General features: G+C 45.9%; 4 protein-coding genes across 4 annotated transcripts; 1 reads left to right on the top strand and 3 right to left on the bottom strand.

Annotated features, from left to right (window-relative positions):
- The first annotated feature begins 15,524 nt into the window (after nucleotides 1-15,524).
- On the top strand, nucleotides 15,525-149,649 carry Usp24 (ubiquitin specific peptidase 24). The gene is made up of 68 exons (XM_051171821.1): nucleotides 15,525-15,890; nucleotides 47,624-47,789; nucleotides 49,029-49,096; nucleotides 54,428-54,571; nucleotides 55,408-55,530; nucleotides 60,874-60,909; nucleotides 61,598-61,663; nucleotides 64,620-64,685; nucleotides 66,172-66,246; nucleotides 66,823-66,981; nucleotides 67,977-68,091; nucleotides 68,256-68,359; nucleotides 70,679-70,786; nucleotides 70,936-71,031; nucleotides 71,123-71,284; nucleotides 71,486-71,533; nucleotides 76,902-77,009; nucleotides 77,590-77,739; nucleotides 78,733-78,864; nucleotides 79,889-80,000; nucleotides 81,866-81,942; nucleotides 83,197-83,337; nucleotides 83,520-83,573; nucleotides 84,748-84,863; nucleotides 87,789-87,855; nucleotides 87,980-88,090; nucleotides 89,065-89,163; nucleotides 89,256-89,429; nucleotides 92,488-92,573; nucleotides 92,765-92,858; nucleotides 94,735-94,890; nucleotides 96,337-96,434; nucleotides 98,650-98,745; nucleotides 98,847-99,075; nucleotides 99,627-99,786; nucleotides 101,393-101,548; nucleotides 103,656-103,726; nucleotides 104,345-104,505; nucleotides 109,569-109,630; nucleotides 111,018-111,209; nucleotides 112,357-112,474; nucleotides 114,467-114,611; nucleotides 117,270-117,389; nucleotides 117,915-118,040; nucleotides 118,952-119,050; nucleotides 119,668-119,750; nucleotides 120,144-120,285; nucleotides 120,474-120,593; nucleotides 120,970-121,190; nucleotides 121,637-121,761; nucleotides 122,371-122,512; nucleotides 122,962-123,112; nucleotides 124,577-124,672; nucleotides 125,371-125,474; nucleotides 126,823-126,936; nucleotides 130,766-130,862; nucleotides 133,124-133,240; nucleotides 133,798-133,890; nucleotides 135,780-135,882; nucleotides 137,646-137,767; nucleotides 138,824-138,937; nucleotides 140,652-140,717; nucleotides 142,224-142,290; nucleotides 143,444-143,522; nucleotides 145,417-145,492; nucleotides 146,779-146,865; nucleotides 147,150-147,260; nucleotides 149,411-149,649. The coding sequence occupies exons 1-68, from the start codon at nucleotides 15,576-15,578 to the stop codon at nucleotides 149,471-149,473; spliced, it is 7,854 nt and encodes a 2,617-aa protein (XP_051027778.1). The 5' UTR covers nucleotides 15,525-15,575; the 3' UTR covers nucleotides 149,474-149,649.
- Nucleotides 149,650-153,661: 4,012 nt separating this feature from the next.
- On the bottom strand, nucleotides 153,662-169,777 carry Pcsk9 (proprotein convertase subtilisin/kexin type 9). Its single transcript, XM_051171863.1, has 12 exons — nucleotides 169,553-169,777; nucleotides 168,066-168,257; nucleotides 166,058-166,181; nucleotides 163,091-163,224; nucleotides 162,778-162,919; nucleotides 160,901-161,097; nucleotides 159,702-159,885; nucleotides 158,707-158,880; nucleotides 158,319-158,467; nucleotides 157,417-157,594; nucleotides 155,482-155,660; nucleotides 153,662-154,314 (listed from the first exon to the last, which is right to left on the bottom strand). The coding sequence occupies exons 1-12, from the start codon at nucleotides 169,748-169,750 to the stop codon at nucleotides 154,099-154,101; spliced, it is 2,067 nt and encodes a 688-aa protein (XP_051027820.1). The 5' UTR covers nucleotides 169,751-169,777; the 3' UTR covers nucleotides 153,662-154,098.
- A 20,601-nt stretch (nucleotides 169,778-190,378) lies between these two features.
- On the bottom strand, nucleotides 190,379-198,896 carry Bsnd (barttin CLCNK type accessory subunit beta). Its single transcript, XM_051171834.1, has 4 exons — nucleotides 198,625-198,896; nucleotides 193,804-193,883; nucleotides 192,323-192,577; nucleotides 190,379-191,440 (listed from the first exon to the last, which is right to left on the bottom strand). Exons 1-4 carry the CDS (start codon nucleotides 198,799-198,801, stop codon nucleotides 191,035-191,037), a joined length of 918 nt encoding a protein of 305 aa, XP_051027791.1. The 5' UTR covers nucleotides 198,802-198,896; the 3' UTR covers nucleotides 190,379-191,034.
- Nucleotides 198,897-205,700: 6,804 nt separating this feature from the next.
- Tmem61 (transmembrane protein 61) lies at nucleotides 205,701-211,343 on the bottom strand. The gene is made up of 2 exons (XM_051171969.1): nucleotides 210,879-211,343; nucleotides 205,701-206,044 (listed from the first exon to the last, which is right to left on the bottom strand). The coding sequence occupies exons 1-2, from the start codon at nucleotides 211,274-211,276 to the stop codon at nucleotides 205,777-205,779; spliced, it is 666 nt and encodes a 221-aa protein (XP_051027926.1). The 5' UTR covers nucleotides 211,277-211,343; the 3' UTR covers nucleotides 205,701-205,776.
- Nucleotides 211,344-287,376: the final 76,033 nt, after the last annotated feature.

Raw genomic sequence — 287,376 nt, forward strand, 5'->3', positions numbered from 1 at the left:
CCCCCGCCCCCAACGCAAGCAAAATGCCCTGCCCGGCTTCCTTGGCCCTTTCTCCCCTCTCCCTAGCTCCCTGCTCTTTCTCCTGCTTCCCCTATCTCCTGTCTTTGTCTCTTATCCCGTCCCTCTGTCTCTCTGGGGCAAATAAATCTGCTTTGTGCTGGGAACTTGGTTTGTGGGTGTCTTGGGCTGCCTCTGAGGTTCCTTACAAGCTCCCTGAGAGCTGAGGTCACAGGCTTGTGCCAGCATGCCTGCCTCTTAAACTAGGTTTCTACTGACACTGAATCCTGGGGATTTACACACGATATGGTCTGGTTAAGCAAAATGAAAGCCTTAGAAAACACAAGGTGCATTTGACTAAGTGTTTGCTCTCTGGTACCTGAAAAATCCCAGAATCCTACCAGAAAAGGAGATAGAAAGTGAAGGTCCCCCAGTACAGACCTCCAGACTTGGGCGAGAGAGTGTTACAATCCTTTCTTAGTTCCCATTTCACCAAGACAGCTCTGAACCGAGGAAGCCAACAGGAACCCTTCGCGGGATGCTTACTAAGCATCGACAAAATGATGAGGGAGGAAGTCCTTTGAAAAGCCCGAGGCACGTCACAGATACTTTATTTTCATTATTATTCATACCATGTAAAGTGCAATTTTGCCTTTACCACAGACATGACTTCAGGCGACAATTCATCACCGGCGCCCTTTGTGTAAAGTAAATGCAGTAATGGCTGGGAAAGATTAACTAGAAAATAACGGTGGACACCTCAGAAAATTAAGGGTCACTGTGATGCTTATTAATTAATAGTAACCAAACGATTGAGAGTATAAACAGCCCTGCACCGGGGAAGAAGCCAGGATGTTCGGCTACTTTTTTCACATGTGGCCATTTTTTCTTTTTTAAAAAATTTAATCCATTAGCTCCAGTAACGTATAATTAGCATAACACCCTGGAAAATTAATCCAGTCTGGTGACTCAGCATCAGGGAAGCGGAACAGACTTCTAAATCATGTTGGAATTAAGCTGGAGTCCTTTAAAAGTCTTAGACCCTGAGTTTTCATCCAAATATAGCAGAGCCCATCTTCCTATTTCAAACACTGCTACCAGGGTACACATAGAATCCCTGATAAAGCCACCTTTCTGTTATCAAGCAGGGAAAGGACTTGCAAGCTCTTTCATTTGGGCTGGGAATTACCTACAGGAATGTGGTTGGAAGCTGGGAAGGTGGCTCAACGGATTAAGCAAGCTCTTGCCCCGCAGGTGTGAGGAGCCTGTTTAAAGCCAGGTATGGTTTGCTCACCTGTAAGCTCAGGGCTCCTAGTGTGAGCTGGGATCAGACACAGAAGAATCTCAAAGCTGTCAGGCAGGCAAGGCTGGCTGCCAGAAATTCTATGTGAAACAAGGGGCAATGTGGGACCCGACAGCACGTGCTGTCCTCTGACCTCCACACGTGTGCCATGGTTCTCACTAAGGGAGGGGCAGGCATTAGTTACTAAGGGAACTGAGCATAAGGCTCAGTGTTTAATGTCTACATTCTGGGGCCAGATGTAGTAGTTTAAAACTGTTAAAAAACGTTGAGCCTAAGAGCCTGAGTTCAGATCCTCAGAACACACACAAAAAGCTAGGTGCGATGCTCTGCAGCTGTCCCCAGCACTGACAGAGACAGGCAGACCCATGGAGCTGGTAAGCCAGGTGAATTGGTGAATTACAGGTTCAGTGAAAGACCATGTCTTAAAAACTAAGGCGGAGCCAGGCATGGTGGCACACGCCTATATTCCCTGCACTGGAGGAGGCAGAGGCAGGTGATTCACTGTGAGTTCGAGACCAGCCTGGTCTACAAAGCGAGTCCAGGAAGACAGCCAAGGCTACATAGAGAGAAACCCTGTCTCAAAAACAAACAAACAAGCAAAAGCTAAGGTGGATAGTGACTGAGGGAGGCACTCTACATGCCTCCCCATACACACATGCACCCAGACACACACACACACACACACACACACACACGCACACACACACACATAACATATAAAGCCAGATTCAGTGCCTGTGAGCCTCTGGGAGGCTTTAAAGCTTGAACAAAAGGCGTGTGTGTGTGTGTGTGTGTGTGTGTGTGTGTGTGTGTGTTTCTTTGTTTGTTTTGGTTTTTTGAGACAGAGTTTCTCTGTGTAGCCCTGGCTGTCTCCTAGACTCCCTTTGTAGACCAGGCTGGCCTCGAACTCCTGCCTCTGCCTCCAGCGTCCTGGGATTGCAGGCGTATTTTACATATGAAAGACATGCAAGCGCCTAAAGAAACACAGTGGGAAATCTGTTTCCATCTTGCAAGGGGCCCGGTACAGCTGTGAAGCTCTTGGGAACTTAATGGTTAAGTAAGGCGCACATGATACCTGAAAAGGTGAGAGAGAAAAAAATCTTCAACAGTCTGTGCCTATAAGCATGAATGAATGAATGCATGAAAAAACAATTAAACTAATTGGTTCTCCAAGCTACACTTGCATGGAGTTGTTTCCTTGTTTGTGTTCTTGATGTCCTATCTGTTGTAAGTAAATATTTGTGCCTGAGAAAAAGTCCCCACAACACTTGTCTATATTGATTTTGTTGTTGTTGTTGTTGTTGTTATTTTTGAGACAGGGTTTCTCTGTGTGGCCTTGGCTGTCCTGGACTCACTTTGTAGACCAGGCTGGCCTCGAGCTCACAGCGATCCGCCTGCCTCTGCCTCCCGAGTGCTGGGATTAAAGGCGTGCGCCACCACGCCCGGCTTATATTGATTTTTTAATAGTATATACTTAGAAACTACATTCCTTTAAGAGTAATTGCATTTTCCCCTATATTCTCACTATACATGTATACATATTTACATACATGTTAATGTGTGTGTGTGGTGTATACACATGTGTGTGGGCATGCTCCTCTGTGTACTCATAGAAGCCAGAGAGGGTAGGCTGTCCTGCCCTACCTCTTGCCTCCTCATTCCCTTGAGACAGGGTCTCTCACTGCACCTGGAGCTAGGCTGGTGGCCAGCAGGCCCCCCCCCTTCCCCCCAGTGACCCTCCTGTCATTATTCATCACAAACACAGAGCAACCTCCTTTGTATGCAGATGCTGAGTTTGCATTTCGGCCCCCATGTTTGCACAGCAAGTATGCTTACCTGCTGAGCCATTTCCCTAGTCCCCATCGCCATATTAAAGGAAAAAAAAAAAAAAAAAAAAAAAGACCAAAATGAGTTTAGTGTCACAATGAAGAATTATACAACATGACCAGGTAGAATTTATCCTCCAAAAAAATAATAATAATAATAAATAAAGAGATTGTTTTAATGTCTGAAAACCAAAGAAAGCAATATACCATACCCACATAACTTTTTAAAAATTACATGCTTTCTAGGCACGGTGGTTCACACATATAGTCTCAGCCCAATGGCTGGCAAGAGGATTGGATTGCTGACCAACACTGTAAGGCTAGCTTACAAGATCCTCGCCCCAAGGCAGGTGATGGTGGCGCACGCCTTTAAACCCAGCACTCGGGAGGCAGAGGCAGGCGGATCGCTGTGAGTTCAAGGCCAGCCTGGTCTACAAAGCTAGTCCAGGATGGCCAAGGCTACACAGAGAAACCCTGTCTCGAAAAAAAACCAAAAAAAAAAAAAAAAAAAAAAAAAAGGCCCTGGCCCCCAAGAAAAAAAGATCCAATATCTTACTAGACATGAAAAGATAGATTATCTTACCAGAGGAGAAAAAAACAAAACAAAACAAAACCAAAACCGCTTGGTGTACTAATTTGGCATGACAATAGGAAAGAAAGGGGAAAGTAAACGTTAGCTTGGTCATGAGCAACAGTGAAAAACACAATTGACACCATACTTAACGGTAAAAGATTGGGTAGACGCATTTCCTCTAAGTTCAGGAGCAGGAGGCAAGATGAGAAAAGCTGAGCTGGTCACAACTGTCCTGAAGGTTCCGCTCAGGGTATAGTAGGCAAGAGAAATAAAGAAGAGGTGCCCAGCTTAGAATAGTTAAACCATCTCTATTCACGGATAATATGACCCCACATCTACAAACTCTAAAGAGTCCACTATGGTGAACAGTTAGAACTTATTAATAAGTTCGGCAAGGTCCCAGGCTATAAAACCAATATGCGAAATTCTATTATGTTTTTATTCACTTGTAATAAACAACTGAAGATAAGTTTTAGAAAATGACTTATTTCCAAAGACATCAAAGAAAGTAAAATATTTGGGAACTACTTTGGGAGAGAAATAGAGGACTTGTACTCTGAAATAATAAAATGAATTAAAGGAAACCTAAGTTAGTGGCGAAAGTTTATATTCATGGGCCAATTGAGTTATTATATTTAAGTGCCAAAGTCCCTTAACCTGTGTCTAGATCCCAAGCAACCTTGTGGGAACCACAGATGTCTTATTTGTACAAATTAAAAGGCCAATTCTAGAATTCATATATAATTCCAAAGGATCCAGAGCCAACACCGGTTTTAACATGAAGAACGTTATTAGAAGAGTCACACTAGATGGGACAATTTGCTAGTAAGTGTAATTACTGGTGAGCCATGGGGACAGTGTAGTGCAGACATAGATACACAGCCATGCATGGTTTTGAGATTTCAGAAACAAACCATGTATCTATGCCTAGTTGACGTTGCACAAGAGTGTGAAGACCATTCAGTTGGGAAAGAAGTGTTCTGAACAAGTACGCTGACACAACTAGATTGCCACATGCAAAAGAACGAAGTCACACTTTACCTCACACCACTCAAGCCCTTCAAGAATGGAAATTTTCTCCTAATTATTAACTGATACTCTAAGATTGAACTGAAAGAGAGATTCCAGAAATGGATGGAAATTATGGTTAACCATCAGCTTTTTTTTTTGTTGTTCGTTTTTTGTTTTGTTTTGTTTTGTTTTTTGTTTTTCAAGACAGGGTTTTTCTGTATAGCTGTCATGGATTCCCTTTGTAGACCAGGCTGGCCTCGAACTCACAGAGATCTGCCTGCCTCTGCCTCTCTGAGTGCTGGGATTACAGGCATGTGCCATCACACCTGGCTCTGACTGTTCTTAATGTCACTTAATTTTATACTTTAATATGGTAAATTGTATCTGTTTAGTGGTGGTAGTATGTGTGTGTGTGGTGTGCCACCCACACACAGGCGTGAGGGAGCCTGAAGTTGCCATGGGATGTCTACCTCCACTTTTCTCTACCTTCATCTTTTGAGACAGTGTCTTTCATCAAACCTGAAACTTCCTGTTTTGGCCAGAGGCCCCTGGGATCCCCTGATGTCAGCTCTCTGGATGGATGTGTGCCTTCTCTGGCTTTCATATGGGAGGTGGGGGTCCAAGCCCCAGGACTTTGTTTACTGAGCCATCTCCTCAGTTCCCAGGGTAAAAGGGAATTTGCCAATCATATATCTGACAAGATATTTGGCTCCAGAATACAAAAGACAAATAGCACTGTTCAAAATTGGGCAAAGGACTTGAACAGGACTACTTTCCTCAAAGTACAGGGCAGACGCCTGACATTGTCAGTCATCAGAGAAGTGCAAAGCACCCCACCCCCACGATGATAGACCACTTGATAGCCACTAATCTTAAACAGTAAGAAAACAAGAACCCTAAACACTGCTAGAAAGAAGAAGTATAAAGGGTGAAGCCCTTTTGGAAAACAATTTTGCAATCTCTGAATTAACGTTAACAGTTTGACTCCTAGGTGCATACCTGAGAGAAATGCAAACATTTATCCACACAAAACTTGAGTGTTTGCTGAGACACCATTTATTACCCCCAAAGGTGGGTGAAAACTCACACCTACCATGAGTGGATAAATACAATTTAGCATGTCCATATGGAACTCGATGTCATTTAGCCATACAGAGTGAAGTGCTCACAGGAAAACATGAAGACGGCCAGATACAAGGGCCACGTCTGTTAGAACAGGAAGAGTGTGCAGGGACAGGAAGTCGACCCATGGTTACTCAGGGAGTGGCTTGGGGGATGACACCACAGAACCTGTGTTCTACTGCGTTTCTCTCAACCTTGCCCTCCTCACTTTCTCTCATTTCAACTTTACAGTTGAAGGTAAGTTACTTTCCTTTAAACTAACTTAAAGTCTGAACACAAAGTTGGACTGTGTTCCTTTTCAGTCCCAGGAGAGATGGCCTCACATGCTTCCAGCCTATGGTCCTTCTCTGTCCAGCTTACCTACTTACACCTTTTTGTTCCTCAAAACCAAGTTTTATCAGAAACTGAAAAATTGAGTAGATAAGAAGTTAATACAAATGGAGTGAAAATTTTGGTTTCTTTTTGTTTGTTTGTTTGTTTTTGTTTTTTTGAGACAGGGTTTCTCTGTGTAGCCTTGACTATGCTGGACTTGCTTTGTAGACCAGGCTGGCCTCAGACTCACAGCGATCCACCTGCCTCTGCCTCCCAAGTGCTGGGATTAAAGGCGTGCGCCGCCACCGCCTGGCTCGAGAGTTTTTGGTTTCTTAAAAAACCCAGTTATGCTATGTGACTATGTTTTTGTCTTCATCCCAGGTGTGGGATATGGGGCTGCTTCAGATTGTCCACAGCAGGTAACTATGATTGTCTCCTACTCTAGGAGGGGTGTGGTTTGTGCCACCTGCAGAGAGTTTAATTCTGAGACCTCGGGAGAGGGTATAAATATCAGAGCCTAGAGAGGGAGGCAGGAGTGCGCAGAAGCTCCACGTTGCTGTGGTTACAGTTTGACAAAAGAAGAAGCTGGAGAGATCCTGACTACGAAGGTTGGACCTGCCCCAAGGAGCCCCATGACCCCAGTCAGCAGGAAGCAGTCTAAAGAGACCTATGCTCCTTCTCCCCTCTAACCTTCTGTGTCTCCTGCACTGGGGTATTCGAAGGGATCAGGGTGGAATAGGGTCATAGATAAAGTAGCCCAAATAAAATAGACCAAAAATATAGTGCCTACACACAAACACCATGAAAACTGTTAGTCAGTGGTCTTTTTTTCAACCTAATTCTAAATAGGCTTAATCAAAGGGCACCTGGAAAAGTTGTTTCAAATTTTGCTTTAAAAGGCTATTTTGAAATTATAGACTTATCTATAGCTTCCAAAGACTTAAAATGCAGGGTTCTAAGGCTCAGAATTAACAAAAGCCATATGTCAATTTTTAAAAAAGTAACATTTTGTAGTTTTCCCTTTTAAGTGGCCCCTAACACATATGCAAGCGTGAATATGCAAAGGGAAAACCAATAATAAAAGTATTCTAAATTACAGTAATAGTTGCATGTCTGGAAATATGCTTAAAACCATGGGATTGTATACTTTATATGAGTGAGTTGTGTGTTGTGTGAACTACAGTTTACTAAAGCAGTAACTATGTCCCCACCTCCGACCCCTCCCCATCCCCACCCAACCAACACCAGATTAGTGCAGTCAAAGGTATTAGCTTCCTGGTTGCTGTTTTATTCTTCTTCTTCTTTTTTTTTTAATCTTTATTTTATGTGAATCTGTGTTTTGCCTGCATGTATATGTAAGAGTGCCAGATCTTGGATTACAGACAGTTGTGAGCTCTCATGTAGGTTCTGGGATTTGATCCCAGGTCTTCTGGAAGAAGCAGTCAGTGTCCTTAACCGCTGAGCCAGCTCTCCCACCCTGTTTTATTTTTTCTACCACATATAATGGCATGGATCTGAACTGACCAAACTCTGGTACGTTGAGTATTATTCTAATTTTTTTAGAGCTACATATTTTTAAAATTATTATTATTTTTTTGTTTTGTTTTGTTTTTTCAAGAGAGAGTTTCTCTGTGTAGCCTTGGCTGTCCTGGACTCACTTTGTAGACCAGGCTGACATCAAACTCACAGTGATCCGCCTGCCTCTGCCTCCCAAGTGCTGGGATTAAAGGTATAGGCAACCATGCCCAGCTTAAAATTATTTTTATTGTATGTACATTGATGTTCTGCCTGCTTGTACATGTGTGTGACAGTGTCAGACTCCCTGGAACTGGTCACTGATAGCTGTGAGCTGCCGTGTGGGAATTGAACCTATGTCCTTTGGAAGAGCAGCCAGCTCCCTAATTTTTTTTTTTTTTTTTTTTCTTGTGGTGGTTTAACTAATAATGGTCCCTATAGCTCATGCTTAGCCACCAGGGAGTGACACTATTTGAAAGGATTAGCTGGATTAGCAAGTGTGGCCTTGTTGAAGGAAGTGTGTCATTGGGGATGGGATTTGAGGTGCTCTCTTTCTCCACCTACAGATCAGGATGTAGCTCTCCAGTGCCTGCCTTCATGCATTCTGCTCCTCACTACGATGACTCTAAGCAACCCCCCCAACCCCCCCACCAAGTAAATGCTTCCTTTCAAAAGAGTTGCCTTCATCATGGTGTCTCCTCACAGCAACAGAACAGTGACTAAGAGATTTCTAAAACAAAACCTATTTCCCAAAGGATCGCAACACTGGATTCTAGTCATCACCTGGGCTCCCATTCTTAACAGCTCAGTTATTTATTCTGGTTACTGGAGACTTCTGCAGCAGCATCTCAGAAGGCCCTCTGGTCCTTGGTTAGCACTAAAAGGCTCAAGGGCTGTATAAACGCTGCATAGGCTGGGGTTTTCCTAGAGGAGGTTGTTCTGTCGCTTCCGTGTCTTGCTAAAGATTGGGGGACTTGAGGGAAAACAGAGGTCCTAGGGCCCAGACAGCCATCTTTCTTTGAACTCTCCTTCCTGGATTCTGTATAGCTACACAAGAAGGCTCTTCCTCCTCCACAGGAACTTCTTGCTAGTCTTAGGAAGGGACCTATCCCGTATTTCATATTTGCATATATATCTTTGGTTTCTTTAAAAACTCAGTTATGTTATGTAAACATGCCTGTGTTTTAATCCCAGGTGTGGGATATGGGGCTATCTGATTGTCCACAGCAGCAGGCTAATTGCCTCCTGTGGCTCTGAGAGGGGCATGCTCTTTGCTAGCTGGGGATAGTTTAATTCTGGAGATTTTTTGTTTGTTTGTTTGTGTTTTGGGGACAGGGTTTCTCTGTGTAGCCTTGGCTGTCCTAGACTCACTTTGTAGACCAGGCTGGCCTTGAACTCACAGCAATCTGCCTGCCTCTGCCTCCTGAGTGCTGGGATTAAAGGAATGCACCATGCCCAGCTAATTCTGGGGCTTCTGAGAGGGTATAAATGTCAGAGCCCAGTGAGGGACTGGGGCGCTCCAAGGAAGAAGAAGGTGGCAGCAGCTCTCCCTGTTGCTGCCTACCACTGCTGCTGGCTTGTCCTGCTGCTGTGTTTACTGTTGCATTTGCAGGTTTACTGGTTCACTGGACTGCTGGATATCCCGACTACGGAGATTGAACTTGTCCCAAGGAACTATGTCCCTAAACAGTAGGAAGTAGTCTAAAGAAACCCATGTCCCTTTCCCCTCTAACCTTCTGTCTCTGCTATCTGGTGCACGGGTATTGGAATGGATTAGGGTGGATGAGAGTTGGAAGGGAGGTAGAGGTATAAGAACTCCAATAAAATAGATAAAAAATACCCAACAACATAAGAGTGGGTACATAAGGCACAGTACCACATGTGAAAACCAGAGGACAACTTGCAGAAGCCAACCCTCTCCTTCTACCATGTGGGTTCTGGAGATTGAACTTGGGTCATCAGTTTGGGCACCAATCACCTTTACTCACTGAGTCATCTGACCAGGCTGCCCTGTTGTTTTTAGCCTTTACTCTGAAGTTCTTTTTCCCATCTTCTCTCCTCTATGGGATTTCTGCTTCCAGCAGTGGCATATTTGCTCATTTAAGCTAATAATATCTGCTGAGGACAATTAGAAAACCTGGGCACAGCCAAGCAGTGGTGGCACACGCCTTTAATACCAGCACTCAGGAGGCAGAGGCAGGTGGATCGCTGTGAGTTCAAGGCCAGCCTGCTCTACAAAGTTAGTCCAGGACAGCCAAGGCTTCACTAAAGGGATCACCCTAAGATTTCATTGGATATAGTAATATGTAACATTGGTGATCACCCACAATGAACCAGATCTTTCGGTATTTATATCTTTGGAAAGTCCTCTTCCCTATGGCTCTGGGTATGGTCATGTGATCTGTTGCTGACAGTAATGGTTAGATAAAGAGAGACTCAAGGTGCTGCAGAGATCGTTCAGTGGATAAGCATGCTTGCTGTTCTTCCAGATGACCCAAGAATGGCTGTTAGCACCAACCCAGCTTGTCACCATGTACTCCAGCTCTGAGGGACCTGAGCCCTCATTGGTCTCCACTGGCACCCACACTAATGCGGCATTCATTCACACAAACACACACAAATAAGAACAATGAAAATAAATCTCTTTAAAAACAGATTTCTTGCCAGGCTTGGTGGCGCACACCTTTAATCCCAGCACTCGGGAGGCAGAGGCAGGTGGCTTGGTGTGAGTTTGAGGCCAGTCTGGTCTATAAAATGAGTCCAGGACAGCCAAGGCTACACAAAGAAACCTTATCTCAAAACAAAAAACAAAAAACAAAAAACAAAAACAAAAACAAAAACCAACAACCAAACAAAAAACAACAACAACCAAAAACAAGAACAGATTTTTTTTTTTTTTTTTTAATGCTCTTGCTCATGGGGCTTGCATTTTTGGATCCAGCCTTCAGACTTAAGTCAAGGTCATTCCAAGGGAGAAATATGCTGTAAGGCCTGCAAGACCTGCAAGACAGAACATGAAGTTAAGGAAGAGATCATGTGGAAAGCAGTGACATTTACCAGCCCAGCTCCCAGCTGAATGGACCTTTTAGAGTGGCCCCAGTCAACACCAAAGGTGTCTGTCTCATTTGTCTGCTTTTCTTCTTGTCACTTCTGTATGTTTGTAAGCCCAGTGGAGTTTTTGTTTGTTTTAAAAAGTGGGCATTATATCTTAAAAACTACAGGGATGATTCTGTGTGTTTGTTTTACCTCTGGCTGGTAACTGGAAATAGAGGTGGCTTTAAAAAAAATTTATGTTCATTATAATTTTAAGTTATGTGTATGTATGTGAGTACAACACCAATTGGGGTGAAAAACTGTTCCACTAACCCAAATAATTAGACAAAATAACAAATAAATGGTTTTGTTTTTGTTTTTGTTTTTGCTTGTTTGGTTTCTCGAGACAAGGTTTCTCTGTGTAGCCTTGGCTGTCTTGGACTCACTTTGTAGACCAGGCTGGCCTCGAACTCACAGTGGATCAGCCTGCCCCTGCCTCCCGAGTGCTGGGATTACAGGCATATGCCACCATGCCTGACAGGACTTATGTATTTAGTAACTAAATTAAGAACTCAGTAAACAGTTTCACAGAAAAGATATAGCTGGAGAGAAAATCTGTGAAGCAGAAGAGAAAATATCTAAATGGAGGCATAGAGTGACAGAAGGATAGAATGTGTGTAATTGAAGTCTCAGAGAGGGAGGGAAGGATGGATGGAGGGACGGAGGGAGGGAGGGAGGGAGGAGGGAGAAGAAGAAGAAGAAGAAGAAGAAGAAGAAGAAGAAGAAGAAGAAGAAGAAGAAGAAGAAGAAAAGGAGAGAAAAAATAAAATAGAAATATGTGAAGATACAACACATCCAGTGGTATGTGGTGGTGCACTTCAATGCTCACACTGAGGGAACTAAGGCTGCAGGCTCACAGATGTGAGATTATCCTGGGCTCTACAATGAGACTGTATCTTCACACAAATAATAACGCACAGCAATTTCACGAGGCCTCAAGCCACACAATTAAGAAACTCTACAAAGTTCACTAAAGACAGACATAACACGTATTTAGATACTTCAAAGTAAAAGTCCTAAAAGGAAAGGCCATATGGACCAGCTAGAGCTCTTGGTGCAGCGCAGTTAGTTCCTACGTGCCAGGCCTTGGCTTTGACCCCAGCAGTCAGACGGGGACAAAGCCAAAAGTTGTGTATTAGGCAAGAGAACAAAACTTAAGTCTGTTTCAAAATGGCTACCCTAGGTCGATCTTCCTAGAACCCAAGCAGCAGCATTTCTCTTCTCTACAGACATGTCTACCCTTGGCTGTCCTAGACTCACCAGGCTGGTCTCGAACTCACATCGATCTGCCTGCCTCTGCCTCCTGAGTGCTGGGATTAAAGGCGTGTGCCACCACGCCTGGTTCCTATTATTATTGCGTTTCTATTCTGTCAAAAATAAAATTCAAGCTCCTGATCACAGTTCATATGGCCTTCTAGGATCTAGTGTCTGTATTTTTGTAGCTTCCTTTCTCTCTAGAACTCTGCACTTCGCCCCTAGTCTCCTGGCTTTCAATTCCTCTAAATTGCTTTACTCTCAGTCCCTCGGGGCATTCGCACATCCTATTTCCATCTCCTGCAACTTTCTCTTCTTATACTCCTGTTTTTGGCCTTCCTACATTCACGTTACAGGTAAAACGCCACTTTCCTTCTAGGTGCCCTGGTTTGTGTAGTAATTTCACTCTGGAGAAATAAGATACCTGCTCTTTACCCCCTGAAATTCAGATAGTAGATCTAAGCATCTACTGTAATTTGATTATTTCCTTTTATAGACAATAAGTTCAAAGGCATAGAAGCTGTGCATTTGCTCACAAATGTCCTCATCTGAGTTCAGAATGAGTCATAATAGAGTCCTTTGTGGCTTGTCTTTAAGATAGAGCATCACACTTCTAGTCCTAGCTATTTTTTCTTTCTAAAGAAGACATGTGTAAAACAGGTGTAATTAAATTTTTTTAAGTTTTCTTTTAAGCATTTCTGGATTTTCTGCAAATAAAATAAAAATGTAAATGCAAACATGAATATTTACACCACAGGACCCACGTATACATCCCTAATTTAACAAGATAATTTATTTATTTTGGGACTAGGTCTCCTTTAGCTTAGAATGGCTTCAAATTTACCAGGTAGCTGAGGTTGACCTTGAACTCTTCTTAATCTTCCTATCTTAGCCTGAGGGCTGGATTGACGGGAAAGCTCTACCACACCCGGTTTACTTAAGATTTGCTTTGCGGGGGGGGGGGGGGGGGGGGGGGGGGGGGGGGGGGGGGGGGGGGGGGGGGGGGGGGGGGGGGGGGGGGGGGGGGCAAAAAAACCCTGGTGTTACTCTTGCATCCTCAAAGAACATTCTGGCTTTTCAGTCACTCCAGGATCTGATTCAAGAATGGCCTTTCTTGTTATTTGTAGGCTTTTGTGGCTCGTTTCCAGTTTTCATCACAGACTTTGGTTTTCTCCGCTTCCTCCTCGCAGCGAAGCCCAGCTTCCTGTCATACTCTGCGAACCTGCCACTGTTGAGTCTTTTGATGCCCCCATCTGAATGGGCAGGCGCTGTCTCATGACCTCAGTTCTATCTCCAATCTTAGTGGCAAGCAATTTTTTTAAAATTTTTTTTTATTAATTTATTCTTGTTATATCTCAATGTTTATCCCATCCCTTGTATCCTCCCATTCTTCCCCCCCCCCCCCGCAATTTTTTTTTTTTTTTATTGTTGTTACTTTCTCTGCTCATCTTTTAGTAATTTCAGCACTGGCTTAGCTATGCAAACACAGGGTAAAACAGAAGACTTTGACTTAAGTCTCTGTCATCAAACGGTCTTTTTGTTCCCCAGAGCAGCACACGCCAGCACCAACAGTACCTGACTTGGTGAACGTACACTTGGTCGTTTGTGACTGGGTCTTGCTGACAAGTTCAGGCTATTCTTGACCTGGAGATCCCCCTGGCTCAGCTTCCTGAGCGCTGGGATTGCAGGTGTTCTGACCCGGGGTGCTACTGTGTTGGTGTGTACTCTGTGGCAGGCTGCTGACCTCAAATTAGACTACTTTGGTCTTTATTTACTATATGTACTTAAAGCTTCATTGACGGACACCCAGAACTTATTACCCCTTAATAAAACCTTATTTGGGTGTCTACTTTGTGACCGAACCCATTACCTAGTCATTAAAAAGAACAACAGAAACAGTACATATAATAAACTCACCACATAAATCAAATCGCCGGGGTTTATAAATAGTGTCAAGTTACTAGGCAAGAAGCCATCTCAGGAGCTGAGGAAAAAAGATCCTGGCAGACAGAATGAAGAGAAAAGTTCTGAGTGCTGTCAATCATTTCAGATTTGGGGGGGGGGGTACATGGAGCCGTCAGAAATGGTTTAACCGTTTAACCGCGTGAGAAAGAAAGGTTGGTGGACTTTGGGTTCAAGAATAAACCAGGATGAGGATCAGAGGAGATGATAAGCAAGTATGTGGTGACAGAAGGCAAATAATCAAGATCTTGGAACAAAACCTACAAGAAATATGATTTAGGGAAAAGTGAAGTGGGTCAAAGGGCAGAGGAGAGTAGCAGAAATGCACCTGTAATGCCAACGCTGAGGTGGAAACAGGAGGCAAAGAACTAGACTTAAAAGCTGGAAGACGGAAACAGATGTGAGCCCCCAAGATAGACAGACTCCCTGAAATAAAGACTTCCGCAGAAAAGTGGGCTGGTGGTCGGAAGCGGGAAGGGAGTAGATGCCCCAGAATGTTTCCATGTGGCTGTGGCTTCAGGTTGGCAATGCAGTTGGCAATTTCAGAGGTTTTTATTCAGAGCACTGGGATTTCTACTTTGGGCTGGGGGTCGGGTGGTATATTAGATGCTCCATGGATTTCGGCTGACAAGCCTAGTAAAGTTTATCAGGTTTGGTGAGACAGGTGGTCAGTGTGGCAGGGAAGGGTCAGTCAAGTGGGGGAGTGGGGGAAGGTCAAGGTCTAGGGGTCTCCAGGGAAGGATGGAGGGTCCAGGTCCACGATGTGCGCGCGCGGTGTGTGTGTGTGTGTCCGTGCCCGTCGTGCGCACCCCGAGACACCCGTGTCTGTGGACGGCGAGGAAGGGCTTCAGCGGCATGCGGAGTCACTTTCTTCAGACCGCGCAACACATCAGGAGAACCCAGCGGGATTCCGGGTGTGTGTGTGTGTGTGTGTGTGTGCAGCGGGTGGAGTCGCCCGCGACCGGACACGAGTGGCGTCAGACCACCGAGACCCGGGCGGCTGGGCAACCTCGGCGACGCCGCCGGCGAGCCACTCCGCGCCCGCCCCTCCCGTCCCAGAGGGGAACCTGTTGCCCGGGAAGGGGCGGGCGGAGGCGCCGGCGGAGGACTCTCACGCTCGCGCCGCGCGCGGCGGCCTCTCACCTCCGACACGCTCCGCGCGCGCCCCTCCCGGCTCGGAGAGCTACACACATACACACACACACACACACACACACACACACACACGCACACACCCCGCTCCGCGCAGCCGGCGCCCGGGGGAGGCGTGGGGGTGGGGTGGGGGTGGGGAGGGCCCGCCGAACGCCTCTAGTGCCGCTTCCGGGAGCGGAGGCGCGGCCCCGCGGAGAGGAGGAGGAGCAGGCCAACATGGCGGCGCGCAGGGCTGGGCCGGCCGGCCGCGCCTGAGAGCCCCACCGCCCCGGCTCGGCTCGCGGCGCCCACGCGCGCGCCTAACCCTGGCCCGGCGGCCGCGGAGCGCGCGGGGCAGGAGCGCAGGGGCCCTCCCGGGGACGGGGCCGGCGCCGAAGCGGCGCGGCACGGCCCGCCAGGCCCGGGAGCCGCAGCTTCGCCGCACGCCGGCCGGCGCGGCTCCGTAGCCGGAGCCATGGAATCGGAGGAGGAGCAGCACATGACCACGCTGCTGTGCATGGGCTTCTCGGACCCCGCCACCATCCGCAAGGCCCTGCGCCTGGCCAAGAACGACATCAACGAGGCCGTGGCGCTGCTCACCAACGAGCGACCCGGCCTCGACTACGGCGGCTACGAGCCCATGGATAGCGGCGGCCCCAGTCCCGGGCCGGGCGGCGGCCCACGGGGCGACGGCAGCGGGGACGGCAGCGGGCCTTCCCGCGGCGGGAGCACCGGAGGCGGCGGCGGCTTCGATCCCCCTCCCGCCTACCACGAGGTGGTGGACGCGGAGGTGAGTGGGGGGCAGCCCTGACCTCGCGGGAGAGGCTGGAGTCCCGTGGACAGGGGACGCAGCTCGCCCGGCTCGCAGCGGGACTCTTGGGCGGGGACTGAAATGTAACTGGGGGTGGCGGGGTACAGAGATAATAGAGCACCGGCTCTGGTCAGAGATCGGGGCGTCACTAGACTGGGGTCAAATGGGGAGAAGGGCCTTGCGGCGGGGGAGGAGGGAGGGGGAGGAATCTGCCCACTAGGAGTTCGGCGTACGGATCTGAGCTGTGGAGCGGGTCTCCTGGGCTACCTGCTGAGTCCACGCAGTGGGCAGGAATCCTGGGGAGATGGGCATGGGAGTCCACAGTTCCACATTCTCCTGGCTTGGGAGAGATGGGAAGGCCATGAATATCAGGTGTCAAAACTGGGGTCCCAGTGGACCTGGGTATTTGTGACACTAGATTTCAGTGAAGCATTGCATTAGGTACCGGGGTCAGAGTCAGAAATAGTGCCTTTTAGGCCAGCCAGAATAGAGAGGCCTTTGCGGGTCACACAGGAGGGCTAGTGGGGTTAGGAATAGGGTTTTTAATGGCAGCGATCAGAAAGAAGGCAGGGTCCAAAATGAGGAAGGGACTAGACAGGACCCGGAGTGGAGTACAAGCTAGCGGAACAGGTTTGGCTGTTCTAAGGTCTGGCTTGGACCCGGTCTTGACTCAGGTCCCGCATTGTGACAGGTAGTGGAATGGGCCAGAGAAAAGGAATGAGGGAGAAGCTTGGGCAGGAAGGGGGGCAGACAGTGAGGAGGTCAGGAATGTGAGGTGGAAGCCGGGACCCAGCCTCGGTGAGGGGAGGCTGATGACAGCTGAGGGGAAATTAGACCGAGGAAAGGCGCGTAGCCTTAGGGAGGTTAGGAGGCTGACGAGGTGGGTGTGTGTGGACCAGAGGTAAATGGGACTGGAGTCGGGAGAGGGGTGCCTAGTGCGTGTGATCGGGCACCTCCAATCTTATGTAGTGACCACTAGGCCTTTCAATGTTTTGGTTTATAGCAAAGGAGATGGGAGGGGGTGACCAGCTTGCCAAAACAAAGAGAAACTCACCCAGAAGCCACAGTGCTTATGATTGATTGGCAGAAAAATGGCAGCCCGTTGCAGAAGTGTTTGTACTTTTCTTTGGATGGAGTGTATTTTAGGGTCCAGGAAAGCAGCTTGGCCTATTCTAGCCACAGAGCAGCACAGAGCTCGAATTGGTAAGTAGGCTTGTGTTTTTAGAGAGGTCAATTTGCATAATTTCTAAGCCAAGACACCTGAGTGTCCGTTGTAGATGATGAGGAAAGGTAAAGAGATTGGAAAGAGGTGAGTTGTGGGGCAGCACTTTGAGTCTGGGAGTGGTGAGCACTAAGCCAAGGCAGCAGGACTTATTAATGAGTAGGAGGAAAGCAGAATTATACTTCTCTTTAGAGCAGAGACTTGAGGAGTTAATAATTATTTCAGTTCCCTTGTTTTACAGATGTGGCCTTTCAGGCCCCAAAGGGAAGTTGCTCCTACAGAGGCAGCTAATAGAACCAGATGCTTCCCTTTCACAGAAAAAGAAACCGGGTGCAGTAAGGGGTCAGAGGGAGAGAACAAGAGTGAAAAACAGTGATGGTTACCACCAATATGTAGTTTACCCCTATTTCTAAAAACTGAGTACCTTATCTTAAAAAAAAAAAAAAAAAAAAAGAAACTATACATTTCAATGCTTTCTCCATAGGAAATCTTATTTTCAGGTTCCTTTAAAAAAAGTTTTTTTTTTTTTTTTTTGAGAGAATAAATTAGTTCTTGAGGCTGAGGATGCAGCTTTATGGTAGAGTGTTTAGTGTACATGAAACCCTGGGTTCCATCTTTAGCATGTGGATAAAAAAAATGTAGCAGGAAAAAAAAAAGGATAAAAATGGTTGGAATTATTTGATGTATACGTATTTTGGGACAGCAGTGATTCTGTCAGTCACTAAACATTTCACGCCTGTCCTGTCTTACTGGCAGTGGATGGAGTGGATACCAGGACTTAAACTTATGTTTTGATGATCTTACTTTCAGTCTCTATAAGAAGTGACTTTCCAAGGTCATGCAGCTAGAATCAGTTTGGTGATTTGGGGCCCTTCTCTAATTAGAATCTGCTTTAAAAATTTTGAAAAGTGAAATTTGTATTTCAGTAAGAGCAAGAGGCTTGCATTTAGAGAGACCCAGACAGCCCGGCAGGCACTTGGACTGCCTAGGAAGCCTTTGCAATGTCCTCCAGTTAGGTAAAGGCATTGCTTTGCAAAGGACGCTCTTTCGTTCTTGCTAGTATTGTGGGGTGTGGGTGTAGAAGTGGTTCTTGGCTTTTGGATCTGGAAGGGACTCTAAGAATCTTCTAGTTTTGCTTTTGAATGGTGTTACTTCAGAAACTATTCCATGGCACACAGGGAGTCTGCTCTGTTACTAAAGAGCGTGAGATCTCACAACTGTTCTAAATAACTTCTCCTGAGCTCTTAACACCCCCGCCGTGGGAAGCCTTCACTGTGGCCCAGTCAACCCTGTGCGCCTTTGGCCACTGCTGGGAGCTGCTCCCTGGTTCTGCTCTCTACAGAGCTCTGGAGTCCGTCCTTGTGGCCTTGCCCAGAGACTCGGTAGAAATCTGACTAGGTATCCTGGGCAACTTAGAGATTTTTTTTTTTTTTTTTTTTTTTGGTTTTTCAAGGCAGGGTCTCTTTGTGTAACAGCCTGGCTGTTCTGGACTCGCTTTGTAGACCAGGCTGGCCTGGAACTCACAGCGATCCACCTGCCTCTGGCTCATGTTAGAGATTTTAACAGTTAAGAAATACACCTTTCGCCGGGCTATGGTGGCACACGCCTTTAATCCCAGCACTTGAGAGGCAGAGGCAGGCAGATCTCTGTGAGTTTGAGGCCAGCCTGGTCTACAAAGCAAGTCTAGGACAGTCAAGGCTACACAGAGAAACCCTGTCTCAGAAAAAAAAAATACACCTTTCCCAGCTAGGCGTGGTGGCTCATGCCTTTTAATCCCAGCACTAGGGAGACAGAGGCAGGTGGATCGTTGTGAGTTCAAGGCCAGCCTGGTCTACAAAGTGAGTCTAGGACAGCCAAGGCTACACAGAGAAACCCTGCCTTGAAAAACCAAAAAACAAAACCAAAAACCAACCCCCCAAACCCAAAACAACAAAAACCCCTACCTTTTCCTTTTAAAATTTGTCTTTAGTAAATGCTAAAATAAAAGTGTGTATAAAGGAGTTTTCCATTGATTAAGGAATAACTTCTTAGCTATGCGGCTCTGTCCATCAATACTCTGAAATGCCATTTCGTATTCTGATCAGAACTGTGAAGTGCATGTCTTGTTTTTATTGACTGTGCACATTCCTCCGCTAGGATTATGTCAGAAGCATTTGCAAGAGGAAGAGTTTCTTGTTTGGTTTGGTTTCGCTTCTCAGGTTAAGGGCCTCAGCGTTGGGCCTGCCCTATAGTGCACGTAAAACATGTGGGCATTAAATCACATTGGTTTGTTGTTCTTTTAATTTAGTTTCTCTCCCTTCCCCAGTTATAAATGAGGCATATTAAAATTATGTTTGCCGGGCGTGGTGGCGTACCCCTTTAATCCCAGCACTCGGGGGGCAGAGGCAGGCGATCCCTGTGAGTTCGAGGCCAGCCTGGTCTACAAAGTGAGTCCAGGATGGCCAAGGCTACACAGAGAAACCCTGTCTCAAAAAACAAAAAACAAAAAACAAAAACAAAAAAAATTATGTTCTTCTTTCCTAAAATACAACAGTCCTAGTATGTTTTCGTATAAATATCAAATGAGTATACATTTTAGTTAAATGATTTGAATATATGATTAGCTATTTGTCTTACTATGGTTTGATACAGTTTAAAAAAATAAATAATAAAAAAAATCATAAAAGTTTGAGGAAAAAGTAATCCTGGGATCAGTTGAAAGTAGATGAAATAAAAATAAGGAGTCTGCGAGAGGAATCAGCGTAGCCTAGTTTTTGAAATAAACATTTCTCCGTGATCATCATGTGGTTCCTTTGGGGTTTTGTAAGTACAGGGAATGGTTGGAGTCTCACTTTTTGCTTGTCCTCATTTGCTTTCTAAATCTTTGTCAATTATTTATTTAGTTCTCTCTCTCCCCCTCCCTCCCTCTCTCCTTCTCTCCCTCCCTCCCTCCCTCCTTCTCTCCTCCCAGAGATTCACCTGTCTCTGCCTTCCATCTTGCAATAGGCATTCAGAGATCACAGATGTACACTACCACATCCAGCTTAAAAAAAAAAAAAAAAAAAAGATTTGTTTTTATTTTGTGTATGAATTACACATGAAAAAAATCATGTGTATAAATATTTTGCTTGCATATGTGTATGGGTACTGCTTGTTTTGGTAACCAAACCGGGGTCCTCTGCAAGAGCAGCAAATGCTTTTAACTGCTGAGCCATCTCTCCGGAACCAACACCCAGCTTTTCATATAGGTTCTGGCAATTGAACCCAGGCCTTTCCTTCCTTCCTTCTTTCTTTTTAAAATATATTTATTTTATGTATATGAGCGCTCTATCTGTATGTACACCTGCATGCCAGAAGAAGGCATTAACTCTAGTATAGGGCTGGGCATGATGGTGCATGCCTTTAATCCCAGCACTTGGGAGGTAGAGGCAGGTGGATCGCTGAGTTCGAGGCCAGCCTGGTCTACAAAGCGAGTCCAGGACAGCCAAGGCTACACAGAGAAGCTCTGTCTCGAAAAACAAAACAAAACAAAAAAATCCAACCAACCAACCAAACAAACAAAAACTCTAGTATAGATGGTTGTGATTCACCATTGGTTGCTGGAAATTGAACTCAAGACCTCTGGAAGAGCAGACAGTGCTCTTATCTGCTGAGCCATCTCTTCAGCCCGAGGCTTTTATTTTATCATTATGGCTTTTATCTGCTGAGCTATCTCACTGGCCTACACTTGCTTTTAGGATATTTGTAATTGATATGAAGGAACTTCCTTCTGTGTGTCTTGAATGTATGCTTTTACTTTATCATAATAAGCCATGATAGCCTTGTATAGCTAAGGATTTGAAGTCAGTTTTAATATTAGAAACATTACTATTGGAATGCTTTATATTGGACTGCTTTGATAACTTGCAGAAAAGATTTCAGGGTTTTGTTTTTGCTTTTGTTCATAAAGGCGGGGTCTTTCTGTGTAGCCCTGGCTGGCCTGGAGTTCACTATGCAGACCAGGATGGCCTCAAACTCATGGAGATCCTCTTGCTTCTGCGAGACTTCAAGGCCTATGCCACCAGGCCTTGCAAGGTTTCAACATTTAGTAGGGAAATATATCAGTGTACTTACATACTTTTAGATTTACTTCCCAAATATTATAAGGATTTGACTCTGAAGTTAAAAATTCTGATTTTTTTCCAAAAAGATCTACTTCTAACATGTTTCTGTGTGTGCATGCACGTGTGCGTGTGTGTATGTGTAAGTGCAGGAGTCCGCCAAGGCTAGAGGTGTTGGAGCCTATGAAGGGGGAGTTACAGTTTTCTGCAAGAGCAGTGCATTCTTTTAACTGCTGTGCTTCCTTTTCAACCCTGACATTTTTCAATAAGAAAGTATAAAAAAAAAAAAAAAAAAGGTTTAATAGACTCTTTCAAAGCCAGAGATAAGTTTTCTAGGAAAAAATTTTTATATTTGGAATAACAAAGAGAAATAAGTAAAGACAGAGCTCGGTGAGAAAGAACTGTTTCAAAATATGCTAGTGAACTGAATGCACTATAAAGCACATACATTTACCATGTGTATTTAATATTTTAATTAGCATATAAGAAAATAGGTTCCTATATGATATTTTCATACACAAACATAATTATACTTTGTGCTTATTTGCTCCCCCGATGTCTTCATCAGCCCTCTTTCCTTCTTTTTTTTGGTTTTTCAAGACTGGGTTTCTCTGTGTAGCCTTAGCTGGCCTAGACTCACTTTGTAGTCCAGGCTGGCCTTGAACTCACAGCCATCCACCAGCCTCTGCCTCCCACGTGCTAGGATTAAAGGCATGCGCCACCGCCGCCCAGCTCCTTCTTTCCTTCTTGCTGGCCTTCACCCCCCACTCCTCATACAAATATTTCCCCTTCCTTTTTATTGGAGGTGTTTGTATGAATGGTTTTTTGGTTTTGGTTTTTGAGACAGGGTTTCATGTAGTTCAGGCTGGCCTCCAACTCACTGTTCAGCTCCCTAGGCAAATGCCACCATGCCCAGCTTACTTCCCCATTCTGCCTTCATGACAGATGTATTCCATTACCTCCTCTTGTTCCCGTCCCCATATTTAAACTTATTTTTCTCATGAGGTGGTATGCTTTCAGAACTGCGTACTTCGGACTGCAGTAGAAGCGTTGGTAGCAGCTTAGTGACAGGAGAGAGGAAACCTTAAAAAGCCACCTGTGAAATTTCTGTAGGGTCATTTGAAACACCTTTGTGTGCGTCGTAAGCCTGAGAGGATGTCTGCATTTATAATAATGTCTGTGGAAGCCTGCTGCCGGGGCTGGAGAGGCGGGTGGCCTAGCAGCTGAGTGTGCTTCTGCCCACGCTTGAGAGCTACAGTGTGGACCCAGCAGCACCCGCATCAGGAGGTGCACAGATACTGTACTCCAGATGCAGAACCGATGGTCTCTTGTATCCATGCCTGTGTAAGTGCACATGCTCATTTTCTACTTCCGCTCCAGTTTCCATTCCCATCTCGTTTTACTAAAATGGTCTTTCTAATGCGCAAGCTTTAATCATAACCTTGGTCATAAGTACCTGTAGCTCTCATCTCCTCTGGGTAAGGTCTAAGTTCTTTTATTCCAAGGTTTCCATATTTCACTTGTTCTTACCGCTCAGCTCCCTCTCTCTTATAGGTGATGGCCGTCTGCTTTCCCACTCCTTGCTTCTCACCTATCTGGCTACCACTGATTCATTGTCCAAGGTTAGCTCACGCACCCGCCCCCCCCAACACACACACACAGGGCTTCTCTGTGTAACAGCCAAGGCTGTCCTAATGTTCTAGACTGATTTCTTTTGGTCTTTCGAGACAAGGTTTCTCTGTGATAGCTTTGACTGTCCTAGACTCACTTTGTAGACCAGGCTGGCCTCGAACTCACAGTGATCCACCTGCCTCTGCCTCCCGAGTGCTGGGATTAAAGGTGTGCATCACCACGCCTGGCCCTCTAGACTGATTTCTTAAAGAGCTCGGGACACCAGCCTGGGGCTGCCACCACCCACAGTGGGCTGTGCCTCCCACCCTACATCAGTTATTACAAAAATGCCTTACAGCCAGATCTAATGGAGGTATTTTCTCAGTTGGGGTCCTCTCCTTTCAGATAGTTCTAGCTTGTTTCAGATCGACATAAAATTAGCTAGCGCATCACATAAAGTCAACATGGAGAGCAGAGACAGGCAGGTCCCTGGTGCTAACTGTCTGGCTAGTGTAGCTGAAAGGTGAGCTGCAGGTTCAGCCAGAGACTCATTGTCTCATAAGACATGGCGGAGGGTAGAGGGTGACTGAGAAAGATACCTGATGTCAACCTCTGACCTAACCTCCCCACCCCCCTTGGAGAGCCCCCGCCACATGGAGAAAGTTTCACGTAGTTCAGGTACTCAGGCAGGCCTCAGATTTGCTACATAACTCAGGCTAGCCTTGAACTCTTGAGTCTCCTGTTTTTACCTCCCAAGTGCTGAGATTGTAGGTGTGTGCTACCATGCCTAGCTTTAATTTTTTTCCCATTGGTGACCTATTTATGAAGTTAGACGCTGTAGAACCAATTGTATTTACCTATTGTCTTATTTATGGTTTTACTGCTGTGAAGAGACACCATGACCATGGCAACTCTTATAAAGGAAAACATTTATTGGGGCTGGCTTACAGTTTCAGAGGGTTAATCCATTATCATCATGGCAGAAAACATGGCGGTATGCAGGTGCTGGAGGAGCCAAGAGTACTACAATTTGATCTGCAGGCTGCAGAAGGAGACTGTCACACTGGGGATAGTTGAGGAGTATATGACCTCAAAACCTGCCCCACAGTGACATGCTTCCTCCAGCAAGGTGATGCCTGCTCCAACAAAGCCACACCTCCTAATAGTGCACATGGGTCTGTGAGGACCTTACCTATTTAAACCACAACATATGAAAATATATAGACAATATTTAAAGTAAGCTAATACTAAAATATTTATACTGTTATTGTTGGATGAAGAGGCTGATTTTTCTGAATTAGATTTTTCCTTGGTGAGTTTTTAATGGCCTATAAGTTTTATTAAATGTAGAGTAAACATTAAAATTCAGACAAACTCTATTGTCTGCCCATTAAGATGCAAGTAGTTAAAAACTCTAAAGCATTTAACAATCCTTAGAAATAGACTCTTAAAGTACTCAAAATGATTTCTGAGGAAAATTAAGTATAAAAAGACTTACTTGGTTTTTGTCTAACTGAAGCATAAAAGAAAGAATACTGTTTCCTACCACACAGTTGGGTTGTGGAAGGAGAGTGAGAGCGTGTAGGATGATATATGTTACAGTGGCTCACACGGAGAGTGTGGTCCGTGTAGCCCCGCCGTGGCCGAGAGGCTGTAGTGCTAGAAGACCCATAGTCCACATTGCAGCTGGAGGCTTGGGGGTGCGGGGTGCGGGGGATCCAGGAGCGCTATTGGCCTTCAGCCCGTGTGAGAAGCCCCAGGAGGCTGGCTCTGACACCAGGAAGGAATGCTGCCACAGCAGTAGGCTAGATGAACTCACCAGGAGTGAAAGCAAAGCATGCACAAATTCTTCTTCTCCTCTTTTCTCTGCTATGCCAAAAGGTGCTGCCATGTTTAAGGTAGGCCTTCCCCCCTCAGATAGTTCATGACACCTCACAGGTGTGCCCAGTAGCTGAAGCTGATACCAGATTAGCTGTCACAGGAATAATTTTCTGAATACGAGGGTTCACACATGGTCCCCTAGATACCTGCTTTGTTGCTAGGCCTAACTATAAGAAAGCTGTGATTACACACGATTTATCCAGTTGATTTTGAATGAGCAACAGTTGTAGTTCTCTTCCTGCCCCACCCTGTTCTGTGTTCCTCCCCCCCCCCCCAGGTGTCCTTCCTCAGTATCTCACAGCATTTTATTTTCCTAATTATTGCTATGTGTTCTGATTGATCTCTGTCTTACCTACCCGCCAGCTTTCGAAAGGTCTGTGACCATTTTGAAACAGCCATCTTAAGAGGTTTGGCTTTAAGTAAAGGATAGAATACAGAGGAACCCAGGTACACATCGCTGGCACGGTTGGCGGTATTTCTGTGTTTCTGCATCCCCAGCAGTGTTAGAGTCGCTAGGTCACTGGTTGAGTTCAGCCTGTCTGCAGCTTTTAAGGACTCCACTCACCTGACTCTTTCTGTCCTTTATATACAGTAATTGTACTTTTTTTTTCAAGGAATTTTTGAGACAGGGTTTCTCTGTGTAACAGTCCTGGCTATCCTGGACTTTTGTAGACTAGGCTGGCCTCAAACTCCGCCTGTTTCTGCCTCCCAAGTGCTAGGATTAAAGGCGGGGGCCACATTCTTAAAGAACAGAACAATTATTGTTGTTATTTCTGTTAAATGGAAAGAGTTCTCTGAATACAAACTCAAGATGCATATTAAGTAATGGTTTAAATCAAATTTGATTGGTAACAGCACACAGTATACTGAAATGTCAGAGCAGCAAAATAGTTAATGCCATTTGTTAAAACTAGCCATTCAGATGAGCTCCTGTCAGGAACTCGCTGTGAATGCTAGGCCCTGAAGTCGGTGTTGAGAGGGACAGAGATGAAGAGCTCACACGGAGGCCCTTCTTAGTACTTCTTTCATTGCTGTGACTGAGACCTGACGAAGGCAGTTTATTTTGTCTCAGGGTTGGAGAGGACATAGTCTGTCAGGTCGGGAAGGTGTGGAAGCAGGAGGGGCTGACCTCCTCTTTTTATCTAGGCCAATCAGGAGCAGAGAAAAGGACAGCGTTGCTTTTCTCCTGTTTCTGTTTTCAGCCTCCAACCCCAGTCTCTTCTCAGCTCCCTGTCTGCCGGCACAGGCACATAGCTACGCCTCCCTGATGGCCTAGACACTTCTTCATCTGTATAAGTTGACCACAGAGCTAACCACCACACTTCGTTATTACCGCCTTGAGCCTAGTAGGTTTCTTAGGTCCACAGTTTAATGAACCCTTTGATTTTTATAAGCTGGAGACTTTAAAATCATGAGTTAAATATGAAGAAGTGTAGATTTATCAAAAGAATTTGGGTAGTGCCTTAAGAATTTTTTGTGATACAATTTATTTATAGTGGTATCCATTGCTAGGAAATCAAATATTTTTTCACACAATTTTTTTTTTAGTGCCATGAAATGTACAGTTTGTATTTATTTACATGTTGAATGTTTAATATTCATGGGTTGATTATTTTTTCAACTACTGTCTCTTAAGAATAATGTCATTTATTTACTTTTTGTCCTAAAAGCATAAATTTAAAAAAAGAAGTTGGTTGGTTTATTTATTTATTTATTTTGGTTTTTCGAGGCAGGGTCTCTCTTGTGTATCCTTGACTATCCTGGACTTGCTTTGTAGACCAGACTGCCCTCAAACTCACAGCAATCTGCCTGCCTCTGCCTCCCGAGTGCTGGAATTAGAGGCATGCGCCACCACTGCCCAGCTGGTTTATATTTTTAGACAGTGCTCTCTGTGTAGCCCTGACTGTACTGGAACTTGCTATGTAGACTAGGCTGATCTTGAACTCAGAGGTCCATCTCCCTGTCTCCCAGAGTACTAGGATTACAGGTGTGCACCACCATTCCCTGCTTGCTTTTTTTTTTTTTTTTTTTAAAGATGGGTTCTCATATTGTGGCCATCAGCCTGCCTAACTTCCCAAGTCTCTTATAACTGCTGATACTACAAAAAGCCACTTAGCGTTGGATAGGTGTTGGAATGTTGGAAGGCTGACTAGAGATGGACAGCAGCAGCCCTGTAAGGGAAAGCCTTTCCTCAGGCCACTTAAGTGGGCTCTGGCTTACTGTTCCTATTTTGTGGTCTGTTTTATGTTGGAGTACTAAAGTAATAATGTGACAGTGTTATTTTCATTTTGTGAGATTTCTTTCTCATGGTACATGCCTCATTTTGAAATGTTCTGGTGAATTACAGTAGTAGCAGATCATCTTTACAAACAAAAAAGGTGTTATTTATTTTTGACAGAATGTTGTATATCTAGTGAGTAACTAGCACTCAGCCTGTGTTGAAGTGATGCCGGCCAGATATATGTAATTTGCACTATAAAAACACTAGTTTACAGGCTGTGTACAGAGAGGCACACAAGCCTGTGTCGTGAATAGCAGGCAAGTCCTATTTGCTTTTCATCACTCTGAGCTTTGTTTGGTTGACGTCTAGAACGGATCTGTACTACAGGAATTGTAAGCACTTGCTAAGGGTCAGAGATCAGACATGATGCAACACTCCCTCTGCTCCCACAGTGCATAGGGATTATATCTGGAGAGAAGTATGCGGCTCCAGAGCAAGCAAGCTATCCCATACGAAACAGAAAACGTACCCACAGAACTGGTGTCTGCTGTTCATTCCCATATTCCAGCAAACACAGCTAAGTGTTACAACTGTAAGGAATAAAATAGAAGATTTTTCTCAGGGCTAGAAGGGGCCATCAGATCTTGTCACCTAGAAGACAGTGACTCCTGGCTCATTGTCCAAATCAAGAAAAATCTCCCTCCTGTCCCCTGGACTTTGTTTACTTTTTTATGGCCTTCCCCCCCACCCCCCCCTTTTTTAAGAGCGGGTCTCACTCTGTGGCACAGGCTGGCCTCAAGTGTACAATAACCTCAGCCGCCCAAGTACTGGGATGACAAGCGTGCATGATCACACTCAAGTTTGTTTGAGAGTGGGTCTCTGTAGGCCAGGATGGCTGGCCTTCAGTTTGCAGCAATCCTCCTGCTGTAGCCTTTTGAGTATTAGAATATAGAGTATTAGAGGCCTGCATCACCATGCACAGCCGTGTATTTCTTTGTAGCATGAGGAACTGTTGGCTGCAGGTCATCTGAAGTACGTCCTTCCTCGTGCAGTCTCTGCGCTGCAGTAGTCATGATTCCCATTGTGAAGTATTGTTTGCGTTAGAAGGTCAGAATCACTATGAACTCCCCCCTTCCCTTGCTTTCTTCTTTGGGGACCGTCTGTCTGTGATTCCTCATAAGTTAATGAAGGGTGTTGAATTTCAGAAGGAGCCCAAGCAGTTGCTGTCACTTTCCTAGGTGCCATGTTAGCCTATCACTTCAGCAGTCCTGGAGCCCGCCTGGATACATCCAGCAAGCATGAGCACTGAGTACTTGAAGCTAAGCTGTACGATCCTGGGCCAGCATGGAGCCTGGCTTACAGTTTCAGATGTGTCTCCTTCAGTTCTTTTAAGATACTCTCTTCCCCCCTTACCCCCTATGGCTCTTTTCAGTTTATTGCATGAAGGAATTACGCTAGTCCAAGTTGAAATCAAGCCCCAAATGGTTACATTATCCAAGCTGTGAGGTTCTAAAACTTTGACAAGGGACTAAGACACTCTTTTGTTCCCTCTCTTATTTTTGGTTTTTCAAGACAAGGTTTTTCTGTGTGTAGCCTTGGCTGTCCTGGACTCACCTTGTAGACCAGGCTGGCCTCGAACTCACAGCGATCCGCCTGCCTCTGCCTCCCAGAATGCTGGGATTACAGACGTGCGCCACCACACCTGGCTGCTCTTTTGTTCTCTATTAAACATAGTGGTTATCAAAAATACCATCTGGGAGATATACATATGTGGATTTGAAGTTTAGCATTTTGGAACATAACTTGAAACAGTATTAGCATGTTGAAAACACTTGACCTAGATTCCGTATTTTAATAACTGCAGAAATAAAACTGTAAATTAATGAACTCTTTGTGAATATTTTAAAAAGTCAGTAAAACATGACAGATGGCATTGTGACTCTTTGTCGGTGCAAAGGGCTTTTCTCCTATCTGACCTGCCTTGACTTCCTTCTTTCCTTGCTCTCACTGGATTGACCATAGGAGTTAATCCATAGCCTTGCTTATCCTGTCAGTTTGATCCTGTACTAATTACCCTTCTCTACAAAGTAGATTTAACACAGCCTTGCGGTTGGCAGGTAGGTTAGGAGCATTCTTTTTCTGTTGTTGTTGTTGTTTGGTTTTTCAAGACAGGGTTTCTCTGTGTAGCCATGGCTGTCCTGGAACTCTCTTTTCAGACCAGGCTGGCCTCGAACTCACAGAGATCCACCTGCCTCTGCCCCCCCCCCCCCCCCCCCCCCCGAGTGCTGGGATTACAGGCATGCACCACCCTGCTGGGCAGGAGCATTCTTATTTCAGCTCCCCCAGTCCCCTAAGACTTCAAATGCTAACATGCCCAATGTACTGTTGTTAATCACTTTACTAATAGGTGCCAGCCCGTCACGTATAACCTTCCATTATACTGCCTCTTACTCCTTCTCCCCTACCCCTTGCTAGAAGTCCCTTCTTGATTTGATCAGAAACTTTTACATGTTGTGGCATTTCCCCCACTATATTGATACTTTTTTTTTTTTCACTCATCTTGACTTGTGAGTGCTTTGAGGAGTGGGTTGGTTTCCTGTATTTTTCATAAAGTCTAAGGCAGTGTTTAATGTTGGAGGCACTAGGTTACATGGAAGGGTCTGCTCTGGATTTATTTGTTGCCGTCACTAGTTTGAGATCTTTGTTCCATTCGTGTATATCACACAGTATGTTAAAGTTACATTGCTTAAAGCTTATGTATGAGACAAGGCCTCACTGTGCAGTCCTAGCTGTCCTGGAATTCTCTGTGTACACCTGGCTGGTTGCTTAAAACTTTCACTAGTAGCTAAAGGTCATCTACATTTTGGGAGTCTGAGGAGATTCCTGTCAGGGTGTTTACTTCTATTGCAGTTTGTGGGAATGAATTTTTTGAACTCTTGCCAGTGTTTTTATAATGAACCAGTTTTGGGCTTAACACATTAGATTGGATCTTAGGTATTTTGTACCACTTGCTTTGCTTCATGCTTTGCTTCAGCTCATAGAACAGCATTGTACATAGGAAAGAACACAATAGATGCTTTAAAAGCAGCCTCCACTTTTAGAAGGAGTGCTCACCAGTCCGCTTCTGTATAGCTTTAGTGCATGGCTTAGTTGAGACGTTAGTCAGGAGATTATCTGCAGAGATTCTACATACAGTTAAACTAGGAGGGTAGAGTGCTTGCCTATGAATGAAGTTCTCGCAGAGTGGTTCATGCTAGTAGTCCCAGTGCTTGCTTTTGGCAATATCTAGAGTCCCATTGGCTATCAGAACTCAAAGGATATTTGTGGAACCATGCTGTTAATCATCCTTCAGTGTACAGGACAGGGTTTCCCACAAATAAATATCCAGCCTAAAACAGCAAGTCTCCATCTAAAATCATACAACTGATGGTGAGACTTCACCCCATGTCTCTTGTTAGTTTGTTTCTTGAATTTCTTTTTGACAATTTCATAGGTAAATATAATGTATTTGGGTCTACACACACACACACACACACACACACACACACACACACACACACACACACACACCCATTATTACCCTCTCTTAATCCAGTCTTCCTACTCCTGAATCCCGCCTTCCTGACAAGTCCCCTTCTGTTTTCATATCCTTTGTTTGTTTGGCTGGTTTATTTGCTTGTTTTTTTGTGCCCCACTGTTAATTAGGTTGCATGCAGCATAGGTGAACATTTATGGAAGCAAGGGCATCTTAACAGTAGCTATATCACTGGCAGGGTAGTGGTGGTGGTGGTGGGTATGGTGTGGTGGTGACTGTGGTGTGGTGAGTGTGGTGTGGTGACTGGTGTGGTGTGGTGTGGTGTGGTGACTGGTGTGGTGTGGTGTGGTGTGGTGACTGGTGTGGTGTGGTGTGGTGTGGTGTGGTGAGTGTGGTGTGGTGTGGTGAGTGTGGTGTGGTGAGTGTGGTGTGGTGTGGTGTGGTGTGGTGAGTGTGGTGTGGTGAGTGTGGTGTGGTGTGGTGAGTGTGGTGTGGTGAGTGTGGTGTGGTGAGTGTGGTGTGGTGAGTGTGGTGTGGTGTGGTGAGTGTGGTGTGGTGAGTGTGGTGTGGTGAGTGTGGTGTGGTGAGTGTGGTGTGGTGTGGTGAGTGTGGTGTGGTGAGTGTGGTGTGGTGTGGTGAGTGTGGTGTGGTGAGTGTGGTGTGGTGAGTGTGGTGTGGTGAGTGTGGTGTGGTGTGGTGTGGTGTGGTGAGTGTGGTGTGGTGAGTGTGGTGTGGTGTGGTGAGTGTGGTGTGGTGAGTGTGGTGTGGTGTGGTGAGTGTGGTGTGGTGAGTGGGTGTGAGTGTGGTGTGGTGAGTGTGGTGTGGTGTGGTGAGTGTGGTGTGGTGAGTGTGGTGTGGTGAGTGTGGTGTGAGTGTGGTGTGGGAGTGTGGTGTGGTGTGGTGAGTGTGGTGTGGTGTGTGTGGTGTGGTGTGGTGGGTGTGGTGTGGTGAGTGTGGTGTGGTGAGTGTGGTGTGGTGAGTGTGGTGTGGTGTGGTGAGTGTGGTGTGGTGAGTGTGGTGTGGTGAGTGTGGTGTGGTGTGGTGAGTGTGGTGGTGGTGAGTGTGGTGTGGTGAGTGTGGTGTGGTGAGTGTGGTGTGGTGAGTGTGGTGTGGTGGGTGTGGTGTGGTGTGGTGAGTGTGGTGTGGTGTGGTGAGTGTGGTGGTGGTGAGTGTGGTGGTGGTGAGTGTGGTGTGGTGGGTGTGGTGTGGTGAGTGTGGTGTGGTGAGTGTGGTGTGGTGAGTGTGGTGTGGTGAGTGTGGTGTGGTGAGTGTGTGGTGTGGGTGGTGTGGTGTGGTGAGTGGTGTGGTGCGTGTGGTGTGTGCGTGTGGTGTGGTGCGTGTGGTGTGGTGAGTGTGGTGTGGTGAGTGTGGTGTGGTGAGTGTGGTGTGGTGTGGTGAGTGTGGTGTGGGAGTGTGGTGTGGTGAGTGTGGTGTGGTGGAGTGTGTGGTGTGGTGCGTGTGGTGTGGTGCGTGTGGTGTGGTGCTGTGGTGTGGTGTGGTGAGTGGTGGTGTGGTGGTGTGGTGTGGTGAGTGTGGTGGGGGTGTGTGGTGTGGTGAGTGTGGTGTGGTGGTGTGGTGTGGGTGCGTGTGGTGTGGTGTGTGAGTGTGGTGTGGTGAGTGTGGTGTGGTGTGGTGAGTGGTGGTGTGGTGGTGTGGTGTGGTGTGGTGAGTGTGGTGTGGTGAGTGTGGTGTGGTGGGTATGGTGTGGTGGTGACTGTGGTGGTGGTGAGTGTGGTGTGGTGTGGTGAGTGTGGTGTGGTGGTGTGGTGTGGTGTGGTGTGGTGTGGTGAGGTGAGTGTGGTGTGGTGTGACTCCCTCTCCCCTAGCAACCACCATTGCCAACAGCTCCCCAGGGAGAGGCAGCCGGCAGGAGCTCTCCCCACCTGTGCTGGAATGCTGATGGACTCCAGCTTGTGTGGGTTGTCAATGGGTGACTGCAGCTGCTGGACATTGATGAGCGCAGCAGCCATGCTGGGTCCAGAAGGCAGCCTTTTACTGGTCTCCCCATTCTCTGCTTCTGCGTTCTTTCTACCCTCTCTTTGGCAATTTTCCTCTCACCAGTCACTTTTTCTCAGCATTTGAGCAGGTATGAGTCAGTGAAATGACTGTCAGCCACTGCAAGCAGAAGCGTCTCTGCCTGAGCAGCTCTGGACTTGCAGGTCTGTGTTCTCTCCACACCAAAAGCGATAGGGCCTTCTTTTCCTCCTTTTCTGCTTTACTCACCTTTGTCCTCAGTTTCACTTTCCCATCTTTTTTTAAGCCTAATTAATGGTTTATTTCACAACTATAAATGTTAGGCAAATTAGAAAGCATTGCTTGAGTAAATACCAAGTCTCTTTCTAAAAAGAGTAATTAATATAAAGGTACTTTTAATGGAGTTATATTCCTATAGGTGAAATATTTGTGTAGATAACCTTTTAAGTTATATCCTTGAAATTTGGGTTTTCAGGGTTTTCTTTCACCTTTTAATATACATATATGGAGCTGGAGAGTTCTTGTTCATACTGGAAAGTGATCTTACCCAGTGCCATAAAACCTTGTAGTTAGAGGCAAAGCAACTAATGACATGCTTCTCTCACAATTAGTAAATGAAGTTTTGAGGAACATTTCATTGTGCTCAGATAGGTGTGTGTTAGAATTATTTTAAGATAGATTTTAGTTAAAATTTCATCTATAAAGAGGATCAGGCAATCCCAGGGTGACCTAAGCACTTGGGTGCTGGACCTGTTTATGAAGCTAGGAAGCAGGATTAAATATGTCACTGTGAAGTGCCTGAGTACACCGAGGTCTCTGTGCCCTTCTCTACACTCTCTTGCAAGTATTTATCAGGTGTGTGCCAGTCACGGATTTTTTCATCAAATACTTATGGACCATCTGTGTTTCAGGGGCTAGCTTGGACGATGCAACAACAACAAATATTTTCCCCATTGAAGCCTTTGTATTGTATGTAGTCCAGGGAAGACAGACACAAAACAAGATAAATAAGTAAAATGTAGAATGTTCCGTGGTTTTAAGTACTGTGGGAGAAAGTCCATTGGAAATCAGGGAGAGCTTGCTAGCCTAAGTAGGTAGCTGTGGCAAGGGTAGGCTGCTTAAAATAGATTGCTCAGGGAAGGCTGCATGGAGGAGGTCCTGTCTGAGCAAAGATCTGACAAAGGTGAGGCACTGCCTGTTGATAGCGCCTTGTAGTAAACATTTAAGGCTAGCGAGCTGTGAAGTGTCTGTGTCTACACGCCTCTGCTGTTGTATGAAAGTAACCAGATGAAACGTAAACAAATTTGTCTTCCAATATAACTGACTAAAAAGCAGGGGCCATGCTGTATGAACTTCTCTTTCAGTGGAAGGAGCGCCTAGTGCAGAGACTCCAGCTAAGAGCAGGGCTGGCTTGCTGGAAGCACAGCAGGGTTGCAGTTTAATGCAGGGTTCGGGAGGAGGTCAGCTCCTCAACTTTGGGAAGAATGACGAAGGTTGTTGGAGGGCCTGCCCTGCTGCTGAAGTTTGCAGCCTCCATGACCAGACAGCTCTCTGAGCTCAGCGCAAGGTGAAGGACTCCCTTCCCCAAGTGGGACTTCCTGTGCTCTGCCTGTCCTCCTTCTTTGGAGGATGCTGGCTTTTGGTAGAAGTAAGCCTCCTGCAGCCTCCTGCAGAATGCTCCCCCCATATGATAATTAGGTAGTGTGCCCCTGCGAGGGCACTAGTGCACTGTGAGCACCTATCCTGTGACAGGTGCTGATAGGTATCCCAGATTCCCCCTGGCTGCTTCCCTTTTCCTATCTATTCCCCTCACCCATGGAATAAAGTTGATCTGCCTCCCTGCAGCTGGTCCCAGAAGTCTGTCATTCCGTCTTGCTCAGGGCCTTCCAAGCCCTGCCCCAGCCTCTGCTCCTCCTGCCCTCCTAGGCTGATGGACAGCACACAGAAGGCATTGATTTTACACAAGGAAATGATTGGCTGGGGAGGATTGGGAGTGGTGGTGGGGTCCTGTTAAAATGCCTTTTGGATATTCAAGTGAAGTCAGAAAGTGAGTTAATAGACAATTGGAGTCCAGAGAAGAGTTCTAGACTGTAGCCAAAATGGAAGCCTTCAGCCCAGAAGTAGTACTGGGATGTGCATTCTCAACAGGGTGGTGTTTTTCCATTGGGGCCAAAAATTGGTTTTGAGGGAGGATGTAAACAACAATTAAGAACAAGCCACAGCCAGGCGTGGTAGCACACGCCTTTAATCCCAGCACTCGGGAGGCAGAGGCAAGCGGATCTCTGTGAGTTCAAGGCTAACTCAGTCTACAAAGGGAGTCCAGGACAGCCTAGGGTACACAGAGAAACCATGTCTCAAAACAAAACAAAAAAAACAAGCCACAGAGACTTCTTAGTGAGTTATTTCAAAGCTCAGTGCTACCTGACAGTCTTACCCCTTGGTGTACAGGTTTGTGGGGAATGGGGTAATTCAACTTCTAAAAAGGTGTTTAGAGAGATAACAATGCAAAGACGGGAAAGCCGCATTAGATGAGATGGGACTCTACTCCTAGGGATAAGAGTTGGTGTCTTACAGTTTCTATTGCTGCAACAAAACACTATGACTAAAAAGCAAGTTGGGGAGTGGTAAAGGGTTTATTTGACCCACATTTACAGATCATTCATTGTCCATTATTGGGGGAAGTCAGGACAGGAACTCAAGCAGGGCTGGGAGCTGGAGGCAGGAGCTGATCTCTGAGGCCATGGAGGGGTGCTGCTCACTGGTTTGCTCCTCATGGCTTGCTCAGCCTGCTTACTTACAGAACTCAGGACCTCCAGCCCTGGGATGACACACCCACAAAGGGCTGGGCCCTCCCGCACTGATCACTAATTGAGAAAATTCCTTGCAGCTTGATCTCACGGAGGCATTTCCTCACCTGAGGCTCCGTACTCTCTGATGAGTCTAGCTTGTGTCAGGTTGACACACAAAACCAGCCAGTACAGTTGCTGAACAGAAGTGATCTGAAGATTGGATTCCAAGGTGCTCATGTTTCAACACTGGGTGATGAGGAACTAGGCAAGGCTCTGTCCTAGAACCCAGTGGCGGGAACAGCAGAGTCAAGTGCTGCTGGTGGGTCAGGCCTGATAAGGAATAGTAGCTAACCACAGACGTAGTATTCAATTGCAGTAAGATAGTTGGGTACCAGGATTTGGCTTATTGATAATCTCATGTGATAGGCTGTTTTCAACTGGAGTTGCAGGAAATCCCTTCTTTTAAGTATGCATTTCAGTAGTTCTAAAAATATGTTTATATGGTTGTCAAACAGATCTCTAGAACCTTTTTATATTACAAAAATCTTAAGTTCTATGCCCATTACAAAACTTGTCACTCACCAGCCCCTGGCAAACCTCATTATGCTCTATTCCTATGTTTGATTACTTTAGATACTATTTATAAGTAGAATCATATGGCGCTAGTCTTGTGATTTCATTAAGCCTCAAAATTTGTTCATGTTGTGGTATGTGTTCTTTTTAACAAATTTCCTTCTTTTTTTTTTTTTTTTTCAAATTTCCTTCTTTTTAAAAGCTAAATAGCTCCCTTGTGGTTTTTCATAGCATTCTAGAGTAACATATTCCTTATAAGAAATCAGAATCTCTCATCTAATTGTTTTTTCCAAGCTTCAAAGTCAGAACCTGTTCTGTGTTATTCACAGCTTCCAGAAAATTGAGAATGTTAATTCTTTGTAAAAATAGAAGATAAAGGACATTGCTTTGCTTGGAAGACTATTGAAAATTTGGAAGAGGTGCTATCTGAAGTGGCTTTGTGGGAGTAGAAGTTTCTTAGGCTGAATCAGGGCATTCTAATTGAGTGCAGGTATTCTGGGTGAGAGAAGATCATCCTCGCCAGGCATGCTTTCATGGTAGGACCTGTGTTACAGGGGTGTGTGTGTGTGTGTGTGTGTGTGTGTGTGTGTGAGATAAGCTTTTTTTCCTAGACACCCGGTGGGCTCCAGTGGGAGGAAATGGAGAAGAATGGTGGGCTCGGCTTGTTTTGTGTATATTTTGTCAGCTTGTCACAAACCCAGCCATTTGGGAGGAGGGAATCTCAAGTTGAGGAGCTTCCTCCATCAGACTGCTCTCTAGGCAAGAGGTTGTATTGCTTGATGATTGATGCAGGGGAACTCACCCAGTGTCGGAGGTACCACCCTGGGCAGGTGGTCCTGGGGTGTATGGAAAGCAGGCTGAGCAGGCCACAGGGAACTAGACACTCAACAGTGTCCTTCATGGCCTCGGCGTCAGCTTCTGCTTCCAGGTCCCTGCTTTGGCTTCCCTCAGTAGACTGTGAACTTGGGATATGTAAGCCAAATAAATAAACCCTTCTTTCCTCCCCAAATTGCTTTTGGTCATGTTTTTTACTTTTGTTTTTCGAGACAGGGTCTCTCTGTGTAGCCTTGGCTGTCCTGCACTTGCTTTGTAGACCAGGCTGGCCTTGGAACTCACATTGATCCACCTGCCTCTGCCTCCCAAGTGCTGGGATTAAAGGCATGAGCCACCATGCCCAGCTGTTTTTGTTTTTGTTTTTGTTTTTAGACAGGGTTTCTCTGTGTAACCTTGGCCGTCCTGGAACTCACTCTGTAGACCAGGCTGGCCTTGAACTCAGATCCACCTACCTTTGCCTCCTGAGTACTAGGATTAAAGGCTGGCATGGTTTTATAACAGCACTAGAAACCCTAATTAAGACTAGTAGCATAGCTGGGCTTGGTGGTGCACAGCTGTAATCCCAGCACTGGGGGAGACAGAGGCAGGTGAATCACTGAGTTCCAGGCCAGCCTAGTTTATAAAGTGAGTCCAGGACAGCCAAGGGGTGGGGGCCTGGGGGATAGGGGTCGGGAGACAAGTGGCATTTTTTGTGTAGGGAGAGGACACAGGTCCTAAGCATGGCAGTTACATGACTGTTGTACCAGTCCAAGAACATGTGAAGGTCCTCAGCTAAAGGACTGCGCAGGAAATTTCCGAACTGTATGGTGACCAGTTGAGTGGAAGAATTTCCCAAAACCTTTACAGATTAGAAATATTTTATTGTTCTACTGCTGTGAAGAGGCACCATGATCAAGGCATCATATAAAAGGAGGCATTTAATTGGGGGCTGGCTTACAGTTTACAAAGTTAGTCCATGCTCTTCATGGTGGGCAGCACGGTGGGCAGGCAGCCAAGCATGACGCTGGAGCAGTAGCCTGAGACCTTGCATCTGATCTGCAGGACGGAGGCAGACAGAGAGCCTGACCTGGGCTTTTGAAACCTCAAAATGTACCCCCAGTGACATGCCTCTTCCAGGAGGCTACACCTCCTAATCCTTCCTAAATTGTCTATCATCTGGGAACCAAACGTTCAAATACATGATCCTGTGCGGCCATTCTCATTCAGCCCACCATAGGAGGGAGGGAGGGAGGAAACAGGTTCCAGGAGGAACTATTGGCTCTTGCAGCGTGTGGGGCTTTTGAAGGCCTCTAACACACCAGGGCTTGACAGTCCAGCTGAGAGAGACTCACTTGAGAGCAGCCTGAAGAGAGGTCAGCCTGCTTTGTCATGCTCCTGTCAGCTCCTCAGCTTGTTGCGTGGAATCTTGTCTGTGTATTGGTCGAGGCTCTGTTTCTCACCGAGGAGAACAAGGCACCCAGGATAGGTTCAGGGCCCTATTTAAGGTCACAAAGTTAGCAAGTGCTGGTGACAGAATCCATATTGAGCAGTACCTTGAAAATGGGTTGAAATACCTCAAAAATGAAATTACATCAAAATTAAGAACAAATGACAGCTGCCCATAATAGATAACCTCTTATCCAGAATAGTATATTAAGTTTTAATTGGTTAAAAACAATTACTAGTACTTTGGAAGAAAAGACATTTTAATGGGTAAGTCTCTCATGCCCAGATGTTGGTTATGGGCACATTGTATAAATTACAGTTTGCTTGCTTGTTTGTGGTTTTTTTTGTTGCTTTGGTTTGAGACAAGGCCTCACTCTGTACACAGGCAGTCCTTAAACTCACCCATGGCAGTCCCCCTGCTCTAGTTTCCCAACTGCTGGCACTACAGCCATGAGTCACCATGGCCATATTAAAAGATTTCTAAGCATTGTCTTATTTTACATGCATGAGTTTGGGGCTCCATGTCTGTGCTTGTACCACATGCATACCCCATGCCTGTGAAGTGAGAAGAGGGCATCAGATACCCCGGAGCTGGAGTTACAGAAGGTTGTGAGCTGCCACTTGGGCGCTGGGACTTGAATCCAGATCCTCTAGAAGCGTTCTTAAGCACTGAGCCGTCTCCCCAGCACCTTGTTTGCTCCTTGTGAAAACATTTACCTGGGCTCTGGAATGGTGCTTTGGAAACTTGGCCTTCTCACCCACTCAGGGGGGCACTGGAAAGTTTGCAGTGCATGCCTCAGGTCTGAGGAGACCGGAACTTAAGTGTTTTGTCTTTAATTAAAATTTTCTTTATTACATCTGTTTACTTTGTGTGCGTGTGTGCATGCATGCATGCGTGCAAGGGTGTAGGACAGCTTGGGAGAGTGAGTTCTTTTATCTACCATGTGGGAACTGGAGATCAGTTGTCAGGCTTGGTGGCCGGCACCTTCCCCCACCGAGCCATTTCACTGGCCATAACTTACATTTTTATCTACCCTAAGCACACAAATGGCTGTTGTTTTAGGCAAGGAGCTCTAAGAAGGGCGTAACTTGCCTTATTTGAGCCCAGTTTGTTAGCTCAGAATTAGTGCGTGTTTGCGTAGCTTGATGCTCCCTGGATATATTGCCTTTTCTTTTGCTGCTCGCTCATTTTACTCTCATCTCAGTTGGTCTCTGTCACCTTTGTCATACCATTTCTCCCCTGCCATCTTAACACTGAAAGCCCTTCTGTCAGTGCCAGGCACTGGGAATGCTCTAAGGCGGAATGCCCTAGCGGCAGCTCCTGTCAACTGCTTTATTCCTGAGATTAGTCTGTTAGTCCTGAGCTTGAGCTTTTAAAGAGAAAGGTTAAGTTCTATATGTGCCTTCTGAGTACATGGATAGTAAGCAGGGGTTAATACGGTGGCAAGAAGAAATGTCAGTGTTTGTAGGGAGCTTACTGAGTATAACACTGAGTGAAAAAGCATTCTAGGAAACTGGTTTACTGACCAACCTAAGACTGTCCTAGTACAGGGACTGCCTGTCCTGACTTGTCCAGCAGCTCTTATTAATCCAGGAAGTAGTATTTCAGGAATTATTTCTGTAGTCTGAAATAACAAATATCAGATCTGTGCAATTGAATTGTTTTGGAAAATATAAACAAAGTGGACAATCTCAAGATTTTATGAGAGCTTTTGTAATCGGCAGCTTGGAACCAAATGTTAGTGGTTTCATGTTTTAAGTCCTTGGCATGTAATAGTTGTCTTCTTTAAGTTATAATTTTGCCGTCTTTATTTTTCTATATGATCCAAAATTTGGAAGTTCTTTTGACTACATTGTTATTGTTTGCTAATAGGATAGTTTAGTAATTTTAAAATAAACTTTGATCAACATTGGCAGTCTTTTCTTCATTTAGTCAAGTAATTTTTTTTTCTTTTGGGTTTTTTTGTTTGTTTGTTTTGTTTTTTCGAGACAGGGTTTCTCTGTCTGTGGCTGTCCTGGACCTCACTCTATAGACTAGGCTGGCCTTTAACTCAGAGATCCACTTGCCTCTGCTTCCTGAGTGCTGGGATTAAAGGCCTGTGCCACCACACCCTCCTTTTTTTTGTTTTGTTTGTTTGTTTGTTTTGTTTTTTGGTTTTTTTGAGAAAGGGTTTCCCTGTGTAGCCCTGGCTGTTGTAAAACACCACCCCCTCCCTGCTAAGTCAAATAATCTTTATGTGTGTGAGTTCAGTAGGTAGGCAGATGGAAGCTTGCCTATTTACTAGCAGGCACCAGGACCTCCCCGAGTAGATTTTGCTTTTTTTAACACTGGATGTTGACTTCTAATAATGCATCTTTTGCAAGTCCAGGAGCAGTCTACTGTTTCATTTTTAACTCCACAAAAATGGCTTCATAAATAAAAAGTAAAGACATTAATTTAAAAGCTTATTTATAAATGTCAAGTAAATTTTTTAAAACTCAGCCCCCAGTTAAGGTGTTGCCTCAATTTAAGTCAGTTCATTTGCCTTTCTCAAATAGGCTAGTTTGTAGATAATGAGTTGCAGCTCATATGGCCATTACTAATTGCAATTTATAGTATAGAAAGAAGTTAGACAGGCACATACTTCTTTCAGAATCCATATGCTAAATATAAATGTCTTTGCTGACCCCTGGGGCATGATAGTCACACTACACAGTGACAACATGAGAAAATAATGTGCCTTGGTCTGGACAGTTTGCAAACAGATGAAGTTACAGCCACAACTTTTTTTTTTTTTTTTTTCGGTTTTTCGAGACAGGGTTTCTATGTGTAGCCTTGACTGTCGAACTCATAGCAGTCCTCCTGCATCTGCCTCCCAGGTGCTGGGATTAAAGGTGTGTGCTACCACTGCCTGGCTACAGTCACAACTTTTTTTTTCTTTTTTTTTTTTTTTAACTTTTACTGAATGTCTATGATTTACACATCATGCACCAAAATCCTTCTCCTCCCCCCAGTAAAATAAAACAAACAAAAAATCTTGTCACAGAAGCTGTAGTGTATCACGCCTTTTGTCCACATGTGTTTACTTTCAAGTGTTCATTGCTAAGAGTCATGGGTCTGGTTTGAGGCCTGCACTACCATTACTGGATCCTCACTGGGACTGCTGTCAGATATCTCATTGTTGCTGTGTGTCAAGGAGATTCTTAATCTTTGAGTCTGCAGGTCCGGCCCCTTCATGTGTTCCAGCAGGTCATACATGGGGTAGATGTTGGGGTGAGGTCGACTCAGAGCCCTGAATCAGAGCCCACTCCCTTGTCCTCAGGGCAGGGCTCATCTGCTCCCATGTCATCATGGCAGGGCCATCTGTTATCGTGGCAGGGCCAGCTCACCCGCTCCTGTCTCATCAGGGCAGGGCCGGCTCTCCCGCTTCTGTACAGCCACAACATTTTAAATTGCCTCAATGTTCAGCTTTTAGAGGTTATGGGAACTAGACCTTGTTTATATTTTTATATTTATAGTTTCTATAGTAATGAAGTAATTGCATATTTAGGAAACTGCTTAAGATGTGTGTATATACAACAGCATTAATCACTTTGATTTTAATTTCAAACTGGCCAATTTAGCAGCACATTTATAATTGATACATGTGCTTATCTGCATTGTGTTCTTGATAACTGAATACAGATTTAATGTCATTAGCGATGTTGCTGGGAGGTTCATCCCCCTCTGCCTTAGAGCTGTGTGTCTCTAACAAATGCTGGCTTTATCAAGCATTGGAAACTGTATTCTTTTTGTTGTTGTTGTTGTTGTTTGTTTGTTTTTGCTTTTCGAGACAGAGTCTCTCTGTGTTAGCCTTGGCTGTCCTGGGCTAGCTTTGTAGACCAGGCTGGCCTCAAACTCAAAACAATCTGCCTGCCTCTGCCTCCCGAGTGCTGGGATTAAAGGCATGCACCACCATGCCCAGCGGAAACTGTATTCTTAAAAATAAATAACTTCTAGTTTTAAGTGAAATTAAAGAAATGTATTAAAAAATAAAGATGTCCCCTCATGATATATATAAAGCTAAAAACACTACCTTTGAAAAATAAGTAGTCCTGATTTGAAATGTGCTCTGTGCCTTGGGGACCCTGAGGTCTTAGGCTTGCCTGCCTCCACCCTTTGTCCCTCTCTTCACGTGTGTGCACCCTACTCTGTAGAAACAGGAATTGCCCTTGTGCCTGTTCCCTAGTTGTCACCACCTTGTCTGAAACATAGTAGGCTTTCAGTAAACTATTTTTCATAAGTGTACAATGAGTGCTCACAAGTGGTGACTTTTATCATCAGACTTGATGTCTAATAAGAAAATATGTTACATTATAGAGTTTTTCTTAAATGCCTCCAACATGTTATGTCTCTTGGGAACTGTGTTATATAGCAGGGCGGTCCTAAGCTGCTTTGTCTGTGGATTTTTTGCTCAATATATACTTTTTGCCAAGAGCAGGCCCACCTCAAAATGATGACTCAGAATATTAAACCAACCTAAGCAGGGGCTCTCAGCCCTGTCTCCTCCCTGCAAAAGGTCAGTCTCTTTGGCAGCAGCTCCCTCAGAGCAGAGTGCTGCTTGCTCTCGTGCATTACATATGTTTTCCCTCCTTTTTCTTAAAGACTATCTTTCATTCTTTGACAATTACACACACACACACACACACACAGTATAGCTTGATCATATACACCCTAACTCTCCTAAGTCTCTGTTTTTTAAGACTAAAATATTTCTGGGCGTGGTGGCGCACACTGTTAATCCCAGCACTCGGGAGGCAGAGTCAGGTGGATCTCTGAGTTTGAGGCCAGCCTGGGCTACAAGGAGACACCAGACCAACCAAGGCTACACAGAGAAACCCTGTCTCGGAAAAAAAAATGTAAATAAAATGTTAACCACTTTAGCAGGCTGCGTGCTATTTTCACCTGTGGGACCCTAATTCCTATTTTTAAATTGTTGTTTTAAAAGAGACTTATTGGAAAAACAAAAACAAAACAAAATCCGTAGGTATTATGTTTTATTACAGATTATAAAGTTCAACTTTGTTTTGAAATTCTAGTTTAAGGGACTACCCTTGGCTTGTTAATTTCAGAATATTTTTATCACCCAAAAAAGAAACATCACATCTATAATATCTATCATCATGGATGCCCCACCCACCCCATCATCATTGGTGCCCCACCCACCTCATCATCATGGATGGCCCACCCACCCCTTCATCATTGGTGCCCCACCCACCCCTTCATCATAGATGCCCCACCCACCTCATCACCCACCTCTTCCCCAAGAGCTTCCAACCACCAACCTGCTCTGTGTGGCTGTGCATTTATTTGTCTTGGCGGACATATCACTGAAGCAGAGTGACACAGTGTGAGGCCTCACATGGCAGACTGATTTAGCATAGCAGTGAAAAGTTCATTCATATTGTAACATAGATCCATGTTTTTATTTTTAGGGGGCTTTATTTCTCTGATGGGCCTAACTTTGTATTGCTATATTAAATTATGAGTTTAGTGCATATTTAGAAAGTTTCCACTTTTAAACATTGCTCCTCTGAACATTTGTGTGGCTTTGTGTAAATGAGTTTCTATCTCTCTTAGATATATAACAAGGGAAGGTGTTATCGTATATTTTGGTAGTAACAATTAATCCATGAGAAATTTCCAGATTATCTTGCAAAAGTGGCTATACCCTTTTATAATATCACCAGCAATGTGTGATGGTTCCAGTTTTTTACATCCTTAACAAAACTAATTATTACCTATTTTCGACTACCCTAAGGCATGTGACACAATAATCTTGTGGGTTTGATTTGCATTTTTCTAATGACTAATGAGTGTGAATATCTTTATGTAGCATTCATGGGTATTTATTGGAGAAGCCTCCATTTGCATTCCCTCCTCCTTGCTTTTTTTTTTTTTTAAGCATATATATACTGAGTAATGAGTTCTAAGTTCTTTTGCATCCTAGAATTAAGTATATTTTCATATTTTCCATACTTCTCTCATTCTGTTTTTTTTTTTTTTTTTCCTCACCTCCTCTCTCCCAGCCCCAAGACAGGGTTTTTCTGTGTAGCCTGGATAGTCTTGGAACTTCCTGTAGACCATGCTGGTCTTAAGAGTCAGAAATCTGCCTGTCTCTGCCTCCCAGCTGCTAGGACTAAGGACAGAAGCCACCATGCTCACCTTTTTTTTTTTTTTTTTTTTAATTTTTTTTTATAACAGCAACGTTTTGCATGGAATCAACCATCCACAGACCAAAAATCTTTGAAAAAGAATTGTGTCTGTACTGAACATGTACAGGCTTATGTTCTTGTCATTAATCTTAATACAACATAGCAAATGTTTGTGTAGCATGAGCGATATCGTAAATAACCCAGAGACAATTTCAAGCCTATGGGAAGGTAGGTGTGGATTATGTGCAAGTAGCTCACCATTTTCTATAAAACTCGTGAGCATCCATAGGCTTCTTGGCATTACTTCCTGGTTGTGCTGAGGGACAGCTGTATATTCCCATTAGAGTGAGGACACAACACACATTTGTAGGGGATACCATTCATCCTGGAATGCTGACGTTATTGAAGATATTCTTTTAAAATCTTTTCCCAAAGCAACTCTTGTGCATTATGTGGTTTTAACTATGATTTGATTTGAAACCTTAGGTTTCTTTTTAAAATTTTTATTTATAATATTTATGAATTAACTCACAGTTTTTCCTCTCTCCAGAGTGCTGGGATCACAAGCATTCACTGCCACAACCAGGTTTTATTAAGATTTTCACCTGTTTAACTCACCACCCTTTCAGTGCCCAATTTACATTTTCTTTTACCTTTCTAACTGCCTTCCTGCTTTCCCACTTACTGTCATAACAGTTCAGCCCTAAAGCTGGAAAACACCATTAGATTCTTTTAGATAGCACAGATACAGAATTGTATTAGCATTTCTGTCTTAAAATAGTAGGTTTTTCATTTACTGAAGTTATAGTTTTTTTTAATAGAATGGCTTTATTATTTTGTTATGTATAGCAGAAACTACAGCATATCTTCCTCCAGCCCACTAAGAGTTGCATCTTTGGGGCTGGAGAGATGGTTCAGAGGTTAAGAGCACTGACTGCTCTTCCAAAGGTCCTGAGTTCAATTCCCTGCAACCACATGGTGGCTCACAACCATCTAAATGTGATCTGATGCCCTCTTCTGGCCTGCAAGTGTACATGTAGACAGAGTACTGTATACATAATAAATATTAAAAAAAAAAAAAAAAGAGTTGCATCTTTGCACAGGCTAATTCCCAATTAATAGTATTTACTATGGACTTGGCTTGGACTTAGTCAGTGATCTCTAGAGATAAAAGGTGATCACAAGTAAGTAAGTAAGGTCTGTGCCATCATGAAGCTTGGTCTTGTGGGGGCAAAGAGAAATCATAAGATTGGCTTAGTGGCACAAACCATTAATCCCAGCACTTGGGAGGCAGACACAGTTGGATCTCTGTTAGTTCAAAGACAGCCAGAGCTACCTAGTGAGACCCTGTCTCAAAAAATCAAACAAACAGAAACCCATAAACAAATGTCAAATTACACTTGTGAGTAGCATTACGAAGGGTATTTCAGAAGGTAAATTTTTGGATGGAACTTGACCTCATTTAGAATTTCTAGACAATCTTCTCTGAAAAAAGTATGTATAGGTGTCAAGTAGGCTAACGAGGGCAAAGGCAAATTAATATTTATAGCATAAAACAACATTTTGTCCATTGGTTCTTGAGGAGACAGCCTTAGACGTGTCCCCATGAAGCAGTTTATCTCTGTCCCATGACATCTTCAGCAGGAAGACTTAAACTGAAGGGAATGGCTGGAGCCTGGAATCTGGAAGCTCCTTGCCTGGCTCTCAGGCGTACCTCTCTGATGGGCCCTGAGGAAAGCTACCAGACAAGGCGCACACAGGTGGCCTCCTCATTTATCCTAGATTCTCTCAGTACACAGTATCTTGGTGACAAAAGAGTCCAGGGGACTATTCCAGAAAGCAAGGAGACTATATTCCCTTTTCATGACTTAGGTTTGGACATCAAGCTGGGGACACAAAACCCAACCCTACTCCAAGGCCAAGGAAGGTAAAGGCCGTCTTTTGATAAGGAAAGTAGCTGAGTGCTGTAACAGAAGGGCTACTGTGTTGTGCCTCTCAAGAGAAGCTTAGAGAAACTCGTGCTCAGGAAGCCAGAGAGGGAGATAGAAGGTAGGCATTCACAGGCCTTGTAGAATATTTGAAAACTGGTTTTAAGGACATTAAGTATTTGGAGGTTAATATTAGATTTGTGCTTTTTACGGTCAATGTGGAGAGCTATATGAGGTGACCTCTTTGTCTACCCCACCCCCTACCAGTTAGGAAGCATGTAAAAGAACCTAGGAATAAGTGGGCCAGGAGGTGGCTATGGAGATGGAAGTGCATGGATTTGAGAGGGCTGAAGGAACTTAGGTACAGTCCCTGGATCCTGAGGATGGGGTTAAGAAAGCAAACTGTTAAGTATGCTCTCCTGATTTCTCATTTGCTGCCAGACAAATGTGCCATTTGCCAACATGAAAACAGGAGAAGTGGGCTGGAATTAAGGAGAAGCACATGAACTTGGTTTGGGGACACACACTGAATTGGAAAAGATATTAAGTAGGCCTCTGCATTTGTGCTCCTGCAGGTCAGAAGAGAGATCTATGCCGGGGGTAGGAGTTTATGAATCATCTGAGGCTGATGCGACAGCTCAGCTGTTCAGGAGTACTTCTTGCCCTTGCAGAGGGCCAGAGCTTCCTTCCTACCACCCACATTGGAAGTGTCATGACAACCTGTACCTCTTATATCCTCCTCAGGCCTCTCCCTCCTGGCCCCTCCCCCCCCCACACACACACCAGTTTATAAACCAAAAGAAGTTTATGAGTTGTCTGTGGGTCCTAATGAGATTTGGAGAACAGATAGATAACTGAGGTTGGCTGGAACAGAGAAGAAGGGCCGGGCGCTGAGGCTTGAGAGACTCATACAGTTGGTGGCTAAAAAGGGGAGGGTGTACAGAAGGAGGGGCCCAGTAGGAAGAACCACACCTTCAGGTAGGCGTTGGGCAAAGGAAAAAAATCTAGCTTTTTAAGAGGAGGGTGAATCGGAAGATTAAATATTCCTGAGAAGTATTAGGAAAAGAGTGAAACGTGGTTGCTGGCTTAAAGGTGTGTAAAGTTTAGTCATGACCATAACAGCAGTAATTTTAGGGGAGTAAGAACTCTGGGGTCCCAACTGGGGTGTTACCAGTAGTTCTTTTCAGGGGTGAGGAGATGAAAATAACAGATTAATGCCTCCTTCAGGCTCATCTTCATAGTTAAAGAGAAGGATAACCTTTGAGAGGGGGCAGGGGATATCAGAATGATAAGGTTAGAATTTCTGGAGTTTGGTAAAATTGAGATTTTTGAGAAAGATGAACCTACACTGTTGTTATGTTGGTATCTATAACTACCATTAAGTATCTGCTCTCTGTTAAGTTCTGCCCACTTGGAAGGGCCGCTGATTGGAGTGTTTGTCTTTTATGCTCATCCTTTTTTCTCAGAAGAATGATGAAAATGGAAATTGCTCAGGAGAAGGAATTGAATTCCCTACAACAAATTTGTATGAGCTGGAAAGCCGTGTTCTGACTGACCATTGGTCCATCCCGTACAAGCGAGAAGAATCCCTAGGCAAATGTCTGCTGGCTTCCACCTACTTAGCAAGGCTCGGTAAGCCTCGCACCTCAGACGTTTACACAGGACATGAAGTTTCACCTTGGTCATACAAATCATTGTCTGTGTGATTTGGTCAGACTGTTTATTTTCTTTGTCATTCCCTGTGGGATAAAAGCTTTAACTAAATCAGCTGTTTGTTTTCAGTTCTAGTAGTATGAGATTACTTATAATATACTTGAAAAGCTTTGTAAGACTACAATTAGCTTTTCCCCTAGATGCCTGGAGCACTTTAAATTTAGGCTCAATTGAGGGCTCCTTTTTTAAGAGCACGAAGAGTTGGCAGTGCACTCTTCCCTAGCATGTGTGAGGTGAGAACCCTGAGTGTGAAGGAAGGAGGGAAGGAGGTGGGAGGAATGCATAGTTTAATATCATGACTAAATGCAAGATGCATCAAAAGAAATACTTTCACTAGGCCTGAGTTTAATCCCAGTAGACATCTATGTTGTGTTTGGTATTGATTTCCCAACTCTGACATTTATTAAGAGCCTGTTAGGATGCTAGGCAGGAGTTCATAAAAAACCAAACTTTTTATTAATATTCCCAGTGATAAAATTCATTACTAAGTTTAGGAGAGAAGCAGTTTGAACCGAGTGAGTTGTCTCAGTAGGTAAATGTACTTGTCACCAAGTCTGCGTTCTAGTCCCGAAACCCAGATGGTGGAGTGGAAGGAGAGAGCTGTTTCTCCAGTTCTCCTCCATCCTCCACACACAGGCGTTACCTCACCCACAGGAAATGATGTAAATACACACTGTAAGGAGTGATGCAGTCTTCCTATGAATAACTTTTACAGTAGGTTATTCCGTTCGCTTAGCACTCGTTACTTGTTGCGTGTTGTGCCAGGCGCAGTTCTAGTTTTGGTTCGCCCAGCACTCATCTACATACTTTAGGAGAGAGGAGATGTCTGGGCCTCTGTTTCAAATATTTGTGCTCTTATAAATGGCTGCTTAGGCAATGAGTGGCTATTAAATTGTTGCTGCTGTCTTATCAGACCATAAGTTATTGTGACATGGACACATAAGACTATCCATTTTAGTTTTAATTAGTGTCTCTTTGAATGCTGTGATTATTTCTCAGCCTGCTACTATAGCAGAATATTTGCTTTTAATAATTGCTTAAGAACCAAGGTTTTGTGATAAAGGTCTATGTGTGTGAATTCAGAACAAATACATAATATCTATAGAAAGCACTGGGAATCTACATAAGTTAATAAATTCTCTTATTTATTTAACCAAGGTCTTTCAGAGTCTGACGAGAACTGCAAAAGATTTATGGAGCGGTGTATGCCTGAGGCGTTTAAAAAGGTAAGGGAGTGTGCTGATTTGATTGCTGGTAGGGGCAAAGGTAGGCAACCTTTTGGTTTTAGCTTTAGATATTTATGCATATCTAAAAATCTGTGTAATCAGTTCATGAATCTTGTTCAACTAAGAAATTCTCAAATATGAAATAAGCTCTGAATTTGAAAATTACCAATAATTCACTTCTATTATATTTAAATGTTTACACTTACCTTTGGTTAAGTATAACTCTTTCTTCCTAATATTTAATTGTGAAGGAATAGACTTATTTAGTTAGTAGGGGATTGTTTTTGTTTTTGTTTTTTAGTTTTTTTGGTTTTTTGAGACAGGGTTTCTCTGTGTAGCCTTGTCTGTCCTGGACTCACACTGTAGACCAGGCTGGCCTCGAACTCATAGCTATTCGCCTGCCTCTGCCTCCCGAGTGCTGGCATTAAAGGTGTGCACCACCACACCCGGCTTAGTAAGGGATTGTTTAGTTTAGTAAACTAAAGGTTCTAGCACTTAGAAAATTAGTATTCATTACCCAAATTAGAGTCACTTTGTGTTTTTTATTGTTTGTAGCTTGATTTTTAATTTTTTTGAGATTATAATATAATTGCGTCATTTTCCTTCTCATTTCCTCCCTCTAAACCACCCCCCATGTACTCCTCCCTTGATTTCTTTCAAATTCATGGCTTCTTTTCTTTAATTGTTGTTATATACATATATGTATGTGAGTGGTGGATGGATAGGCAGACAGACAGACAGACAGACAGTATTCCCAAATGCATAACTCCAGCTTGCTTAGTCTCTATGTTTTCAGGGCTAACCATTTGATACTGGGTAACCAATCAGTTTGCTTTCTCTGCGGAAGACAATTTCTCTGGCTCTTAGCATTTCTTAGTTGTCTGTAGTTCTTTGTACAAAGGTGAGGACTTGTGAACTTTCATGTTCTTCATGTTTACGTGTCTGTTGGCATCAGCCTGGTTCAGCTCATGTTTTAACAGCCATGTGGGGAGACTTTCTGGGTATAGCTTCTTACACTTCTAAGAGACACAATCTCACAGCAAACCCCTGTTCCACTTGTTCTTAGAGTCTTTCTGACCCCTTTAATTAGGAAGGTAGAGGAGAGAGATACAGAAGAAAAAGAGAAGAGAGTAAGGATGTCTAAAAAGTCCATAAGGAATCACACTATCAACTATCAACCTAAACAAAACCCTGTAATACGTGGAAGTTGGTGTATGTATAGGCATATATAATTTAAGTGAAAATGTACCATCTGAGTCAATAATGCTCCCTCAAAGCCCTCGACAACCTAACAAAAATGCCAGCACCAGACATAAGAACCCCCCTTTTGAATTATTGGATAGGGTTGTCCCAAATGTTATAAGCTACTGCTATTGCCCTTGGTAGCTGACCATATGTAGAAGTAGGTCCCTATTGAAGAAGACACTGCATTTCAGATGCAGGGCTCAGAGGCCCTGTGCTGGGTCTGACCTGGATGCCTCCTCCTAGAAGGCACCACATAAGCTTCCAAAAAAGGTAAGCAATCAACAGTCTTGCCTAGCTACTACGCCTAGAAACCACACAATGACCAGGATGGCATTATAACCCTAAGGGTTGCAGTAGTGCCACATGTACCTTGATGGTAACCAACAGCTCTCAATTGAATTTAAGATCCATTAAAGAGGGAAATGGTGCCTGGTACTGGAAACTGAGTAGCTACCCAGGGCTAGTGAAGCCACGGATGTTGGAGGAGAACCTTCAACTGCCACCTTACTAAGCCAGCACAATCCCTAACTTCATTCTAAATATCTCTTCAACAGATGGAGATTATTACAGAAAACCAAAAAGCAGAGTTATGGAGCCCAGTTCTAACTGGTGCATCTACAACACAAATCCTGCACCTAAGGCTCATGGATCATTGTGTTTATTGTTTCACTAAGACAGAAATATATTTTAAACTACTAAAAGTTTGTTCTTCCTTAAAAATGAAAGGACATGGATGAAAACATCTCTTGTCAAAGCCAGAGTAATAGGTTTGCTCCTCATTCTGGTCAGATCTCTCAGACAGCCATTTTATTCAAATAGGAGACCACAGGCTCGTGTATCTAAAGGCAGTCTGGCTCAGCCTGATTCCCTTCTTAGGACCTGAGTCTTATTCCTCACAAGAGAAAGGGCTAAGTTATAGACGTTGCTGTTTCCCTAGCAGAAAATTAAATGCTCAGTGCCCTTATCTGAATAGATAAGTGAGTGTCCCATTGTCTTGCACTTACAGATTTTGCATTAATTTTTGTCCCATATGCAAAGTAAGTGACTAGGCCTACAAATGGATGAAATTTTATTTATATCTTAAAACTCAGTGATACAAATGATGTATTTGTAAATTGTTATTCTTGTCTGCACTTCGGTATAATATCCCTTAATTCAAGGTATAAATAATTACGAAATTAATTTGAGAAACAAAATGGTTTAATCTTTTGTAAAAAGGGACATGTAAATCTCTTTGTCATTTAGGTGGGGTATTTACAATCAAGGTCTGTCTTTTAGATGAATTTGTTCACCACTTTATAATTTTTAAATAGAAAGTACTCCCAATGTATAACCCTGTAAAAACAGCCGGCTTCTTATGGCGTGCACTGACATGTGTCATAGCATGAGCGCGTGTTTATAGAGAGGGAAGTACACGTTTATTTAGACGTGGGAAACAACTTATTAGTTTAAAAACACCCACTAGGGGCCAAGAGTTTGCTCAGCTGCTAAAACCCTTGCTGCTCTTGCGGAGAACCAGGGTTTGGTTCCTAGCATCCATATTAGGCAAATACTTGTAACACTAGCTCCAGGAGAGACATTGCACCTTCTTCTGGCCTCCACCCATACACCTGTGGATACAAACACATGGACATACACATGCACATAAATAAAACATTAAAGCAAATCTCTGAGAAAGTAAAGAAAACAACCTTTAGGTTGAGAAACTCCAGAACCAGAAAGTTGTGTATTGAGTTTCATATTTGGTGTATGTACTCTTAACCCTGCACCAAGCTGCTTAGGCGCACTGTTTTGTGTTATGCCGTTAGCTGATAGGGGCAGAGTAAGGAGCAGTCAGGTGCTGGTCGGCTGCTTTTCTCTCAAACCATGAGCACAGGTGTGCTGAACTGTGATTCCGTTTATGAATTCTCCAAAGTTAAACTTTCTCATGGTTCAGAACTATGAAGGCGTCCGCCCCTAACAATTAGGCGTGCTTTCTCTGGTTACAGTAGAGCAGCAGAGTCGGGTGTGCCTTTAGGCCTGGCCTTCAGGAAACTTGGCACCACTTCTCTTTGCTGCTGCTTCCTCTAGCTGGACTTTGCAGTGTGAGGCTCCTTCTTGTGCCTCCAGTGCTTCTAGGTGTCGGTGCTCATAGCAGGAGAAGGTGCAGGACAGGGGCTTTGTTATCATGCCCGTGTTCTTCACTTTTCACCTTCCAGCTGACTTGTTTATTCTGCCAGAGGAATTAATCCAGGTCAGCTCCTATGCATGGTTCTGCTTAAACCTGATGCTGCCTGCCTCCCATCTTCTAGAAGGTAGAACTTCATTTTCAGAGTGAAAGTGAAAGTAATGAGATGAGAACAGAGTTGTTGAAATCACATGAAACCTCATCATCGATGTTTCGTTTTCATGTGTAATTTGGGGTATAAGAGCAGTGTGCAGTTACTCTTGAAAAATAGCATCTCTCTAATGTTTGTGTTTTTGCTCATTTGAGCAAACAGTGAAACTGATCACTGTAGAACTGGTGGCACACGCCTTTAACCCAGCACTAGGAGGGCAGTGAGGCAGGCAGACCACTGAGTGTGAAGCCAGCAGGTCAGCAGAGTGAGTTCCAGGTTAGGCAGGGCTATACAGAAAAACTCTGTCTCGAAAAACAAAAGACAATGTAGAGCTGAGGTTCCGTTCTATAACTAGTGAGGTCTGGGCTTCTTTCTTCAGTTCTCAATGTGACCAAAGTAAGTTTTTATTGCAGAGGGTTTTGTTGTTGTTGTTGTTTGTTTGCTTGTTTTTCTCTCTCCAAAGGGAAATTTTCCAGGAACATGGAACGAGGGAAAAGTTTGGTGGCACACACCTGTAATTCAGCATTTGGGAAGCTACGGGGAGGATTGGGAGTTGGAGGCTATGCTGAGCTGAGACCCAGTCTCAAAACACAAACACCAGAAAAACAAACAAACAAAACCCCAAACCAACAATAATAAAAAAGAAAACACCAACTAACTAACCAAACCCAACCCTAGAGATTTACGTGTACGCCTTTGTCTCTCAGTCCTGAAGAGTTGAAGGCTCCAGTTCCTCTTCTTTTTCATGATCTATAAAGCACTCTGAGTATATGATAGACCATTGTTTTATATTTGATATTTATACCTTATAAAGTTGCAAAGTAAATATTGTACAACATCTTATTATTTTTAGCTGTTTTAGATTTGCTTCACTATTTAAAAAATTAACTATTACTTTTTCACATACCAAAAAAGGAAATAAAGGCACAGTAAATTCATGAAAATATTTATAAAGTTTGTTCATATTGAGAGTTCTTGTTTAGCTAACAGATGGGAGATGCAATCCTTCTTCTGAAATGTGAAAAATGTGAATTGAATCCTTGAAACACATCATCCATTTCTTAGATTCTAGAACTACTGATTATTGTTGATAGCTTATGGACATATATTAATAACACCTTACCATTTGTAAAATGCTTTCATGTTTGTTGTATCTTTTTGATCTTTGTAATATATAGATGAGATGAGCAAAAATGATACCTCATTAGTAATATTTTTATTATATATAATACAATGATAAAAGCATTTCTGAGAAATTGTTAGCTTTATTGACCGCGACAACAGTTAGGAACCAGTAGTTTCCATAGTAGATGTCAAGTTTCTGTTTGCTCTCTGTTACTTGGTCTTCTGAAATAATAATAAAGAACAAAAGAGCAAATTAAAGGTTGTTAGATTCTCGTTAAGCATGGGTTTGCGTATCTTTAGTCCTAGCACTCAGGAGTCAGAGGCCGGCCAATCTCTGACTCTGGGGCCAGCCTGGTCTACATAGTGAATTATAGGACAGCCAGGACTACATAGAGAGAAACTGGAAAAAAAATGCTTTTAAACAAACTGCTTTGATATAAAGTAATTAAATTTCAAAACAGAACTTTAATATTGACTTTGAGATAAACAAAGAAGCCGGATTACAGTTACTGGTCTCAAAGCCATCTGCATTCAGAAGGGTAATTTGGTCATGCATCTTCGACTATTGGAGATTTACTTCGTCAACTGTAGGTTTCCTGTCTTTTTTCCAAGTTAGACTCTAGATTCCCCTTTGTCTTTGTAGCTCCTGACGTCAAGTGCTGTTCACAAGTGGGGTACTGAGATTCATGAAGGAATCTACAACATGTTGATGCTACTAATCGAGTTGGTTGCAGAGAGAATAAAACAGGATCCAATTCCCGTTGGTCTCCTGGGCGTGCTTACGATGGTATAGTATCTCGAAAATGAAGCTCTACTCTCTTTGTCTTTATTTAGTTGAAGATAATGTGCCATTCTTCTACTTGTAACTACTAACAAATAATAAGTATTTTATCACGAAAAATATGAAGTTAGCTATTAGAGTCTTTGCCTTTAGTTTAAAGGCAGAGCAGCCATCATGTTTGGAAGAACTGCTTCTCTAGTTTCAATAGCCTTTCCCTGATAACTCCCGGCTAGCCCCATCTTAAGCATGTTTACATAGAGTTCTGCCTCTCTCCAGTTACTATCTTTCTCTTCAACTTCATTGTCTCCACTTCTGTCATCTGGCTGTACCCGTGGCAAGACACTACTCAAGGATGCTGGCCTTGCCTTGCCTGCGTCAGACCTCCCACCATGTCAGCTCCGTCTCACATAGCATGGGCGCCAGCAGGGCTGGGGAGCACCATGCCATCCCTTTGCTCCTGCAGCTACCCAAGCCCGAGCTTTGTGAGTGCTCCGCAACAACTTCATCAGTGGAGGAAGCAGAAGCTATATGTTTTTAATAATTTAAAAAATAAGATGCCAGATACTAGATATTATGTGGAGAGATTTATTAAATGAGCATGGAGAAAGAAGGAAGAGGGGCACCTGAGGGGGGGCGGTGAGAGAGGTGAGGGGGAGGGAGGGAGCGGTGAGAGAGAGGGGCAAGGTGGACCTGTCCTTTTATAAGCCCTGGGTAAGCCAGGTAGGCAATGGCATCACAGGTAGGCAGACTGGAGCAGAATCCTAATCATTTTTATCATCTTTTCTAGTGCTAATATGTTGCTATAAAAATAGGTGATGTTTCTCTGTTCTCTTTGAATCTAGGCTTTCAATCCTGATAATGAATACCACTTTAAAAACAGAATGAAAATGTCTCAGAGGAATTGGGCAGAGGTGTTTGGAGAGGGAAATATGTTTGCTATTTCACCTGTATCTACTTTTCAAAAGGTAAATGTAGTTTTTTTTCACCTTCCATCCATAAATTTATTGAAAATATTTTTTCTGTGCTATAAAACTGACAATTTACATAGAAGAATTAAAAATCGTCTGGAAATAAAGGATAAATATTCTGTGTGGTTTATAGGACTTTCCAAACTTTTTTTAACATTCTTAAAAATGACTTTTTTCCTCCTGTAGCTGTTAAGTAATGTTACATAGAATTTTTTTTTTATCTGAAATTATATTTGGTGAAAAGAATTGCCTCAGCGCCCTACATACTGGATTATCAGAGCCACAGTTTAATTGATGTCCCAGTTTCCTTGTAGAGCATTGAAATAACTAGTTCTACCTCCTCCCCCAAAACAGAATAAAACTAGTCATCAGTGTTATCTAGAATTTTCTTGCATACACAAAAACATTGAAACTTTCAGTCTTACATTTCCAGACCCAGTATCTTTATTTGATGATGAAAGGTCTGCCGTGTGGCGTTAACGTTATACCCACAGGAAGGACATGACCTAAACAGTTTTCTAATTCAGACCCTGGTTTTAAGAAACAGTTGAAGGAAGTCAGTTTCAGCTGTTAGGAGCAGCGTTTACTACTGTAACAGAAGCACACGTTTAATTTAAACAGCCATTTATTGACCACTTGATGTTTATCTGGCATTATTCTAGGTTTGGGAGGTATATGCCAGTACTCCATGCCTTTAACAAAAAGTGCAATATTGTATGGTTCTTGGCTCATGATTATTCTGTACAAAACTGTCTCTCATAGCTTCTCTTTCAGTTTAGATGACTGAGTTTTTAAGTATATAGCAAACAAAAGTAAAATCATGCATAGTGAGCAGCAGCAGATAGCAAAACATTGAGGCAGGCGGATCTCTGTGGGTTGGAGGCCAGCCTGGTCTACAAAGTGAGGCCAGGACAGCCAGGGCTACACAGAGAAACCCTGTCATGAAAAACCAAAACCAAACAAAACAGATAGCAAAACATCATCAAATTGGACCCTCACACATACAGCAGCAGTGACGGGAGTAAACCAATTGAGAGAGCAAATGAAAGGTAACTCCGATCAGGGCTCGCAGACAGCTGAAGTCAACTGGGGAAGCCACCACTGAGGCAGCCAAGTGTCCTGGGCCGATGAGAGTGTCCTTTAGGTGAGGCATCCAAGTAAGAAAAGAAATGGTGAACCAGCCATTCACAATCACCCAGCAGAAAGCCTTGAAGCAGTTAGGCTGGGGTTCCTGATCGAAAGTCCCAGGCGGGGCAGAACAGTCTCTCCATGGACGAACTTTTCACCTTTGTCCCGCTGCAGGCATTGTATGTGGTAGGACAAACAGTTGTAACCTGGCTTGGAAATAGGTGTTCTAAAGCACAAGTTTTTAATACTCTCAGTTGTGTGTTGTTTTTCTTTGTCCTTGTTACAGAGTGAAGGTACCAAGCCTGCTCCAGTACACGGAGCTCTGGAGGGCCTCCTTGTTCTTTGAGTCAGCATTCATTCAACAAGCTTAAACAATTCATAACAACATACTAGCATAATGCACATTTTGATAGAATAATAGAGGAAATATGAAACAATTACAGTAAAGAAACAATTGGTGTGGTTATGTCACATGTGTGGAGCATGGAAGAGGGATGGGTTAATGCAGTGCTGCTTTGAGCACTATCCTAGCACTGAATGGCAAGGATGGTGCATTGAATCCCTCAGTAATTCTATGAGTGAGGATGTTTTATTCCCTTTTCATGAATGAGAAATTAAAACCACCTAAATACTTCCTCAAGGCCAAGAAGCAAGGCATAAGAAGAGTGTAGGCAGTCCTGAAATTTGAGCTTACACGGTGCGGTTTCCCTAAAGACTAAAATCTTTTCTCACAGCTGGGTCACATGGCAGCTGTAGTCAGTAGCTTACTGCAGATAAGTACTCAGCACTCTTATTCTCCCCCCTTCACTTTGTACACCTGAGACCAGAACAATTCAGTCCTCCTTTCTCCTCTTTTTCTCACCGAGGAGCTCCTTCTCCGTCAGGGCCCCGGCCGCCTGACCCGCCTTCCCCAGTGGTTTGTCCCTGAGGCTTCCCATTCCTTCCCATTCCCCCTTTGCTGTCTTTAGCCTTCCCCTCACTGTCTGCTTACCCTTGTTTAGCACCTTCTAGTGGTCTTGATCTCTGAATCTTCTGTCCTTAATATCGCATCCTTTGTGCCTTCAGTATGGATTCCCTTCACATCCAAACCTCATGAAATATTCCATGCTCTCTCCTGTCATTCTCGTGGCTACCCAAAACTAAACAGAGCCTGCATTTCAGTGTCTTTATTCTCCGCTGAGCACTGCATATAGGCCTTAGTTTGTTTCCTGTGCTTCCCTCAACCTTGAATTCCTACCTTGTTTTCTCTAGTGTATAATCTCCCAGCCCTTCCCTGTCTCTTCTTAAACCCTACAAAAAGGTAGCTTACTTATAAAATATGCTTTACATAAATGTCTATTAGTGATTGATATCTTTTTTAATGGCCTGAATCTTTATTTCACACTTATTAATATTTTCAATGGCCTTTAAATTCTGGTCTGATCTTTTTGTGTGTGTGTGTCACAATAATAACTGTATCATTTGCATTGTATCCTGGCTTTGAATGGGCCCATTGAGGCGTTTAGCTGCTGCTTTGACTGTTTATGAGAAACGCATCTTTATCTCTCTTCACTTTCAGACTCTTCTTCCTCCTTCACACTTATCTTTTTAGCTCTCATATGGCTGATCAAGATACTCTTTTTGTTTTGTTATTGGTTTTTGAGACAAGGTTTCTCTGTGTTAGTTGTGGCTGTCCTAGACTCACCTTGTAGACCAGGCTGGCTTCGAACTCACAGCGATCCACCTGCCTCTGCCTCCCAAGTGCTAGGATTAAAGGCATGCGCCACCACGCCCAGCCTGATCAGGGTATTCTTATTGCTTCTTTTGTTGCAGATTGACCGGATTTCTTAGTTTAATAGTTAATATCTTGTGCATATGTACACATACAAGGGGAGGGATGCATGGATGGGGTGGGGTCTGTGGTGCATATGTTCATGTGAGTTTGTAGCTATGTGATACAGGTCTTTGTGCATGTGTGCGTATGAAGGCCAGAACTTGGTGTCACGTGTCTTTCCTGATTCCTCTCCATGTTGTTGAGATAGCAAACACTTTATGACGTGAGGCCTTTAATGCCCTTTCCTGGTTAATATTTTGTATATTTTCTGGTACTTTTTAGCCATTCCCTTTTAATGAACTACTTTGCTAGTCTTTCTTCTTTTGGAACTTCGGTTGAGTCCGTGTTAGACTGTCTCTATTGTCTTCCATGTTACTTCATCTTGTCCATATTTTTTGTTTCTCTGTCTTGTTTTTGTGATGCTTTTCTCCCTGTATCTATAGTTCAATTTCCTTTCTTTTCTATTTGTATTTAGTATTCTATTTAGCATGTTCATTTAAATCTTTAACTTGAGTATTTATTTGTGTCTTGCCTGGGTAGCCCGGGCAGGCCTTGTACCTGTGCTCCTCCTGTCTCTGTCTCCCAGCTGTGCGGCTTCCAGGGCTTATTGACCATGTTATTGGGTCCTTCCCTGCTCCCCAGCTGTGGCCAGGCCCTTCTCTTTTTGTACTATACTTTTTCTAAGGAATGTTCTCTCTTCTCATTGATATAAATGTCACCTTACTGATGATAACTTCAGTTTATCTTTGTGAGCACACCTGAGGTAAGCAGTCAGCCATCTCCTCTTAGTTGCTACACAGGGTTCTCGGTTCGCATGCTTGTCAGGCTTTGCCCGCCCGACCTTCTTCCTTTCCCCTGGGTAAATAGCATCCATGTCTATCTCAGTGCTCAAGATAAACCAGAGTTGCCGAAATCCTCCTGTTTTCTTAGTCCCTCTAGTCAAACTGTAACCAAAGTTTTTTAAAATTTAAAACACAGTTATGCCTCCAGTGACCCCTCTCCTCTGCAGCCACTCTAATCCACGCCACCGGTCCTCCCTTGTGCACTGCATTAGTCTCCTTAGTTGTCTGAAGGCCTCCCAATCTTCCATCCTTGCATGCCATTGCATTCTCACCAGAACTGTGGAAATCTTCTTAGAATGTAAAAGCCACACCACCCTTTCTTGAAACACTGTCCCCATCTTTATTTCTGTCTGCACTTTCACCTGTGCTGTTTCCTGCAGCCTAGCACATGTGACCTGGGAGAGATTTCTCTTAGTGTTTCACACAGTGGACTCTTGTGCCTTCTCCAAATACAGCTGGCCACTTCAGCCTTCTGCATGGACTCTCTCTCTCACTGTCTCATACAGCACCACCTCATGGAGAGAAACCTGCTATTTTTCTTTAAAGGACTGAAGTATCATAATTTGAATTGCTTGTGTATGTGGTGATTTCCATCTGTGAAAGCGGGTATGACATCTCTTCCTATCTAAACCTATGTCCTGCATGCCTAGAACGAAGGGAAGGGAGAGCAGGGGAAGAGCTTGGTTCAAGGTAATAATGACAAAGCTGGGGCTGAATTCCTAGCTTTCTACTTTTTAGGTAATAATTGTTTGTTTTTGAAGTAAAATTTTCAGCTGTGTGCGGTGATGTGCCCTTCTAATCCCCAGCCTTTGGGAGCAGCAGGAGAGTAAGAAATTTATTTTTGGTTTTTGTTGTTGTTGTTGTTTTTGTTTTTGTTTTTTTTTTTTGAGAGTAAGAAATTTAAAGCTAGTCTCAGTTGCTTAGCAGATTCAAGGCCAGCCTGAGCTGCCTGAGACCTGTTTTGGAAAATCACAATAAGTAATATATGACCTTCTTAGAGAATTTAACCTGAGTTATTCCTTTCCTTGGGGACTTTAAACAGCAAATCCCATCTGCTCCCAAATGCCGGAATGCTCTTCATGTGCCAGTGCCATGAAGGTCTAGATTTGTATACTTCCAGAATTATAATGTCAAAGACAGAAAATCTAAACTTAACTTACATGCTTCAAAAACTGTATTCAGGGTTGGAGAGATGGCTCAGAGGTTAAGGACCCTGACTGCTCCTGTAGAGGTCCTGAGTTCAATTCCTAGCAACCACATGGTGGCTCACAACCATCTATAATGTGATCTGATGCCCTCTTCTGGCCTGCAGGTATATGTGCAACCAGAGCACTGTATAATAATAAATAAATAAATCTTAAAAAACAAAAACAAAAAACTGTATACAGTACTGTCCAAAGCTTACATTAATTAACATTTGGGAAAGACTTCCAAAGTACGGTCAAAATTTTAATGCTTTTTCTTCAGATTTCCCATTTAGGAAATGAAAAATGCAAAAGTTAATAATGGGGAAGTCTTTCTATTTCCATATTAACTCTTGGCTTTATTTTCTCACAGGAGCCTCATGGATGGGTTGTGGACTTGGTAAATAAGGTATACGCTTTTACTAATTTGGCTTTGAGATACCATTCCCATTTTCTAGTATGACTTTTGGCAGTTGGGAATTTTAAACAAATGACACCTATGGAGAATAACTATTAGTTATTTTTCTGTTACTGTGATGAAATACCATGATGAAAGCAGTGTAAAGAGGCATTCGTTTTGGTTCACAATTCTAGGGGCAGAGTACAAAGGGCTGGGGAAGGCATGGCAGCAGGGGGCAGGAGCAGGAAGCTGGCTTATCACATCCTAGGCATACACAGGAACCCGAGAGCAAGAACTGGAAGGGGAGGGAGGCTATAAACCCTCCATCCTGCTCCCAGTGATGGACTTCTTCCAGCAAGGCTGCATCTCCTAAAGGTTCTATAAAACCAAACTGGAGACCAAGTGGACCAAGTGTTCAAATACATAAGCTCATGGGGACATTTCATTCATACCACCACAAATAAAAATGTTTCACTGAGGAGCAGTGTTGTACAGTTCTTTCTCTGTGTGTGTATGTGAAATATACATCAAGTTTTGGCTTAGCACATCATCTTTTGGAGTTCCCATAGAATCTCATTCCTGGTATTCCAAGATCACTCTCAAGCACAGTGGCGAAGTAAAATGTTAGCTTTAGTTCTTTGCTTAAATTGCCATTGTGGAGCATTTAAAAATTAGTTCATGCCTGCTTTCTTTTCAGTTTGGAGAATTAGGAGGATTTGCAGCAATCCAAGCCAAACTTCACTCAGAAGATATAGAACTTGGGGTAAGTCAAACCACTCACTGTGCTTGGTGTGCAGGTAACTTTATTTGGTTTGGTAGATAACCAGGGGACACGATCTGATGCCTGGGGTTAAGTGTTAATGCTAAAAAGGCCGAGGAGTAGCTCAGTCATCACAGTGCTTGTCATGCATAGGTACTTGAGTTTGATCCCAGCACCCACATAAAAGGCCAGGTGTGGTACCCATGCTTGTAAGAATAGCACTGGGACATGCTACTTAGCATAATTGGATTGATGAAGACATGATGTTCTGAAATACCATCCCTAAGTGTTAAAAATTGGGCAGTTACCACAAGGACTAATCAACTTCCCTGGTCCCTCTTTGGTAGAAGGAAGAATGTTAAAGAGGAACTGATGGTGTAGTGACCTTTTTTGCTGCCACAAGCTGGGAAGCCTCCCTGCAGGCTGCTGGGTTGTCATTTGATCCCTATTGAGTATTTTAAGTATGTTGGAAATGGCCTTTTGACATGAAAAATAATAGTGATTTGAAAAAGAAAAAAAAATCTCTTCAGAGACAGTTTTGTGTAGCTTACTTGTTTCTCAAGAACTGGCTGGTTAGGTATTGAGTGATGTTAGGAATTAACTTCATTTCTCAAAAATGTTGAGACATTCAACAATTTTCTAGTCTTTAAACAACAAAGAACACCCCTAAATTTCTACCCTACCTGGATGAACATCAGAGAAGGGTACACACATAGTTTTGGAGGCTTAGTTCCTATTGGTATTAAGTGTTGTGGAGTTAAAAACCTTCCCCAAATCTTCCCTTAGGTCAGACTATTTTCCAAAATAACTCTTACTGCCAACAGGGCGGGAGGAGGCAAGGTGGAGTGGAGTTATGCATTGAGAAGATAGTGCACTCGGCTCTCATTTTCATAAGTACGATTAAAGTTTTATGATAAGTGCTTGATTTCTGGCCAATTAAGAAGGTGACAGTGTCCCAGAATAAATTTAGGCCATAGGATAAAACTGCTTGAAGTCTTTTTTTTTTTGTTCTTTTTGTGGGAGGGAGGGTTTCGAGACAGGGTTTCTCTGTGTCTGTCGCTCTGGCTGTCTTGGACTTGCTTTGTAAACCAGGCTGACCTCGAACTTACAGAGATTCCTGCTTCTGCTGTTCCTTGAGTACTGGGATTAGAGGCACGTGTTAGCATACCTGGCCAAAGTCCTATACTTTTTAACTTGAAAAACATTGGGAAAAAATAATCACATCCTCGACAGTTTAAAAAAAAAAAACAGTACTAAAATACGAAACTGGCTATTTTTATACATACACCTACCCTGTGTCTTCTCCCACTCTTCTGTCTGTTTCTCTTCTTCCACTTCTCTGTTTCTGTAAAACATGTTGTTGTCAGCTGTGCAGAGTAGCACATCCTCACTTCCCTCATAGACATCTTTCCCAGTTAGCCCCATCAGTGTTCTAGTGACTCCAGGTTACCCGTGCAGTGGCTGTCTGCACTTGCCTGCTTATGTCATGAGTAGTAGATTTACTACTACAGAAAGATGTTCTCTGCGTATGTGCCTTCGTGTAGATGTGCTTGTGAAGGTTCAATTCTTAGAAAGTAAGATTTCTGGATTAAAGACTATACATTTTAAAACCACAGTTGACTGCTAAATCTCTTTCCAAAAACTATACTGTCAGTCTGCTCCTACAAACCCATTTTACAGTACGACTGACAATGCTGACTCTTTTAACCTGTGATTTTGTAATATAATTGACAAAGAATTGTATTTTGTTACATAGTTTACAGCGCTTTGCTATTCTGGGAGCTAGAGCATTTCTCCATGTGATCACTGTCTATTGGCATGCCATCTGTATATTAACTGGTTGGATCTTGCGTACATCAGTAATTTTTAGAGGTTCTTTTAATAGTAAACATAGTTTTGTGTGAGTGCACGTGTATCTGTATGAAGGTGTCCAGCATGTGCATGGAGGTCAGAGGATAGCTTGGAATAATGGTTCTCACCTTCTACCATGTGGGTTTGAGAGCTGGACTCTGGTTGTCGGGTTTGGCAGCAGAGACCTTTACTGCTAAGCCACCTTGCCAGCCCTGTTTGTGTTCATGGTATCAGAAATGACAAAATCCTGCATAATCATCTTTCCTTAATGGCGTGAACATTTCTCACAATTGCTTAGGGGATACTCTCCCACTTCAGGGTTATAATCTTGTTTCTTTTTGTGCTTTTATAATTTTTAAAACTTGGCTCCTGGGTTATTCAGTTTATTTTCATATATTATGTGACGGGGATCCAATACTTTTTTCTATTCAAATAAATAACAAGTTGACACAGGACCCTTTTTGAGTTGTTCTTGCTTACATTACCATCGGCATTTACTGGTTTTGTCTGCTCTCAAAGTGTGCAGTTTGTCCTGGGCACCCGTTGCAGCCTTTCATTCAGCACGGGCGCCCATCTGTGATTACTAGCCTCGCCACTGTGCCGCTGTCACTGTTTTCTAGAACCTGGCTTATTTTGATATCTTTTTACTGCTTGTAATCAACATGTCAGGGGAAGAAAGCCACTGAGACCATGTTTGGAATAGTAGTGGTTCACTGAACAGAGAATTGACATTTTTATAACTGATATTTACCACTCAGGAACACAAACACAACGTCTCTCTTATTTATTTGGGCTTTCTTTCATGTATCTTAGAAACTTTTTTCTTCAAATAAGCCTTAACTCTTGTTTGGTTTTGATTAGAGAATATTTTATTTCCTCCTCAAATATTCTTTTCTTTTCAAAAGAAAACGTTTTAATATTTGTCATTATGAACTTTAGAGTCATTTCATTCAATCCTTCAGAGGAGTTTTGTTGACATTCTAATTTAAATGTTTATAACTTAAATGGGGTTTTACATTTTTCTTAGATATATGAAAAGGGATTTGCTTAGTTTTAAAAGGTGACAAGCTCCTCACTTCTCTGTCTTCTCTTCTCTGTCTCCTCCCAGGCCGTCTCGGCACTGGTGCAGCCCTTAGGCGTGTGTGCGGAGTACCTGAATTCCTCTGTGGTGCAGGTATGGTTAAGCCATTTCACAGCACTGCCTGGGTGGGACATGACAAATATTAACTTTTGTTACTAGCTTGTTCAGAACAATGTTTAATATAGAATAACTCATGTTTTTTCAAAACAGCTGACTTTTTAGTAAAAATACTGTCAGAAAATAACCATTTTTTAAGAATAGGGAGACCTGTAACATTTTTTATTGTTGTTTTAAAGATTGATTTTTATCAAATATAATTTCTTAATGTTATCTTTTTTTAATAAAGAAGGAGAATGTATCCTTACCTTCTTCAAGGGGTTGTTTTAGCGTCTGTTGCCATATGAGTTCTACTAAATCAGCTCTGACGGTCAGCCAGGCATACTTTTTGCCTCATCTTTCTCTCTTTAGAATAATAGCTTAGCATGTCTGACTTCCTTCTTTTGCAGAATACACCAAGTCATAAAGTAGTAAAGCTGCCAGTTTTGCAGTTTGTGTGTGTGCATGCAGGTGCACCGGCACCATGCCTCTGGAGGCCGAGGAACTCCAGGGTCCTTACCTGGCACTGGGGTTTATTATAAAAGTAGTCATGACAGGCCTGGGAGTCAGAGACAGGCAGATTTCTCAGTTAGAGACCAGACTAGTTCCAGGCCAGCCAAGTCTGTATAGTGAGACTCTGTCTCAAACAAACAAAAAAAGGTAGCCATACCTCTTACTTTTTTTTTTTTTTTTTTAAGACTTATCTGTTTTATGTATATGAGTTCATCTATATAACAGAAGAGGGCATCAGAGACATTCTAGATGGTCGTGAGCCGCCATGCGGGTGCTGGGAATTGAACTCAGGACTTCTGGAAGAGCAGCCAGTGCTCTTAAAGGCTGAGCCATCTCTCCAGCTCCTCCCCCCTCAAAGATTTATTTATTTATTATGTGTAGTGTTCTATCTACATATATGCCTGCAGGCCAGAAAAGGGTATCAGATCTCATTACAGATGGTTGTGAGCCACCATGTGGTTGCTGAATTGAACTCAGGACCTGTGGAAGAGCAGCCAGTGCTCTTAACCGCTGAGCTGTCTCTCCACTGCATCTCTTGCTTTTCTAAAAGGGCAGTCCGTATATCTTGAGTTGTTCCTTCATATAACTCTTATAAGATGTAGTGAGAGGGTGCTGGGCGTAGTTGCGCTTGCCTTTAGTCCTCGCACCCAGGAGGCAGAGGCAGGCAGATCTCTGTGAGTTCAAGACCAGCCTGGTCTACAAAGCGAGTTCAGGACAGCCAGGGCTACACAGAGAAACCCTGTCTCTGAAAAAAGGAAAAAAAAAGCTGTACCTAGAGGAACTGTACTCATGTTACATTGAAGAAACAGTGACAGAATCAGGGAAGGGCCCTTGGGATGGCCAGCTAGCTGGTGGTGGCTCTGACAGCTAGCATTCGCACCTTTCACCGTGCCCCTCCTTTGTGAGTGGCAGGTAAGGAAGTAGCCACTCTAGCGCAGAGTTCTTTTTAACTCGTGTTTTATGTTTGCAGCCTATGCTGGACCCGGTCATCCTCACCACCATCCAGGATGTGCGGAGTGTGGAGGAGAAAGACCTCAAAGACAAGGTAATGACTCCCTGGCCGTGCAGAGGCAGTGCCAGGTAGTCCGTGATAGCAAAGACAAGTCTTGGCCAATTCCCATGCCACTACTTTCTGGGCCCTCTTGATATGTTCTTCACACTAACTTAAAGTTTCCTGCCAACCCCACCCTGTCCAAAATAAAGAAGCTACTTTCAAAACAACTGAGGATAGCGTTAGCTCAGTGAAAATACAGCAAATATGGTAATCTCAGGAGTGATACCTAATTCAGAGTTTTTCTAACCCGATATTGATGGTATGACAATCAGACTAGATTAGAATAATGTGGAATTTTCTAGTGTATCTGAAGTTGTTTAGAGCAGTTTGAACACTGAAGACTTTCCTACCTTGAATCCTTCCTACAACAGTGCCTTTTCCATTCTTTGCTTCCTACCAATGAGTTTAACTTTTGTTTAGGAACAAATGTAATTAATTAGCCACCTAAAATATCAGCTGTCTCCTGGCCGTTGTTACCTTATGTTATGTGTGTCGTGAGAATTAATATCAGGCTGTTTTTACAGTTTTTGTTTGTTTCTATGTTTTTCTGTTTTTATTACATGGAAGAGATTGGTTAGCATCCCTGAGCTCTTGTCTGCCATTAAGTTACTTTGCATGCGCTTCCAACCGGATCTGGTGACGGTTGTGGATGACCTTCGCCTTGACATCCTCCTGCGCATGCTGAAATCACCACATTTTAGTGCTAAAATGAATTCTCTCAAAGAAGTAAGTTTGCTCTTCATTCAGATACAGTTTTTAATATAAAGATATTGGGAGGAAGAGTAAATTCTTTTGACTATGTAAGAAAGAGATAACAGTGGTCCTATATGCGAATTGTCCAATAGTGAAAGATCATGTTTGTATTATTTTCAAGATTTACTGGCTGAAAATTGTTTTTGTGAAATTTCCTACAGTATCGTTCCTAGACATTATCTAAGGAATACTTCTTTTTATTTTAGATATAACTTCATCTTCCAGCCCATGTTATGACAAAATGAAGGGATACTAATATAGTGTGGGTCTAAGCAAAATGCTAAAAATACTTTTCCTCAGCTTCCTAAAGCTCATTTTTGATCTGCACAATGTGGTTGGATTTTGTGGATGGCAGATTAAGCCAGTAACCCAATTCAGTCATGATTCCAGCTATTTTTCTTTTAGTTTTCAGATTTTTGGCTCTAAGTCAAATCAGCTCATCCTAGATCATTTTAAGTGAGAAAAAGAGTTTATTGAAAGGGACTAAGCTATCTCACATACATGAAGGTTGAGTAACTAGGCCATGAACATGGGCACAGGCATGTGTGAGCAAGTACAGCCTGACCAGGCCGTGCCAGGCCTCTGCCCTTGTCTCCCTTGTCCATTCAGGGCACCTGTCCTGTGGCCATGGAGCACACAAGGTCACAGCTGGGCAGGGCTGCCTCTTTCTTCCCTCAGTTATAAAATGTGGAGGACAAGTGTTGTGCTTGCAGTTTGGGTTAGATCCTCATCATTAAGCCAGTCACAGGTAGCCTTAAGGAATAAAAAGAGTTCTAAAAGTGATTCTATTTTCTTTTAAAGAAGACTTCACAATTATCAGCCTATTAACTTTTAGGAAGTAAGTTGATTTTGAAATATTTTGCTTAATTATTAGACTGTACTATAAGTCTATAAAATGGCTACACATATATGAGAGAAGATTTTGTTTATGCATATTTGATTCAGTCATGCTAATGCTGTCATTTTAGGTAACCAAACTAATAGAAGATAGTACCTTATCCAAGTCTGTGAAGAATGCTATCGATACAGACAGATTACTAGATTGGCTAGTTGAAAACTCAGTTCTGTCAATTGCCCTGGAAGGTAAGTTGCTTTCAAAAAAAATAAAAATTACTTGACATATTAATTATTTTTATTTTTAAAAGGTATGGAAATAACTTTCTTTTTATTAGCCTTTATTATTGTTTTGAGTTAATAGCGTCACCATTCATTGCATCTGGTTTCCCTGCTGATGTTTCCTCTATTAGGCAACATAGACCAAGCACAGTACTGTGATCGCATAAAGGGAATTATTGAACTCTTGGGAAGTAAATTGTCACTAGATGAACTCACGAAAATTTGGAAGATACAAGTAAGTTGAGCAGAATTATTTTTGCCTTTTTCTGATATGCATGGACCATAGGAAACGGGGTAGGGTGGCGAGGAGTCTGGGAAATGGGACCTTATCTGGTTTTAACTAAAGGAGCTATACTTAATCTGTTTTACAGTTTATTAAGATTGCATTTATAAGGGCAGGGGACTTAGAGGACTTAGCTTAGTAGTAGGGCTCTTGCCTAGCAAATAGAAGGCCCTTAGTTCCACTCTCAGTTCCAGAAAAAATAAATTACGTTATAAAATGAATGTCATAATCACAAGACTTTTGTCTAGTCTTATTTCTTTGGTTGAAAAAAGTTAAGGTCTTTGAGAAAGCTGTGCATCGGTGTGTGCAGAGCTGGGACTAGGTCCTGTGTGTCAGTGTGTGCAGAGCTGGTACTAGGTCCTGTGTGTCAGTGTGTGCAGAGCTGGGACTAGGTCCTGTGTGTCGGTGTGTGCAGAGCTGGGACTAGGTCCTGTGTGTCAGTGTGTGCAGAGCTGGGACTAGGTCCTGTGTGTCGGTGTGTGCAGAACTGGGACTAGGTATTTCACTTTTCCTTGTATTGCAAATTTTCATTATAACTTTTTCTATTTCGTCTAACAAATGAGGATGACAGTATCAGCAGCTCTTTAGATTTCAGCTTGTCAGGGCTCTTCGTTAGTATGCCAGCTTCCAACACGTCTCTTCTGTCTGCTTTGCATTGGCCACTGTCTTTTTCCCAAATTCAGGCCTTACTTTTTTTTTTTTTAAGACAAGGTTTCAGTATATCGTCCCTGCTGCACTTAAACTTGCAATTCCCTGCCTTAGTTTCCTGAGTGTTGGGCTTATAGCTGTGTTCATTGTGCGCAGCTGGTATTCCTTCTCAAAGTTCCTGTCTACTTATTCTTTTCTACTTTGCTTTTCCCCCCTCGAGCCTTAACCTTTTGCCCTTTCCTCACCACAGAAGCTTTCTTTAGTCCGTTTCATCCACTCGTGTGGTTTAGTTACATTTGTGTGTTGCTGACTGTGAATCATTCCTCTAATTCAGACCAAGCAGTGCTGCATGCACCTGAGGACATCCTCCTGCTAGCTTGTCCCGGTCTCAAGCTCTAATTGCTAAGTCACAGTGGGACCTGGTGCTCCCCTTAGCCGTGTCCACTAAATCTCTGTAGTAGGCAGAAACAAGCTGTGCTAGGCATTTCAGACATGTGGACATGACTCCAGGGGATTGTTTACAAAGCAAGAATGCACATGGTGTGCAGGCATGTGTACTACACACACACACACACACACACATAAATAACTTGTCAAATATTTAAAACAAAAAACACGAGCAAAAGGGTGTTGCTAAGGTGGAAGAATGCCAAGAGGAACAGATAGAAAGCGGCATCAAGCCCGAGGAGAGGATCTGCTTTGGGGATTCCTTCACTATAGGTGCTTAACCTGGAAAGCGCCGCTGCCACTGGCACTGCTGGAGCCCCTGCTGCCTCAGCAGCTCTGCGTCATCCCCTTCCTCCTGCCCTCTCTCCCAGGGCTGCCCTCACCGGCCAGCAGGACTGTGGGGTACAACTAGCTGAGTCCCTTTCCTGCAGGACAGAGACTACAAGCTGGGCAGGATTTTTAAAAAGTTGTCCTAGACTTTACTCCCCATGTGTTAGCCTTGGTGAAATAGCCTCATATATAATGTTTTCTGAGGGTACATTTTGAACCTACATGAGGGTGTGTGTGTGTGTGTGTGTGTGTGTGTGTGTGTGTGTGTGTGTGTGTGTGTGTGTGTGTGTTCTACTACATTTAATGAACAATGGCATATGCGTAGTAGTTATGGAGAAAATTAACCGAATCTACAAATATTCCCCTGTTTTCCAACTTTCTCTCCTGTGCTGTGCCTGAGGTTATAAAGTGAGTGTCAGTCATCTGCAGTAGGGTCCATAGCTCTAAAGCAGAGACTTACTGCCCACAGGGTCAGTAAGTGTCAGTTGTAGTCACAAAGAATTTATAAGCAACATTTAAAATGGAGTCAATAATACTCTGAACTGAAGCCCTGATAACTAATGTGTAAAAACACTAAAAGTTTATTTGCCTTGTAATTTTATCAGTTCAGAATAAATCAATTTGAATTTTTTTGCTGAAAATGTTTTATTCTCTTCCTAAAATAAATATTAGACCGAGATCCTGATTTGTGCTTTTTCACATGTACAAGACTTAATGCTGCTGGAGTTGAAATGCAGTCAGCTGACCATTAGTAATGGTTGCTTCATTAACCCGCCAGTGTTGTCAGTTGTTGGAAGAAGGCTTAGGTTTGCCAAGTCCCAGGACTGAGCTGTCTCCTTTTTCTAGTCAGGACAGTCGTCTACCGTAATTGAGAACATCCATACTATCATTGCTGCTGCAGCTGTGAAGTTTAATGCAGACCAGCTTAACCATTTGTTTGTTCTCATTCAGAAGGTAAGATTTAACCTCTTTGAGCCCATCCCCCAACAGCTGTGTTTAAATGTACTTTTCTTACTTTATTAACCTCAAATTTAAGCATTTTTTGTTAATTTCACCAGCTTGACTGGGACACTGGCCTGTGTCTTGTCTGTTCTCTTGTACAGAGCTGGGAGACTGAAAGTGACAGAGTAAGACAGAAGCTGCTGAGTCTAATTGGACGGATAGGCCGGGAAGCTCGCTTTGAGGCCACTTCTGGAAAGGCAGGAAAATCAAATGGATTTTTCCAGCTCCAAATGCTTACAAAGGTCCTATGTGCGTGTGGGATGGCTCATCCTGATGGTGTTGTTGCAGGTCTTAGATGTGCTCTGGGAGCTGGCTCACCTTCCAACCTTGCCCAGCAGCCTGATTCAGCAAGCCTTGGAGGAGCACCTGACAATCCTTAGCGATGCCTATGCAGTGAAGGAAGCGATCAAGAGAAGTTACATCATTAAATGCATAGAAGACATTAAAAGGGTTGGTTTTGGCTTTATTATAATTTCGTTGTCACAGCAGTAATATTGATTTGAGTGATAAGAGCCAAGAAAATTTCCTTCCTATTATGTAAATTAAGTGGAATATCTTATTTGGGAACTTTTAACTTAAGAGTCCAAATTTGGGAGCTATAGGTTTTGTTTTTACCCATACACTTATATCTCTCTTAAAATGAATTTTCAGCCTGGAGAATGGTCGGGTTTGGAAAAAAACAAGAAAGATGGATTTAAGGTAAGTATTTGCATATGGAACCAACTAAGGTATTCTAATTTTACAATTACTATTAATTGCATCAAACTTTTAAAATATTTTAGTGTTTGTTAGACTAATATTAATATACAGATGTGATTTTTATGAGCCCTGCTTTATTTAAAAGTTAGTACCTGTTTACCCTTAAAGGGAAAAAAATTAAGAGTTCTATTTTTAAAAAAGTAATTTTTATGAATTTGTTTGACTTTTCAGCTTCATTTTCCTTTTAAGTTAGATCTAAAGTATATACAATTTTTAAAGCTCATTGAATTCTAAATAAATTCTGTCCCCATTTTTCTCCCATAAGGGAAAGTGAGTATTTGTGGATAGAAGAGAAAGCAGGGGCAGGAGGTGCATGTGACGCTGGCATTCAGGAGGTGCTGTTAGGTGTTGGGTGGCCTGCACACGACATGCTTACCTTCTCAGAGCAGCCGTGGTCAGAACCACAGGCTCAGCTGAGGTAGCCCTAAACTCAAAGCCCAGTCAGTGTAGGAACGATTTTGTTTTGGGAGTTTCATATTAATAACACAGAGACATTTCTGGTTAAAAAAAAAAAAAATAGTAGAGGCTTGGTGTTTCATCAACCAGACCTCTCTGTGGCTTCCATTGGTGTTTCTTCAAAGGAGCTGGAGTGCTGCTGGCATCAGCTGCATGTCCAGACACACAGAGCTTGCTAACAAGCTTTGGGGATTTACTGGGTTTTTGTGCACTTATCTGGCTATATAACGTGTAGGTGGGGGTATAAGAAGGTGCTGTTTCATATTTCTCACACTGAAATTTGACCAGTGAATTTTCTGCCTCAGATCTAGCTTTAGTGACCTTAAAAAGCATCCACACACTGGAGCTAGTAATGCTGGGGTTAAAGGGCTGCCGAATGCAAATGGCCATGCTTGCCGTCTACTCAGATGGAATTTAAATTTCCCAGTTCTCTCTGCTCAGTGACTCAGATAATTCAGCAGTCTCTCTTCTTATGATTGAATAATTTTCGTTGAGTTATTGAAATACATATTCCTCAACAGTATCAGTAAAAGAAAGGGGCCTTTAGGAAAGTGCTCTTTTTTTTCTTCTAGACAGCAGATTTTTTTTTTTTTCTTTGTAGATATGCAGGTCAAAGCTGAAGGGGCATTTCTTCCCTCCAGGGAAATGGCTTTTAAATCCAGAGTCTCCTTTGGGCCTTTGCTCCTCCCCTGTCAGCGCTGAGCTCACCTAGCTCTCCTCCTCAGGCGCATCATTGTCTTTATTGCTTCTCTTTCCAGTTACCTCATTCACGCCTGTTGCTTTAGAACAAACCAGCAGCAACCACAACAGACACCTAGTTGGTCATTTTGTGAGATTCAGAAGGAGCACTCTTCCTTTTTATTGCCTGCTGCTCCCAGCAAGGCAGTCCTAGTGCACTGCTGCCCTTTCCAAGTAGCACTAGCTTGCGGTTAATACAGTAGCACTTGCTTCACTGATGCTCCAAGTGCACATTGCTGAAGGGGGGCAGTGGGAAGATCAAAGCCCCCTGGCAGGGGAGTGAAGGATTTCCTGCCACTAAAGGTGTTTTTCTATGCTATGCCCTTTCCTGCCAGGCAGCAAGGTGGGCTGACTGGGGATTATGTCTCCCTGCCAGGCTGCACAGAAACTAAGCGAAGGGTAAGACAAGATCACCCACCTCTTACTCCCCTCCTGCCCTCAGCTACCTTTTCTCCAACTGATTCCCTTCCTGCTGCTTTTGAAACTCCGAGTTCCCAAGATTCACTGTCATGCTCAGAAACTCTGGCCTTTATTTCCGTAGACTCCGCGAGGCCCCTCGGCTCCCGTAGCCCTCTTTCTTCCCTTTGCTTCCTTTATGCCCTCCACTGTCCACCCCAGCCCTTGTCTCTCCCTTCACCTCGTATCTCCTTCAGTTAAAAATTTAAATGTTCTCATCCAAAAAAATAATTACTAAACAAACAAAAACCATGTTTACTCCGGTAGTTGTGTGTGAATATCCCGTAGGCTATCTTGAGTCTCCTAAAGCACCTGGCAGCTTCTGGTAAATATTAGTTCCCTCCCTTCCCTCCCTGCACCCGAAGACACACAAAGCCGCACTCACAGCTTGACTGTTTCCGAGTTTGAAGCCTTTTGGATTTTAGGATATTTATATAAACTCTGCTGGTTGAGCATCCCAAATTCAAAATAAGAAAAGTTTTGAACATAGTATTAGCGCTTTAAAAAGCTTTCAATTTTAGAATTCAGGTTTTTGTATTCGGAGCAGTTGACCTGTATATTAGTGAGCGGCTTCTGTTCTTGGAAGGAAAGAACAGGCAGGTGTCCTCAGTACAGTTTCTCTCACAGTGGTGCAGCTGTGTGGGAGATGATTCTTCTTAAAGATTTTCTTCCTTTATAAAAATTGTTACTTTGTTTCTAGATAAAAATTTAAAACTGAAAAAGCAAGACAGATGAGAAAGCGCAGGGATGGTTCAGCCCTAAGAAGAGAGAACTCAAAAGAATACAAACTTTTTCTGTTTAGCTACTCAGAGGATAGTAATAGAGAAATTGGAGTGTATTTAGGGTAATACCTCCTAAGGTGTTGCGTAGAGGCATCGTTAGGTGTAAGAAGTCAGCAGACATTCTGGAGAGAAGTGTCTGGGCAGAGTGCCTGCCGCCTGCTGATACAGTGGGTGCGTGCAGTTCATAGGAAGGGAAGAAGAAGAGTAAACACAGGCGTGCGGGACATCCAGGCTGAGCACCGCAGCTTCCTCTAACACCACTCTTAATAGGCACAGCATGCTAATAAATTCAGTGAAATTATTGAATATATTCAATTTATTTTCAACTCTCTGTAGCAATCAGAGGAGAGTAACTTTCAAATTTTCTTGTAACTTCACAATATGAAACCATAGATAACCATGGCCAGCATTGGTTCCGGATTGCCAGCCTTCAAGAGACTGTATATCCAATGTTTTTTAAATGCCAGCATATATGATTATTCTCTTAATTTATTGTATAAAGAGTTACATTCAAAGCATAATTCCAACTAGCCATAACTGACCTACCTAGTCATAATGATACTTTTCAGTACATCTGCTTATTGCTAAAGGGTTTATGCGTATATTTATTTTTTGTAATCCTTTTGGAAGGTGTTAGTTCAGATACAAGGCTTACAGTTTTGATCGCTGTCTTTTACAATCTTGTTATAGCAAAAATATTCTGGCTAACTTAAGAAGTAAATGGCCTTTAATATATACCTTATTTTCTGTGATTTGAAGATGCCAGAGATTGCAGCCTGCATTGCAGAGTTACTGAATTTGTAGAGAAGAATAGCAGAAACTGCTTGTGGGGTTGGAACTTAGCTCAGTTAGACTGCTCACCTGGCATGAAGGAGGCCCAGAGCTGCGTTGCTAGCAGCCACAGGCCGCGTGTACCTGCAGTCCCAGCACTCAGGAAGCGAGGTCAGGAACATCAGTCAAGTGAGTGCGAGGCCAGCCATGGTGCCTGAGACTCTGCCCTGACCCCCCAAAAGAAAGCAAGTTCATCATATATTTTTCAGCTGTTGTTTAGAGGCTACAGGCAAGCTTGCTTTTGGTTTGATTTGGTTTTTTATCAGTCATGTGTAACTTCACCCTAACACACCGATTATCATTAGCTATCGCAGTGTTTTGGGCCACTCTGAAATCTTTGATACTAGGGGTACTATGAATTGTGTCTGGGCCTTGCACTGTAGGCAAGTGTGCCAACACTGAGGTGCACCCCCAGCAGTCCTTGGGGCATACTGAGGCATGAGGAGTTTTGTGTGCTCATCTTCTTTTAGAAAGCAACTTTTTCTTTGAGTCGTGAATAGTACAGGTCGAGCAGCTTCTAGTGCGTTAGGGTACAGCTTACGGCAGAGAGACAGCAGTGCTTAGTGATAAGAGCCCTGTGCAGGGGAAGGGTCTGCATGCCAGCTTCTGGCTTTAAAAATAACATCAATTGCTTTGACAGTCACAACAAGCTAATCATGCTGTGTCATGGTACAATGTTTCTGATAACATTTAAACAATAAACTATAATCCAAATTGCGGTTTAAAGGCCATCCTTGTCTGGTACTACCAATACTAAATAACAGCTCAAGTCAGATAACAGGCAGATGATCAGATACTTTTTGGGTATAGGTAAGTTTGTATACACAACGATGCGGACAGTTATAAAAGCTTACACTAATGCTTAGTAGCTGGTAAGTGTCTTTTGACATAATTGAAGAAGTATCAGTTTGAGAAATGTTAAAGGTCATAGAATGTGTTTTAAAACCCAGGAAATATGGTATTTGGTAACTTATTGGCTCATGTATTTGAGATGAGCAAAAAGCATTGTTTGGCAGTAGCTTGCACAAAGTCACCTGTAGTAGGTAGTAGGTGTGTCTCTAGACTTCAGTGCTGTTTCTAAAGACTTTAATACTATTCTCTCAACAAGGGTCTTCATTTTGCAGAAAGATTTAATAAAATTACTTAAAACAAAAAATAGCCTTTTAACTAAATACTAAGGCTTTAATTGATGTTTTGGTTAATAGTCAACTAGTTGATTAATAATAGCATTTAATCAGATACTTAGCAGTTTTCTTATGAAATGTTATAGTTCGAAAGATGCTATTGATTAAAGGCCAGGTCTCTTTAAGGAGAGTTGCATATTTGTTAGGTTTCTTCTATCTGCAGCACAAAGATCCAAATTGTTCTACCAGTTTCAGAAGTTATATTTGAGGTTCTTTGAAAATAAAGTGTACTCTGAATAAAATATCGATAATAATTAATGAAAATAGTAATTGGGTTGGGTGGGGGAAGTGCTAGGGATTGAACGTGGAACCTCACCCATGCTAATCCAAGCCCTTAATAATTAAAGCAGAATTACCTTTTACGAAATTAACTTAAATAGAAATATAAGCAGAATATATTTCTTAATACTTAACTCATCATCAGTACTTTGATCAGATCATTGATACTTAACCATTTAACTAAAGAAGCCCATATTCTTAGTCTATCTTCCTTGCTAGCCAGTTCGGTGTTGAGCTTTGTTTACTTTATTGAAGCAACATGTGTTTAGCACCCTGTGCTACTTAATCTATCCTCTGAAGTTGCTAATTCCTTGTCTGTTTTTTGCTGATTTCCCCCTGTACATCTACTGTCATTTCACATCCACTCCTGTTTGCAGTTCTTGGCCATAGGAAATTGCATGCAGAATAAGAAGGCGAAGACTGAATTATGATTGCATGGAGATAAGCTATAAATAAGTAATATGAAAAGGAAAATAGTAGAATGTGTAACAATAAAATAATTGACTTAGAAAAATTTTATAGCTAATAAATGAGTACCATTTAATTCTAAACTTAATTAATATAATTTCTTTTTAACTCTAGTCATCTCAACTTAATAATCCGCAGTTTGTATGGGTGGTACCAGCTTTGCGTCAGCTTCATGAAATCACTCGTTCATTCATAAAACAAACCTATCAAAAGCAAGACAAGGTAGGAGCATACTTATATTTGATTCTTATGTGTATAGCCTTTTGTAATAATTATAATAAGCAAGCATGGCTAAGGTTCTTGCATTGATAGTATCTCACTGGCTTATATTTATTAATGTCACTGATTTTTTTATCATTTGGAAATCTTGAATTAAAACACTCTACTTTCATGTCTGAGGAGGTTTGTCTTTTGATATAGTCCTTACTCTTCTTTTGATTGCTTAATTTATTAAGATAACTAGGCCAGCTTTAAAAAAAAATGATAGTATCAAAATTTGAAAAGATTCCAAACTATTACAAAAACATTATTTTGTCTAAGGAGCCAGCTAGGTAGAGCTTTCTTGATGGGTTTGGGGGTGAGATCCAGGAAAGCACATAGAGTGCAATAGCTCTTTTCAAGGAGTCATTTCTCTTTTAGATGCAAATATTAGCAATGTCTTAATTCCCTAGCAAATACCAGATTGATTTTATTAACTGCTTGCTGTTTTATTAGGGGCCGTGTTCTAAAATAAAAGCTGTATTAAATCCACAAAATGACTGCAGATTCTCATGCCATTTTCATTTTTGTTGTTTTTGTTAAGAGCATTATTCAAGACCTGAAGAAAAATTTTGAAATAGTCAAATTGGTAACGGGAAGTTTGCTAGCGTGTCATCGACTTGCCGCAGCTGTGGCTGGGCCTGGAGGCCTAACTGGCTTGACATTGGTGGATGGCCGCTACACTTACCGGGAGGTATCAGGCACTGTGTTTGTGTTTTATGGCTTTCCGAGATCATTTAGCTTTTTCTATTTGACTTGTAAAGTAAATAATTGTTGGGTACAACAATTCCCTGGAACTAGAGTAACAGATAGTTGTGAACTACCATGTGGGTGTTGGGAAATGAACCCAGGTCCTTTGTTGGAGCAGTAAGTGCTCTTACCCACTGTGCTGTCTCCAGTCCTTAACTACAATTTCAAATTAAGTTTAGAAAAATAAGTATTTGCTCGCAACAATTGCTAACTCTGTAGATCATGCATTTTGTTTTTCAAATCAATTGATTGCTAATATTATTTTAAAAGTTTTAGCTGGGTATGGTGCCTCACACCTATAATCCAGGACTCTGTAGACCAGCAGTTCTCAGCCTTCCTAACCTCCGCCCTCTAATGCAGCTCCTCATGTTAGGGTGACCCCACCCCCAGCCATAAAACTATTTCATTGCTACTTCATAATTGTAATTTTGTTACTGTTATGAGTCATAATGTAAACATCTGATATGCTACCCTGTGAAAGGGTCTTTTGACCCCGAAATGGGTCGCAACTCACAGGTTATGAACCACTGCCATAGACTGAGACAGAAGGATTTTTGTGGGTTTATGGCATGGGGTATAGGTTGAATTCTAGGCTATTCTGGAGTTCAGAGTGAGACTTTGTCTCTACAAAATGAAACAACAACAAAAAACCTATCAGAAATAAAACTTAACTTCACCACTTGTGAGCATGGTGGTTCCTTTAGAGGTTACTGAAATTGAATTTGATTGACATCTAAAATGGGCTGACGTCATAATAAATTTGAGGTTGCTTCTGCTGTATTGTATTATTGGCTAAAGTCCATTTCTCTCACTTACTTTAGCATAAGTTACATGAACAGTGTTCTGTGTAAACCTGTTTTGTAAAGTTTGTTGTAATGTTTCTTTTAGGATGAATGCCTCAAGTGAGTTAACTGGTTGCGTTGTTGCTTTTTTTCAGTATTTAGAGGCACATCTGAAATTTCTGGCGTTTTTCTTACAAGAAGCTACGCTGTATCTTGGGTGGAACCGAGCCAAAGAAATTTGGGAGTGCCTTGTGACTGGCCAGGATGTGTGCGAGCTGGATCGGGAGGTAAGCTGTGGAGAGCTGTGGGGCTGCGAGGCACTGCTGCGGTGCCACACTCCTGTGTGCCTCACACTCTCTGCCTTGTGCATCCTTTGTGCTGTTGCTATGAACTGTGACGGAAGAGCAGGAGCTGTCAGTACTAGGAAAGAATATCTTTTTTGTTTTTTTGTTGTTGTTGTTGTTGTTGATTTGTTTGTTTTTTGTTTTTCGAGACAGGGTTTCTCTGTGTAGCCTTGGCTGGCCTGGACTTGCTTTGTAGACCAGGCTGGCCTCGAACTCACAGCGATCCGCCTGCCTCTGCCTCCCAAGTGCTGGGACTAAAGGTGTGAGCCACCATGGCCGGCTCTAGAAAAGAATATCTTAAAGAACCCAGGAGACATGTAAGTGTGTAGGCTCTTTTATTATTTTAATTCAATTCTGGTTAAAATACTAAAGCTAGCAAAATGAGTATCAATGAAGAATTGTGGATATAATTTAGTTTTCTCCTTTTCTGTGAAACTAATTTTAAGTCACTACTAAAATACTTAGTTCTTAAAAATGATGTTGAGTCCCCAGAATGAAAACACGAGTCAAGAACAATCACAGCAGAAATAGAAACACTTATCTTGACATTTGCACTTGTTAACAGTGAGTCTTGGTCTCCTCTCATTTATAGAATAAGAATAACTACTTGATAGGCATGCTGAAAGGACTGAGTTTGTGGCGGTCCTTCCCACTGCCTGCCGTCAGCAAGGCTTGGTTGAATGCTGGTGGGAAGCCTTGAGTATAAAATCCAGGGAAAAGTGTGAGCACATGTTCTAATCACCAGGAGGAAGATCTAGTAACTCTCTCCGCTCGCTTCCAAGTTCCAGACATTTCAGTCTTAAGAGTCATTTTAGCAATTACAGAAACGTTAGAAGGACTGAAATTCGTCTTTCTGTGTCTCCGTGTGTGTGTGTGTGTGTGTGTGTGTGTGTGTGCGTGTGCGTGTGCGTGTGCGTGTGTGGGGTGCGTGTGCTTGCTCTTAGGGCAGGTCTCTCCTAATCCACAGATGTGCTTTGAGTGGTTTACAAGAGGGCAGCACGACCTGGAGAGTGACGTTCAGCAGCAGCTCTTCAAGGAGAAAATCCTGAAATTGGAGTCCTATGAGATCACTATGAACGGTAGGGAAAGCTTACAAGTTCTTTGCCTTAGGTTTCTTTAGAGTAACAGATCTCATTCTTAACTTTAATCCTACTTCTCAGAAGCAGCTGAGCACTCTGTAGTATCCTTGTAGAATTATTCACATATATGCTCACATGCTATCTAACTGAGATTTAAAATTATATAACCAGTAGATTAAATTATCAAGTTATCTTTCCAATATTCCATAATAAATAGGATTCATTAGGTAAAAACATGTCAAAGTCCACAGTGATTCCTTTCAGTTATTTCTTTTAACGGAGTTATTCTATTGAGATATAGTTCCGTGAAACTCTGTTGTATAAATGCAGTCAGTGACTTTTAGTCTGCACTCACTTGCGCAGCCTTGACTACTTTCTAACATATAAGCATTGTCATGTAAAAGAGGAGCCCTGTACTCGCTGGCAACCACTGTCCAGCCTTCCCTTGTCCAGCCTCTAATCTCTTTCTTTCCCCTGTGGACTGGCCCAATCTGAACATTTGCTACAAGTGAAATCATACATACTCCTTGGGACCTTTTGTACCTGGCTTCTCTGATTGTAATTGAAGCTTAATGCTTTCAGGGCACACCCAGCTTGTCGTATGTGTCACTTTAGGAGTGCAGTATTTCACTGTAGATGTCCCAAATTTTGAAATTGGTCAGTCAGTGAACATTTGTTGCTCCCACTTTGAGCTATAAACATTCATATAGCAGTTTTTGTATTTTCATTTCTTTTGGTTATTAATTGTAGAGTCACATTGCCATGAACTCTAACGTTTGAGGATCCGATCTGCCAAACTATTGTTGCAAAGTGGCTGTACCATTTCATAATCTCACTAGCAATGAGGGTTCCAATTTTCCACATTGTCAATACTTACATTATCTGCCTTTCAAAAGATGTCCTGGTGGGTGGTGAATTATGCCCTGTAGTTATGACTTGCTTTTTCCTGGTAACTAATGATACTGAGCATCTGTTCAGATTGTTTTTTGTCTGTGTGTATAGGTCCTTTGGAGAAATGTCTAGTCATGCTTTTGCCCGTTTTTTAACTCCGGCTGTGGTGTTGTCAGGGCCCTTATGTACTCCAGGCATTAGCTCCCTAGCAGATGCATAGTTTGTGAATGTTTCTATCTGTATGTTGTGTCCTTTTCTCGATAATGTCCTTTGAAGCACAGACATTTAAAATTTTGATTAAGTCTAACTTTTGGATAAGCTGCTTGTGGGCTGTTGTATTGTTATTGCTTTGGTTTATCTGGTGTTTTAGGACAGGGTTTGTCTTTTGTTTTTTGTTTTTATTTGTTTGTTTGTTTGTTTGTTTTATGTAGCCCTGCCTGGTCTGGAACTTGCTATGTAAACTAGTCTGACTTGAGCCCACGGAGGTCTACTTCTGCCTCCTGAATGCTGGGATTAAAGATGTACGGCGGGGCTGGAGAGATGGCTCAGCAGTTAGGTTCTGAGTTCCTTTCCTAGCAATCACGAGGTGGCTCACACCATCTATACTTGGATCTGATGCCCTCTTCTGGCCTGCAGGTGTACATGCAGACAGAGCCCTCAAACAAAAACAAACAAAACAAATGAACAAATAAATCTTAAAGAGAAAAAAAAAAAAAAAGATGTATGGTTTGCTTGTGCTTTTTAAAAGGCGTCTTTGGTGTTTTGAGATGGAATCTGGCTATGCTGCCCAGACTACTCTGGAGATCTGGCCTCTGGGACTGTGGGCCTGAACCATTACACACAGACACTACACTTTGGTGCCTACTTAAGCCATTGTCAGGAGCCTTGTAGCCTTCACTTGTGCCTCACTTTAGGCTTTTCACCAATTATCTGTGTCTGAGTGCATGGGTTTGACTGGCATTCTATACTTTTAGGTTTCAACTTATTTAAGACTTTTTTTGAAAATGTGAATCTCTGTGATCATCGATTGAAAAGACAAGGAGCTCAATTGGTATGTACTGTATTCTTTTTGGTTTTTCAAGACAGGATTTCTCTGTGTAATAGCCCTGGCTATCATGGAACTCACTCTGTAGACCAGGCTGGCCTCAAACTCACAGAGATCCACCTACCTCTGCCTCCTGAGTGCTGGGATTAAAGCCGCACGCCACCACGCCCGGCTCAGGTACCATATTCTTAATCTAGATACTCTGACTTATTTGATATAGCTTGATATTCAGAAGAAAAAAGAAGCCCTGTCTTCTAATGCATAGAAAACAACATGTTTGTTTAAATAAGGAGGTCTCTTTACCTGCTAACTCAGGCATTAGTGACAGAGGCTCCCTTGAAGGCAGTGGTGGCTGCATGCCCAGTGCTGTCTCCCCTCACCGGCCACCTGCTTGGCCTCACCTCTCTCATCTCGGGCATGTTCATACTTAGAGCCATCAAGTGGACCTGTAGGGGCATTGGCCCAGTAGGTGCCTTGCAACCCAAGAATGACAAAATGCTCATCATAGCAGGTCCGTGGCAAGGACTGCAGAGGGGAATGTGGGAACAGACTATGAAGTAGCAAAGTGGGGATCCCTAGAATGCGTGTATTCATTCACATGTGTCCTTTAGACAGAAAGGCAAGCACTGATCTTTTCTGTTTAGGTCTCGCTACCTGAGGTAGTCAGAATATTTCCTGTAAGCTCAGCATCATGCTGTTTCTTTTTTGTTTTGTTTTCTGAGACAAGGTTTCTTTGTGTAGCCTTGGCTATCCTGGACTCGCTTTGTAGACCAGGCTGTCCTGGACCTCACAGTGATCCGCCTGCCTCTGCCTCCCTGGGATCAAAGGCGTACGCCACCCTCCCTGGCTGCACCGTGCTATTTCTAACCAAGCTTTGGAAAGAACTGGATCAAGTTCCCAGAATTAGTAGCCACTTCAGTCTTGGCTTGTTTCTTTTGAAAAGAAGTCCACAAAGATGATGTCTGTCTCACCTTTCAGTTTCTGATTGACTAGCTTGTCTGGGTAGATGTTTGTCTTGTTCAGAAATGTCTGGAGAAACATCTCTGCTCTGTTCTGACTGCCATGAGGGTGCCTGTTGTCTCTGTGGTTGTTTTTTGTGTGAGAGTTCCAAATCAGTACAGTCGTATTTCCTGACGTAAGTGGTCTTCATTTTATTAAACAGAGGTTCAGAGTCAGTAATGTTACATAAAATAATTGCCTGTGGTTTTGCAATACGAGTGTGCTATTAAATTTAATTCTATATTTTAAATTTTTACACAGTATGTAGAAAAGCTGGAATTGATAGGAATGGATTTCATTTGGAAAATAGCCATGGAATCACCTGATGAAGAAATTGCTAATGAAGCTATTCAATTAATAATAAACTACAGCTACATTAATCTAAATCCTAGGTTAAAGAAGGTGAGTGTCCAAGGAAAAAAGTTACTCAGACACAAAAGTGTAAAAAAGTATGTGTTTTATAATTGTTAAGTTGTCATCCTTGTTTTATGCCTATGTGGCTTATTTTGGTATTTTGTCTTGACTAATGTTTACAATGAAATGCCAACATCTAATTTTAATTTTCATTTATTTCCTACTTTCAGGACTCAGTGTCTTTACATAAGAAATTCATTGCTGATTGCTATACAAGATTAGAAGTAAGTAAAAATTTATAAATTTATCTTCTAAATGAGTTCTCTCCCCCTTTATAAGTTTATATTTTTAGATAACATGGAGTGCTGATATTGGTGGCTAGGGACTACTGGGAACTTGATCAAAAGTGCCATGTCATGGTACTGGGAATAGGCACTTGCACTGTGTTGGTCAGGGGCTACATGCTTGCTGCAGAGTTTAAAGACCTTTATTCAGATCTGGGTGCTGGCACTGCTGTGGGTGTCTAACTCCAGGACTGGAGGCAAGTCTCAGGACCTCACTTGGTCAGCAAGTCTAACCCAACGTGAGCTTCAGGCTCCATGAAGAGACTGTGTATCAGAAAGCAAGGTGACGAGCAGTAGAGGAAGACACCGGATATTAACCTCTGGCCTCCCCAAGCATGTGCTCACACATGTACTCATGAATGCGAGCGCATATGCGCATACCCACACAGCGGTTGCACTCTATGGAAAATCTTACCTTCCGCCTCATTCCTTTCCTCTGCTGTCTGTCTATCTAACTCCCACTTCTGGGACATAAGGAACCATTATTGTACATATATTCCACATAGGTAGTAGAGTGTCATGTTCCACGTAATTTATACAATAAATGTTATCTAAAGCCATAGCAGGAGACTTGGAAGTAAGTGATGTTGGCAGTCCTTGTTCGTTGCAAGCCTATGGTTTAATATCACCTCACATTTATTTTGACTTCAATGATTAACATATTGAAGATTAATGTTTAGTTGAAATCTGTGCTTAAGTTTTGTAGCTAATGAGGCATTACAAAAGCATAAAATGCCCCTGTCCCCAGATGTTCATAAGGTAGTCTTCCTTATAGCAAGCACGTGCCGTTCTATACTCAATACAGTGCTCCCCAGATTGTGACTTCCATACAAGTATGTCATCATAAGAATCAAACATTCACATATTCAAGTTCTTCTATGTAAAGTGTAATATAAAGTATTGACATCTTTTTAATTTTTTATTATTATTTGTGTCTGTGCATGTTAAATCAGTTCTTCTCTCCTTACGTGGCTTCCCGGGACTCAAGTCAAGAGTCTTGTTGGCATCTGGTGGGTAGAAGCCAAGGACCCTGCTAAACACCTTGCAATGTCCAGGGCAGCCAGAGGCCAGGCTGAGAAACCCAGATATGGAATGATTGTTTTGTACTTTACAGGCAGCCAGTTCAGCACTTGGTGGTCCCACTCTAACACATGCTGTGACGCGAGCAACAAAAATGCTCACTGCAACGGCCATGCCAACTGTAGCAACATCAGTTCAGTCTCCATATAGGTGAGTAACCTCAAAACAAACACAAACACACAGCACAAAAATGTTTATCCCATGCCCTCCCCAGCATCTCTTCACTAGTGTCCTCCTCTTGAGTCACAGCTTCTGCAAGCTGTTTATCTTGGGTAATTGTCTGTTTCCTAATGTCTACCTTTGTCAGTCTTAAAATCTTCAGGTCACCACCAGAGTCTTCTAAGTATTGCTCCTTCCCACCCGTCTATCTGCCTTATGGACACATTCTTTTCTTTCCTACCTTACTTTCTACTACTTTATGTGTAACTGAGTAGCCTAATATTTAGGATTTAATAAAAATATATTCATTGTGCAAAGACTTTTTATTCAAGACTGAAATATTTCCTCTAATTAAGATTTTTTTCCTTGAATAGTCAAACCCAGGGCATTAATGATGGAAAGAAAAGGAAATGGAAAACGCTGACTAAAATTGTGTACTCTAATACAATCATAGCCCACTAAAATAGTCACCTAAAATTACCTTTTGAAAGAAGAAATTAGAGCTTTTTCATCAAATATCTGTGACAGCTTTGAATTGACATTCACAGTGTTGCTTAGACTTTTAAAGAGTTTTCTGTGGTTCTTTAAAATAATGAGGAAAAACACTGAATGGTTACTATTTATTAGCCTTAAAGTAACTAAAGTGCTTCCATGGTGTGGTGAGCATTTCAGTGGTGCTCAGGAAACCTTGGTAGCACAGAGAAGAGCTTGCTCAGAGCACACTCTTCTCTGTGCATCACGTTGCTGCCCCCTACTGTACAACTACTTGTACAGTCCTTTTCTACTGAAGCAATTGTGTATATTTTTACTTGTTGAGATAATGCTGTTTTCCCCTCCAGACCTTTCTTAAGAAAGGGAATCAAGACAATGTCCTTTCCCAACCTTTTTTTAATGAGTTTTTTTTTTGTGTGTGTGTGTATTGCTGTTTTGCTGGCATGTATGTCTGTGTGAGGGTGTTAAATCACTTGGAATTGGAGTTACAGACTGGTATGAGCTGCCATGTTGGTGCAGAGAATTGAGCTCCGGTCCTCTGCAAGAGCAGCCAGTGCTCTCAACTGCTAAGCTGTCTCTCTCCAGCCCCCCAGTTTTAAAAAAATCTGTTTCAGAAAAATGTGCTGAGTATTGTATCTTTTTTAATATGAAGGAATGGAACAAAACTCAGCACCACAAGATCTCACTTTTAACTGTTAGAAGTGATGGCAGTCAGCTCATGATAAAACTAATGCTTTCCGCGTGCACACGCGTGTTTGTGTGTGTGTGTGTGTATTTTTTTTTAACTTATTATTCACTTTACATCCTGATTGCAGCATCCCTTCTCCTCTGTGTGTGTATGTGTGTTTCTTTTTTGTTTTTAACTTATTCGCTTTACGTCCTGATTGCAGCATCCCTTCTCCTGTGTGTGTGTGTGTGTGTGTATCTTTTTTGTTTTTAACTTATTTATTCACTTTACGTCCTGACTGCAGCATCCCTTCTCCTCCTAGTCCCCCACCTTGTAACTCCTCCCCCCACTATCCCCTCTTCTTCTCCTCAAAGAAGAGGGAGGTCCCCATGGATACCAACCCGCCCTAGCACATTAAGTCGCTGCAGAACTAGGCTCATCCTCTCCCATGGAGGCCGGACAAGTTAGCCCAGTTAGGGGAACAGGATCCAAAGGGAGGCATCAGAGTCAGAGTGGGCCTCTGCTGTGTGTGTGTATTTCAAATAGAATTTGTGTTGAGAAATCTTACTACAATGCCTCTAAGATTTAGTTCTGGTCTGTTCATCAGTTCCTTAACAGTTCATCTATCAAATAAGTCACTATTGAATGGAGATTTCCAACTGTTACTTTAAATGAATATACTTTTTAACCCTTTTTTATTCTGAATTTTTTTCAAATATAGCTAGCCAAAGAGACCACATAATTTGTGTCAATAAATGGTATTTCTGAATTGAATTGGAACAAGAGTGTTGTAGTTTGCTTCATTTCGCTAGTTTTGAAAGAACTTTTTAAAATCCGTAAGTGTAATCTAGGGAGTTTGGATTGCTCTACAGTTTTCTCACCATCACAGTGCTATCTGTAATTCAGTTAATTATTGAGGTAGACTCAGAACAGGCTGCTTAATTCTTACTTATTAAATCTTAACATATTTTCCATCTGACTTTCCTTCTACTTCTTGCCCATAGTCTGGAAGGACAGAGAGTGCAATTGAGTATATTTGATGGAACTGTTATAAAAGTGAACATCCCTGTACTGTTAATCAGTGTGCCATGCAATCATCAGGAAATAGTGGCACCTCTTCTCAGCTTTAGAACAGACCTCCTAAGTGTCTCCACTTTCTGAGATAACAGCTGTTTAGAGCAAGGGTGCTCGGAGTTTTGTTCCTTAGCGTACGAAGCTCTTTGAATATAAGCATTGACTGTTTCATTCTGTTATCTCCAGTGATGAGTGGGATTTCATAAACCATTGGTCAAACAGTCATCCAGGCTCACTTTCAACTAGCAACTTGTGTTAATGGTGTATTTGTTTACATTTAGTCAAATCAGAACTTTGCCAGATCCATGTGTTTGCAGAATTTTATAGCATATTTTAGCTATCAGATTATGAAAGTCCACTTCTTTTCTGATTGTTCATTCTTGGTGGATTGGTGACCAGATAGGGCTGGAGACCTAGGTCCTCTTTTAATGGAACAGCTGTTTAAAAAGGAGAGGGAACATGAGCAGGGCCAAGCTCCCCCCCTCCCCCACCCCCTGTAGCCACCTGGGTATGGCCGTGGGGAGTGGTAAATGTTGCTCACTTGGTGAAAGGGGAGTCCAACTTTGTGTGTTTCAGCTTTGACCGGTGAGTGGTGACTAGGCTTCTGGGTTTGGTAAAACGGTAAAATTGAGAGCTGAAGCCAGCATGTATTTAAAGACGTTTTCCATCTTTTTAACTCATAGATCAACAAAACTTGTGATAATCGAGAGACTGCTTCTCCTGGCGGAGCGCTATGTGATCACAATAGAGGTGTGTCCTCTTCTTCTAGAGCAGCTTTGTCCATGTTGCTAGGAGCGGTGTGGGAGCGTGTGCCTTGACATGTTCAGCTGTACCACAGTGCGTCTGACTCTTTGGTTGGTTTATCTCTTTCAAGGATTTTTACTCAGTTCCACGAACCATTCTACCTCATGGTGCCTCATTTCATGGACATCTTTTAACTCTTAATGTTACCTATGAGTCAACCAAAGATACCTTCACTGTAGAGGTGGGTCTGTATTAAGATCTCTCGCTGTTTTCATAACAATGATGTTGATGGAGATAAATGATGGTTCTCGAAGATACTTGATTTAAAAAAAAATAGAAATAAAGACTGAGATCTCTGAGGGATGGTTCAGTTAGTAAAGTGCGTTCATGCAAGCATGAGGACCTGTTTGGATCCCTAGCACCTACGTGAAAAGCTGGGCATGGTAGTATGTACCTGTAATCCTAGAGCTGGGGGTGGGGTCTCAGACAATTCCTAGAGGCCCCTAGCCAATCAGTGAGCTCAGAGTTCAATGAGTGTCTCAGAAAATAAGCTGGGAAGCAGTAGAAGACGACACTTGACATTACTCTCTGGTTTTCACTCACTCATATATAAAGTAAAGTAAGCCTGAAATGAAGGGAAGCCATGGAGTATAAGCAGGTATATAAGTAAATATAAAATATAGGGCCAAGTGAAGATGAGCGTTATAAAGCATAAATAATAGTAAAGGGTAATAAGTTAACTGAAAATGATGGTATTCATGAAATATCTTGGATAAACATAGATCCCTGAATTGAGTGATATTTGAGCAGGAATTTGAAAAGCACCAGAGTAATTGCTTTTATAAGTGCAGCCTTGCAGAGAGAGCAGCAGTCTAAGGACTCACAAGCTGGCATAATGAGAAAGAGGAGGAATAGAAGACACTTGAGGGGTCTTACTCTGTACATAAAGGGGAGGAATGGAAGTACGGCATCAAGCATTTAGCTCTTGCAAAGGGGACGCACCCAAGGGCGGGGGTCTTGCGAAGACTGATGCATTCCTAGCTTTTAGAAAAGGGTCCAATATAGCAGATGCTCAGAGTTGTTGTTTGAAGAACTAACTGACTGAGAGGCTAGAGAGATGGCTCAACAGTTAGAGCACGTACTGCTCTTCCGAGAGTAGTGCACAGAAATGCGTAAATGAATTCTCTGACCCCAGTGTGGTATTTTATTTTCTAGGCTCACAGTAATGAAACCATAGGCAGTGTTCGGTGGAAGATAGCCAAACAGCTGTGCTCTCCTGTGGACAACATACAGATATTTACAAACGATAGTCTGGTGGGTTTGAACAACAATTGTTGGCATGTTACCCCCGTTTGAATAGTTTCATCCCCTTTTCCTCTCAGTAACTAAGCAACCACCGTTTTCAGCTGACAGTGAATAAAGATCAAAAGCTCCTCCACCAGCTGGGATTTTCTGATGAGCAAATTCTTACCGTGAAGACTTCTGGGAGTGGAACCCCCTCCGGGAGCTCTGCAGATTCCTCAACCAGCTCCAGCAGCAGCAGCAGCGGAGTTTTCAGTTCATCGTATGCCATGGAACAGGTACAGAGAGCAACTTCAGAGCAGAAACAGGGTTTAACAACTACTGCCTTCCTGCTTTCGGCCCAAATGGGCCTAGGTGATCACGTCTCTTTAGTCTGGCAAGGTCTGACTAAAGAGAGCTATGTAATTGGGATCTGAGTCAGGGAAGAGAAGACACATAATTGACCAGCCTTCCTGGTCTCAGCATGCTCTGAGGCGCTGACTCAGCATTTCTGTGTGGCCCTGCTGTCCTCTTGTACATCCTTCTCCAGTACCCACGGGTAGTGCGATCTGAGTGCTTTACAGGCAGGGGCCAGAGCTCACGTCACTGAGGAACACGTTTGCAATACAAGCCTGAGGAGCTGAGCTCAGTCCCTAGCACCCACGTAAAAACCAGGGAATGCTGATAGTACTTATAATCCTATCACTTGGGAAGCAGAGACAGACAGACAGACAGACAGACAGACACCTGGATCCCACTGGCCAGCAGCTTAGTGTGGTCAGTGAGCTCGGGCCAGGTTCATGTGCCTCTGCCTCTCAGTCTTCATCTTCTTGATGTTTCAGGGGAGCTCTGTGGTCATTTCTCTTAAAATACTTCTTCATTTGGCTCTCAATACTCATCCCTTCCTCTGCACTTCTCTTTAATCTTTTTTGTAGGTTCCGCTTCATCTCCCTAATGTCCATGCAGAGGAGTTCCCAGGCCTAGTCCTTTCTTTTTTTCTGTATCCATTCCCAAATTCTGTTGCGTGAAGTCCAGAGATGTGATCTGCCTGCTAACTCAGCACCCCCCTCTGACCACCAGACACCACACTGGTGATGTGCCTACAGCTGAATCCTCACTGTCCCACTCTTGTCCCCGTGCCCTCACTCCTAGATTTTTCCTTTCATAGTCTTGCTCCGTCTCACATCATGACGTCTCTGTTCTTATAAGCTGTTCATACCTGAGCCCTTAGTGCAGGCTTCTCCACCTTTCTGATGCAGTGACCCTCTAATACAGCTCCTCACATTGTGGTGACCCCAACCGTAAAATGGTTTTTATTGTTACTTCATAATGTTAATTCAGCTACTGTTATGAATTATAATGTAGATATTTATGTTTCCTGGTGGTCTTAGGCACCCCCTAGGAAAAGGTTATTCATCCCCCCCTAAAGGGTTAAGAACCTACAGGTTAAGAACTGCTGTCTTAGCCCTTCCTTTCTCTCATATCCATCTGCAAACCCTTAGTAGGTCCACCTATAAAATATGCACAGAATCCAGCTACCTTTCTTTGCCTCCACAGCTTCCAAACCATTCTGCCACATCCTTCCCTGAGTGTTACCATTACTGCCCTGTCAGGAGTCTCTGCAGCACTCAGCAGCCCCCAAACCACACTGCCACTCCCCAACTCACTCTACTAGCTGCTAGCTCACTCAGAGCTAAGTTTGGGCTTTTACCGAGACCTTCAGGGTCTGCCTCATGTGACCCCCTGACCTCCCCAGTATGCCTGAGGCCCTCTGCTATGGCCCTCCCTCACACCTTTACAGCTGCAGTGCTCCCCTTTATGTTCTCTTTTTTCCTCCAAAAATGTGTTTCCTAATGTGTTCACTAGGGTGCCTTACTCTCTCCTCAACTTTTGCGCAAATACTAGCTACTCTGTGAGCCTTCCTTGACATCCTGCTTAAATTTTCAACCCATTTCTAGATTTGCAACATGATCATTTCCTTTCTGTGCTGTATGTTTCCATTAACATACAATGTATTTTTAAAATCTGCTGTCTTCTGATAAAACATTAAACTCCATGAGAGTAAACCACACCTCAGCCCCTGAAACAATACTTGGGTCAGTCAGTACTTGAATGAAGTCAGGACTTCATGAAGTAATTGGTCTGTGTATAATTTTTCTGTGTTGAGACTGAGGTTGGCTTTAGGGACACAGAACTGAAGAAGGCTGTCTAGAGAGGAAGTTTATGTGAAGTGAAAGTATTTGTAAGATGTGTGTTTATTACATTTAATTACATTACATTTAATTCCTATGTAAAGCCTTTGGTTCTCTTTCTGCTTGAAAGCATTACTGCTGTACCTAGTACAGGGCATTTCAGAGCGTACAGTAAAATAACTTTTGTAACAATAACTTAAGGAATCTCACTCAGCCAGGCACGGTGGCGCACGCCTGTAATCCCAGCACTCAGGAGGCAGAGGCAGGCAGATCTCTGCGAGTTCGAGGCCAGCCTGGTCTACAAAGTGAGTCCAGGACAGCCAAGGCTACACAGAGAAACCCTGTCTCAAGAAACAAAAAAAAAAAAAAAAAAAAAAGAGTCAACCAAAGAAACTCACTTAGTATATCATGACAGTTAACAACAAAAACATGGTGCTTTCAAGTTAAACAATTTAAAACTAATATATTCAGTTAGAAACTCTGAATTTGTTAAAAGTATTCTGCATATAAATATATAACTTCATAATTTCTTGTGCCCTGTGACTATCTTCACTTTAATTACATTTTCATCTCTTTGCAAATTTGTTCACTTTGTCTTTTCTGATCTTTAGCAAAAACAGAGTAACTTTTTTCAACTTGAGTAGCACCTCCCTGTATGTTAGATATGAGTGGCTATACCCATAGAAGTGCTCTAATGTTTTTTGCTTTTGCTTTTGTTTTTTGAGACAGGGTTTCTCTGTGTAGCCTTGACTGTTCTAGACTCTCTTTGTAAACCAGGCTGGCCTCGAACTCACAGAGATCCACCTGCTTCTGCATCCCAGAGTGCTGGGATCAAAGGCGTGTGTTTTTCTTACATCATTATCTTGTGGCTCCAGAAAGTCACTGATCAGCTTGTTGGTGCCTGCTCTCTGTTGTGGTACCCGTGCATGCCCTTTGCGTTACTTCACTTCTGCTGCCTGCTTTTTAGGCCTTAGTCCAAGCAGGTGGCAAGGGGAAATGTTGTAACAACCACTGGGAGGCCATGACCGTCACTCCGTTCTGTAGTCTCCTCTAAACTTTGGAGCACCAACCTTTCAGAACTAGTATTTTTATTATTTGTAAGTTTGGTTAGAAACAGAAAATTCTTTTGTTAGTATATATTTATATTTGGCTGTTTTTCTCTCAGGAGAAGTCTCTACCTGGTGTGGTGATGGCGCTTGTATGTAATGTGTTTGACATGCTGTACCAGCTTGCCAATCTAGAGGAGCCAAGGTAAATGCATGTATTTGTGAGGCTTGAGAGCAAGTTATTAAAGTTAATAAACCAAGTAAATTTACTTGAAATATATTTTATTTATATATATTTGTTTATATTAGTATATAAATATATATATACTAAAAGACTTGTTACTGAAGCTATAGCTTATATGAAAGAAATTGATTTTATTTATGAAAATTTCTCAGGATAACTCTACGAGTACGGAAGCTTTTGCTCTTGATACCCACTGATCCAGCCATTCAGGAAGCCCTTGATCAGCTGGATTCTTTAGGCAGAAAGGTATTTATATTTTTGGCTGTTGTTTAACTAGCTTGTACTTTTGTGTCATGAATCATTCAAAACATCACCTGAATCTTATGAAGGTTATATGATACCATCTTTCTGTAATAAGTTTCTTTTAAAAATACCCTTGCCATGTTAAAATTAGAATTTGATGTTGCTTTGTAAAAGGTCCCAGGGAATCCAATTATGAGATAAAGTATTAGGAAGAGCCTTTCCTGCTGTCTTCTTTATGCTTGTGAGAGAAGGGGGGGGGGGGTCTGATGCCCAAAGAGATGTACTTAGTGATTTGGGGGTCAGTAGTACTGGTACTGTTGAGATGCTTCTCTTTCTCTGCAAGAGTCAAGGTAGGCAGTAATCCACGAAGAGGTGAGAATGAAACCTCGCTTCAGATTGACTTCATCAACCTGGATCAAACCCTGGGGAGTCTGATGCCAGGTTATTTATTGCCAACAAATTTAAACAGCATAATCTGAGGGGAAAGTTTCCTGGTGTAATACAATCCCCAGGACACAAGGAAGTGTAATTACATTGACACTCAACTCTGGGTACATGCCATTTCTTTCAAGAAGATAGGTTCTAGAGATAGATTATCTGTAGTAGCTTAAGAGCCCAAGGAAAGTCAGGCCTGGTCTGGGCCACACAGATACTGTAGAATTAGTCATTTGGGCTCTTAGCCACCTCCGGCTATAGTTGTGGGAGCTCGGGGGGCCCTGGCTGTACAAGTAATATAAGAGCCATTTAGACTATTAGGTGTCTTCAAGCCTGGCTGGGGGAGCCCTTGATTATACAGATAATGTACTGGCCATTTAGATCACTAGCCATCTCGGTCCTGATTGTAGGAGCATAATATGGCCTGGCCCAACAGATAACGCAGATCACCTGGCCATTAATCACTCCAAGTCCCAGCTCCCTGCATAGAAGAACAGTTTATACATCCATTCGTTTGAAAGGACAGTCCTGCCTGTATAACTAAGTTCCTGGTCTCACTGGAGATCTGAGAGTGCCAGGACCTTTGTGCTCCCAACAAGATGCCTCCCTGGACCTGATTATTCCATATCTGAAGTCTTTGCATAACTGAATCATCATTACTCTTTTTTTTCACAAGTAATACTTAAAGTTTGTTCTGGCTGAGCATGTTGGTGTCTGCCTGTAATCTCAGCACTCAGGAGGCCAAGGCAGAGGGATCTGAGTTTAAGGTCACCCTGAACTGTACAACAGGACTCTGTCCCAAAAAGACAAGGCTTGGGCATTCTGACGCTTGCCCTCATACAAAGGCCTGAGTTCAGTCCCTAGCACTCACTGCAAAGAAAAAAATAATAATAATGTTCACTTTGTTTAATATTTAGAATATTGCTCCCTAAGATATTTACATATAAATTTTTATATGCAAATTACATTCTCAGAAAAAAATTGATATATAACAAAGTTGAATATTTTAGTAGTTGAAAGTTGGATCTGCTTAGTCATATTATCTATGGCTTAGGTTTTAATTTGAGAGAGAACTGATACAAGTGATAAATAGGTCATTAGTTTCAGCTGAAAAGAAATCCTTAAGACTATTACATTAGCAATCTTAAAGTTGTATTGAAAGCACAAAATGTAAATACGGAAACAAATTAAAATGGCTTTGCTAGTATTTCTGAGAATGTAGTCTCAAAGCATTCACAAAGTGTCTGAGCATAGCTCACTGAACGCAGTTGTGTAGGACAGCTTGATGTTCTGTGAATAGAGAACTAGGTGGCTTTCTGAAACTTCTTTTTTGAGAACGTAGTTACTGTGGCTTATATGAAGGAAGAGAGAGCAGGAAGCATTGGGATCTGCCCCCTTAAAGTGTGATTTAAGGTACATTGTTTTTCTACTCCACTAAACACAGAAGACCTTGCTCTCTGAAACAAGCTCCCAGTCTTCAAAGTCTCCGTCACTTTCGTCAAAGCAGCAGCATCAGCCGAGTGCGAGCTCCATCCTGGAAAGTTTGTTTCGCTCTTTTGCTCCGGGCATGCCGACCTTCAGAGTGCTCTACAACTTGGAAGTAGGAAATGCCATTTCCTTGCATAAAAGAGATAAAGTGAAACCTTTTTCAACTTTGAAAATTCTTAATTTTCTTTTTCCATTTATACCTCTACATTGTTTGCTCACAAAATAGCCTCTAGGTTGTGAATGAGGAGTCTTCCATGTCAGGCATCCTCTTGCCTTTCTCTATAAACTTTGCAAGTCTGTAATGTGAATTATCTTTAGCTTTCTTGATTAAATACATTGCAGTATTTCTTTAGGTTGTATTTTGTTGTCGTTAACAGATTTATGAAGAATTTGTCAATAAGCACTCTAAAATTACTTTATTATCTCTTATTTAGTCATTCAGGGTTTTATAATAAATCCATAGACTGAGGTAGCTTAAACTACAATTTATTGCTTATAGTTGTGGAGATGAGATAATCCCAGATCAAAACATCAGCTGATTCAATCTCTGATGAGGGCCTACTTCTGGTTCATAGATACTGTGCTCTCACTAGGTCCTCACTCATTAGATAGCGGTGAACAGGGCTTTCTGAAGTCGCTTAGACTACCAGTCCCCTTCATGAAAGTGTCACCTTCATGACCTAATCATTTTCCAAAGTCCCCAAACCCTAGTATACACTGGGAATTCTCCACCTACACAATATTGAGTTAAGCTTTTCTTTCTTTTTAAGATTTATTTATTTATTATGTATACAATGTTGTGTCTACATGTACACCTGCACACCAGAAGAAGGCACCAGATCACATTATAGATGGTTGTGAACCACCATGTGGTTGCTGGGGATTGAACTCATTACCCTAGAAGAGCAGCCAGTGCTCTTAACCTCTTAGCCATCTATCTCTCCAGCCCAGTTAAGCTTTCCTTTATGGTAGGCACTGTAGTATCAGCGAAGGGTGGAGACATTAGATTTGAAGTCTCATCATGTGATGTAAGCCTTCTCACTTAGAAAGTGAATACATGTTCCTAGTTTAAAACTCTCAGCCTGTGAGGCTGGAGAGATGGCTCAGAGGTTAAGAGCACTGGGCTGTTGAGTTCAATTCCCAGCAACCACATGGTGGCTCACAACCATCTGTAATGAGATCTGGTGCCCTCTTCTGGCATGCAGATGTACATGCAGGTAGAATACTATATAAATAAAAATAAATAAATCTTTAAAAAACAAAACAAAACCCTCTGGCCTGTGTTTTAAGAACACATTTTGCATATTACATGAACTTCTTTGTTATCTAAATTTGAAGGCATTTTTTGAAAAGACTTGGTTCAATACTGGAAAAAAAATCCTAATTAAGTACAGTGTGGGAAAATGTGATTGTCTTTATTGAGGGAAGTCAGCCCTCATAATGCTCTGTGAGACACTAGGATGTGGCATCAGAGAAATTCTGGCTTGAGTTGTGTAGATGAAAGAGTACTTTCTACAGAAAATGTTAGGATGACTAACTGTACTTCTTTGCTCCCCAGGTTCTAAGCTCCAAACTCATGCCAACAGCTGATGATGATATGGCAAGAAGCTGTGCAAAATCCTTCTGTGAGAACTTCCTCAAAGCTGGAGGCTTGAGGTTTGTGAGTTGAAAGCCCAATTATGGTCATGATAGTTTATATCTCCCACAGAAGCCTTGTTTATCCTTCCAGTGTGTTGTGTAAAACATTATGAGGGTTAAAACAAACAGGAATGGCACTTGGATCCTTTAGGAAATTCTGTTCATTTTCTGAGCTTTGATTACTAGGGAAACTTCATGAAGAATGTCTCTCTCCCTTCTGTGAGTAAGAGAAATTTTCAAGACAAGCACAGGTGAAGCGGCTGCCCCTCTTCTCCTTCTTGAATCTCCCATCATTTTGGGTTCCCATATTGCAGGAGCATTGACGCTGGTAAAGTGGGCCTAAGTGGGCAAAACCCCTGTCTCCAGCGGCTGTGCTTAACAGAGTAACAGCTCCTTAGCCTAGAAGAGATGGCATATGGCCAGGGCTGAGGGGAGGGAAAAAGTTGGAGTAATAAGGTTGGAAATGCTTCACCAAAAAAAGGGATCCATGAGCTGGGAATTGAGAATGAGTAGAACTTCCTTAGATCAATAAGCAGGGAAAGAGCGCTCTGAGCCGAGTGGAGGGCAGCATGATAAAAGCATAGACATTTATTGCTTGTCTCTTGTATTGCAGTTAGACCTGAGTAGAAGGTGAAAAGTGCAGAAAGATCCGAGGCAGGAAGGAGTAAAGAACAACTTGAAGTTTAAGCAAAAGATGGTTAATAGAAGTCCTTTGTGGAAGAGCAGCATAGAAGAGAATTTGGGCAAGGACCTTGAAGATAAAAATGGGGAAATGAGAATTAAAAGAAGTCCCAAGCAGCAGCTGGGTAGAAGATGATGGCTCAGTGGTTAAGAGTGCTGACCTCTTTTACAGAGGACCTGGGTTTGGTTCCCAGTAACCATATGACAGCTCACAAACACCTCTAACTGTAGTTCCAGGTGATCCAACACCCTCTTCTGACCTCTGCAGGGTATGGCGCGTGCGCGCGCGCGCGCGCACACACACACACACACACACAGTTAATATTAAAAAAATAACTCCCATATAATGTGGGAGGTCAGGTATGCACAAGAAATTTTTTGTCGGTCTTCCCCCGATTTCCTCCCTGCCTTTCTATTTCCATCCCCACCCACTCTTTCTTTGTCACAGGGTCTTATTCTGTAGCCCAGGCTAGCTTGGAATTAACTTTCTAACTCAGGCCTGCCATGATTATGTCAGTTCTGTAGCCGTGGCTACAGCCACCACACCCAGTTGTTGTTGTTGTTGTTTTATTCTGCATTTTACAAGTGTTCTTTAAAAACTCACGTCAAATTACCCAATAGTTTGTGTGTCTGTGATGGTCAAAGCACTGTACTTGAACTTATTTGAGTGTGTTTCTTGGTTTGTGTATTGTGCATTATTTTAAGCAATGGGAACAGAGCAGCAAGTAAAATGGACAAAAGTCGTGTCCCCATAAAGCTTGCCACCTACTAGACCTGGAGACAAGCAGTAGGCCAGTAAATAAAGGTTATGTTGGAGGGTGATAAAGAGCTGTAGAGAGAAATAAAAGTGGAAGCTGAAGTGTAGGGTTGTGATTCTTAATGGTGCATGAGGAAATGTTCCTTTGGTGAAGTGACATTTTACAAAAACTTTAAGAATATGAAGGAGCAAAGCTAGGAGAATAGCTGATGTCTCCTGTTGTGTGGGAAGCTGCCTGGTACTTGTGAACGGTACCAGGGGCCAAGTGAGTCCAGCGTTGTAGGAAGGGGCATTCTATGGACACTGAAGATCAGTCTGCTGCGCTTTGTGCAGGCAAGTAGCATGATCTGGCTCATATGTTGAAAACATCCTTCTGGCTGACCTTCAGGGGGTAGATCTGGAGGGTAGAGAGGGAAGACTAGAAGCAAGAACAGTTAGAAAGCCTTTGTATGATGGAGTGTGTAGTGGAGATGGAAGTCAAGCTTGACTGAATACACCGATTCTTGATATATTTTTAAATTGCTAGTTCCACTAATGTCATGATAGGACCTGTTCTGCGATGGCAGACCAATTAGTGGGGAAAGCTGCTATCCGAGCACACTGCCTTGGCTATCTGTTAGGCTAAACCACAAGTCCAATTATTATGGAAATTCTTGTAATAGAAATATTATGTAGATAGTTCATTTATATGTTATTTGGTAACTAAGAACATTTATGGAATATTGTATTAGTTAGGTTTTCTATTTTAAAGAATTTGAAGTTTTTAATATACTTCCTTTGTTCTTTCCTTTGAAGTTTGGTTGTAAATGTCATGCAGAGAGATTCCATTCCATCGGAAGTAGACTATGAGACAAGACAGGGTGTTTATTCTATCTGTCTCCAACTTGCAAGGTATGAAAATATATTGCATTATTCTCACTTTTCTTCCCAAATTTTATCATTTTAAAATAGTATAAAATAACTTTGAGTAAGAGTTGCTTTTTCTATGTAAGGTTTCTACTTGTTGGACAGACAATGCCAACATCATTAGATGAAGACCTCACCAAAGATGGCATAGAAGCACTTTCTTCCCGTCCGTTCCGAAATGTCAGCCGGCAGACAAGCAGACAGATGTCCCTATGTGGGACCCCAGAAAAGTCATCCTACAGACAGTTGTCAGTATCTGACAGGTCTTCCATCAGGGTTGAGGAAATCATTCCTGCTGCCCGAGTGGCAATACAAGTAAGTGATTAGTGAACTTGAAAAGTTCCAAGAATCTGCTGCTTGGGAGCGGGAAGTATGGCTATAGACTAGCCCCGATGTGGACGCTGCTTCCAAGCAGCTAGTGGGAGTACAGTACAGACTACAGTACAGAAGTCATGTAAGGCAGCACAATGTTCCGGGGGCCTCAGCAGGCAGGGAGAGTTGCTTTCCCTTGTGCTGTCATGTGTACTTTATCTTGGAAGTGTTTAAGCCACTAGGTCATAAGGCTAAATGGTGAGCACAGTGAAGGAGTTGGAGGGGACACTTGTTCAACGCAAAAGAACAAAGCAGAGCTCATGTGCTACGTCACATGGACGTTCATGAAAGCTGAAGTGTACTCTATAGGAGAGGAAGTGGCAAAAACCAAACTGAGGAGTGATGGGTAAAACTAGAGCATAGATTAGAGTCTACAGGTAAGAGATCCTATGTTAGCAGTGTGTGTGAGGGTGCCGTGCCAGAAGGGAAGAGTTGTAACGTGAGGCTGCAATGCTGCCATGCCTTCTCAGCATACCCTTTCCATACCTCCTCAGACTATGGAAGCAGGTGACTTCATTGCCACCGTGGCCTGTTTCATGAGACTGTCATGGGCTGCAGCTGCAGGACGCCTTGACCTTGTTGGAAGCAGCCAGCCGATTAAAGAAAGTAATTCTCTGTTTCCTGCTGGAATTCGAAACAGACTCAGCAGTTCAGGTACTGATTTAAAATGGACAGTGCTTCAAAGTAAATACAGAACAATATGTTTCCCTATGGCTTTTCAGTGAGAGAGAGAGAGAGAGAGAGAGAGTGTAAATATACATAGTAATATAAAATTACTACTGTGTGAGTGTGTGTGTGTGTGTGTGTGTGTAAATATACATAGTAATATAAAATTACTACTGTGTGAGTGTGTGTGTGTGTGTGTGTGTGTGTATTAAAGAGAAAGAGACCATACATTTAAGAGGGAGTTTGCAGGGGGTTGGATAGGGGATAGAAATGATAAAAATACAGTACTCATGTAGAAAATCTCCAGGAAAAAAGGACAATAATAGAACATTGGGCAAGAATTAGCTGTAAGAATAATTCATTTGCAGATTTGTCAGATTATAAAAAGAAGCTGCTTCTCTTGCTTTTGGACATAAGTAAAAATTCATCATTCTTGACACCTTATTTAAGAGAAAGGACATTTGTTAGCGCATGGAATAAGTGCAGACATCAAGTCCTGCTGTCTTTAGCTTTGCAGAGTATTAAAGTGTTACAATGCCTATAACTTGTGGCTGAAACACTAACCTCCCAAAGTCTAATGTAGTAAGAGAACAGTTCCTTTCTTGGCACGGCTCCATGCCCCTACCCAAGTGTGTGTGTGTTCTCGTGCGCATGCATATGTGACATGTACCCATACATAGCTTGTGTGTGAGTTAGAGATCAATCTGAGATTATTTTTCTTTGGCTATTTTTGTTCTCTTTTTGTTTTGGGGTGAGAGGGCCTGTTTTGAGGCAGCCTTAGGGATGTGCCTGTCTCTGCTTCCCCGGTGCGGGGTTTGCAAGTGTGCACCCCATACCCGCCTTTTCCTTGGGTGCTGGGTATTGAGTTCACGTTCTCATAATTAGCATAAGAAGCCGCTTACCAACTGAGCTGTCCTTCTAGGCCCTGTCAGCTTATTTTCTACTGAGCCCTTTTTTATGTTGCTTTATTTCTTAGTTTTGTTAGGTCTTCCTGCTCTATATATTTGTAAATACATCAAGAGTAAAGGGTTTTCTGGCTTGGTTTGGGTTTTTTGAGATAGGGTCTCACTGTAGCCTTGCCTGGCCAGGTACTTGCTATGTAGACTAGATTGACCTTAAACTCACAGAGATCCTCTACCCTGTTTCTCCATGGCTGGGATTGAAGGTGTGTGCCACGCCCCCCAGCTTAATAATAAAAGATTGCTTAAATTGTGACATGTAATATGCAGAAATGTTAAATAAATGCTATTTTTTAGGATCTTTATGTCCATGTAGTTCATCAAGATCATCTTACAAGATACGAGACATTCTCCAGCTGAAAGTAGTTTTTGCCCTGTGAAAACATTTTGAGTTCCTGCAAGTGTGTTTGAGGACAAAGCAGTTAGTGTGCATTCACTCTGGAGAGTATACCTCCTGCTCCCCAGCAATGCTTTCCTGCAGGGTTTACTACTGCACAGGGACTCTGGAGAGTATACCTCCTGCTCCCCAGCAATGCTTTCCTGCAGTGTTTACTACTGCACAGGGACTCTGGGTCTTACATTAAAATATTCCATGCTCCTAGGAACCAAATTAAACTTGTGTTCCCTGCTTTCAGGAAGCAACTGCAGCTCTGGCAGTGAAGGAGAGCCAGCAGCCCTGCATGCTGGGATCTGTGTCCGGCAGCAGTCTGTGTCCACCAAAGACGCCCTCATTGCTGGAGAGGCCTTGTCTCTTCTCGTTACGTGCCTACAGCTTCGGAGTCAGCAGCTGGGTAGGAAGCCACTGTCAGCAACTTGTTTCTTCCAGGATAAGCCAGGCTTCTTTTCAGAATTGACATTGCTTTATAGATAGCTCCTTTCAGTGAGAGAAGGGGAGGGAGGAGTGAGGATGCAGCAAGGTGCAAATGGTGTTAGGGTAGTTTATTCTGTAGGAATGCTAAAGTGTTTGCCGGGCTTTCTGTGTACATATGCATGCATTTGCCCTCACACACAGCTCTACATCAGGTGGTGTAGGTAGCACACTGTGTCTGCTCTATTGGAGAAAATTGTAACTAAGGAATTGAAGCACCAAGGTCACTAGTACATTATAGCTTAGACATCAGCGTTATGCTTCTGGTAATGACCCCATCATTAAACATTATGAAACCTAGGTCTGGCGCTATGATTTTTATAACTGACTTCTAGTGTATGGGGATGCTGGCTTTATTTGGTCCCTCAGTATCTCTGCTCTGTCTTCTTTTTCTTGGTGATTCCATCTAGTTTCACAGCTTTAAATCCACCTAGTCACAGATATTCTACATGTTGGTTTCCATCGTGGTCTGGACCACTGTCCTCTTCTCTACTGAGGTACCTCAACCCTAACCTGTCCAGAATGGGCTTTGATATTGCCCGTATTACTCCAATTTCTCCCAATTTATGAGCAGTTTCAGCCTCCTGCAGACTCTGCCTACAGACCTTGGAATAACTATTACATTTTACTGTATCTGCTTCTAGTCTGTGAGTGCAGCCTCCCTCAGACTATGTGGATTCCTATTTGTACCCCTGTCGTGGTTAATACTTTCATTGGATCTTACCAGTGTTGCCCTAATTTGTCTCCTACGTCTCCCCTTGCAGCTTATTCCCCATGCATAAGTAGGAAGGGCCTTTCAGTCTAGGGTCAGAGGATGTTGCTCCTTCTTCAGAACCTCCAGGCTTCTCTGCTCATCCACAGTAAAAACCCAAGTTTCTACTAAGCCCCAAGCCCAACACAGTCCTCTATAGCAACACAGTCCTCTACAGCAACACAGTCCTCTACAGCAACACAGTCCTCTACAGCAACACAGTCCTCTACAGCAGTGGTTCTGGTCCCCACCTTCCTCTTTGGCCCTTATTTACTGGCCTCTTTGCTATTTCCATAGTACACAAGGGACGGTCCTGCCACAGGCCCTTTACACTGGCAGATCCCGCTTTCTCTTCATGCTCTTTCCTCATGCAGACACTTTGGTTAGGCATTCCCTGACAATCTTTCCAAAGGTTAAAGCCTCCCCAGTGCCCTTACACAACCCAAGCCCCTCGCCTTACGCCATCGGCATTGCTTACATGTATTGCCATCCATCGTCCCGTCTCCTCCAGCTACACCATGAGTCCACTAAGCCAGGGACTGGCTCGTTTTGTTCCCTGCTGACTCTCTAGCCCCCAAACACTTTCTTATATGCAGGAAGCTAACTCTGATTTTTGAAATTGTTCCAATTGTGTAGTCTTAGCTGTAATTTCTTATTTCAGACCACCACCAATAAAGAATTGATGGTCATGGTGTGTTTTTTATAACATACAAACTAGTTATGTAAGTCAGAAGTGAAAATCATCAAAATAAACATAGACGTTCCAACTTTATAATTAAAGTAGTAGCTGCAAAGATTTTCTGAGAACAAATGAATTTGAAGATTTCCATATGGGAAGTATAAATCATTATTAAATGGCTTTTCAAACCAGGATCATACTCAATTTAATTTTCCTGAAACTGTTTGATTTAGATGTTTTCAAGCTAAAAAAAAAAAAAAATACAGCTTCTCCAAGTTTTTATCTTTTACTATCTATGAGCTCAATTTATGGCATATTTCCTAGTTACTTGCACTGGTAGTTTGTAGAGATACGATTTCCTTGTTCTGTAACTGGTACATACAAGCTGAGATGTGTGATGAGGCACACTCACTTCCCTGGGATGAGTGGGCAGTCACGGAGGCCATTGTAGACGGACGATCCTGGGGTTTGCTCTATGTAGAAAGGAGAAAAATTTCTGCTTGAATTGGATCTTAAGAAATCACTCAGGAGTACCATCATTCCGTAAGTGCATCTCCTAATCAGCTCTTTCTCCTCTTTCGTTCTCTTTGTGGTCCTTAGCATCTTTCTACAGCTTGCCCTGTGTTGCTGACTTTATCATTGATATTCTGCTCGGATCTCCAAGCGCTGAGGTAAGGACTTTTGTTACTTAGCAAAACCTTTTGGTCTTGTTGTTAAAAGCCTATCTATCTCATTGTGAGTACAGAAGACATGGCTGCAGACCACCTCGCAGAAAGAAAAGTGACCATTTGGACAATACTGCCTGCCTTCTTTTTCTTCCTCCACATTCCAACAAAAATTTTGGCACTGGTGTTGGAACTGATTGATGTTTAAATTTTGTTGATAACAACCAAAGGGCAGCAGGTGTTAGCTTTCAACATGCTGGTCAGAATCTGGAGAGGTCACTTTCAAACCAGGCTCTTTTGTTGTGTTGTAATTCTTTTATACGTGATCATTAAAGTGAACTTTTTAGATATTTGAGAATGGGGGTTTTCTGGCTTGTTTTCATTGACTTATAAACCTGTTGACCATGTAAAGTAGTAATTTAGGAAATTAGTTTCCAAACCACATTTATTTGTTAATTAGTCCATTATTCTGTAGGATCTTTACTACTCTAAGTTAGAACAGTCACCTTTTTCTAACTCTTGCACTCACTTGAACAAGTAACTGGTGTGGGTTTTCAGGGTGTCACTTTTATAGTAGTCTGAAGTGTTGATGGTATCTGTCCTTTGCTGCTGATCGCATTTCAGATCCGCCGGGTTGCCTGTGATCAGCTGTACACTCTTAGCCAAACAGACACTTCAGCACACCCAGAAGTGCAGAAGCCAAATCAGTTCCTCTTGGGCGTTGTTCTCACAGCTCAGCTGCCTCTCTGGTCCCCAACCAGTATCATGAGAGGAGTCAATCAGAGGTATGTAGTAAACCCATAAGAACGGAGATTCTTTGTGCTGCTCCTGTAAAGTCCATATGGGTTTGTTCGTTCTTCCCCACCCTCCACTCTCTTTTTTAATATTTATCCATTTTACTTACTTATTTTTGGTTTTTTGGATCCACAGAAACAGGAATTACAGTTACAAGCTGCTATGTGGGTGCTGGGAATTGAGCCTGAGTCCTGGACTCCTAACCACTGAGCTATCTGCTCAGCCCCCTCCATATGTGTTCTTGAAACAAGAGAGTGCCTCTCTTCCTCACCTCACATCCAGGTTCTTTCTGCCTGCAAGCCTCCTTCTTCATCGTCTTCCTCCCACCCTACTCTGAGATATGAAGTTACTTGAGCCTGTTCCCTTGGTCCATGTCACGCATCCGTCTTCCTGCATGTCACATTCTTAGCTAAGATATATTACAGAGTCTAAAGATGATTCTGGGTAGTTTGGACATCTTAAAACTTTGTTTTTTAATCTGTAAACATGAGATGTCTCATTAGGTCATGTTTAATTTCTCCCAGTGGTGTTTATCATTTTTTCTGTATGACTTACCTCCTTGATTAAGGTGAATCTCAAGTATTTTGTTATTCTTGATGACATTGTAAATAGAGTTAGCTTTTTTATTTACTTTTCAGATTGTATACTGTTGGGAGAAACAGAACTTACTTTTGTTTGCTAACTTTTAAATAAGATTGTCACATTCGTGAGCAGTATGTCCATTTCTACTGCTCCAATTTGGATGCCTTCTTTCTTGCCTTATCACTGACTAGAAGCTTCAGTGTTCTGTTGAATAGAGATGATGAAAGTGGTTGTCCTGCTCTTAGGGAAAAGCTTTTGGTCTTTTACCATGTATGGAATGGGAGGTTCAGATGGAGGTTTCATATGTGGCCTTAATTATGTTGAGATAGAGCCTTTTGGTTCCTACTGCAATCAGTGTTTTGATTACAGAGCAGCATTTAACTTGGTTGGGTCTTTTTTGTTAAACTTATCTAATGTGTATGGACATTTTACACGCATATGTGTCTGTGTACCACTCGTGTGCCTGTCGAGACCAGAAGAAAGTATTGCAGCATCTGGCAATAAAGTGTCAGGAACCAAACCTGGGGCCTGTACAACAGCAGCAAGAGCTCTTAACCACTGAGCCATCTCCTCAGCCTTTATGTTGAAGGCTTTGCCCTTATCACCGGAGCTGGTTTGCTGGGCTCCTTCACTACCTTCCTGTTAATGAGGGGTTTCTGTGTTATTTTTAAGTTGGACTGTCACTGCTTCCCAGGAAATCAGTCCTATTTATGTTCCATAACTCTTGAAGTGTATTGGTTTGTTAATATTGGAGATTTTTGCTTTAGCATCTGAGGGATGGCAATATTAAAAATTTCAGCCCAAGCTTTTTTTTTTTTTTTTTTTTGGTTCCAATCAGGATAAACCTGAAGTAGATATTAATTGTATACTTTTTAGTAATAAAAAGTAATTCTTTAATAGTTTAAAACTAATTTTCAAGAAATAGTTTTACTTAGTAGGCATCTGAACCAAAAAAGTAGATGCCTTCTTTTTCCCTTGATTATTTTTTACTTTGGAATTGGAATTTTTCCTAGGTGATGTTTTCTTAAACATAAACATTTATTTGAAGGACAGTGATTCTCAAGTGGAAATTTTCAGTTGTTTAAGAAGTTGAAGTTGTTGGGTTTGTCCTAGCTGTGAGAGTTACTTACTTACTCTACACTTAGGGAAAAAAGCAAATGACAGGGTCAGCAGTGACGGCTCAGTGCTTAAGAGCAGAGGACCAGGGTTCAGTTTCCAGCACCCACATGGTAACATGCACAACTCCAGTTCCAGGGGATCCACTCCTTCTTCTGATCTCTCTGGGCACCAAGCACACACACGGCACACATATACACATGCAAGCAAACAGTCACATGTAAAAGAAAATGAATAAATCTTTTTTAAAGACAGAACTTTTTTTGTTCTGTTTCATTTTGTTTTTCAAGACAAGGTTTCTCTGTGTAGCCTTGGCTGTCCTGGAACTCACTCTGTAGACCATATGGGCCTCAAACTCAGAGATTCGCCTGCCTCTGCCTCCCATGTGTTGGAATTAAAGGTGCCCAGCCAAAAGAACCTTTTGACAGTATATTGACTTGTGAGTACAACTGAATAGTTATACTTTTCATAAATTTGAAATTTGTATCTCACAACATTTAAAAACTTCTTAGTTTGGCATATAATTAGCAATTACCATAGCTAACTAGTCTACATGCTTTACCAAGGTTTATATTTAATTTTTACCCTCAAAAAGGCCTGAGTTTGGATACTTTATTATCTATATTTTTAAATCACCTAAAAGTCTTGGTTCATTACACCTAATTGATACATTTATGTCTATTTGAATCTTTATGCATACTTATTCTATAATTGATATAATAAACATTTAAAAATTAGAAAACTGAGAAATGAGGTATCCATGGACACCACCTATAACTGGTAGCACCAAGATCGAAACCAATCTGATTCCACCACCTATGCGCCTGTCCACTGTAATACAGTCTGCTTCCAGAGCCTATGCGCCTGTCCACTGTAATACAGTCTGCTTCCAGAGCCTATGCGCCTGTCCAGTGTAATACAGTCTGCTTCCAGAGCCTATGCGCCTGTCCACTGTAATACAGTCTGCTTCCAGAGCCTATGCGCCTGTCCACTGTAATACAGTCTGCTTCCAGAGCCTGTGCACCTGTCCACTGTAATACAGTCTGCTTCCAGAGCCTATGTGCCTGTCCACTGTAATACAGTCTGCTTCCAGAGCCTATGCACCTGTCCACTGTAATACAGTCTGCTTCCAGAGCCTATGCGCCTGTCCAGTGTAATACAGTCTGCTTCCAGAGCCTATGCACCTGTCCACTGTAATACAGTCTGCTTCCAGAGCCTATGCGCCTCTCCACTGTAATACAGTCTGCTTCCAGAGCCTATGCGCCTCTCCAGTGTAATACAGTCTGCTTCCAGAGCCTATGCGCCTGTCCACTGTAATACAGTCTGCTTCCAGAGCCTGTGCGCCTGTCCACTGTAATACAGTCTGCTTCCAGAGCCTATGCGCCTGTCCACTGTAATACAGTCTGCTTCCAGAGCCTATGCGCCTGTCCAGTGTAATACAGTCTGCTTCCAGAGCCTATGAGCCTGTCCACTGTAATACAGTCTGCTTCCAGAGCCTGTGCGCCTGTCCACTGTAATACAGTCTGCTTCCAGAGCCTATGCGCCTGTCCACTGTAATACAGTCTGCTTCCAGAGCCTATGCGCCTGTCCACTGTAATACAGTCTGCTTCCAGAGCCTATGCGCCTCTCCACTGTAATACAGTCTGCTTCCAGAGCCTATGCGCCTCTCCAGTGTAATACAGTCTGCTTCCAGAGCCTATGCGCCTGTCCACTGTAATACAGTCTGCTTCCAGAGCCTGTGCGCCTGTCCACTGTAATACAGTCTGCTTCCAGAGCCTATGCGCCTGTCCACTGTAATACAGTCTGCTTCCAGAGCCTATGCGCCTGTCCAGTGTAATACAGTCTGCTTCCAGAGCCTATGAGCCTGTCCACTGTAATACAGTCTGCTTCCAGAGCCTGTGCGCCTGTCCACTGTAATACAGTCTGCTTCCAGAGCCTATGCGCCTGTCCACTGTAATACAGTCTGCTTCCAGAGCCTATGCGCCTGTCCACTGTAATACAGTCTGCTTCCAGAGCCTATGCGCCTGTCCAGTGTAATACAGTCTGCTTCCAGAGCCTATGAGCCTGTCCACTGTAATACAGTCTGCTTCCAGAGCCTGTGCGCCTGTCCAGTGTAATACAGTCTGCTTCCAGAGCCTATGAGCCTGTCCACTGTAATACAGTCTGCTTCCAGAGCCTATGCGCCTGTCCACTGTAATACAGTCTGCTTCCAGAGCCTGTGCGCCTGTCCAGTGTAATACAGTCTGCTTCCAGAGCCTGTGCGCCTGTCCACTGTAATACAGTCTGCTTCCAGAGCCTGTGCGCCTGTCCAGTGTAATACAGTCTGCTTCCAGAGCCTATGCGCCTGTCCACTGTAATACAGTCTGCTTCCAGAGCCTATGCGCCTGTCCAGTGTAATACAGTCTGCTTCCAGAGCCTATGCGCCTCTCCAGTGTAATACAGTCTGCTTCCAGAGCCTATGCGCCTGTCCACTGTAATACAGTCTGCTTCCAGAGCCTATGCGCCTGTCCACTGTAATACAGTCTGCTTCCAGAGCCTAGGCACCTGTCCACTGTAATACAGTCTGCTTCCAGAGCCTGTGCGCCTGTCCACTGTAATACAGTCTGCTTCCAGAGCCTGTGCGCCTGTCCACTGTAATACAGTCTGCTTCCAGAGCCTGTGCGCCTGTCCACTGTAATACAGTCTGCTTCCAGAGCCTATGCGCCTGTCCACTGTAATACAGTCTGCTTCCAGAGCCTATGCGCCTGTCCACTGTAATACAGTCTGCTTCCAGAGCCTGTGCGCCTGTCCACTGTAATACAGTCTGCTTCCAGAGCCTGTGCGCCTGTCCACTGTAATACAGTCTGCTTCCAGAGCCTATGAGCCTGTCCACTGTAATACAGTCTGCTTCTAAAGCTGTGCACTGCCCATTGCAGTACAATTGTAGAAGTACTTTGATTAATCTACATAATTCCTGTCGCTCTTCTTATTCAACTTTATTCTTCTAGGTCTTGTTTGATATTTGTTAACTGCTATCAGTCTTTCTTGTTCTTTTATTCAGTGCTTCTAAAAATAACTCCATGCATTTCATAGGTAATTGGTAGATATGATTCATGAACATATGCAACCAGAGTTTATGATATTTTAAAACATAATACATTTGTAAGTTTCCTTCTCTTTACACTACTATCCCTAGACTGCCGTTTAGCAAAATTATTAATTTCCTTCATGCTAAAATTGATATTTAATGTAAGTATTTATATGTTTACGAAAATTACCTTGTCTGGCTGCTTTGGGAACTTATTTTTTTAAAGGAAAATGCTTTATTGTTTAAAATTAACCCCTTTTTAGTAACTGAACGCTCTCTGATTTTTAGACTGCTGTCTCAGTGTATGGAGTATTTTGATTTGCGGTGCCAGTTATTAGATGATCTGACAAGTAAGTAAAGTCACTTCGATTTGGTCTGGGGGAAACAACAAAGACAGGGCACAGGGACTTAGTACCTCCCTGTCACAAAATGAGAGTACAGTTCTTTAGTGTTCTCACCTGGCTTTGATGTTCTAATCCAATTAATATTTTTGGTTCTGAATTTTATTTCTTGTAATCTAAAGTGAATTTTTTTTGTTTTCTTGGAAATGGTATGTCAATCCATGAGCTGTTGAGCTCTGCCTCAGTTACATACCCAGGCAGTGTACAGAGAAGACTCAGTCTCTTTTAAAGCTGCCAGGCTCATGTGTAATTGAACTGAGAGAGGTTAAAATGAAGAACTTGACTCTCCATCTTAAGTTACTTTACCGCGTTTTACTTTAAGGTTTACTTTTGCTTTATTTATGTGTACATGCGTGGGTTGGTGTTGTATGAACCTGTGCATGGGTGCCTACAGAGGCCGGAAGAAGGCACTGGATCCTCTAAAACTGGAGCTGCTGCCAGTACTAAGCCCCCCCGTCATGAGCACTGGGAACTGAACTCAGAGCTGGGTGTAGTGGAGTACCCCTGTAATCTCAGCACTCAGGAAGGCAGAAGCAGGTGGATTAAGAACAGAATATCTTCTCAAAAGCAACCAACCTCTTTCCAGCACTTCATGCAAAATCTTTCTTCGTGTAAATGGGCACAAAGCTCTAGTGTTCAGTAGCCGATACACTTGAGCTCTGCAGGCAGGTGCTTTCGTGGCTCTCAATCAGGACCCCACCTCTAAGCAACGTAATGAGATTGCTTTGTTGGAGACTGGCATAGTTGGACTGTGTGTCCTGACTCAGGTATAAGATGCTGTGTAGAGAGAGTGGACCACGTCTATATAACTGCCTAGCCTCTTAGGTGCTTTTCAGCCATGCTTCCAGTGTAGAATTTGACTGTCAAATTTGACTGTTTGGCAGAGTAAGAGACAGACTTACTAAGATACAGAAGTATTCTCTGGAGTTTGGGTCATGGTTTGGAGACGTGGGCTTTGGATGCTTGATAGTTGTCTTTTTAGAAGCGCTGTGGAGACACAGTGCTTCGTTCTTCTCATTGCGGTCCACTCCCTGCTTCTCTTGGGAAGGCTTGTTCCCTAAGCCAGGTGCTTTGTTAGAGCAGTGATCGCCTCCATTGTCTCATACTTAATGTGCAGTATGGTGGCCTGCACAGGGCCTACTCAGGTGTTTAGTTGACGCAGGAGATGGCCTTGATAGTGTCTGCAGCCAGAAGGCTATTAATATTAATGGCAAGGTTTGTGAGACCTGTGAAGTGAAAGATTAGGACTTTAGATTGAATTCGGGACTTTGAGTCCATGAAGAAAAATCTTTTCTTTGTAATAGATTTCTGTCTCCTCGCCTTATCCCCTTCTCAGCTTCAGAAATGGAGCAGTTACGAATCAGCCCAGCTACCATGCTTGAAGATGAGATTACATGGCTGGATAACTTTGAACCGAATCGAACAGCGGAGTGTGAGACCAGTGAAGCAGACAACATCTTATTGGCAGGACATTTGCGACTCATTAAGACCCTGCTTTCACTCTGTGGGGCAGAAAAGGAAATGCTTGGTAATCACTGCTTCATTTTATTGTGTGGGAGAGAGTACCTTAGTTCTCAGTTCCTGCCAAAGTGTGCTGTGTAACTGTGACAGTATGATAAATGCTAAACATCTCATGAAAAATTGACCTTTTAGGAGTAGGAAATTATCTGCAATTTTAATGATTTGCAAAACATAGGCTGTCTTTTACCCATCATTAAATTACATAGAGAATTTTACATTGTTCAAAAGAGTCATCACATAACTTTTACTATCAAGTAAAAATTATAATTCAGGGCCAGGCATAGTGGTTGATAGTTGTCTTTTAATCCCAGCACTTGGGAGTGGAGGCGGTTGGATCTCTGTGAGTTCAAGGCCAGCCTGGTCTGCAAAGTGAGTCCAGGACAGCCAAGGCTACACAGAGAAACCCTGTCTCAGAAAAGCCAAAACCAAGACCAAAACCAACAAAATATTATATATATATATATATATATATATATATATATATATATATATATATATATATATATATATAAAATCTGTTTTGCTATTATATATGTTATACTGTGTCTTCATTCTTATAAGGATGAGTCTTATCTGGGGAAGTAATCCCCAGCCATCACCTCCTCAGTGTTGGGGAAAATGTAAGATTCCCCTGGAGCACAGTTACAGTTTGGAGATATATATCCAAATGCTAAAATGAACCAAAATGTAACTTCTATAGTTATAGCACCAGCTAAAGTGTGTAGAATCTTCTCGGATGTTGAGACTACCTAGAAAAGAGTGCTCCTTAATCAGGAAGGAAGAAGGAGTATCATTTTACGTGAAGAAGATAGGCTGAAAAGTTTCATTAGCCCTTGTGTGGAGGAATTCCTGATGCCCAGAATAAGAATTACTCACTCGAACCATTCTACCCTGTGGTGGTCTTGGCACTTGTGCTTCTGAGGTGAAAGCTCACTGTCATAGGCTCCTAAAAGAAGGCGCCTTCCCTAACTATATTTTTCCTTGTTTCCTGGTCCCACCACTCCACAGATCTGTGCCACATAGTAAGCATTCAAAGAGTAAGCTTTCCTGTTGGGTAGCCTCGGGTGCCTGTGCTGCTCTCACGGGAAAGTGCAATAGGATCTTTGAATTAAAATCTGTATCCATCTTCAATGTGATATTATGCTCTATTTCAGGTTCATCACTCATTAAACCATTGTTAGATGACTTCCTTTTCCGAGCTTCTAGAATCATTTTAAATAGTCATTCTCCAGCTGGCAGTGCCGCCATCAGCCAACAGGACTTTCATCCAAAGTATGGAAAATGCACGTTGTGTTCAGTTTTGGTAAAATCGCTTAATTCACAACTGTAGTCCAAAAAGACTTTATTAACTTGGAGTATGTCTTGCATTGTGTGAGTTTGTTTGTACTGTTTTCTGCCACTTAAAGCAGTGCATGCAAATACGCTTTGTATAAAGTGTGCCCAGCACCAGTGAGCACAGAGGAGTGTCCTGGTACAGTTCTCATTATCACGGGGGGACAGTAAGTAACTATGTGCTGAGCTGCTCAGTAACAAATTCCAAGTGAAACAACGGTGGTAAGAATTGTGTGTAGGGGGCTGGGTGTGGTGGCACACGCCTGTAATCCTAGCACTCAGGGAAGCAGAGGCAGGCGGATCTCCTGAGTTTAAGGCCTGGTCTACAAGATGAGTGCAGTACAGCTAGACCTACACAGAGAAACCCTGTCTTAGAAAAACCAAAAACGAAAAGAATTATATGTAGGGACTGGAGTACAGCTCGGTGGTAAAGCACACGTTTAGCCATATGGGAGGTCCTGAGTCAATCCCCAGCACCACACGGGGAATAGTGAATTATCTCCAAAGTAAACAGACTCAAGTATAGGTTTCAGGATTTTTTAGGAGAAAGATCTTAGAACTTTGTCATTTGCTGGGTCATATTATGTTCTCATATCTGCAGCTGCTAGTAATTTATTACAGTTGTGATTTTGGAAGCAAGTTTTTATATTCATCTTTGCAGATATAAATGTGAAATATCTACATGTATTGTTAACCCTGCTCAAGTGATGTTTAGGCTTTTGTCCGTAGAAAAGGTAGCAATAAGCTGCCATGTCACTTTCTCTGAGTCGCACTTAATTTTCTAAAGAACAGAGTTACAATTTCAGGGATGACTGAGAGAGGCAAAGCTTAATAAGAGCTATATGGAGTCCCATGAAGTGTCATGTGTAGGTACGTGTCTAGCTGGAGCTTGCCTTATTAGCAGACAGCACTGGAAGGCAGCAAAGGTTTTAGAGCTCTTGGACTGTCCTTAGAGCTATGGCTCCCATCCTCATTTCTGTCCAGTCTTGTTTTGAAGTATTTAGCACTAGGCCCCTGGGACTCTATTATTAAAGCACCAAAACTATATTAGTGTTTTGATTTTTTTTTTTTTTTGCAATAAACAAAAAACAATGTATCTCTAGCAGTTTTAATGAAAAAATGCATTAGTGAATGCTTCCCCTTATTTTTATTAAAAATAATATACTCATGTATAATGCCTGGAATGGGAAAGCAGACGTGTTTCACCCTCCCAGGTGAACTAAACGTGCTCATCAATCAGTGGCCTTGAAGCAAAAGAGCTACAGGAAAACTTTCTGAAAGCAAATGTATTCTTTGTCACCATAGCAAAACTGCTCTGGCCTGTGTGTCTGGTGCCTCCCTGTTCGTTTCTTGCCCACCCTGTTCAATCAGTCCATCTAGACAAGCATTACAGGGCAGTGCCACCTCTGTGGCCCTTGTCCTCAGGGTTGGACTCAAGAGCCCCGGAGCCCTGCCCTGCTCTTTCATAACTGGTTCCACACAGAGGTTAGGTGTCCTCTTCTCTGTGTGTCCACTCTAGTCTGTCATCGCGTCAGGAATGCAAAGTGGGCGCTGATTATGTGCCTAGGCTGGAAGGCAGGCAGCAGAGGAAGTCTGCTTTCCCGCCTGTCACTTTTGTAAACTGATTTGACAGCTGTCTGTTTCTGTCTCCATTTTCTGTAACATAGTAGAAAGCCGGTTAGTGTCGTTGGAGAATTATTTGCTGTCAGCATATTTGAGTTGTTTGTGGGCGTGTATTCTTATTTTCATAGTTTCCCTTTTCTTTTGCTGATGCTTATCAGGCTCTGAAACACCTTCTGCCTCCTGTGTTTAGAGTGCATAGATTACTAGAGGTCCAGTGTAGGCCTTAGTTTTCTGTATTTAGGGGGTTGTAATGCTTGTATTTTGGTTTCTTGTGTTAATTTTAAAGATGGCGTGTGTTTTTGTTCTTAGGTGTAGTACAGTAAACAGCCGACTGGCAGCCTATGAAGTTCTTGTGATGTTAGCCGACAGTTCACTTTCCAATCTTCAGATTATTACAAAAGAACTGCTTTCAATGCATCACCAGCCTGACCCTGCTCTCACTAAGGAGTTTGATGTAAGTTTTTAGATCGGGTGCTATACTTCCTTGTGCGTGTTCATGTCAGTAGGGCTGGGGGTTGGCGTTGGTGTCGTCCTCTGTCACACTCACTTTGTCTTGCTGAAACAAAGCGTCATTGAGCCCAGAGGTGACCAGACTAGGTACCAAGCTTGCACTGGTACCCAAGCTCTAGTTGTCACAGTTGTGTAGTAGGCACTTTACCTACTAAGCGTCACTCCAGCACTCACTTATTTTTTTTTTTTATAATGGTCTCCCAAATATATCATTTACATTTATTTTTTGGTGGGTATATGTATGGCAAGGAGCATGTATGGAGGCCAGGATGAATTGCAGGAGTTGGTTCTCACCTTCCACCATTGTGTAGGACTTGGGGGTTAAAATCATGTTTTCAGGTGTTGGAATGAGTGCCTTTACCTGCTGAGGCATTTCTCTAGCCACTAAATATAAGTTTAAGATTGAATTTGCATTATCCTAATCCCAACCAAGTCAATATTTTTTTTCATGGTATGTTTACACACTAAATCAATTATATTTTTATCATGCTTAATCACGTTATTATTATGAAATATCTTTTCATTTAGAGATTAGCCATTTTCAAACAAAAATAGTTAATCTCAATAAAAAGTAACATTCCAAACATTTTTGCTATTAGGTTTTTGTATTTGTTTTTTGAGTATGTTTATGTTGGCATAATGTCAGGTACTGGGGTTACAAAGCTAAATACATTCAGTGAGATTCAGAGTTTATGTTAGCAAAGGTTTTAGACTTTGGAGGTTGAAAAATGAAAGTTCTACCCAAGCTCAGGCAGGCCAGACAGAGCATGCGCAGTGGAAGAGACACGCTCATCAGCAGGTGGTCTGAGCACTCGGAGACACAGTGTAGGATGGAGGTGTGTTCTGGGCACCGTCCTAACAAAGGAGCACTTCATCAGGGAGTCTCACAGTGCTTCTAGAGAAGATGAAACCCGAGATAGAGACTTGGAGACGCGTGATGCTTGCTGCAGCAAAGTCAGTCATCCACTTCATTGCAGCACCGAGAAGAGTGTGAGCTGAACTGTGAGTATTAGGGCGTGCAGAAGGGAAACAAGTGGCAGGTGCAGGGTGTGCCTGGGTAGGGGCAGGAGGGCCCTGCCAAAGCTAGCCTTGCTTTCTCCTTGTACATACTCTGTGTACATGATGTACAGACTTTTCAAATGTGTGAGTTGAATATCCCCGAATACACAAGTTAGGGCCGTGGGGACAGTTGTCCTACCAAGAGAATAGCACTTGTAAAGAAGGTGAAGTGGGGGCTGGAGAGATGGCCCAGAGGTTAAGAGCACTGTCCGTTCTTCCAGAGGTCCTGAGTTCAATGCCCAGCACTGCATGGTGGCTCACAACCATTTATAATGAGATCTGGTGCCCTCTTCTGGCCTGTTGGCTCACATGCAGGCTGAATTTTGATTGTATAAGTAATAAATAAATAAATCTTTAAAAAAAAAAAAAAGGTGATGAAGTGTGTGAGCACTGAAGTGAGAAGAGAGCCCGCCTCTCAGCGTCAGCTTGTAATGCTGATCTTAGCTGGTTTAGCTTGTATGTGTTTTCTTCACATCAGGAGTGATACCAACATATTAACATTAATTTTGTTTTCATTTGAGACCAGCCTCATCTACAGAGTGAGTTCCAGGACAGCCAGGGATACACAGAAAAACTGGGTCTCAAAAATCTGTTTTTTGTACTACAAATAAACGTCGGTACTTATTAGCGCCTAGATAGCGCCCTGCTGTCAGTTACTTGTGATGTGTATGAAAAACGTGTGTGCTCCATAGTGCTCGATGGTCCAAAAGACCTGCGTGCTTTCCTCAGCCGTTTGCCTATTACGTGTATGCAGATGCCGTGTGTGCTCGTGGTAAGAGAGCCAAGCACCTACTGGACTCACATTTCCTTGTGTAATTACGCCATCCTTTTCTACTTGGAGAGGATTAGCCAAGATGCCTTATCTGGACTGTTTCTGCCCAGAAAAACAATGTATTAGGATCTGCATTATTTGAAAGTATTTGTACATAAAACAATGTGGTGTTTTCCTGTCACTTTAGTTGTATGCTTATAGGGAAAGTTTAATAGAAGAACATTACCTTGTATAAAAAGGGTAAGTATAAAAGCATTACCGTGCTTGCTGGTTACACTGCAGGGTTCCACATTAGTGCTTCCTAGGACATTGTTCCTTTAGTCAGGAAACTACGGCAGTTGTTTGTAGGTATCTCAGTATCGGCTTGATTCATGCCATAAAGCGTACACAACTAGATTGTAAGCTCTTGAGAGATTTCTGTTCTCTCTTAATCCCTGGCTCAGTGTCTGGCACATAGTAGGTCCTTAATAAACACTTGTTGAATGATAAGTGAATGAATGCAGATCTACATAGATGAGCTAATACCTGCGCTGTGCCACATGTTTTATGAACAGAAAAGAAACATTAGGCTGTTGCATTTTGTTGCACCCCAGCACCTAGCACAGGTACTTGAGAGGCGTAGGTTCTGTTGATGTAGTTCCATAGCAAGCTGGATGGATAAACCTGAGTCCACTACCTTTTCTTCCTGGTCATCCCAAATGGCTGTCGTAGAAGTGTGCTGTGCTAAGAGTGCTCATTCTTCTCTCTGCTGTTTCTGTTCCTTTTTTCCAGTACCTTCCCCCAGTGGACAGCCGATCGAGCTCAGGGTTTGTGGGGCTGAGAAACGGTGGTGCTACTTGTTACATGAACGCAGTCTTCCAACAGCTGTATATGCAGCCCGGGCTCCCTGAGGTGATCTCCTCCTTCTGTCGTGTTTGCCGTGAGAGACTATGTGGACTTTCTGGAGTGGACTCCATGATTAGTTACTGGAGTTAAAAGTTTGTTACTAGCTTCTGGAACCTGCAAAGTCTTTACAGTCATACATTTTTGTAAATATCATTTTAATCAGTTATTTGACCAAAGGTAGCCTTAAATTATTCTATAAAGTTACACTCAATATTTTAGAATATGTGGTCCTATTTTCAGTGCATTTTTTTTAGCATAGTCACAACTTGTAGAGTAGCAGGCAGTATTTTAAGAATATTTTGTAATTATTGTGTCACATTTGTGTCTAGAGATCTTCATCTTATCAGCTTCCGTTTTTCCATATCCTTAACCACACCAACTAGGAAATGACAAACCTAGATATCTATAGGGCTGTCCCGTAGCAAGCACTCCTTAGCATGCTTAGACAGCAGTGTGCGTGCTCATGCATGCCTGGCTGCTGTTAGTGTGAAGCACTCACAGTTTCTCATTTAATAATGCTCTTCTTCACAGTCACTCCTTTCAGTGGATGATGATACGGACAACCCAGATGACAGTGTGTTCTACCAAGTGCAGTCTCTCTTCGGCCATTTGATGGAAAGCAAGCTGCAGTATTATGTGCCTGAGACCTTCTGGAAGGTATTTGTAGTAGCTGTACATTTGATGTTAGATACAATTTTGAGTTTGGTTCCACTTACTTCTCTGTCTTGGTTTTCTGTCATCAAAGAGTCAACTGTTCAACAAATTGGCACTTTTGAAATGATTAGAACATTTAAGAAACTCGTTTGTAATTCTGCTTATCTGTTTCAACTGTTTCTTATGATTCTTATTTTTGTTTCTTCTTTGGTTGGTTGTTGGTTTTTCAAGACAGAGTTTCTCTGTGTAGCCCTGGTTGTCATGGAACTCACTCTAAAGATCAGGCCAGCATTGAACACAGAGATCTGCCTGCCTCTGGGCTTAAAGGCATGTGTCACCACCCTTTAAACTCATATGCACTTGGCTTAAAATATTCTTTAAAGGAGCCAAAGAGGTGGCTCAGCATTTGTACTGCTTTTGCAGAAACATGGGTGTGGTTCCTAGCACCCACACCAGACGGCTCACAACCACCTGCACCTACAGCTCTGGCCTCTGCCCTTACATGCACACACACACAGACATCAATACATACACATAATGTTAAAAAGTAATGACAGTGCATCTTAAAATAGTGATTCAAATAATTTCTCTGAACCTGTGCCAGTATCACTGGTGTCTTCAAATAAAGGAAGTCACTGCATTTTGTGTCACAGAACAGAGGTCACATCTAAGAGAGACACTTGCTGTTGAGTAGTCTGAGGGCTCACCCTGAGCCCACTTTTGGTTTTAGAGACTTGCTGTGATGCGGAGGACCAAGAAAATGTACAGATGGCACAGTGCATGCCTGTCTCACGCCAATAAAAACCCACGTCCTAATAGTGAACTTGTGTTTCAGAAGCACTTATGTGATTCCATGTGTTTGTTCAGGACGTGTTGCTTTCCCTTTAAAGACCTGTTTGCTTCTTGCTACATAGATCTTCAAGATGTGGAACAAGGAGCTCTATGTGAGAGAGCAGCAGGACGCATATGAGTTCTTCACTAGTCTCATTGATCAGATGGATGAATATCTCAAGGTAGCCATTGCCCCCGGCTCCTCCCTCAGCTGCTATGAGAAGAGTGCCTTAAGGTTCCCAGTGACTGAGCCTCACAGACCGTCATCTTGAGCTTGACAGCTGCAATTCCTTCTTCAGAGTCTAAAATGAATACATTCACATGATTGGAGTTAATATTCTTTATTTGTCTAAGCTGGTAAAATCTGTATTACATAATAAATGACTATTTGTGTGTGTATATTTTTGCAGTATCCCTAGAGATAGTCTAGCCTCAGAGTGCCCAGTGAACTGATGGCTCCGGGAGGCAGTGTGGGGACTTCTCTGGCAAAGGACAGAAGGACTAGATAGTGTATTATTTGTGGTGATGCTTAGACTCAAAGCTTTCTGCCTTTCTCAGTAAACCATATGACAGATTTGCCCAGAGGTGCCACTGTACATCTTATCAATAAGGACAGTTATTATTAGAAGCACTTAGTCAAGGTGCTTCTACCTTGATGCACATAGCATAGGAAGAAGATTCAGAATTACAATGGAGGACCTGCCATGATCATCTCCCATGACCCTTTGCGCTCCCCCCTCTTCAGATTGTCAGCATTGCTCTGATACTGGGGCTAATGATTGGTTTTTTACTTCAACAGAAAATGGGACGAGAACAAATTTTTAAGAATACTTTCCAAGGCATCTATTCTGATCAGAAGATCTGTAAAGATTGTCCTCACAGGTTAGTAAGGATGTCACTACTATATTAAATGACTGTTAGGGATGGGGTGTAGCTCAGGGTACAGCATTTGTCTGGCATGTACAGAGACCCTGGTTTTTGACACCGGCATTATGTGGGAAAATATCTTTAAATGATATTTTAGGAAATTAAATGTTAGTTTATTGACTGGCTTGTAGATGTATTTCTTAGTGGACCTATAAAAGGTCAGTGAATTTATTTCTTCAGTTTCCATAATTACTTTGTAGCTTTAAAGTATTTGTTGTTTTGTCAGTGTGCTGTTAAAATGTTAAGGCTTTTCTAATTCTCCTGACTGTTATGGGATGGGGTAAAGCTCAGGTCTCATGACAGTTGCAGTGGTTTTCCATTCATGGGTTTCTGTCTTTTCCCAATCAGATATGAACGTGAGGAAGCTTTCATGGCTCTCAATCTAGGAGTCACTTCTTGCCAAAGCTTGGAAATTTCCTTGGACCAGTTTGTTAGAGGTGAAGTTCTAGAAGGAAGTAATGCATACTACTGTGAAAAGTGTAAAGAAAAGGTATCCCATTTGCCCTTGACAAGAAGCAATGTCAGTGTTATTTGTGTATTGCGTTAGAAGGTCCTGAGCAAGCTTGGTTGCTGCTTCCAAGAGATTGTGCTGCTGTTGGTTTACATGAGTACTGAAAGCTTTTACATTCGGTACTTGAATCTTCTCCAGGGACTTAATTGGTTTTTGTTTTTCCTTAGAGAATAACAGTGAAAAGAACATGCATCAAGTCTTTACCTAGTGTGTTGGTAATTCACCTGATGAGATTTGGCTTTGACTGGGAGAGTGGACGATCCATTAAATACGATGAACAAATACGGGTAACTTCTTTCCCTTCTTGAAATTTCTCTCAACCATGACCCTGCTGTTTTTCTTTCTTTCCTTTCCTCCTTCTGTTTCTACACCCTGTCTGTCCTCTGAGAAGCAGCATGCTGCTGGTAGGACGGACAGATGTGCAAATGATGCCCTTCATCTCTGGAAGGCTGGCTGTGTGAAATAAAATGCTCTTTTTTTTTTTTTTTTTTTTTTTTTTTTTTTTTTTTTTTGTAACACCCAGACCATCAGAGAAGCCATGTGTGAGTGGGAGGAGGAGTCAGCCCTTGTTTGGGAAAGTACAACTCAGGTTGTCTGACTTGACTAGGCACTGCCGAGTACATGCCCACTTAATGTTAATGAGTTCTTTTTACTTGTCTGTAGTTTCCCTGGATGCTAAACATGGAGCCTTACACAGTCTCAGGAATGGCTCGCCAGGATTCATCCGCTGAAGTTGGTGAAAATGGGAGGAATATGGATCAAGGAGGTGGGGGATCCCCACGGAAAAAAGTTGCCCTCACAGAAAACTACGAGCTTGTTGGTGTCATTGTACACAGTGGGCAGGCACATGCAGGCCATTACTACTCCTTCATTAAGGACAGGCGGTAAGGGTTTCTTACAGAAGCTCTCAAGTCCTCTGCCTTCCCCGCTGACCTCTGTCATCCATGCTCACCACTGGAGAAACCTTGGGGGTGGGCAGAGTGGGGGAGAGGGTTTTACAGCCCAGGCTGGCCTCGGACTCTCAGGGCTTGTGCTTCTGCCTCCAAGTGCTGGTGTTCAGGCATGCATCATGGTGCCCAGCTGTAAAGAGATCCGTGCTATTCTTTGTTCTGCATTTTGAATTTTTAAGCTTAGGATAACTTTTTACTCCTTTGATTTGAAAAGTTGTTTTAGAAGCTGAAATCATTGTACCTGAATTGCTGTGTCTTTGTTGGATGCTTTTAGGTGGCCCTCACCTGCTTCCTATCTGCACAAAATGCATAGAGATAAATGTAAGGGACAAAGACCATTGTCTTAAATCTAAGTTGTTTGTCTGATCTCTGCGTCCTAGGGGATGTGGAAAAGGAAAGTGGTATAAATTTAATGACACCGTTATAGAAGAATTTGACCTAAATGATGAGTCCCTGGAGTATGAATGCTTTGGAGGGGAATATAGGCCCAAAGTCTATGATCAAAGTAAGTAATAGGTGTTTTAGTTTGTTTGCTTGCTTGTTGGTTGGTTGGTTGGGTTTTTTTGTTTTTGTTTTGTTTTTGTTTTGTTTTGTTTTGTTTTTTGGTTGGTTGGTTTTTCAAAACAGGGTTTCTCTGTGTAGCCTTTGCTGTCCTGGACTCACTTTGTAGACAGGGCTGACCTCAAAGTCACAGTGATCGGCCTGCCTCTGCCTCCTGAGTGTTGGGACTACAAGCATGCACCACTGCTTGAGCTCATTTGATTTTTTTAATATATAGTTTTTTCAGATTAGATGCTATATTCTTTAAAAATACAATAGATTCTGTTCATTTCATATTCTTGTACAGAGATATGATTACCTACAGAAGACAGTTCTCACATTTGGGCTTTCAAAACCTTATTGTGTGGTGTGGTAAAGAAGTCTTCCCTTCACCCTCCCACCCCAAGGGCGACCTTACTTGCATTCCAGGCAACACTAAAAAGACCCTCAATTAACTTACACTTTGCAAGTGTAGTCAATAAATTATTGAGTCTGGAGGCCTTTTAATCTAGGTAGTCACTCTAAGAAACATCTTATTTACCAACAATTCTCTTTTAAATGTCTTACAAACTAGCGAACCCATACCCTGACGTCCGCCGCAGATACTGGAACGCCTACATGCTCTTCTACCAAAGGGCCTCTGACCAGAGCTCCCCTGTGCTGCCCAAGAAGAGCCGGGTGAGCGTCGTACGGCAAGAAGCCGAGGACCTTTCTCTGTGAGTGTTTTGTCGTGTGATTTTTCTGTGTGGTTTCCATGGGTTTTCTAGGACCTTCATCATATAATGCTGGATGTTTAAAAATGGCTAACTAAACATAAGAGAACTTCTAAAAAGAAAATAAGTTAATTGCTTATTGCTCCATGGACTTCATTGCCCCGACAAGAACTTACTTTGTCTTTAGAACATGCATATAAATTATTCATGGCAAAATTGAGGTTTTTATTTTCAGTGTAGAATTGAGCTATGTATATATACATTATTGAATGCACTTTCTTTCCAAAGATGGATTTTTAATGGTCTTGTTCTCAGTGAATTTGCATTTACTGTGTTGGATGAAAAAAAAATTTATACAGCTTATGTTCAAGCAGAGTACATAGTATGCAAGTCTGCCACGTTTTAAACAAAAACCCGTTTACACTCAACAGTTCTTTGATTCTGTCTCTCAGGTCAGCTCCATCTTCACCTGAGATTTCACCTCAGTCTTCTCCGCGGCCCCACAGGCCTAATAATGACAGGCTCTCTATTCTAACCAAGCTGGTTAAAAAAGGTGAGAAGAAAGGACTGTTTGTGGAGAAAATGCCTGCTCGCATCTACCAGGTAAGAACTACATCAACAGGGATAGAGAGTGGCACCGCTGTTAAGAGCACGCCACTGCTCTTGCAGAGCACCTGGGTTCAGGTCCCAGCACTCATCACATGGTGGCTCGCAACCATTACCTGTAACCTCAGTTCCAGGGGATTCAGTGCCCTCTTCTGACCCCCAGAACCAGGCACACACACACACAGACATAAATGGAGGCAAAACACTGATATACAAAACAAAAATAAATAAATCTTTAAAAGTGGTAGGCAGTGGGGGACCAGATAATTCTCTAAGGGAGAAAATCAAGAAGAGTGTTAGAATCCATGTCATACGTCCAGACTACTTGTGCGGGCTGCCTTCTCTGCTGTCCTAATGTGCCACTTCATGACCCTCACGTGTCCTTGTGTCTTCTATGCCAGATGCAGAGGCTATAGAGACAGTGCCACAAAGACAAGTGTGCACTCAAGATTGCCAGAACCATCCCTGAGTGGAGAATCACACTGTTGAAGTTATTTTATCTGAGAGAACGAATCGAGACTTAGAACCTTTTAGTTAAGACTAAGCCAACAGCGATGGCCATTGGTTATCGAGTACCTACTCTGGGCTACAGCGTATAAACAAGTTTTAGTTTGGTTTGGTTTTTCTGAGACAGCTTCTCAACTATGTGCCCAGCCTGGAACTCACTGTGTAGATCAAGCTGGCTTCAAACTCACAGAGATCCACCAACCTCTGCTTCCCAAGTGCTGAGATTAAAGGCATGCGCCACCATACCTGGCTAAACAGGTTTTTATGAATTATTAAACTTTCTAAATCTACTGTAGAACAGGAGGTCTTACTCCTATTTTTCAGATGGAACAAAACAAGGCTGATTTAAAAACAGAAATGGACTATCAATCTCACAAGGCGTGGGTTTGAATTCAAGACTGTCCACTTACCCAGTCCAGACCTTATACATTAATAGCCCAGAGCCAGCTCAGTGGAACTAGAGAATCTAGGGAGAGTGTGGAGTTTTCAGAAGAAAGAACTGAGCGCTCGAGCCAGGGAGCTGTGGGATGGCTGCGCATAAAAAGCTCTGTTTGCTGAATCCCCACAAGAGGCTAGAGATGGGTAAAAGCGTACCTTCCCACAGTGCCTTAGCTTTAAAGAGAAGGTTTTTCCTCTCTCATTGTCTAAAACTCAAAGTTTGAGAAAGATAATTATAAATTATAATTGAGCCGGGCGGTGGTGGCCCATGTCTGTAATCCCAGCACTCGGGAGGCAGAGGCAGGTGGATTGCTGTGAGTTCGAGGCTGGCTGGTCTACAAAGTCAGTCCAGGACAGCCAAGGCTACACAGAGAAACCCCGTCCCAAAAAACCAAAAAAATAGAATAAATTATAATTTGTTTTTACAGACCTTTATTACCCAAACATTTTTGCTAGAAATAATCCATGTATTATTTTACCTGTTTGTTTAAAATAACCACTGTTTTTGTTTTGTAGATGGTGAGAGATGAAAACCTCAAGTTCATGAAGAATAGAGATGTGTATAGCAGCGACTACTTTAGTTTTGTTCTGTCTTTGGCTTCATTGAATGCCGTAAGTACCTAGTTATAACTAAAGAACTAAAAAGCAGCATCCTCATCTCAGGTGCCATCATTCTCGCTGGACTAAAACCCCATATCCTGCCAATGTAAATTTACTGGGGGTCACTGTCACGCAGGCCGCTTTGGGCTGTGCACTGTGCGTATGAGTGGTGTGGCTTTGCACATGCTGAATTTTTAGATTTTATGACAGGTTTGAGGGACTATGAGGTTGAGTGTCTGTGGGTCCATCAGTTGCTTCTGTGCTTTATGGTTAGCTCCTTAATCAGCAGTCATAGGCTGTCAGGCTCAAAATTAACTCTCCAGCACTTCCTTTTCCAGAGTGCCTTTGTTTCAATTTGCCAAAGTTGAGAGGGCTTCATTTAAAAGTGAAGAAGATATCTTAACTTCTTAAAAATTTAAATGAGTGTTTTCTGTTATTAGCTGGCTAGGCATTTCTTTATTCTTTGTGTTTGTTTGTAGCCTAGGCTATCTCCAAAGACTTGCCATGTAATTGAGGATGGCTTTGAACTTCACTTCCTAAGTTCTAAGAATCGGGGTTTGTTTTTTGGGTTTTTTTTTGTTTGTTTGTTTGTTTGTTTGTTTGTTGTGTTGTTGTTCTGTTTTATTATCTGTTATTATTGCATTCTATAGAAATATATAATGATCTATAAGATTTTTGTGAAAAGAACCCTCTTTTCTTCCCTTTCACAGACTAAGCTGAAGCATCCATACTATCCTTGCATGGCAAAGGTGAGCTTGCAGCTGGCCATTCAATTCCTTTTCCAAACTTATCTACGGACAAAGAAAAAACTCAGGTACAAGTGATATGTTTTACCACTCTGTTGTTACAGAAAATGCTGGTTGATTCAATGAAAAAATAAATTTATAAATTCTGCTTTTCAAAATATTGAGGTACTACTTAATGTAATCAGCTTACTAAGACACAACTTCTGCCTTTAAAAAAGGTTTAATGAGAAGGCTTGATTTAAAGAAAAGAAAAGAAATTGCTGTGCTATACGACATAAATTCCATGTCTTTGAGAATTGGGAAAAATCATATCTGTCAGTACCTTCAGAGGATTTTAAAAGGAAGAAATAGAGAAGGCGTGGCTCTAGGCAGAAAGGGGGCATCTAGAATAGCAAGCAGGAGTTGCATAAGGCACCCGTGCGTGACTGGGTAGTTGTGTTTTTCTGTCCTTGTAGGGACTCATTAAGACTAACTCACTAGGTGCCATACCAGGAGGTCTGGGCTGTGGTCAGCGGCAGCTCCCGGGGGAGTTTGAGCAGGACATGCTCAGAGTGACATTTTGAGCTCCAGGCATCAGCTGCACCATATTCATCACTGGCTTTTGTCTCCAGCGCTTAGCAAAGTGCTGGCTCACTTTAGGTTCTGGGTTAGCAATAGTTGATCCGCGAACATATGACTGAAGGAGGAGAGCTGAGAGAAGGAGGGAACTCAGGTTGAGACTGGTTAAAGTTGGAAGGCCATGGAGCTCTGGCTAGCAAAGTGAGTAAGCTGAAGTCTGAGCTTGGGGAAAGATTTTTCAGCTACACTCTTGAAGAAAAATAATCATTAATGCAGCCTCGTTTTATGTGTAATGACCAAAAGTACATTAAGTGATAACAGCATTACACGATTTTAAAAAAGAGCAGGTTTCCGTCCTTTAAGTCATGTTATACATACTGTTTTCATTTTGTCTGTTTCTACCATTGTGGGAAAGGGACACTGGGGTCCCAGGTGGGACGAGATTATGGGTGGTATAGTCAGACCACTTTTTCTCTGTCCAAATTTTGATGGAAGATATTAGTGATTTTAGTAATATGGTATAAGATACAAGCTGTTCTAAAGGTGAGCGCTGTGACACACGTGTAGTTGTGCCAGACAAAGTGTTATGTACCAGATGGTCTTCATCAGTTGACCTTGACTGATGAAGGTGCAGAAGGTAAAAGTGAGTCAAAGATGTAGGCGCCCGTAGGGGGAGAAAGAGCCACAACTAACCTAAATGTGGAGGCACTGAGTCACATGAGTGCACAGCCACTGCGTATTTAATCTGCCCTCTGTTCCTGGCCACAGTGGAGTAGGTAGGTGGGCAGGAGTGGCACTGTGAAATGACACTCTGGAGTCACTAGCTGGAGCCTAACATTGCTCTCTGCTCTTTTAAAGGGTTGACACTGAAGAATGGATTGCTACCATTGAAGCATTACTCTCAAAAAGTTTGGATGCCTGTCAGTGGCTTGTTGAATATTTCATTAGCTCTGAAGGGCGAGAATTGGTCAAGTAAGCGTCAAAGTCTTCTAATTAAAATAAATCTGTGTCTTTTCCTATCATTTAGAAGTAAAGCTTTTTATAACCCTTTACATTTCAACTTGAAACCATTTTTCAGGTTAGAGTCCATTTTAAGCTTTTCACTGAAGTGGTAAGAGATTTGGCCACTCCAGAGCCGGACTAGACTCCGGCAAGGGTTCAGTGACTACAGGAGGAGAATGGAGTGGAAGGCCGCCAGATGCTCACAGCATGCAGGCCGTAGTCCTTGCCCTAGCGCAGAGGAAGCAAGAAAGTCCTGTCCTCAGGTGCTCAGTCTGGTAATAAGTAAACAAGGAATCCGAGGCTACTATTACAGCCCTGTCACTGTGCAGTCTGTTCATGCTTAGATTCTGGCTCCAAAAAAAACATTATTTATGTACCTGTGAGGAGATGACTAGTTTGCATTTTCAGATAAAAATTCTCCAATCACTTTTATTGTTTAAAGCTTATTCCCAGTTGAGCTCACTGAGTCGATTTTCTTTATTTCCTTTCTCTCTTTACATTATATGAGGAGCCCAACTCTAAGACCCTTTCAATGTCATGAGACTTTGTTCTGGATAACAGCCTGGCCTCAGATGTCACTGAGAAAGCCACTCTCTGATGGACCACTCATCACACCTGCCACACACCTGCCATAGTATATATTACATCTCCAGCTTATAAAGCATCCTCCTTCTCAAAATGCATCTCTGTGTCTGCAGGCCTTCTCAAGGAACTTGGCCTTTAGTTAACTCTTGTTCCTTCGTCATTGCCTTGTAGACCTTTTCCATCATGTCACTTTTGTCAGCATGCAAATATGCTCTGGTATTTCTTGTGTTAAATAGACATTCTGCAGGACATTCAGAGATGCCGGTCCTTTCTACTAAGGGTGCACAGTCTGGTGATAGGTTGGAAATTTGACTGTATTTTTATTTTATTTTTTATGTTACTGGGATAAAAGCAAGGTCCTCACCCTGTAGAACCGAGCTACGTACAAACCCTGACCAGAACCTTTAATCGTGTATATGTTCCCTTACCTCGTTGTCTCAGCTCCAGATACTCATCCGCCTACTTGATATCTCCATTTTTTCCCCTATAAAATTATGTGTGTGTTTTGAGACAGCTGTATCACATTCCTTCCTTCCTTCCTGAAAGGTCTTAGTAGGTTCCCTTCACACCACAATAAAATCCAGAAGCGTTACTTGAGCTTCCCTCTGTCCTTCCAGACTGGCAACGCTCACTTACTCCTTGCGGTTACCACTGAGCCAGCCTGGTTTCCTGGCTCACTGACATGCTGAGCTTTTTTGACCTGCCTTAAGCCCTTATGCCTGATACTCTAGTCTGGAGCATAGTTCCGTCTGCTCTTGGCACAGAAATTGCCTTCGCTCCATCACATGTCGGCGTAGATTCTACATATGAAGGCAGATGCTGCAGCTCTGCGCTGCTGCTCTGTGTCCTCCTGGGGTTATGCTGAAGCTCTTAGTATTCCTGATATCAAGTATCCCAGAGATTATCTGATCTCTCTTTTTTTTAATTAAAGATTTATTTATTTTAGGTATGAGTGCTTTATCTGCATGTACACTTACAGGCTAGTAGAGAGCATCAGATCACATTATAGATGGTTGTGAGCCACCATGGTTGCCTGAAATTGAACTCAGGACCTCTGGAAGAGCAGACAGTGCTCTTAACCGCTGAGCCATCTCTCTCCAGCCCTACCTGATCTTTTATAAGGTCTAATTGCTTTTAGTTGTTGTGAGTTGATATGTTTTAAGAAATTAATAACAGGTGCTAGAGAGATGGCTCAGTGGTTAAGAGCACTTGGTGCTCTTACAGAGGACCTGGGCTCAGTTCCCAGCACCCACTTGACAGATTATAACCACCTGTAGCTCTATTTCCAAGGAATCTAATACCTGTCTCTGGCCTCCTAAGGCACTAGGCATGTGTGTTATGCACTTAAGTGCAGACAAAATACACAAAACAAAATAAATTAAACAAAATAAAATAAATTTAAAATTTTAAAATCTATGTAGTTCTTTCTCTAGAACCTCCAGTGTGCATATATATGTGCTGGGGGGGAGGGGGCACGTACACCTGCTTGTCCTTCCATCTGGAGGTCAAAGGACATGCTCAAAAGCAGAGCCACTCACCTTTTTTTAAAGACAAGGTCTTATCAGCCTGCGGACCCACCTGTCTCCACATTGTAATCCTAGCACTGTGCATTATCATGCCTGTTTTTGTTTTGTTTTAAGTAGATTCTGGGGATTGAACTCAGGTTTGCAGGGCAAGCACTACACTGAGCTATCTCCCCAGCCCATAGAGCCTTAATGATAGTTTATCATTGCTCTAATTAAAATGTGTCTTCACTACCACACACCATGCACATGGGGTTGCGGGGGAGAGAGAGGAGAGAGTGTGTGCTAACAGGGTAAACGTTTTCAAAAATGCTTGGGACCAGACTATTTTGGAAATTCTTTGCATTGATGGATATGTGCATTTATAGTGATGTATCTCAGGATGGAACCCAAATATGAACATTTATTCACTTGTGTTTTATTACCTAAACATATAAATACTCTGGAGATAATTATATGCAATGTTGTTCATCTTTTTGTATGCTAAACAGTATCATGGTGTAGAATTTTCCAATAGTGACATTATATTCCCAAATTTTCAGATTTTATTGCATTTTGAAGTGGAGGTAGGTCCAGACGTTTCTGTAACTAAAATGTGAAGATGATGATGGCTCCTTTCCCGTCAACAGCCAATGCTGCTTCTTTCTTTACACAGGGTTTTTTTGTTTTGTTTTGTTTTGTTTCCCCGAGACAGGGTTTTCTCTGTGTTAGCTTTGGTTGTCCTAGACTCACTTTGTAGACCAGGCTGGCCTCAAACTCACATTGATCCGCCTGCCTCTGCCTCCCAAGTGCTGGGATTAAAGGCATGCGCCACCACGCCTGGCCTTTTACACAGGTTTTTAATAGTGAATGTTCTCCAGTTGGCTTAAAGAAGTGTAAACCGCTAACACACCCTTTACATCCGTTAAGGACTTTTTACTATAGACATTTATAAAGAGAGCAGAGGTGAGCGGAAGTGCCTTCTCTGCCTGCCCGAGTTCGTTCCATGTGTGGGATTTGCGTTTCCTTCTGTTTTAAAGCCAGTTTCAGACACAGACTTCACTAGGGCTTGTTAGTGTGTGTCTCTGTCACATAAAGGAGTTTGGTGCATAAGTACCTTATCATTTTCAAACTAAACAAAATCAAGAATTTCTTCATATCTTCTTATACCTCACTCAGACTTCCCCAAAATGTCTTAGAAGTGTCATCTTGTCACAATATTAATACAAATCCAGGTCTTACAAAGTCCATGCATTGGCTTTGATGTATATACGTCTCTTTAACCTTCAGTACTTGCATCCCCTTCCCTCTCCTTCTTTGCTTTGCTTTTTAATCTGCGGGAGCCTGGCCACTGGCCTGCTAGGCCTCCCTCCATCTAGATCGCTGTAGGAAATATACAGGGTTACTCCAGAGTTCATGAGTCTGGTTAAGCCTTAGTGCACATGGTATGTGGATGTGTGTTGTCTTTAGAGCACTTGCGTTGCCACTTAGAATCTTGGTGGACTTGCAGCAGGACCATCTGTCTGGTTCCCATGTCACATCTCCAGCATGTGGAGTGAGTGACTGGGGAAGCCTCTCTCACCTAGAAGCTCTCTGGATGCTTGAACTAGTACCTGAGTCATTTTACTTCGTGGCCGTCAGAGATTGGCAGTATGTGGAGCAAGCTGAGGTTACATACTGTGTCCTTTATCTCCTGTTTCTCTGTGTTCCAGGGTTTTCTTGCTGGAGTGCAGTGTGAGAGAAGTGCGAGTCGCAGTGGCCACCATTCTGGAGAAGACCTTAGACAGTGCCTTGTTTTATCAGGATAAGGTCAGTCTCACTTGTAAACTGTATGTGTTCTGTTTCTATCAGATGTTCTCAGTTGTACATAATAAGAAAGAAGACCTATAACTGCTGGCTGGACTGGTCTTTTGCCATGTGGCACACACACACACACACATGCGTGCATATATAAATATAAATATTTACAAACACACACACAGTAACTTTCTGATACATGCCAGGATAGAAGGCGGTCTCTCCATTCCTCTTTATGTTCCTGATCCCAGGGTAGACTGAAAAGAGTTCAGGCCTTCTTTTGACTGCTTTAGGACTTTCCTTCCAGAACACCCTGACCAGTCTTCTCTCAAAAGCATGGTTAGACTCTATAGGCTGAGACCAATCAGCATCTGGACACACTAATCCAGTCTGTCTCCTCAAATGCTGCTTCCCTGATACGACTGCCAAACCAATTCCGTTTATCCAGGGCAGGACAGGCCTTCACAGCCATCATCGTCTACCCTGAGCTTTGTTTCTATCCGTCTAGGGTGTCTTCTTCTTCTGCAGTTTATCTTCAGAGTTCTAAGTCAACACACACACATGATAACATTAACTATGGCGTTATCCCCATCTTCAGTTCCCAACGGGGTTAGCCTTGGGGAAGTATGTGGTGTGCATTATCAGTCTGCCTGTTCAGTCTGTTACTAGGCCTTCTCAGGTACAGCAGTTACTCCCAAGGTTGCTGTTTCAAACAGCTGATACTACATGGAAAACTTTGAAAAATAATAGTTTCAGGATAAATTGGCTCCTTACAAACATTGACTCCAAGCATTTTTCTTTTTTTTTCGTCAATGAACTACAGATTAAAGGAACGAGTGCTTTCCATTCAGATGTTGACTTTGCTGTGCAACCTTGAGCATGCCCTTGAGGGAGACTGTTCCCAGTCCAGGGTCAGGAGACTGTTCCCAGTCCAGTGTCTGAGCACCCAGCACTTAGTTTCCTGGTACCACCTGTTCCAGCAAGCACTGTCAGAGCAGACAGTTCTGGAGTGTTGATCCCAGAGGAGCAGGAAGTCAAATGTGCCCTTTAGAAAGGTTCCGAAATCCTCCTTTCAGTTCGAGTTGTTAGACTTGTGTGTACTGTAAAGCAGTAGTTTTCCATCCACATAAGCAGCAAACAGAACCATACCTCGTACAGACTAAAGCAGGTCACTGGGAGCTGCTTAGAGAGCTTGAGTACCATTGCTCCTGTGGGAATTGTCCAAGGTGTCTCAAGAGCACTTACCTAGACTGTCTTACTCTCCTTCTTCCACTGTATAGTCCAAAGAGAAAAGGCAGGTTTAATGTAGTCTCCCTACACCTAGGGTCAGGATGTAGGGCATCACCAGCCTTTTATAGACAGAAGAGCAGTAGGGGGAGAGAAAGAGTAGAGGGTGTAGGCATGGCAGCCACTTCCTAAAGGCAGTCCTCTTTGCTCTCCAGCTGTTGTACTTTTGTGTTTATTTTACCCACGATGGAAATTATACCTCTTGGCACCCACTATATACTGTACTTTGAGAATGAAGTGCTGTGTAAGTGCTAACTTGTATTTATAACGAGCGCGACAGGACGGGTGGGGTATTCAGAAGTCTGTGAACACCATCTTCAAAGGGACGAACAAGTAAGAGTAGCGAGCCTGCTCTGAATGCTTGGATAACAAATGAGTTTCTAGGGAGTCGTCCAAAAACAGTTGGGGTGGGAGGGAAAGCAGAAGCAATGTCATACCAAAATGGTTTCTAAACAAATAAAATGTTTTTCAAAGCTTTCCATGAGGCGTCAGCGGGCTTTCAAGTAAGTTTCTAGTTGAGTCGGTATTGCCGTGTCATCTGTCAGGCTGTTGCTCTCATTTGCTCCATTGGCTTGGTTTCCAGCCCTTCTGCCTGTGTCTGTGTTCTATTCTCTGCATCTGTGACTGTGAAGCAGCAGCCTACTGGAGGGAGGGATTCAGAAATCCATCCCCCTTGGTACCCATCCTCTGTAAGACAGAGAAATTGGCTCTGGAGAAAATGTGACAGCGGAGCCAGTAGGATCATGACCTGGACTCTGGTACCTAGGAACTAACAGTAGCCTCTCCCTTAGCTCTCCTACAATACAGACACTCTCTGGAAGGTAAAAGGATACTTCTGTTTTGCTCTCCAAAGCATAAATCCATCTAAATCTGAGACGCGATTGTATCAATTTCCCTTTGTTCTTATGGTGGTTTACTTCAGATTAATCCTGTGACGAGTGTCTGTCTTGTCTTCTTTTTCTTTATATAATTCCCTCTTTCTCCAGTTGAAAAGCCTTCATCAGCTACTGGAAGTCCTGCTTGCTCTTTTGGATAAAGACGTCCCAGAAAATTGCAAAAACTGTGCTCAGTACTTTTCCCTATTCAACACTTTTGTACAAAAGGTAAATTACTGTTTTCTACTGTTTTCATAAAGTAGTACATTTATGGTTAAAAATATTTCATACAAGGAAACATGTTGGGTTGCATTCTCTGTAGTTCTGTGGTTTCATGGGTGTTTCTAATTAAATCCAAATGAGTGGAATATTTTACTTGCAAGAAGTCTGATAGACGTAGGTGTGGTTACTGGCAGCAGTGGAAGGCAGCGGCAGTGGCTTGTGTATTAGCCGTCAGGAGACAGCGGAAGCTTCAGAGGAATTTAATGAGACATTAACAATATTCACTACACAGAAGCTACAGCACTTAACATAGTAGTTTTGTTTTACCAAGGCAGAATTTCTCTGTGCAGCCTTGTCTGTCCTGGACTCACTCTGTAGACCAGGCTGGCCTCGAACTCACAGAGATCCACCTGCCTCTGCCTCCCGAGTGCTGGGATTAAAGGCGTGCACTACTGCACTTGGCTCACATAGTGATTTCTTAAAGCTTCTCATCTGACTGAAGTTTTAAAAGGACTTTTTACCTGGGTAGGAGTATAATTTGTCATTCTACTGTCTTGTGACAGCAAGGTATTAGGGCTGGAGATCTTCTTCTGCGGCACTCGGCTCTGCGGCACATGATCAGCTTCCTCCTCGGAGTCAGTCGGCAGAGCAGTCAGGTAAGGACTGTGTTGCTCCTCTCAGAGAGATGCTGCTGGGCCTCATCTTGTGGGTGATAAATGTTTTAACTTCTGGGTATTAATACTACAGGCCTTACAAGACTTTGGAGATCAGCAGATGAGGAGGTTGAACGGGACAAGGAGTAGGTGGCCTTGGGGGCCTCTGCTTTCTTCTCCAAGGCTGTGAATGTTTTCAGGGTGGCTGGAATCCATCTTTCCTGAAGCTGAACTTTTTTTTTTTCCTGATTTTTTGAGACAGGGTTTCTCTGTGTAGCCTTGACCATCCTGGACTCACTTTGTAGACCAGGCTGGCCTCGAACTCAAGCAATCCCCCTGCCTCTGCCTCCCGAGTGCTGGCATTAAAGGCGTGCGCCACCATGGCCATGAAGCTGAACTCTTAAAAACTGAATTATACTACAGCGTGATGCTCTCAGTCAAATGCTAGGAACAGAGCATATTAGTCGTGTGTGTGTGTGTGTGTGTGTGTGTGTGTGTGTGTGTGTGTGTGTGTGTGTGTGTGTGTGTGTGTGTGTGTGTGTGTGTGTGTGTGTGTGTGTGTGTGTGTGTGTGTGTGTGTGTGTGTGTGTGTGTGTCTGTGTGTGTGTGTCTGTGTGTGTGTGTGTCTGTGTGTGTGTGTGTCTGTGTCTGTGTCTGTCTGTGTGTGTGTGTGTGTGTGTCTGTATGTGTGTGTCTGTGTCTGTATGTGTGTGTCTGTGTGTGTGTGTGTGTGTCTGTGTGTGTGTGTCTGTGTCTGTGTGTGTGTGTCTGTATGTGTGTGTCTGTGTGTTTGTCTGTGTGTGTGTGTCTGTATGTGTGTATCTATCTGTGTGTGTCTGTGTGTGTGTGTGTGTGTGTGAGAGAGAGAGAGAGAGAGAGAGAGAGAGAGGGCGGGGGCTGAATAATGGCCTGGTAGAAATTCCTATATAGCTCTGTTTTTCCCATCCATGTATTTCTTTTGTTTGACAGGTTTCTAAATGCATAAAATGCTAGAATCCAGTATGATAAATGAGTGCTTCTTGTGTAGTAGGTGCACCTGGTCATTCTGTGGTGGTTACAGTTTGGATACATGCAGTTCAGGAAAATAGGCAGGGTTACCCCTATTCCCCAATAAGAAATTAAGCACAACTATGCTAAATAACTTACGCAATACCACAAAGCGCAGGTGTTGGTGAGACAGGCTCTAGGCCCAGCTCTGAGGATTTCCAAGTCTGGGCCTTTGCATTGTGTGCTGTGCTTTGCATGGGCAGTGTTGTCCTTTGTTTGTTGAGGGCAGACTTGCACTGACATTTCTAAGCTTCTCTTAGCCCCTGGCACATCCTCCTGCTGCTGTCACTCCTAGGTAGTAAAACAGTACTGGTACCATAGCATGCTGGGGGTGTTGACTGTGGTGAGGTTTGTAGTGCCTCTGTCATTTCAGACTCATCACCCACCTGTGGTTGAGTTGAATTCACTGTGCTTACACTGCACATGCGGTTATGACCTGGCACTTGTAGAGTACACTAGTTTTTGATATTTCATTTGGTCCTTAAAACCACAAAGTGGGCAGAGCATCCAGTCTGTCATTACATGAAGCACTGTCAGGAGCATGTGCCTGTGGATACAACACACTGGTGCTGCCACAGGGCAGGCCTCCTGTCCTCCAGCCTCATGGCCGTTACAGTAAGGCTCTGGAAGTTATTGCCACGTCATCAGCAGACCCAACCTGTACTGCACACTTGCTTTTAGAATCTGAATTCGTATCTTTTGGGGAGCAAGCCCTTTAAAGATACGTTAAGACCAGTGACCTCTTGTACTGTGGGCATCAAGAGACACGTAGTTCAGTAAATCGCCAGCTGGCAGAGCCTTTCCCACACACAATAGCAGCATGTTCCAATGTCCTCTCGTGGCAGATACGCCGATGGAGTTCAGCACAAGCACGAGAATTCGGAAACCTCCACAACACTGTTGCGCTGCTGGTCTTGCATACAGATGTCTCCTCCCAGAGGAGTGTTGGTAAGTTTGACTATACCTTCCACATCAGAAGAAGTTCTGCTGCTAGGAACTGAATCAATTCTGTTTTGTTTCTCAATGGACTATTTGATATTTGAGGAGTACTTACAGTTTTGGCTTTTGGGTTTTTTGTTTTTGTTTTTTTTTCTTTCCAGTTAATGCTAAACCTTACTTTATTTAACCTATTTATTGATAACAAGAGAAGATACATTAGTCGTTGATTTGGAGCAGAGAGGAACAAGTATATTTTAAAGTGCTCTAGGATGAAAAACTCATTGAGAGTTCATTCATCTCCATAATGTTAATAACATATGTAGTAGGAAAAAAGCCAAGGTATAGGCTGTTATTTCTTGGCTGTGTGAACTTGACCAAGCCACCTGACCTTTCCTGATCCTTCTTACAAAACGAAAATATTGTAAAAATAACTTTCTAGGTATAGTCAGGATGACTTAGATAAAATACCAGAGAGTTTTGTAAAAGCAAAGGGGATTCAGTTGTAAATTAGTGAAATATTTTTAATATGTTAGAATCAGTAGCATTTTCTACTGTCTCACCACCAATGGCCCAGTCACGGACACTCTTTTGTGCTGAATGACCATCCAGTATCCTAATCCCACATGTGCACTGTGTTTCTCCACAGTCCTTAGGCTTTCTCCTGACAGTGACACAGCAGACCTATACTGCAGCTAGCCATGAGTGTTTGCTGTGTGTGGGCTCTCCTTCTTCATGGTACTTGTATTGACTGTGTTTGTTCCCCATAGCAAACTGGAGAGATGCTATCTGCTTCTGTAGATGAGAAAGCACAAAGACACGGTGCACAGCTAGTGAGTGATAGCGCTCCCAGGTGCGGTGATGTGTCACAGCAGAACGTAAGGGCAGGAAGTAAGAACAGTCCCTGAGTGCGTCATTCCAACTGAAAGACGCTTAAAAACTATATAAAGGGACATTGAAGGACACGTGAATGGAGTTCTGGTTTGCCTTCTGTTGCTTTGCTAAACACCACCTCAAGGGGGAGAGAGTTTATTTGGCTGACAGGCTATAATCCATCTGGAGAAGCCAAGGCTGGAACTCAGGGCAGGAGCTTGAAACATAAACCAACGGAGGAACACTGCTTACTGGTTTGCCCGCTTCAGCTTGCTTAGCCTTCTTTCTTATACACCGCTCCACCTGCCTAGGGATGGTACTGCCCACAGTGGAATGGGCCCTCCTACATAAACTAGCAATTAAGAAAATGCCCTACAGGCCAATATGATCTGGGGAATTATTATTTAGTTGAGGTTCCTTTCAGGTGACCTTTGTGTCAAGTGGATAGCTGAAGCTTAACTGTGACACAGGGTTGTGAGTGTAGTTTACTTCTTACATCCGAGGCAGTCAGCTCAAAAGATAAAAAGCTGACTAATTATTTGAGTTCAAACAACTTAACAGAAGAAACTAAGTCATTGTCCTAGAATCAGCCTTTCTGTATGGGCTGGATCTGCTTTAGCATAGATGGTCTTTCTCAACGGTTATTTAAAGAACAGTGACTTGTCTGGGACTTTTTGGTAACTGCTTTGGGAACTCTTTCATAGCTATAGCTGAGGCAAACTTTAAAGAAAGTAGAAAATTGTCTACATAGCTCATGGTCCTATAGACTGAAAGATCGAGTTGTAAGCATGCAGCAATTGTGTGCGCAGACCTGAAAGTTTTGCTGTTTGGTGGGCGTTTCATGGAACGTTTCCAAGTGACACCAGTTCTGATTTGTGCTTTGTTTCTTGGGTCTCCTAAAGCTCCTGGCGTATTTAAACAGCGACCACCTATTAGCGTGGCTCCCTCGAGCCCTCTGCTGCCCCTCCACGAGGAAGTGGAAGCCTTACTGTTCTTGCCTGAAGGGAAACCGTATCTGTTAGAGGTACGTAACTGCTGTGTGGAAGTTATGCTATTTTCTCCTATTTGAGTAAAATCCTTTTGTTGGTGTATTTTTCAAGTTCCTCTGGTGGAAAGGAAATACTGTTAGGAGAAGAAATGCTTATTTCTATCTGCATTTCATAAAGCATTAAAAAATGAGGCCTGCTGACTGGTAGAGCACTTGCCCAACGTGCCCCACATCCAGCACGGCGTGGGCTGATGGGTGGATTGGTTCAGTGGATATTCTTCTTCTTCGACCAAGAACTAGACTCCCAGGTCCAGCCCGGCCGCTGCCCTTAGGGCTCAGGACACCTGTGACGTACTTAGCTATCAAGATGTTGTTCCTGCTCTGCCTTTCCCCACCCTAAAACACGGAAGCCTAGAAGCATGTATGTGTGGAGCTTAGGAGTGTGTGTGCCCGAGGGCTGTCCCATGCCTTCACAGGGCAGGTGCTGTGTGCCTCAGCCTTAGGAGTGTGTGTGCCCGAGGGCTGTCCCGTGCCTTCACAGGGCAGGTGCTGTGTGCCTCAGCCTTAGGAGTGTGTGTGCCCGAGGGCTGTCCCGTGCCTTCACAGGGCAGGTGCTGTGTGCCTCAGCCTTAGGAGTGTGTGTGCCCGAGGGCTGTCCCCATGCCTTCACAGGGCATGTGCTGTGTGCCTCAGCCAGCTCTCCCTCCACCCAGGGCCATCCGCCAATGAGTTCTGACTTCGAGAATCTGATTTTATGTGAAAATGAGTTTGTGAGCAACATATCTTAGTAATTTTTAAAATCTTTTTTTAAGTTTAATTTTATTTTTCTATCATCAGTCATTAACCTCTTATGAGAATGCTTGCATTTGAAAATTGTTGAAAATGACTCCTCGGGGAATAAAAAGTGCGTGTTAGTACAGATGTGTATAAAATGGCAGATAGACTCATGCCCTGAAACCTCTCCTCAGACCCCAAACAAGAAAGCTAGTTAGGACAGTGTTGGTGATCTTAATCTCTGAAAATTCCAGTGAAAGCCAGAACAACAGATTGCTGACTGTGGCTACAACTTACTCCTTTGTTTCCTCCCACCAGGTCATGTTTGCTCTGCGAGAGCTGACTGGCTCACTCCTGGCACTCATGGAGATGGTGGTGTACTGCTGTTTCTGTAATGAGCGCTTCTCCTTCGCAATGCTGCATTGCATTAAGGTACAACTGCAGTTAAACCTAGCAATAGCTGCTAGCACTCTGTGAAGTTCCTAGGAGAGCATTCTTTTGCTCCCAGGCAATACGGACATTTTTCATAATTATAAAAATAGTATTGAATTTATTTTTAAAGAATTAATAAAAAATTCATAACTCCACTATTTACTGATGATCACCAGTAGCATCCTTTTAATTGTTCCCGTTTCATCCTTTTATTTTCTATCTTTCTATTTTAATGTAATTAAGATCATCAGTACCTCACCCATCGTACTAAACACAAAAGCTGTGCCAGATGTGCTACACTTGGTTCACTGACTTCTCAAGTAGTCCTGTGAAATAGATGTGGTTTCCACACAATGAAACTGAGGCAGAGTTAGCAGGATCACACAACTAGCAGAGACAGAGTAGAGCTTAGGGACTGAGAACGTGGCTGTGGACCTGTTTTACCACAGTGCTCACTGCCTGTCTAGGCGCTACTGGAGAAGTGTTTAAGTATGCATGCCATTTTACTGGTTTTTAAATCTTTACATAATTATGCTTTTGACTCTCTTAGTGAAAAAATGTAAATACATAAATATAGCCAAAGTCTGCTTTGACACATACCGCTAGCCATCCATGGTCCACTTCCCACTCTGCCCCAAGGAGCAGTCTTGTCACATAGGCATGTTTCCTTCCAAGTTCTTTGTATGAAATTCACATTATATGTACTAGTTCTTATCCACAGAAGTTCTTCTGTGTAATAGAGTTTCATACCCTGTGTTTGTAATTGATACATTAGTGTTAACAAGTAGCAGGTACTTAGTGAGGTCGGCTGTAGCTCTTAGCAGTGGGTGCTCTGTCTTCATCAGAGAGGAAGTTCCTCTCTGTTTCCTCACTATATGACTATGAGCCCAAGCAGCTTCCTCTGCACAAAACAGAATAAATAGGACTTGATTCCAAAGTTGTAATAATCCGTACAGCACTAGGCAAAACGTTTTAATAGTGCCATCCCTGACACCTTGGAAGTGTTGATAAAATACAGTATTCTTCCCCAGCTTACTTATGCACAGAGGATGGGGGAGGACCAGAGATCAGTCCCCAGCACCCACACACAGGCATTTTTATATCTGCCTGAACTCCAGCTCAGTGGAATTTTCTTTTCTTTTTTCTTTTCTTTTTGTTGTTGCTGTTGTTGTTTTAATATTTTATTAATTTATTCATATTACATCTCAATTGTTATTGCATCCCTTGTATCCTCCCATTCCTCCCTCCCTCAGTGGAATTTTCAATACTCCTTCTAGCCTCTGTGGACAACCACACACACATGCACATGCATGCAATAAAAGTTTTAAATGCATAAATAGGTTTCATTAACCTTGATTTCTTAGTGTATTTTAGCAGTGTCATGTGCTGCCTTTTAAAAATACTTCACTCAAAACGTACCCCAGAGTGCATTTTCTTTGCTGCCAGCATCTTTAGAGAACACTGCAGAGAGTGGATGTAGCTGTGTAAGTACAGGGCTGCTAGTGACTTGGAATTCTCCCTCCTTCTTCCTCACTTTTCTGAGACAGCCTCGGGGCCTTATTTGTGCCCAGATAAGGATTTGGGGAAATTGAGCCCTGGGGAGGAGAGTCGGCCTGACCAGTGACAAACAGTGGTAGAGCTAGAGCTTGATCTCCGAATTGTGCTCTCCACTGAGAAGTTCCTAGAAATGTATTCTTTCACAATTTTTTTTCAGAACCAGCTAGAAACTGCTCCTCCCCATGAGTTAAAGAATACATTCCAGCTACTGCATGAGATACTGGTAAGGCGTCCATTCTCTCCTCACTCACGTGCATTTACATGGGTGTTAACCGCTAGTTCCTTACTGGGCTTTGTTCAGTTTGCCTGCATTTGCTGACTGTTCTTCATATCAGTCACATTTCACATGCATCATTGCCTTAGAGAGGGAAAGCAGTTTGGAAAGTCTGCCTTCTTGGAACCCCAGCATCCTGAAGTAGCCAGGGAAAACCACAGGCAGTTATACTGCAGAAGTCCTAGGGATAATGGGAGGCCTCAATTGTGTGACCGCTGGGCTTAACCTTGAGGGCACGCTCAGAGGCCACTCGGCAGGTTTGCAGGTATGACGACACTGCTGGCCACGCCCTTCCTAGATGACAGAGGACTCTGTGGACGTGACTGATGTGGCTGAAGGACTAGAAAACAGAGCCATGGAGTAGAGTGCGGCGGGTGGGGGCAATGACAGGTCACAACAGGCTCCTGTTAGCCACGCCAGGCCACACCCACTGCTTCCTGTGGAGCACACGGTATGTTCAGCCAATAAATAGGAATGTAACGTCATCTAGCCATATTAGTTCCGTTTCTGGCAAACAGTGGTCATTAAGAGAAGTAGCCACGTGCTTCCTTGGACGTGTGTGTAGCCTCCAGTTTCCCATGACTCCTTAGTTCCTGAAACAGGCCTCTTGGCTCATCTCCATCATCTCCCAGCCCCTGCTATGAGTGATGGTGCGCCAAGAAAATGTTTTAAGCAGGAAAGCAAGCCGACTCGTTTGCATAGCAAGATCCTTTGGCGATTGTTTTGAAGGAGGGCCCAAAGCAAGCAAGGTTAGAGATTGGAAGAAGAGGAATGCAGGAGCCCGGCAAGAAAAAGAGGCAGAGAGTAGAAGGCCAATAGGGGGCAGATAAATTAGGGAGAGAAGTAATAGAATTTGATGATTTGGTACGAGCTGATGAGAGAGACTAGTCAAGGGCCTCCTAGAAAAGACACGGTATCCGTTAAAAGTCTAGTGCATAATAATTGAACGTGGCCCAGAGGAGGCACTGAAATGGCTTAAAATATAAAAATACATTGTAGAAAATATGATGAGCTCCATCTACTAAAAACCTGTCTTTCTAAGCTTTTTCTTCCTTTTGACCCCCATCCTGTTTATGAACTGGGAAACGATACAGAGCTATATATCACTGAGTGGACAGCAGCAGACCCAAGCGGTGGCTCGAGATGCAGCAAACCCTAAACACATTTCTGATAAATAAGTTTAAAGTGATCTTATGGCCTTAGGATCACAGAACATCTGTCCTCACGGCCCTCAGAAAACAATGGATATAATTGTTAGAAACATGCATACAGGAAGTGAACAAACCTTTGATAATTTTATATTTTGGGTTTAACTCAGGGATGTGCATGGCATGTGTGACAGTGGCATAGCATCCCTTAGTGTTGAGCTTTGTTGAGTAGAGCTGTGAGGAGACACCAGGCGCTTCTGCACAGGCTGCTGCTGACAGTTGCTAACTCTGTCTCCTTCTCTCACAGGTCATTGAGGATCCCATACAAGTAGAGCGAGTCAAATTTGTATTTGAGACGGAAAATGGATTACTAGGCAAGTATGCCGACTTAGGAGCAAGTGCCTGCAGCAAATTTATAAATTAGCTATGTTCCAGGGGCGTGGTGGTTCGCCCTGACATAGATGAATTACCGACTGCTCCGTGACAAGTCTTGTCATTGTCACTGAGGTTCCTCATCCTGACGGGACACTGTCCATCTACTCAGTACAGTGCGGACTAGGGTTCTTTCCCAGTTCAGGAAAAATTCAGAAATGCTGTAGAGTTTTCTACAAGCTACAGGAGTCTTTCTGATAACAGAAATCATTTCCTTCCTCAACAGCCATGGGAAGAAAACTTAACCCCAGAGACTCCCAGTACTCTGAGACATGAGAAGTGTGATTGCCTTTTGACCCACATGCCCACTGTCTATCATGTTCTGTGTCTGTGCTTTCTTTTGTAGAAGTCTGATTTAGTTTTAATACACTATACATTAGAATTGGTTCAGTTAAAAAAAGAAACCTGTCTACTTCAACCACCCACTGAGATCTCCTGCATCACAATCACTTTGAATTTTGTTGTGTACAGTCATGGCTCATGTGACATTTCTGCCACTAATGGACTATACCTAAGATGAGGCCACATAAGATTATGTTACTAGTAGGCTAGCTGTCCTTCTTTGTAGAAGTTCCCCCTGATTTTTTACAACAATGAACTCACCTGCCAACCATTTCTCAGAATATAGCCCCATCCTAAGCAGCACATGGCAGCAGTAAGAGGAGCCTAGGAACCACCTGAGGCTTCTAAGCCCCACTTTGAGGCAGAGCACTCTAGCGATAGCATCAGCCGGACCAGGTCCTCTGGGACATAAAAGCACAGCACATGACAAGGAGAATAAGTATTGTGTAGTTTTCAATTGCTAAAACAGAAAATAAGAAACATTTATTAAATAGAGCTAATGTCATAAATTCCCGTTATCAAAAATGATAAGCAGATAAATAACTGCTGCTCCTATCTGGGTAGCAGTGTGTGAGAGTTTTGAATGCCATCCAGCTGAGGTGTCAGGGTGTCCAGCTCTACGAAGTCAAGCTGCTATACATACAGGTTTATAGCATGTTTATGTACATATGTTTTTAATTACCAGAGCAGGACCATCACTGTTACCTGAGCCTCTCCAGGGCCTTCTTGTTAAAGTGTCTTCTCTTCCTCCAGCACTGATGCACCGCAGTAATCACGTGGACAGCAGCCGCTGCTACCAGTGTGTCAAGTTCCTTGTCACTCTTGCTCAAAAGTAAGTACAAACTAGAAATGCAGAGGAGGTGGGTTTGACTGTGGGGTGGGTGCTACCTTGTTTTTGGACCTGAGAGAATCTGACTGATTGGCGGCATGTTTGCTTGAAAACTCAGGAACCTACTCAGATTGTCTCCCCAAAGAACCTGAAGGGAGAAGGTTAGTAAAGTAATGTGTTCCAGAATTTCAAAAAGGAGAAAAGGCCTTATGTCAGCAGGGCAGGAGTCAGGCAGCTTCGGAGACCTCAGGAGCAACAGTTAGTGAACTTTCCTGAAGTCCCTTCTAGCCCAAAGTCTCCACTTTGAAAGTAGTCTCTCAAGAGACATTTGTCCCTCTCTCTGTGGAGCACTTGTGAGCCACGACACAGGAGCAGGCGCTTTGCTTGTGTTGCCTGTTTGATCTTTACACCAGTCTTGGGATGCTGAGTCACAGGCAGTTTGAGTGGCACACCACTCAATTAGTCTTGGAACTAAACTTACATTTTGAGGTTGACCTCAAAGTGAAAGGTACTTTTTAAACACAACACAATATACAGAGCATATGACCTCAGTATGTGTACAGTTCATGCAGTTCAGTAATGTTAAGCTCTTCTGTGTTGGCAAAAGGAGAGAACCAACTCCTGCCAGTAGTTTTCAGGCCTGCACATAATGTACACCGTGGCTCAAAAATAGCTAAATGTTTTAAAGAAAATTTGTACTTATCACCATCCATCCCTAGTTTCTTTCATCTTCCAAAACTAGTGCAGTATCTTCAAGGTTTGCCCATGCTGTAGTGTGTCGGGACTTCCTTCCTTTTGAAGGCTGTGCCGAGTTTTGTGTGTCGTTCTTTAGTTGATGAGGAACCTTACAGTGGTGCTAGCCTAACCCTGTGCAGTCCATGGTCCAACACGGTCAGTGATGTATAGTGACTACATTGTGTTTGAATATAGCCAACTTTTTTGGCCCAGTTTTTTGTTGTTGTTGTTTGGTTAGTTTGGGAATTTTTTTTTAGGGGCGGGGGCGTTGGTTTTTTGAGACAGGGTTTCTCTGTGTAACAGTTCTAGCTGTCCTGGAACTCAGTCTGTAGACCAGGCTGGCCTTGAACTCACAGAGATCTGCCTGCCTCTGCCTCCCAAGTGTTGGGATTAATTAAACGCGCGCACCACCATCGCCCAGCCTTGGCCCAGTTTGTAGGCATAGAAAGTGCTATTCTTGGACTTGTATCAGAATAAAAATGAGATGTTTGTTGTGCTTGAACTTCCTAAACAGAGAATTGGGGCTTGTTTGAAATGATGTTTTTCCTAGTGCTCTGGACACAGGTGTCATCCTACCACAACTGTGGGTTCCTTGATTAGACTTGATACTGGCAGCTTGTCAAGATGGGCATTTCCAAGTAGTGCTAGGACCCTCGGCATCTCCCCTACGAGCAGCTGCCCAGTTGCCTGTCAGCGTCCTCACGTGTCCTGTCTACACACACCGTTAGCAAGGTCATCTTCAGAGCTGTCCTCACAAAGGACAGTTATGTGAACAGTCAGAGTAAAATAGAATTGGAAAGAGGCGCCCCCTGCATGCTTTAAAATTATGCTTCCAGACTCTCACTCTCCCTTCAACACAAAATTTAAAATTAGTTTGATTATATAAAGAGATGATTTACTAAACTTGCAGCTTATTGTTAGTAGGGCTTGTTTAGTTCTCCAGCTTTTAGCAGGACTGTTGATCATTAGAGCCAGTGAGAATAGGCACTCTGCCTCTGCTGCCTTCTGGGGCTCACATGGGTTGTGGTCTTACCTGTGCAAAAATAAGGGGAAATTTTAGTTTTAGTAAAAGTAGTATACATGTTTCAAGATGAAGTATTATAATTAAGTAAGAATATTTTCAAATTAGTAATCTAATAACAGTAATCTTCTTGGTTGCTAGGTGTCCTGCTGCTAAAGAGTACTTCAAAGAGAATTCCCACCACTGGAGTTGGGCCGTGCAGTGGTTACAGAAGAAGGTAATAGAATTCTAAACTTTCTTAGCTCTGTAACATCGGAATCCAAAACAACACGCCTTACATGAAAAAAGATTCTTTTTCCTAAAATTAGCTAATTAACTTGTAGAATTACCTCAAACTATTTTCAGATGTCAAATATTTATTTTTGATCTATTTACTTGTGTGCGTGGGTGTGTGTGTGTGCGTACACACACATGTATATGAGGCCAGAGGTGTCAGATCCCTGGAGCTGGAGTTACAGGTATTTGTAAGTTGTCTGAAATGTGTGCTAGAAATCAAACTTGGGTCCTCTGCCCTTCAAACATTTCTTTAGTCAGTACATACACTGTGATAACGCCTCCTCCCCACATCTCACAGGGCTGTGTTCTTTTTTTTTTTCTTCTTAATATTTTATTTTTATTTATATATATGAGTATATACACATGCTTGTGAGTACTCACCAAGGCCAGAAGAGGGTGTCACATTCTCAGGACCTAGAGGTGCTGGGATCCAAATTTGAGTCCTGTGCAAGAGCAGCAGGTGCTCCTAATTGAGCCATCTCTGCAGCCCCAAAGGCTTGTGCTCTAAGACATGCCTCCAAGTGGGCAGTAGTATCAAGCGTACATATGCTGTTTTTCTTTTAGATACATACGTATATGCTAAAGTTTAGTTTAGATATTAGGCACAGTAAGAGATTAACAATAATAGTGATAAGATGGGGACGGAATATGCTAGAGAAATGATAACAGTGTTGTGTGGTAAGAGGCTCTTGTACTGTGCTGATGCTGCTATGGTGATAGGGACTGCTGTGGGGTGTGTGTGTGAGAAGGTGGGGAGATGGATGGCATAAGCCAGCCACATGACTGTGGGAATTCTCATGTGTTTACAGTGTGGGTTCTCCAAAGCAGTAACATGCAGAGGGTAGATAGATCACTGGACAGATGGTTTATGTCTGGAGCAGGACAGGGTGGGACAGTGCAGGGTCTCTGCACAACACTCACAAGCTAGAACTGAAGAATGATTGGTTTTGGAATTTCCCTTTTAATGTATTTGAATTATGGTTGTTCACAAGTAACAGCCCTCTTAGCTTCATAGAGGAAAGGCAGTACTCTCACTGAGAAGCAGAGTTTTCCTGTTGGGAAGCGGAGGACAGTCCTCCGTGATGACTGAGGTTGTGGAAGTCTCTAGGTAGACTTGCACTTCTGCCTGTTAGACTTTGGTGTGAGGTAGAACTGTGCACTCAGGGGGGACAGGGGCGGGGTGGCAGGAAAGCTCACCTATCACCTCTGCTTGGCCTTTTTTTCCAGATGTCAGAACATTATTGGACTCCACAGAGCAATGTCTCTAATGAAACCTCAACTGGAAAAACCTTTCAGCGAACCATCTCAGCTCAGGTGAGGGTGTCCGCTCTGGCGTGCTCTGAAACCCCTGTGCCGGGTTCTTAGAAACCACAGGTCAGAGAAGAGAGAGAAGGGTTGGAAATGAGCCACAGAAGCAGCCATTGGGTTTATGTATGGAAGGTGGTGGGCTGGTGTCCTCAGAGCCAGTGGAAACCGATCATCTGCCAGAGAAAAACATTGGGTCTTCAGGGCAAGGGGTTATGAGGTGCTTTGGCGCCACCAGAGGTTGCTGCTCAGAAACAGCCCTAACCTGTCTTCTTGTGTTTAAATCTATGCAGGACACATTAGCATATGCCACAGCTCTGCTGAATGAAAAGGAGCAGTCAGGAAGCAGCAATGGGTCAGAGAGCAGTCCTGCGAATGAGAACGGAGAGAGACACTTACAACAGGTATCTCTGGGGCCTGTCTTTGGCCAAAAGGGCAGCATTCCAAATGTTAAGAAACAAGGGGCCCTGCTCCAGAAAGTGAGATAAAGATAGGCCAGCTGGGCCCTCTGTGCTGTGAGCTGAGAACTTGGGGGCTTACACTTATACACAGCTGAACAGTGCTGCGTCTGCTGCCAGCATGCACATGGGTCTGTTCCTTCATTCTGCCCAGTCACTGAAAACCTCTCTTGCTTTCCCCAATCTTCCTGGAAATGTGGACTTGAAAGTTCTGTGCAGCTAAAGGACACCTGCTTTTCAGGGGGCTCCAAATCGTTCAACATTAGTTTAACAAAACAAAGAAAAGCAAGGTATGTGTGTGTGTGGGAGGTTGCTCATCAATGTAGGAAGGAAGAAATACAATGAAACACCTGCTCTGGGCAGCCATGTCTCCCCTGGCACGTGGCCTTCCATCACAGCTGTCTCCTCTGGGGCCACCGCAGAGGAACCTCACCTACCCACCTGTGAGTGAATACTACTGGAGATGCTGTGCCCCATGAAGGTTGCCTTTAGCAACCACAGTGGGCAACTATTAGTCTGGCCACCGAAGGCTGCTAGCCCAGGTTTGCTATGTGAAATAACGCAGGCTGGCTCTCAGCATTTTACCACACTACCTCCCTTATTCAGGAATATGGTCTTTCAGACAGGAGCTCCCACCACGGCTGCCTCCTACATATCAGCCCCGTAGTCTGCACTGACCTGTTTCTTTCTGAGGCAATGAGGAAGGTTTCCTCTCTGCCCCTCTTGATAGAACTTTCCTCCCATTCCTGAACTCTGCCCTACTGCCCTTTCTAGAGCTATTTCCTCACAGTTAGTTCTCCTCCATCCTCTTAAAAACAGCCTGCTCTTGATGACCCCTGCCTGCTTACACCCATGCTTTCTTCCACCTCCTCCTCTGTTCACCCACTGTTTGGATGGCATGTGGCCTGTGTTTCTCAGGCCCTCCCTTAGCTGCCAGCAGCAGCAGCTGGCCTTCCCCAGAGTTCGCTCTAGGCTCCCTGAGACCTCCTTCCTCACTGACAGTTCCTTCTCAGTCTCCGCCCAGCACAGCTTCTTCTGGTGCCCTGAGTTACTCTGCACAGCTTCACTCTACAGCCTCCTGGTTTCCCACACACACTGTTCCGCTCCTAAGTTCCAGGGTGAAATTCTGTGTCTGGGCTTGCCTGTTTGCCCACCTCTTCCTCACTTCCCTACCAAAGCCGGGGCTTCATCAGCACCCTGTACCCACATATAGCGCCCGTGTGCCAGAGCGGCCCACGCCCTTTACGTGGGGCTTGCTCGTCTATCCTCCCATCCTATGCTCCATGCTCTCTGTGCGAACCCTGTTTGTACTATGGCTGCTCTCAGGTCACATCCTGAAACCTCTCAGTGGTTTTCCTTTGCCACTGCAGGATTCTCCATGTTTTCTGCTTGACTTGATCCCCTGTACCTCACTCCCCAGCGTTTTGCTTTTAGTTTATCAAATGTACTTGTTCCTTCCACAAGAGACTGTCTCCTCCCCTCCCCTGTCCCTACTCAAGTTAAATCAGTGGCAGGCATGGGGTAGGTCTTCAAACTATTTATTCAACATATGAACCAAAATCACCCTACTTGGTTACAGAAGCCAATTGTAGAGTCAGGAATGACCTAACAGGGGGCGCCTGGCATGGAGTAACGTGGCACTCGCGCTAAGTCCCTCTCTCCAGTTTTTCCCATTGCTCACTCAGTCCTACTGAGAGTCTGCCGTGTGGGTGTGGAGAAGAAAGGATAGCCTGAGGCCAGTCCAGGGGTTCTTCTAGTGACTGAGTAAGACTCAGTTGCCAGAAGGGGTGATGGTGTTGTGTTTCATCCCTTTAAGATACTCATGAGGATATACTTAAGTTACAGAGCACAAGTAAAGAAGTCAGTGTGGGAAATTCCTGCCTAACTCTAATTGTAGGAACCTTAACTTCAGCCGGGCGTGGTAGCGCATGCCTTTAATCCCAGCACTCGGGAGGCAGAGGCAGGTGGATCGCTGTGAGTTCGAGGCCAGCCTGGTCTACAAAGTGAGTCCAGGATGGCCAAGGCTACACAGAGAAACCCTGTCTCAAAAAAACAAAAAAAGAAAAAGGAACCTTAACTTCCTCTCTTTGCCACAGGGTTCGGAATCTCCCATGATGATTGGTGAATTAAGAAGTGACCTTGATGATGTTGATCCTTAGAGCAGTGCGCCCAGATAGGATGCTCAGCACCTTTCGGAAACCAGAATCTCGTCCTTGAAGGCCTTAGGAGAAAGAGCCTTGAGTAGGAGTGTAACAAGGACCATGTGTGTGCCAGAGGAGGCACTCTGGCCACTCGCCCGCTGGGAGCTGTTGGGGAGGGTCCTGCACGTGGACCAGTTGTCCCAGGTCTGCGTGCACATTGACACACGATTTGAGGAAATAGAGCTGGCGGCAAACTGATGAAACATGAGCGTAGGAGAGTGAGGACAGAGCTGTGGCTTTCTCTGTGACACGGGGAGAGGAAATCCTTTGGTTTTTATATTTTTAGTTATGTGGGGGAAATTTTTAATCTGCAGTAACATTGAATAGGAATACCCAATTTAGAATAATGTAAAGATATGTGGTAAAATTGCTTTTGTTGTAAAATAGTAATTGAATTGAATTTACACGGACCTTTGTATTTAATATGTCTCCCTCTCTGTACAGAATCTCTGGTTTGTCTGGGCGAGAGGCCTCAGCATAACCCTAGATCTTGATGGTATGCTTCCAGTATCAGGAACTGTGGCGCTATTAAGCTCTTTAGGTATTTTCTGATTCAAGATTGAAAAGAGCAATAATAAATTTAAAACAAAGCAAAGAGCTGTGTTCTCTAGAAGAGCAGGGAGCGTTCTTTGGCATCGGTCACTGAAGAGTGATGGGTTGTTCCCAAAATAAAATTTAAAACAACAAAATTAAAAGCACTTTATAAGTTTATTGAGTTTGACTTCATAAAAATATCTTTTTAATGCTTGGAGACATATTGAATAAACTAGTCTTAAGTCATGTGATCTGCAATCATTTGCTTAAACACAATTTGTATGGCCCTTGTGTTGATTGTATATTACGTTAAGTACCGAGGCTGGGAGCCGCTGCTTTGTGAGTTTCCTTAGAATGTCACTGCAGAGAAAGAATCAAAACTGTGTTTCTCCTTGACGTGACTAATACTGAAAGGCAAGATTTAAAGCTTACTTTCTCTGAAATACCTAGAAAATAATTAGATACCATCCATTTAGTTTTATTTGCCGTCATGGCATCTCTCACTCATTTTAGGCTGGGGTTGCACAGTGTTTCCTGTGTTCTGTACATTTTGTATTTTGAATTGCTCAGCTCCAGCCTTATTTTGCCTTTAGTTACATGTTCTGCCTTATTTTCCACTTGCCATGCACAGAAATGGGGGAGCCTCTGGGAGTGCCAGGCTTCCACTGTCAGCTAGGTTTGCCAAGTCAAAGAGGCACAGCCAGCCCCTAAGTGCCTTTTGGTTGCTTTTGCATTGTGCGGACACGTAACAGGCAGGTGGCAGTCCCCGCTGTGTGCTTCAGGGACCCTTCATCTCACTGTTGAGCTGCAAACGTTCCAGGCAGCCAGCCTCAGTTGTGGGCTCTGTAGCCTACCACAGGCCAGAGCTACAGGTCAGACTCAAGAAGATGGAAGGGGCAGTGTGGAGAGCAGAGTTGTGTCCTCAGGGAAGCAGAGGCAAGTGGCAGATCTGGTCTGGGTCTGTCTAGTGTTCTTACAGTCTTTGAATGTGAGGGTCTAAAATTGATTTTGAGTACCTGAACACCCACGTCCCTTCCTGATTCACCATCTTTCCACACCCATGCTTACAGAGAGAGTGTGTGGGACATGCATTGAAATGCTGGCGATGGTAAATAGAGAGCATCGCTGGCAGCTGCACTCAGGAGCCCCAATTCAGGAGTGAAATTGCCACTTCTAGTCAGTCCCCTTATTTCCTATGGAAACGACGTCTTCTGCCCCTGCCCCTGCTGTCCTCACAGAGAGCTGCATCCAGATCGCCGCACTGTTCACGTCTGTCCATCTTCTTCCCTTGTTGCTGCAGCGAGCATCCTTCCACGTCACCAGTAACCACTTGGTTTCCAACAGCTTCAGTCCACTAATCTACTGAGGACTTTTTTAAATGCCGCAAAGTGACAATTATGGCAGGCCTGCCTTGAAAGAGTTGTCATTTTTACTGCCAATTTTTGGATGAAGATGTTTTTATAATCTTTTACAGTGGTCTGCAATCAAGCAGGAGTTGCACAATTGACTCAATGCTGTGTGTTCTCAAGACGCTCCTTCAGTCCCGGCTGACCTCAGGACTGCTACCCTGCTCCTAAGGCATGCTGGGACAGACAGATGAGCCTCCCACAGGCAGCTTGCCTGTAGCTCCCCAGGTGGACTCTCCTGGTCGCCAGCAGCTATTAGCCGTAAGACCCAGAGCCTGAGCCACCAGACTCACCTGGCTTGCCCCACCCTCCCTGCTAACACCAAGGCGTGTCCAGCATCTTTTGAGCTTGGAACAAGCAGACTGGAATTTTCCTCTGCTACCTCTTGTGTACAGAATCTTGTTTATAACATTTTGAAAGGAAGTAGATATACTAGGGAGGACTCTGGATTCTACATTTGGTTCATGTGTGGTGGAGCTCTTAGCTTCTAAGAGTATAAAATAAATTTTTCAAAAATGTAGAGTTGGAGTCTCACAGACACTTTTCTCCAAATGTCAGCCTGGAGCTGTTGGGGACACTGGGGAGCAGCATAGATGCCCTTGATTCCTTCCTGGTGCACTGCACTGGCAGTGGGGGAGGGCCACAGTGTGCTGGCAGTGGGGGAAGGCCACAGTGCACTGCTGGAGGGTGCGTGGGCGGGGGTGGGGGGTTGTCCTCTGACCCAGGATCTCTGTGCACAACTTAGGCAGGGCCTGTGGTCTCTGCTTTCAGAAGCTAAGTTTCTTGCTCTGGCCTGCAGTGGTCCCATGGGTCCCAGCCCCTCTACTGCATCTTCCTCTCCCTGTAGGGCCCAGCCCTTCCTGTGCATTCTTGGTGACTAGCTGGCAACCGTCTGCATGAGCCACCTGTCCACATGTGGCTGTCTAACCAACCAACACATGGTCATTGCCATGTAGGGGACAGGCAGAGGTCTCAACTGGGCTGAAAGCACAGGTGCCAGTGGCTCCGGTGCCAGACACCGTTCTGACGTTTGAGCCATTAGCATCTGTCAACCATAGTGATTTTTGTAGATTTCACTAATGTTCAGAAAACAATCTGGATATTTTTTTTTCCACATCTGTTTGTTATATGTTTTGTATAGAGGTAGACCTTGCTTAAGACAATGACACTAAGAGGTTCCACACTGCATGAATGGGATATTTGCACATCACACACTAAAAAGATCTGAGAGCATGTTTCATTTCGGATCAGGGGCAACCAGAAATACCCACAGGCTCATGAGTGAATGAGTCCATAAACGCTGCTGAGTCCTGCACCTGCCACTGGGTAGAGGAGGATGGCAGAGGTGTTGGGAGCTGGGAGTGCTGGTAGGCATGCACTCCAAAGAATCTGGAATTCTGGAGCGGACAGGTCCCCAAGACGAAGTACTAGGACTCTGAGGAGTCAGGAGGCTACAGGAAGACAGTCACTGCATGCCTAGGATGGGCACAAGGAGAGTGTTCTCACTGTAGGCCTGTGTACCCCACCATCCGGAAGATAGCTGTGCCTGATGAGCGGGCCGCCTCTTAGCCAGCCAGGTGCAGGCAGTCACATCAGCTGCTTTTATTCTGAAAACTCACTACATAATAAAAACTCTACAAAACCCAGAATAAATATCAAGTTACAAAAGCAATACAGGTGGGAAAAGCTTACTATAAAAAGGCAGAAGAAGCTGAATGGACAGAGAGGTGTGGCCTTGGTACAGTCAGCCCTCTGTCACTCCTCTAGTCTCCACACAATCTGGGGAACTGGGGCTAAGGGCGCCATAGGACTGGCCTGTGCTCTAAGGAGTGGTCCAGGAGCTAGCTGCTGTGGCATGTTTGCTTCAGAAATGGGGTGCCCAGCCTGGTACTGCCAAGAAGAATGGCATCAGGGCCAGCCACTCTGACACCACTGCCTGTGTGACATCACCAGGCACTCCCCTCTCTGTTCCTGGTTTCCTTCATAAAGTGAGGCTGCCAGTTTGCAGGGTAGTAGAAGGGGTGGGATAAGGTGAGGTAAGCGCTGTGTGGTTCTCCAGTACAAACTGAGAGTCAACTGGAGCCTCACAGCCAGTTATCCTGAGCAGGGCCAAGGCCTAGGGTGCAGCTGATGAGGACACCTAGGAGATACAGGCATGTCCCCATGGCTGGCTGGATCCACCACTGGCTTTCATCGCCACTCCTAGAGGTGTGCAGAACTGATCGACATTTAACCAGGGAGCCCAAAACGCTGTCTCCAATGTGAGCAGATGGTGAGGACTCCCAGCAACTTCCACACCAACTTTCCCAGCCTGGCACTTGGTCTCTGAAGCTCCAAGGGTCTCTCTCCATCATCACCTTCCTGCAGGACAAATATACCCTGAAGGCCTGAGGACTGAATACTAGTCTTGTAGCTAGTGCCCTCAGATTCTGATACACTGGACCAGCTGACCAGAGCTGGCCACGGCTTAACCTCTTTGATGGCAGAATGCCAAGCCCAGGCCCCACCATGAGCGGTGGGTACCCAGGGTGAGACACTGACTTCTTCTAGGCAGAGTCTCCCCACCATTGGCCAGCTACAGGAGAGCCAGGCAGGGATGTCTCTGCACCCAGCCACAGCCACCATCCCTGCCTCAGGCTGTCGTCACTGGTGAGTCCAGGAGGCCTTTGCTGAAGGCCGGCTCCTGCAGCACATGGCAGCAGCTACTGTAGCTTCTTGGCTGGTCCTGCCTGCTGTATCGGCGCCAGGGCTTCTTGCCACACAAGTGTTGTCCACAGCATAGGCCCCCTGAGTAAGAGATGCTCCGGGGAGAACATTGCATCCAGTCAGGGTCCAGCCTGCCTCACAGGCCACGGTGACCTACCAGAGTTCAGAGGGAGAAAGCCTGTGTCTGGCACTTGTGGGCTGTCCAAACTCCACTGCCTCAGACCCAAGCATGGTTGCACCCAATAGTAACCAACATACCCTTCATCCAAGTCGGTACCTCTGCAGCCTTCCACCCCATTTAATGGCAACACCAACGGTTCAGAGGCTCCACAGAATCCTTGTACCCATTCTTACTCCTCACCCACACCCATTTCTGGGTGCAGCACTCCCACCCCAGCCTAGGCCCTCACTTTTTAGACCTGGAGCAGCGCAGGAGTCAACCTCCTGTTGATGGTTCCTGCCCTGCTCTTCACAGGTCAGCAACTGTGCACCTGGTGAACCCCCAGGTCTGAGCTCACTCACTCAAGGCCTGAATGGCTGTTTAGCCCCACTTAGCCTGTCTCCAGACTTCTGAGTCCCACCCTGCCCTATTGGCCTGGATGATCCTGTCACCAAGGCATCCTGTCCCCTCTGGGCCTTAGCTGTCTCCTCTGCTAGAAACATTGCTCCTGGCGACAGCCCCCATGGTTTGTCATCCCATCTCAGGGGTGTCGCACCTCACCACTCTTCCCTGATCCATTTTCTTCCATATTAACCCCTTGGTACTCTGTAAATTACTTTGTTTACTGTCCTTTGCTACCAGAATGGACACTCTTGGTGGGCCAAGCATTTCCTAGGGCCTGGACCAGCGGGGAGCCAGCATCTCTGGCTGCATAGAGCAGCTTCCAGCTTCACACTGCCCCTGAGAACTCTGACAGACCAGCTGCAGGCCTCTGGCACTCTTCTCAGGGCTCTTCTCTCAACCCTCACTTACTAAGCTGTCACATCTGCATAACTCTGTGTCCAGATTCTGCAGAGTCCCCACCCCAGCTGCCTCCCAGCAGGTTTAAGTGGCCAAACTAGAAAGTGCTCAGGCACCAACTCACCATGACCATGCATGCTCTCAGAGGAGCAGAGGTAGACCGCAGGCCGTGCTTATCTGGACAAGGGCAAAACCAGGCCAGCCTGCTGTGCACAAATGCACATATGCTGTGCACACAACAGCTGCCCAGGTCTTCCTCCCCCTAGCCTGACACATAATGGCATGGGGCACCACCAACACAGGGCAGATAGCAGCCACCCCACAAAACCTAGGTACCCAGCCATCCTCAGCCCCTTCACCTGCTCTGTGGGACCCGAGATCCCATGCTCCTTGATTTTGCATTCCAGGCCTGGGGCATGGCAGCAGGAAGCGTGGACACTGGCCTCCCGGTGGCCAGTGTGCTTGCCAGGCTGATGTCTGGATCGCCGCATGAGCTGCCTGACACCAAAGTCTTCCACCTCCCAATAGAAGCTGCAGCCTAGAACAGAGGGCATCCAGCTCAGATTGGAATTTTGGGGGACCTCCCATCTTTCTGGCCCCAACTGGATGCAACTTCTGTCAAGTCCACAGCTTGGGAAAGACAGAAACAGCTCTGAGTAGAAGAGGTGCTGGCTTGAGCAACAGGATTCCTGGATTCTCATTTCAAATCAGCCACTGACCAGCTGGGTGGCCATCAGAGGGCCACCCAACCTCTCGGAGCCTTACTTTCTTAAGAAAAATATGGCCTCTTCACCCAGAGAAGGGAATTGCCCGGATGGGACAGGGCTCCTCAGCCTGAGGTGCTCCGAGCCTCTGAGACCCTTCTCCATTCTGGGTGTGAGCCCAGGTCTCCATGAGACACCTAGGGACTCCCTCTGGTCTTGGGAGTAAGAGACACCACCAGCTACAAAACTGTGGATAGTGGTCAGTCAGCCTTCCCAAGCCTCAGTTTCCCTTTTGTTACATTGCAAACATAAGAGCTCTTACAGGGATGCCATGAAGAGGAGCCAAGGTAACATGCGTGACATCCCAGCACACAACCTACTCATGGCAAGGGCTCTGCATAGTAGGGTGCTGGCGATGAAAATTCTCTGAGGTCCTAGGTACAGGACCTCAGCACAGCCACTCTACAAGGAGGGGCAGCCCCTTTAACTCAGCAATTCTCAACCTGAGGGTCACAGGGGTCAACCCAAAGGGCTCGAACAACCCTTCCACAGGTGTCGCCTAAGACCAACAGAAAATACAGATATTTACACCGTGCTTCATAACAGGAACAAAATTACAGCTATGGAGTAGCAATGAAAATAATTTTATGTTTTGGGGTCACCACAACATGCGGAACTGTATTAAAGGGTCACAGCATTAGGAAGACTGAGAACCACTGTCTTAGCTGATAAGTGGAGCTCTATGAGGCGGCAGATAGGGAAACTCAAAGGCTCTTGCTGCTCCAAACCTACTCTGGGGCTTAGCTGCTGGCACCCCCAAAGGCAAGTGAGAACCCAGTACAGAATTGCTGCCAACTAGGTTGGGGCTAGGGAGCCTTGCCTGGTCTGAGTTATAGCTCACCACTGGGCGCATCTTCTCCCTGCAGATCCATTCTGGGCACGGGGCCTACCAACCCCACCTTTCACTCTGGATCCTTCAGTGCCTCCTCAGCCTGCACTACACTAGGCTCTGCCCCTGAACAAGGCATTCCCAATGACTTACCACCCTCCCCAGCATTTACCCCTCCATCCATACAGGACTGCTCAGCCTCCTCCTGAGCTGAGAGCCACCATCCCCTCATGGCCCTCAAGGTCCTCACCTATGACTTCTACTACTTGCCTGGAAATGTTTCTCACGGCGGTCCAGAGGCAGAACAGTGATGACAAGGGTGGACAGTGGACCTTATCCCAGCACCAGGCTACATGTATGACATGGGACCTTGCACTTCATGATGGAGAAGCCAAGCACGGGGCTGATAAGGAACTTGATCCCACTGCTGAGTGGCAGAACTGAGACTGAGTCTGCCCCCTTGGAGACAGGCCTCACAGCCTTCCCTTGGATGGTGCCAGGCACCCCCTAGCCTGTGCTCCACCTCACCCCAACATCATCACACTCTTTTGCAGAAGGAAGCCAGGGAGAAGGGATCACACTACAGAGAAGTGATGGAGACCAGCTTAAAATGGGCCCTGGGTCTCTGAAGGACCAAGCAAACTCTGACAGCAAGCACTTCAAAACAGGGCCTCTTTCTCACAGCTTGCCTGGGTTCCTACCTGTGAGGGCGTGGTCCTTCTGACGGCAGCGGACATGGGTCTCCAGGTCAGCTCGGACTGCAGGAGCGGTGTGGATGCTGCAGTTGGCACGGGGAAGCAGGCAGCACCTAGCGACAGCGTAGACACCCTCTCCTCCAAACGCGTTGAGGGCCTTGCAGATCTGCTGGCCCCCTATGGCCTGAGAGTCACAGAAAAAGAAGAGCCAGTAAGAGAGACTACAGGGCTGGGACAGAGGTACACAGGCACGTTGTTGGGACCCTTGGTGCCTCCAGACACAAGGCAGTCCCCCAGGCCCAAGACAAACTGTTCTGTCTCCCAGCAGCTCCAGCTCCATCATAAAACTTCCTATGGAGACGTTGGGCGGCTGATACACCAGCTCCAGGCCCAGCCTGGAAACTCACATGCACTGTTTCTAGGACCTGACCCTCCTGGTCAGATGCTGCCCTCCAGGCAAACTCAATGTCACCCAATATCTGAATGCCTTCATCCCAACTCCAGAGCCACAGACCAGCACAGAGAAGCAGCTCTTAAGATGGCTCAGAGGTTAAGAACACTGCTTGCTCTTCAAAAGGTCCTGAGTTCAATTCACAGCAATCACATAATGGCTCGCAACAGTCTATACTGAGATCTACTGCCCTCTTCTGGCCTGCAGGTGTACATGCAGCCAGGGCACTATATACATAATAAATAAATCTTTAAAAATAATAAGGAAAAAAAAGATGTTTCACCACAAGGCCCTGGCTGCACACCCAGTGGGCACTGCCCCTCCTGAATGTGGAACTCTCTGACCAGGCTTTTCACCCTGAAAATAGGCACTAGAAGGCTCAAGGGTCAAGCAGCCTCCGTTGCTGAGGGCTGGTGCTGGTAGAGGACAGACAGACAGACACACAGGGCTGGAGTACCTCCATCTGATCACCCCGTCGCCTCCCGCTCCTGGAGAAGCTGGAGCAGCTCAGTAGCTCCTCTTCTGGGGCACAGTGGGCTGTAGCAGTAGCTGTACGAGTGGGCCCCGAGTGTGCCGACCACACCGTCCTGCAGAGCAACTGTCCGCCTGCAACAAGGCCCAGGTGAGTAGAGTCTTCAGGTGGGATGGGAGGGCCATCCCCAGGGATGTTAGTGACTGCCTCAGTTAATGGCAGGAGAAGAGAGCCCTCAAGAGCGCTGTTTTTCCCATGAAAATGTTATCAAGCCTTTTCAGAGCCCCCGCCCCCCAAACTACAGCCAAGAAAAGAAAACTCTCTTGTGAGGACCAGGGAAGGGACTGTGGACAATCCCTGTCATCCTCCTCACCTGTCCCATGGGTGCTGGGGGGCAGTATGGCCACCAGGTTGGGGGTCAGCACCTGCTGGTCCTCAGGGAACCAGGCCATGTTGATGACGTCTTTGGTAGAGAAGTGGATCAGCCTCTGCCGCAGCTCAGCCAGGGTGAGCCCTGGTTCCCGAGTCAGCATCCTGGCTACAATGCCTGGGGGGTGGTGCAGAATTATAGAAAGTGGTGGCCTGGCCCTTCTCCCTGGCCATAGGACCCCTGCCAGGGTGCACATGCAGGAACAAACACACATACATGCATGCATGCACACACAAAACCTGCTCCTCTGGAAATTTAAGCACCTGCAATCCTTCACTTGGTGAAGAGCTAGAAAGATGACGTCCTATCCTACCTACAGGCATTGGCAGCTGCAGGTGAACCATCCACCAAACACCATATCACATGTCCTTCCTCTGGGGAGCCTTCCCTGACTCTCAGGCTGTGCAGGTGCCCCCCCGCGGGGCTCCCCCTAAGAGAGCTTTCTGCTCCATCTGTTTCTGTACCCTTCTCTGGCAGACCCTGTGTTCTTCAGGACTTTACGATAATTTGATTCTTAAATGCCCTACCCCCGCGCCCCACCCCCAGCCGCGCCAAAGTCTATATGTTGAAGGCTTTGGTCACCAGCCTATGGGAGGAGACAGACCCTTTTGGAGGTGTGTCCTAATGGAAATAGGTCATTAGGGATGTGTCCTTCCCCTCTGCTTTCCAGCCATAGGAGGGGAACGGTCTTGCTCTGCCACACACTACCCTCCACAGCATGCCCTAAACTAAAGATGCCACATGGGCTGAGCCTTCGGAAACCACAAGTCCAAATAAGCACTTCTTCCTTTAAGTAGTTTACCTCCTCAGGCACCGTCTCACACTGGCAAAGCTGCTCACCACAGGCACCATCAGGTCCCCTCACATTTGCCCTCACGGCACAGACCCTGCTGCCTGCCAAAGGGCCATGGTGGCAGGATGGGAGGGGGGTGACTCACCAGCCACGTGGGCAGCAGCCTGTGATGTCCCACTCTGTGACATGAAGCACGTGCTACAATCACTGGAGGCACCGATGATGTCCTTCCCAGGCGCAAAGAGGTCCACACAGCGTCCAAAGTTGGTCCCCAAGGTCCCCAGGGTAACTGGCTGGTCCTGGGCATCAGTGGCCCCAACTGTGATGACCTGGCAACATAAGGAGATGGGTAACAGAGAAAGATCTGGGCCACAATGGGACAGGCGGATCTTGCCTCTGCACTAGCCAACTCCAGTTTCCACTTGTGTCCTTCTGAAACGCTGTCGCCCATGAGAAGTGCAGCTCCTTGGGGACAACTCTGGCATCTCACCTTGGCAGTGGCCCCCCACCATGTTCCAGATCTCATTTTATGACTCCCTACGGAGCCCATGGTCTAGGGTAGAGACTAAGTAGGACCAGTGCTGCTATCAGGCAGGCACAGTGCTGTATAGAGGCCTAGAGTAGATAAGACGGATGGATGAGCCATGCTGGGCCTTGCAATGTTAAATTAAGCAGCTTGGTAAGTGCTGGTAGTCAGGAAGGGCAGGCTGGGCTGCATGAAGCCTTGAGCTGGGACAGGTGCCTCTCACTTCTGCACTCTCAATACTAATAGTCCACTGCATAACAGATGCCCTCCAGTTGTCCCTCAGATGAGAATGGGCCCCCTGGACCATCAGGTTCTCCAGGAAGACCCCTCCCAGAATGCACCTGCCACAATCCCAGACACAATGGATAATGTGATGGTCATCACATGAGGGCTTTGGGGCCAGCAGTCACCCCCAATCTCACTAGGATCAGTTATAGGTGGGGAGGTGGACAATGGGAGGGAGGCTAAGGGATTGGACAGGACAGTGGGTCTGCTCCATGAATGCCTCAGGGTCTCATGGGTGATCTAGGGATGCGGAGGAGGGGAGGAGAAAGCTGAGGCCATTATTCTGCCTTCCAGGGGACAAGACAGGAGCTGGATAAGGCTCCAGGTCCTGAGAGGAGGAAGAGAGAAAGAACCAGACAGGACCATGGGCATGGCTGCATGGGTCACAGCTTCCTGGAGACACTGAGGTGGGGGGAGGCATGAGTCCACCCAGAGTCCCAGTTTGGAGGCTCTAACCACTCTCAACCCAGGCAGCTCGGCCAGCAAGGGGGCCACCTGACACCTTCCCTTCGTTCTGGCAGGACAGCTCCTACCTCTGGAGCAGAAGCTGGAGAGTAGAGGCAGGCATCGTCCCGGAAGTTTCCAGCTGCAGCAACCAGCACCACGCCAGTCCTTGCCAGGTGCTGGCAGCCGGAGTTGAGGATCCGGCTATACCCACCCGCCAGGGGCAGTAACACCACTAGTGGCCCCGAAGGCTGGATTAGCTGGCTTTTCTGAATGAACTCCAGGCCTGAAAACAAACAAACAAACAAACAAGGCAACAAGCCCATGTCACCTGCTGGAGAAGCGTGCCTTTCTTCTCCAGTTCCTTCCCTCAGAGGTGTAGTGTGATGGAAAATGTGGTGGTGGTTTAGTGCTCTAAGGTTCAACCAAACCTACTGCATGCTGCTGCCTTGAAATTATTTTTTTAATATGACTGACATTTAAATCATGTACTCATTTTCTTTAAGTGAAGTCGATAACTTCCCCAACATCGTCGCTCCTTACCCAAGCATTTGACTGCCTTGAGAGAAAAGACTAGGCCCTAAAGGAAGAAGTTTAGACTCAACTGAAGGAGCCAAATGTTCTCCAGGACTAGATGGTGAGACACTACTGCTGAAAACACCACACTTTGGTTGCAATATGCAATGGCTGTTCTTGGTTGTCAACTTGACTATGTCTGGAATTAACTGTAAGGCACCGGGAGCTTTCTACACACTGGAGGGCACCTGGAGGAGGGAACAGTTTTCCCACAAGAAGGACTTCCAGGAAACGAGAAGTCTCTTTCTACACAGTGGCCTTCAGGGGTGGCAAGTTGGACTGAGGTTGGCCAATAAGGGGGTGGGACAGGCACAAGAGGTCACTGATGGGACAGAGGCTATTGATTTAAATGTGTGTCAATGTCTGTGCTCTAAAGTCCCAAGCACGGAGCTGGGAAGATGGCTTAGGCGTCAAGAGCTCTTGATGTTCTTGAAAAGGACCCAGATTCAGTTTCCAGTACCTGGTAGACATACATACATACATACATACATACATACATACATACATACATACATGCAGGCAAAACATTCATGATCATAAAAATAAATAAACAAACCAAAAACAAACAAACAAAAACACTTGAAGGGCTCATAGCCGAAGCCCGTTTCCATTTGCTGCCTGGGCCAGCATATTACTGGTTGGTGGTAGTCAAGTCATGATCAGCTCGTTCCACAGAGGCCGGCAGGCTCCAGCTGTGGGCCCTGGCCAGGTCACCCTCTCTGGCCGGGCTTACTGGCTAGTTAGCCACTGTCTCATGCCAGCTTCAGGGTTGCGTGCCAAGCCTTGCACTCTGTGCCTAGCACAGTGAGATGCAATGAACCAGTGCCCCTTCATTTCTCCTCCCTTTTCTACACGCCACGTTCTAGCCCTCTGGGCCCCCACTGGAGTGGAGTGATGGAATAATCTGCAAAAGGCTGGAAAGATCTGGCGCAGCTCCCTCACCAAGTACATGTCCTGGCTTTGCTGGTAAGCACACGGGCAGGAAAAGCTGGCTTCTGCCACCTCAAGGCTAGCAGTGTAAAGGCACTGGCAAGGGTGTCAGTGGAAAGCTGTGGATGAGTGCTCACCCAGAGACCCGCCTGGCCTGAGCCCTGCCCCCTCCCAAACCTCAGTTTCCCACCCACATTCTGGATCTCTGGGATCCTGACAAGTCTATCACTCTAAACCGTGTGGCAGAGACCATCTGACTACGAGACTGTGCACCTGCAGAGACCACCTGACTACGAGACTGTGCACCTGCAGAGACCACCTGACTACGAGGCTGTGCACCTGCAGAGACCACCTGACTATGAGGCTGTGCACCTGCAGAGACCACCTGACTATGAGACCGTGCACCTGCTAAGCTTTGGCTGCCTTCACACGGCGGGGTAAAACCCAAAGTGCCACTCACCTATGAGGGTGCCGCTGACCGTGCCCTTCCCTTGACAGTTGAGCACACGCAGACTGTGCAGACTGGTGCCCTTGGCCACACCCGCATCCCGGCCGCTGACCACACCTGCCAGGTGGGTGCCATGGCTCTCACACTTGCTCGCCTAATCAATCAACACAGGGATCGTGTGAGAGAGTTCACTCACCCCATGATATATCAACAGATGCCTGGACAGACTGACATGCCACCCCACAGATAACAGGAAAAGTTAGGCCGTGCTGACACCACTGCCCACCTTCACCCACCTCTGAGGTGAAACGAGGGTCACACTGACCTGTCTGTGGAAGCGTGTCCCATCCTCCTCAGGCACACTGTTGAAGTCAGTGATGGTGACCCTGCCCTCAATTTCCCGATGGCCACTCTGGATGCTGGTGTCTAAGAGATACACCTCCACCTGGCCGCTTTCATCTTCTCATGGCAGCATTTGTGGGAGGGGAGAACAGTTGTGGGATTAACGTGATTGCCCATGTACTGAGCTGTCCGCCACCTCACAAACTAGACAGCTCATGGCATCTCCCCAAACTTCTTGAAAGCTGCATGCTACTGAATCTTTATTTTACGTCAAGGAACAGGGCCCAGAGAGGTCAAGGAGATGCTGGTGGCCTGTAGCTGGCAAATGACAGAGCCAGGAGGTGAGCTGAAGTGAACAGGAGGTGACCCAGCTCCATGGTGAAACAACGATAGGAACATTCAAAACATGATATTATAGCATAAAATAAACCGACCTCCCAAGCATAAGGCACAGCTCACTGAGGAAAGGGCTGACAAAACAGACAGAAACTAACCGGGCTGCCTGCCATCCTGGCTGCCCAACACATTCCCAGAGAGGAAACTGAAGTCACCTGCCAGGGCCTGGTAGGCCCGTGGGCTCTTTCTTCCCTCACTGAGGCTGGGTGGGACTCAGTGCAGGAAGTTTACCATGGCCACAACACCCAAATCTTCCATGCCTGAGTTGGTGAGTCTCCAAGAAACAGGCACAGAACAAATGGTGGGCACTCCATGAGACACCTGGGCGGAGGGCGGGGAGGGTTAGCGGGGTAGGAGACACCTGAGCACGGGGGTGGGGGGAAGGCTGGGGGGGGGTATGAGACACCAGGGGGCGTGCTGGGAGGATAGTAGACACCTGGGCGTGGGGACTGGGAGGGTTGGCGGGGTAGGAGACACTTGGGTGGGGGGCAGGATTGGGGGATTAGGAGACACCTGGGCATGGGGGGGGTGGGGAGGTTGGGGGGGGTAGGAGACACGAGGGGTTGCTGGGGGAATAGGAGACACCTGGGCATGGGGGTGGGGAGGATTGGCGGGGTAGGAGACACCTGGGCACGGAGGGTGGGGTGGGGAGGGATGGGGAGGTTGAGGGGGTAGGAGACACGGGGGACTCGGGGGATAGGAGACACCCAGGCACAAGGGGTGGGGTGGGGAGGGATGGGGAGGTTGGGGGGGTAGGAGACACGGGGGGGGGGCTGGGGGATAGGAGATACCTAGGCACAGGGGTGGGGTGGGGTGAGGAGGGGTGGGGAGGTTGAAAGGGTAGGAGGGGGGACTGGGGGGATAGGAGACACCTGGGCGTGGGGGCAGGGGCTTAGTGGGAGATGGGGGGATGTGCCTGCGCAGGCTTGGTGGAAAGAGCCTGCAGAGGGTAGCACACATCTGCTTCCTATGGAGGGAGAGCTAGGAGAACGAAGGAAAGGAAGGAGGTGCCCAAGGCTGTAGCCACTCTCAAAAATGCTCAGCCTGGGAAAGAGATGGTTCAGTGGTTACGTGTACTTGTTGCTCTTGGAGAGGACCTAGGTTCAGTTCACAGCATCCATATGGTAGACAGCAACCATCTGTAACCCTGGTTCCAGAAGACCCGGTGCCCTCTTCTAGTCTCTGCGGGCCCTGTGTGCACATGGGCACTGTATACATGTATGACATGTGGTATATACACATACATGGCACATGGTTCATATACATACATGTAGTCAAAACACTTATACACATAAAATAAAAAAATAATGAGTCTTCTTTTAAAATTCTCATCCTGGGGTTGTGCATACAGTTAAGCCTTTGAGCACCTCCCTAGTAGGTCCGAGACCACGTTTAGTCCCTAGTAAATATGACAGAGGGGCAGGGCAAGGTGTCCCAAAGGACAAAGAAACTTTAGATTGCCTCTCCCAGCCTTGGCCTGGCACAGAAAGCTCCATGGCCGTCCCCAGGGGGCACCCTGGCTGGCTGCATACCCATCTAACCCAGCTGAGATGCTCCTGACTGCCAGGCTCCTAACTCACCTCACCTGTGCCTCATCTACGTTAGCAATAGATAACCTTCCTCACACACTAGATGCTCCACGGGGGACAGACACTCCAGGCTCCATAGAACCTCTGAGCCTTTCCCAGAGCAGGTGCCCTTCAGCCCTTCTCAACTCGGTGCCACCCACCCTGCTACCAGATGCAGGCCACCTGCCCAAGCCTCTCTTCCTCCATCTCTGAAAGCAAGATACGCTAGGGAGAGGAGGCCCGTTGACAGATGCAGGGAGCCTCCAGAAGGCTGTGGTACTGGTGGTGGTAGGGGTAAGGTGGGCTGGGAGACTACACATCCAGATGGGGGGCGCAGCTGCAGTGGGCTGTGTCTGCCCAGATGAGGGGTCTGTCCCTGTCTACAAGGCTGGGTATCCCACAGATAGTGGGTCAGGCAGGGTTAGCCTCTTCCAGATTGGGTGTGTGCTGGTTTGGCTAGGTATGGCCCCCATAGACTCATGTTTGTGAATGCTTGACCCATGGGCAGTGGCACTATGAGGAGGTGTGGCCTTGTTAGAGTGGGTGTGGCCTTGTCGGAGGAAGTGTGTCACTGTGGAGGCAGGCTTTGAGGTCCCATAGGCTCAAGCTGATCCTAGTGACCTTCTGCTGCCTGAAGGTCAAGACACAGAACTCTCAGCTCCTTCTCCAGCACCATGTCTGCCTGTGCTGCCGTGTTCCCCGCCATGATGAGAATGGACTGAACCTCTGAACTATAAGCCAGCCACAATGAAATGTTGTTCTTTATAAGAGTTGCCATGGCTATGGTGTCTCTTCCCAGCAACAGAACATTGACAAAGACGGTGGAGGATGAAGGCAGCAAGGATGAGAAGCCGGAGGGGAGGGGGAGACTCTTGTATGACTCCGTGGAGCAAGGCAGAGAAGATGGGTGCAAACCCTGGAGCTCTGGGGTAGAGGGCTGAGCTGGAGAAAGAAAGTGGAGACTAGAGGCTCACTGGGGACCTTACTTGGGGAGCTGTCTTCTTCCATCTGGTGCCATGCCGGGATAATCCGCTCCAAGTTCCATGGGATGCTCTGGGCGAAGACAAATGAGTCTTCCTCGATGTACTCCACATGGGGCAACTGCAGGGCCTGCGGAAGCCAGAGAGCCATGGCGCTTAGCTTCAAAAGCCCTCAGCTAACAGCAGCCCACAGCAGTCCCACCTGAGCCAACTATCCATGTCCCCAGCCAGCACCTACTCACATTGTCCCCAAGCCTACCTCCCGGGCCCAGCATCCCCACGCCTCCCTGGGTAAGGGAACACAATGCTCCATAACTCTAGTGTCTGAACCCATATGACTAGTCAGAAGGATTCTGGCTCCACATCTCCACCTGGCGGTCAGGCTATGCCTAGCTTCAAGGAGGTGGTCAGGAATCAGTGAAGTACTTAACTTCATTCTCAAATCAGCACCCTGGTGCTGGCCATTGTGTGTCTGCTCCCACCTCCATCCTTTGCACTGACCCTGCAGACCGCAGCAGTAGACTCCCAGGCCTCCAGTTTGTTCAGCTAACAGGAGGCATCCAAGTCAGTCCTGCACCCTGCTCCTTAACTAGGCTCACAGCAGCTGCGTCCTCGGGTAACACGTCATTCCGCTGTGCTTCAGCTTCCTCCCTTCCTCTCCCCAACTCCTGGAGGCCCAAAGTATCTCTGGGTGCCTCAGTGTCCCCACGGCTCCTTAACCTACCCTCTGTCAATTTCCTTACTTAATATCTGCTTAAACACTCAACATTCAGCCGGGGATGTTGACACCTGTCCGTAATGCAAGCATTCCAGAAGCAGAGGTGGGGAAATCACAAGTCTGAGACCAGACTGAACTACAGAACAAGACACTGTCTCAACCCATCCCTATATAAAAACTATTGCCCTTTGTCCTCTAGTCTCCATTAAATGATGGCTCCCTTCACCACACCTGGCTTACAGATAGTTCTGAGAGATGCAGGCACCTACTCTAAATGAAAGAAACCAGTGAGACACTGAGCTGGGGCCGTGACACCTTTTGAGGTGCCAAGGCTCAACTTCCCGGAGCAAACTCTATGTTCTCCTGTGCAGAGCTCATTGCCCTGAGCAATAGGCACCTGCCAGCCGCCTGGCACTTCCGGGGTCGTATTCATTCCACACTGTGCTGAGCCCACAGCACCAGCTACTGCTCTGACATCAGCTGGTCGGTCTCCACCTTTGCTTAAGCTTGATGGAAAGGCTCAAGGCGACGTATGTCACCTCCATCTGCGGCTGCAGAAAATGCTTGTGAAAGTGCATAGCAGATGAACAGGAGGCACTTGTTGTCCTCCCGCACTGTGGCCCTGGCCATGCCCCATCGATGTCCCATAGTCACAGGTGTTACATCAGTTTAAACCCTGGGGCAGCAGTGACCTGAGCCAGGAGGTCAGATGCATGCACAATGCGCACTGGAGGCCTGGGCAAGACCCTGAGCCCTGGGACCTAAGTGTGTATAGGACGCTGAGAGCACCCAGTGGGGGAAGGGCACTGGCGTGCCGGTGAGAACCTGGGGTGCCATGATGGAGGAGAACAGGGAGGGCGGGCAATAATAGCCTGCATCCTTTTCACCTCCTTCAGCAAAGGAAGGTGCGGCACTCAGAGGAGTGATGGAGCAGGACTACTCTGTCCCAGAGGAAGAATCTAACACCTTTGATACTCTATAAGAGCCGATGTCCCAGGCCTTGTCCCCATTGGTTCTCACAGGCAGTGGACAGCCCAGACAAGAATCCTGGCAGACAGGCCATGGGGTAGGGGCCAAGCTCTGCAGCTAGCTGTCTTGTGGTTCCTTCTGCCCTCCAGTGGATGTACACATGGCCCTGGAATGTGGCCAAGGCTACAAGGCAGCTTTTCAGGAAACCAGGAGCCATGGACACTCCTTGGTCCTGATTCTAAGCAGAGGACACGCTAAGGTCAGTCTACACATGAAAATGAATGCCCATTCCTTGTGGAGAGCCCCACGCCCAAGAGCATAGCTCACCAGGCCCAACAGGTCGCTGCTCATCTTCACCAAGAAGCCAGGGAAGAGGTCATGGAAGATACGCAGAACCTTGATGACGTAGCCCCGGCGGGCAGCCCGGGTCTGCAGGCGGTGGGCAGCTTGTTCAATCTGCCGCCGTTGGGTCTCCTCCATCAGCACCACTATGTAGGTGCCTGGCAGCCTCCAGGCTTCCTGGTCCCCAGGGAAGAAGTGAAGCAGAAAACATGAGAGCCTCAGTGGACGCCAAGGCACCTCGTCCTAGTGTAGTATGCATGTAACAGACTGTCCCACGTTATCCTGTTGTGTGAGCTTTGTTCCTATAGAGCATTCCTGGGAGGAATGTCCTTGCCTGCCCAAGGAGTGCCTCAGGAAAGTGCTTTCTGCTCTTCCTTAGCAAGGTAGCAGCTTAGTGCATTTGGCCATGAGGCCTTCTGTCTCCTGAGTACATCTGGTGAGAGAAATGATAGTATATTTTTTCATTGTTTCTCTGTCCCTGCTTTAAACTCTGAACCATTCAAATAAACACTCCACAGAATACCCATAAAAAGCTCTTATGCAGCATACAGCCTTGAGATTCCTGGTATCGCCGAATCTTGAGTTGCAACAGTCATTGGCAGATGGAAACATGTGCCACTCCAAACATGGGCCTGACCGAAACATCTGGAATCTAATGAGAAGTGTGTGGTTCTGGTAAACACACAAGGAGCCCACTCCAGGACACCACAGTAATCTTGCTCCGGTAACGGTGGCCAGATGGTCCCACTGCATTGCGCTATAATCCTTCAACTGGATCTCTTCTCCTGCTATGTCCAGAGATCTCCCATGTAGTCACCGAAGGACCATCTGTCCCCTTTTAACAAAAGCTCAAGACAAAGAAACTGGCCACGCAGAGTCAAGCCAGTGACTCCAGCCTCCAGCCCCAAGCTCATTTCCAAGCAGGGCAAAGAACCTCAAGGAACCCTGGGAAATAAACTTGGAGGGAACTGCTCCACCTCAGGCAGGAGCTTCCTGTGGCCCAGAGCCAGAGGCAGACATGCCCAGGAAGCTGACCCCACCCACCCGCCACTGCTCCAGTCATGCAGCCCTGACACCGTTCCCCTAGTTCAAGGCCCACAGAGCCCCCAAAAGGCTCACAAGATGACTGGTAGCACCCAGTTTGGAAAGATGTGAGAACTAGAGTTTTCAGCCTCCCCATGGTCCCCAGCCACCATACTTTGGAGGAAACTCTCTCGGCATGACCGCACCAGTAGCCCACTCCCCACCTCACACCTTAGGAACCAAGCCCCAAGGTGCTGGTGCTTTCAGCATGTGGCCTCCTCTACCCCACCTCATCACTCTTTGCCACAAGGTGCAGCTGCAAGCTGGGTCTTGTACCCCGAGGTGCATTCCGAGACCAACAGATGGTTGGATGAGCGGAGAAGACCCTCGGCAGCGAGCACCACCCCAACCCCGGAGCGGCACCCTTGCCTGGCATCCCGCACCCGCACCTTGGAGCAACGTCGGAAGGTGGCGGTAGCCACATGAGGGGCCTCATCAGCCAGGCCATCCTCCTGGGATGGGAGGGCGAGCATCAGCTCTTCATAGTCGCTGTCCTCGTCCTGGGAACTGGCGCCCGTGGGGCGCAGTAGTAGCAGCAACAGCAGCGGCAGCAGCGACAGCGGCCACGCAGAGCATCGGGTGCCCATCGGAGCTAGGAGAGGTGCGCGGGAAGGACGTGGTCGGGCGGGACTCGAGGAACCAGGCACCGGGGCTGTGCTGTCCCTAAGGTAAGGCGCCAAGCACTGGCCCAGTCCTCCGGTCTCAGACCGCAAGAGAAGCAGAGCCCACCGGCAGCCAGCGCGTCCACGTGGGAGTGGAAGCCTTCTAGGGTGTGGGTGCTGGACTTCTAGGGGCTGGGAGATCACGCCACCCCGAGCCCCATCGGAAGATCCTCTCTGATTAAACATTAACGGGGCCAGAGGATTAAAGGATCGGGTTTCGGCCTCGCCCTCCCCAGACAGCGTCAAATGACGCTCAGAGAGAGGACAAAACCCCAAATCCCAATTGGGCTGCAAGCCCGGCCCGCCACATTCCCCTTTCCCCCCACCCCACCCCAGCCAAGTCAGAGCCATACTGAGCCCACCTCTTTAGTGTTTCCGGGGTCGGCCAACCACCCCCTTACTTCTCCCTCCAACAATATTAACTAACTTCCCCTGGGCTCCCATAACTCCTCACTGCCCAGTAACTTACCTCCACCTGCCTAAACTTTGTGCCCCATTCAGCCTGGACCCCCCTTGGCCCCGCCCCTCTGCTCCCTACGCTCTCCACACCATAGCCCACCTGGACAAAACTGCTTCCTTCGGGTTCCAGGTCCGCTCACCTTGAGGGACTCCACGATTTAAAACTTCAAAGACGCCAGAGACTCAAACTCCATTGTAAGCACAAGCTGGAGGTGGGGATAGGGGTGCGGGCCGGAGTGGGGTGGGAGGTAGGGGGGTGGGAGAATGTTCCAAAGTTAAAGTTTCAGTCTGGTTTGGTTTGGGTTTTGGTTTTGGTTTTTACACACTGTAGCCAAGAACTCAATAAAGCAAGCGTCCAGCACACACCAGGAGTTGCCAAGGGGAGCCTATCCGCGGGCCTCATAGCAGGTGCTGCAGAGGGAGGCACGTGGCCAGGCTCTGCTCAGAAGCAAGATTCCAAGCCACTTCGGGATCCCAGTCTGCACTGCTCAGCAGTCTGAATCGAGGTCCTGGGGGGCCTCACTTTGTCTTTACCTCACAGCAGAGAGCCCACTGGAGTGTATTAAGGAAGACCCATGAGGCAGGCTGGTGTCACTCCTTCCTTCTTTTTCCTTCTCCCACCAAATAACCCACCATCTTGGCAGGAAGAAGAGCTCATTCACACTTACTCAGTGATGGCTGGGGACTCTCTGCCTTGCTTGATGAACCAGGCTTTGGCCAGTGACCTCATCAAGGCTACCTGTAGCAAGAAAGTCCCTAAGCAAGCCTTTTTCATGCTTCCTTTGGAAGGCCAGGCTTCTCACCCTTCAGGCCTACAGCCTGTCGGTCCACAGCCTCGTGCAGTAAGCGCTCTCTGTCTCTGTCTCTCTGTCTCTGTCTCTCGGTCTCTGTCTCTCTGTCTCTGTCTGTCTCTCTGTTTCTCTCTCTCTCTCTCTCTCTCTCTCTCTCTCTCTCTCTCTCTCTCTCTCTCCTCTCTCTCTCCCTCCTCTCTCTCTCTCTCTCTCTCTCTCTCTCTCCTCTGTCCTTCTCTTCCCTCTCCTCTCTCTCTCCTCTCTCTCTCTCTCTCTCTCTCTCTCTCCCCGCCCCCCCCCCCCGTAATAGGAAAGGAAAAGATGTGTGGGTACCCTGGGCTCTGTGGCAGATGGAACCAGAGGAACAGTCACGTCTCATCCCACACCCTCCACTGCATTCTCCGCAGGGGTGGGAGGACACCTAGCTGGGCGCCTGCCAGTTGGCTGGGTTTTCATCAGTCATTAATTACCCCACCACCACCATAAGTTGCCCCAAGCAACTCCTCCCCCTTTTCAGATCCATCCCCTAGCCCCAGCCACTCATCACCAGTGGCCCTAGCCCTAAAATGTATTGGCTGCCAAGTTTACGTAAATCAATGCTTCTCAATCTGTGGGTCACAACACCTTTGGGGGTTGAATGACCCTTTCACAGAGATCGCTTATCAGAGATCCTACATATCAGATATTTATTTGCCTTACAACTCATAGTAGTAGCAAAATTACAGTGTGAAGGAGCAACTCAAATAATCTTATGGTTGGAGGTCACCACAATATGAGGGACTGCATTAAAGACTTGCAACAGAAGGGAAGTTGAGGACCACTGACAAATGTACACTGGGAAGTTCCTCCTGCTCCTCCCCTTCCTCCTCCTCCCCTTCCTCCCCTTCCTCCTCCTCCCCCTCCTCCTCCCCCTCCTCCTCCCCCTCCTCCTTCTCTCCCTCCTCCTCCCAGTTCTCTTCCCCCTCCTCTTCCCCTTCCTCCTCCTCCTCCCCCTCCTCTTCCCCTTCCTCCTCCTCCCCCTCAGCATCTCCCACCACAGTGGTACACTGGATTGGCCAGTGCTGACTCAGTTGACTATGAAAAGGATAGAAGCTGCACTAGAGGCAGATGGAGTGAATGGATGAGGACAAGGAAATTCTCCATAGGGGACCAGAGAAAAAGTTTTATCAACTGCAGGGCAGAGCAAAGCTGTTCACGAGGCTGAGTGGACTCCAGCTGAAGCCCAGGGACAGAGGTCCTTTCCTGTGACAGTCTTCCTGGACGTGGATGTAGCAAGAGATGAGATGATAAGTTGGTATGTCTGACACATCTCAGTCTTGGGCTGCTACCTTTATAGTACCAGATGAGGGGAGTATGTTTGGTAAGCTCACAAGCTTGCTTTGCCTGGTATCTTATGCTGCCCATGTACCCATGTGCTCCTGATCTACTTTAGTAAGTTTGTAGGTGACAGTTTTTACTTTCAGGAATGTTATTCATCAGTCTGAGCCCCGGGATTCCATGCACAAACTAGATACACCCTGTTTCATCATGTGCACTTAAAGTGGAGTCAAATGTGGCTTTTAAAAAATGGGGTCACTCAAGCTGGATCTTATCTGAAAGCCTCATCCCTGAGAACTAGCTTTCATACTACCAGAATATGCCCTGCAGGCATTCAAAGGAGGGAAGCAATCAATAACCCTATTCAACTATGCTGCCCATGGACCACAACAATGACCAGAACAGCATTAAAACCCTCAGAGTAACAATAGCGGCACACGTACCTTGATGGCAACCAACAGCTCTCTAAGTCTGCTTAAGGCCAGAGGATCTCATACCTGGTACTGGAAACCTCATCAACTACCCAGGGCTAGTGAAGTCGTGTATCTTGGAGAAAACCTACAGCCACCACTCTACTAAGCCAGAGTAATCCCTAATTACATTCTAACTATTTCTCCTGTGCCAGAGGTAAGTGTAGCTCTCAGCCCTCGGCAAGGTAACTCCTCTTTGCAACAGACAGAGACCATTACAAAAAAAACCCACAACCAATCAAACTGTGGAGTTTGCGGAATCTGGTCCCAACTGATGCGTTTACAACACAGCTTCTACAGCTAATGGCTCAGGGGGCGTTGCAAAAGAGGGCAGAAAGATTGTAAAAGCCAGAGGTACAGGGAGTTTGCTGTGAGACTGTGTCTCCCAGGAATGTCAGAAGCTACACCCACAATATCTCACCATCACTGCTGCCTAAACATAAGCTGAGCAAGGACAATGACAATAGACATGCCAAAGTGGACAGAGGAAAGCCCATGAGACCTCAACCCTAGATAAAGAACGACAGACAACTAAGGAATGTTGAGAGCAGGAGAAATAGTCTTCATCCAAGATGAGATGTCAACCCTGAAATTGTATATGTACAAATGACATTATACAGACTAAAAAAGTTGTATTTATCTATGTAGAAATGTATGTGTATATACGCATATATTTAACAAAGAAAAAGAGGCCATTCCTGTGCTTTGGGATCAGAGAACAGAAAGTCTTGGTGGTTCTGAAAAAGGGAGAATTGAATAGGCAGGAAACAGCTGGCCAAAGAGACTAACTGTTGGGGAGCAATTATCTACAGGAAACTAACTGTTGAGGAGAGATTGATGAACAGAAGAGAAAAGAAATATTGAGGCGCAGCCATAAATTGTGGTGCAAACTGAAAGGTCATCTAGCCCAGGAGAATTTTATTTTTCTTCTGTTGTTTCTGTTGGGCCAACCCCAGTACTCTCTTTAAAGTGAAGTTCAACTTTTCATTACAGATTACATCATGATTTTTTTTTCATGTTTTACAGTCAATAGAGCATTTAAAAATCAACAGAGCAAGAAAATAATCTAACAAAGAAATACAAACAGTTCTGTATAACCTACAATAAGGTATATAGCAAAAATCGATCACTTTCCAAACAATGGTCAGTATGACCTGATTATTATTTCTTAAACAATACTTGGGAAATTTTAATCATAAATTTCCCTGAGCTAAAGCTATTGTGTTTATATGATTGTCATAGCAACATAGCTTAAAACTAAATGTCCTTAATACAGAAAAAAATTTGACTTACTTCCAGTCCCAAACCAACAGGTGTGCTATCCAAGCCTAGGCTAACTGCCAAGGGGTCCTCTATTGTAAAATATCTATAGAACATGACATTCCAAGGCCACCTTCTATTACTTTCAAAGCAGATTCTAAAGAAACAAGTTTTATTTTTCTACAGCTAACAATATCTAACCAGCTACTATTATATCAAAGTCCTATCTTTCTCTTCCAGCAGTTTCTGCCTGACTTATCACAATAGTTGGAGCCAAGACTCTTTCATTGACTCAGACTTTTGGACAGATGGTTTCCTTAAACATTCTCTGTGGGAAATTTTTTCTAGTGTATTTTTCATTAAGGCTCAACTCAAAGTGAGAAATAGAGAGAAAGGCAGTTTTAGGAGAAAAAGTAAATTCCAAAGTAGTTTTTAGGCAAAATTACACCTGGACCATACATAATATTTAAAGGCAGTGGAGTGGTGATCAGCCAGAGATCTTTGGAACTTTGTCAAGCAAAGCCTCATGTCTGTGTCAGGCCATGAATTTGAAAGAAAGCAAGGGACAATGGTGCAGGAGAGGGATTGACAGGAGGAAAGGGGCGGGGAGAGTGACGTAATTATAATCTCACAATGTAGACAAATTTAATAAAAAAACAAATAAAATGGGGCCACTAGGGCAATGGTCAGCCTGGCAGGCACTGTTTACATAGTACAGGGTAACAGCCGAGTCCCCCCCCCCCACCGTACAATGGGCTTAGTAACTAACAATGGACTCTTCTCTGTGTGTGTGAAGGAGCTGCTGAAGTCTATAAGGAGCTGGGCAAAGCTTTGGCCTCGTTGCTCTGGCATCACTTAGCCCTGCCCCCCATGCTGGAATCTCAGCTCCTTTTATGGACATTTCTAGAATGACTCCACTTTTGAGACAAACTGAGCGCTAATCCTGGGGTAGCGATGCCCGTGTAACATCTCTTTCCCACTGTTGCCTGTTGGAGATTACTCCCTCCATCCTGATCGGTCTCACGGTTCTTTAGCCAGCCTCCTGTCACTGAGCCTGGTGAATGGCCTCTCTCCTCGGCTGTCACATTCAAGGCTATAAGGACAATCCACGCTTCCTTACACGTGTGAAACACCTGTTTCATGAGTTCTTAGAAGTGGAATTGGGAAGAGAAAAGGCACTTGGAGGCTTTCTATTGTTCTCATCCCCACCCTGAAGCAAATAGGCTGGGATCCACCCCAACACACAGAACCTCAAACCTCAGGGGCTAATAGGAATGGGGCTTCCTTCCTCCCACATGAGGTTTTGTTTTTTTTTTTTTTACTCCTCTGTCCACAGAGATGAGCACTCCTCCACAGTGTCCTTAGCCTCGCCTTAAACCAGACTGATGAAGCAACCATGAAGGGCACCTTGCTGGGCACCAAGACAGAGAGAATGTGAACACACCATAGATTCACATTTTCTTCTCCAATCCATGTCACCTGCATGAACACGTGCGTGAATTCGTAAACACACACACACACACACACACACACACACACACACACTGCAGCAGGTAGTTCTTTCTAAAGCATTCCCTCCTCAAAGGAAGCATGAGTTTGTTTGTTTATTTTTTTTAATCAGCAGAACCTATATATTCCTACAGATAAGCGCCTTGGGGACAGGTATATTTCTGAGCACGCCTAGTTCAAGAAGGAAATATGGGGGACTTGGTATAGTGATACACACATATCGTTCCAGCCCTGGAGAGGCAGAGATGAGAGGGTGGTAAATTCAAGGCTAGATTTGAGGTGTTTTCACATTAAGCATGTTAGCGTCCCTTAGTGGCAAGTGTAGAGCTGGAGAGATGGCTCAGCTGACTAGAAATGAAATCTTAGTAACAAATCTCCTTCTGTTTTGTATCTAGTTCAGCCTCTCCATTTTCTTAAATTAGCAGCTCTAATCTGGAATAAGCTGTGACACTGTATATAGATACGATCTGGTGACTTTATTTCTTAGGAACTTATCTCAAGCAAGAAGTAGACAAGGGGCAAATGGTACTAACGATGTAAATTATCATAGTGGAGGTCTGAGGGCCACTGAAGTGCATGGGAGTCCCAGCATGGATCCAGGGGTGCCCTTGCCATCCATTGCTTAACAGATCCAGGGGTGTCCTTGCCATCTGTCGCCTAGGGTGGCGAGTAGGTAGTTCCTAGTCATGAAAGGCAATCCTCGACCCCTAACCTGACTCACGTAAGGACTGCCAGGACAGGACACCAGCATGGTCTGAGTTCCAGTGAAGGTGGCACATGGTGATGGTGAGAGGTGTGTGACGGACCAAGAGATCCTTGTCTCCAAGAAGAGCAAAGAGAAGTAACAGGCTAGAACCCCACAATTTCCTCCAATGGGATCTTCCAGGGTGACTTTCCAATAACCTAAGGACCTCCTCCCAAGAACCCACCTTCCAAGATTCTATCTGTCCCAACAGCACCACCCTAAGAACCAAGCCGTCACTCACAGTGGACCCTGGTGTGACATGCAGCCAATCAAATGATGTACCAAGCAATCACAGAAGTGCATGACGCTTGCCTCTGAGTGTATAGAATAAAGTCAGACCCCAAATTGGCTAGAAGGTTCTTGCTGCCTGTGTCTTGCTTAGGTCTGTCATGTTTGCGGTAGTGAGGTAAACCTGACACTGCTCACTTCGCCTTTCTCCAGAGCATTTCCTTTCCAGGTCCCATGCAACACTCTGGGCTGAGACTTCACCTTAATAGGTGAAGAATCTGAAGGCCGCCATGGCATCACACAGCCTTGAGTCAAGGTGAGCCTGACTCCTTTTCCAGCTGCTTCCTAAGATGCAGAGAGGACATGGCCAGGAGCATGCAGGCTGAGTGTAGCATGGACCAACTGTCGAGGCCAGGACACTTCCTCCAGCTGGTGGGCATAGGGGAGCCCGTGGGTGAGAGAAGGTGCAGTTTTCTCCCCAACTGAACCATCTCCCAAGCTCAACAAAGGTTGCATCGGGACAAGGCAGGGACAAATAGAAATGGCTGCCTGCAAGCCAGTCAGGTAATGTGTCTGTCTTCCCCAGAAACTAAATTTGGTGTGAGCAGGAGCCTTGTCTAAGCTGATGGGTGTCCCAGCACCTGAGCCTGACACGTCTGTCCCTTTAATCACTGACTTAATTGCTGAGCACACATTGCATCTGAATGCTCTTCTGGGTGCTGGGTTGAAGCAATGAGCAAGGGCTTCCGAGTAACATCTGCTCTACACACACACACACATGCACGCACGCACGCACGCACGCACTATGCAGCCCCTACACAGGAGAATGGAACACACCCTGAGCAAGGAAGTCAGGTGCTTAGGGTGCGCGAGATGATGACAAGACTGGAGTGTATGAGGGGAGTGGGAGGACTTGAAAGGGCAGTGAGGAGAGCACCCTAGAGGAAGGGGCTGCAGGGAATGCGCCCTGGGTGCAGCTGTGCTTCCAGATGAGGTGAGCCCAAGATGGGAGAGATTCCACAGGAAGCCAGTGTGGGGTGTGGGGTGCTAGGAGCTGCTGCACCCTCTGGGGGGGTCGCAGGTGGAGACAAGAAAACAGCTGTGAGTGGAGAATAATTTATCTGACCCATTATTAAAGGATTGCGGCTACTTAGAAGACAGGTGGTAGTAGCAGGGCCATGGATGGGACAGAGAGAAGGCAGTCGGAGCCTGTGAGCCGCCCTGCAGTGCTGGCCACCAGGGAGGAGAGAGTGGCTATGAACATGTTTGCACCCTGCATGTTCTTGAAAGCCAACAAGCTCCACATAGGAGAAGAGAACAAGGAAGCAAAAGTGTGTGTGTGTGAGGGGGCGCTATGGGAGCAGTGCTTGGGGGTGGCTACATAGCTAGAAGCATGGTGGTGTTGCTTACAGAGCTGGGGAGAGGAGCTCACTGAGAAAACTGGGGACCTCTGTTTACACCTTTTGACCTCTTGAGCCATTCACTCACCAGATGCCACCAACAGACAGGAAGGTGCTGGGCTGAAAGTATTAGTGCCACTCAGAGATGGCGACCCAGAGCTCACCGAGGGAGCCTACCAGGAGGGGAAGTGGCCCAAGGGCAAAGCCAGTAGTGGACCAAGGACCATTGTAGTAGAAATGCCACCAGAACTGTGGCCAGAAGATGGCGTCTGGCAACCACATAGGTGGCACCACAGGACCGTCACAGGGCCTCAGGGGAGAGCTTCTTCCTGCAGGAGTGGCAAGGCTGCTACAAAGAGGAATGCTGGGGTTCTACTGCACTCAGCTAAATCTCATCCAGATTTCAAAATAGCCATGAAGATGATTCTGGATGTTCTCACCACACAGATGTGACACGTGCTTGAAGCCATCAACATACTAATTACTCAAATCTGAGCATTGCGCAAATGCATCTAAGCATCACACTGTACACACACACACACACACACACACACACACACACACACACACACATCGTTGTGTGGAAATTAAATTTTAAAAATTAAAAATTAAAAAATAATAAATTTTAAATGAACCCCCAAATAGACAGTAGGTGAAGGGTGTATGGGGCCAAGAAAGCTTTTTTTTTTTTTTTTTTTACCCCTCACTGGATGGGAGAGGTGGAACATATGGAGTGGCTGAGATAACTCAGTATCAAAAGGATGTTCTCAGAGCCACTGTTGAGGGCACCTTTTCAACACTGATAGAAGAAGCAGAAGGCCACACGTGGTCCTATGTTGAGGGTGTGGGGGTGGGTGGGTGGAGGTCCTGTATGTATTGTACCTATTTCCTCGCTAACTGGGAAGCAAGGCATTCGCTGCTGGGAAGGATTGGGATGGAATCTTGGAAGCCTCAGAAAGGAGGAGCAGGATCAGCACAGGACAAGACATGTTGTCTGGGGTCACACAGTTTCTTTCTGAGATCCTCCGACCCCATCTCTGTAGTGATATGAGTCATAGTCTGAGCCTCTGAGTTCCTTACGGACTGTGCTGGGATTCACAAGCTTAGACCATCACTTTGGGCATTGTTGCTGTTGCTGTTTTGAAGCAGTCTCCCATTCTGTAGCCCAGGCATGCCTTGAACTCACAGCAATCCTCCTGCCTCAGTTTCTCAGCTTCTAGGCTTCTAGCCACAAGCTAAAATAATGTAAGGGTTTTTTTTTTTTTTTACATTAAAATAAATAGCAGAAAGCTGGGCGTGGTGGCGCATGCCTTTAATCCCAGCACTTGGAAGGCAGAGGCAGGTGGATCGCTGTGAGTTCAAGGCCAGCCTGGTCTACAAAGCGAGTCCAGGACAGCCAAGGCTAACACAGAGAGACCCTGTCTTGAAAAACCAAAAATAAATAAATAAATAAATAAATAGCAGAACCTAGTGACATACACCTACTATTCAAACACTTGGGAGGCAGAGGCAAGAGAGTGAAGACGAGTTCTAGGCCAAGGAACTGAGGGTGTGGGCAGGGGAGGCTCCAGCACTGCTCTGCTGTGATGAACTGCGTGGAGGTAAGGTGTGGAAGGAGGTGAGAGGCAGTGAGCAGAGGCTGTCTGTGATGAATGCTGGCTAGGAGAGCTGCTGAGAAGAGGGTACATGTGGTCAGACTGAAGCAGGGGTGAGAGTTAAAACGGAAGTGCTGGGAAAGACACAGGTACCATAGGACAAGGTCAAAAGTACAAAGGAGGGAGTGGGGGCGGGGCACTGTGTGAGTGGCAGCCAGGCCTCTGAAATAGAAGAGACGGTGAGTCAGTTGAAAAGAGGTCTTCGTGCAGCAGGGGTAGCATGGGGTGGTTCTGGTGAGCTGTTGTGGGTTTGTGGAGGGCAGAGGACAGTGAGAAGAGAGGTGGCCCTAAGGAGCAGTTTCTATGTCTCTGGGAAACACTGGGGAAGAGAAGCTAGGAAGTGGGTTTTTCAGGAGACAAGGCAGTATAGAGCAAGGGGAGATGTGTGGGGAGAGGTCATTGAGGACAAGTGGTTGCTGGTAATGATCCAGGATGTCCAGGACAGATGAAGCTGTGAGGAGGGAGGAAGAGAAAGGCCAAGCTTGCCCCACCTCTCCTAGGATGCTCCAGAGGTCCAGGAGCAGTGACCACAATGGACCAGCCGAGGGCACCCAGTACAATGCGTGAGAAATCTCAGCGGAGCCCAATGCTTGTACAAACGCCTGTTCTGGAGGAGAGCTAGACCCAGCTCTCTCTCCAGACTCCATGGTACTGAGCCCAGCACGAGGAAGGGGCCTTGCAGGGGAGGAGCAGACAGGCCTTGGCCACAGGCGAGGCAGACCCAAGTTTCCATCCCAGCTATCCCAGCTCTACTGTTGACTGCACAGTGTTGCCATGGCACCCACTTGCCTCCTGGAAGCCTATTCCCTCATCAATAAAATGGTGACAAACTCCCATCGTCACCAAGGGGAGGAGAAGCCAGATGAGACAGCAGCTGGGGAAGTGGTTCAGGTTTCACACTGACTGACAGAATTCACATCCATCAGTCAAGCACAGAAAAGGACAGACAGTGTGCGTGTCAGATGGTAGCCTCACCCCACAAACACCCAGCCCTGTCCTCATACTGGGAATTCAACCCCAAGGGCATGAACCTGCATTGGCACCAGATGAGGAAAGGTCTAGGATGAAGGGGAAAATCCCCAGCATCCAGGGCCCCCGGGGCAAGTGACGGTGGTGGGAGAGGAAGGCAGGTGTGAAAGAGAAAAGATTTCGAGCCCTCCAGGCCAAGGTGTGTAATGATGCAGGGAGGCTAGGCAGCTGAACACCCTTCCCCTCCCTTTTCCCCACCTTCACCCCGACCCCACCACTACCCCAGCACCATCCCTCCCTCCCCTCCCCTTCACCCAACCCTCACCCGGACCCCGTCGCTGTCCCAGCACCATCCAAGCATCAGCCAGCCTGCTCTCCGTTGTAGGAAAAGAGAAACCGAGGCTGAGGAGGACTTCTATTGGAGCAAGCCCCCCACTCAGGCTGTAGGACAGAGGGGGAAAGGCCCTGATGTGTGGTGGGGGCAAGAAGCAAGGTCTCAGCCGCAGGGCTTGGACCGGGCCTCAAGAGGCAGAAAGGAGGAGGAAGGACCCAGCTGTTCAAGCTGGACTGCATCACTCTAAGTGGCAAGCTGCGCGGTGGGTGTGTGCTGCGTTGTCACCACCAGATTCAGCCCTGGGATTCTGCTGCCTCCTGTCCCTATGGGCCTGTGTCCCTCACATCCTACAGTGACTCTGGTCATCCATGCCTGTCTGGAGCCCAGCTTCTCCAGGACACCTATCCCAGATGGGCCATACTCCAGACTGGTATCCAGGACAGTAGCCATACAGAGCTCTGGCTTGGCCGTGGCTGCCCCCTGTGTGTCATTGACATCTCCAGCTTCCTATGCTCTTCCCCAGGGTCGCTTTCACAGGGCAACCTGGTTTGTTGTGAGAAGAGCCAACACAGCAGCTCCCTGCGTGCTTGTTGACATCAAACACATAGCTGCCACCACCTGTCAGCCCCACCTTGCAGGCCCCACAGCACCTGGCACGTTGGGCAGCAAAGATGCCAGGGGCCCAGTCTCAGGGAAAAGGCTTCGTGTCCTTGAGGGGTTGGGTGATCATTGCAGGCCCTCAGGGCCTCCCTGTCTCCCTGGAACTGTCTGCCACTGACCTCCCAGGGTTGGGACCACACTACTCTGAGGGCACCCTCAGCCTTAGGGTCACATGCCACATCCAGTGGGCACTTGAATCTGTTCTTCAAGGTGCCAGGAGGTGACTGGATGTGAGGTCCTTCCTGGGAACCTGATATTTTGTTTAGTTAAAAAAAAAATAGAATTAATATTATCTCCTAAATATAAACCCTTTTCTCACACATTTTCTGTTTTTAAAAAAAGTTAGAGGATGTAAACGGGAAGGAAAATCCCACTTAAGTGGAACCCCTTTAAGCTTCTCTATTCACTTCTGCACGCATGGATGTTTATGGGCTCAGACTGTGCACCTGCTGGGATTGCATTTGGCTGCAAGCATAGTGGATTAAAGAAAAAGATAGACTTTTCTCTTTTAGGTGGAGTGCTTAAGGTTGCTAACTAGCCCACTGGCTCAGCAGTGTCACAGCCTGTCTGTGGTTCTCTTGGAATTTTCCTCATGGTTGAAATATCACTGCAGGAGCTCCACCCATTGTATCCATGTTTGAGACCAGCAGAGGCGGTCAGCTCTACACTTCTACTGGGAAGCCAAAGTGTTTTTCAGATCTGACTGCAGCAGGTTGGTTGTTCTTTGGGGCTCGTTTGTTAAAATTTGATCTTGTGGGCATTCCTAGCAGCAAACAGAATTGTCATAAGTGCCTTTGAACCAGTCAGAGTTAATCAACTGCAAATAGAATTGTCATAAGTGCCCTTGAGCCGGTCATAATTAATCAACCATGAGTGGACATGTGACTGCCCCCAAGCAAAACCAAAGAAAGAGAGAAATAACAGTCTCCTGCTGCATGCGTGCTGTTTGATAGCCTGTCCTCTTTTAATTATATACTACCAAATTGTCCCGCATCAAGGAACACACTCAGTCACTCATTTAGCAATGATTTATTGAGAACACAGTGCATTCTGGGACTCTAGCTAGGCATTGTGGGTGTAATAGCAAACATCATGAAGTCCTTTTGTCATGGGGCATAGAGCTCAGTAAAGCAAACAAAAACTACAGGAGAAGTGCATAGAAAGTGTGTAGCTTTGGTTTTACTGTGTAGTACAGAAAAACAGGTCTGGGCTTGATTCAACAACTATGGTCACAACACTGAGTGCAGGATCACTATGTTGAGTGGAGGATCACAACACCGAATAAAAGATCATTGTGTTTTAAGTGGGGGAAGTCACTATGTTGAATAGAGGGTCACTATGTTGAGTGGAGGGTCACTGTGTTGAGTGGAGGGCCACTGTGTTGAGTGGAGGGTCACTGTGTTGAGTGGAGGGTCACTGTGTTGAGTGGAGGGTCACCATGTTGAGTGGAGGGTCACCATGTTGAGTGTAGGGTCACCATGTTGAGTGGAGGGTCACCAGGTTGAGTGGAGGATCATTGTGTTGAGTAGAGGCTCATCTTACTGAAAGGAGCATCATTATGTTGAATTCAGGACATGTCTGCTGAGTGGAAGGTCACCAATTTAAATAGAATGGTGGGTCACTGTGTGGAGTAGATCAACACTGTGTTGAGTTGAGAGTCACTGTGTTGCGTGGACAGTCATCACATTAAATGGACAGTCACCAAATTGAGTGGAGGGTGATAACATTGAGTACCCCAGCTTATTGCTGTGATTTAGATCTTATCATGTTTCAGCTTTATCAGTCACAGTACCTTCTGGAAGTCCACCCTAACACATTGCCTGAGTACCCTAGAATAAAGTTCTGTTCTAAAGTATAGTTCCCAGAAGTGATATTCCTGGATTGGTGGTGGGAGGACTGCTGAGGCTGAAGCTGACATTGACCTCCTCCTCTCAGAACACCCCCCCCTTCCTCTCCAAGACAGAGCCTCCCCAGCCCCCTCCCCCACCCCACCCCACCCCCACTACCCCCACTCCCACCTCATCTTCACCACCACTTTCTGTCTCACTGTTATCCTTACAAAACATTACAGTTACAAGGGCAGCATGATGTCTGCTTGTTTCTGTTTGCATTCTGCTCATGTTCCTGGAGCTGATGGCCTCTCGGCTCCTTTTTTTTTTTTTTTTTTTTTAGGGGTTGGTCGGGTTTTTTTTTTTCTTTAAAATTTATTTATTATGTATACAGCATTTGTCTGCGCACCAGAATAAAGCACTAGATCTTGTTATAGATGGTTGTGAGCCACCATGTGGTTGCTGGGAATTGAACTCATGACCTTTGGCAGAGCAGGAGGTGCCCTTAACCTCTGAGCCATCTCTCCAGCCCCGGCCTCTCGGCTCTTTATGAGAGTTCAGCTCCTGCACGCGCACGCGCACCTCTCTTACACATCTTTCCATGTCCTTGTCAAACTAGCCTTCTGACTTCCCTTGGAATTCCCAAACCTCCCAAATCCAGTCCTGCCTCCCATGCTCCCATCCCCTCCTGCCTGTCCCTAGCCAGGGTTCCCATCTTCCTCAGGGCCCATCTGGGGTGTGAAGGGCGACTCTTCCATAACCTTTGTACAAGCAGGACTCCATCAAGATCCCACCCGGGAACATCATCTACGGAACAGATGTGCGCCTGGCACAGTCCTTGTTCTTTGATCACGCCCGTTGCTCACGCCCTTTGATCCCCCTCTTGCTCACTGTCAGGCAAGTCCTATCCTCTGCCTCTCTAGGCTCATCCCTGAGCTCATCTTATAGTTGTCCCAGGGGAGTCAGGCTCCTCTGATGACAGGCGAGGGCCAGCCACAGCTCTGTTTTCAGTACCTGGCACAGAAGTGGCACCTAGCAGAGGTCTAAGAGCATCTTCATTGATAGAATGCATGCATGTATGAATGAATGAATGGATGAACGAATGAATGAATGATGTCTGTCCATTCCCACCCCCTAGCGGAGTAAGCAGACATCTACAGCATGCTGTTGCCATTTAGCCTCTGGCCTCACTTGCTCTCCTCTTCCCCAGTCTAAGTGCAGACAATGCACAGAAAGCTTGAGAACTTCCACCTTCTATAGGGCACAGTGGAGCTGTCATCTACCTTAGTGCCTTCCTGGGACCCTGAGGTGACTCTGAGTCATTTCTGAACTGTACTCTGCCTGGGTCAGGGCTCTGATGTCTTGGGGAGAAGCATTGAGCTCTGCTGTGCTGGGTGGCTGGGCCTGCAATCAGCAATGAGGCTCTGGGACCGTGGCCCCATGGCCTTCAGGCCTGATCTGGCCCTCAGTGAGGGCTGCCCGTGTAATAACTCCTCATGGGAAGTCAGTGCTGGATACTGACCGCAGGTCACAGGCATCCTTAGGCCACCAGTGTATCTTGGGTCCCTTTGATGCCTGTTAACAATATGGACTCTCAGCCTTGTGTGGTGGTGCACGCCTTTAATCTCAGCACTCAGGAGGCAGAGGTAGGTGGATCACTGTGATTTCAAGGCCAGCCTGGTCTACAAAGTGAGTCTAGGACAGCCCGAGCTGTTACACAAAGAAACCCTGTCTCAAAACACCAAAAAAACAAAATAAAAACCAACAACAACAATATGGACCCTCAGCATTCCTTCCTCATGCTAGTCCCCTGCTCATGAGTGTGATCGGGTCTCCCTAGCTGTTAAAACCAAATCTGTCTCTGTGTTGGAATTTAAGGAGTCCAAGACCACTGCAGCCTCTCTCGCTGACCTTGACTCCCACCATTTCAAGTATGCCAGGTTCCTCCAGTTTGGGGGACACCCTTCCTGGAGTTAGCATCTATCGTGCCTTCTCTAAGGTCCCGTCTCTTCCCTTTTTTTCTGTCTCGGTTCCAGCTTGGGGCCCTTAATAATCTGATTAAACAAAACAAAGCAAATCATGGAGGCATCCGTTCATTCCTCCAAAGTCTCCATCTTGCTCATTCAAAGAGAAGATGGGGAGGGTGGTGGCTCTACCTCACCAGGTCCATCCCCTGAGTTTGGAAATCTGGTGGCAGAGTCTGAGTGCCAGCCCTGCGCCTACACATTGACTCCTGGCATGGAGGTTCTGTGCACAGTCTGCTCGTTTCTGCAGATGACGAGAACAGTGGTGGGCATGGTCAATGGAGGGCTCGTTGGCACCATGCCCATGCCACCACGCCACGTGCAACGCCGTAACTAATCACCACGGTGTGCCTCTGATGTCTGTGTTTCTGCCTCTGCTTTATAGATGAGGACAGTTAAGTCCAGAAAGATGAAATGTCTCAGCCATAGACAGAGCTGGCCGGACGGAAGCCCAGCCCCATATTCAGGGCTGATACTCTATAGCTGGCCCTCTGCCCCCGGCTGGGAATCACTGCACCTGTACCCAGAGCCTGCAGAGTGGGCACCTGGCTCCCTGCAGCTCTGCTCTGTCCCACGTAACTGCCGTTGCTGCTTAATTTCCTAAGCAAAAAGTGTAGAAAGGCCCCCAAAGACTTCCCACCTTAGGAGCCGAAATTGGCAATCACCCAACTATCCTAGGGATGAGGGGCAGAAAACAGAGCCATGCACTGCTGAAAGGAGCCCGAGGACAGAGAGGGAAGAAGATGGGTTCTGCTCTGGTGGGAGGCTCTGGTTCAGAGCCAAGCCTTGAGGGCTGGAAGAGAAGAGTACCCAGGAGCAGGTGTGCCGAAGCCTAGGATGGCACGAAGGTAGGTCTGCCGTGCTAGGCATGCATGACATAGCGGGTGACTCGGCTGCAAAGGGCAGTAGAGGCCAGATGATGAAGTGCTGTGGAGCCAGGCTAAGCAATCCGACCTTTAACGGAATGCAATAGGGCATCAGGGAATGTGTGGGGGCAAGGGTGTGTCTCCCCCATCTCAGCAGTTAGTGGGTTGGAGGAGGGGGTGTATATTCCATGTTCCATGTGGCCTGACTGGCTGGTGCGCCTGGGGCTACAGGCACCTCCAGGACTTGAAGGTCTTTTTTTCTTTTTCCTGTCAAATTTTTACATTTACTGTGTACAATATTTAAAGAAGAGGAATATGAGAAGATCAGCAGAAATGGAGAAAGAGAGTTTATCCAATTGCCAAAACATAAGTTTACCTAGTAATATCAAGTACTCTGGAGGCATACATTTATCATGATGAGTTTCCTGAGTAGTCAGACCCAGGAACCCTCTGGGATATCAGGGGTGTGTGTGTGTGTGTGTGTGAGAGAGAGAGAGAGAGAGAGAGAGAGAGAGAGAGAGAGAGAGAGAGAGAGAGAGAGAGAGACCGAGAGAGAGGAGAGAGACGACGACAGACAGAGAGAGAGACAGACAGACAAGAGACAGAAGAGAGAGAGAGAGAGGAGAAGAGAGAGAGAGAGAGAGACAGAGAGAGAGAGAGAGAGACAGAGAGACAGAGAGAGAGAGAGAGAGAGAGAGAGAGAGAGAGAGAGACAGAGAGAGAGAGAGAGAGAGAGAGAGAGAGAGAGAGAGAGAGAGAGAGAGAGAGTTTTCCTCATCCTGGAAGAGTTATCTCCATCTAAATCATCTCTCAAGAAATTAAGTTAGGAGTTATGATAACTCTTTTGAGATAAAGTCATCATCAGTTTGGTATTTGCAAAAGGAATAATCACAGACATATTGTAAAGACTTCCGGGACCTGAAGGTCTTACAGCTTTATTTCCTTAACTCTGCTTAGCTTTCCTCTGGAAAAGTGGACAAACGATTCAACGTCTTTGAGCCTCAGTTTCCTGTCAAATGGGGACAGCACAGCCCTGCAGCCTGTGAGAGGGAGAGGAAATCAGGTAGCCAAGCAGGGCAGATGTCTTATTAAATCTTACGATTGTGTGGACCAGATGGCTCCAGCGGCCACTCAAAGGACTTGCACTGGGGTCCCAGCTCAGCCCTTCCAACTCAATCCCTCAATACTGGTAGGAGGCCTGGGAAGGACACATGGACTCCCAGTGTCGCTATAGAGCAGGGCCACAGTGCAGCGTGTTATCTGTAAGGCACAGACCTCCTGCCCTCCCACTCCCTATTTCTGGCTCCTGGGAGGCTACAGCAACCTCCCCAGCACTGTGCTCCCTTCTCCCTCAGGGGATGAAATGCTTAGCTCCATGCCACTTGCCGCTGGCATGCCTCTGTCACACATAACCAAGCTTCAGCCTTGTGGGAGTTTTTGCACGCTCTCCCTGCTGAGTCCTTTCCTGTTGCCTTGTGAGACGGAGCTGATGCCACTTTGCTAATGAAGACACAGATGCAGAGAAGGGGAGCGGGCACCTGACACCACTTGAATACCTGTGTTGTGCCCCTGGATACTGTACCCATTTCTCCATCTTACCCACAGTGCCAACAACAGGGATTACCGCCACAGAGGATCAGAGACAGACAGCACCTTCTTCAAGTGTGCACAGCAAAGAACTGGCAGCGGATGGGTGTGAACACAGGTCTGTTTGTACTTCAGAGTCTGAGATTTAGGACATTTGCCATGTGTGGTCAACAGACTGCCTCCTCCCAGGGCTCTTTTGAGGACCAGCTGAGATACAGGCTTTGAGTGTGAGGAAGGACAGGGAATGGAAGTGCAATCTTGTCTCCTTCCACCTTCATGTGGAGAGAAGGGACAGACACACAGGGAGGACTGAAGGGTGGTCAGGTCACAAGCTCTTAGCAGGCCAGTGCTCAGGGCCTCCAGGACAACTGTCTGCCCTTGCCATCCCTCCACATGGACTTTCCCCCTAAGGTGGAAACTCCCACAGTCAGGCATGGAGAGCAAATGCCTGGGCTTTCTGCCCTGGCATGCAAACACTAGAATCCAGGGTGTGACACCCACCAGGGTCCCCAAAATCCTTCTGGCCACTCTAGGCCACCATGAGCACCTTGCCTCGCCACACCCCATCCCATCAGCTGTCTAGAGGGACATCCAGATGTGCGGGTATACCCCAACACTGACTCAGGGAGGCAGTGGAATGGTAAATCTGAAACAGCACCTGCAGCGAACATCCAGAGAGCCAGGGAAGGCTAGAGAGGGAGGAAGTGCACCACGGCCCTTGCTACCCAAGTTCACAACCCTTCCTCACCATCAAAATCCACAGTGCCCTCTCCTCCACTGATACCTGCCAGTCACTTATGGGCTCTGGAGGTGGACACGGAGCAGGAAGGGCCAAGAGGGAACAGCAAAAGCAGTCTAGACTATGCACAGGCAAGTGAGCAGATGCCACACTGCCACCTGCCCTCCCCCAACCACCTCTCACCACTGCTGTCCTCTCACCATTGTATAGCTTTGATAAGGCTTCCTGCTCCCCACTCCCACCCCCAGAGAAGGGTCATAGAAATCGGCCTGCTTCTTGCCACTGCCTGATCTGAAGTAAAACTTGCTCCCTTGTCAGCTGCCTGACAGATGCCCCGATCCCCCAAGGGCATCCTTTCATATCGAACTTGGTGCCCCAGCTTGCTCCCCACCCATGCCATCAGCTGCCTTTGAATGGGTGACCACACTCCTCAGCAGAAACATTAATGTAAGCGGGCTCATCCCAGGCAGCTCAGGAACATGGTCCTCTCACTGCACCCCTGTGAGGTGTGCCACACAGGTGGGGGAGCCACCTGAGGGCCCCTCCAGCTACAGGACGGAGGGAGCTAACTTTCCTTTTCCCCATGGCTGGCAGCTAGAAGCTCTTGGTATCTATCTGAGGCCTCTGCTGTGTGATTCTGGGCATGGCGGCCATAGCCGTCCCACATGGCCACACTGCTGTGTGTGTCAGCTGTTCCCTTCTTAGAGGGGCCCCTCGGTGCCAGCCAGGCATGAAGTCTCATTTTATTCTACCCGGAGGGGAATGGGAAGTTTCACCTTAAAGAATTTGCAGCCAAATAAAGGTGACCTTTCAATGTTGAAAATGGTTTTTTATTTTGGCCCTTGGCGCTGGCTCTGCTTGACGTCTGATGTGGGGTCACAGGCGTCCCTCCCTGGGCCAACATGGGCTGGGGCATGAGCAGGAGACACCTGGTCTGTGATGCACCAGCAAAGAGGAGGTGCCTGGTGATGGCATCTTCACTGAAGAGGTAGAAATGCCCCAGAAGGGCAGAGGGTAGTGGTGTGTCCTTCTCACTCACTCCACACTAGCACTAATTCCCTCCCTTGGCCGGGACCCCTGACCCTGTCCCAGCAGCTCTACGTGTGTGGACCTGACTGGACGATGCAGCAGCACCCTCCTCCCCATGGCTCCCTCTGTCCTGGGCTGAGAGCAAGATTGGCAGATGGGGGTGGGGGTGGGGGACTCTGCTAATCCAGTTTCTGTTCTGTGTTCCGTCCCCCACTTACAGCACAGCAAGCTCACAAGATTGTGAGTTCTTTGGTGGTGGGGGGAGGTGGTCAAGGACCAGTGTCTCTTTTCCCAGCTGAGTTCCTGGAGTATAGCAGATGCTCAGTACATGCCAAGGGCATCAAGGGGAATTAATCCAGCAGCTGGATTTTTGTCTACTCTAAGCCAGGACAGGTGTGTTCTGTGAACCGCTGCTGTCACCTGTCTAGAAGCCATTTTGAAAAGCAAGTGCCTGAGACTGAGTCCATACTTGTCAAAATCGGGGAGAGGGACATCATCTGCAAAGGTTCCCAGATCTTCCGAGATCTGCACATGCACAGGGTCCCCTAGCAACTATGGTGAATGAGACTGAGATGTTGTCCCAGGGCAGTGGCAGGCAGCAGGCCACAGAAACCGATGCACAAGCCGCAGAGAGAACATTCTCTTTTGGGAGTCGGGACACCAGGGAAGCTGGCAGAAACAAAGTCGTCACTCAGGCAGAGGTATAGCAATGAGTGTGAATTCACTCGGCACGTAGGGCCATGGAAGAAGACAACTCGAGCAAGGGCGTGGGCTAGGGGCAATTGCAGGAACAGGAGAGACCAGAGATCTGTCCAGAGGTCATGTCAGGTCAGCAGAGGTCAGCTATAGAGGGTCACAGAACTCAGAGCAGGAAACCACCGGGGAGACTGAGACAGGGGACCGCGTGAGCTCTGAGTGGGGTGAGTCAAACTACCCACCAGAGGACAAAAACCTCAGTGGACATGGGACCTTGAACGGCCTCCATGAAGGAGTTGGGCAGGGGCCTGGGGAGCACCACAAAACGGCCCAATCAGAGGCCAGCATTGGGAGAAAGAAAGGACTTCTGAGGGTCTGGCTGTAACACAGCACCTCAGAAAGCCCCACTCTACCTGCAGGTTAGCAGAGCAAGCTACAACCAGAAGCGTGTGCCTCACTGGAAGGGTGACTGCTGCTCCCCACCACCCCATGTGTGGTTCTTTTCAGTTCCCAAGATGCTTCAGCTCACTGCCTCACTTGACCCTCCGTAGAAGCTCGTCTGGGAGGTGGGAAAACTGAGACTTTGTGGGGTCACATGAAGAGAGCAGTGCTGTCGGGCTAGACCCAGGATACAGTTTTATCTCAGCCCTGGGCATCAGGCTCGAAGCCTAACTCTTTGTCAGGGAGGGGGTCGCCAGGGCTGTCTGGCAGCCCATAATACAGGTCTTCCTCCTCCTGCTCCGGTTCCTCTGCACCTGTGTGGACAGTCTCCTTCTCCTTCATCCTCAGGGACCGCCGCTGCTTGCTGGGCAGAGCTGCCCCCCGCATCTGCCTCTCCAGGACCATGTCCTCTGATGCGGGGGGGTCATCAATCAGAGCAAAGTCACTGAAGCGATCCAATGGACCCTTGCTGGCCCAGGGCACCTCCGGGTGTGCCTCATCCCTGTCGGGTGGGGATGGGTGAGGGCTGCTGCCTTCACTGGAGCCCATGTCCAGGTCATCTTGGAATGAGGCCAAGGGTGCAGAGCCTTGGGAACACACTGGAGGGCTGCAGAGGCAAAGACCATGGGTGAAGGGTAGGCCCTGAGTCACGTTCTCTGGGTCCAGTTCTCAGCCACTAACTGCAGTAAGCTCATATCTCTGAGGCTCCTTTTCCTTTCTTGGAAATTGGGAGTTGGGGGGGGGGCAATGTGAACCCTCTCTCGTGTGGCTGTTTCTGAGATCTATAGCAGGTGAAATGTTCAGAGCACTTCACACAAGTGCCTGGCACAGAGTGTGTGCTCAAGGAACAGGGCTATAATTAAAAAAGAAAGAAAGAAAAGCCAAGTAGCACATTCACAACTGCAGGCATTCAGGATTCTGTGGCCCCTCGTGGTCCATTTCACACTGCAGGCTCCGGTGCCACCTCCTTCTTTTTGCCTCCCCCATTGGACAGGGAACTCCAGGAGACTGGAGAGCCGTCAAGGCCTGAGAAGGAGGTGCTGTCTAGCAATGATGGAACACGTGGCTGCGTGGGGCCAACAGAGATTGGACTCGAAAATAAACAGGAACTGGGCCGTGGCAGGGACAAACTTGCCCTAGCCACCAATCAGGTCAACAGCCCAGCCGTGATTGAAATCCTCCTGCTGCTCACAAACATTTGGAAACAGAAGAATTATGTGCTGGCCACTTAAAGCAGTGTTCCTATGTCGTGGAAATGGCCCTACCCATCAAAGAAGCTGCTCAGGAAAGTCCAAAACCTGCCACGCTTAGACAGCCAAGGAGCCAAGATTAGCAGGGAGGTCCACCGGAGCCCCAGCCCAGCATCACTTGTCTGTGACCCTCCGCTGCCTGCTCCTCACCCCCAAGTGTCCCTGCCACTCTTTCAGCACACTTCCTGCCCTTCACCCTAGAACTGAGCAGCACTCCCACTCCTAGGCCACCCACTCACCTGCTGTGAGTACGGGATCTTTCTCCCTCGTTGTCATCCAAGCCTCTGTGGACGACCACCGCAGCCTCCATCCAGGTCGGAGCAGTACGAGGCTCTCCTTCTCCGCCACTGCTGGTTCCTGTTTTCAGATCAGGAGCCAGCAGGGGCCTGGGGTCCTCACTGTAGCCCATGACCTTCATTTGGATGTGAGTGAAGTCTGGAAGGCTCTGGTCATAGGCAGCTTCTTCCCACAGCCTGACATAGGGAAGTTGAGGGCTGCATCCAAAAAACAACGGGAGAGGACGTGAGTTTCCTCACCAAGGACCCATCTCTGTCACAGGGGCCCACAGATTTCACAAGAGACATTTCAGAGGCGTCACTGTACCCACGCCACAGATGACAAGGCCGAGGCCCAACTAAACGAGTAAATTAAATGGCGGACCACTGGCCTGACCCCAAGTCAACATCACGTAATGTCCCCACAGGTATCCACAGCGTGTGATGGCAAGACGGAGATGACTCGGCATGCAGGCTTGCTGCAGACCCCTCAAGGCGTCAGACCAACCACCATTCTGTGTTCACAGCTCTGTGTTGAGCAGAACAAGACACAGTAATGTAGACCCCTTACCTTCAAGGCTGGGAAGTGATAGCCTCAACACTCCCTGCAACTCCAGGGGTGCTGTGAGGAAACTGAGGCACAGCAACTGAAACTGGCTCATACATGGAGTGACACAGACCCTGCTTGGGTGGATCGGGGCCACAGTGATCTATTCCCTGCCACTGTACTTCAGAGTCTGGGCCCTTGTCCAAGGTCACATGACTGGGAGGTGACAAGATAAAGGATGGAGACCCGGCTAGCCTGAGCTAGGTTATGGGCCCTGAGATAGAGTTTGGGGTGGTCCCACCCACCAGGGTGTGTCCACTGTTTCTCACTGGGACACTTCTCCCTGTGTGTCAAGAGTGGAAAATGCCAGCAATACAAAACTGCCCCAAACAAAGCAGAGTGGCCCTGAGCTCCCATAGTTCCAGGACTGATAGCCTGGCCTTTGAAGCTTAAGAGTCACAGGTCAAGGGATTAGCCCAAGCCAAAGGGTTCTCAGCTGGGCCCCAAGGCAAAAGCAGGGTTTGACACCTCCAGGGGGGAAACAGGCTATGGCCAAGTTAGGCCAGGATTCACCCCTGTCTCCCTCACTGACTTCCCGCAAGATCTGGGCTTTGTGCTTCTCGGTTTCTACATCTATAAAACAGCAATGACGACGTTAATGCATAAAACGGAGAATGTGAAACTATCTGTGGTTTCTAAGAGTGTGTCCTCAGAAGACGGGAGGCAAAGAGGACGCTGGATGGGACCAGACAGGGACACGGACACCAGAGCCAGCCATCCTGGTCCTCCCCGCTCTCACCTCTTCCTTTGCTCCCCTCCTCCCCATGTTTGACAGGAGGCTGGGCTGAGGGCCCATCCCCCCTCCCCTGCCCCCTCCCCCCCTCCTCCCCGCACTTACCTCTTTACCTCTGAAAGCCCGCTCTCCAGCAGGCTCAGGGCCTTTGGGGACAAGTCAGAGTCTGCAGGCACAAAGGTGATCTGGAAGGAGAGAGGATATCACCTCTGCAGTTGACCGGGACTGGAGCTAGCTATCCCCCACACATCTTGGCAGCTGGTCCCAGAGCTTCTGAAACCTTGTATGCACATTGTAGGGGAGCAGGAAGATCTGGAGGGGCCTCTACTTGATGTCAGAGCTCCTGTTCGTTGTTCAACCCCAGTGGGTAGACAGATATCCAGGCTCCTGTCTGCTCCATGTCCTCTCTTCACTAGACTATCCCCAGAGAACCTCCTGTGTTGCAGGAATTGTTCTGGGCACTGGGGGGCAGCAGTGAGTAACAAAGATGCCCCCACAGGAGGCCCATCATTTCCAAGAGGTCTCTGCAAATGGTGTGTGAGTGGAAAGCCAGTAACTGACCTGCCCTTCACAGGGCACAGCTGTGGTGGGGAGGCAGAGGCACAGATGGCTGTGGGTATGCTCACAAAGTTCCATCCCCGAACTTTCTAGATCAAGCAGCCTAGCTTCAGAGGTGGCCACTGGGGTAGGAAAGTAAGGCAAGGAGGAAGGAGCCCTGTGAGGCAGAAAGAACCCTGCCTGCCTTTGGGGTCCTGGAGACGGGTATCTCTTCATTACCAGGCCCTTGCTGTGGATCCCGGGAGCCATCCATCCTTCCAGAGACTCTTTGGACTCTTGTGGATTATGAGAGAAGCCTCCAAGAGACCCCAGCCCCTCTGTGCTCAGAGAAGCACTGTGGCCACAACCAGATGGGTGACAGAAAACAAAACACTCAGGACAAATACAATAGCATGCCAGGCAGCCTTTGGAAGGAAGCTCTGATGCACATCACAGCAAAGATGAACACTGAAGACATGGCGCTGACTGAAATGTTCCAGATTAGGGTGGGGCGGAGACAAACACTGTAAGATTCCACTTCCTTGTGTACCAAGTTGCGGAAGCCGGAAAGGCAGAAAGTAGGCTGGTGGGTCCCCAAGACTAACGAGAGTGGTGATGGGACACTATTGGATGGTGGGTGTAGAGCTTCTATTTCTCATTTTGGAAAGAGTTCTGGAAATGGATTGACCACAGTGCAGATGTACCTGATGCCTCAGACTGCATGCTCACCCACAGTTAAAGAAGTGCATCCTGTGCTTATATATCTTATGGGGCTTTTAATGCTTTGTGCCTCAGAGGAGCTGTGAGGACTCCCTGAGACAATACACAGGACTCTCCCAACATGCTGCCTGCCTGGACTCACAGCTTCTCAGTAAATTTCAAACTGGCCCCCACTGAAGACCAAGCCACTGGGCTCACGCAAGTCTGGACATTTTCCACGCAACATCCAAGGAGGCCTTGATGAACTGCTCCAGATTCATAAACAGCAATCTTTGTCTCTCCCCACAGAGTTCAGTGAGGGAGGCATTATCCGCAGCAGCAAGGCTTCATGATATGGGAAGAAGGGGATGATGGGTAGGGGAGCGCTTATACTCCTGAGGAAACACCCTCCCAGTGTCTAAGAATCTTACATCTGTACTGAGGATGCTCTCTGGTCAGCTGGTTCCATACATTTTTTTAGGATTTCCCTCTTTTCCTTCACTATCTCATGGCCCAGATACCATCACCATCATCACCACTGCCGCCACCGTTCCCATCTTCATCGCTACCATCATCACCGTTGCTATCATCATCATCACCATCAATTGCTGCCGCAACCATTACTATCATCACCATCGCTATCACCATCATCATCACTGCCGTCATCACCATCACTATCCTCATGCCACCCCCCCACCATTCCCACTTGCGTCATCACCATCATCACCATCACTATGTCGTCATCATCATCATTACTGCCATCATCACCATTGCTATGTCGTCATCATCACCATTACTGTCATCATCACCATTGCTATGTCGTCATCATCATCATTACTGTCATCATCACCATCACTGTCGTCATCATCACCATTACTGTCATCATCACCATTGCTATGTCGTCATCATCATCATTACTGTCATCATCACCATTGCTATGTCGTCATCATCACCATTACCGTCATCATCACCATTGCTATGTCGTCATCATCACCATTACTGTCATCATCACCATTGCTATGTCATCATCATCATCATTACTGTCATCATCACCATCACTGTCGTCATCATCACCATTACTGTCATCATCACCATTGCTATGTCGTCATCATCATCATTACTGTCATCATCACCATTGCTATGTCGTCATCATCACCATTACCGTCATCATCACCATTGCTATGTCGTCATCATCACCATTACTGTCATCATCACCATTGCTATGTCGTCATCATCATCATTACTGTCATCATCACCATCGCTGTCGTCATCATCTCCATTACTGTCATCATCACTATTGCCATCACAATCGTCACCATCACCACCAATCGCTGTCACAACCATTACCTCTGTCACCACTGCCATTATCATCATCTCATCGTCACTGTCACCATGGTCACTGCCATCACCACCACTTCAATCGTGACCACCATCACTGGCATGAGAAGGATGGGGAAGACAGAGAGGAAGCAGCATTTAGAGCACAGATTCTTTTTCTAGAGAAAGAGAAAGGGCGTGCAGAATTGATGATGGGTCGGGGGATCAGACCTGGAAAGCTCCAGAACTTCAGGCTAAAGATTTTAACCTTTATCTGCAACCACGGGCGTTCTAGAGAAACTTTTAGCAGCAAATACCCACTGGATTTGAGTTCAGGCTGAACACTGGCCAGTTCCTAGAGGGAGGAAGCATGGAGAGGGAAACCCACAAAGACGACAGGTCCTTCAACCACCAGGTCCTGGTTTCGAGCTCCAGCCCAGCAAACAAAAGTAAGGAGCAGAGGATGTGCAGCTAAGGCTCAGCTCGCCACACCTTTTCCCTCACTCTCCTGCTCCACCTCAACTTTCAGGCTCAACATTGTCATTAACAGCCCCCACGCCCCACCCCCCACCCCCCATCCCCACCCCCACCCTGCCTGTGCACTAGATTTATCCTGGCTCAGTTCTCCATCTTAACCCATGCCTGAGGCCCAGGTGAGTACCAGATCTAACCAGGTTTATATTCAAAACCTAACAGAGTGGCTATGGGGAAGAGTGGGAGCACTTTCTCCCTCCTGTTCCACCTGTGACAGCTCTCCCCGCCCACCCCTGACCTTCCAGTGCTAGCAACACCATCTGAAGAACACGGCCTGCTTCATACAGGCATGATGCCAGGACCCCTCCCGTCCCCACATCACCCTTTGCTTCCTTGCACTTGGCCATGCAGGGCATGGGACAGGGGGCTCTACCAAGGTCACAGACTTGGCACAGGACACATGGACTTGAATTGGGGTCTGAGGGACACTAGGAGGTGAGGGTTTTCCCCAGCCATACCATCTCCCCACCCAAGAGCACGTGAGCCTTCAACAGTTACTCATTAATATTGAGCCCTATTCCACCCACCCACCCACCCCCAGCTATCCTGCATTTATTCAGTCCTTCCACCGGATGCCCCTTAGAAAGGATGCTGCCTTTTCAACACCCCCCACCACCAGGTGGTGACGTGGTGGCTCTGGCCTCAAGGCCCACTTCTCCCAGTGACCTCTGCTCAGGACATTGAGCACACAGCGGAGAGTTGACTGTAAACTGCTTTGTAAATGCCTCCAAACCAGTTTGAACTGCCCAAGCTCCAGATATAAGAGACAGCCCTGAGCTGGCCATGGAGTGGGCAGGGCTGGGAGAGGCTAGGACCTAGCCCCAATTCTTAGAACTCTGTCTAGGTATGGGACACCTCAAAGTGGGGAGGGGTAGAGGAGGCTGGGAGGATAGGGCTGTTAGTATCAAGGCTCAGTGACACCCTAGGTGTCTGTCCCCCCTTTCCCATGCCATCCTCCTGACTCACATTGTACAGTTGAGGAAACTGAGGCTTGGACAACAAAGTGGCTCAGTCACCCAGGCACTTAGAGACAGAACACAAGTTCAACCCCTTCTGCTCTCCCTATATCTCTGAGTCTGTCTCTAACTAGCTGTGTGACATTGTGACACTCACTCTACCTCTCTGGGCACTGAAGGCTTACAACACCTGATATGGTCACTCTTCAGGACTGTGTAAGGATCAAGAAGAGCAACAGCAGCAGCAGCAGCTGACACAACACTACAACACAACACTACAGTTGCAAATATGCCTTTTCCCCCCTCTTCCACACGTCATACCTGGGTTACCACAGGGCTCTGCAAAGCCAAGATCAGGGAGCCATTTTGCAGATGAAAGTACTGTGCCTCAAAAAGACGCAGCCCATCAGAGCTCTCAGAAGCTGGAGACATGGGACAGAGCACCCGGGGTGGAGTGAGTGCCCGGGATGGAGCATCCAGGGTTCACTGCTGCTCTTTAGAGCAAACCCCACCCTGAGGCCTGCGCCTTTTGCTTTCAGGGTCTGCAAGATGAGGGAACTGCAGAAAACACAGGGCACTTGGGAACAGGGTTGGGGTGAGCTGTGGATTCAGGCTTGGCAGGTAGTAAGTAAATGCTGGCCAACTTGTCATCAAACACAGGGACCGAGGGTAGGTCACACTGTGTCCCCAAGGTGGCTGGATGGCAGGGGCCTGCCGAACAGCCACAGTGAGAGATGGGTGGAAAAACAAAAGCACTCCCCCGAGCAGAGCAGAGAGAATATGGGGGTCCCTATGGAAAGAACACAGCAGTTGGAGGCCAGGAGCTGGTGCCAGAGACTGTGAGAGCCACCTGTCCTCCTGAGCCCCTTCCCTGCCCCCCTACCTTAGGGTAGCATTGGCACATGCTCCAGATGACGCCCCCGATCACCATGATGCTGCCCATGGCGTAGAAGGTGCCGTAGACCTGGGGTCGATCGTGGCTCATTAGGAACGTGCCAAGGGATAGCAGGAAAAGACCCAGCACGATGAAGCCAATTCGGAAGGTCTTCTCATCCGCCATGGTGGCTGACCAGCGCCCCGGCAGAGAACTGTCCACAATCCTACTCAAAGGCTGAGCAGGCTCTCAGGGACAGACAGCATACGCTGGGTGACTGAGAACCAAGGCAAAATGCACAAAGCAAGGAACGGTAGCCACAGGTCCAGGTCCCAGCCCTGGGCCCAGCTGTTCTGCAGGGCAGGTGACACACTTCAGTGGGCCCCGGTGCCCAGCCATCTACCTTCCCTCCTGCCACTCTCCTTCCCTCTGGGCCCAGATGTTTGGAGCTGGTGAATCTGGGGAGGGCTGGGGGAGGTCACAAGGGCTGGGCCAACCGTGGTTTTGACATCACCTCATTTGCCTACTGTGGAAGTGAGCCCAGACAGGCTTTGCACCTCCCAGCTCTGGCAGGCAGGGGTGGGGCCACGGAGGCTTCCAGAACCCACAGTCTGACAGTTTAGACACCTAAAGACACCTCCTCAAGGACACTTGATCATCTGGGCTCAACACAGATGTCCGTGCCAACCAAATGGCCATCCTCTTAGATACATCTCCGTACAGTTCAGTTAAGGAGACGGGTGTCACACTGCCATTTCACAAAGGAGGATGCAGGTATAGACAAGTAATCTGCCAAAGTCACAGATAGTGAGTGACAGAGCTGCTGGAATAGAGCCCAGAGACTATGTGTCACACTAGCATGACCTAGTCAACCACAGCATAGGGGAAAACAGGGCCAGGCTCCTGCAATAAAGCCATAGTGGTCTTGGATTTCTCTCCAGCTGTGCGGTTCTCCAGCTGTGTGGTGCACGGCCCTGCTCTCACTTTACTCATCTATAAAGGGGGTGGGAAGGGGGGAGAGATAGCAGCCAGAAGGAGAGCTGGCTCCAGGCCTTAGCTGACACACCCCTTTCGTACTCCATGTACCGCCTAGCCCTGCTTGTCATGGGGGCTGGAGTAACCGGAGCCCCTGCAGATATGGCTGGCTGGCTGGCTGGCTGACATCTACTTTACCCGTTCCTGGTCCCCAACCTCAAAATCCATCTTTGCCCTAAAAATAACAGCCTAGGAGAGGGCATCTAGTTCTAAAATGGCTGGTGGGGAAATTCTGATTTTCTTCCGTTACTGCCACTGCAGAGACCCAGAGCCACCACAGGCATCCAGAGCGTGGCAGCAGGAGTTCTTGCGAGTGACCTATGCAACAGCAAGGGCTCTCAATGAGCTCCCTGCATCCCTGGATCCAGGGACTTTCCTTTAAGGGATGTGCATGTCCCCTGTGCCCACACTGTGCTCACCCATGCACCTCACCTAGCACACCTGCCCATGGGGTCCCTTCCCAGTGAGCCTTCTGCCCTCTCTGTCACCCACCATTGCTGTTCCTCATCTCTGTTCAGCTGCACTTCACAGTTTGTAGGGTGTCCCAGGAGCTGAGAACAGGCGCCCTGAGAAAACTGCCCAGATGCCAAGCTTCTGGTCACCTCCAGTCTGATCCCTAGGGTGAACTTAAGGCAATGAATTTGAGTTTTGTCACCTGTGGGTTGCAAGTAGCAGTTAATCCACCTCCCAGTCTGGTACAGAAAGTGAAATAGCGGAGGGAAAGCCATTTGAAATTGTGACTGGCCAGGGGCCTCTAGAGAGATATTAAGAATCATATAAAGAGACTTGGAGACAAGAGAGGCCATGAGTAAGGAGCAACCTAGCTTGTACTCATCCTAAAACAAGGACAGAGGCCCTGACAGTCCTAGATATGCTCCAGGGAACCAGGGCTGTAGCATACAAAGGGGACCAAATCTCTGCCACATCCACAAAGGCTTCTTGGGCCCCCTGGTGGCTTTGTAGTGTGTCAGCATGGCACTGTCGCATCCTGTGGGTGCTGCCTCTGTGTATACTTAGCCCCAGGAACTCGTGGAGGAGTTGTCACACCTACTTCCCAAATAAGAAAACCAAGCCTGAGGAGTGACAGATCTGTCAAGATTGTCCAAAATGCTCCAGAGCCCAGGTGTACAGATCTCGCCTTTGGCCATTCTGAAGAGGTCTGGACATTCTCCTCCCTGCTGCTGATCTTTTCTTTCTTCGCCACAACCCAGTCTCTCTCTCTCTCTCTCTCTCTCTCTCTCTCTCTCTCTCTCTCTCTCTCTCTCTCTCTCTCTCTCTCTCTCTCTCCTTCCCTCCCTCCTTTTCTCAAAGAACCGTCTCCCAAAGCAATGATAGCAACAAGGAGTAAAAAAGTCTGAGATAACTCAGTGCTGGCTAAATGTGTCACTCGGGAGGCAGAGGCAGGCAGATCACTGTGAGTTCGAGGCCAGCCTGGTCTACAAAGTGAGTCCAGGACAGGCAAGGTTACACAGAGAAACCCTGTCTCGAAAAACAAAACAAAAACAAACAAGCAAACAAATTAAATGGCCACAGGGTGGGCTCCTCTCCCAGAACTAGCTGGGGTAACATAAACTAGACTCCATAGGAAAGAGAGGGAGAGAAGGAGAAGGAAAAAAGAAAAAGAAATGTCAAAGTTAGGTAGGAAGGGATGAAAAAGTGGAAATGGTGCTTATGGGAGGAGTTGGGGAAGGGAGGGTGAATATATTCAAAGTACACCGTGGAAAATCCCCCAAAGGATCAATACAAATATTTTGTAAAAGAATTAAATGTCCAGTGCTGTTGTTCTCCTGGGTAGAGGCAGTGCCAAGGTGCCAGTGGCCAGTGGCTAGTGGCAGTGCTGTACCAGTAGATGGATGTGTCTCTCACATCCATGATGCAGATTCTCTTTGTGGTGGACCCTGGACCAGTCAGTGTGCTGAGGGGGAGTGTGTGGAGTGCTTGGCCCTAAGTGCTTGTGTTTGTCCCATCCCTCCCGTGGGGCTCAAGGACATTTGTACAGAGATGGGCAAGGGGACTGTGGGAGCCGAAGGTCATAGATGACGTGGAGTGGGGTCCAAGGTTTTCTGCTGGGCAGTTGCACACATGAGCTGGTGGCAGTTGGGGTAGCACTCATAGGGTCTGCACTGTCTCTCGCCAGGCAGGGTCCCTACATGGAGTGGGGAGAGCGAGTGTGCGTTTGGCCACTGGCTAAGGAGCTGCCTGCTGGCATCCAGTGGCTGCTGGGAGGACAGTGAGTCTGAGTCTGCTCTCTTTGGTGGATGAAGCACACTTAGGGTAGGCCCCACTGCCTAACTCCCAGAGGTTAGGCTGGGGACTGGACTCTATGAGGAAAGGAAACCGGGAGATGGCCTTCGCGTTGAGTGGATGGGGAGGAAGTGGTAGAGTGGTGGATGTGGGAGAGGTTGTGTGTGTGTGATCAGGGTGCAGAGTGTGAAGTTCTCAAAGAATTTATGAAAATGTTAATTTAAAAAGGCCAAAAAGGAATGAAATGGGAGTAAGATTTTGCTAGAGGCAGTTCCTGCTTTCACAAGCCTGAGTCCACTCTGGCTTTGACTTTCTTCCTAGCACCAAAGGGAGGCGCTTCAAGGGCGGTCCAGGAGTCAGTGGTCTTCCAGGAGAGGGCGTATTAAATGCCGTCTTCTCGAAGGCATGTCCAACTTGTGGCCAATAACTACAGATGCAGCCTAACACGAAATTGTAAATTTACTTGAAACACGAGATTCCCCGCCCACCCCACCCCCCACTGCGTGCTTTGAAACAAAACCAAAACTCAATTGTCTCATTCTCTGCATGAACTTTGTGAATGACAGCATTGTGTTGCTCAACTCAAAACGTTGACCATGCCTGAAGGAACTGAGGTTCCTAAGAGTAAGTTGCCCAACAAGATACCCAAGGCTAGAAAGGACACGGCGGGCACAGGCAAAACTCTAAGACTGTAAAGGCAAGACTCAACCTGAGGAGCCACAGCCTGTCAGTAACAGAGCTCAGATGCTAGCCGGGTTCCGGAAACCTGTCTCTGCTTAGGCTCCTACCATACAGGGTACTGTGAGGGCTGACAAATACAGCTTCAGGGATGGGATGCTCAGTGGCATCCAGAAGGCGTGATGAAGATTAATCTGCATGAGACAGCCAGCCCGTGGAACACACTGCCAGTGTCAGCTGTCTTCCAGATCCTTCTCAGACCACTGCCACCGCCTCTTCTCTCGCCAGATCCTGTTACCTCTGCCTTCCATTGACAATCCAACCACTCCTGGCCCTCTCCCGTCCTCTCCCTGTCACTGGTCTCTGCTTCCACCCTTGACCACTAAAGTCTCTTTCTAGCCCAAACAGACATAGCTCGTGTCACTACTCTGCTCAGGTCTCTGGGATGGCAACCTGTCTTCTCAGAGTGAAAGCCTTGAGGTGACTCACAAGTCCATGTACTGTCTGTTTATCACCCTTCTGGGTCATCACTCACCTAAGGTCACTCTGGCTCCACACTAGTCCTGGAATGTGAAGACACCTTGGGGCCTTTGCATCTGCTGTTCCTTCTGCCTGGAACGAACTTCCTCCGGATATCTGGATGGCTGTCCCCTTGCTCGACCTTCAATCTCATGCTCACTTTAGTAGGATCTTCCCAGCATTCCCTAGGTTGCAGGAACCCTTGACTTCCCTAATTTCTTGTACTCCACGGCATTAACCACCATCTATCACACTATTCAAATTATCTATTTTGTCTCTTGTCTGTCTCTCCAACTAGAACCCAAACTACAGTGGCCGGTGGGGGTGACTGTGTTTTGTTCACTTCTGTGTTCCCTGGGTCTGGAACAGGGAAGACGCTGGATGGCATTTGAGAGGGAGGGAGAGCTGGCATGTAAGGACTGGAGCCGAGGGAGGCCATGGATGTAAGGGCAGGAAATGTCTGGGGTGACATTTTGCGGAAGCCAGCAGAAAGAAATCTCTGAAGTCTCAGCAGCGGGCCAGGGGGTTGGGGGTGAGGTGGGGATCACACTTTGCTTCTTGAAAGCCAGATTAAAGGTGGACAGGGGCAGGGGTGGTCAGGGGTCACCAAGAGACACACACTTGCAGGGATCCTGGAGAAGGTATGGAGAGTCACTAAGGTCCCTGACCTCTGGGTGCCAGGGGGCCAATGAAGGTGAGTTCGTGTGTACGTGTGTTGCCTCCAATCAAGCTCAGAAGGGCAATGGCGGTACAGCCTGGGCCCATGCAGGCTGCCTTGGGTTCCTCAGCCACGCCCTACAGCTCAGCAGCAGGAGACAGCACCCTGCCTTGGTGAGGTTGCCATAGCTTTGGCTCATGTTCAGGCTGATGACCTTGAGCAAGTCACTGTCCCTTCCTGAGGCAGATGAATAGATATGGAGGGAGGCAGAAAAGCCCTTTTGTGGCCGGCTAGCCCTCCCTCCCTCCCTCCCTCCCTGCCTGCCTTCAGCTGCTGCCGAGATAGAACCTGTTCACACCAGCCACTCACTAACGATATGCCCTGTGGTAAACATCTCACGTGGGAAAACCCTTAAGAATTGCTGAGGATCTGCTCTAGGCCCAGCCTAAGTCACCGCTGGAGTGGGGAGATGCAGCTTCTCCAGACTCCTTTGTGGCCTAGGGTAGCCTCTGGGAAGAGGGGGTATAACAGGAGGGCAGAGGGGAGGAGCCAGAACCTCTAAAGGGAGGACAGGATAGGGTGTGCCTGGGCTCAGGGTTTGGCTGGAAGCAAAGAGCAAGGGGCAGGGAGTAAGAGGTGGGAGCCTGAAGGATAAGATTACTAAGCAGAACAGGCCTTCCTCAGCCCAGACTGTGCAAGGACTTTTGCCTTTCAGAGTGAGCTGGGGGCCAGGCTTCACTGGAGTTGGCACTGAGAGGTTCTCAGTGGCAGGAAACAGGCCGAGTGACAATACAGCCGGCCACAGTGGTCCAGCATAGATGGGGAGCCTGCATCCCAACTGTGCTCTGAGAAGCTTGCACAGGCTGGTTCCCCACCTGGGGACACCCCCACCTGTAATAATAAGGGGTGCCACAGGTGAGGAGGTGACAAGGGCAGAGACCTGACCTAGCACCAGCCGGCCCTTGGGCCTGCCACCTTAGCCCGCCTTTGAGCTCCTGCTGCTATGGGAGAGATCACTTGGTCCCCCTGAGTGAGAATGAGACTTGCCTGGGGGGTGGGGGATGGCGAGTGGGCATGATGTAAGACTATATATGCCTCCCTCACTCCGGTGCTGTGTCCCTAACATTTAAGCGTGAGCAATACAGCCTGATTTAAAATGCGTTTTTATTTGCCAGCTTGTGATCTGTAGCTCAAGTTGATGGGGGTGAGAGTTGGGGCAAGGGTGAGCTAGGAATTAGCAGCTGGGAAATACAGAACTGGACCAGCTGGAGGCCTGGTGGAGTGGACAGAGACATCGTGGACAGGATGCAGCTGGAGAGAAAGTTGCTCCTAGTGCCACGTCTGGAGAGGCAGGGACAGAAGTGAGGTCCTGTCACAGGATGTTGAGTGGGCACCTAGTAAAGGAAATTCACCTCCATCACCTCTGAGACTTGCAGCAGGGTTGAGGGCCTCTAACCTAGGGCTGTGCCCTGAGCTCTGTATGCTGCTCAATACTCACTGCTGTCACCCCATGGGTCCTCCCACTCAGCTCGCTGAGGCAGGGACTGGTGAGGCTATAAAGTGCCCATTCCACCTTACAAATGAGGAAACTGAGGCAAAGAAAAGAAGATGTTGTCACAGTGGCACAGGGTGGCTTGGGAGGCTGAGATTAGGGTCTGTGTCCTCCTGGCCACAAACCGGATGTGTAAGTGTGGACCACATCTAAGTTCGACTCTGGCCATGTTTTCACCAAGCACAATCTCCTAGTTGTCATCTGCTGATCCCAGCACACCAGCTTGTAGGTCCTGTTCCAGTTGAGCCCCTGATAATGGCCTCCCCAATACTCCATGGGAAGAAGGAACCATAGGAACCAGCCACGCACAGTATGATGAGACGTTATAGAGCGGGGCTTATGAGAAGCCAACCAATGTGGTGGCAGTCTCTTCCACGGCAGTCGACGTATAACCCGGCACCCAGCAGCAGAGCGCTGGTTGGATGCCTGCTGTGAACCCAGCACTGGAGGAGGCCCTGAGCGAAGCTCTCTCGGATTAGGGTCCACGACCTGCTGGAGACTTGTAACTCCCCTGCAACCTGAGCCCAACTTGGGCTGGACCAGGAGGAGCCCCCTGAGCGAGCATGGTACTCTCGTAGCTGGGTGGGGCTGAGAGGGATGGTGACCCCAGCAGGGCATCCCCTGGGGCTTGGCACTGAAGGTCTTCTTCTTCTTCAGGCTGCACGGGGGATGGCAGGGGACCCTCAGCCAGCGGGCAGTGCAGAGCCTCCTCGTAAGTAGGGACGGCAGCCTCCTTGGGAGGCCTATGGGAACAGGAAAGAGGCTGTTAGCAGGACCAGCTCAAACCTCTCTCTGCATGGCCGTGAGCACGTGGCCCCTTAGGAAGCTTGCAGAAGCGGCCTGCCAACATCAGCTCTCCTTTCTCCTTGTACTAATGCCTCCCTTCCCATACCCTTCGCTGCCACCACTCCCCGCTTTGACACACTTCCATGGGACATTTTCCGTCCCCACTTCTTGTTCTTTACCCAGCTTCCACACTGCTCTTGGCTGTCACTGAACAGACCCTCTGTGGTTGTCGCTTAGGGCAGAGGTTGACTTGAGTGTCTAAACACTGAGAGCAGATGCTTGCGGGGGGGGGGGTGTTTGTTGGGGACAGACTGATGGTCCATGAACATAAGATTCCCGGCTGACTGAAATACCATCTATAAAGTTACAGTTGTGATGTTGAAGGCAGAATGTGAGGGAGGCCTCAGTTTACCTGCCCATCTGGATGCTTGAGTCACGACGCGGTCAGTTTACAGGGCGTTGCTTCTTCTCCTTGTATGCCTCCCGGGAGAGAGGTCACTACTTACTGAGTCCATCTTTTGCTCCACACTGCTGTCCATCCCTGCCTCACTAGCCCACCCTTCACAGCTAAGCAACCGAGCTACCTAAAGGGGTGTGAGGCGAAGAGTGGGTCCTCAGAGTGCCCTCACCCCAAATCAGGCTTTGCAAACCACGTTCCAAGGACAGCTGTCCCACATGACCGGCATGTGCCCTCTCCACAGGGTTAGTGCCCTTTCCCTGTCCCAGGCACCTGAGCTGGCTGCCACCCTCACAGAGGCCACCAGGAGGCAGGCTCACCCTCCTGGTCACAGAGCAAGCCTTCCAGGCTCTGGGTTTGAGCTAAGCATGGGTGGACCCATGCTGCTGCTGAGAACCAATCACTGCTCATCTTCCTCTGAGCTCCCAGCAGGCTTTGCAAGGAAGGGCAATGCTCCTGCCCTACATCATAGATGCAGAAAAAGGATGAACAGCCCTGAGGGGAATGAGGATAACAGGTCTCCCAGGGCCTCTTCTCTCATCACCTCCCAGCCATGCCCTGTTCTCCTTAGACTATCTGAGCTGGTTCTGGGTCTGCTTGGGGCCATCCCAGCAGGTGGTACCCAGCAGGCCTAGGCTCAGGTACCGCAGGAGCTCAGCCCATAGCAGGAAGCTTGCTGAGAGAGCAGGTGTGCAGCTTCCCTTTAGGTAGCTCCTGTCACCTCAGTAGCCTGCTGGATCATCCAACTGAACTGTCCAAGGTCATAGTCCGGAATACCAGACTGCAGAGAACGTGGGTCTTGGCAAGGCCCTGTCCTAGTGTGCAAGAGACTCCTGGTACATTCTGGACACAGAGCTCTGTGGTTGTGGAGAGTAGTCACGTACAGAGACCAAGACAGGCTCCATGCTGGCCCTGTTGGCTTTCTGTTGAGAGAGCAAACCTAGTAGGGCAGGGATAAGCCCCACCCACCTCACAGAGGGGTGAGTGAAGACCACTTGAGCTTAGCGTACAGCCCTCTTCTGTAAAGGCAGAGCTCATGCTTACCTTAGACTGCACACCTCCCCCAAGCCAACCACACCCTCCTTTATTTTGGCTTGTTTTGGTTTTTCCGAGACAGGGTTTCTCTGTGTAGCCTTGCCTGTCCCAGACTCACTTTGTAGACCAGGCTGGCCTCGAACTCACAGCGACCCACCTGCCTCTGCCTCCCAAGAGCAGGGATTAAAGGCAAGCACCACCACCACCTGGTTTACACACTCTTTTGTAAAACCCGCCTAATCCCCACATCTGCCCCTCTGAGTAGCCAAGTCTGCGATGAAGAACTGCAGAGGAGGAAGCTAAGGGTGCAGGTCTGTGCCTTACACATTCGCCACAGTGATCTCACAGGAGCCCAGGGGAGAGAGAGGAGTGATGGTTGATCTTCAATGCCAACTTAGCAAGATCTAGAATTACCTAGGGGACAAACCTCCAAGTTCGGGAAAGTGTCTAAACTAAGTTAGTTAAGGCGGGAAGACCCCAACTGTGAGGGTCTCACCCCCTGGCCTGAATGGAAAGACCCAAGTGAACTGAGCAGTGGCTCTCATCTCTCTGCTGCCTGAATACAGCCACAGCATGACCAGCTGTCTCAGGCGCCTGTCACCCTCCCTTCCCCTCCAAACTGTGAGCCTGAGTAAACCCTTTCCGGAATTTCTGTTTTTCAGCCATTTTGTCATGGCAGTGAGGACCTGATACAGAAGACCCCGCCTTTCTTCCTGCCTCAACTGACAGATAAGGCATCAGGCGTGACTTGGAAAATCCAGGGACATTTGCAGACACTCAGCATCTAACAGAAAGGGCAGCGATAGAAAGTTGGCCTTCAGAGCAGGCCTGGCGCTGTCTGCTGGGGCTCACGGAAGGACACCAGGGGCTCCTTCGGGCCTGACAGTTGCCAGGTGAGCTACTAAAGTGGGGTCTTGTCTTGGACCCACCGCATGGTAGGTGCTTAGTTGCAGGCACGAAGGCGTGACATGGAATGCCCAAGCCGACAGATGACAAGCCCGTTTCCAGCCACAACCAGGCAACCTAGGCTGTGAGGTGCCTCCCATGGGGACAGGACAGATCAGATAGGCAGATGGCTTCCTCCATACCCAGCCACGCCAGTTTTTGAATCTGTTTGTTTTGTTCTGTTTGTTTTTTGGGTTGTTTTGTTTTGTTTTGTTTTTGCGGGGGCGGGGTTGGTTGGTTTGTTTTTTTGTTTTTTGTTTTTTAGTTTTTTGGGTTTTGTTTTGTTTTGTTTTATTTTGTTTTGTTTTGTTTTTTGGTTTTTTGAGATAGAGTTTCTCTGTGTAGCCTTGGCTGACCTGGACTCGCTTTGTATACCAGGCTGGCCTCGAACTCACAGCCATCCACCTGCTTCTGGCTCCCGAGTGCTGGGATTAAAAGTGTGTGCCACCACACCCGGCCAGTTTCTGAATCTGAAACTTGGGTCTCAGAGCTGGAAGGGCTCCCTTCCTGCTTCCTGGCTGGGTGGGGCGGGTACCCTGCCTAACTGGCTGAGTAGCCTACCTACCCCACAGCTGTGGCCCTGTTGAGGCAACACTGCTGTGTGTACAGACAACAGCAACACCTCTGCGCTCAGACCAGGCTGGGCAGGACAACACTGGCCTGGCTGTCAGAGTCCAACTCATTTTTATGAGCAGGTAGATCACTCTCTCTGAGACAAGTGTCTCATCTGAGAAGAGCAAAGTTTGATTGGATAAGGTGCCCTTTCCTCTGATGGTCCTTAAAACCAAGGTCCAACTCTGCTGGCCTGGAACTCAATTGTTTTACCTCAGCCCTTCTAAGTGCTGGATTACAGGTGTGTCCCACCATGTCCCTCTTGGGGACTGGCTATTGGCCTAAGCACTATCTGTTGAATGTTATATCTGGCCTCATGGAGTCCAGGGCTGATAGCAAGACACTCCAGAAGACACTGTCTACCTACAGAGGAAAGAAAGGCATCCAGGTAGGAAGATCTCCAGTCGGTTCACAGGAGCATGGGTTAGCCCCTACTGAGATGACACCAGTGCTTATAGAGCAGTGTTGGGGAGGGCCACACCACAATCCTTTCAGACTGCAGGCTCTCACCACTGTGAGCTGCACCTATCAGAAAAGGCCTTACTTGTCCACAAACAGCCACAGTGGATTCCAGTGGCCTAGAGGTACAAGCACACACAGGGCAGGATTCAGACCCACAGGACGCTTTGTTGAATAAACAAGCACCCACTGAGAACATGCATGACCTAGCTTCCTTACAGGGCAAATCTGGTCCCCAGACATAAGACACAAATGTGTGCATACAACATGCATAGACCACAGTGCACCGATGGGGATCAGATTCCAAGATCCAAAAAGACGTGCTGAAAAGCTGGGGGTGGTGACGCATGCCTGGAATCCCAGCCCTTTGGACGGCATGATCACACATTTCAGGCCAGATTGGTTTACAAAGACTTTGTCTTTTTTAAAAAAGAGAAGGAAGCTGGGTGTGGTGGCACACGCCTGTAACCCCGGCACTTGGGAGGCAGAGGCAGGTGGATCTCTTTGAGTTCAAGGCCAACCTGGTCTACAAAGCAAGTCCAGGACAGCCAAGGCTACACAGAGAAACTCTGTCTCAAGAGAAATAAACAAGGGGGGGGGAGTAAGAAAGGAAAAAAATGTCCCAAAGGCTAGGCACATCAACAGTGGCGGGCGGGGGCTGGCTGGGGGGAACAGAACAAAACAAAAACAGGTTGGAAACTGTTTTGATATAACTGTTGGCTTCCGCTTTCACCCAACCCCACCACCACCACATACAGCCACCCAACCCCCCACCTCACCCCACCTCCACCCACCTTTGTAGGTGAGGAAAAGTTGCCACTTCCAACCCACCTACTGTGTGCTGGGCACTGGCCTGAGCTGCACCCTCACATCAGCTCCCTCATTGTCTCCTGTGTCTCCTGAGGCAGGGAGCTATGGAGAGCACTGGTTCCCAGCAAAGTGGCTGGGGGTTGGGGCCCAATTCGGACACATAGCTGGATATCCTTGGGCAAGTTAGTTATGGTCTCTGTGCCCGGTTTCCTCCTCCACAAACGGAGACATCCTGGCTGCATCACCAGGAATATGGAAAAGGCACACAGTGCAGTGCCTGGCCCTGGCCAGTGCCCTCTTGTGTCTCAGGGACCCTTCCTATGCTGGGTTCTTGACTCCTGGCCGCTGCTTCCTCCTGTAAGACTTCTCAGATTTCTCCTCGTCTCCATAGGAATCTCATGAGAATTTGCTGAGCAAATACTGGGTAGTGTGGCTCTGGTAGATCACCCAAGGTCCCCACCCTCACCACTGACCTGCAGCTTTCCTTCACAGAGGACTCCACAGTGAGATGGTACAGGTCTCTGGACAGTCGGTACAGGTCCCCCTGGCTTGACCCTTTTGTGCTTTCCTGGATGGACCAAAGCAGGCCAAAGAACAGGAGCAGGCCACCCGTGCCACAGCAGAGGAAGCTGACAGACTTGAGCCAAGTCAGGGGCATCTCGGGCAACGGCTGTTCCACCGTCGGGGCCAGTGAGCCAGGCTGGACCGCTGCATCCCCTTCACTCCACCATGCAAAGCAGAGTGTCCCAACCACCAGGACCACGGTGCCACCGACTGTCATGCAGTAACGCACAGTGGCAGCCCCTCGGCCTCGGATGACGGTCTGCACACAGAAGAAGAGGTAATCTGCAGGACTGGACCAGCAAATCATACCAAGACCTCAGAGAAGTCTTCTGCCTTATGTTTCTGTTTCCTTACCTGTGCCATAAAGATGATGCCCGTGCAGGCTACTTTGATGGTCACAGAAAAGCTGTTTCAGGTTCCTAGCACCACACCTGAGGTACAGTATGAGCTTTAGAATAGAATAGTAAATATGCCACATTCATTCTGGGCCTTTCCAGAGGCCTCAGAATGGCCCTTTGGGGAAATGGTGTCTATGGAGCAGATTAGAGCCTGCTGGCTGTGCTCTGTCTCTGCTCCCCTAGCCACCACCTCATAGGGTCCATCTCTTGCCTCCATTTAACTGGAGATAAAGGGGCATGGGGACCAGGACAAGTGTGAATGACAGCACTTGAAAGGTGAGGTTGAATGTGGTGCCACAGAACAGGATTTTCCAGGACATCCACACAGCCTTGCTTACCACTGTCACAGCACTGAAAGAGCCTCCAATCCCAACCCTAACAAACCAATGCCTGAACTATGTCATGTCCACTAGATGAAATAATATAAACTGATTTAAAAAGTTGAGTTCAGGGCTGGAGAGATGGCTCAAAGGTTAAGAGCACTGGCTGTTCTTCCAGACAACCTGGGTTCAATTCCCAGCACACACATGGCAAATCACAGCTGTCTCTAACTCTAGTTCCAGGGGATCTGACGCCCTCTTCTGGCCTCCATAAGGACTGCGTGCACATAGTGCACATACATACATGCAGACAGAATACATACCCCTTTTCTTTTTTCTTTTCTTTTTTTAAGACAGGGTTTCTCTGTGTGGCCCTGGCTGTCTTGAAGCTCACGCTGTAGACCAAGCTCGCCTTGAACTCATAAATATCCTCCTTCCTCTGCCTCCCAGGTGCTGGGATTAAGGGCGTGTGCCACCACCTCCCATCATACCCACACATTTTAAAGAAGTTTTCTTTGAAGTTGAGCTCAGCATGAGTGTTTTCCAGAAGGCAGGGGGGCACTCACAAGTTTTGCTCTTTTGAACTCAGATGACTCACGGGAAGAGGGAGGGCTTAGCAAAAAAAATGTCACAGGAGAAAACTACAGGAAGCAAGCCTGGCCCCAGATCCTCCAGATCGGAAGAGGCTGGCACTGGTCCCCGAAGTTCACCTCTAAGCCACTGCCCCTACTGATCCCTCTGTGTGGTGGCTTCCCATTACTTCCCAGCAAAGCTCAGCTTGGCCCTTGCTTAGGAAACTTCTGAGGAATGCTGGACCTTCTAGGAGCACAGCACTCACCCCTTAGGGTTGTCCACACCTTGGCTTGTCCTCTAATGAAGCCAGAGTTCCCTGGACAACTGAGCCACCAGCTACATGTAGAGATGCTATGGAACACAGTTCTTTATTGGGAATCAGCACTTGGGAAAGCTCGTCCTTCCAATCAGGGCAAGGTCATGGAAGGTGACAGGCTCATTCCAAACAAGGCTGGAATAACCACCAGCTTGGAGAAAACACCCCATGAGTCAGCAGGGGGAAATCCGGGGCCTGAAGACTCAGTGACAGACACCTCTACCTCCAACATAACCAAGGCAGGTAGACGGGGCAGGGGAAATGAGCATCCTACAACTGAGGAGACACAGTCCAACCTGGGGAAGGTCCTCACCCAAAGCCAAGCCCAGCTGAGCTCCACATAGCTGATGAGCCCACACCTGGCGCTGGCTGGTTCTCAGCGAGTCCTGACCCTGGACCCCTCCACTCACATCTCAGAGAAGCCACCATCAGGCACTTCACTACCCCCTTACAAGGGTGTCCCTGGAGGCCCTGTTCCTTGAGAAGGGAGCAAGGAAGGGGCTCCCTTCCATTCGGGGTATGACTTCCAACTGTGTGTGTGTTGGCGGTGGGGGTGTAGACAGGAAGCTCTCCAGCCCCAGAGAAGTTCCACTCCATCCTGGTGCTCAGTCAGGGCCTGCCAGCCTTCCCTTGTCCCTACCCCCACTTTAATTTGAGCCCCCCGGGGCTTTCTCCTAGACCTGAGTAGGTCACCCTTTCACCCCTGTTCAAAAAGGAGACCACTGTCACTCCTCCCTGTGATTAGCCCACCTCCCTCCAGCCAGGGGAGGCTTTTCCTACCAGGAGGCTTTGTCCATAGCACCCTCCTTGTGGCCAGACTGTTAACTCTGGGACCTTGATTGAGCAGGCTCCTCACACCCACATCTTTGAGTTCCCATCCTGGCTTTCAAGGATAAGAGGCTACGGAGTTGAGTTAAGTAGACTGTGCCCAAAGCCTGAGTTCACAGAGCTGGGCAGAAGGGTGGCCCTCCTCAGACACTACCAAGTTATCTAAGTGTCTCCTCTCCCTCACATTGGGAGAGAAGTGAACCAGGAGAGCATTTACTGTCTTGCCCCAGCTGTCCACCACAAGGGGTTCAGTTCAAATCCGCGAGGAGAAAGCCCTGTGGCCATCAGAAGAGGAAGAAGGGAGCTGTCCACCCACACCCAGAGATGGGGAGAGACCTGCCGTGTCCCCGCTCCTGCCCCCACACGGCACCATAACATCACTGTCGGCACTTGTTTTCTGTAATGAAGTAACCATCTGTGCGAGAAGAGCCCACCTACGCCCAGCTGAGTGCATGGTGTCGGGTCAGTCAGTTCTGCATGGTCCAGATTAAAAGATGGGTCACACCCTTAGCAGAAGCTGAGGTGCTAACGATGGAGAGACAGGATATTCACACCCACCTCGTGTGCAGCCATCAGGCTGGTCCAGCAACAGGGGCGGTCCAGGAGAGAGCCCAGCACATTAGAAGGCGTGGTGGCTGAGCTCTGCAGACAGCCAGCATCTGGGGAGACTCAGGTAGCTGTCCCCAGCTGCACCCTTGGCACTTCACTGGCTCCTTGAGGTCCCTGTTTGGGTCCCCAAGTGAGGTTGAGGCCAGCCCACACAAACAACTGGTCCTTCCCTCTCTGTCACCTGGCCCAGCATCTGGGGATCCCCCTGGGAAATCACCTACCCACTGTCTCGTAGTCCTTGGATCCTCAGTCACTACCTTAAGAACTTCACCTCTTCCTTGTAGGTTTCAGGTGCCCAGCCAGTTCCCAACAGGCCCCGCCCAACCTTAAAGGGATAGTCTCCAGAGAGGATGGGGAGGCAATTTCCCAGAGAGGTGGAAAATTGCACAGATGAAACTTGGGCCTGGAAACTCATTTCTCAGAGACATTCAGGGGAGTGGGCTGTGGCAGACCTGACCTGAACAAGGACCCCTCACACCTGTTCCACAGGAAAGATAAACTGAGGTTCAAGGAGGGAAGGCCACTTATCCAACTGTGGCCCAGCATCCTATGTTGACAGGAACAGCTTTATCACAGGGGCCAGAGAACAGCCTCCCCAACTGTCCCCTACTCTCTCCACATCCCTGCGCAACATTGTCAGTCAGAGCACCAGCTTGAAGTGCTCCTTCCCTGGTGGCTGGGGGGTGGGGGAGGGGCGTGGGCATGGCTGCCTTCTGAGAGAGGTAGGCCAGGTGCTGGAGTGCCAACTTCCCTGCCTCCTCCTGCATCACCGCTGAAAGCCTTAAGTCACTTAGGGTAAGTGCCTGCTGTTTTTTATAAACAGGTGGTTCAGGAGCCCGGAAGAAGGGTTAGCTCAGTCTGTGCTCCATGTCTGTGGTGAGGACACATCTTTGAAACGTGGCAGCGAGCCACTCACACTGCAGAAGGAGCCGTTTGCGCGAAGCTGGACCAAGTCACAGGGAACTTGTGTCTGAAGAAAAGATTGCACTCAGAGCGCCTTTGTCCTTGGAGCACCAAATCCTCTCCCTGCGTATTGTTGGTTCTCTTCCTCTCTGTGTGTGGTCCCCATTTTGCATAAATGTCCCCATTTTACAACGGAAGACATGTCTGTATAAGGCTAAGAAGCTGAGTTGCTGAACAGAAACAGGGATCTCTGACTTCACCATATCCCATCAAGACAGCCTGCCAGGGACGAAAGGCTCCCAGCAGCCCCTTGGTGCTGTGCCCGGAGGGAGACGTGGGTGGGAGATAGGAGGCCTTGACACTTTTGGCTTCTTTCATTTTAGCTGTGCAGGCATCCATACAGGGTGTGTCCCTTCCCTGTCTGTTATCCCCAGGTGAGTCACTGCATGGTAAGGCTGAGGTCCAGCCTGGCCCCTGTTTGAACCTGATTCTCTGCATAGAAAGCCAAGGCCAGAGGTGGAAAGGCGTGGCTCCTGGCTCCAGCCATTGCAGGGTAGAGGGCTCTGGCCATGTCCTTGGTAACATGGAGTTCCAGGGCAGCTACTGGGGTTTAACGAGACTTTCCTTTCCCTGCAAGGAGCTGGCCTGTATACACTCTTGCATTACACAGTGGCTCTATGCATGACTCCCACAATCCGGGGAGACCTCCCCAAGGGCAGGGGCCAGGTGCCACAAGATTCAGCCGGACACCCTGCCCCAGGGACTCCAGGGGCCTGGGACTAAGTACATTTGGAATACAAGGAGCTGGGACAGTCCTGTCTCCGTCTGCTTCCTTCCTACCCCTTTCAGAAGCAGGGATAGCCTCAGCCAGTCATGACGCTCAGGCATGGTGCTGAGTCCACCTGCGCATCCTCTTTGAACAATTAGCCCCAGACTCTCCTGGAAGCAGGAGGTTGCCTTGGAGGAGACCACTGGTCAGCAGCTTCTGCATCAAGGGCGTTGGGAAGGGGCAACACTTGCGCTTACCAGGAACATGTGCTTCCTTTTGTTATTTCTGCTAATCGCAGAGGAGGCTCGGGGGAGAAGCACTTGGCCCGAGGTTAGTGAGGAACAGAAGGAGGAGGGGCTAAAATCCACCTCCTTTGGGTCTTCCAGACTTTTCCATCTTTCCTACATTGCCTTCTCCTTCAGCCATAGTCTCAACTGCTGCTCCTGCCTCTGTCTGGCTCTCCCCTGAAGCTGCCCACCCCTCACAATGCACCAGCCCCAGCTTTCTCACCAGCCTCCAATCAGCCCCTCACCTGCATAGACCTGCTCCCCATCGCCCCAAGAGCCACCCCAGCTGCTAAGCATCCACGTTCTTTTGGCTGAGACCCTGGCCACCTCCTAGCCTCACTTCCTCACTGCCCTATCCTATGTCACTCCCCAGCTCACTGTCACCATGTCCAAAGTACAGTGCCACGCCTTGGCCGCAAAGATGCAGCTACATCAGCTGGCCATTGAGCCCAGGCATCGCCTTGTCTCCAACTCCCCGGCGCTGGAATTCCAAGCAAGCCGTGCCATGCTCAGCTCTTTACACGGTACTGGGTCCTCGTGCTGGCAAGCAGTTTACCTCCTGAACCATCTTCCCAGCACCTGCATATGAGCTTTTCATTTAACACTGTTCTTTTTAATTTTTATTTATTCTTATTTCACATGAGTTGGTGTTTTGCCTCCACGTGTGAGGGTGTTGGATCCTCTGGAACTGAGGTTGTAGACAGTCAGGAGCTGCCATGTGGGTGCTGGGAATTGAACCCTGGTCCTCTGGAAGAACAGCCAGTGCTCTTAACTTCTGAGCCGTCTCTCCAACCCCGATGTAACACTATTCTAAAGTGTGTGCATGTGTGTGTGTGTGTGTGTGTGTGTGTTTCTAATTCTTTGCTCATGTTTGCCCCTCCCCCACTGACAGCATCTCAAAGGCAGGCATAGACATCTTGGCCCTTGTCCCCTGCCATTTCAGAGCAGCCCACAGCAGGCCTATGAGATCTACTATGAACACCATGAGCTGTGAGATGGTGAGTACACTCTGTCTGTTACCAACAGCATGGTGAATCTCAAGGTCATCTGGCAGTGAAGGTCAGGGCCAGTCAAGGTCGGGGCTGTGGCATCTGCAAAGCATGGGATTCTGAGACCTGGCTTCAACTAAGAAATGACTCAAAGCAGTTCTCAGCCTGAGGAGCCTTGCCCACTCCTACCTTTCCAAAGGACATTTAGCAGTACACCGAAACATCTTTGCTTGTTCTAACTGTGGGGCAACTAGTGGCGACCTACAGGGCACAGATCTGTCTCTGCACAGAAGTTCCTACTTTGGGTGGTGGAGAGTTCAGATCTCAGTTAGGTTTGCAGATCCAGAGGTTCCAGCCCATGTTCTGCAGAGAGATTCTGATACTTCTCCTGAGGAGGGAAGGAGTAGGCCTGTCCGCAATGTGGGGTGGAGTTACAGCTCTCAGCACCAGCCTAGAATATTCCCTTCTCCTTAGGGAACCTTCCATTTAAGAAAATCCAGGATTCTTAGCTTCAACACAAAAAATAATTTCAGGACCAGTTAATATGAAACAGAGAATGTTTTTAAGATCTTTAACATAGATCTGAAGCATGTGAGTTAATTTAAAGAGAGATGCTTGAACTGGAGAGATGGCTCAGAGATTAAGAGCACTGTCTGGTCTCCCAAAGGTCCTGAGTTCAATTCCCAGCAACCACATGGTGGCTCACAACCATCTATAATGAGATCTGGTGCCCTCTTCTGTCATGCAGACATATATTTGGGCAGAATACTGTATACATAAGAAAGAAAAGGAAGGAAGGAAAGAAGGAAGGAAAAAAGAAAGAAAGAAAAAAGCTCAAAGAAACAATGAGACATACCCAAGTGTGGGTATAGGCTTTTCCAGGTAGAGACACATAGACTGTCCTTATGGTGGCTGTAAAACTGACACCCTGGCATCCTAAGTTACCCTGCTCAGAGAGTGTAATTTATAACACAGTTTAAAGGTTAATAACTTCTCTTTTATGAACAAAGTTGTAAAATGAAATTATGAGTGGTAAGTGTCCAGATTTAGAAATGAAATTGGAGTAATGAAAATTTCTCAAGGCTGTCGGTGGTTTGGCAGCACGCAGAGTTTGTTTGTGGTACTTGACACCTGTAATTGAGTTGTCTTCGAGAAAGTACTGCATTGTTTTCATAGGCAATGTGAATTTTCTCAGTCGTAGCTGAAACTTCCTGACTCTATCAGCAGATCCCAGGATGGAGAGCTTTTGTCCTGTCCCATGTCACCATAATTTTTCCTACTTTTCTATCCTGCCTCAGACCCTAGGCCCAGCCATTGCAAGCCTGCAGCATTCATGTTAGTTTTTGAAACTGGGGTTTTTACATTAGCTTTTCCTTAGAGAAGAGCCTGGGGTAGAAGGGGACGGAGGAACACTTCGAAAGAAAGCCGTTGTTCGGCTCTGACTAGGAGACTCAGAAAAGGACAGGGAGTCGTCCAAAATCCCAGGGGCCTTCGGCACAGTCTGGACCTAGATTCAGGGTTCTGGAGTCCAGAGCTCTTTCTGCCAGCCTCTGAGTCATTCTATGCAGTCACCCATATCTAGAGCTAGCAGTGAGGCACCTAGAAGGGTGGAGAAACTGTGACTGCAGACCATATCTGCCCAAAGTCTGACCTGCCTCCTCCCTCTTTTTCCCTCTCCTTCCTTTATGAGTGTGGTGTTGGTGACCAAGGCCAGGGTTTCTTTTCTTTCCTTTCATTTACTTTCTTTTTTTTTCTGAGACAGGGTCTCTCTGTGTAGTCTTGGCTGTCCTGGACTCACTCTGTAGCCCAGGCTGGCCTCGAACTCACAGTGCTCTGCCTCTCAAGTGCTGGGGTTAAAGGCATGCACCACCACGCCTGGCAAGGCCAGGGTTTCTTGCATGCTACGCAAGCACTCTTCCACCAAGTTACACGCCAGACTCCAGTGTTGTTGCTCCTGAAAACAAGAATGGATTTTATATTTTTAAAGATTAAACTGACTGTCATGGGATGAAACTGCAGTTCTGGGGAAATGCTTTATAAACCAAGAATAAGCCATCTCTTTGCTGTGTGAGCTTTCTACCATACAAGAAAGGCATATGCTTTATATAACATTTATTTTTATAGCCTCCTAGGATGTAGGTCAGATGCCCAGGTAGGTTGAACAAGGCCCTTTGCACAAGGGCTCCCAAGGACAAAACAAAGCCAAGGTGTTGGTTTATCCAGAGACTGCTGAAAAGGAACCCACGTGCAAGCCCTTCTGAGGTGCTGGATGCAAACTAATGAACTACAGGCTTACTTGTGCTTCTGTGCAGGCTGCTCTGCGCTCCTGATGGGTGCTCTGTGCTCCTGATGGATGCTCTGTGCTCCTGATGGATGCTGTGCTCCTGATGGGTGCTCTGCATTCCTGATGGGTGCTCTGTGCTCCTGATGGGCGCTCTGTACTCCTGATGGATGCTGTGCTTCTGATGGGTATTCTGTGCTCCTGATGGATGCTCTGTGCTCCTGATGGGTGCTGTGCTTCTTATGGGTGCTCTGTGCTCCTGATGGGTGCTCTGTGCTCCTGATGGATGCTCTGTGCTCCTGACGGGTGCTCTGTGCTCCTGATGGATGCTCTCAAGTCCTGCCCACAGCCCCTGCCTCTCAGCCACAGAAGTTTCAAGTCCCTTAAATCCAGGCCAGCTGGTGTATGAGGACTCCCTGCCTGCCCCAGCTGCTTCTGGACAAAGAGATGCATCTGTGATGGGCTATCCCACCCTCCTAGGGTGACATCAGCTGCTTAGGGACCTTAACGACAGCTCCCAACTTCCTCTCACTAAGTAGCATTGTGTCCTCACGGGATCAACACCAGAAGGCAGGGGTTAGGAGAGCCAGCTCAGAATTCTGCCCACCACTGGGAACTATGCCGAGGAACACTGAGAAAGGTGTGACGAGACACACAAGACATAACAGGACCACGCCTTCTGCAGTACCAGATGGCTGGATGAGGTGTCACATGGGCAGATGGTATAGTCGCAGGAAACCCGGAAACAAGGCAGATGGTGACAAGATCCTGCCTCTGAATATCTTTTTGGTGACACTGTAGAAAGTGCCTCAGATGTTTACCGGACACCAAGGAGGCATGCCAGAGGTAGATGCCAGTGCAGAACCTGGAGGTAAAAAGGGATCTCCATCATCAGAGGGCACGTCTTTCCTACACAGACAATGAACACCATTTTACGGTTTCGCATAAACCAGCTAGTTAAAGATTACCAGCAGAATAAAAGTCAACACCCACAGACTGTCTGTCTGCCAGATGCTAGACATTATGTTACCCACGTTATAGTCTTGCATCATAGAAGCCTCTGTCCTGCGTGGAAGGAGTCTTTTTTTAGAGATTTATTGAGGAATAATTCACATAGCATGAACCCACCTTGCCTAACATGTACAATTAAGGGGCATTGAATACCTTCAGGGCTGTGCAGCCATCACCATAACCAGTTGCCTCTAAAAGGAAATCCCACGTCATTCAGAGTCATGGCTGAGTTCCTCCATGCTCCAGAGCTACTAACCTGTCTTCTGCCTCTGGAGAGCAGTTCCAGACAGCTCCTCGACACTGTGACATCTAAGGCAGGGTTTTTATGTCCAGCTTTCTTCATTTATCATGTTTGCCAGGTCCCTTCATGGATAGGAACACCACTTGCTCTTACTGCTAAATACTGTCTTCGGGCCATATGAAAGCACAGTTCACCTCATTAGCAGACCAACATTGGATCGCTTCTGCCTTTCGGTTGCCATAAACACAGCTGCTGCTGACATCCATGTCCACGTTTTGCATGGCCCAGTTTTCATTTCTCTTGAGTTTACAGCCTGGGTGGGCGTGGCCTTGCAGGATTAACTCTATATTCAACTGGTTGAGGACTAAGGCTCAGAGAAGTCAAAACAGCCTCCCAGGATCATGCAGAACAGGTCAAGTTTAAAGCCAAAGCTACCCCTATAGAAGCACGGTGCCCTCCTGCCTTTGGGTAGACAGAAAGTAGCTCCACGGACTACCACCCGCTTCTTGACACGTAAGTATCCTGAAGGCTAGGGCGATGGCGTCCCGTCGAAAAGGCACCTGTGTGTGTAGCGGGTGCTTATCATCACACAAAGGGAGAGTGAACCTGTGTGCGTGATTGGAACCCTAACCTTAACAGGAAACCCCCAGATTCCCGTTGCGCTGCCTGGATTGGACTTGGAGCCTGGATGAACTTCTCACACTTCTGGGGCTAAAGAGGGCCATGCCTTCCCTCCCCCCTCTACAAGTCCCACGACTGGTGGTCTCTGGTGGCTCCCCGCCGATTCCTGGAGTTCTGTCTATCAATGGAGAAGCAAGGAAGTGGTACCCCAAGTTCATCGGTCTAGAAAGAAAGCACAGCTCATGAGTAAGAAAATAACTAGAAATGTCAGGGCACGGCTCTCTTGGAACACATTTTATGGTCAAGCCAGTCTACGGCTTATTCTAGGCCTCTGTTCTGGGAAATTTCAAGGCAAGATTGCCAGAAGACTTGGGGCCAGGAGGAGAAGCAGGCATGCTTGTGTCCCACAAAGGACTGGTAGAAGCCCTGGCTCCAGAGGACACCGAGGGTGCTCAGAAATCTGCACAGCACCCCTCTGTTTATAGAGAATCTCAGTCGACTGAGCAAGATGGCAGCCAGTGTCCTCGACATACTGACTGGAGTCGGTGGGAGAACAGGGACAGCTGCGGTGAGCTAGGGCCACAGTGATGACATTCGACCTTGGCCAATTCTCTGCCCTTCTTGTCTGTAAAGATTCGAAATCCTGGAAGTTCTGAGACCCTAGCTTAGGGACCACCCTCTTTCTTTTTCTTTTCTTTCCCTCTCTGGTGAGTTAGGCTTATTCATCTATAAGTTCCCATAGGTATCCAAAAGAAATCCAAATTTTGTTCAGAGTCAGGGCTCTCTTGGCAAGGAGCAGAGGCTGTTTGGAATTACCCCCCACTCTCTGACCTATGTCTTCTGAAAAGCGCCCACATTCTGTGCAGCACTGGCCCTGTGCCCACCTTCTGCCTCCTGTATCCCAGCATGCACACTGGCCACTGTGTCCAAAGATCTTGACACTCCTCCATTCCACTGAACTGCTCCGTCTGCCTGGATCTGGTTCCAGCACTCCACACCTCCTCTCAGGTCCCAGCACAGCGACTGTCACTGGGGCTCCCCTGTAGGGCTTCCTGGACAGTCTTCAGCAGTGAGGTGGGGTGGGTTGATGGCGATTAAAGCTGTGACAGGCCTGAATACACCAATTCTCCTCCCAGCGCTACCATTAGGCTGCGGAACGACCCTGGCCAAATCTTTCCCCTTCTTGTGCCCATTTCCCCATCAATGATTGAAATATTTGGGCCGGTTAGTCATAGAAGTGGCATAGTGGAGCCCTGAGAGGGGGGCCAGAGGGTTGATGGGGTGTCATCTGCTTGGTGATGAACCTTCATCCTGGGTGAGTATAGGACCACGGCTCTACCAGCTTGCCACCACTCCTGGTCCTTGTTTCTGCTTCTTTTCCATATTCTGGAAGCTTCTGGATTTTTCATGGAAAAACTGAAGACTACTTAATTATTATAGCTACCTGGGCAACTGAAAAAAAAAAAAAAACTTGGCCAGAACTTATATTCTAAATAGAAAAATTAGCATTTTACCCACAAACCATCTAAAAAGCCAATCAACTTTTATTTTTTATTTATTTATTTATTTCGTTTGGCTTTTTTTTTTTTTTTTCGAGACAGGATTTCTCTGTGTAGCCTTGGCCATCCTGGACTCACTTTGTAGACCAGGCTGGCCTGGAACTCACAGCGATCGCCTGCGTCTGCCTCCTGAGTGCTGGGATTAAAGGCGTGCACCACAATCAACTTTTATTGTTGCCGCTAAAATAACCCTCTTATTTAAAGTTTTATTCCTGTGAAGAGACACCACGACCATGGCAACTCTTATAAAGGAAACCATTGAATTGGGGCTGGCTTACAGTTTCACAGCTTTAATCCATTATCATTAAGGTGGAAAGCATGGTGGCCTGCAGGCAGACATGGTGCTGAGGAGGAGCTGAGAGTTCTGCATCTTGATCCACAGGCAGCAGGAGGCTGTGGGTCACATTGGGCCTAGCTTGAGCATAGGAGACCTCAAAGCCTACCCCCACAGTGACACACTTCCTCCAACAAGGACACATTTAATCCAACAAGGCCACACCTACTCCAACAAAGCCACACCTCCGTGTGCCACTCCCTATGGGTCAAGTATTCAAAGATATGAGTCTATGAGGGGGGTGTGTGGAGGAGAGGGGTAGCATTCCTATTCAAACCACCACATACCCATATGTATCTGTTTATTCTTTTTAAAGATTTATTTATTTATTATGTGTACAGTCTTCTGCCTGCATGCAAAGCCAGAAGAAGACACCAGATCTCATTGTAGATGGTTATGAGCCACCACGTGGTTGCTAGGAATTGAACTCAGGACCTTTGGAAGAGCAGCCAATGCTCTTAACCTCTGAGCCATCTCTCCAGCCCTGTGTCTACTTATTAAACTACTACGAATTTCAACAAAACACAAAGTACATAAGGGCTGACCTCACTGGATGTCACTGACACGCAATGATACCGCATTCTACTTTATCTCAAGAAACATGTCCTGTAAGTGACACAGAAATGAAACATTGGATATGTACTGATTACAGGCGCCACTCAGCATACTGGGAAACAGACACACGCCACTTCAAAATCCATCCTAATGATGCTAATTGGGTAGCTATTGCCTGCCTAAGTGACATGTGGAGAAAGGAGGAGGTGGCAGCTGTAAGTAGGCCACGTGGCGGATGTCCCACCTTTTTGATATGTCAGACTCAGGAAGAGAGTGTGTGTGGTCCACTGTGTGTGGTCAAGCCATCCACAGATCAATGAAATAAGAACAAGCTTATTGCCTGAAGCTGTGAAGACTCCTCTGCTCTGGGCAAGTTTACACAGATGCACTTCCTGTGACCCCCTTTGTTTGCCTTCTAACCACGAACACAACTGATAGCACGCGTTCACTCTAATCTCATTCCGTTCATTCCATTGGCTTCGAATTTTCTAGAATATATTCTCACTCACAGTGTGAGGAAGAGGCCAGTCATAGTGTCCAACACATTGGTCAGTGTGGTGTGACCCCTGGAGAGAAGGGTCAGAATAGCCCTGCCTGGCACACACCCCATGCACTCACATGGACTCTGATAACCAAAATGTGACCCCCCAGTGCACACAGCCCCTCACCAGGCAGGAATTGCATTAGGCAGTTGTCTTTGTTTTTCTGTTGCTGTAATAAAATATCCGCACAAAAGCACTCTAAGGGAGAAAGGATTGGGTCGGGCTCTGTCCATGGTGGTGGAGGCATGAAGGTGCCAGGGACCCTGAGGCAGCTGGACTGGTCATCCTGTATCCTCAGTCAGGAACGGGGAGCCAGGAGTGCACATGCTCAGCCTCCTTCCCCTGCTTTATAGAGTCCAAGGTCCCTGCTCAGAGAACAGTCCCACACACACCTAAAGACAGACTTCCCTCGTCAGTTAATCAACCAATCAACCAAGGCACCCTTCACAACTCTGCCCAGAGGCTCATCTCCCACAGTCGAGACTCAGTCAAGTTGGCGATTAACCCTAGTGATCACAGCACTGAGCCATCACTATCCAGGCCAGGGCAACCTGGGTGTCATGGGATGGCTGGATTTTATTTGCGTCTGTGTGTAGTACACATGTGTGCAGGTATAACATGCGTGTGTGCACGCACACATATGCGGAGCCCAGCTGTCTACCTCGGGTGTCATCCCTCAGGAGCCATCCGCCTTGCTCTCTGAGACAGGGCTGCTCGTTGGATCTCAGACATTAGGCTGGACTGGCCAGCAAGGCTCAGAGAGCCTTCTGTCTCCACCTCCCCAGTTCTGGGATTACAATCATATGTTGCCATACCCAGCTTTTTCTTACATGGGGTCTAGAAATAAAACTCTAGTTATGAATCATTAAAAACTAATCACAGAGGTGAACATAATAACTAATCTAATAATAGATTATTTATTTATTTATTTATTTCGTATACAATGCTCTCTGCTTATAGGTACGCCTGCAGGCCAGAAGAGGGCATCAGATCACATTGTAGATGGTTGTGAGCCACCATGTGTTTGCTGGGAATTGAATTCAGGACCTCTGGAAGGGCAGTCAGTGCTCTTAACCTCTGAGCCATCTCTCCAGCCCCTAATTTTTTTTTATAGACCTATTAGGTGTCCTAGATAATTAATAGATTCTCCTCTTTGTATTTTTTCAGGATCAAACTGTAATCCCCAACAAAGCAAAGTCCTATTTACTTCATTTTTAAAAAGGTTTTAATGTACTCATATCTGAATCAGCAATAAGATATCACCCATACAACCGGGTGTGGTGGCGCATGCCTTTAATCCCAGCACTTGGGAAGCAGAGGCAGGCGGATCGCTGTGAGTTCAAGGCCAGCCTGGTCTACAAAACGAGTCTAGGACAGCCAAGGCAACACCATATAAAGATAAATGTGGACTGAAGAAATTGCTTATGAATTATCTCCAATGGCTGTTGCTCAAAATGTTGCCACAAAGTAGGGCTATTTAACATTCCTTGTGGTAGAACTTTCCAATGATATCTCTTTATTGGGCAGCTTCTATTAAAGGTAGGTATTGACCAAGCAAACCTCTCCCTATTCTGTCCATGTAAAGGAATTGTGAAAAAGCAATCCTTTAAATCAACCACTCTATAGGCCACGCCTTAGATGGCAAGGAGGGCAATGGACTCCAGATCGTAACAATCCCAGTGGCTGAAATTTTTATTAATTGCTCTGATCTGTTAACATCCTCCATTTGCCAGATTTCTTTTTGATGACAAATACCAGAGAATTCCAAGGGCTGGTGGATTCCTCCAGCTGTTCTTGGACTGGCTGTTCTAGTGGCACTAATTTTTCTTTAGTCATAGAGCATTGTTCAATCCAAATAGGTTGGACAGTCAGCACCTTAGTGGTAAAGCTGTAAGTGTTTTATGAGCAGTGGCTCTCCAGCATAGAGTCGAAGAGTCGACTCCTGCTGTGTCTTGTTTACGGACAGCCTGGACAGTCCATAACTGGTTTTGATGACATTTTTTTTTTTTAAATGATTTTAACCTGTGTATCAGGACTTCAACCTACCTGTCTTGGCTTGTCTCTGAAATTAGAAGGATGTCGTAACCACTCTCTGTAATGGAAGTTTTGGGTTCTTTTTTTTTTTTTTTTTTAGCTCAGTTGTGTTATGTAATATGTCTTTGTTCTAATCCCAAGTGTGAGAGTTTAGTTTGAGCTATAGATTGTCCACACCTGTTGATTGTCTTCTTAAAGGGAGTGGTTTTTTTTTTTTTTTTTCCTTCCTCATGCAGCATGATGAGCGGCGTGGTCTAGGGCTCTGAGGAGATAAATAAGAGCACAGAGAGAGCATGGTGTGGCGTGTGGTGTGGGCGTGTGGCACATAGCCGACCCAAGATGGACAGCGTTGCTGTTTAGAGAAGAGAGATGGAGAGTAATGCTTTGGGGAACAGAGGCTTGGAAGAGACTGCTGGACATCTGCTGTTGATGGAGGTGGGTGTAGCCCAAAAGACCCCATTGGCCCTAAACAGCTGGGAGAAGTAAAAAGGCCCCCCTCTCCCTACAAACCTTGTTTCTCATAAGTAGGCTTGGAAGGGAGGCTGAGACCTAAACACCCCCCAAATACAGTAGAGTTTAATAGAAAGAGCACTACAGATCTCTTCCCCATAAATTTATGGGCTTAAAGTTATGCAAAAATGGCCAGGCAGTGGTGGTGCACACTTTTTTTCCTAGTATTTGGGAGGCAGAGACAGGCAGATCTCTGTGAGTTCTAGGCTAGCCTGGTCTACAGAGTGAGTTCCAGGAAAGCTAGGGCTACACGGAGAAACTCGATCTTTAAAAAAAAAGAAAAAGCAAATAAATTAAAATAAAGTTATTCAAAACCAAGCTTAATGCCAAGAAGAAAGATTAAGATTAAGGGCTGGGTATTTTTTAACTCAAACACCATCAGAATACTCACTTTTATTTTCAGTGCTGGAATCAGTACTCAGGGCCCTCCACATGCCTGGTGTGAGTGACATCATACTTTTGTGACAAATACCTGAGAGAAACTATTTAAAGGGAGAAGGGATTTATTGTCCCTCGTGCATTAAGAAGAGTTGGTCTATGGACTCCTGGCTCCATTGGTTACAGGCCCATAACAAGACAGAAACATGGCGCATGCAGAGCATGGCAGAGAAAGCTGTTTACCTTATGGCAAACAGGAAGCAGAGAAAGACAGGAAGGGAGTGGGGCAGCTCCCAAGAGCAGGCCCCCAGTAACTGTCCACCACCCCACCCCCCTAGGCTCCACTAATTAAAGTGACTGGAACATCTAAGAATAACATCACCAACTGGGGACTGAGCCTTCCACACACTAGCAAGTGGTCCACCACTGAGCTACACCTCCGACCTATTTATCATGATGTACTGAGTGTGTTATCTTCTCATTCACATCCGTTTCCTCCGGGGGGGAGGGGATGGGCAACTATGCTGGTTAGAGTCAACTGAGAAAATGTCTCTATCAGATTGACCTATAGGCAAGCCTGTGGAGGCTTTCCTTAATTGGTGGTTGATGTGGGCGGGCCCATCCCACTATGTGCACTGCCATTCCTGAGCAGGTGGTCCTGGAATGTATAATGAAGCAGGCTGAGTGAGCCAGGAAGGAGTAAGCTAGTTAGCAGCGGCTCTTCCATGGACTCTGCTTCGGTTCCTGCCTTCAGGTTCCTGTCCGGACCTTCCCTTCATGATAGACTAAACTGTACGCTAAAATAAACCCTCTCCTTCTGACGTGGCTTTTGACCCTGGTGTTTGTCACAGCAATAGTAACCTAACTAAGACAGCAACTGTGTCCACTGAGCACTCTCACGTTGTGCTATTTCCTGTCTTTTTTCTAACAATCTCCTGTGAGTAGCGTTCACTTGAATGAGATGCCCACTCCTGCACCAGTCACTTGAGCCTGAGCAGTGAGATCATAAAGGACATAGATGACCACTGGGGGCCATTGTTATGGTTTGGTTTCTCCTTCCAAAACTCATGTTGAGATGCAGTTGCCACTCTGATGGTGGTGAGAGATGGAGCCTTTGTAGGAGATTACGTCATGATGCACTCAATGCCTTTATGATGAATGGGGGCCATTCATCACAAGAATGGCTTTGTAATGATGGGAGTGGTTTGTCTATAAAAAATAAACACAGCTACCTCTGCTCTTTCTGCTTCTGCCATATTTCGTTCAAAGGAAGATGTCGTGGGTGGCATAACGCACTGGTTTGCATGGCACCCAAAAGAAAGAGTCTTGCTAGCTAGACCTCTACAGTCAATCTCAGAGATGTCAACTTAGGGAGAAATGCTTCTTGGAAAGTAATTAAATCAATTGCCAATGTGTAAGCTCTTTCAAACTTATCTTCCTGGTTTATATTTTCTAGTTTTTCATTGCTCCAGTGACATTTTTCCCCAAGAGGAAGCAACTATTATCTCCTTTCTGAGAGGAAACAGGCTTGGAGAGATGGAACAACATCCCTCAGACACACCCTATCTCCCTGTGAGGGTTCCTCAGGGGAGTCACAGCTTTGAGCTTCCACAGCCTGGTTTCAGTCCAGTCACTTATTCTGAACTCATCAAGACCTAGGCCCATTTAAACTCTGTGCTGAGCCCTGATCCAATTGAAGCCTTTGCCAGTGGGAGTACCCTGCTGGCACATCCCTTGCCCTTCTCTTCTCAGGCCAGGCATCACTTTCCTGGTAAAGGCCTCCCAGGGCATATGCTCACCTCCCTTTTGTGGGGTCCTATTTCTCTATGACCAGACCCTCTTCTGAGCTGGGAACTTTTCGGTCCTCTAATCCAGCATGTGACTTGGTGACTCGCCACCAAGGATCCTCTTGATGTCCTTGACTGTCAAAGTCAATGAGAACTGGACGGACACTCACAGAAACAGTGAAGAGCAAGTATTTGTCAAAGTCGTGTGGCTGTCCCCTTGGCCACTGCCTCTTTAGAGCAGCCCTGGGCTGTACATACTCTCATGCTTGGCATCACTCACATGAGCAGAGCCCAATTGGGGCTCAAGGCTGTCACTAGGCTATTGTCTGACTGTGTTCCTCAAGTTCATGTGCTAGAAATCGATCCAATGCACCAGTGCTGAGAGGCAGGATAGCTAGGCCATGAGAGCTCAGGGCGGTGAGTGACACCCTGGCAGAATGACAGGCTTGCCCTCTCCCTCTCTCTTGCCCATCCACCTGTGCTTTGAATGATGCAGCAAAAAGTCCCACCCTGGATGTGGGCCTCCTGATCTTGAACTACAGGATGTAAATCCCCACGTTCGATCCCAGTCTTGGATATCATATATGGCTGCGCAAAAAGAACCAAGGCAGACATTGTTATGGGAGGTGTGGGGCCTCTCCACAAACAAATGCCAGGGCACGTAGGGGGGTGGTGTTGGAGTGGGATGAAGAGCGGAGACTGAAGCAGCTTTGAAGACAATATGAAGGAAAGTGTGTGCTGCCACGATGAAGGGGTGAGGGCTCAGAGTAAAAGAACGCCTATCAGGCAGCCAGAGACTGAGGGATGACTCACAGGACTGTGACTAGGATGTTGGTTGGAACGTAGACATCAAGTGTGAGACATGAACACTTGGAAGCTGGAGCCCAGGACATTTCCTAAAAACTGGCAAAGAACCCTGGCTGCATTGTGTCCCTGCGCTGGGACTTGATGAATGGCAGAATTTAAGGTCTATGAATTAAGGTGTGTGGCAGAAGAAATTTTAAGGAAACTATTAAAGAAGCTACACCGCCGACTTTAACCGCATGTGGTTAGGGTAATGATGACAGCAGCAGATACGGTGGACAGCAATGGTGGAGATGAGATTTCAGAGCTGCAAAGATGAAATGGTAGCCATATCCCAAGAATGGTGTGATGGAGCCTTGTGTTTCCCCCATGTTCCTGCCCTGCGGTACTGTAGACCAGAACAACCAGTGAGTGGGAATCACTACTGTACTGTACCAATAGCTGCCAAAGTAAACATCTAAAGAGGTCATAAGTCCTAGGCTTAGGGCACAGTGTACTCTTCTACCTGGCCTGGCTTGCCAGAAGCAGCAACCATCCTTGGCATGACCTGGTGCAGTAGAGGTCTCGGACTCGGATGCCCAACATAAAAGGCTGATACAATTGCAAGGCAAGCAGAGACACGGAGCACTCCCACTTTTCACAAAGCCTTCCAGAGAACTGCAGAGGGAAAGCGCTTTCCTATTCATTCTGCGATGCTCTAGCCTGACAGAACGTTATGGCTAATGAAAGATACAGGCAAGGACTGGGGAGGTGGCTCCCTGGGGAAAGTGCTCGTCATGCAAACATGAGGACCAGAGTTCTGTCCCTACAATCCATGTAAAAAGTTGGGTGTTGGAATGTGATTCCCATAAACCCAGTGCTGGGGATATGGAAGGCAGACAGACACTTGGGGCCGACTGACCAGCCAGCTTGGCCAAATTGGCGAGCCCTAGGTCTCAGTGAGAACCTGTCTCAAAATCCAAGGCGGACAGCTAATGAAGAACCATACTTGAGGGTGATCTTTGGCCTCCACACACATACATATATGTGTACACATGCCCCCAGAAAATACACACACACATGCACATGAAAATTTTAGGTTGGTTTCATGTATAAACATAGAGATACAAATAAAGACTAAAAAGTAAGCTACATCAACATACAAAAGTAACATTATATCACAACCAAGTTGCTCTTGTTTTTAAAACCCTAGAGCTTAACACCCCAAAATGAATCTGACAAAAATCAATAGCTTGAGGCTGGAGAGATGGCTCAGCAGTTAAGAGCACTGCCTGCTCTTCCAGAGGTCCTGAGTTCAATTCCCAGCACCCACATGGTGACTCACAACCATCTATAGTGAGATCTGGTGACCTCTTCTGGCCTGCAGGTATACAAGCAGATTGAGCACTTGTATATAGAATAAATAAATCTTTTAAAAACAACAGGTTTTCTATATATCAATAATGAACACATTGAGAAAGAAATCAGGAAAACACTCTCATTCACAATAACCTCGGGGCGGGGGGGAAGACAACCACCACAACAACAAAATCACCTAAAAATAAACCTACAGGAAAAGAAATATTTCTATAATGAAGGAACTGAAGACACTAGAAAATGAAAAGACCCCTCCCATACTAATGGATTAGCAGAACAATATTTTCCAAAAATGACCTGCATTTTCAACACAATCATCATTAAAATTCCATTGACATTCTTCATAAAAACGGGGGGGGGGGAATCCCAATGAGCATGGAAGTGCATGAGCTCCGAGAGCCCCAGCAAGAAGAACGGTGCTGGAGACATCACAGATGAAACCTCAAACACTGTGACAGGGCCATAGGCATAACTTCCGCAAAAGAAGACATGTTGAACTAGAACAAAGGACCCAGAAAGCAAGCCACATGACTAAAGCCACCTGGTTTCCAACAGAAGTGCTAAAACCATACACTGGGGGAAGACACAAATGGTGCTGGGAAACTGGATATCAACATGTAGAGGAATCATATTCGACCCCTACACTTCACTCTAAACAAAAATCAATTAAAAATGGGCAGAGACCTTAATGCAAAACCCAAAATCATAACATGCTAAAGGAATGCACCTCAAGACAGCCAGCCATTGGCAAGGACTCTAGTGGTGCAGGAAATAATAGTAAAAATGAAGAAAGGGGACTTCCTGAAATGAGAGAGCTTTGTACAGGCAAGGAAGGGTGTGGTGATGCCTGCCTAATCCCAGCAGCAGAGAGGCAGAGGGAGGAGCAGCGTCAGGAGTTCAAGGTCAGCCCAGCTGTGTAGTGAATGCAAGTCCTAGCTAGGCTACAGCAAAGGAAAGAAAGAGAGAGAAGAAAAGAAAAGGAGAGAAGGAACAGAGAGAATAAAGATAGGAAGGAGGGAGAAAGAGAGGTGGAGGAGAGACCGAGGAGGCCTGGTTAAATAAGTCTAGCCGACTCCATGATAAGCTTCAGTTCCTTGTCAGCTTGGAGCAGGCCTGAGCGTCCATTCTTCAGAAATGAACTCAGCGAGTTACTGGGGATATCACAGATAATGGGTAGCCAATCAGGGACAGCCTAGCCACCTGGCCTGAGGAAGATAAGGTTTCTCAAGGTTAGTTTACTACTGACTGAGGTTGCCTGCACCTTTCCAATTAGACTGCACTTTCTCAGTTTGAACGCTCCAGTCATATTAAAAGTCACCAATGCTTCCCTTGGAATTCCCCTGAATATCTTTAAAAAGAGCCTGTGAGCTCACCTCGAGGTCGCCATTTAGTGATGATCCCTGCATGCTGGACTTCTGCAGAAATAAAGGCCCTTTGCTTTTGCATATGGCTTTGGACTCCTGGTGGTCTTTGGGGATCTAGCCATCTGGGCATAACAAGACCCAGAATGAGGGGAAATAATTGCCAACTGTAAATCGACAAATACAAATCTCAAAATACAAATGTTTAGGGAAATCCTCAACATCCTTAGCCATTAGGGAATTTCAAGGTTCCATCTTGTTCCGATCAGAATGGCAGTTGCTAAGAAAAAAGACAACAGTAAATGCTGTCAAAGATATTCAAGAAAAGAGAAGCCATGTACACTACTGGTGGTGATATAAATTAATATAGTCACTGTGGAAAGCTCCTCAAAACAAACAAACAAACAAACAAACAACTAAAAACAGGTGTCCATATGACCCAGCTAAACCCCTCCTGGTGCACACCTGATGGGCTCTAAGCAAGTAGACCACGGGGACACCGCACAGCATGTTAATGCAGCACTGCCAACAACGTCCAAGTCATAGAATCAGTCTAGAAGTCTCCATCAGCAGATGAATGTATAAAGTCATAGATATGCACACAATGAAACTTTTGTTCTGCCATTCAGTAGAACAAAACTATGAAGTTTGCAGGAATATTTGCAGCTAGAGATCACAATATTAAATATAATAAACTCAGAAGGAAAAGTATGTTTTTTCCTCATACGCAGAATATCTGTATGTATATATGCACATATATATGTGCACATATATGTATAAAAACATAGAAGAGAGACATTTGGGAAGAGGAAGGGGAGCAGCAGGAAGTATCAGAGGGGAGCAATGGATGACTTGGGGGATAAACATGGTCAGAGAACATGAGAAGCATGTATGGAAATGTCACACAGAAGCCTGTTAATTTTCAGAATAAATGTAAGCTAAGAAAAAAAAAGAAAAAGAAAAAGAAAAAACTCTGGGTGTGGTGGTGCACATCTTTAATCCCAGAATATAGGAGGCAGAGGCAGAAGGATATCTATGAGTTCAAGGCCAGCCTGGACTACATATGGCATTTCTGGACAGCCAGAGTTATAGAGAGAAATCCTGTCTTGAAGAAAAAAAAACTTAAATATGAACCAGGGTTTCTAATCTCAGGCGCTGTTGACATTTGTGTTTTAGGGTGCGGTTTTGTGCACTGTAGAATGTTTAACGTACCATGGTGTCTACTCACCAGATGCCAGTAGCACACAGGCACCCTCAGCTGAGTCCATCTAAAGGGTCTCCAGACATTGCCAATATGCAGAATTACCGACACCAGCACTCAGGAGGCGGAGGCAAGCAGCTCTCCGAGGGTTCAAGGCCAGGCAGGGCTACATAGTGAGACCTTGTCTCAAACATCTAAACAAACAAACAAACAAAACAAAAAAAACCAAATCACTGACAAGACAGCCTCAACAACAGAACAAGCAGGAAAAAAATCTATAAAATTATATTTATGGAGAAAGCCTTTAATGAAAATATAATACTAATTTATGAATTTTTAAATATTAAAAAACATGAATAAAAGGAAACTTAATTTGATTTGAATTTGTGTACTTTAGCCAGACACAGCAGCATGTACCTTTAACCCTGGAACTTGGGGGCCAGAAGAAGAGGAATCTCTATGAGTTCTAAGCCAGCCTAGATTATATAGCAAGTTCCAGGACAGCCAGAACTACATAGTGAGACCTTGTCTCAAAAACAGACAAACAGTACCCACAAAAAGGATGAACCATAATAAATGTTATATAATTAAATGTTATATAATTAAAGGTAAAATGCTTTTTTAAAAAGTTTCTATAGATGAGAAAAGCGAAAGATATTTGCTATGATTGATGTTTTCTTAGAGATTCTAGCCAATGCAATATGCTGTGGAACAAAAGTAAAGACGAGAAATAAAGTATATCATTATTACTATTGCCTATATGATTGTTTACAAAGCAAATATGAAAGAATCTATAGGTGGCTTTAGCAAGTTTATTATATGCAAGTTAAATAAACAATAGTTGAATTTTAAAAATAACTCAGCAATAATTTAGACAGTTAAAATAATGGGAACTAAATTTATAGAGGAATGGTTAATTCAGAACACGGCTGCTCTGGCAAGAGATGACATCCAAAGACTTTCTAGGTCTATGCAATCTGGCTGGCAAGAAATCACATCCAAAGATCTTTTAGGTCTGTGTGATCTGGCTGGGATATAAACATACCTTTAATCCAGGAGACAGAGGCAAATAGATCTGAGTTCAAGGCAGCCTGGTATAGAGCAAGTGTCAGGTAAAGAAAAGCTTAGATCCAGGAATGGTGGTACATGCCTTTAATCACAAACAATGAAGATAAAATTAGTTTGTAGAAGGAAGCACCCACATCTAACTGAGTGTCAGAAAAGGTGAGGAATCTGAGAAGCTTTGACAGAATAGGATATGCCAGTTCTCATGAGAAGAGAGTGGAAAAGAAGCTTCTTAACAGGTAGTTCTATGAGCATCAAAGAACCTCCTTATGGAGATGGCTTCAAATATGGCAAACAAGCCACTGGGCAAAATCTCCTCATTTCTACCACAGACAGAATAGTGCCTAAAAAAGGGCAAGCTTGGATGCAGGCAGAGTCAATGGCCAAACTCTGCCAAGACAAGGTAAGCAAGTCCTCAATAGTTCCTACCTCACAAATATGTCTGTCAGATGTATTGGTCCAGAAGGCTGAAGAAGATGCTCTGACATTATAGAGAGTTTTGGGTGACTATTCAGGTAGCAAACTGTCTCTGTCATCTTCTCATTTGGAAAGCTACTAACCTGCACTCCCTGTCTACTCAGGTAATCAAGTTTATTCCTTCTCAAGTCTCTGATGGAGTTGAAGACCAGGGAGCTTAGTTTTACAATGAAGCTTAGTTGTTTAGGGGTTAAGATGTTTTTAGGTCTAGATAGATGTTTTAAGTTGATAATGACAAGATGTGATGGAGATTAATCTACATTCAGAATCTTAAGATGCACCAAGATAGAAAAGATGTCTTCTTCAAGGCTGACAAATACAAATAGCCAAAACCAATAAGAATGTAACATTTATGTAATTCCTGATTATGTCATGGCTCTTCTTGCTATAGGTAGTTTATTGCATATACATGTAATAATATAGATTTATATGAAAAAACGTTTAATTATATATATATATATATTTTTTTTTTCAAGACAGGGTTTCTCTGTGTTAGCCTTGGCTGTCCTGGACTCACTTTGTAGACCAGGCTGTCCTCGAACTCACACCGATCCGCCCGCCTCTGCCTCCCGAGTGCTAGGATTAAAGGCGTGCGCCACCACGCCCGGCTTTAATTAATTTTTAAAAATCTCAAAAACAGGTAGTTTTACAGAGAGGGGAGGCAGTTTTTATCAGGACAGTAATATAGAGGTGGGTTGCAGACAAAGAATTCAAGTGAAAATGGATCGAGCAAGAAAGCGAGAAGAAGCTGGGCGGTGGTGGCGCACGCCTTTAATCCCAGCACTCGGGAGGCAGAGGCAGGCGGATCGCTGTGAGTTCGAGGCCAGCCTAGTCTACAAAGCGAGTCTAGGACAGCCAAGGCTACACAGAGAAACCCTGTCTCGAAAAACCAAAAAAAAAAAAGTGAGAAGAAGACAGAAGATTAGAGCATATTCCTGAGGTAGTTTGACGCCAAGCAGAGCAATTCCAGACCAAGAGAGAAGCCAGATTGAGTAAGTCAGCTGGAAGAAGAGTTTGAGCCAGAACAGCTGAGTTGAACCTGCCAGCCCAGAGCTCAGAAAGAACAAGTAAAGGTGAGCTTATTAAGTAATAAGTCTCAGAGGCTGAAAGCATTCTAGGCCTAATTTAGAGTATACAGAGGCTAGAAGCTTCCAGGACTAGGCCTAGGTTAACAGAAGGAAGCAGGAAGCCTTTGAGACAACAATTGAGCCAGGAGAATAAAAGTTACTTTTACACAAATTATCTATGACCTTTCCCACCTCGGTGGGTGGTTATGAAAGTCAGGTTGGCTGACTCTGGGCTAACACACCCTGAACATCGGTGCTAATAAGGACAAAGGAAGGGGTCTTGGTGTCCTGGGGAGATGTCCTAAGGCAGAGACAAAGGAACAGAAATTCTGTGTGTGTGTGTGTGTGTGTATGTGTGTGTGTGTGTGTGTGTGTGTATGTGTGTGTGTGTTGAGACAAGGTTTCTCTGTGTAGCCCTGGCTGTCCTGGACTCGCTTTGTAGACCAGGCTGGCCTTGAACTCACAACTATCGGCCTGCCTCTGCCTTCCGAGTGCTGGGATTATAGGCGTGCACCACCACGCCCGGCCCAGAAACAGAAATTCTTAGCAAGACTTGTATCACTGTAACAAATACCTGAGTGCATTTAAAAGGAAACAGGGCTAATTCGGTCTCGGAGGTTCGCGTCTATGCTTGGTTGTTTCTGCTGTTTCTGGGATAGAGTGAGGCGGAAGATCATGTGAGGAGGACGTGGTGAAGGTCGTCCAGCAGTCCACATCATGACAGGGGCGAGGTGGGGGTGGGTGAGGGCCACGAGGTTGGGCAAAGGCCCATCCTTCAGAGTATGCCTCCAGAAACCCGTTTCCACAAGCCAGCCTTGCCTGTACCCTCTCTCTCCATCACGCTCAACAATGCCATCAAAATAGGAGTTTCTCCATGGGTGCATCCAGTCGTGAAATCGGGGCCTGTGTGACCCGACCACTTCCCCAGAGTCCATACGCTGGCAGCCAAGTCCACAGTGCACGAGCCCATCCAGACTCAGACCCTGACAAGACCACTCCAGATCTGGTCCCCTCTTCCACCTCTTCCCCGCATCACCTGACTCATGCTCTGCAGTCCTGCCACATTGGTTCCTCATTGCTGTCCACACCAGCTGCTTTCCTCATGAGTCTTTCCGTGTGCTGGTTCCTTCTTCCCAAATGCCCTTCCCCCTCTCCCGTATCCAGAGACTCTTCCTTCCTTCTCCAAGCACTACTCAGGGTACCCTTTTTCGGTAAACACTTATTTCATTTCCTTTCCCAGGCAAAGTTAAGGGGCCAACCTCCCAAATGGGGGCACCCTCAGTTTGCTAAGCATATATTACACACCCCGGGCAGGTACACGATCGAGATGCAGCAGACAGCCTCACCTCATGACCCATCTAAGTCTGGCATGATAAGCCTCCGTGATTTTGGTAGCAAGGTCCCCAGAAAGAGGGGCCCTGTGTCCTTGGGTGATGGCACGGGATAGAGTCACCACCCTCTTCAACCTTGAGGGTGCTGTAGTGTGCGCGATGAGTAAGTGTGGTGGGGGTTACAAGTTAGCCCCCCTCATCTGCTAGAATCAACCTCCAGACCACGCAGGCCAGAGCGAGGAATCGGGGACTGTGAAGCCTACAAGCCTGGGCCAGAAGACAGAAGTCAAAGGAAAAGCTCTGGGCTTAAGGGTTGGGCCATTTCTCCATAGCAGCAGTGACCTCGCATTGGCCCGTTTCCACAGTGAGGCCCATTTCCTCATCAGAAGACAGTTCCTACCTCGTGTGTCTACTCAGCGCTTCACAAATTCCACACATCAAGTGTATCAGATAAAATGCCTCTTATAAAGGCCTGAAGCCCCTTGCTCCTCATTGCACCCCACCAGCAGAGGCCCTGCCGGCAGGCCTGTGATTCACCTACAGGGCCTGGCAACAGCAGGCTCTGCCTAAGCACTTTTGAAAAGGACTCATGTGATGCCAGGCATGGTGGCGCACACCTTTAATCCCAGCTCTTGGGAAGCAGAGGCAGGTGGATCGCTGGGAGTTCAAGGCCAGCCTGGTCTACAAAGTGAGTCTAGGACAGTCAAGGCTACACAAAGAAACCCTGTCTCTAAAAAAACAAAAAACAGAACAACAAACAAACAAACAAACAAAAAAGGACTCATGTGGTTCCCATGTCACCGATGGGGAAGTCCAGCCCCAGTCAAGCCAAATCACTTCATTAACCAGCCAGGCAGGCTCTGAGCTCAGGTGGCCTGGCTCCCAAGACAGTGACTCTGACTACAGGGCTACACTTGGTAGTAAGCAAAGCCAACAAGAGATGGAGACAGATGCCCGTCATATCAGGCCTCTGAAAAGAGCCTTGTGGGTCCCAGTAGGCCTGGCAGAGAGGCCAGGCTTAGAGTTAGGGTGAGCATGAAGTTGAGACCAGGCTCATGTGGGGGTCTCTTTCCTGAGTAACAAGCAAACTAAACAGTGTATAGGCCAGCCATTCTTGGGATCTTCAAGAAGACGGCTGTCATGTGGCTCCTGTCCTGGAGGCCATGAATGACCAAGTGGCTGGTGTTTCTTGCTACAGAGTTTCTGAACAAGATCCCCAAGAGCCTGAGTCACCTTGGGAGGCCACCTGGCCTGGTGTCCTTGTCAGTTCTGGCTGGAGGGCAGAGGAGCCAGCGCTTTCCTCCCCAGGAGCGGGCAGCCTAATGGCAAGGTGCTGACAGGTCCCAGGAGGAATGAGAAGGAGCCCTGTTTTGCTAAAGAGAGCTGAAGTCACGTTTCTGAATTCCTGACCCTCAGGGTCCAGCCATACATGGACTACACATTGGCCAAGAGACCCAAGGAAAGTCACTCACATGCCAAGCCCAAGGAGGGTACATTGTCAGGAGGCTCCCAGACTGTGGAGCCCTGAAGGTGGGTGTGCCTCATAGACACCTTTGCCTCCTGCACAGAAGCCATGGAGCAAGGAAGGACTGTGAGCATCTGAGGGGAGGAGGGCACACTGAGTTTGTGACGCTCAGACAGAAACAAAATTCAAGCACCATTTCTGCTTGCTCTTATTCCCTGTCTGAAGCTGAGAGGATGGCCGTCTACAGGGCTGCACTGTCTGTCTCTGGTGGTTTCTGGATGAGGCCCTTTACTTGGTCTTGGAATCCTAATCTGCCCCCTCTCAGGCAGAGAGAGGGAGGCGGCTTGGTTGTAAGACGTTGTAAGATGGTAGGGTAGGAAATAGCATAGCCCGTAGCACCAGCCTGATGACTTCTGATGACTGTCACCCTGCTATCTGCTCAGCAACAGGACAAGAATCCCATGTGCAAGCCAGGCACGGTGGCACACAGCCTATGATCCCAGCACTCAGGAAGGCAGAGGCAGGAGGATCTCTGTGATTTCGGGGCCAGCCTGGTCAACAAATTGAGTCAGGTCAGCCAGGGCTATACAGAGAAACCCTGTCTCAAAAAACCAACAGAAGAAGAAGAAGAAGAAGAAGAAGAAAGAAGAAGAAGAAGAAGAAGAAGAAGAAGGGGAAGGGGAAGGGGAAGGGGAAGGGGAAGAGGAAGAGGAAGAGGAAGAGGAAGAGGAAGAGGAGGAGGAACCTCATGTGCATGCTGACATCATGGGAATTAAAAATTCAGAAGGGTTGGGGTATAGCACAGTGGCAACGCATTTATTCATCCAGTACTCATCTCCGCATCCAAAACCAAAATAATAAAATGCTAAGCCACTAACAGAAAGATAAGTGAGCACCACCTTGTGGTGAGATCTGTCACCAGGGAAAATATGAGGGTTCCGTGGCCACCACGTTAGCCATATTTCAGGGCCAGGGTCAGACTGCCAGGCCACACTCAGGCACCCATCCTGCAGCCTGGGGCCCTCAGGGATGCCATCAGTGGCTCAGGGTAAGGGCATCACGGATGATCAGGCACATTAGGTCCAGTGGCCCACTTGGTGGCCCCTGCTACTGTCTGCCTCTCAGGGCCCAGAACATCATGTCAGTCAGGATGGTATGGAGTGGATGGCAGTCCTGGATTTTGCAAAAAAGAAAAACCAGTTCCACAATTTTGAGCCAAATTTGCAACAAGCTTGAATTAAATACTGGCCAGGAAGATGGGATTCTGGCCAGGTCAACCCCTCAGTTCCCAAGAAACATCCACAAATCACATTTTGCAGAAGCTTAAAAGGGCAAAACCCACAATTCACTGAATTTCCCACCAGGTTCAATCAGGGGCAAGCATACATACACCCTGGCATATTTCCTGCCTGTGTATCTCCTTCCAGCACGTGATCAAGGACATCTGATATAGTTGGTTCAAACAAACTTGTTTAGGGGAATGAAAACATGATGTTACTTCCCAAGAACTACAGCTCCCAGCATTCCATGGAGTAATCTTGTCCTTGGGCAAATGGGGCTTACAGATTAACTTCGGCTCTTACATTGAGAGCCCTTACTTGTTTCACACACAGAAGATGAAACTGGAGCTTGGGTATTTGGGCCTGGGTCTTCTCTGCCACCGCCAAAGAACCTTTGTCTGCCTGTGACCTCACTCAGGCTCATTGCTCAGGCCTGAGTAGCTATGACAGGATTCACTGTGACAGAGCATGCTGGGAGTGCCCCTCTTTGGGCATTTTCAGGAAAGGCAAAGTCCACTGGAGGGAAGACCAGCTAGCTTCTCTGTTCATATCCCTGGCAAAACATTTCTTGGTCTTGTCTCGGTGTCCCCAGTCTACAGAAACCCCATCCCAGAAAGGTCTGGGATTCTTGTAATATGTCTGCCTTTGGGCCCCACCTTCTTGGCCCAGGACACCTAAGATTGGACCTCTACCTTTCTGAAGTCTCAGTCAGGATGTCAGATGTCAGAATGTTTCCGCTGCTCTCTCCATTACCCAGGACACAACCAAGTCTCCGGACCTCAGACTGGTATTTTTTTCTTTCTTTCTTTCTTTTAGATTTTTTTATTTTTATAAACACATTTTTAATTGAAAAATAAAATAATTCATATTATATCTCATTTGCAATCCCATCCCATGCATCCTCCTATTCCTCCCTCCCTCCCGCTTTCACCCCATTCCTCTTCCCTATGGCTGTGACCAAGGGGGACCTCCTCCCCCTGAATATGACTAGGGTATCAAGTCTCTTCTTGGTAGTCTGCTATCCTTCCTCCGAGTGCCGTCGGGCCTCCCCGTCAAGGGGACATGGCCAAATATGGGGCACCAGAGTTCGTGTGAAAGTCAGTCTCCAGTCTCCACTCAACTGTGGAGAATGTTAGACTGGTGCTTTTTACCTATACACACACTAGCACCCCAACTCGACTGGTCTCTCTCTGATCCAGTACCTCAGCATTGCCACACGTTGGCTGGCAGCTTCCCTCCCCTGCAGCTGCTTACACAGCGACTCCAGGCTCAGCTCACCACTCCTCTGTGACATCTTTCTGCCCACTGACTCTACTCTCTCCACATGCCCAACCATATAACCCTGGCCCCTGGCCCATCTGACAACCAGCACCTTTCAAAGTGGGAGAGTCAGTCACCTTTGTCCACCTGGGTCCCACTGAAGTTTGCTCAGAGATGAGCAAGCAGGTGGTTGAGGGCACGACGGGAGGAAGCAAGGACAGGAGCCAGATGCCAATTCCAGGCCTGGGCAGCCAAAGAAGCTTGCGGGTGGGGGGACAGCATCCTAGGTGCCACCAGACCCAGGCTGCAGCAATTGCATGTCCCATTTTGTAAGGGGAGCCAGGAGTCTAGCTAGAATTCTCCGTACAGTTTCCGCCTCCTGGTGGATAAGGAGAGCAACCAATTGCCTCATGACCACTTGTTGCCTCTGCTGCCACCTGGTGGCCTCATGGTGATAGCTTTTACTTTTATCCAAGGATTTGGAGATTTGGGGTAAAACCAACCTGAATGGACTGAATCTTAGTAAAGCTACTTTTCCATTCTACCCAAAAACATATGGTCGTGGTAAGCAGCAAGATCCACTGAGCTACAGTCACACCAGAGGCTCCGCTCCTGCTGCGTTCAGTGGCCTATGACTACCTCCTGTGGGCGGGTGTATGATTTATAATATCTATTTGAAATACTGCTTAAGAACCCAGACCCAGGGCTGGAGAGATGGCTCAGTGGTTAAGAGCACCTCCTGCTCTTCCAGAGGTCCTGAGTTCGATTCCCAGCAACCACATGGTGGCTCACAACCATCTATAATGTAATCTGATGCCCTCTTCTGCAGATAAAGCACTCATATGCAATAAATAAATAAATAAACCTTTAAAAACAAAATGAAACAAAAGAACCCAGCCCTACTCTTCTTGCCCATACAGGGCAGCTGGCTCAGTTCAGCTCAAACTGTCCCTACTTTGTGCTCCAGCACTATGCTCTGACGACGGGATCCACAGTGAGTGAAACCGGAATGGTCCTTACCCTCAGGCCACATACAGGTTTCCAATCTGAGCCAAATCTTACTCAAATAATCCTGAAAATCTGAATGTAGCGGTGCACACCTGTAATTCCCACTCTTGGGAGGTGGAGACAGGAAAATTGGGAGTTCAAGGCTGGCCTAGCTAAAATCCCCAAAACAAATGTCCACAATCCTATAGTTATACCACTTAAATGGAGCTAAATACAAAGCAGTTGGCAGAAAAACGGATTCCAGTGGGTGGGAAAGAATCTGATCCATCGGAAATACTTTTAAAATGCCAGTGGCAGCTGAGCACGGTGGCACACATCTGAAATCCCAGCACTCAGGAGGCAGAGGCAGTCTGATATCTGTGAGTTCGAGGCCAGCCTGGTCTAGAAGGTGAGTCCAGGACAGCCGACAGTCCTGACTGTCCTGGACTCGCTTTGTAGACCAGGCTGGCCTCGAACTCACAGCGATCCGTCTGCCTCCCGAGTGCTGGGATTAAAGGTGTGTACAACCATGTCCAGCTGTTAGAGCACTTTTTAAGAAAAGATTGGTTTATTTATTATGTATACAGCATTCTGCCTGCACGCCAGAAGAGAGCAACAGATTTCGTTATAGATGGTTGTGAGCCACCATGTGGTTTCTGGGAATTGAACTCAGGACCTTTGGAAGAGCAGTCAGTGCTCTTAACCTCTGAGCCATCTCTCTAGCCCCTAGGGCACTTTTAAAATGCATTCCAACAGGCCTCAGTGCCTGACATTTTTGTTTGTTTGTTTTTGTTTTTGCTTTTGCTTTTTGAGACAGGGTTTCTGTGTGTAGCTTCGGCTGTCCTGGACTCGCTTTGTAGACCAGGCTGGCTTCGAACACACAGCAATCCACCTGCCTCTGCCTCCCGAGTGCTGGGATTAAAGGTGTGCACCACCACACCCCGCTAAACAGTAAGTTTTAAATAACTTTCATTACAGTATGTTGTTGCTAACACAAACCCACAGCTGCAATCTTGAAATAAATGAGATACTTAGTTCTGGAGCTATTTTGAGTGACGTGACCATGATTTAAGTCACTCCCAATTCCATGTTCCAACATGGAAGCAGTTTTGTGATGTTTTTATAGTTTTAAAGAATGGAGAAAGTAATGAATCAAGACAGGTTTAAAATACTTTGGTTCACCTGGGAGGCAGAGGCAGGAAGATCTCTGAGTTCAAGGCCAGCCTGACCACAGGCTAAGTTCCAGGACAGCCATGGCTACACAGAGAAACTTTGTCTTGAAAAAACAAATATACAACCATATAGTGGGGCAGGAAGTCCCCCTCAGTCATAGACCTAGGGCAGAGAAATAGGGTGAAAGCAGGAGGAAGGGAGGAACAGGAGGATTCAAGTGATGGGATAACAATTGAGTTGTAATCTGAATATACCAATTAAATTATTTTTAAAAATAGTTGAACTTAAAACTAAAAAAGGAGAGAGGAAAAAAAAAGAAAGAAAAACCAAACATACTGGCCGGGCATGGTGGCACATGCCTTTAATTCCAGCACTTGGGAAGCAGAAGCAGGAGAATTGCTGTGAGTTCGAGGCCAGCCTGGTCTTCAGAGTTAGTCTAGGACAACCAGGGCTACACACAGAGAAACCCTTTCTTGGGAAAAAGAAATGGAAAGGAAGAAGAGAAAGAAAAACCAAATATACATACATGCATACGCACACACATACATACATACAAATACTTACATGCATGATACACACATGTACATATATACACACACACATAAATGCATATACACATACATTTGTACATACATACATACATACATACGTAAAAATGGGTACATCAGAGAGTTAGTTACAGTGAGATAGGGGAAGATTTTCCTCAGGCCCAAGATGATATCTTATGACATCCTTAGCTTTTCGGTTGGCAGAAGCCAGTGGCCTGTTAATTGATCCCCCCAAATCTTGATCGATTAGTCACAGTATGTTATTTCCCACACAGAGGTGGGCAAGGAGTGGCTGTTTCAGAGGTCTAGAAATAGGGACTAGAGCCTGGCGTGGTGAGGCACGCCTTTAATCCCAGCCCTCGGGAGGCAGAGGCAGGCGGATCATTATGCGTTCCAGGCCAGCATGGTCTACAAAGCAAGTTCAGGACAGCCAAGATAACATAGAGAAACTCTGTCTCAAAAAACAAAAAAGAGCTAGAGACTAGAGTTAGAAATGGTTGTGATGTGCCTTTGGGTGGTGAGGCTCGAACCTGGTCCTCTGGAGCAGTCAGTGTTAACCACGGAGCCACCTCTCCGGCCCCTTATCTTTCATTTTTAAAAACTAAATGCACAGATATGAATGATTGTCCCCAATATATTACTTTGATGTGATGTAACACAAGATTGTTTGTAAACCTGAAGTCACTTTTTTTCCCCTTGTTGTTGGTTTTCTTTCTTTCTTCTCCTTTATTATTATTATTTTTTAAGACAGGGTCTCTCTACATAGCCCTGGCTGTCCTGGAACACACTATATAGGCCAGACTGGCCCAAACTCAGGGAGATCCACCTGCCTTTGCCTACCAAGTACTGAAATTAAAGCCGTGTACCACTACACCCAGCTCTTTGTAAGTCTTGATACAGGATTTTTAAATGACTTTTTTTGTTGTTTTGAGAGGCAACAGTGATCAAAATTTTTTCTTCAAATTCTTATTTTTATATACATACATACAGCACTTATCCAAAAGCACAGAAATAAGTCATCCTCTTAATCTTTGGAATGAAAAGTTTAGCATCTCAAAGGAGGGCAATTATCTGATGCAGGAACAATCATCTCCCAAAATTAATTATAGTCTCAGACAATAGAGATCATGTTGTTGAGCCAGGACTAAAACAGGATTAAGGAGACATCACGACTAGAAGTATGTAATTATATATAACTTGTCTTTTAAAAGTTTTTTATTTAAAATTTAAAGCTCATGTTAATTCCCCCAAAGAAAGATCTAGAACCCTCAAACTACCTCTACGTGTTGTACCAAAATGATCACATTGGTTACATATCTTCTTTTTGTCCTTTGCCAGTATTTTGTCCCTTTAGTCAGAATACTGGATGTGTGGCCAGGCTTACTTAGCCCCTTGGGACAGTGAATTGAGACTTTTTTTTTTTTCTTTAAAGATTTAGTTTTTACCATAATCCAAAAGGAAGCCCAGCCAAGTCCTTTGTGTCAGTACTTACAAGTCAACTTGCTACCTAGTAAACGACACATAAACCCATGTGGACAGTGGTGCACACCCACTCATGCGCACAGATCCTGAACAGCCAAGATTTTAAATGTTAGTCTGTTGGTATACTGTCACGACCCTGCAATGCTCACCATGAAAAGAGAACTTAGCACAAAGATCTTTAGCAAGTATGCACATCCACTATTTTACCTGCAGTCCAGCCTTAATAGAAACCCGATGTCTCCCAGCCTGAGGGACAAATCAAACCAGGGTTCATGTGAAAGAGGGAGGAAAGTGGGGGACAGAGACATGAGAGATACTGAGTCAAGTCTGGAAATTTCTGATCAAGACTCTCTTTAATGAGGACTAGTAAGAATATTGAGAGAGCAAAGTCAATAGGATCTATTCTAATCCCACTCTCCCTAGCCCCCAGGCAAGAATGCGATGGCCTGAGTAGCTCCCTGTAAGAACTTCCTAGTTCTCTGAGTAGCTCCCTGTAAGAACTTCCTTGATCCTCTGGGTGGTTCCCAATAGGATCTTCCCTACTTCTTTCAAAGGTAAATAGTCCAAGGATAGCCTAGAACACAAGACCTCCTCCAGCAAAGGTCAGCAACTCGAAGGTCACAGCATGCAGCCTAAGCATGGGATTTCTAACATGGCAGAATTCGGCATGGCTCCCCACATCAGCCCATTCCAAAATAAAATTATGAAGAGCCTGTCTTAGGTCGGTGAGTCGAACGCTTATCTTTACCCGTCATTGGCACATGAATCCCATCATTCATAGCCTGTCTTAGGTTGGATAAGAATCAGACTCACTCTTACCTGTCTCTGGCTTGCCTCCATAGCAGCACATGAAGAAGGGCAGTGTGTCTGAGAACTATGCCACGTGCTTGTGCTTGTACCGGCTGCGCTTGCTGATACATGAGCTGTGTCAGAAAGGACAGAGGCACAGGCTAATTTCGAGCCCTGCCATCCCCACCAAGGATAATCCATGCTGTAGATTACTGTTAATTCTAAGGAGATTACATTGAAGGTGAATCTCGCTGCATCCTACTCACAAGGAGTCTAGGGAAGGCTAGCATGACACTGTAACTTGCTCAGTCATCTCAAATCACTAGTTTCTTAGTTAAGGCATAAACAATATTAGTTAAGCAATGGCAAAAACAATATCAGATACAAGAATAATAACAGAGATTTTTACCACTCCACAGCACACTACAAGCCCCTTTTCAGTTCTGCATAGTCCTTCAGATAAAACTGACTCTAACAATTAGGATGGAAAAGTATTTATGAAGCTTAAAATCTGAGCTTCCAGAGGGGAAATATTTAAGGAGTCTCTGCAAAGCACAGTCTCCAAAGTTCAGTCAGGTCCATAAGGAGGATGCCTCATAGGTACTAGAACACTTGAGTTCTCCTTTCCTCCTCAAACACAGGGAAATCAGGCAGTGAGTGTTGTTGACATATGTTATCCCAAGGAGCAGGTTGAAGAAGAGAAAGATCAGGAGTAAGTGCCCAATGAAGCTTCACCTCCGACCTCAGGATCATCAGCAAACTCATCCATGTCAGCATTCACTGGACACACAAGCCTCTCAGGTAGTCAGCGCGCAGTGTCATGTTCCTGTGAGAAAACACAGAGCCTCAACCCCATATTAATATAGGGTCAGGTCCATTCCACTGTCCAGTTAAAGGATCCTTCCACTTCACTCTAGTGAAGGATGACTGAGTATTGCTGTGCCAGAATCGATCAGCTGCAGAATTTCCTTTGGCATCAAGCATTAAAATATTTAAAATAAAGAGAATATGACTCAAAGCATTTTTAGGTGATTGGGGGTAAAGTTCCCCCTTCTTTACTTTTTGTAAATAGGTTTTTATGGTGGAATGAGCTCTTTCCACCATGCCTTGTCCTTGAGGATTATATGGAATACCTGTAACATGCTTTATGGAAAAAGAGTCACAAATTTTTTGAAAAGCTTTGCTGACATACCCTGAGCCATTATCTGGCTTGATACCCTTAGGCACACCAATGTGATAACAGGCAGACAGACAGTGAGCAATTACATTTTTTGTGGCTTCTCTGGATTGGAGAGAAGCAATTAAATATCCAGAATATGTGTCTATAGACATGTGAACGTATTTTAACTTTCCAAATTCAGGTATGTGAGTAACATCCATTTGCCAAAGGTGGTTAGAGACCAGTCCTCTGGGATTAACCCCCAGATGTGGTACAGGAAGAAACTGAGGACATGTGGAGCATACCATCACAATGGCTCGAGCTTGCTCTTTAGTAATCCCGTATTGAAGTCTTAGACTTCGGCTATTAATATGATGTAAATCATGAGCTTTTTGAGCCTTTTCTACATTTGTAAGGCATACCAATTTTTGGTGGCTGCATCTGCTAATGCATTACCTGCAGCCAAAGGCCCAGGTAAATCAGTGTGAGCTCTTAAATGTCCTTTTTAAAAAAAAAAAAAAAAAAAGGATGTTTTCTTTTTAGAATAGCTGTCTGGATTTCAGAAAATAATCCACTAGCCCGTGATTGGGTTGGATCTGTCCTGCAGTTTCTAGGCGAGGAACTGCCTCTGCTACATCTCCACTATCTGAATATAAATTAAATGAACAAAAGGAATAATGTTGGAAAACAGTGGCTACTGCTTGCAGCTCAGCAATTTGAGCAGACTTAGCAGTAGTCGGAATAACATATGTCTGTCTTCTACTACGTAACTAGTTCTTCCATTAGAAGACCCGTCAGTAAAAACCAGCAAACCATCTCTCACAGGCTCAGATTGAGTTATCTTAGGAAAAATAACTGGATGTTTATTTAAAAAGTGGAGAAGCCTGTTGGAGGGGAAATGGTTATTATATACCCACAAAATTGTGCACAAGCCAACAGCCAGTCATCTGTGTTACCCGACAGCCAATTTTTGCTGTTCCTTAGAATATGGCTTAATAATAAAATCATGTTCTTTGCCAAAATACTTTTTTTGTAATCAACCTATATGAATCAACTTTGTTTTTTTTTTTTTAATTTTTTTAATTTTTATTTTTTATGGTTTTTTGAGACAGGGTTTCTCTGTGTAGCCTTGACTGTCCCCAGACTCACTTTGTAGACCAGGCTGGCCTTGAACTCACAGCGATCCGCCTGCCTCTGCCTCCCTAGTGCTGGGATTAAAGGCGTGTGCCACCACGCCCAGCTATGAATCAACTTTGCAACAGCCAAATAATATGGTACTATTACCTTATTGGGAGAAGATGGCAAATGTTCTCACATAATAGGTGTGTGCCACCACACCCTGTCACAGTGATCCACCTGCCTCTGCCTCCTGAGCACTGGGATTAAAAGCTGCGCCATCACGCCCTGTTCAATTATTTCATTTCAATTCTAGTAAAAAAAAAAAAAATCTTTAAACATCTCAAACAGAAATTAATCAGGGAAACAAGAAAATTCTAAGTTCTAGGCAGTTAACTATATTTCCTAGGCTGGTTTAGAAAACTATCAGCCTCCTAGTTCCACCTCTCTAACTGGCCACATGTTTGTAGCCATCTCTGCTCTGAGCCCGCAGGTAGCTAGGAGCAGTGTCTGTAAAATTATCTGCCCCAAGGACGTTCTAGCCCTGGCTTGTTTTAGCTAGTTTGATCTAAACTGGAAACTCCCAGCTGTAAATGTCTAGTTCCCAGGACAAAACTAGTTTATCTCTCTTTTTAGAGAATCTAAAAATGTTTAGAAATATCTCAAGTAAAAATTAAGCAGAGAAACAAAAAAATTATAAACACCTTGTACCTAAGGAGTTTGGAATTAACTCCATTCCCTAGACCAGTTTAGAAAACTGTTAGTCTCTTACAATAAAAATTAAGCAAAAATTATAAGTTTAAGGCAATAAACTCTATTCCTTAGACCATACTCCTCCGACCAACCACAAGTTCATAGACACCCTTGTTCCGTATCAGTTGAACCCGACAGGCAGCCAGGAGTAGCGCCTGTAAAATATTTTGGCCCATGGACGCTCCAGTCCTGGGCTTGCTCCCGCTGGGCAGCCACTGTGCCTGGGTCCAGGCCCCACAAACGGCGGCCCACTGCTGGCCGGCACCTCGGAGGCACTACTCTTACTGCCTATGGGCTATGCGTACCATGTTGGGCTGCACAGTTGTTTAGAAAATTGGCCAGCGAGTAAAGCTTGGCCCTCTCTCAAAATATAGAAAAATGAAACAATATTTAAACAATTAAACAAATTTACAGACATAGACATAAAATTTGAATGATGATCATAAAGCAAGCAAACACTCAGATAGGCAACACAAAAAGAAGCAATTTCAAAACCTTGACAATAAACAGCATATCTAGGGTCTAAACTATCTTTAACTAAAGCCAACAAACACACAAACAAAATATGTGTAGGGACCTTTATAGGTCTAAAAGCATAATATAATGTTCCTGTAATTTTTTTTTTTACCAACTCTATCTCACATTTTAAAATTAACTACTACTTCCTCAAGAAACCATGGACATACTTTATTGACAAACTCTAAAAACGTATCCAATTGTTTAGTATTTACCTTATTCTTCGCCTTTGAAGCTTATTTTCCAATGTCTCTTTGAATGACTCTTTGCTATTGCTCTGCCCCATGTTTGTGTTGCTCACCTTGTCATTCCTCTGTGAAGCGGGCAACTTTGGGGGAAACGGTCCGCTTGCCTTTTCACAGGGCCCCCTCCACTCAATGTCCATCACTTAATCCCTCATTGCCAGGCCCCTTGTTGGGCACCAAATGAGTGTCTCGGCCCATGGGACAAATCGAACCAGGGTTCACCTGAAAGAGGGAGTAGGGATTGAAAGTGGGGGACAGAGACGCGAAAGATATTGAGTCAAGTCTGGAAATTTCTGATCAAGACTCTCTTTAATGAAGACTAATAAGAATATAGAGAGAGCAAGGTCAATCCCACTCTCTCTAGCCCCCAGGCAAGAATACAATCACCTGAATAGCTCCCTGTAAGGACTTCCTATTTCTCTGAGTAGTTCCCTGTAAGAACTTCCTTGATCCTCTGGGTGGTTCCCAGTAGGGACTTCCTTACATCTTTCAAATGTAAACAGTCCAAGGATAGCCTAGAACACAAGACCTCCTCGGGCAAAGGTCAGCAACTCAAAGGTCTCAGCGAGCAGCCTAAGCACGGGATTTCTAACATGGCAGAATTTGGCACGGCTCCCCACAAAACCCTACATTTAACAGTTTTACAGTAAGAACATTTTGAAGGCCTAGAGAGATGGCTCAGTGGTTAAGAAGAACATTAATTACTTTTCTCTTTAGGCCCTAGAGGCCCTTGGATCAGAAATGCTTCTGTCCAGTGTAAAGTGAATATGAATATACACACTCACACACACACACATATGCATATGCACCAGTTGCTGTTATTTTTAACCTTTCACAAACCTAGAACACAGTTTGAATTAGTATTTTTAGGCCTTAAAAGCTCCAAGAGAGCAGGAAGCCGGAGGGGCTGCGCCTTTACAGAAGTCACAGGGCACAGTCAGGAGAGCAAAGAAGCCCAGAGTGCCTTTAGGAGCAGCTAAGAGACAGTGGCAACAGTTATCCCCAGTGTGCTGCTTCGGATCCAGAATGTTCTGCTTTGGGGAAGCTGCTCTCCCTGTATCTCAGGCACTCTCTTGGAGGCAAGAGACAGATTTGGGACATCTGTTGGGGTCAGCTTTTATGGTGATAACTCCCCCTCCCAGAAAAGCTGTGTAATTCCATACAACCCAGGAACACAGCGTGGATGAGTCCCAGAGAATGTTTTTCTGCCGACAGCACTTATCAAACACAGAGTGGGTCTCGGGCCAGAAGACCAGAGGCATGGGGCATGCGTAACATGCAATTTGGCCCCATTAGAGGCAGAGTATGAGAAGACAGGTGACACGGGAGGAGGGAGCCTTGCTCAGGCTTTATCTCCAATTATGATACAGCCTCTAAAAATTTTTAAAAAACAAACTCTGTACTTATTTTTACTTGATTCACTTTTAATTTACTTATTTAAGTTTATGTACATGTCTACTTATGTGCACACACACCACCTGGCCTGCAGTGTCTTGGAAGCCAGAAGAGGGCATGAGATCCTCAGAAACTAGAGAAACAGGTGGTTATTAGCCACTGATGCAGCTGTGGGAACTGAAAGGTGTCCTCTGCAAGAGCAGCACATGCTTTTTATTTTTGTTTTGTTTCTCAAGACAGGGTCTTTCTGTGTAGTCTTGGCTATCCTGGACTCACTTTGTAGACCAGGCTGGCCTCGAACTCACAATGATCCGCCTGCCTCTGCCTCCCGAGTGCTGGGATTAAAGGCATGCGCCACCACGGCTGGCTCTCATACTTATTGTTAATATCGCCTTGTAATATACATGTAGTTTTTAGAGCTCTTACTTTTGATAAATTACCAATTCTATTATTTGTAGATGATTTGGCATGCAAGTTAAAGCAGGCTGTCCATTTGTAATTTTTTTTTCTTTCTTTTCCTTCTTTTTTTCCTCCCCCTCCCCTTTTTTTTTATTGTTGTTGTTGTTTTGTTTTGTTTTGAGACAGAGTTTCTCTGTGTATCAGCCCTGGCTGTCCTGGACTTGCTTTGCAGACCAGGCTGGCCTCGAACTCACAGCGATCCATCTGCCTCTGCCTCCCAAATGCTGAGATTAAAGGCGTGCGCCACCACTCCCGGCCCATTTGTGATTCTTAAAAAGTGATCCCCTTAAACTTTTAGTTAAGTGTGCAAAACAAACCAATTTAGAGTTAACAAATGCTCCCTATTGAGAGAGACACACGTGTCAATTTATCTTTAGCTCTTACACTTTTTGTAACACTTGCAAACTGAATTAACACAACCAATCAAACGTAGAACCAGTTGGAATACCACACATCTATAAAAAAGAAAAACATTCCCTTTCCTTATATTAGATATGGAGAAATGTCTAGAGGGAAAAAAAAAGAAAAAAAGAAAACTAAAAGAGATTATTTACATGCTTAGTAGCTTCAAATGCCTTCAGAGTGAGAAGGGAATTTTTAATTAGCATTAAAGCAACCAGAACAGCAGAGCTTTCTAACTCATAAGCCCAAATAGTTGAGATGCAGGTCAGCAGGTTTGCTAGCCCAAGGCCCCAGATGATAAGTCACAAAGCTAGGAAACAAAGACCTCTTGAGTGTTGCAGGGACCTGCTGGCCATAAAAGATAGGGAGAGTACACAAGGACAAATTCCTGAGAGAAACAGGTACCAGACATGATCGAGTGAGTAATGAGCCAAGACCCCTCATCCAATCTTATGGTGTTTGCTTAATCCCCTTTGAGGCCCGCACACAATGTTCCACGTTTGAGTTTAACCAGATGTGTTGTTAGCTCAGATAAACATCTACCCTCGGGTTCCGAGGAAAACAGGAACTGAGGACTGCTCCCGTGGGACTAAGTCCGACCTTACCCCAGATCTGCCTACGCAATTTGCTGATGTTCAAATGTTTGAAACAACCAATCGTGTGTGGCCCTGCCAAAACTTCCCGCTCCCCCCGACCTTTGTCCATATAAACCCCAAACCCCTGGGCTTCTGGGTCGACCCCTCTGTCTCCTGCGTGAGATACGTGTCGACCTGGAGCTCCGCCAATAAATTACCTTGTGCGTTTACAGCAAGACTGTCGTTTGTGTGTCTTTGGGTGCACGCCATCCCGAGGCTTGAGTGAGGGTCTCCCTTCGGGGTCTTTCAAGAGGACTGAAAGCGAACAAAAAAACAAAACAAAACAAAACAACAAACAAATAAACAAATTAAATGTTAGAAACTGAAATGCTTTGAAATCAAACAAACAAAGCAGATTTAGAGAAAGAAGTCCACCCGAGGGAAGAAGACCAGAAGACTCGAGATGCGATGGCTCTGGCTGGCACTCCACTTGCATCTCTGAGTCTCCTCTAGAACACTCATGTGGTAGCACCGCAATTGTCAATGTGAAAACGCAAGGCAAAAGTACAGCTCTCACCTCAAAGGGGATCAGAGTTTATCCTGGAGCCAGGTATGAGTGGTCAAAATCCGGGCACACAGACTCAAGTCACCCCAAATTCTATGTTCCAACATGGTAACTGTCTGATGAATTTTCTACTGTGGTGACAAATAAGTCATAAATCAAGACATTTTTCAAACATATTGGTGGAAACAGACCGCAGGTGGTTACGGAAATGCTAGGGAAACTCTGCTGTAGGTCCAGGGATACTAGCTGGTGGTGTTCTCTCTTAGTTTTGTGTTTGGTGGAAAATAGGTTGGTTTGGTTTGGTTTTTAATACATTCTGAAAGATTTTGTCTGTTAGTCACAGGATTTTGGTCACGGGTAGGACCCAGGGGGTAGACAATGGCTCTTTACAGAGCTGAAGATAACTCTTCCTAAGCTCTGGACCTGCAATATTTCAACCTCTTCATAATCATTAACGTTTAAAACCAGTCACTTACAAGATTCAGTGGGAGGAGCTAAATCTTCCTGGGAACTTTCATTCACAGAGGCCTGACTGGTGGGAGGACCAGGAACCAGGAAGCAGTGGTGAGCCGAGCAGCAGACAAGGCTAGGGACAAGGCTAAGTCAAAGCTTCATGGCCACCCTCGCCCCTGCCTGAAATCGAATCTCCCGCACCCCTCTCCCAGGCCAACACTCAGCTAGCCTCTTCACCGACTACACAGCTCACTTCATGAAGCTTCACACCTCCTACAGATAGCCGTCTCCAAGCTCAGTTTGCAAAGGAGGAAACTGAGGCACAGAGCAGCAAATCCACACATTGGCCTGGGATCTCAACCATCTCTGTCCCAGGGTCAAAACTCATGTTGATTGGGGACTGGAGAGATGGCTCAGAGGTTAAGAGCACTGGCTGCTCTTCCAGAGGTCCTGAGTTCAATTCCCAGCAACCACATGGTGGCTCACAACCATCTATAATGTGATCTGATGTCCTCTTCTGGTGTGTAGGCATGCAAGCAGAGAACTGTGTATGTAATTAATAAATAAATACATTTTTTTAAAAATTTAAAAAACTCATGCTGATTTTGCTGTGTGATTTGAGGGAGAAATGTCCCCTGTAGCGCAGGTGTTTGGTTCCCAGTGGGCAGTGCTGTCGGCGTTGTGCAACCTTGCTGGGCAAAGGATGGCGTTGGTGGAGATTACATAGCCAAATCATAATTAGTGGAACATCTAGACTGCAAGAGCAAGAACAGAGCCTTTAAGAAGAGAAAGGCAGGGGCTGGAGAGAGGGCTCAGAGCTTAGGAGCACTGAATGTTCTTCTAAAGGACCTGCGTTCAATTCCTAGTACACAACTATCTGTAGCTCCAAGATCCAAGGGAATCTGACACTCTTACAACAACACACATAAAATTAAACAAATTCTTATTTTAAAAAAGAAGAAGAGGAAGGCGAGAACTGGGGTATCCTGGAGACACTGGACTTACTCCTAGATCTGGCCGCATCCCTATTACCTGGACATCGCCTTGCACAGGATAATGCTGCCTGCATGTGAACCCCAACTCTGCCAGTGACCAAACAACCACATAGCAGCATCCATCCATTGCCCTGTGCCTCGGTCTTCTCTGGGCATCCATCCTAGCCATTGCCCACTGTGGGATCAGCACCTGGGCTCTCATGAGTCGGGATACAGTATTCACTCGGTACTTCAAAGTGTATGCTCAAGGGTTTTGGTGAAGATGGAGGGCTGATGCATGCAAACAGCTTGGAGCAGTGCCTAGTACACAGAGAGTATTCAGCAAATGTCAGCCATTATTGTGAGGAGCTGTCTCCAATCCCAGCTATATACACGATCCTGTGTTGACACTAAAAGACTTACTAAGGTTTCACCTGATGGATCTCGCCACCCGAGGTGCACAGCCAGGGTGCTGATTGCCCAAGGGACTGCAGTCAAGAACTCAGTCTTGGGCTGGAGACATGGCTCAGAGGTTAAGGGCACCGACTGCTCTTCTAGAAGTCCTGAGTTCAATTCCCAGCAATGACATGGTAGCTCACAACCATCTATAATGAGATCTGGTGCCCTCCTCTGGCACGCAGGTGTACATGCAGGCGGGACACTGTATAAATAATAATAAATTAATTAATTAAAAAAAAAAGAACTCAGTCTTACCTCACAAACTGGTCACTTGTCACTGCCCTCTTAAGCCTGACACCCCCATACCAGTTCTCTCTCTCTCTCTCTCTCTCTCTCTCTCTCTCTCTCTCTCTCTCTCTCTCTCTCTCTCTCTCTCTCTCTCTCTCTCTCCACATGTGTCTCCAGAGACAGTCTCTGTATTCCCTTATTAAACCTCTTAAGTGGATGTGTTTCTGGTGTGATTCCATCCCTCTGTACAGCTCCACCACTCACCCCTAACCTCCGCTGCCCAGCTTTAACCTCTGCCGCTCAGCTTTTTACAATGGTGGGTGATGGAGTGCAGAGGGCTAGGTGGGTGGGACTGTGGTCAGGATGACTCCAGTGCTTTCAGGAGGTCATGTTGAAGCCAGGAACTGGACTGTGGCCTGCTGCAGAGAGCTGAATGCTAGGGTGGGACTCCAGCCAAGCCCATGGGCACTTACTAGTGACTGTTTTTACAGCTTAAGCAAAAGCACAACTCTGTTCCATTCCGTCCCCATGCACCAGCTCTGACCAAGAGTCTGACAGATCGAAATGGATGTGGAGGTGAGAGGGGAGTCCCTGCATGAGGCTTCCCTGTGGGTGGCAGGAAGGACTACAGGTGAAGTGCTGGGCACTGGGTCAGAGTGAGGAAAAGATCTTCTAGCTCCCTCCCCTGACCAGACCACTGAGGTATGGAGGCCACGGTGGGGGTTGGGGGGAGGGGAAGGAGAGAGAGAGAGAGAGAGAGGTAAAGAAGTAGAGAGAGGTAAAGCCACATGGAGGGTGTCTTTTATGTGGCCCAGGGCAGGACCATGCCCCCGAGGCAGGTAAGCAGTGCCGTCACAGGTAGGCAGACAGTAGCAAAATCCTAGCAGCCATTGCTCCTCATTCCTCCTAGTCCTGCTCACAGGTCTGCCCCCTCCCTAGTGCATCCTCTGTCTCATGGACTGAGTCTCAAAACATAGCCTCTTCCTGGGATCCCTGCAGATGCCCCAGGCTGATGCTCACAGTACTGTTCCTCCCACGAGTTAGAATAACCAAGCATTATAAGCTGCTCTTGAGGGCAGGGGCAAAGTCTTACTTAGTTGTACACACCAACCAATACCTAGCACAGTCCCTCACTCACAGGAGGTATTTAGAGGGGTAAACAAGAGGAGGGGGACCAGGGAGAGAGGATGGAAAGAGATGGAAATGGAAGAAAGGAAAAAATTTCCAGCCACAACCTGGCCTTGGAGGCTCTTTGAGACCAAGACCCTCTCCAGCCTTTTATTTTGTTTGTTTTCGGTTTTTCGTTTTTCAAGACAGGGTTTCTCTGTGTAGCCTTGGCTGTCCTGGACTCACTTTGTAGACCTGGCTCACCTCAAACTCACAGCGATCCACCTGCCTGTGCTTTCTGAGGGCTGGGGTCACAGGCGTGCACCACCACGCCCAGCTTTCTCCAGCCTTTCTTGTCACCCTCCAGCCCTACTGACTGCCAGGGAGTGCCCAGAGCACAGGTGCCTTTTTAGGTACCAACAAACACATACACACACACACACACACACACACACACACACACACACGCTGTGAGCTCCAGGGGACCCAGACTTCCCGCACTCACCCCACCACTTCCACATCTGACCACTGGCCTTCCTATTACAGTGACTTTAGTCTTCCCATCCAGTCCTCCTGATCTGCCCCTCCAGGCCTGGTCTCCTCCATGTCCCCAATCCCTATCTGCCACGGTGGGCATCTATTTACTATCTACAGGCCCAGCTATCTTCTTGTAATTAGAAAAACAAAGGCTGTTTTTATTTATGTGTATGTGTGTGCTTGCATGAGTTTATGTGAGCCATCTATGTGAAAGCACCGATAGAGGCCAGGCGAAAGGGTTGGATTTTCTGGAACTAGAGTGACAGACAGTTGTGAGCCAGCCGCCTGATGTGGGTGTGAGAACTGAAGCCTGATCCTCTGCAAAAACAATAAGAGCTTCTAACCACCAAAACATCTCCCCAGCCCCACCCACACCCCATCTTTCTCTGGTTGGACTCCACCTGCATGAGTGAAAGTCCCACTAAGGAAGGGTTTTGGTGCTGTGCTCCAAATACCTACACCTAGAGCAGAGCTCCCACGCCTAGAGCAGAGCTCCCAGTGAGGCAACGCACAGGAGTTAGCAGGAGGCGGGATTCCTCCTTCATCCCTCTTTGCAAGGCTTCCCTTGCTTGCCCTAAGGGTCATTTTCTGGGCTGGTGTTGCTTCTGTGCCTTAAGCCCGTATCACTACTGGAGCATAGGCCTAGCTTAGCCCAAGTGCCCTATGGGAAAGATCTGAAGCAACGCTTTCCTGAGGAGTATGATGCCAGGGAAAGGAGGGGAGTAGGCAGTAAGGCAGGGAGACAGGAAGCCAATGGAAGGGTTAAAGGGTCCTGTGGACTCTGCCATGACTTCCACTCAGCTATATATTGAGGCCCTTACCTCCAATAGGATGGCCTATAGATGGAGCTGAATGCCCACCCCCCCACGCCCACCCCTTCCCACCCCCCACGCCCACCCCCCACGCCCACCCCTTCCCACCCCCCCACACCCACCCCTTCCCACCCCCCACCCCCAACCCCTCTACCGCCACCCCCCTCCGAAGGGCCAGAGGTTTGCCCTCCAGTTAGGTGCTATTGGAAGGTGATAGAAGTGTAAAGAGGCAGGTGGTCTCCTCCTCCTCAGAGGAGAGGCGAGTTCTCCAAGAACTGTGGTACAAAGGGTCTCTTTCTCTTTTGTCCTCAGCCTTCATCTGAGCAGGCCACTCTGCCATCATGGAGTGAAAACTCCAAACACACGTACCAAGCTTTTCTCACTACACGCTAATGGATGGCAGGCACTCCTCATAGTAACAGAGGGCCACTGATACAGATGATTGCAGGGAAAATGAAAAAAGAAAAAAACAAAAAACTGGAATGGCAGGAAAGGCAAAAGACACCTTTGGTTAAAAAGAACAGAGAAGGTCAGAAAAAAAAAAGAAAAGAAAAGAAAGAAAGAAAGAAAGAAAGACCAAAGGGTCTTTGGAGAAAAATGTCCCAATGGAGGACACCTCCAGTTGCTCAGACATATTCAGCTTTTCCAGTCACTTTAAGGCACATCCCCACTCACAATGGTGCTAAGGGTTATGATAAAATGGCATGTCATCGTATAGGCATGATGGATTTAAAAGTGGCCTGACTTCTCATGGTTTTATTGTGCATCCCAGTATTATAAATGGAAATTCTAAGGAAAAAATAAAAATCATTATGTGTGTTAAAAAAGAGATAAAAATTAACGCCAGGGATAAAGTTGCCCAACTGTTACTGTTTCCTTACATTAAGGACAAAGCCGCTCCAGTGAAAAGAGGTGGTGCATTTGGAAACACAGGGACACATGTGTTCTGACAAACAATAGTTAATGATCAGAGACCCAAATTAATCACAAAAATAAATGGTGTTAAAATAAAAGACTTGGTGGACAAAAAAGCCGATATGTCAATCATGTCTCAAAAGTCTTAAAATCTAAATTGGCCACTTCAAAAGGTTTATACAAAAATTATAAAAATTAGTAAATTATCTCAAATAAAACAAAGTGTGAAGTGGCTTGGGTGTGTGAGACCAAAGGGACAGACAAAAAAGCTAAGTCCCTATGTGGCTAACATGTTCGTAAATCTATGGAAAGCAGATCTCTTACAACAATGGGGTACTCAGATGAATATTCTTACAATTACGAAGATAAACAATGTTAAAACTAAAGGTAAAACTAAGGTACGTACTTCTAGAAAAGATATTAATACAAATAATCAAAAACAACCACAAGCTACGCCCACTGTCCAACCTCAGAACTCCTCGGGTTTAGAGTATTCAAATTTATAAAAGGGGTTACTGCTAAGATACTAACAGTCCTGCCTCTAAAATGGATTTCAAACAGACCTGGATGACAAGAGCAGTGGACCTTAACAAAAAAAAAAAAAAAAAAAAAAAAAAAGTTACAGGCACTTCACTGTTTAGTAAAAGAACAGCTGGAGGCTCAACACATTAAAAAAAAAAAAAAAAAAAAAAAAAAAAAAAAAAAAAATCTTCCAGTCCCTGAAATTCCCCTGTGTTTATGGTTAAAAAAAAAAATTTCAGGCAGATAGAAAATGATAATGGATTTGAGGGCCGTAAACAAAGTAATTCAACCCATGGATATGGTTCAACCTTTGCCTTCCTTGTTACCCAAGTCTTGGCATATAATTACAATTGATTTAAAAGATTGGTTTTTTTTTTTTTTTTTTTCCACAATAACTCTACGTAAGGAGGACAGGAAAAGATTCTCAGTACCTACTCTAAATAGTAATTCTCCAATAAAAAGATATCATTCAAAGGTACTTCCACAGGAAATGTTAAATAGCCCAACCTTATTTTGTACAATCATTAAAAATAATTCATAGACAATTTCCTCAATCTATCATTTACCATTACATGGATGATTTTCTAATCCTAATGTTTAAAAAAAATGTTTAAAGAAACATAAAAATTATGCCATGCTGGGGGTTACAGAGTGCTATAAAAAAATACAAAAAAGAGATTCAATTACCGATTTAGGCTATAAAATAACTGAACAAAAAAGTCAACCACAAAAGGTACAGATCCGTAAAGATCAATTACAAACTCTTAATGACTTTCAAAAATTGGTGAAAGATATTAACTAGTTAAGACCTACAGTTGGGGGTGGATCCATGGGGTTCGAAAGATGAGGTCCTCAAAGCATTCTGAAGAGGATGATTGTATTCCAGAGCTACACCGAAATGTTCACCCCCGAGAGCGCCTTGGTTGGGAGGAAACACCTAGCACAATGTATTAGAAATACTCAAGCCAAGATCATCAAAGATGGCATCGATCGCACAGCACACTGTGCCTGATCCGCAGAACAGCAGTGACTGCACAGGCACCAAAGGACCATACTGAGAGCTCCCAAACACAGTGCTGGTTGTCTCCCAGAACGAAAGAAATCCTGTCATGTGGATAGTCCATGCCCTCCCACTGCAGGACCATAGGACCATGCTCAAGTGAGCCCCTGCCACAGCTTTTTGGGTTGCAGCCCAGCACAGTGCAGGACAAGGAGAAAGTGTTCGAGGATGGGGTGCTATTCAAGTTGAGCCTGAGCAAGGACTGCACAGCCCACAACACAGGCCTCATGGACCTCCTCTCACCAGCCGGGGCCATGCTCAGTGCCGAGAGCTGGACCCTGCAGAGGTGGATACTAGGAGTAGCACCCACACAGGGGCCCATGGTGGGTGGAGAACACGATGGAACCAGAGACTCAAATCAACAGAGCCACAAGTTCCCTGGGACAAGAAGCTGAGCTGGGCCAACGTCAATGGTTTCTGCGAGCTACTCAATGAAGACTTTGAGGGGACTCCACTTGCCACCTGCTTGAGGGCCCACAAGATCCAGTACCCACGGGAGTAGGAGGCCATTCAGGCATTGACAGCCAGCAACAATCTGGCGAATTGAACAGGAGCATGAGAGGACATGGAAGCAGGAGAGCTGACCCTGAGGACACAAGAACAGGAGAGCAGACACTTAGGACACGCGAGCAGGTGAGTCAGCCCTGGGAACATGGGAGCCTGAGAGCTGGCCCTGCCTTGAGGACACAAGATCTGGAGAGCTGGCCCTGCCCTGAGGACACAGAAGTGGGAGAACCGGCCCCACTCCAAGGGTATGGAAGTGGGAGAGCTGGCCCTGCCCTGAGGACGTGGGAGCAGGTGAGTCAGCCATGTCCTGAGGACACGGGAGTGGGTGAGCTGGTCCTGCCTGAGGACATGGGAGCAGGATAGCAAGCCCTGCCATGATAACAGCTGGTTCTGTCAGGATGACATGGGAGCGAGAGAGTGGGCCCTGCCCTGAGGACAAGTGAGTGGGCCCTGATCCAGGGCTCTGAGTGAACCTCACCCCAACATCTACCCCATGTATGACCTGCTGGAAGACATGAAGGAGCAGGACCTGCAGATTCAAAGATTTAAGAACCTCCTTGACACACAGCAACAATGGGATATCCAACAGCAGTCCCAGTGAGGATCCAGTAACGATAGTGCAGGCCTCCAACCAGACCCATGACTTGTAGCAATGAACATTTGAAAGTAAACACATGTGGACAAAGGGCTATACTGCGTGATACACTACAGCTTCTGTGACAAGATATTTTTGTCTGTTTTACTGGGGGAAGGAGAGGGATTTTGATGCATGACATGTAAATCATAGACATTCAATAAAAGTAAAAGAAAGAAAGATCTACAATTGGGTTAGCTACCTATGAATTAAGTAGCTTGTTTCAAACGTTACAAGGGGACTCAGACTTAAACAGTCCAAGGTGTCTAACAACTGAAACACAAAAGGAGTTGATTCTGGTAGAACAAAAACTACAAAAGGCTTATGTGGATAAAACTGATCCTAAACTTGATTACATTCTGGTTATTCTGCCTTCAAAACATTCTCCTACTGGTCTTCTTATACAAAGGAAAGACAAAAATCATAAAATAGATATTCCTGACAAATAAACAAAACAAAAATTTAAAAACATACATTAAAGAATTTCTAAAGTAATTATAAATAAATAAATAAATAAATAAATAAGGTTGCACCAACTGTTAAGGATGGACCTGGCGGAAATCATAGTACCTCTCACTAATTCTAACATTATGTCATTATGGGTAATTAATAAAGGTTGACAAAAATCTTGTAATAACTATTTGGGAGACTTTAACAATAGATACTCAAAAAACAAACATAGCCAGGCACGGTGGCGCACACCTTTAATCCCAGCACTTGGGAGGCAGAGGCAGGCAGATCGCTGTGAGTTCAAGGCCAGCCTGGACTACAAAACGAGTCCAGGACAGTCAAGGCTACACAGAGAAACCCTGTCTTGAAAAACTAAAAAACAAAACAAAAAACCCTAACATATACAGTTAATTTTTAAAAACCTAATTAGATCCTTCCAAGTATTATAAAAAGGTCACTGATTCCAGGGACACCCACCTTCTACACTAATGTAAGTAAACAGGGTATGACTGGTTATAAGTCTAATAAAACAACTAAAGCAATTAAAAGCCCATTTACCTCAGTTCAAAAATCAAAATTGTATACAATCCTTATGGTATTGTTAGATTTTCCTGAATCTTTTAATATACTTACTAACTCTCAATATACTAAAAGAGTTATTTTACATATAAAAACTGCTAAATTTACAACTGATAACTCAAAATTAACTACATTATTTATAGCACTACAACAGGTTGTCAAAAGTAATAATTACCCCTTGTATATTACTCATATTCAATCCCATACAGTTTTACCAGGTCCATTGACACACAAAAAATAAAAAAATCAACAAATTATTAATAGGTAATATATTCAAAGCCTCAAAATTTCGTAAAAAACATCATGTTACTGATAAGAGACTTTTTAAAAATTCCCTATTACTTGACAACAAGCCAAAAAATTAATACATGCCCTACATGTTCCTTGTATAACCAAATCCCATTGCCTACTAAAATTAACCCTAGAGATACAAAAATAAAATAAAATTTGAAAGATGGATGTGTTTCATTTTACAAAATTTAAAAAGATGAGATACATACATCATACCATTGCTACATATTCAGATTTTCAATGGACAACTGCCATAAGTTCTAAAAAGACTAATTATTCATTTATTAAAAATAATGACAATTATAAAAATACCTACACAAATTAAGACTGACAATGCTCCTACATATGTGTCCCTTAAAATAAAAAAATTTCTTTATATATTATAATATAAAACACATTACTTCTTATACCTCACAACCCCACGAGACAAACAGTTGTATAAAGAACTAATTGTACCTTAAAAGAAGTACTCATTAAACAAACAAACAAAAGTAAAACCCCCAGAGACCGATTAAATAATGCTTTGTTGACTTTAAATTTTCTTAATATTAATGATAAAGGGATAACAACTACTAAGAGACATTAAATGATTAAAAAAATAAAAAATAAAAAACTAGGACAACCAATATTCTACAAAGGTTTGTCAAGTATAAAATAAAAACCTACAATAGTTTTAAAATGGGGTCATAGATATGCGTATGCTTCCACAAAAAATAAAAAAGATATGGTTACCAACAAAACTTATAAAGATTAGACCTGACCATATAACAAGTAAATCTTAAAAGCTATAACCTAACGTTCTTTCATACAGCTTAGAGAACTAACGCCCTCTTCTGGCCTGTTGGTGTACATACAGATAGAGCCATGTACAATTTACACACCTTCCTCTGGTACAGTGAACAAACAGCCTCAACTTTGGTTTCCTTAAAAAATTATATATACACAAATATATCTATACTAATGATTTCAAAAGTTTACTTATTTTCAGAACAAAAAACAAAACAATAATAAAGACCAAACCTCTGCCTCTGACACTACTGCTTCCTCAAAAAATTATATACATATTAACAATGAAAGGACTAACTAAAAAGATCAATCCCAAAAAGACTAAACAAAAACAAATAAAACTAGCTCTTCCAGCGTTTGGCCAATATTTTATTTTTCTAAGATACCCAAAAGATGTTTTCCCCTTAAACAACAAAAAATCATTTTAAAAACAAGACACCCCCATTTCCAGTAGGTGGGATGGGTGTTTTTGGTAGGTTACCAATGTTCATTTTTCCCTAAGGGGATTAACTATAAGTTAATAAAAGTTTCTTTCATTTAGGAATTTTTTTCTTCTACCCTTCTCATTCTTTTATCTTTCTATTCCATCTAACATTAAAATATATATATAGGTTTATAAAACAAAGATAAATCATTAAATCTACTAGCCTCAAATATCTTATTTTTAATTTTTAATATTATAAGTTAATAAAAACCTCAGACTATTTTAATTAATAAAAATTTAAAACTATTTTATTCAACTTTTGCTTCACATTGATAAAAACTTAAATTATATACTGTTATTCAACTTTTGCCTTATGTATTACATATTATATGTTAATAAAGCCTTATTATATATTACATGTTAATAAGAACTTAAATTTATTTTTTAAACATTTATTTAATGTATTATTCATGTACAACTCATTCAAAAAGATAATGTCTTATAAAAACTGTTCAAAAAGATAAGAGATAAAAATTGATATTTAGATACCTATAAATCTTACTAAATACTAATTTACTTGATCATAGAACAGGTTTGTTTAGTTTCTTGTATATGATTTCAAAAAATAAACTGATAACTGTGAAAATAGATAGAAAAATAATCTTCAAATTCTTCAGAGATCCACAAAACATAACATTTGATGATAGAGGGCTTTTCCGACAGAAAAAGACATCCGCTCCTGGGTACACCTCTGCATACGTCAGTAAAAATAAAGACATCAAGAGACAAAGGTGACGAAATAGTCACTAAACTAAAAGATTACTCTTATCCCTACTGCTGATGGCAGATTCTCTACTATTATCCAGAGTTTCCTACTTCACAAAATAATTTGTTAGATGTTTCGGGCCCATAAGACTAAAGACTAACTGCCCCCAAAATGAAAAAAAATCCAGCAACTGTTCAAGCAGTCAGCTTTCTCTGTCCTATCCACATATAAAAACTGCCTGCCTACACTTCCTTCACATTAGATAAAATTTCCTTCTTGGGTCTCTGATGAGATTAAAAACTGAACAGCCACAGTGTTACTACAAACTGTAATTTAAAAATTAAAAACATATTTATAAATTAATAATTACAATATCTGATAAAGAGACTTTTTAAAACTTTAAACAATAAAATAGACTCTCTTTGGTAAGATAATAAACTTTTTCCTCCAAGGTTAACAAATATAAAAAAACTAGATTATGTATTTGATACCTAATGATTCTCTATATATGTATATTTGTGTATATAATTCCTAATTATTTTTTTAAAAGAAAAGAGGGATGTGTGAAAGAACTGCAGGCTTTGGCTTTGCCCCTTGGAAACACCATGGATACCCCACTGAGCTTGACATTGTGATAGACTGAGTGGAGCCATTCTGGGTCTGGAATTCAAGAAACTGACCTGGGACTCCAGCCAGTGTTTCTAATCATCAATGAGGGGGGGGATCCAGAGGTGAGAGCGGCTAGTGGGCCCTAGAGAGGGGTGCAGGCGAACAGAAGAGAGAAAGGCACCTAGAGATCCGTCCAGTAGAGCTGATACCCAGAAGGTTTATTCGTGTTTCCCTTTAACCGTTTTCCCCTCCTGTATAGGATAGTTGGGTTGTATAATAGTCAAATTGTTAAGAAACAGAACAACAGATGATGTTTACAGAAAAGGCCTTGTGGGGGTGAGGTTGTCAGCGGGAGCCCTGGTGGGATTAGTAATCTCTCCTGGGCATTAAGCTCCCCAACACTGGGTTGGGTTTCTTGGCCACACAGGGTCAATGAGTCTCAGAAAGTTTAGTCTAGGCCAGTCTTCAGACAGGAGCACAGTATATGTCCTAGCCAGCCGCCATGTGGGGCTCCTCAGCCAGTAATGCCGTCAGGTGGAGCTGTCACTCTGGTCAGAAAGCAAGGCAAGTGGTGTCTAGATGGATCTAGAACTGTGGGTCGAGACCCCTTTTGGGGGGAGCCCTGTGATCCTTAGGAAAACAGTGGGGACCTACAGTTCTGAAGTAACAACAACAAAATAATGTTATAGTTGGGAGGTTACCACAACATGAACTATGTTAAAGGGTCCTGGCATTAGGGAGGAAACACTGGTGCAGAACAGTGTCCACCCTGCTGTGAGCTGAGTGCCCCTCTTCTGGCAGGATCCTAGCCATTCCCTGATGCTGACCCAGTCCAGGTGCCATGACTGCATGGTAATGAGGACATTTGTCTCTTGGGTAGCTATGGAGTGTAGCTAGAATCTTGCGTTTCTGTCTAAGTGGCGCCTCTGGAATACATTGCCCTGAAGTCTGGACCTAGTGAAGAAAATAATTGGGTATTATATCTAACTACAACTAAGAACCCCAACAAGATTGTGCTAGTCCTAGAGATGACCTGTTCCAAAGCAGAAGCAGGCTGTCAGTCTACTCAGCCCCAAATAGATGGCCGTATATTAATGCTTATAGGAGGCCAGATGACAGCTGCCTCTGTCACCTTCATAAGCAAAGAGAGTCCTTTCTTCATCCATCCCTCACCTGACACAGACCATGTAGGTGTAGATTTTTCTTAGCCGAGTGTTCCTTGTGACCTTAGGGGTGAGAGGTAGTTCTTTGCCCTTCCCCTCCACCCCCATCCCCACACACACACATATGGGTATTTTACAGGCTTGTATATCTGTGCATACAAATGCCCATGACGGCCAGCAGAGGGCAGCAGATCCCTGGACCAGAGATCCTAAATAGAAGGTGAGACTCAAACCCAGGTCTTCTGGAAGAGCAGCCAGTGCTTTCAACTAAAGAGTTGTTGTCTGTTCTCTCTCATCTTCTGCGTACTGATCAAAAAGATCAATTACCTTGAGAGTGAAAATCTGGCAGTAGACTGGGCATGGTGGCACACACCTTTAATCTTAGCACTTAAGAAGCAGAGGCAGGCGGATTTCTGTGAGTTAAAGGCCAGCCTGCTCTACAAAGTGAGTCCAGGACAGTCAGGGCTATTAAATAGAGAAACCCTGTCTTGAAAAAATAAAAGAAGAAGAGGAGGAGGAGGAGGAGGAGGAGGAGGAGGAGGAGGAGGAGGAGGAAGAAGAAGAAGAAGAAGAAGAAGAAGAAGAAGAAGAAGAAGAAGAAGAAGAAGAAGAAAAGAAGAGAAGAAGAAGAAGAAGAAGAAAAAGAAAGTAGGTGGGACAGCTCAGACCCACTAGCTATTTAAATAACACAGAGGCTTATTAATATTTAACGTCTTAGGCAATTCACTAGGCAGACCCTCTGCTAGCTCATCTAACTTACCCTGACTATTCAACCCCGTGACCTGGCACATGGGGACTTCTCTCCCTCTCTGCCCACCCCTCAAAACATTTGTTTCTTTCCATGCCACCCATTCCCACCTCTGAACTTCTCCCAGAGTCCCTTTCGCCCCCCAGAAGTTCCGCCCTCTATTTCCTGCTCAGCTATTGGCAGCCTGGGGCCAGGTCTTCCACTGCATTGCAACAAATGTCCAGGTGGTGATCCCAGCGCAGCCACACTGCGCAGCAGGCTTTGGCTGTCCAGTTGCCAGGACATCCACAAATCTGGAGACTCCCCTAGTCCTTCTAGTAGATTCCTTGGTCGGCTTGGACTAGTCAGAATGCTGTCCTGAGGTGTGAGGTGGGGTAGTAGCTGACAAGCCAAGCAGAAATTATTTTGATAGTGAATTTTTTAATTAAATCCCAAACCAGCTCCTCTAAGCAGTTCCCTCTCCTCCTCTCCTCTCTCTTCTCCTCTCCCCTTTCTCCTCTCCTTCCTCTCTTCATCCCTTACAGTGAACACAAACAACCTTGATAACCTTGGCTATGTCCTGGCCTCTAGCCAGCAACATCATGAGTCATCTGTGTCATCTGGCAAGAGACGATGTTTTCCCTAGTTTCAGGATATCAGGAGCTCAGCTGGCTGGGAGGAACACTATTATGGGAGACTGAACAAAGTGCAAAAGTCCTTTATTCAAAGCCAGTCAGGATGCCAAGTCCCCTGTCTACCTCACCCAGTCCACTCCACCTGGGGGGGTGGTCAGTTGGGGAGGGGGAGTGTCACAGATTTCCTGGTCCTCCATCTAGAGCAGGGGTTCTCAACCTTCCTAACGCTGCTGCGACCCTTTCATACAGTTCCTCATGCTGCGGCGACCCCCAACCATAGCATTATTGTCATTGCTACTTCCTAACTGTAAGTTTGCTCCTGTTATGAATCCTACCGTAAAACCGATGTTTTCCAATGGTCTTAGTGACCCTTGTCAAAGTGTCATTTGACCCCCGAAGGGATGCATGTAGTTTATTGCCACTAACGCTTGTGCTGAAATTTGGTTGTACCATTAACACTTGTGATGAAATTTGGTTGCCAGCATAGTGGTAGTGGGATGTGAAGTCTCCAAGAGGAATTAATGTCTTTCTTGGCACACTGACCTTTTCTTGAAAGAATGGGTATGTTTCCAGAAACAGGTGGGCCAGTTCTTTGACTTTTCCCCGTGCCCACAGCTGCTCACAACTCTCATGTGTACTCCCCTCCAAGTGACATCTCCAGATTCTTATTGTACAGTTGAGGCCCTCACCAGTGACAACCATCAGATCTTGGAATTCCCTGCCTCCAGAACTATGAGTTAAGTAAACCTCCATTGTCAAGTACCCAGCCTAGGAATTCTATTACAGTCACAGAGAGAATGAGGTAAGACAAATGTTGAGCTGGGATTTGAACCCAAGTCTCCCTGAATCCAGAGTCCCATGTGTTAACAGTTAGGCATTGCCATCGGCCTGCCCTCAGAGACCTAGCAGCTGCTTACGCCACCCTCCGCTGACAGGCTCCACAGCTGTTGTGCATAAAAGGGCCCCTAGCCACGCTCATCTCTCTCATCGCTTCCCCTCATTCCCTCTCTCTGTCTCTTTGTTTTCCTGTCTCCTTGTCCGTCTGCCTCCATCTCTCGCTCATGTCCCCACTCCAAAATGGCCATCTGCTCTCCTCTCCTTACCCAGATCTGTTGTATGGAGTAATTTCTCAGCGGCACATTTTGGCACGGGCGAGTCAAAGGCACCCCAACCCCTGGCTGCTTAATCCTAACACCACGCACCACCCATTTTTATGCCCTCCCCGGGGCCACAATCACGGCAAGCACCATCAATACTATCACTGCCTTCAGCAAATCACTTCACACTGTGACCCCTGGCATCACCTATCCCACCAACCACTAACAACCAGCGCTACCATCTCTACTGTGGGCCACCTTATCAGTGGGCCCCCATTATTGTGGTCATCATCACCTCCTGCCACTGTCATAACCACAACCACTGCCATTTCCAGCAGCAGCAGCGCTGTGTTCACCAACAACACCAACACCATCCCTACCATAGCTACCACCACTTCCTCTACCATCACCGACACCATCACAACTACAACCAGGGTTACTCTCCTTGTATCGTCACCCCATCGGTATCGCCAACCATCATCAGCAGCACGTCCATCAACACCACCACTAGTGCCACTACCAGCTTATCTCCAACTAGTGTCACTAGTTATCCACAGCAACCCCAATTACCCCCACGAACACCCCTACCACAATTATCATCACCGCTTCCATTCCAGTGCCGTCACTGCCACTGAGCCACAAAATGCTTTCCAAGACCTTTAGAATGGTGATGGGGTTCCTTCCACTCTATAGACGGTCACTTAGCTGTTGAACAACTTTTCCTAACAGTGAGTTCCCACTCCTTCCACTGTAAATCCTCCTCTGGTGGTTACTCCTGTGACTCCCGTGGGGAAGCATGGCTGGAATAGTAAACCAGCATCTGTGCCTGCGAGGGGCACACCAAACATCTGGGAACAACGGGCTCGGGACAAGTAATGAGACGAGGTGGATCCTCACCTCACCCAAACGGTCTACCACTATGAGTTCCGGGGTCACAGTGATCTTTGGCCTCTACGTGGGTCCATAACTGAGTCAGCCCCTCCCTCTTCGTCTCTAGAATTAGCTGGCGATCTTTTCTTGCAGGACAATGTAGATAGAGGGCACTGATCACATCTGCAAGATCGAACGTGTACCACTTTGTTGCGTGCTGGAAGGACGGGAAAACCTGCTGAGAGGCTGGGTTAGCCGCAAAGCCACTGAGAGCCCCCCCGGAGACCGTCTCTGCCGCTGAAAACTGACTGGTTAGCGTGGCCAATGCTGTGATTTAGGCCTGGCCACTTGCAGTCACGGCCAGTACCCTCCCCACAGCAGGTCTGTCCACCCATACCCTTCTTCCTGGTCCTTTCTGATGCTAGCTGGTAGCTTTGAGGAAAGCGGTGAAGACAGGATCTGGCCTCCTTAGGTCTTGTTTGTGGCACTGCCCTTGAGCCCTGGGCTCCAGCTTTGGGGCTTCCCTGATGTGGAGAGGAGTTGCAGGTGCGGGGGCCGGGGGGGCTGTGTTGGCTTTGGAAGAATTGGAATCTGAGCGAATGGGCTATAACTGTGTGCCCCACAGCAGCGAAGAGCCCATGGAGCATACCATCCTCGGCTGGCCCACCTCCAGGGCATGCTGTGGAGAGAGTTATAATAAAGGCCTGAAAGGGAGGACCCCACATTAGGAAGACCTCCCAAGGCAGGAGGAGCTGGTGCTTTGAGTTTCTAAGCAGCTGTGACATGGGCATGGGGCAGCAAGCAACATTATGGATGGTAGGAAGACCTCGGTATTGACGTCAGAGAGACCCAAAGACAGGCCTTTCCAAACACAAGAGGGCATCCAATTGTTTTCTTTTCTTTTTTTCTTTTCTTTTCTTTTTTTTTTTTTTTTTTGAGACAGGATTTCTCTGTGTAGCCTTGGCTATCTTAGACTTGCTTTGTAGACCACGCTAGCCTCGAACTCACAGTGATCTGCCTGCCTCTGGCTCCCAAGTGCTGGGATTAAAGGCGTGCTCCACCATGCCCGGCCCCAATTGCTTTCTATAACAGACTCCCCATTTAATAAGCCACTCCCTCCCCTGGGAAGACAGGTGTTCCACTCCTCAGAAACAAAAGATGGAGCCCACTGCTCTTCAATGGAGCACGATCCCTCCCTGAGTTTCCTGCGTATTCAACGACGACATGGAAATGAGGAGACAAGCAGTGCTCAGCTCACCTCTCACTCACCACAGCCCCTTGGGGATAGAGATGGTTCAGTCCAGGATATAAGTCTGAGGTTTAGGCTGGACCAAGGCCACACAGGCAGCAAGTGGAAGAACAGGATTTGGACCCAAAATCTTAGGCCTTTTCCCAACAGCTAAGTTCATCCTAGGGCAGAGCTGGGGTGTAAGGGTGTGAACATGGTGGCGGTGATGTTTTAAGATGGGTGGAAAGGGAGGAAAACTGGTGTCCTCCCAGCTCTAGATCCTGGCTTTTGGTGTCACTGTCCCTTACTAATTTCTGAAGTGTTGCCATCAAATCCTGCTTTATTATTTTTTTAATGTGTATGGATGTTTTGCCTGCACGTGTTTATGTACCATATACATGATTGCTGTCCTTGGAAGCCGGAAGAGGGCATCTGATCCCATGAAGCCGGATTTGTCCTTATGTAGATGCTGAGAACTGAACCAGAGGTTTCTAGAAGAGCTGCAAGTGCTCTTGACCACTGAGTCATCTCCTCAGCCTCCCAAAGTCCTGCTATAATCCATCTTTGTCACCTAGCCTGGGACACAGCATGCCACCATCCCCCAGTAGATTTAAACTGGAGGTGCTTACCAAGTATCTGAGAAGTCCTCCCTTGTTCACTTCTGTCCCCAGCACGGGCTGGGCACAGGAGGCTGGGCACACAGGGTCAGGCACACACGGGCTGGGCACATGGGGACGGGCACACGGGGCCTAGCACACGGGGCTGGGCACACAGGCCTGGACACACAGGTCTGAGCACACAGGGCCGGGCACATGGGCCTGGGCACACAGGGCTGGGCACATGGGGCCTAGCACACAGGGCCTGGGTTGTGCATTGGCTGGCTCTCTGTGCCCCCAGAGTCCCCGTAAGAGAAGAACCTTCTCTGAGAAGCTCCCCGCCTCGACTCCCTCTTATTCGGTTCTACTACATCAAAAACAGACCTCCCAGTTTTCTCACCTCCATGGATAACTTAATGTCCCTAACTCACCACTCATCTGGAACCTGATCCGAATATCAATTTAATGTCCTTTTAACACATTGTGCTCTGGCAGCCATCCAAGGTAGGCTCTACCACCTTTCCCCAGTCACTCTGAGTTCTAACATCATGGAGCTGTTCCTGGAGTCAGCAGCCTTCCAGCCGGGACAGTGGGGTGGCTTGCCTTACATGTGGAAGGACCTACTTTTGTTGGCTCCAAAGCCTGGACTTTTCATTCCTTGCCACCTTTTAGAAGCTAGAAGTGTGTGTTCCGTTCAACCAGCAAATATTTAGTACTAAGCCTCCTTTGCAGTCTAGCATGAAGGGTAATATTTATGATGGCTTTCTGCATTCTGCACATGCGTGCGCACGCGCGCGCACGCGCGCGCGCACACACACACACACATACACACACACACACACACACTACAATGCACTAAGCTCTTACTAATGGACATTATACTCATCCCAGTGACCTAGTGGCTGCCCTCCAGAAATTCAGAGCTGGAGCAGACATTATTTTTATTGTTAAATTGTCATATCATAGAGCGCATTAGTCGAGGTCTAGTTATATTAACAGAATTTGAAAAGGAGACACATAAGTTGAGTTGAAATTGTTAACTCAGTAGCTGGAAGGTCACAAAGAAAACAATGGAGAAGAACCTCCACTCGAGAGGCCTGCAGGAAGAGACAGAAGTCACTAGAAGCAAGCTCGGGAGGAAGCCCCCAGGGCATAGCAGCCAACCCTCGAGAAGGGAGCTAAGTACATGGTGCTGGTACCACTGAGGATGGGGGCAGTTCTGCAAGCCCTGGGGAATAGGAAATCCTGGACCCAGCTGCTGCTTCGCCGAAGATGCTGGGTGATGCACAGGGAGACCACACAGAAGTCCTCGGGAAGTGAACAGGAAGGACCAAGTGTCTCACCGCTCATCAAACTGACAGATGAAATAGTCCCTCCTCCCCGCAATCGGGTGCCACTGTCTCTCTTGAGCACGTGTACAAATTTAATGTGGAGCCTGCAGTGGGCAGAGCAGAACAATGTCCCTTGCTAGTCCCAGCCTATGACGCTCTGTTCAAGCTGCTGTACCAAAACCACCATGCAGCAGGTGACACATATGTGTCTCCTTCCCATGGTTCTGGTCGCTAGGAAGTCCAAGATGAAGATACGAGCAGCACTGCCTGCTTCCTGGCTTGCAGATGGCAGCCTTCTCATTGCCTTATCAAATGGGAGAGAGGAGAGTGATGATGGGGGATGAGAGGAAAGAGGAAGAAGAAGAAGAGGAAGGGAAAGGAGAGGACCAGAGAGAAAGCTGTGTTCCATGTCTTAAAGCTAATGACATGCATATGACACAATTGCCACCTAAACCCCTCACTTCCAAATTCATCCTGCTGCGGTTTAGGCTTCAACACAGGGGTCTGATGGTTGTTGGCAAGGTGGGGACAGTCATAAATGTTCATTTCATAGCACAGACCCCATGTCATGGTGGAATGAAGGGTTGCGTGTGTATCGGGGGAGCATGTTATTTTTGAATCTGCAGAGTTGAAAGTTCCCAGAAGGCTCCAGGTGGAGATGTTTAACAGGCTTTGCAATATGTTGCACTGGGGAGTATATTTGTATGTATGTGCTAGGTTGTCCCACATTGCCCATTCAACAGATGTCTTGGTCTCTTTTAGATTATTCTAACAAAATACAAGAGACAAGCTAACTTTGTAAAGCACAGGGGTTTCTTGCACTCACTGTGTCAACATCAAAAGCTGTAATGGTTTGAATAAGAGTGGCCCCTCCCCCATAGGCCCATATGTTTGAATGCTTAGTCACCAGGGAGTAGAACTCTTTGAAAGGATTAGAAAGATTAGGAGGTGTGGCCTTGTTGGGAGAAGTCTGTCGCTGGGAGTGGGTTTTGAGGTTTCAAAAGCCCATGTCAGGTCCAGCTCCACCCCCCAGCCCCCCACCCCCATCTCTGCCTTCAGATCAGGATGTAGCTCTCAGCTACTGACTGCCCCAGCACCATCTTCTCTCTCCCCCTGCCCCTCCCCCGCACCGCCCCGCCCCGTGCCATGATGATAATGGCTCCATCTCTTGAAGGTCTCATTTCCTCCCACGTGACCACACTGGAGACCTGGCTCTAACATCAAACTCTCACAAAACATACTAAATCACAGCAGTGTACACATATAGTCACATTTTTGTTTTCTAGATTCATTGTCCATGCCCCAGCCTGCTCTTCCTAACATGAGCTCAGACATTTCTCCCTTAAAGAGATTTGCATCCTTTTCAAGTATCCAAACACTCTGAGGGCTCCAGAGACCGAAAAGACTTCAATCAACCATGGCAATTATGTGTCACCATCAGCCCATCAGTAATGGGAAACGGTTTCACTGTCTAATACCATTCCTGCAGTCTTTCCTGCCAACATTCTTTGATTTCTAAGCCAAATAGCCAGTCAGGGTCACGAAGACCGAAGGAGCACTAACTTTCACCTAAGGGTTGTCCAGAACCAGTCGTCCCTTCCCACCTTGTGTGGGTGCTCACCCTCCATATAGCTGTGACATGTTATCCTGCATGCGGGGAGCCACATCTGGCTGGGTAGACCAGCACGGACTGCCTAAAGCTAGCATGGTATCTGTAAAAGAAATTTTTATTCTACTGTCTCAATTGTTGTCTCAGAGGCTTCCTGCCTCCTACTCCTAACCTAGGCCTAGTCCTGGAAGCATCTAGCCTCCATAGAGTCTAACCTAGGCGCTATACCAGGCTGGCCTTGAACTCAGATCTATTTGCCTCTGTCTCCTGGAATAAAGGCATATTTGTATTCCAGCCAGATCAAACAGACCTAGAAGGTCTTTGGATGCCATCTCTTGCCAGAGCAGCGTGCTCTAAATTAACATTCTTCCTTGTCAGGAGCCCCAGGTCTGGCCACCACAACTCCTCTCCACTTCCTTCCACGCTTGTCGCCTTGCTGTTTGCTCCTAATGAATCCGGGCTCTGTCAGCTCCCCCACCCAAGCAGGAAATTATGCCAACTTGCAGAGTGCCTACTATTCCTCACACGCCCTGTCCTAGAAATCCACACAGTCTCTCTCCCAGGTGGCAATCTAGTGCAGAGCTGGGAAGGCACTGAGGGAAATGGTCTGCTTATCCTTCATTCACACCGGAGAAGGGAAGCAGCTGGGAGGGCTGTATACCGTGGGAGAGCCCACCTTCTTTCACACCGGAGAAAGGAAGCTGCTGGCAAAGGACCTTACTTTTGTTGGCTGTATCTGCCAGTGTCCGGGTAAAAGTCCTAGTACCGAGCTAAGCCTGGAGGGCATTTGCCATGGTGGTAGCTACCAATGGTCCTAGTCTACCTGTGCATGAACGAGAAGCTCCCTCCTTGTGGCTCCCAGCTAAGCAGGACCATCCTCTGCACAAGGTCTAGGGAGCCACGTGAGAACATCACGTGGCTGGAAGTGTGGCCACTCAGGGATATGACTGGGCCCTTTCCTGGTCCTGGAAATTTTGTATAGCACATGCTAAGGTCCAGGGGAGCTAGCAGCTCTGCTCCTCAGCCAGGCCCCTCTGCTGTCATGCAGACCCTGGTGGTGGCCATCCAGCATGATGACATCCAACTGGCTCACCTTCCAGGTGGACTCTTTCTCCTTCTGTGCCATGGAAGCACAAAGAATCTGTTCCTCATCATTCTCTCCCTCTTGGTTATTCTTCTGCCAAGCCTTTCTGGTGTCTTGACCTGGACCACGCCCAGGTGATAGGATCAAAGACCCTCCTCCAGGGCCACCAACTGCAAATCTTTCTTGGAGCGGGCAGGACAGGGTCATGGGAGCTCTCCTGGTTAAGGTCTTTGCATCCCACAGATACCCTGAGAGATGCTCAAATCTTTCCATCTCCCTTGTGAAGGGCCATGGAGGTGGGGATGCCCTTGGTTACAAGTCTTTCTAGCCAAGGCATCTTGAAGCCTACATACACACACACACACACACACAGAGAGAGAGAGAGAGAGAGAGAGAGAGAGAGAGAGAGAGAGAGAGAGAGAGAGAGAGAGAGAGAGAGAACTTGCTGGGAACTTGAAGGCTTTGCTTTCCCGACTATTTCTGAAGCCAGGAAAGTCTTGTCTGAGGCTAACTGGCCTCTGAGCCTGGGCCAGGACTAACTTTCCCCTTTACAGATTCCATTAACATTTTTGGCTTCTTGTCAGTCTTCTGATCTCCCAATTTCTCCTCTTGGGAGTTCTGTTCTGGGTTTTGCTATCTTCCCCAAATGGGAATGACAGGCCAAAATCACACACACACACACACACACACACACACACACACACACACACACACACACATGAAAACCCCACATTTTTATATGGGAAAAGCATCCTGGGATTACAGAATGCTGGCTTGCTTCCGGTCACAGGGCAGAGGCTTGGAGAGGGGACTGTGCATCAAGGTCTGCTCCTTTGGGAGCTGGATTTCTTTAGTCAATGGACTGTTCTCCCCTCAGATCAGATTACCTCGCTTCCAGGTCAGAAGAAGCTCTGGTTGAGATCTGCTCTTCCCAGAATGCAAGGCCAACGGGGGAGCCTCTCACAAACCACAGTACTGAAAAGGTCAGGGCCACGGCCGCCCCACTGAAAATCGGTTTCTACTTGCCAGACTGTGCACCTGGGAGGCTACAGGGCCTCTGTCACAGTGACAATTGGCCTTACCCTGGCCATGAGGCAATCAAGCACCCGGAGACCAAGGAAGCAAGGTGGGGACCCGCAACAGTAAGGCTAGACATGGCAGTAGGCACAGAGCAAGGTGAGAGTCAGAAGGTGAAAGAGGCTACAAGACACAGTACAGAGAAGGTGGGATCCAGTGAAGGGAGAGGCTCAGCCATCAGGTGAATACACAAGCCATTAGGTGTGGCCGTTCTAAAGTCACGGGTGACACACACAAAATAAAGCAAAACAAAACAAAACAAAAAAATAGCCGGGTGATGGTGGTGCATGTCTTTAATCCCAACATTTGGGAGGTAGAGACAAGTGGATCACTGTGAGTGATCGCTGTGAGTTCGAGGCCAGCCTGGTCTACAAAGAGTCCAGGACAGCCAAGACTACACAGAGAAACCCTGTCTCGAGAAACAAACAAACAAAACAAAACAAAATAAAGTCACAGGTGATAAAGAAGTGACAATTGAGAGAGAGCCCTGGAGCCAAGGAAGGAAGTGATGGGTAGAGGAGTGGAGAAATGGGGACAAAAGGCAGGAGCAAGGTCCCCTCAGAGCCCTTCTGAGAGAGACAGAATGCAGGGGACAGAGGCAGGGCGGAGCAGGCATGGGCTTTGCTGCCCCAGGAGCTCTTCTGAAGACAGGGAGAAGAAAGCAAACAGAAACAGGAACTGGGAGCCAGTCCTATCTGGCAGCAGCATCCACACCCAGACAGCAGAGAGCTTGGGTGTCCTTTAAAGAATCTACGCAGGGGTTGCCTTCACCTGCCAAGCCACCTATCGAGTGAACGTCAATGATCTAATCAAGATACCTTGTCCACAAGGTGTTGCTCCAGCCTGTCATCTCGACAGCTCGCTCAGCAGTATCACTGAGCGGAGGAGGACCAAGCCTCAGCGTTGGCAGAGGAGCTGACAGGCTCAGCCTGTCTGATAAAAGTAAGCAAGTCAGCTTATTGTGACATAGACATGTGCTAGATGTGTGTCCCCTCATGGAGAGGGGGACAGTCGCACAACTCTGTAACTACAATAAAGTCATTGAATTATATACACTTTGTATGGGTGAATTTTGTCATATAAAAATTTTATCTCAATGAAGGGCTTCTTTTTTTTTTTTAAGGTCTGTCGAGATGGCTCAGCAGTTAAGAACACTTGCTCCTCTGGCAGAGGACCAGTTTTGGTACCTATATGACTCACAACCATCTATAGCTACAGTTCCAGAGAATCCACCTTCCTCTTCTGGCCTCAGTAGGCACTATGTACATATGATGCCGCAAACACACAGGCACACACTCACACCAATAAAATTTTATAATTTAAAAAAAATAATGAAAGAAATGTGTTTGCTTTGGGGAGGGAGTCGTTTCTAGACTGGGTTTCTCTGTGTAGTCCTGGCTATCCTGGAACTCACTCTGTAGGCAAGGCTGGCCTCAAACTCGGAGATCTGCCTGCCTCTGCCTCTGGGATTAAAGGCATGCACCACCCCTCTGGCTTATTTGCTTTTTTTTTTTTTTTTTTTTTTTTTTTTTTTTAAGTTCTTTTGAATGGTTTTTTATGGCTGGAGAGATAGCTCAGAGGTTAAGAGCACTTTCTGTTCTTCCAAAGGCCCTGAGTTCAATTCCCAGCAACCACACAGTGGCTCACAACTATCTATAATGAGATCTGGTGCCATCTTCTGGCAGGCAGAATACTGTACAAATAATAAATGAATAAATCTTTTTTTTTTTTAAGTTTTTTCATATAATATATTTTGTTCATGCTTTTCCCTCCCCCCAAGTCCTCCAATGTCCTCCCTGCCTCTCTGCTTGCCCAACTCCATGACCTTACTCTCGTTAAAAAAACAAAACAGAAACAACGAAACACATACAAAAAAGAACTCAGCAAAAATCTAAACCAAAAGACCAATAAAACAAAAAATGCCCAAACAAAGCAAAATGAGACAAGGTCCTAGCTAACTCTAGCTGTAGAATCCCACCTCTCCTCACCTTATGCCATGTCGCCCGGGGAGGCTCATGAGGAAGGAAGAGTTGACAAGTGAAGGGGCAAAGACTTACTATACCATTAACAGCCAATAATCTGCAGCTCTGCCTACACCCAATGTTGGCAACAGAGTTCTGGCTGAAGACCAGGGCCAGCTTGGCTTTTATTCCTGTGGATCGAAGTTCAGACACCCCGCCAGCCCTAGCACCTGGTAACCCATGGAGCACTCAGTGGGCACCAAGCAAATGTTTGTTGAAAAGATGGAAAGAAGGGTGTAGGTGGAAGAGAGATTTGTTTTTAATATCATAACTTTAAGAAAGCACGTATGGAAAGAGACTAAGCAGAGACCCCCTTAGATAGGAGCTGATCCTTAATTCCATTCCGTGTGCCTTCCCTGAGCATCTGTAAAGTGCTGTTGTAAGCACTGTGAGGCACAGCCATAAATAACTATGTTAAAGAAATTAATCTCAACAGACCATATCACAAGGGAGAGAGGGGAAGGGGAGAGCAAAAAACCAGAAAGCCTGCTGGGAACCAGGCTCCAAGCAAGGCCTTGTATCCCTTGGCCTCGTGCTGTCTCCACTGACACCATGCCAAGGAAAGGTCTCATGCTAGTTTGCTGATGAGGACAACCAGTCTTACGGGCATGGCATGCTGATATGAGGTAGACTCAAGACTTGAGCCTCGTGGTAAAAACGCAAGCTCTTTTCGTAAATTCACGATAAGCCAAGATCTAAAGATGGAGTGACGCAAAGAGGATCTACCGGCCACGTCTCCTTACAAGTGGCAGGCAAAGTAATGGGTAGGGACATGAGCTTCAGACAAAGAAATCTCAACAATTACTAAGGACGTGGCCTGGAATGTGTTGCTACTTTCTTCAGGCCTCAATTTCCTCCACTATACAACGGGGATAATAATAGTGTCGCTCTCATAAGACTGCTATGAACACAAAGTGAATTAGTGTCTATAAAGCCCTTAGCCAAGGGCCCAGGTCACAGCAAGAACTGCGCAGAGATCCGGCTCCACTAACTGACTCTACATGCTCAGCAATTATAGTTATCACATAGACTGGGCAGGTCCAGGACCACACATGCAACAACGACTCTAATTGTTTCGCCTTTTACCCTGCTGTGCACCCACCTGCTTCTGTCCCGAGCTTACTCCAGTGTCCTCCTTACTTAGTTTCCTATCTTCAATTTCTCTCTCTTCTGCAAGATAATCTTTTTCTTCCTCGCAATGGGGGGGGGGGGGGGGGGGCGATGTCTAGAGAGCCCTTGAGGCTGGAGAATGGGAAGGGTGGGATGGAGTAGGATGAAAAGGGCACGGCTGGGTTTGTGCATGAGGACAGGCCCGTACTGAGTCCAGCTGACACTAGAGTGCACATCTCAACAGTGGGAGTAACGTGGGAGGAAGGATTGGGCTGCGTCGCATATAAAGCTTAGAAAGCCAAGAAGAAAAACCTGGGACTTCATGTGGGGATGGTGTTTTAGCAGTGGGCTTTAGGAGGATTAGCCTGAGGGCAGATGAGGGCTGGCTTGCAAAAGACAGACACAGAGTCAGGGAGTAAGTGGGCGGTGTGCCGATGAGTCCCACAGGCTGACAGTGAGGGTGCCCAGTGAGGGTAAAGGGGAGCAGTTTAGGTTGCTGCAACATGCATGTTTCCATACCAGCCCAGATGCAATGGGCTACTTTGCAGACTGCTACACACACACACACACACACACACACACACACACACACACACACACACACACATGCAGGCGTGCTAACAGGTCTTTGTTAAGTATTTGCCTCGTCCGTACCTGACGCTATATACTAAATGCTTGTTTTAGTTAGGGGTTCTACTGCTGCTATAAAGACCACAACCAAAAGCAACTTGGGAAAGAAAGCATTAGTTTCAGCCAAAAGTGCCACAACACGGTCCATCATGGAGGGAGGGCAGGGCAAGAAGGCAAGGCAGGAGCCTGGAGGCAGGAACCGAAGAGGAAGGCTTGGGGGAACACTGCTTTACTAGCTTGAGCCTCGTGGCCTTTCAGGCTGCTTTCCTAGACTAGTGATCTTTCCATAGTAATGTCAGGGCAGTCTGCTGTCTTGCAAATAGCAAAAGGCCTTGAGCTGCCAGGCACTGAACGCAGAATACAGGCTCACTCACAAACTCAAGGATGTTGGATGTGTCTGTAACTCACAGCTCACAGATCCATCCTGTAGGCCTGGAGCAAAGTATTCAAGAGCCTATAGAACATTTCTTCACAGATTCAGTAAGTGGCAGTTAATGACAACAGTAATAAATTGTTAATAAGAGAGCGTCCGGGACAGGCTGTGAAGATGACTAAAGATGAAGCCGCAGAAGGAGCGGCTTAGTCCTGGCTGTGATTACCTGGTGAGAGAGGCACATTAGTCATCTTCAAATGCGCACAGTACTGTCAGGTAGGGGAGACAGAGAAGACGCGTTCAGTGTGGCTCAGGAGAGCAGAACTCATATGAAGGAGGCCATAGAAGGTTCCAGTCCCCGAGGATAACCCATGTGAGAGTCAGCTTCTTTGGGAGGTAGTGAGGTGCTGTTGCTGAAGCATTTCCAGGGGAAGGCCTGTGAGACCCATGAGAAGAAAGGAGCCGCAGCAGTCCCTCTCAAGCTTAGGCGTGCCAGAATTACCTATAGCGCTGGAAAACCCTGGCTCTGTGCCCAGGATCTTGGCTTCCTCCTGCTGAGGGTGGAGCCAGAGTGTCTGTGTCTCCTGGCTGCTTTTCAGGTAGTGCTGCTGGCCCAGAGTTCACAGCCTGAAAGCTTTGCACAGCAGCTCCAAAGTGCAGGGCTTTTCAGTCAGCCCATGACAACCCTTCCAGAGATTGTAGGGAACTGGAAAAATTATGAGTTGTCCCAAGTCTTTGTTCTCGGCATTATAATCTCCTTTCTTTTATGAAAAGATGGTAGTGAGCTTTTTGTTTGCTTGGGGTTTTTTGTTGTTTGTTTTTGTTTTTCCAAGACAGGGTTTCTCTGCGTAGCCCTGGCTGTCCTGGAACTTGCTCTGTAGACCAGGCTGGCCTTGAACTCAGAAATCCACCTGCCTCTGCCCTCCTGAGTGCTGGAATTAAAGGCGTGCGCCACCACCACCCAGTGCAGATGGTAGTTCTTTTGCTGATTTGTTTCTTTTGTTTTTTAAAAAATCTATTTATTTACTTTTATGTATATGAGTGCTCTATCTGAATATACATCTGCATACTAGAAAAGGGCACCAGATCTCTTTCCATACATGTTTTCTTAAAGTTATGATATTAAAAACAAATCTCTCTTCCACCTACACCCTTCTTTCCATCTTTTCAACAAACATTTGCTTGGTGCCCACTGAGTGCTCCATGGGTTACCAGGTGCTAGGGCTGGCGGGGTGTCTGAACTTCGATCCACAGGAATAAAAGCCAAGCTGGCCCTGGTCTTCAGCCAGAACTCTGTTGCCAACATTGGGTGTAGGCAGAGCTGCAGATTATTGGCTGTTAATGGTATAGTAAGTCTTTGCCCCTTCACTTGTCAACTCTTCCTTCCTCATGAGCCTCCCCGGGCGACATGGCATAAGGTGAGGAGAGGTGGGATTCTACAGCTAGAGTTAGCTAGGACCTTTTCTCATTTTGCTTTGTTTGGGCATTTTTTGTTTTATTGGTCTTTTGGTTTAGATTTTTGCTGAGTTCTTTTTTGTATGTGTTTCGTTGTTTCTGTTTTGTTTTTTTAACGAGAGTAAGGTCATGGAGTTGGGCAAGCAGAGAGGCAGGGAGGACGTTGGAGGAAGGAAAAACATGGACAAAATATATTATATGAAAAAACTTTAAAAAAAAAAGATTTATTCATTTATTATTTGTACAGTATTCTGCCTGCCAGAAGATGGCACCAGATCTCATTATAGATGGTTGTGAGCCACTGTGCAGTTGCTGGGAATTGAACTCAGAACCTCTGGAAGAGCAGACAGTGCTCCTACCTGCTGAGCCATCTCTCCAGCCCTCCCCAACCCCAACCCTCCCATCCCCACTGATTTGCTTCTTAATGTTTAGGGCGGGGGTCTTGGTTTTTGTTTTGTTGGTTAGTTTTGTTCCTTCGTTTGTTTTTAAAGTCTTACTATGTAGCCATGGCTGGCATAGAACTTGCTAAATCAAGAAGGCTGGCTTCGAACTAAAAAAGATCCTGTGCCTCTTCTGTGTTAGGAATAGTTTTCAGTCGCCATGCCCAGCAGAGTATTTAGTGTCTTCACCTGGTAAAATAATAAGTGGCGGCCACATGGCAGTCCATAATTTACAATAAACGACATTTCACCGAAATCTAGGAAACACTGTATTTCAGTGTGTGGCGTCTACAGTGAGCAGTTGCTCTGAGACCCTCACGTGTCTTTCATTTTATTCTTTGTCGTACTAGGAATTGAATGTGGGTTCTTAAGTGTGTGCTCTAGGTTAGTGCTCTACCATTGAGATACGCCTCCTGCCCTTCAGTGTCTTTCTAAAAAATATTACTTGTCCTTTTTGTCGGGGACAAGTGCTAACTCTGAACAAATTGGGCATTTTATGAATGCTTTCATATCGTTATGTGTATCTATTACTATAAACGGCTATCCAGCCTGCAGCCATGCCCTCCACAAGGCTACTTACAGAAGAAGGGCATTCTGTCCCTTGTTAAAGCAGGGGCTGCTGTCTTGTTTTGTAGCTAAGGATTTTGCTGTGTCTACAGTCCATGCTCACCCCATTAGCTATCACGTCCCCCCTCGTGCCAGTTTCCCTACCCAAACCTGCAGAACGGCAGGCCACCAAGCACATTAAGTCAACACTGTCATCATCTATATCTGTTTAAATCAATGGGCTGTGACCTGGGTTTCATTTTGGTTTTATCAAAGAATGAGAGCATAGGCTTGGTAAGGGCAGAGATCTGCCTCTTCCGATAGCAACTGATGATGGCAGCGTTGTCCTGAACTTAGGATGTGGAGGAATTTATCTATGGCAACTGAGTTGCCTGCCCCGACTAAAGAATAGGGATCCAAACCAGGAATTTTCAGATGGAGGGATTTAGCCATCACTATAGCTTTGTTAGCATCTTCCAAAGTGAACTGCTGGAAACCTAATCGCTGGGTAAAAGGAAAGATAGATAATTATTACTATATGTATGCTGGTCTCATTGCCAATATGATTCTGATCAGGAACCAAGCTGGAAGCTGAGCGTGCTGGCACACCCCTTTAATCCCAGCACTCGGGAGGCAGAAGCAGGTAGACCTGAGTTTGAGGACAGCCTGGTCTACATAGCAAGTTCCAGGTTACCCAAGGCTACATAAAGACACCTTGTTTAAAAAAAAAAAGAAAGAAAAGAAACAAACAAACAAACAAAAACAAAGGGTGGGTGCGGTGGGGCATGCCTTTTACCCCAGCACTCGGGAGGCAGAGGCAGGTGGATCGCTGTGAGTTCAAGGCCAACTTGGTCTACAAAGGAAGTCCAGGACAGCCAAGGCTACACAGAGAAACCCTGTCTCAAAAACCAAAACACCAAAACCAAAAAAACCAAAACACCAAAACCAAAAACTCAAGCTGGAAGCTAGCTGTGCTAGTCCACACCTGTAATTCTAGCACTCCACAAGTAAGGAACAAAGGATCACAGGTTCAGGGCCAGCTTTTGGCTACATAGAATATTCAAAGCCAGTCTCAGATACATAGCAAGTTTGAGACCCTGGACTATAGAATGAGACCCTGTCTCACAAAAAAATAAAAACAGAAACCAAGATGGGGTTCAGTTGCCATGGGGGCACTGGCATTGTGTGCAGTGTACAGATCCATGGATATTAAGACATGGTATCTGCACAAACCCTCACATTAAGGCTAGGCAAGACAACCCAGTAGGAGAAAAAGGGTCCCAAGAGCAGGCAAAAGAGTCAGAGACATCCCCATCCTCAGTGTCAGGGGTCCCCCACAAACACATTAAGCCAACAACCATAGCATATATGCGGAGGACCTAGGGTGGACCCACGCAGGCTCCGTGATTGGCACTTCAGTCTCTGGGAGCCCCCTATGAATCTTGCTTCGCTCTGGGTTCTCCTGGTGCCCTTGGCCCCCCTGGCTCCCACAATCCTTCCCTTCCCTCTCCCGGGGCTTTCAGTAGAGGAACGTGATGGAGATCTCCAAGCCCCAGGTTCTTTGGCTAATGTTTGGCCGTAGGCCTCTGCATCTGCTTCCTTATTTTTGAGGATCCGTCCCACATGTGCCTCCCATTTCTTCGAGCCTGTGGTCAAACAACACACTGTAGGAAGAGTAAATATCATGAGCCAGGAAGGGAATAAAAAGGTAAGCGAAAACAGACCTGGCCAGAGTCCCACAGTACTATCTAAGGACACGCCACCAAAGGCCTCTAGCTCGCTCACAAAGCCTTACCCCTCAAAGAGTCACCATCCCCCAATGGTTTCACCTTGGAGATCAAGCCTCTGATGTCAGTCTTTGGGAGACTTCCAACACATAGGCTCTGCCATCTGGTTTTGAGGGCTGTCTTGGATGATGGTTATAACGACCCTGGAGTGTGACAGGTCCTTGATAGTAGCCATTATACTGAGTCCACCTTCAGTATTTCCACAGTCCTGGCCCCTAGAGGAATTGAGCACTTCCTACTTCATACAATTACAGTGCATTTAGTCCCATTACAGTTATGGGAAACGAATCTATAATTATGCCTGTGTTCGCTAGCATTGTCCGCAGAAACTCCCAACTGTCTAAGAGGAGATAAACGGTAATTATGGGAGCTCTGGTTACAAAGGGTGAGAAAGCCCATGGCAGGCTACCCTCAAGGTGAGACATGAGGTCAGTTCAGGCTTGAGTCTGAAGGCCCCCAGGATGTGGTTTTGATTTCCAGCCACAGGAAGAGTATGCTGGCTGCAGAAAAGAAATGAATCGCACCTTTCCTTTGCATTTCGCTTTCCTTGGGGCCACAGTGATTGCAAGGTGGCCACCCACACATGAAGGGGTGTGGGGTAAACTTCCTTTCCTTTCTGCACTGATTCAAATGCCAGTCCTTCCCGGCACGCTGGTGCCTGATCACTAACCCAGCACTCGGGAGGATTGCAGGTTTCAGGCCAGCCTGAACTATGTAGAGACATCCAGGCCCAGAGTGCTCTGCCCAGAGAGCTCCTGATGCTGACTGTGAGCCTGTCTCTTCCCTCATACTCAGAAATGATGTCTTATCAGGTTTCTGGGTATTCCTTGGATGTCAAGTTGGCATCCAAAGTTGACTATCACAGAGGCTGACCTATAAAACAAATTCAATAAATGTTAGCACTTACCATGACTGACGTTATCACCTACCAAAGTGTGACACGTGGGAAGGGAGTCCTGAAGAACTGCTCTGCACAGCCTGGCAAATGAGCTACCACCGTCATACTTTTGGCTTTAAATGAGTGAGTTTATTAAGAATAAGCCAGAAAACAACAAATAGGTGCTCAAAAGAGAGGGCAGAAATCAAGTGGAGAGGTCCAGTTAAGGCAGCCAGGTGGAGTTCCCAATAGAGAGAGAGAGACCTCGGCATGGCTGAGTGAATGAGTGTCCCCGTGGGGGTGAGCCTCCCAAGTGAAAGAACAAGTAACACCTGCTAAGGACACTCCACCAAGCATGCAGCCTAAACCACCTGGGAAGGCTGTGGTAGGTAGAGTTGTCTTCTGAGCTTTCTCTCTGTGGCCAAGTTCCCCAAGACTGGACTTCTTCTCCTCCCCACTGTGGGCATTTGTAGATAGGAGGATAAGGAGCTTCGCCTTTGGTGGAAGAACCTTGCCTTCTGGCTCTTCTCAGGGACAGAGTTTCTTCTTCTTGGGCCGTTTTGCTATTCTTTTCCTTGCCTGTCACAGAGTTGGGAGGTAACCCATCCTCAGACTAGGGCTTGAGAAGGACACTTTGAGACAAATATACTTGATTGTGAAATGTGGGGCATGGAGGCAAGCTCCCTTCCAGAGCCCGCTCCGCAGTGAGCTCCAGCCAACAGAGTGGGCCCTCTACTACACGTGTGCCCATTGCCCTTCTTTTCCTCGATGCCAGACACAAAGCAGTCACTCTCTGGATGTTTATGGAATGGATTGCTATCTTATGTAATCATGAGTAGGTGTGTGCTATTCCCAGCATCTTTGGTGAAAATTATAATTGTCCCAAGTTTTGTTGTGCTCTCTATGGTCTGGCTTTGTAAGCTGTTCCCATGTGCCCTCCACCGTCCATGACTGGTCTCTGG

This window comes from Acomys russatus, chromosome 29, assembly GCF_903995435.1.
Source record: "Acomys russatus chromosome 29, mAcoRus1.1, whole genome shotgun sequence".
Lineage (NCBI taxonomy): Eukaryota > Metazoa > Chordata > Mammalia > Rodentia > Muridae > Acomys > Acomys russatus.

Excerpts from the sequence above, each read along its gene's own strand:
- Usp24 (XM_051171821.1), top strand. The coding sequence starts at position 15,576 with ATGGAATCGGAGGAGGAGCAGCACATGACCACGCTGCTGTGCATGGGC. Across the intron at positions 55,531-60,873 it reads CTGTATCTACTTTTCAAAAG|GAGCCTCATGGATGGGTTGT; the intron begins GTAAATGTAGTT and ends ATTTTCTCACAG. Across the intron at positions 123,113-124,576 it reads TGCCTGCTCGCATCTACCAG|ATGGTGAGAGATGAAAACCT; the intron begins GTAAGAACTACA and ends TTTGTTTTGTAG.
- Pcsk9 (XM_051171863.1), bottom strand. The coding sequence starts at position 169,750 with ATGGGCACCCGATGCTCTGCGTGGCCGCTGTCGCTGCTGCCGCTGCTG. Across the intron at positions 155,661-157,416 it reads GAAGGACCACGCCCTCACAG|GCTGCAGCTTCTATTGGGAG; the intron begins GTAGGAACCCAG and ends CCTCTGTTCTAG. Across the intron at positions 154,315-155,481 it reads TCTCGGGTCCCACAGAGCAG|GTCACCGTGGCCTGTGAGGC; the intron begins GTGAAGGGGCTG and ends GAACTCTGGTAG.
- Bsnd (XM_051171834.1), bottom strand. The coding sequence starts at position 198,801 with ATGGCGGATGAGAAGACCTTCCGAATTGGCTTCATCGTGCTGGGTCTT. Across the intron at positions 193,884-198,624 it reads TGTGCCAATGCTACCCTAAG|ATCACCTTTGTGCCTGCAGA; the intron begins GTAGGGGGGCAG and ends CTCTCCTTCCAG. Across the intron at positions 192,578-193,803 it reads GGGCTTTCAGAGGTAAAGAG|CCCTCAACTTCCCTATGTCA; the intron begins GTAAGTGCGGGG and ends TTTTGGATGCAG.
- Tmem61 (XM_051171969.1), bottom strand. The coding sequence starts at position 211,276 with ATGATTTGCTGGTCCAGTCCTGCAGATTACCTCTTCTTCTGTGTGCAG. Across the intron at positions 206,045-210,878 it reads TCTGTGAAGGAAAGCTGCAG|GCCTCCCAAGGAGGCTGCCG; the intron begins GTCAGTGGTGAG and ends CTGTTCCCATAG.